Source organism: Bufo bufo, chromosome 4, assembly GCF_905171765.1.
Source record: "Bufo bufo chromosome 4, aBufBuf1.1, whole genome shotgun sequence".
Lineage (NCBI taxonomy): Eukaryota > Metazoa > Chordata > Amphibia > Anura > Bufonidae > Bufo > Bufo bufo.
This window is the reverse complement of record NC_053392.1, coordinates 529,382,680-529,632,561: the sequence shown is the minus strand read 5'-3', so window position 1 is coordinate 529,632,561 and position 249,882 is coordinate 529,382,680. Positions and strand designations below refer to the sequence as shown.

At 43.2% G+C, this 249,882-nt stretch overlaps 1 protein-coding gene and 1 long non-coding RNA gene across 5 annotated transcripts; both read left to right on the top strand.

The window, feature by feature from the left end:
* The first annotated feature begins 35,495 nt into the window (after positions 1-35,495).
* Positions 35,496-41,610, top strand: LOC121000037. The gene is made up of 3 exons (XR_005778733.1): positions 35,496-35,509; positions 36,294-36,295; positions 41,530-41,610. It is a non-coding gene; the product is annotated as an uncharacterized LOC121000037 (long non-coding RNA).
* Positions 41,611-44,259: 2,649 nt separating this feature from the next.
* On the top strand, positions 44,260-245,804 carry CCDC88A (coiled-coil domain containing 88A). 4 transcript variants are annotated; one of them, XM_040429762.1, is made up of 33 exons: positions 44,260-44,322; positions 44,409-44,509; positions 132,513-132,621; positions 147,523-147,592; positions 151,074-151,132; positions 152,664-152,747; positions 157,337-157,477; positions 160,997-161,166; positions 167,817-167,898; positions 169,234-169,392; positions 171,595-171,741; positions 173,785-173,929; positions 182,701-182,885; positions 184,710-184,847; positions 185,607-186,677; positions 195,230-195,357; positions 200,173-200,314; positions 201,725-201,901; positions 204,113-204,274; positions 205,140-205,417; positions 208,146-208,289; positions 217,513-217,699; positions 218,797-218,942; positions 219,209-219,301; positions 219,460-219,674; positions 223,068-223,145; positions 225,543-225,746; positions 228,349-228,420; positions 230,502-230,582; positions 233,349-233,623; positions 235,217-235,646; positions 241,687-241,784; positions 244,510-245,804. In XM_040429762.1, the coding sequence occupies exons 1-32, from the start codon at positions 44,260-44,262 to the stop codon at positions 241,749-241,751; spliced, it is 5,601 nt and encodes a 1,866-aa protein (XP_040285696.1). In that variant the 3' UTR covers positions 241,752-241,784; positions 244,510-245,804. The 4 variants fall into 4 exon arrangements, with proteins under 4 accessions (XP_040285696.1, XP_040285698.1, XP_040285697.1 ...); XM_040429764.1 differs by lacking the exon at positions 230,502-230,582; XM_040429763.1 differs by lacking the exon at positions 241,687-241,784.
* Positions 245,805-249,882: the final 4,078 nt, after the last annotated feature.

Below are 249,882 nucleotides of genomic sequence, written 5' to 3'. Positions count from 1 at the left end.
GATGGAGATGGATTAGGCAATGCAAAAATGAATCTACTTACATAGGCAATGTAGCATCTCAACATAACTCCTGGTATAGGCATGGCCACTGATTCAGGATTGCGTCACTTAGAAAACATATTAATTGTCTTATTGGGCCTTAGTCATATAAGGGCTTATTTGTTTAAAACTCTAAATAAATGTGAAAAATAAAGTGTATGTAACCTGTGTATATTATATACATATTTACATTATATCCTGGTCGGATAACTGATATTGGGGGGGGGGGGGGGGGGGTTCGGGTATTATGATATTTTTGTAGTTCCAACCAGGACACCTTAACTTTTCATTTTTTTATACATTATGTGGGAACACTGTTTCCATAGATTTAATCTAGGTTGGGACTGTGTGTGTGTTGAAAGGAAATGTTATATCAAATAGATTATTTAAATGAATAATATAAATGTATTAAAGCACTCTAGATGAGAGTTAATCTATGGACCTACTAATGTGGTAGAATTTTGTCTTTGGCTAATGAAATGTATGGGATTCTGAATTTAAGGGAGTCTGTCCCCTCCAAAATCAGTTTCAAAGTGCCCTGAAAAATGACCATATATGTCTAGTGAAAATCTCCCCCTGAGTCAGTGCTACCAGCTCTGAAATCTTAGGGTCTGTCAATCCAACAAGAGGGGGAGGCGTTGGGCGGCATTGTGGCAGAGCGATGATGCACCAAATGTAGCGGCCCCACCTATGGTGCACCAAAAAGATATGGTTACATTTTGTGCGCCTCTACTTAATATGGTGGAATGTTTACTTTGAAACCGATTTTGGAGGTGGCAGATTCCCTTTAGGCTAGGGCTTTATGGCATGCTATGGTAAAACTGCAGGGTTACCACCTTTTTCCTGTAGAAAAAAGTTGCAGCTGTAACAAAAAAAAAATGTATATGGTTCCAATAAGAAAACCGTTAAATGTGTGCCAATCTTGCCATTTTGCAGGCATTGTCATGGAGCCCAAGTCCTAGCCTAAAAGACTGTTAAGGGCTTCTGTGCCTTTTGTGGGTACGGCAAAGTATATAAATAACTCTATTTATTGACCTATGTGTCCTTAAGAATTCTATACAGATCTTTGGCTGGCTTGAGTTGTCTAAATCTTGCCAATCAGATCACCAGATTTAATTTTTAATATTGTCTGCTTTCACTGTGCATAGGAAGCAGGCAAATTTGGCCATGTTCATATGAAGTTCTTTCAGATCCAGTCATTGCTCTATTATTTTATATGACATGATTTACAGTGCATCAGACCATGTAATACGATTTTTATTTGATATCTGTTAGTATTTGTATGTGCATTATTTTCTTGTTTGTTTTTTTGTGGTTCACCTAGCGCAGCCCATTTTATACCTGGGACATCACTTCTGAAGCCACTGACTGTTTCGTACTTTATTGACTTTTGTGATACTGCTTTCTTTAGTGTGATAATTTTTCATTTGAAATGATCAGAAAACAGTATTTTTGCACAGTTGTGAGAATATGCATACTACCCTGTGTCACAGTAACATGATGCAATAGTTTTTGTAGTCTTGTGTCTCGTCCTATGTGTTTTGGTCAATTATTAGACGCTCTGGATACCTTAGATAGTAGATGGCATGTGTCGACTGTTGTGCAAAATGTCATGCTGCAGTTTCCAACCTATATAATGGACAATCTGTCTTCCTTCTCTATGTGCAATTATGTAACCTGTATCTAATAATTCTAAGCAGGAAATACTGTGTCTTTTTGTGTGCACATTGTACAGTTAATAAAGTGACAGTATGCAATGGCAATAAAGTATATGTTTTTTGTTCTTTGCTTCCCAGATGTTCAGCGCACCCAGGAGGGGAGAGCACAGGAGACATGTGATAGTAGCAAGAATGGTGGTTGTAGTTATTACTCGGTGTGATAGGAAGGGCCAGGGGCGGATTGGGAATTTAAAGTGGCCCTGCAGAAAATACTAAAAGTGGCCCCATTTTGTAGTTGGGTCCAAATTGTCGGAAGGCAGGGCCAGAAATACCATATTGTGGCACATTATACCACAAGAGAGCCAAATACAACTGTCGTTTACAAAATACTGCCATCAGCACAAAATACATCCCCAGAAACTTCCACTGGTTGGCCATGATGAGGCCCCAGGTGGTTCCCTCCCTGTAAGGTCTATGGCCATCCGCAGCTGGGATGGGTGCACCTTTCTTCCCTTTGGGGTAAATCCTGATTCCTGCCTGATGGTGGTTCAGGGTACTCTTTGATGGTGATGAATTGTGAGGTGCAAGGCAGGGTCCTCTGCAGCGGTGAAGGCAAAGATGAGGCAATATTGCAGCAAAAAAGTTCTTTACTGAAGATTCAAGCTCAGTTTCATCAGTTACAGTTCTCAGCATGCATGGACTGGCAGTTTATACTCAAAATGCAATTTCTGCAGATCTTACATAGGACACAGCTGCAGTAGTATTTAACAGGTCAAGAGGACTATTTAACCCTTTCTCTACCAGCGCCGTACATATATGGCGCTAGAGCCATGGGCAAACATAGCGTCCGCTTGCTCGTGCATCGGGCACCTTGGCCGACTGTTCTCCGCTGTTTCAAACACCACAGACTCGCAGTTAATGACCGCGATCGGCAATAATGCTGATCGTGGTCATTAAAAACCTTTTAGAAGTTGTGATCACGGTGCCTAAAGGGTGAAAAACCCGGAAGCTCATGCATCCTCATTGGCTGCAGAGGATGCCGGTAATTGATTTCAATATGCTGGGTCTCTCTGAAGAGACCTAGGGTATTGAAGCTGCAATTATTATTTTTATATGAATATATATGGATATATAATAAACATAATGGTACAGAATTAAAAAAAAGATCCGGAATACAGGTAAATCTCTGTGTGGGAATGGAGATGATGAGGAGACATGAGAGGAGGGTGAGGTGTGGCTACTTAGCAGCAGCATTTGTTTACAGTCTCCATTACCATAGCCTGTCCTGTCTGCCCGCTCTGTACTTCATGTCTCCTCATGAACTGAATTTCACAGAGATTCAGCTAAAGTTTTTGTCTTCTGTATTCAGAATCATAATCCCTGACAAGTAGAGCAGAGAGGAGGAGGATGAGGCAGCTCTTTACCTCAGTGTTGTACAGTAACTTGTCCTCATATGTGATCAGGACAGGTTTTGTGTGAACTAATAGGACAGTGGCCATTTTGTTTCCACTGATGACTGCTCCCCAGACAAAACGAGCCATTATAAATAATGAAAGGTATTTGAGAATATTCTTATAATAAAGTAATATTTAAGTATTTTCATTTTCTTAATTCCCGGAGAACCCGTTTTAAATTGTATCAGATTTTTCAACAAAGTCCATATTTTAGATATCTTGATTTTTAGAGTGGTTGACTTGGTAGGATTTCACAATAACCTTGGGAAAAGACAAACCTGATAACAAGACAGTCCACTTAACATCACATGGACATTTGCAACTCATCTCATGATTGTCACTTATGGAGATATAATATACATAGTCCTTTGGAAATATTATAGCTTTGTTACCAGGAAATTGCTCAAACTGTGACATCTGTGGAACATCAATTATTCTGTTCTTGCAGCTTGTGAGGATCCTTACGTTGGTTAAATATCATAGTCTTTAAATACAAAACCTCAGTCTTTCAGTAATAATCACCTTGATTGAAATTTTCTTTCCCTAATCTATATACAATAGATACAATATCTATGGTGTACAAACCATAAATGCTGTCTTTGACAGGGGTTTTCCATTTTTAACTGGATAGGTCATCAGTACAACACCTGGGAACCCCTGCCAATCAGCTGTTTGAGAAGGCACAGTTGCTCACCATAGTTCTGCGGTCTTCTCTCAGCTCACCAAGCAAAGCACCGTACATTGTATAGTGGCTGTGCCTGGCATCGCAGCTGAGCCCCATTCACTTCAAGAGGGATGAGCTGCGCCTAGGTCAGTTGACCGATGAACATGTCCTAGGAAAACCTCAGAGAAGGCTGCGGCACTATGGCAAGTGCCTGTGCCTTCTCAAACAGCTGATCGGCGGGGTTCCTGGGTCTCGGACCCCTACCAATCACATACTGATGACATATTCTGCCTTGTAGCCACCATACAGTATACAGTAATGTCTCCTTGTAGCCACCATACTATATACTATCTTTTTGTTGCCCCATACAGTATACAGTAATTCTCCTTGTGGCCCCCATACTAAAGGGGCAACAAGGAGACAATACTGTATGGGTGCAACAAGGAGACATTACTGTATACTATATGGTTGCAAAAAGGAGATATTATATGTGTAAACTACACCATCAATGCATGGACCTCCTAAAAATTACCTCAAATAATCTGCACATAAAGGAGAGTTCTAGGTTGGCAACTACTTTCCACTATGTGCTTACCTGCTCTCTCAAGACAGGAAACTCCAGCGCCTAGAGCAGTTGGCGAAATGACCCTCTGTGAAGTTCTAAACAAAGTTGACACTTCCTGTGTGTATGCCTTGCGGTGAGACTCTGCTTACAGTACAGACCTTCCTGCACTCTGGCTTGGCAGGAAACTTCCTACAGCAGGCCTTGGTAATCTGACACCGCATAGCCAACGCAAGCTTGGAGAAGTTCTTGGTGGTGACATCTGTCAATTGGAGAGCATCCCTGGAATCCATACAATACATCGCCATGCCCATACAGTAGATCCTCAAGTGGGAATTCTGCACACAAAGATCTCATTCTATGTCCTGTCTGTATTTACTAGTCCTTGCCTACTGGGACTGCCCTAGCTTCTTGTGCACAGTTCTTGGGGAAGATTCAGCATTGGGGATCATTCTTGCTGTCTAGCATCTGTACAGCCAGCCTAAGCTCCACAAGTTCTTCAGAATGTTTAGGGCCTGCCTAGCTAGCTAAGTGGATGTCTAAGACAAGAAGGAGGCTGATACTGATACCCCCATCGTCCCTATGACTGTCCCATCATACTGGTGTCAGGAATTACTCCACTATAAGGCTGTGTCTATCCATTGTCTCTTCCTGAAACAAAAGTCATGTCTAATTATACTAAGGAGAACTTTGAGAGAGGCTTTATTCGGAAGTCCTCTTCACCATCATGTGCTGGTTTCTTCTTTGTTAAGAAAAAAAGATACAGTAGCTCCCTGTGGCTTTATGTTGATTACTGTGGGCTGAATAAAATTACTGTAAAAGCACTCCTTGCCACTAATCCCAGAGCTTTTTGATAGGCTTTGTGGAACCAGGATCTTCACAAAGTTGGTCTCTGTGGGTAAAAATACATGGAAGCAAAAACAATAATAAAATATTGATAGAAGTTTGTTATAAGCCACCTAATATACCAGAGACCACAGCAAATCTGATAGAAGACGCAGCAAATCCTAATGAGTTCGTTATTATAGGGGACTTCAACTACCCAGTAATAGACTGGGAAACTGAAACCTGTACATCTCATTAAGGTTCTTGGTAATAACTAGAGATGAGCGAATTGAAGTTGACAAAGTGGAATTAGATCTGAATTTCTGGAAAAATTAACCACCTCAGCCCTGAAAGACTAGGCCACTTTTTACACTTCTGACCTACACTACTTTCATCGTTTATTGCTCGGTCATGCAACTTACCACCCAAATGAATTTTACCTCCTTTTCTTCTCACTAATAGAGCTTTCATTTGGTGGTATTTCATTGCTGCTGACATTTTTACTTTTTTTGTTATTAATCGAAATTTAACGATTTTTTTTGCAAAAAAATGACATTTTTCACTTTCAGTTGTAAAGTTTTGCAAAAAAAAACGAGATCCATATATAAATTTTGCTCTAAATTTTATTGTTCTACATGTCTTTGATAAAAAAAAAATGTTTGGGTAAAAAAAAAAAATGGTTTGGGTAAAAGTTATAGCGTTTACAAACTATGGTACAAAAATGTGAATTTCCGCTTTTTGAAGCAGCTCTGACTTTCTGAGCACCTGTCATGTTTCCTGAGGTTCTACAATGCCCAGACAGTACAAACACCCCACAAATGACCCCATTTCGGAAAGTAGACACCCTAAGGTATTCGCTGATGGGCATAGTGAGTTCATAGAACTTTTTATTTTTTGTCACAAGTTAGCGGAAAATTATGATTTTTTTTTTTCTTCTTACAAAGTCTCATATTCCACTAACTTGTGACAAAAAATAAAAACTTCCATGAACTCACTATGCCCATCAGCGAATACCTTGGGGTGTCTTCTTTCCAAAATGGGGTCACTTGTGGGGTAGTTATACTGCCCTGGCATTCTAGGGGCCCAAATGTGTGGTAAGGAGTTTGAAATCAAATTCTGTAAAAAATTGCTGGTGAAATCCGAAAGGTGCTCTTTGGAATGTGGGCCCCTTTGCCCACCTAGGCTGCAAAAAAGTGTCACACATGTGGTATCTCCGTATTCAGGAGAAGTTGGGGAATGTGTTTTGGGGTGTCATTTTACATATACCCATGCTGGGTGAGAGAAATATCTTGGCAAAAGACAACTTTTCCCATTTTTTTTATACAAAGTTGGCATTTGACCAAGATATTTCTCTCACCCAGCATGGGTATATGTAAAATGACACCCCAAAACACATTCCCCAACTTCTCCTGAGTACGGCGATACCAGATGTGTGACACTTTTTTGCAGCCTAGTTGCGCAAAGGTGCCCAAGTTCCTTTTAGGAGGGCATTTTTAGACATTTGGATACCAGACTTCTTCTAACGCTTTGGGGCCCCTAAAATGCCAGGGCAGTATAAATACCCCACATGTGACCCCATTTTGGAAAGAATAGAAATACAAAAAATCTGCAGCACTCGTCAGTGTAGTAAATCCAAAGTGGTTTATTCCATAAACAGCAAGGTGATGCGACGTTTCGACCTAACTAGGTCTTTCTCAAGCAACAAAATGAATTTAGTCTGCATGTGCTTTATATCGTACAAAGTGGGTGGAGCTATCCTTCCACCAGGTGAGGTGATATATCCAAATACATATACATTCATGGGTCATCATAATAATAAGGATCACTTCCGATCCAATACAGTGTACAGTGAATAATCTAAGTGACATATAAAAGTAAACACTCCTATATAATAACATTGTCTCCTACCCTAAGGTGGCGTCCCCGGGATTTTGCTCCATGTCCGTAGTGTTCTAAAAGCACGCTGAACTCAGCGTCCCGGAAGCTGTACTGCGCATGCGTCCCCACCTGCCGTCAGCCAGTGGAGAAATTTTCCCAAGTATGACGTCAGCTGTTGCCAGCGTCCGTAGGCAAAAAGCGCTCCACGGCACTGCATCAGATGAAGCATAATGATGACGTAGGTAGTTACCATGGGGACGCGGCTGTACACACAACAAAGTCATGGATCATCCGCGTTACCCCACGTACTACCCTCTCAGTGTATAGGTGGCTCAAGGGCAAGTGGCGGTGGGTGAAAGGCCACCCCAGTAACTCCGATCCTTAGGCAATAGTATTTCAAACTACCCCATTAAACAACGGGTTCACATCCCCAAATGTTATATGTGGTTCCTCCAGGTGGAATACCGATTTCCCTAAGTTCTCCCCCCTTCCTGAGGATACCACATACCCATACATACTTCCCCCTTTAAAAGTGCCCATGTCCCCATCCGTACCATCAGATGAGACATGTGTACACTTTTCAGGGTTTTCTTTCCAGTCGCCACGGGCACCACACGGACCGATCACCACAAAGTGACAACAGTCCAAGTGGCCCACCGCGACTGTCCACTCGTACATAAATGTATATTTAGAGGCCACGGACCAAAGAAGTGGACTTACCCCCACCAGCCAGACCCGGACACCACACAATACTAATATAGAAAAATCAGGCTGTATTGCAATGGGGACAACATGGGCAAATTTGCGGATCAAGGAGAGTCCCGGTGAGGTCTATCCTATGGGGAGACAAAAATAAATATATAAAAAGAAGTGTTTAGTGAAACCCGTCTATATAAAATCCTCACAACAAATAACTTTGTTGGGCACAAAACTTAGTTACTAAAACAAAAAAATGTTCATCTATACTGTGAGAAAAAGACAATATGGACCCCTTTGTCACTACCAGAGCTTTGGGACGTTCTCCCAGCTCTGTTTCTCCACCCCTGTGATGATGTCACTACTAGAGCTGGGAGGAGTTCTCACTGCTCTGTTTACTTTTGGTTTCCTTCCTCCCAGCTGTTCCTCATGCGTTTGATTTCCCTCTCTTTATATCACCCCTCCTCCTATTGTAGGGCGTGGATTATAGTTCTCATTTCAGTTGTAGCTCTTGCTTTAGTATCTTCACTTGTAGCTATCAGTTCACTGGACCTGTGTTCTGCTGCAGCAAGCACTCCGGATATCGCCAGCTGTCCTTGGATCTGTCTTCTCTGCGGCTGCAACACCTTCAGCTAAGTGTACAGACATTGTTGTGTACCTGATTATTTTCTGACTGGATCTGAGGTGGCCACGGTTCCCTCCATATACTGAGTAGGGCACCGGTGGCCGTGCCCCTTCCACTATTGTAGGGGTTACAGTGGTCATCAGTGGTCATCAGTCTTAGGTACGTGGGCATGCCTCGTTCCGCCATTTGGATCCGGGCATGTGCTTTAGCAGCATAGGGAGAGCTTTGAGGGTCTGACAGGGGTCACCCTTTATCCTCCCTAGTTTGGGTCCGGTCAGTAGCTCTTTTACTGTGTATACTATTGTTGCTCACATACAGCCGTGACATTATAATCCACCAAAACCGTCCTTTTTTTTACATGGATCCGCTTTCTGGCCTGGTTGACCGCATGCAGGGTCTTTCTTTGGAAGTAGCGGATCTCCGTCAATCTATGACTCAGCTTCAAGCATTGGGCTCTGCTCCGGCTCATGGAGTCTGTTGCGAGCCAAAGGTCTCACTTCCGGAAACGTTCTCCGGGGGCAGTGAGAATTTTGTTCGCTTCAGAGAGGCATGCAAACTCCATTTTTGCTTGTGTCCCCACTCCTCTGGTAAGGAGGAGCAGAGGGTGAGGATTGTCATCTCCCTGCTCAGGGGTAATGCTCAGACTTGGGCTTTTTCGCTGCCATCAGGGGATCCCTCCCTTCGATCCGTGGAAAGATTTTTTGTGGCCCTGGGGCAGATTTATGATGACCCGGATCGTGTTGCTCTGGCCGAATCTAACTTACGTGTTTTATGCCAGAACAAACTGTCTGCGGAGCTTTATTGTTCTGAATTTCGGAGATGGGCAGCTGATTCGGGTTGGAATGATGCTGCACTCCGGAGTCAGTTCTGTCATGGTCTCTCAGAGAGATTGAAAGATGCGTTTGCTTTCCATGAGAGACCAACGTCCTTAGAGTCTGCCATGTCATTGGCGGTACGCCTTGACAGGCGTCTAAGAGAAAGAAACGAGACCTCTCTGTCCAGCCATTGTCAGTCTAGGGGCAGTGGTGCGGACTCATTCAGTGTGCAGGGGCCTCATCCTGTCTCGCTACCCTCTGAGGAGGAGCCCATGCAGCTAGGTCGACTTGCCCCTGATAAAAGAGGATTTAGTCCGCAGAGTATGGTGTGTTTTTGTTGTGGGGGCATAGGTCATTTGGCAAATGTTTGTCCGTCTAGGAGATTCTTGAACTGTACGAAGAGCAATAATAAGAGAAAAACCTCAAAAGGTAAATCATCACATTCTGCTTCATCTGCTACTTTGGGCAAAGTTGATGTAGGAATTGATGCTTTTCCTCTGACCTGCAGTTCCCGTTTTCTCCTGTCTGCCAGGGTGGCGCGAGAGAGCAAAGTAATTTCTTGTGACATTTTTGTCGATAGTGGAGCGGCCGTCAATCTTATTGACACTCAATTTGTAGCCATGCATGGTTTTCAGGTTTGCACATTAGAAAAGGATATACCTGTTTTTGCTATTGACTCTGCTCCACTCTCACAGAGATCTCTGAAGGGCATTGTTCACAATATCCGGCTAGCTGTAGGTGACACTCATGTGGAGGATATATCTTGTTTTGTCCTTAACGGATTGCCTTCTCCTCTAGTTTTGGGGTTACCCTGGCTCACTAGACATAACCCCACTATTGATTGGCAAGGAAGGCAAATAAATGAGTGGAGTGACTTTTGTAGAGAGAATTGTCTTACAGCGACTTTTGCAGAGGTGTCTACTAAAACTGTGCCATCATTTCTCTCTGATTTCTCGGACGTGTTTTCCGAGAGCGGTGTTCAGGAGCTACCTCCTCACCGGGAGTTTGACTGTCCCATTAACCTCATTCCCGGCGCCAAGCTGCCAAAAGCACGCCTCTACAATCTCTCACAACCGGAAAGAATCGCAATGCGAACTTATATCTCCGAGAGTCTCGAGAAGGGGCATATTCGTCCCTCAAAGTCACCTGTGGCCGCGGGTTTTTTTTTTGTTAAAAAAAAAGATGGCTCTCTGAGACCTTGCCTAGATTTTAGGGAGCTGAACCGTATCACGATTCGCAATCCCTATCCCCTTCCTCTGATCCCGGACCTCTTCAACCAAATTGTTGGGGCCAAGGTGTTTTCCAAATTGGATTTGAGAGGCGCGTACAACCTGGTCAGGGTCAGAGAGGGGGATGAATGGAAAACGGCCTTTAATACCCCTAACGGGCATTTCGAGAATCTCGTTATGTCTTTCGGCCTGATGAATGCTCCGGCCGTCTTTCAGCATTTTGTTAATAGTATTTTCTACCATTTAATGGGGAAATTTGTATTGGTGTATCTTGATGATATTTTGATTTTTTCCCCTGATGTTCAGACCCATCAGGATCATCTTTTTCAGGTTCTGCAGATTCTGCGGGAAAATAAATTGTACGCCAAGCTGGAGAAATGTCTTTTTATGGTATCGGAGATTCAATTTCTGGGTTTTCTCCTCTCTGCTTCTGGTTTTCGCATGGATCCGGAGAAGGTCCGTGCTGTACTTGAGTGGGAGCTTCCTGAGAATCAGAAGGCATTGATGCGCTTTCTGGGTTTTGCGAACTATTACAGAAAGTTCATTTTGAATTATTCCTCTGTTGTCAAATCCCTTACTGACATGACAAAAAAGGGGGCAGATTTTTCCTCTTGGTCGGAGGAGGCGCTTGCAGCCTTTTCTAAGATTAAAGAGAGTTTTGCGTCTGCTCCCGTCTTGGTGCATCCCGATGTTTCCTTACCTTTTATTGTTGAGGTGGATGCTTCCGAGGTGGGTGTGGGAGCGGTTTTGTCCCAGGGCCCTTCTCCTGCCAAATGGCGACCCTGTGCCTTTTTCTCTAAAAAAAACTCTCCCCGGCAGAGAGAAACTATGATGTGGGAGATAGGGAGTTGTTGGCCATCAAGTTGGCTTTCGAGGAATGGCGCCATTGGTTGGAGGGGGCCAGGCACCCTATCACCGTTTTTACCGACCATAAGAATCTGGCATACTTGGAGTCGGCCAGGCGTATGAATCTGAGACAGGCCAGATGGTCTCTGTTCTTCTCCAGATTCAATTTTGTTGTTACATTCCGACCTGGGATAAAAAATGTGAAGGCTGATGCTCTCTCTCGCTGTTTTCCGGGAGGAGGAAACTCCGAAGACCCGGGTCCCATTTTGGCGGAGGGGGTAGTTGTTTCTGCTCTATATTCCGATTTGGAGGCCGAGGTCCAGGCTGCCCAGACTGAGGCACCTGCCCGTTGTCCTTCTGGGAAGTTGTTCGTGCCTCCTGAGCTACGTCACAAACTCTTTAAGGAGCATCATGATACGGTTCTTGCTGGTCACCCCGGGAGTAGAGCCACGGTAGATCTCACTGCTCAGAGATTTTGGTGGCCGGCTCTTCGTAAGTCGGTGGAGGGTTTTGTGGCTGCTTGTGAGACGTGCGCTCGCGCTAAGGTCCCTCGTTCACGGCCTTCAGGTTCCCTTCTCCCGTTACCCATACCTTCCCGTCCTTGGACACACCTGTCCATGGACTTTATCACGGATCTTCCTCGTTCCTTGGGGAAGTCGGTGATCCTGGTGGTGGTGGACCGTTTTAGCAAGATGGCTCATTTCGTACCTTTCCCTGGTTTACCCAATGCTAAAACGTTGGCGCAAGCTTTTGTCGACCATATTGTTAAATTGCACGGCATTCCCTCTGATATTGTTTCCGATAGAGGCACGCAGTTTGTGTCCAGGTTCTGGAAGGCTTTCTGTTCTCGCCTGGGGGTTCGGCTGTCCTTCTCTTCTGCTTTTCACCCGCAGTCGAATGGTCAGACTGAGCGCCTCAATCAGAATCTGGAGACATATTTGCTCTGTTTTGTGGCAGAGAACCAGGAGGATTGGTGTTCATTTCTCCCTCTTGCTGAGTTTGCTCTGAACAACCGTCGTCAGGAATCTTCTGATAAGTCACCATTCTTTGGTGCATATGGGTTCCATCCGCAGTTTGGGACATTCTCGGGAGGGGCTCTTTCTGGTTTACCTGAGGAGGAGAGATTTTCCTCGTCTTTGTCTACCATTTGGCAAAAGATTCAGAGTAATCTTAAAAAGATGAGTGAGAGGTATAGGCGTGTGGCTGATAAGAGACGTGTGCCTGGTCCGGACCTGAATGTGAGTGATCTGGTGTGGTTGTTTACAAGAAATATTAAACTGAAGGTTCCCTCCTGGAAATTGGGTCCCAAGTTTATTGGGCCTTATAAAATCTTGTCAGTCATCAATCCTGTTGCCTTCCGTCTTGATCTTCCACGGGTTTGTAAGATACATAATGTATTTCACAGATCTCTCTTAAAACCATATGTCCAGCCCACGGTACCCTCCTCTTTGCCTCCTCCTCCGATTTTGGTTGATGGCAATCTGGAGTTTGAGGTTTCCAGAATTGTGGACTCTCGCATTGTCCGCGGTTCTCTTCAGTACCTCGTTCATTGGAAGGGTTATGGTCCTGAGGAGAGGATGTGGGTTCCGGTGTCGGACATTAAAGCCACTCGCCTCATCAGGGCATTTCATAGGGCTCATCCTGAGAAGGTGGGTCCTGGGTGTCCGGAGTCCACCCGTAGAGAGGGGGGTACTGTCACTACCAGAGCTTTGGGACGTTCTCACAGCTCTGTTTCTCCACCCCTGTGATGATGTCACTACTAGAGCTGGGAGGAGTTCTCACTGCTCTGTTTACTTTTGGTTTCCTTCCTCCCAGCTGTTCCTCATGCGTTTGATTTTCCTCTCTTTATATCACCCCTCCTCCTATTGTAGGGCGTGGATTATAGTTCTCATTTCAGTTGTAGCTCTTGCTTTAGTATCTTCACTTGTAGCTATCAGTTCACTGGACCTGTGTTCTGCTGCAGCAAGCACTCCGGATATCGCCAGCTGTCCTTGGATCCGTCTTCTCTGCAGCTGCAACACCTTCAGCTAAGTGTACAGACATTGTTGTGTACCTGATTATTTTCTGACTGGATCTGAGGTGGCCACGGTTCCCTCCATATACTGAGTAGGGCACCGGTGGCCGTGCCCCTTCCACTATTGTAGGGGTTACAGTGGTCATCAGTCTTAGGTACGTGGGCATGCCTCGTTCCGCCATTTGGATCCGGGCATGTGCTTTTGCAGCATAGGGAGAGCTTTGAGGGTCTGACAGGGGTCACCCTTTATCCTCCCTAGTTTGGGTCCGGTCAGTAGCTCTTTTACTGTGTATACTATTGTTGCTCACATACAGCCGTGACACCCTTATAGGAAGACTCCCAAATTGAAGTCCCTATTGAGTCCCCTTGGTTCACGTGTATTTAGCCTGTATATCCACTTGAGCTCCAATTGTTTGAGAAGGGTTTCTCGATCTCCTCCCCTCCTTAGAGGTGGTACTCCATCTATTACCTGGAACCTCAATTGTGACACGTTGTGTCCCAATTTATGAAAATGTTCCGGTACTGGGAGATCTAGGGCTTCCTTGCGAATTTTGGACTTATGCTGTGTAATCCTCTTTTTAACCTCCTGTGTGGTCTCCCCCACATAAAGGAGTCCACATGGACACTGAAGGATATAGACGACATAAGTTGAGTTGCAGGTATAAAACTGCCTGATCTCATATCTTTTCCCTGTATGGGGATGTACAAAGGTTTTACCTTTTGTCATGTTATTACAGTGGCAGCAGCCTAGGCATGGGTAACATCCAGTTTGTTTATGCTGTTGTATATTCAGGGGTTTGTCCGCATGTACCAATTTATCCCTGACATTAGGACCTCTTCTGTACGAGAACAGGGGAGGATTTTTGAATTCTGGGGTGTCTGGAAATGCCTGGGTAAGCAAAGTCCAGTTTTTTCTAATCACCGTGGCAACCTGTCTGCTCAGTGCTGTATATCTGGAGACAAAGGGGATTCTAGTTTGTATTTTTGTTTTATTTTCATTTTTCTTAAGTAGCGTTTCCCTTTCCATCCTACGAGCTCTATCCTGGTGTTTATTCGTCAGTTGTGAGGGGTAACCTCTCTTGATAAATTTCTGATTCATTTCTTGTAGTCTGACCTCCACCCTTTCTTCATCACTAACAATTCTGCGGACCCGCAGAAATTGACTGTAAGGGAGCGATTTTATCATTGCCCGTGGGTGTGAGCTATCATATTGTAAGATGTTATTTTTATCGGTATTTTTTACATGAATATCAGTACCCAATGTGTTTCCCTGTACACACACCAGTGTGTCCAGAAATTGCAATTGGGTCTTGGAACTGACTCTAGTAAATTTTAGCGCTGGATGGATGTTATTCAGATGCTCATTAAATGCCTCCAATTCAGATTCAGAGCCTGTCCATATAAGAAAGATGTCATCCATGTATCTCATCTAGCCCCTCACCAAACTGAAGAAGCTGGACGGATACACAGACGAACTCTCCACATAGGACATGTAGATGTTAGCATACACCGGTGCGGCATTAGACCCCATCGCGGTCCCCCTGTTTTGTACAAAAAATTGGTCCTTAAACTTAAAATAATTACACGTTAGTATGATCTCCAACAACGCCAGAATAAAATTCACCATGACAGGTGTATACTCTGAGTTGCGTAAGACATACCTAACTGCTTCCAATCCTTTGTCGTGGTCAATGCTGGTATACAGACTGACCACATCAAATGAGACCAGTCACGAGTGCTGCGGATTTTTTGTATTTCTATTCTGACGTCGGGATCATCAGCCAGGGTCCTCATCTGCGTGCACCATCATTACCCTCAAGGTATTTTCTAATGGCTTCTCCTTATGTGGGACAGTAGTGCTGCCAAACCTTTTTATATCCCATTTTGGAAAGAAGACACCCCAAGGTATTCAATGAGGGGCATGGCGAGTTCATAGAAAAAAAAATTTTTGGGCACAAGTTAGCGGAAATTGATATTTTTAATTTTTTTCTCACAAAGTCTCCCTTTCCGCTAACTTGGGACAAAAATTTTAATCTTTCATGGACTCAATATGTCCATCACGGAATACCTTGGGGTGTCTTCTTTCCGAAATGGGGTCACATGTGGGGTATTTATACTGCCCTGGCATTCTAGGGCCCCTAAAGCGTGAGAAGAAGTCTGGAATATAAATGTCTAAAAAATTTTACGCATTTGGATTCCGTGAGGGGTATGGTGAGTTCATGTGAGATTTTATTTTTTGACACAAGTTAGTGGAATATGAGACTTTGTAAGAAAAAAAATAATAATTTCCACTAACTTGGGCCAAAAAAATGTCTGAATGGAGCCTTACAGGGGGGTGATCAATGACAGGGGGGTGATCAATGACAGGGGGGTGATCAGGGAGTCTATATGGGGTGATCACCTCCGTCATTGATCACTCCCCTGTAAGGCTCCATTCAGACGTCCGTATGTGTTTTGCGGATCCGATCCATCTATCAGTGGATCCGTAAAATTCATACGGACCTCTGAATGGAGCCTTACAGGGGGTTATCAATGACAGGGGGGTGATCAATGACAGGGGGGTGATCAGAGAGTCTATATGGGGTGATCTGGGGTGAATAAGGGGTTAATAAGTGACGGGGGGGATGTAGTGTAGTGTAGTGGTGGTTGGTGCTACTTTACTGAGCTACCTGTGTCCTCTGGTGGTCGATCCAAACAAAGGGGACCACCAGAGGACCAGGTAGCAGGTATATTAGACGCTGTTATCATAACAGCGTCTAATATACCTGTTAGGGGTTAAAAACAATCACATCTCCAGCCTGCCAGCGAACGATCGCCGCTGGCAGGCTGGATATCCACTCTCTTACCTTCCGTTCCTGTGAGCGCGCGCGCCTGTGTGCGCGCGTTCACAGGAAATATCGCTTCTCGAGAGATGACGCACGGATGCGTCCAGGAGGAATGAATCAACCACCTTCCGGACGCATCCGTGCGTTAGGAGGTCGGGAGGTGGTTAAATTCGTCCCAAAGTCAAATTTCCTTGCGCTTCGTGGTAACAAATCGCAATTTTTCTAAAATGGCTGCTGTACATGTTACAATGAGGAAGTAAGAAGCCCATGAACAAGGGATCACCCACAATGCTATGCATGCAGCCAGCCAGCCAATCAGCAGCTAGACAGCCCCTGTGATGTCACAGCCCTATAAAAAGTCTCAGCCTGCTCGGTCTCCGCCATTTTACTGCGAACTGCAGGGAGAGACGTGACAGGCACTAGGGACAGTGTTTAGGAAAGACTTTATTCATAAAAAAACAACAACTATTGAGCAGTTCAGGGAAAGATTATCCATAGTGCAGGGAAAGGATAGGGAGGCATTATCCACACTATAGAGAAGAAAGCAGGGACCAATAGGAGAGTGCCTGGGTAATAGGAGCTATTCTATTACATTTTGCTGCACTAATTGGGGTTACTAAAAGTGATCTATTACTACAGATTTTAGGTTGTTTGCATTCTTTGATACATCAGTAATTCCAGTAATCTTATGTGGGTGAATCTGCAGTCTGTACACCCATTCCTCATTGATTCAGTAGTGAAATTGCAGTCTGATACAAACTGTTTTGGGGTGTATTTAGTTAATATATAGGTACATCCATTCTTCCTTGATCCTAGGGTGAAATTGCGTTCTATTACAAACAGTTTTGGGGTGTATTTATTTTAAATATAAGTGCTTTCATTCCTCCTTGATTTTGGTGTGAAATTGCAGTGTGATGCAACCAGTTTTGGGGTCTATTTAGTTGATATATATATGTACATCCATTCCTCCTTGATTCTGTAGTGAATTTGCAATCTGATACAAACAGCTTTGGGTTTATTTTGTATATAAGTACATCCATTCCTCCTTGATTCTGGGGTGAAATTGCAGCCTGATACTATTGCTCTTTTACTCTTGCAGTTTCTTTTAATGTACAGTATGTCGAACAGGTGATAGGCCCTTCTAAGGAAACGGGCATTGGCCAAAATGTTTCTGGAGCTGGCAGAAGTAGCAGCAAAAGAAGGGGGAATGGTAGCAGCAGTCGCAGCAACAGACCAGAGCTGCCAGTATCATCTAGTGGTCATGTTTTGACTAGCAATGCAGCTGTCCTTGAATAGTTGACTTGGTCTTCTATTTTGTCGCAATTGACATCAGACACCCCCAGCCAGGAGTCGGTGGGTTCCTTTGACACAACGCTTATTTGGCATGGCCCGGGAACAAGCTCTGTGCCCCCACCTGTCCTAAACCTGCCTCTGTCATTTTCTGTTCCTTCAGCTTGAGAAGTATTGTATGCTGTTGGTTTCGGCTCCACTTTTCAGCGAGGACGAGATTCTAGAGGACAGTCAGCAGCTACTGCCCAGCCAAGATCTGAAGGAGAGATCCACTAATTCCCCTGGTAGGTGGGCAAATAGCAATGATGAGAGTCACGTGGGAGCTTGTGTTGTGAGCGGTCAGGTACAAGGCCCTGAGACTGATGAGTGTGACTGTGATGTGCAGGCAGTGGCAGACGATGATATGGCCGATTGAACGTGGGAGCCAGGTGAAGAGGGAGCTTCATTATCATCAAGAGAAGAGGGTGGCAGCTTGCGCATGAGGCAGCGGCTGAACCAGCAGGGTGGTAGCGTGGCCATGAGTCAGCAGGATGGCAGCAGTGGGAGGTTTGGAGCCAAACGTACCCGGGGTAGACCATCAGCTACACAGGAGCCTACCTGTCTGGAAAGAAGTAGCGGTGCAGGGGTTCACGGAGGCAGTGGTAGTGGTGGGGGGAAAATGCCATACTCTGTGGTGTGGCAATTTTTCATCAAGCTGTCAGAGGACGTCAGCATGGCCATTTTCAGAATCTGTGGGCAGAATGTTGGCACCACGGCCCTCCTTCCCATCATCTACTGGTCCTGATGCTCCTGCTCCTCCTACTCCGTTAGTCAGCAATCGATCACAGAGGCGATTGCAAATAGACAACAGTATGTGTGCCCTCATCCAACGGCGCAGAAGCTGAACGTGCTCCTGCCCAAGTTGCTGGTACTACAGTCCCTCCCTTTCCATGCGGTGGAGTCTGCACCTTTCCGAGAACTGATGGCTTGTGGCGCCAAGCTGGAGAGTCTGTCATTACTTCTCCAAAAAGGCAGTACCAGCCCTGCACACGTATGTTAATCAGAAGGTGGGCCAGTCCTTGAACCTGTCGGTGTCTACTAAAATTCACAGCAGCGCCGATGTGTGGAGCTGTAACTATGGTCAAGGACAATATACGTCCTTTACTGCCCAGTGGGTAAATGTGGGTTCTGCCCAGCCACACCAGCAACTTGGACATGTGACGGCACTGCCGCCTCCATGTTCTCAAGCTGTGGGTCCTGCTCCCATGACCTCCGCTGCCTCCTCATCCTCGACCTTGTCCTCAGCCTGCACTGCAGGCACAATTCAGAGTGCTCTTCAAGCTTACCACTTGTGCAAGGCACGGAGGTGTCACGTTGTCCTGCACCTAGTTTGCCTGGGCGAACAGAGTCACACAGGGGAGGAACTGCTCCGTGTCCTCCATTAAAAAATCGAATCCTGACTGTCTCCTCTTCAACTTAAAATCTGAACCATAATCACTGACAACGGGAAGAACATGCATAGCGCATGTGTTTAATCTGGTTGTGAAGCACTTCCTGAAGTCTTCCACCCATCTGCAAGACATCCTGAAAATGGCCAGTAAACTGTGCATGCACTTCAGCCACTCCTACACTGCAAAGCACACCCTTCTTGAGCTGCAAAGGCAGAATGGCGTTCCCCAACATCGCCTTATATGCGATGTTTCCACCCGTTGGACTATATGAGCAAAGGAAGTCCATAAATGATTTATTGATGATGCAGGTGGGCAGGAGCACTCCCCTGTGTAACTCTGACGTTAGACAGTGGCAGCTCATGTGTGACACCTGCCGTTTGCTCAGGCTCTTTAAGGAGGCCACGTTATTTGTCTTTTCACCAGGACTACAGGATGAATAACATCATTCCACTGCTTCATGTCCTGGAACAGATGCTGCTAAATCTGGCTGGCCAGGAGACAGGAGATGTGGCGCCTACATCTCACGACCACCTGAGCCCTGTGGGGACTGAACTGGAGGAGGAGGACATTCACGCACAAGCAATGTATACAGAAATGGGTGGTTTTTCTGCACAAGTGACAGATGAGGAGGAGCTAGTGGGCGATGAGGAAGACCAGGCAGATAACCCCGACACACTGTGGCAGTATGCAGTGGAAATGGAGGCAGGGAGTCCCTCCGAGTCCCTTGTGCAAATGGCCCGATCAGGGGCGGACACAAAAAAAATGTGCCTGGGCCCCTCCACCCCCCATGCCAAATTCTCAACCTAACCTATTCCCTCCTAATATTACATGCATCAATACAAAACATACAGGGTAAGGCTATTTTCACACCTGTGGCACTGCGATCCGTCCGGACACACACCACACCACACCACAGCATGCAGAGGTTTGTGTCCCGCTAATTCTCTGCATTTTTGCCAGATTATGGCCTGATCTCTGCCGTACCCTATTATAGTTAATGGGGCCGGCGGGTATTCTGTCTGCATCAAACAGTGCCGGATCCAGTAAATTCCGGCAGGCTGTTCTCTGCTGGAAAACGCTGATATGAAAGTAGCCTAATACTGCGCCGCATACCTTGTTCATCCAGTGACGTCTCCTTATATGTAGACTTTCTCTTTCGTCATCTTCTCCTTTCAGACCAGACCACCACCACCATGATGATTTCTTTCAGCCATCTCTTCTCTCTGCAGAGTTTGACAGACAGACATCTTATTTTACTACTTTTCCAACATCCTTCAACCTTCTGAACATGCCATCCTGCCACTTCTAATACTGTGCGCCCTCTGCTCCCCAATCCTATACTATACCTAGAAACAGATAAACCCCCTGAAAATACTTGTACCAGATAGTGCCCCTTCAATAATTATTGGCACACAGTGCCCTAAAAAATAACTGTGCCCAGGAAACAGTGTCCTCGACACTAATAGTGTAAACATGTCCCCCAAAAATATTGATACATAAAAAGGCCCTGTTGTGTGGCAGTAAAAAAAATACCTCCTCTTAGTGCCCCCAATATAGCCAATGTCCCTATAGTGCCCTCATAATGTGTGCCAATGCCCCTACTGTGTTCCCCAAAAAAAACTCTTAGTGCCCCCAGTTGAGCTAAGGTCCCCATAGTGCCCTATAATTTGCACCAGTATAAAATACTCCTATATAGTGCCCCCGTCCCATGGTGCCTGACATAATGTAACAATATAAAATGCCCCTATAGAGTGCGCCAAGTAGATGCCCCAATAATGCTCCTTTTCCCCCTTCCCCATATTGCCCCCATGATGTATGGCAGTATAAAATTCCACTATAGTACTTATCCCCACCCCCATATTGCATATATAGTTTGTACCAGTATAAAATTCCCCCCAGCAGATGCCCCCATAGTACTCCTCCCCCCACTTCTCCATAGTGCCCCCCATGTGTGACAGTATATAATGCCAATATATAGGGCCCCCAGTAGATGCCCTCATATGGCTCCTCTCCCCCCATAGTGCCAGTATAATTCTAATATATAGGACTCCTAGTAGATGCCCCCATAGTACTCCTCTCCCCCTTGTGTTCCAGTAAATAATGCCCCCTAGTAGATGCCTCCATAGTGCTCCCCCCATCTGTGCCAGTAAATAATGCCCCCTAGTAGATGCCTCCATAGTGCTCCTCTCCCCCATGTGTGCCAGTAAATAATTCCCCCTAGTAGATGCCTCCATAGTGTGCTTATCCCCCCATGTGTGCCAGTATAATGCCCCCTAGTAGATGACCCCATAGTGCTCCTCTGATGGGGAGACCAGTGGCCCAAGGGGAGATAGAGCTCTTCCTAGCTGTAGACAAATAGATCAGCGGCACTGCTGAGAATGGGGCTTAGCAGGCAAACGGGGCAGAGCTTAGCTTTATGACAGGGTGGAGCTTTAAAAGGTGATGGGGCAGAGCTAAGCAGTGCAACAAGGACCACCAGACTTAAATATGCTTGGGACCCCAGTAATGGCAAATCTGCCCCTGCATACAGTTTCCTATCAGGTACATAAAAGTCAATGGTGCTAGGGGGACGGTTGTATTTTATCCTTTATATTTTGTGAGAATGGTTCAGAATCCCATCATAATATGAGAGTCATCCTTCAGGCTGGGGATGCACATAGATACATCTCTTGTATTCCAATTAATGCGTATCCCTGACCTTAGGGTGTGTACACCACCATGTGTGAATACATCCTTACAGTTATTGATGCCCAAAGTGAACAAACGTCTGTGCTCAAAGTTAGAAACGCCTACACATACCTCCATCTTGTCAAAAGTGTGAGACGCAGATCATGGTGTATTACATCATATCTTATCTCTTCATATCTAATCCCATTAGTCATTCCCAGCAGCCATCGGTGATAATAATTTACTGAAATCATAGGTATAAAGAATAAATGGGCTGCCAATAAAATAATCTACTGATCTACTGGCTAGAACCATTCCCCTGTATCATCAAGGAACTCATTAAAGAGCACTGATTGGTTAACACTGGTGCCTTGCAGGTTTGAATCTGACCAAGGACAACATCTACAGTGGGATGCGAAAGTTTGGGCAACCTTGTTAATCATCATGATTTTCCTGTATAAATCGTTGGTTGTTACGATAAAAAATGGCAGTTAAATATATCATATAGGAGACACACACAGTGATATTTGAGAAGTGAAATGAAGTTTATTGGATTTACAGAAAGTGTGCTATAATTGTTTCCTGTAGGTTCCAATGAGAGTCTGGATTCTGGTTGAAGGTATTTTGGACCATTCCTCTTTACAAAACTTCTTTAGTTCATTCAGGTTTGATGGCTTCCGAGCATGGACAGCTCTCTTTAAGTCACACCACAGATTTTCAATTATATTCAGGTCTGGGGACTGAGATGGCCATTCCAGAACGTTGTACTTGTTCCTCTGCATAAATGCTTTAGTGGATTTTGAGCAGTGTTTAGGGTCATTGTCTTGTTGAAATATCCAGCCTCGGCGCAGCTTCAGCTTTGTCACTGATTCCTGGACATTGGTCTCCAGAATCTGCTGATACTGAGTCGAATCCATGCGTCCCTCAACTTTGACAAGATTCCCAGTCCCTGCACTGGCCACACAGCCCCACAGCATGATGGAACCACCACCATATTTTACTGTAGGTAGCAGGTGTTTTTCTTGGAATGCTGTGTTCTTTTTCCTCCATGCATAACGCCCCTTGTTATGCCAAATAACTCAATTTTAGTTTCATCAGTCCACAGCACCTTATTCCAAAATGAAGCTGGCTTGTCCAAATGTGCTTTAGCCCACCTCAAGCGGCACTTTTTGTGCTGTGGGCGGAGAAAAGGCTTCCTCTGCATCACTCTCGCATACAGCATCTCCTTGTGTAAAGCGCGCCGAATGGTTCAACGATTCACAGTGACTCCATCTGCAGCAAGATGATGTTGTAGGTCTTTGGTGCTGGTCTGTGGGTTGACTCTGACTGTTCTCACCATTCGTCGCTTCTGTCTATCCGAGATTTTTCTTGGTCTGCCACTTCGAGCCCTAACTTGAACTGAGCCTGTGGTCTTCCATTTCCTCAATATGTTCCTAACTGTGGAAACAGACAGCTGAAATCTCTGAGACAGCTTTCTGTATCCTTCCCCTAAACCATGACGGTGAACAATCTTTGTCTTCAGGTCATTTGAGAGTTGTTTTGAGACCCCCATGTTGCTACTCTTCAGAGAAAAATAAAAGAGGAGGGAAACTTACAATTGACCCCCTTAAATACTCTTTCTCATAATTGGATTCACCTGTGTATGTAGGTCAGGGGTCACTGAGCTTACCAAGCCAATTGAGTTCCAATAATTAGTTCTAAAGGTTTTGGAATCAATAAAATGACAACAGTGCCCAAATTTATGCACCTGCCTAATTTTGTTTAAACAATTATAGCACACTTTCTGTAAATCCAATAAACTTCATTTCACTTCTCAAATATCACTGTGTGTGTCTCCTATATGATATATTTAACTGACATTTTTCATCGTAACAACCAACGATTTATACAGGAAAATCATGACGATTAACGAGGTTGCCCAAACTTTCGCATCCCACTGTACATGGAGTTTTAATACTGCCCTTTTGAAAATAAAATAGGGGGACCATAGCAGCGGCAAATTTTTTGTTCACACCTCTAACCACCCAATACCTATCAATATATGCCCAATCTCGCCAAGTCCCCTTAGTCCCCTCACATAGTAAAATGCCCCCCATAGTGCCCCCACACAGTAGTTATGCCTCTTACAGTAGTGCTGCCTACTTAGTGCCACCTTACAATAATGTTGCTCCCCTATAGCCCCTCTTACAGTAGTAAAGCCCCTTAGTGTTAATAAAATACAAAAATGAATACTCACCAAGCCCCGTTACCCCAATGAATAGAGCACATCATGCTCTCCCCACCAGTAGGTGTGATGCAGTGACATCATCGTGTCTGCAGAGACGAGTGGGAGCGAGCACAATCCGATTCCTCAGCTGGGATTGATCCTCGGTCTGTGTACTCTCTTCCACAGCTCAGCAGGTGCGATAACATCGCTGCATTGTGCCTGCTGCTGAGCAGAGCACTGGCAGGGGAATGGTGGAGCAGGCAGCTGAGGTACACAGGTACAGTTGCAATCAGGGCATACCTCAGCTGTCCTGGGACTGCAGGCCAGCTGGCAACATCTGGGACTGTACTGCCAGATCCAGGACAGTTGTGAGGTATGCTGCAAACAACTATTTTTGGTGTATTGGTCTCTATGAAAGCTGGGTAGTATGGCAGCATTAGTTGAAAGCACATTGATTCTTGGATTGTTATATTACATTACTGGAGCAAGAGGTGCTTTTATCCACAACTAGGCAATTTTAGACTCTATGATAGCTGTGTAAACCACCACCACAAGAGCCATATTGGCTGTCAAACAACTTTTCTAGAGTTCTAAATATGAAAACATGTACGGATGTAGCCGAGGCAAAATTGACTGATAACACGCCACAGTGTTATATTGTGCCATCTTTTGGCAAAAGCCATAAAAAATACATTAAAAAAATGAGTTAACCTTTTTGTGCTATTTTTTACTTAACGCGTTAACCATCAAGTTTCGCTCAGCTGCATCTGTATATTGCAGTTCAGGAGCAGTGAAAGCATGTATGTACAACTATTCAGATCTGACACTTAGGGCTCTAGAAAAACTGGGTAACAGCCACCATTGCAGCCATATTGGATGTCATGTCACCAAACCTTTTCAGCAACAGATATATCTGGGTAATATTAAAATATTTTCAGACTCAAGGACTAATTACTGGGGACTTGGGCTCACAGGCAAACAAGTACACTAGAGTTTGGACTGTCTCCCTGAGAAGGAGGGAGAAGATGAGGCCACTGAAAGGCAGCATGGCTGCATGGGCAAGGGTGGTAGAGGGAGGTCAAGATATAAGTGACCTCCATTATGGATGTGAACACTTTGTGTTGGGATGGGAGGCCTGAGATTCCCGGCCCACTCTGTGATCTACAAACACAGCCCACTGGGAATCTGCCCAGTGGGGGAAGTTGCCGGTCTTGGCCTGAACACAACAGGTCACATTATAAAGGAGCGTACAGCAAAATGATGAGATTTCACTATGACACTAATTTCTTACTCATTGTCCGATTTACTCTTCTATTACTTCCCCTATTCCATGCTCTCATTCTTCTACAGATAATCCTACTCACCCTTTCTAAAATATAGTGGACGGAGTTGATTACTGTAATGCTGCTCCTTTTCACTTCAATAAGGACACTGTGTATTTGTGTAGTACTGATGCCAGAGCTACTCTAGAACAGCTGATTGTAGGATAAGGGGTGTTAGGGTACTTTCACATTTGCGTTAAAGTTTTCCGGTATTGAGTTCCGTCACAGAGGCTCAATACCGGGAAAAAATGCTTCAGTTTTATCCTAATGCATTCTGAACGGAAAGCATTCTGTTCAGTATGCATCAGGATGTCTTCAGTTCAGGATGTCTTACGGTATTTGGCCTGAGAAAATACCGCAGAATGCTGCTGTATTTTCTCCGGCCAAAATTCCAGAACACTTGCTGGAATGCTGTATCCGGCATTAAATTCCATTGAAATGTATTAATGCCAGATCCGGTAACAAGTGTTCTGGAAAACCGGATCCGGTTTCCCGATCTGCGTTTTTCCTGATGACACCAGAGAGACTGATCCGGTGTTTCAATGCATTTGTCAGCCGAATCCAACAACGCAAGTGTGAAAGTACCCTTAGACCCCTTCCCAAAAAAGTTTTTCTGTGCCCACTGATTTCATGTCACGCTGCAGCTAATGCTAGGACTTGGGTGACCGAATGTGAACTATTGTTCACCAAGTTTTCATACACTAAACAATTCAAGTCATTTATAGGAATTAGTGTAGCATACCAAACCACAGGGGAAAACACATGAGGCTCACGGTGGGCCGATGGGTGCAATAGTTAATGTACTCATGGCTAGCAGATGCCTCCCTGGGCTGGCGTACAGTGGATGGGAAGACAGCACAAAATCTTCCGGGGCACTCTCGGTTGCAGTGAACACCAGCCAGATGTTGGTTGAGGTGCCCTTGATGGTAATTGGTGTTAGGTGCTTTTGCGGCTGGGCCCCTGGTTTGTGACGCCAGCACCATTAGGTGCAAATGTTGAGAGTAGTAGTAAGAATGAGGAGGCGGTTGTTGTAAACCAGTTGAACATTTACTGAAGAATCAATAGTCTCTGGACAGTTGGTACAGTTCATCAATGGAAAGCTTTTTGTATAGCACAAATAATAAGTTCACTGGTAATCCTATTATCAGGTAATGGCAGTTGTCAATGGAGGTATTCTTCTAATGCTGAAACTTTACAGGCAAGGATCCTTATGGTAAACCTAAATTCACTCTTTACAGCACTGTGGCACTAAAGATGCTATTAACTATTTATTTAGGAGTTATCCTTTAAGGACGTTCCCCTCACGGCAGGCAAACACATCTGCTTCATTCTTTGGCAGGAAACTCTTCTAGAAAGAGTTTTGGTTTTCACTACTACCCGGAAGGTTTAGTTAGTGATAAAGACAATTCTGCACATCAATTATCCATTTGTTTCCAGGTACTCGGAAAGCTACTCCTGGTCACTTGTGCTGATGAGGTCCATAAGCTATAGTTAGCTATTACCCTCACTAGTCTCTCTGCATCTTGGTGTATAGACTCACTGTCTGGTGCTTGGTTTCTGTAGTTATCTTCTCCAGGCTTGATCAGGGCCCAGAGGAAAGGAACACAGCTACATGGTGACTTTAGCCTGTCTCTCTCCTCCTTGGACTTGCTTTTCCTCCTCTCACACTCCAACTTCGACTCCAACTAACTCATCTCTCTCTCTACATTCTGCTCTCAGCTAGACACCCCCCCACTATATATATTATGTGGTGCCAGCACCACCTAGGGGCGAATGGATGTAAATGAAATTGCCAGCCAGATAATAGAGAATACCATAAAATGCAAATAAACACATGTATATACATTAAGATGTTTGAAGTGCCCCATTTACACACGAATGTGTGACGCTGCATTAGGAAAGTGCCAAAACACTACTGTCCTCCTCTCACTTATATGACTATATAAGCTAGAGCTACAAGTTGTAGGCCACTGATACAGAGTAGAAATCCCTAGGAATTAAGACTTTGACAAGGGACTTCAGCTAGTGGCATACAAAGTCATGTGCTACACAAAACTTTTGGCCTCATGCCCCAACCTCATGACCTCATGTCCTACCGCTGAGGACAGTCATTGTCTGCAGTTGTCAGATCACTAACCTGCTTATGTTTGTAAGCAAACAGTATGAAGGGATCCAAACCAGCGCTGGAAAAAGGGGTGAGTTTGACATATTTTTTTTTATCTTTGAAAATCCCTTTAACCGGCATAACTCAACCCAGGCCAATATAATAGTGCTTGAGTCACTGTCTGCTGCTTCACCTGCTTAACTGTTCAGGTTTTCCGCTGTACAACTACATCAAGTGTTTTCAACACCAAGGATTGTCTTCCAGAGTGAGGGGGACCATAAATCGGCCAATAAAGAGAGCATATAAAGGTGAGATTCACGTGTTGTGTTGTTTGTGTCTGGTATTGAATTTTTATAAAAATATGTCTAGCTGATGCTTAATAATGCTTTTTTTTGTTTTTGTTTGCTACCAGTTGTTTTTATCACAGGAGGAATATCAAGCCACACTGCTTATACATCAGTGGAATTTCACAGACTATGATGATGACATAGACGAAAAACATCAACCAGCCCATGGTGAGATGTGGCTTGTGTCCTCCTCTAGACCATTATATGACTCTTTAATATAAAATACATATTATTTACACACTGGAGGATAAATTACATCAGCACATAGGACAGGTCAGCAGAAAGATGTCATCTCCATCTTCTCAAGACTACCTGCAGCTGTCAACTACACCAAGAGTCATGTACATGAAGAAACGTCTCAGATGACTGATATCTATAACTCCATGTCTATATATCTTGACACCATTAGGATATTGATATAAGTGGAGATTTAGACTTCTCGAGTCTGGGGATAACTGTATGAGCAGCAGTCAATATCCAGAGGACAACATATACAGAGGACAATGCCGCCCCCATCTTCTTGGTAATAACTTGGACCATGTAACAATTAGTGGATGGGGACGTTCCTGCATCACTAGATTTTTCTTCCACAACTACACCTATCATCATTTTATCAATATAATATTATGATCCTAAACATAATTCAATACAGGCCAAAATATGTATTTTCTATGTTCTTATGTTTCTTAATTTGAAAAGTTCATTGATAGTGTAACATCCTGGAGTATGTCACTAAACTCTTTCTCCCCGCTACAACATGTCTGGTTCATATGTATTGCCATCTTGTGTAATCTAACAATGCATTTTCCATTATGTGTATTTTCCAAGCCTGTTATATACATATTTGCTGTAATTCCAAATGTACACCAGCAGGTGGCAGCAATGTGTTTAGTTCAGTTTAGCATAGCTAGATTGGAATAGTTCATTCCAGTGTTTAGCTCCCCCTCTTCTAGGAGCAGAAGTGGGCTGGTCCCACGCCCTGCAGCAAGGGAGGGAAGAAACCAGTTAGATCCAGTGTGTACCAGCCCCCCTCTTGGGGAAGGCTGTGTTAGTAGGAGTTCCCAGTTACAGGGATCCCAACCAAGGATCCAGCCTCGGTTGAGGCCCAAAGATCCTCTTCCCAGCCTGAGTCATCTACCTCAGTTCTGGTTGACAAGCAAGCAGCCACCTCCGGATCTACAGATCTCCAGGAAGCTATTCCCTGCGAGCAGAACTGTGAGTGTTTAATCCAAAGTCCAGGAGAAGCCAAATCCATCCTCAGCTAGTCAGGCCCATATCAAGCAGAAGACAGACAGAGCAGAAGATAAATACCTGCCAGATTCTCCAGGCATATAGTATAGGAGCAGAAGAGGCATTAACCCCTGCCATACATTGCCAATACCTGCTGGGACCTAAAGACTATTGCTGTATCTCGTATGGACTCAAAGCTGCATTAAGTAAAGACAAGTTGGATTATATCACCAGTCTGGATCTCATTTACTATTACCCAAGTTCCTCAGTTGCTCCTATTAACAACACTCATTTTATTGCAAGTGAGCCAGGATCCAGAAGTCCAGCCGTACCCAGGTAGGAGACACCGTTGACATTACACAGAGACATTATCCCCCTCTGGCATTCCTCACCTGGTACGTGAGTTATAACATCTTAAAGGGCCCTGCAACTATAACCTGCGCACATTGCAACTGGCGTCAGGAACTAAAAACCATTAATATTGCGCCAGTGTGCATCAGTCCCAATCCGGCTTACTGCAATAGTACAGCATGGATGCCTCCAGAGAGGACTGTAAATGAAGATAAGAAAAATATAAGAATGGCTCTAGTCTCATGTATAGAAGTGCCATTTCTCTTTAAAGGGACACTGACAGGCCCGATAAACATATTCAGTTATTCCTATGCAGTCATAGATCTATTAAAGTGTATTACAATCACATAAGAGTACCCCCTATCCGCATTTTAAACCATGTAAAAACAACTTTATAATCATCTGTCAATCACCTTCCTTTATGCCCAAGGGGCGTTTTTTCACATTTCTTTATGCCCAAGGGGCGTTTTTACTCCTACCTTTGTGCCCAGCCGCGCCTCAACTGTTGCTTCCTAGCGCCGCCCAGCTCATTATTATTCACTGCGCTGGGCGGCTTTTACAGTCCCTGATCCTCCCGAGCCGGCGCAGGCGCGGCTGGGCACAAAGGTAGGCGTAAAAACGCCCCTTGGGCATAAAGAAATGTGAAAAAACGCCCCTTGGGCATAAAGGAAGGTGATTGACAGATGATTATAAAGTTGTTTTTACATGGTTTAAAATGCGGATAGGGGGTACTCTTATGTGATTGTAATACACTTTAATAGACCTATGACTGCATAGGAATAACTAAATATGTTTATCGGGCTTGTCAGTGTCCCTTTAAATCTTAAGCTGTATATGTCACCATGGTAACTGCTGCAGCCAACAACCAATAGGATTGCTGGATGTGAATTCGAAAACAACAAGCCGTCAGTTGGCTGCAGTCAGTTACTGGTCAGTGATGAGGGGAGATGGACGTCTACGCGCTCGGCTCTGCTCAGTGCGGAGATCACTTTACGGTGACGTCTTTGGCATCTTCGGAGCTTTCTTCTTGTAACTGTGCGATCTCTGAGGTAAGAGGCCAGGAGCTGATCATGAGGATGAATATCTGAAGAAATGGCCGCTCATCAGACAGGACATAACTGATAATGGAGTATGGAGGGCTGGTAACAAATGTCCAGTATTATTCTCTGGTCACGTGAGCTTCTCTCTACATTATTCTGCTCCATCATTTTATAGCAAATGATATATATACGGATGTAGCAGAGTTAACATTCACAGTCATAATGCGTTAACTAGATGTGTTAACCCTACTGCATCTGTGTATATATATATATATATACTGTACACACACACATTGATCTATATATCTCCATGTCTTCATATGTGTATTTATTTTTATCTACAGTATGTAATGATAACATGTAACGTGTGTGTGCCATGTCTACATATGTACTATATTTACATGTATGTAATGTTAACGTAATATATATGTTTGCAATGTCTAGATATTTAATACACTTGCATATATTGTGCATATACTTCACTGACCAGACAGGGGGTGCAGAATCTAAGGGATCCCCTGGTTTTCACTCTTTAACCCCTGCCAGGGTTGTGGCTTAGATGCAAGTGGATCCCCAGGTTGGTATCCCCAGACTCAGATTGTCTATGGTAGCGCTACAGATAAATGGCATGGTCATGAACATAGGAGGCTCCATCACCAGGATGCAAACAGGATACAATGGACAGGAGGATAAGCCCCAAAAAACTAGTCAGGACTAAATCCAAAAGTAGAACTACAAAGCTCCAAAACGTAAATGAGAGCGACCAGAGAGGAACGAGGTTAGAAACTGACAACTACCTAGAGCCAGAAAAGGTTTGGGACTACCATGACTGATGGCAGACACCGAGCGCTGGAACGGGGAGCAGTGAGTAACATATATATCAAGTATCCACATGTGTATTATATACATCTGTAATAATAATACATGCACTGTAAACATTACAATGTTTGTAATTATGCTGCATATTTTATCTCTTAGTATATACAGTATATGTTTCCTTTTAAAAACGGTATATAAAAAAGCATACCACTGAGAACATCATATGCCCATTGCCAGTTGAATATTTCATGACTGCTGTGAGGAATGTGTGTACTGCTACCCACGTTCCAACCTTGGCCCAAAAGAAAGTGAGTATGCTCTGCCCCATCCTGGTGCCCTGACAGAAGTGTATAGCCCAGTCTTGTTAAGATAGATCCTTTGGATGTCTTAGTCTCCAGCTCACTTTGTTGGACAACTATCAAAAGGCTCACACACCAGGACATCCTACTATTCGTTCCCGACCTGAGCCCTCTCCATGGTCTCCTCTCCTATTCCACCAGGGGACAATCTCAGAATTCAACTAATATATTAAGTTAAGAATCTGCTGCACAAAAACATATGAAAGTCAATTCAGGTTGGAATCCATCAACAACAATAATTCTGCCATCCAAAGGAAGCAGAGGTCATTTCTCTTCACGTGGATGATACTGGGACATGGAGGCCTGTGCTGATGTCAACCACCTGCTAGCATCCACCAAAGGCTACCGATCCTTCTTCAGTGAACATTCACTGACTGTAAACCTCAGACCTTCCACAGGGTTAACATTCAGCAGGTTAGGAAGCTTAGAACATGTAAGGGCGATTAAACAACCGCACCAAGGATCACGGTTTCCATGTAAAATAAAAAGATGTTAACCCAACAAATTAGGGCAAACATACCTTGAGTATGATTGAAGCCACCATCATCTAATGTACGTCCCATACAATTCCAGAAAACTAGGACCTGGAGGGAGGCCATTTCTCCTTTTGGCAGTATTGGGGTGCCACAGTATGGCACCCTGCATGTAACTCTATTTCAGCCATCAAAATGACGGACACCTCGACGGAACCTGATGAACCCCATTACGTCAAGCCAGAGTGCAGGATCGAGCTGGTACAAGTAGTCATTGTGTGGCCATACAAAGAGAAATGGGGTCCTATGACCCCAGTTTAGAACTTCAGGAGTGCATGATGTAGAGAGGTGGCTGTCCATACATAGTCTACAATGGAGACAGCTGCATGAATAGTCTCTTGTTTTTTGGAGTGTTGAAGGGGTGAAAAGTGCACCCTTTTCTCCTAAATAGCTGGGAGTACTGGGACTGGGACCCACACCTATAACACATTTATGACATTTATTTTTGATATGCTATAAATGTCTCTGAATGTAATACCCCTTTACATTTTATTACGGCTTTGAGAGTGGTTCAGTCTGACAATTGGCCTTCAGACCAGAAATAGTTGTACACCACTGGTGTGGTTTATACACAAGTCCAGCTTGGAAGCTGAGGAATGGAGAGCAGTAAGTATGTGTATTATGCATGGTTTTATTTCACAATTTCTTACTGGTTTTCACGGACTGGCCCAATGACAGGAAGGGGAGGATGCATGTATATGGACATCCTGAGAATGGTGCATCGCTGGAGGACCTATCTAATGAAGACAACTATAGAGCTGCCATTAGTAAGCCATTATTTCTTCACTGGGACATTTGCTAAAAATATTATAACAGCAGATATACAGGAATATTCTAAAATATTTACCCACTGGATCGGTGATAAGTGTTAGATCTAAGGTTAGATTTAACATTTTTCATCTATCAAGTGGAGAAGACATAATATCCTACTCATGCCCTGGGGTGGTATATATATATATATATATATATCACATGTATATGGTAAGACTACCCCTTTAAATATGTAAACAGGACTGATCATACAGAACAAAATGTGAATACAGCACATGCATTTGACTAAAGCCTTCTAATAACACTTAATAGGGTTTGAAGATAAAATGGAGGAGCACAGATAATATATCACAGTTTTCAGCCCATCGACCACTTTTTCAGATGGGTTCCTACACTAACACTTTATTTTTCTAAAGTCTAATTGGTTGGATCTCCAGGAATATATAAATAGCATTCATATATCACTACTATTCTTATACACTGCTCAAAAAAATAAAGGGAACACTTAAACAACACAATGTAACTCCAAGTCAATCACACTTCTGTGAAATCAAACTGTCCACTTAGGAAGCAACACTGAGTGACAATCAATTTCACATGCTGTTGTGAAAATGGGATAGACAACAGGTGGAAATTATAGGCAATTAGCAAGACACCCCCAATAAAGAAGTGGTTCTGCAGGTGGTGACCACAGACACTTCTCAGTTCCTATGGTTCCTGGCTGATGTTTTGGTCACTTTTGAAGGCTGGCGGTGCTTTCACTCTTGTGGTAGCATGAGACGGAGTCTACAACCCACACAAGTGGCTCAGGTAGTGCAGCTTATCCAGGATGGCACATCAATGCGAGCTTTGGCAAGAAGGTTTGCTGTGTGTGTCAGCGTAGTGTCCAGAGCATGGAGGCGCTGCCAGGAGACAGGCCAGTACATCAGGAGACGTGGAGGAGGCCGTAGGAGGGCAACAACCCAGCAGCAGGACCGCTACCTCCGCCTTTGTGCAAGGAGGAACAGGAGGAGCACTGCCAGAGCCCTGCAAAATGACCTCCAGCAGGCCACAAATGTGCATGTGTCTGCTCAAACGGTCAGAAACAGACTCCATGAGGGTGATATGAGGGCCCGACGTCCACAGGTGGGGGTTGTGCTTACAGCCCAACACCGTGCAGGACGTTTGGCATTTGTCAGAGAACACCAAGATTGGCAAATTCGCCACTGGCGCCCTGTGCTCTTCACAGATGAAAGCAGGTTCACACTGAGCACATGTGACAGATGTGACAGAGTCTGGAGATGGCGTGGAGAACGTTCTGCTGCCTGCAACATCCTCCAGCATGACCGGTTTGGCATTGAGTCAGTAATGGTGTGGGGTGGCATTTCTTTGGAGGGCCGCACAGCCCTCCATGTGCTCACCAGAGGTAGCCTGACTGCCATTAGGTACCGAGATGAGATCCTCAGACCCCTTGTGAGACCATATGCTGGTGCTGTTGGCCCTGGGTTCCTCCTAATGCAAGACAATGCTAGACCTCATGTGGCTGGAGTGTGTCAGCAGTTCCTGCAAGACGAAGGCATTGATACTATGGACTGGCCCGCCTGTTCCCCAGACCTGAATCCAATTGAGCACATCTGGGACATCATGTCTCTCTCTATCCACCAACGTCACGTTGCACCAAAGACTGTCCAGGAGTTGGCAGATGCTTTAGTCCAGGTCTGGGAGGAGATCCCTCAGGAGACCGTCCGCCACCTCATCAGGAGCATGCACAGGCGTTGTAGGGATGTCATACAGGCACGTGGAGGCCACACACACTACTGAGCCTCATTTTGACTTGTTTTAAGGACATTGCATCAAAGTTAGATCAGCCTGTAGTGTGTTTTTCCACTTTAATTTTGAGTGTGACTCCAAATCCAGACCTCCATAGGTTAAAAAAATTGATTTCCATTTTTTAATTTTTGTGTGATTTTGTTGTCAGCACATTCAACTATGTAAAGAACAAAGTATTTCAGAAGAATATTTAATTAATTCAGATCTAGGATGTGTTATTTTTGTGTTCCCTTTATTTTTTTGAGCAGTGTATTATCTAAGTACTTGATCTTGGGGATCTTGTCTGTAGGTGGAGTACCATAGATCTATTAGAAGGTCAGAGCATTTCAGGTGCTCAGTAGATGTTATTTATTTGTTCCTGGAGAAACCCTCTAACACTTGCAGTATGATTTTCACTTTGCTTGTACGGTCACAAATAACCTGTTTCATAGCATCATCTGTCTATAAGGGTTTTTAATTACAGGAGCATACAGGGCACATTGCCTTGCTGTGCAGTGGATCAAAAGACGGAGTATGACATGATCCACACATAAAAGTAACACATTTTACATCTGTGTATCTCCTCTTATTCAAATAAAGTCTTAGTGTAGGGACCCATCTGAATGAGGTCGCCTTGACGTGGCAGATGGGCTCGCACAATTTATCAAAATGTGCGCTAAGAACCTCACATTGACAACTGAAATTCAGACTATATTTTAAGAAATGTTTTACTTAAAGCTCTGCATCAGGAGTATACAAACTCTAGCATAATTAACTCCAGCTTTGTAATCACCGCCATACAAAAACACGTCTGGATGCACAACTCCTTGACCGTTAAAGGGTTTTCCAAGATTTAAATACTGATGACCTATCCTTTGAATTGGTGATCAGTATCTGATCAGTGGGGGTCCAACACCCGGGACCCTTGCTGATCAGCTGTCTGAGAAGGCAGCGGTGCTCACAGTAGCGCCACAGCCTTCTCACAACTTTCCCTAGGCCAATGACGTCAGGTTCATGTATCACGTGGCCTAGGCACAGCTCAGCCCCACTGAAGTGAGCACAGAACAGCCGCTATACAATGTATAATGTCATGGAGGCTGCAGGGGGTCGTTCTTGTGATCGGTGGGGGTCCCAGTGGTAGGACTCCCACCGATCTAATACTCATCCCCTATTGTGTAGATAGGGGATAACTTGTAACAACCGGAATACCCCTTTAAAATCTTATAAAACTCTTTTAACATCCTTCATTCCTGTTCATCCCCCCTTTTTTTCTCCTCTGTTCCCTTACTGGATATTGTGCAACTGCAAAATGATAGAAGCATGAAACTACATGACTCTGTTAATTTCAGTAAGTAGAGTGCAGGCAATTCAAAATTCAATTCTAGGTTCAAAAAAATGTCTAAAATGTTTCAAGCTAATATATTGCAAAGTGAATCCTATTTCAGGCTATGTTCACACTGCATTTGCAGTGTAAGGTCTTCATATACTGTATGTCAGGGAAAGCTCCCTTCATATTCGGAACATATTCATAGACCTATTTGGACTCAACATGTACCACAAAAGTGCCCTTTTATTCCCTGCATATGTTTTGCCAGTGTACATAGCCTCTTGTTAACCGTATTGGAAAGTGTAGTTGACTATGCATTTCAACACCAAGGTATCCCTGAAAATATACCATGCGGTACAATAAGAGCTAGTGGCAGGCATACGCTATATATATATATGTATAGCATATGGCAGTATGACCCACCTATACATTCAGTGTATATGCCTGGATGGTTTCTTGGTGTATATTCTGAACAAGCACTGAACCTTATTAATAGGAAATTAAAGATTTCATAACAAGATACATTAGAGAAAAGGGTATTCCAGATCCATCCGCGTAGAAAAGAAGTAGAAGCTCCAGTTGTACAGAGGTACATGAAGAAAAGTAAATGAGAATGTAATTCCTTTACGGAACAGAGCAGCTATATGAAATAAAAATAATACTTTATCATATTTTCATTGTATTCATCCCATCACTGCACAGCCAGATACATAAATCACATCACAGAATTCTGCATACCCATTGAACATTTAGCAGTTATATTATTATACACTAGGGGGCACTGTTGATTTTGTTTCCAATTGCATTCTGCACTCATTATATGTAAGAGATCTCATGATTATAACATCAACAGTCTAATGTCTGTAGAAATGTACAAAAATTATAAAATGTACTTATTTTTTACTTTGTAGCTAAATATGTTGTAGGTAAAGTATAAAGCAGACTATGGTTTGCATGACAAATTAGGCTTTGTTCACACCACTTTTTTTTTTTACCTATATCAGGAACAAAATGTCCCCTTGGGTTTTTATTGTGAATACATATTTAAAAGGTGTCTCCTCTAATGAGGATTGATACAAATGATGATATTCACATCTGCCAGAAAACCAGCAGAGGTCAGTAGTGTCTGGAAAACATTAGGAAGTAGGCAGGGATCAGCAACCTCCGGCACTCCAGCTGTTGTGAAACTACAATTCCCAGCATGCTCCATTCATTTCTATGTGATTTCTTGGAAGAGAAGAGTAAGTATGCATGCTGGGAGTTGTAGTTTCACAACAGCTGGAGTGCCGGAGGTTGCCTACCCCTGAAGTAGGGTATATATGAGTATGACATATGTATGGTACAATAGTACTAGTTGGAGAGAATCACAAACCTAGCAGCCTAAAACTAGGGTGGAGGGTCAGCGGCCCACTTACATGATGGGGTCCTCCAGTGATGGATTAGCAATGTGCCCGCTCTCTGTTCTGGCAGCTAGTATACAGCGTTACATACAGTAGTTGGCTTTCTTTATGGGTTGATGCCACTATAAACACCCATTACATTTGAGCTTACTTCAAAAGCACATCAGTGATGTCACCAATGTCATATGTGCTCAATTTCTGTGCCTTGTCCTCAGTAAAAAAAACACTAAAACATCCACTATGTGTATTATTATTTTTTGTATTTATTAGTGAAGGGGTTAATGCCATATGTAATGGAAAGAGTCAAGTACCTGGTGTCTGGTGGTTCCTCCCCACCTCAGGCTCCAGTGGTATCTGCTGCTCTAATCCTTGGTCCACAACTAGGACCTGAATCTGCCTGACAGACAACCAGGAATAGGTGTGGGGTCAGGGAGAGTCAGGGACACACAAATACAGTATACAGGGAGTGCAGAATTATTAGGCAAGTTGTATTTTTGAGGATTAATTTTATTATTGAACAACAACCATGTTCTCAATGAACCCAAAAAACTCATTAATATCAAAGCTGAATATTTTTGGAAGTAGTTTTTAGTTTGTTTTTAGTTTTAGCTATTTTAGGGGGATATCTGTGTGTGCAGGTGACTATTACTGTGCATAATTATTAGGCAACTTAACAAAAAACAAATATATACCCATTTCAATTATTTATTTTTACCAGTGAAACCAATATAACATCTCAACATTCACAAATATACATTTCTGACATTCAAAAACAAAACAAAAACAAATCAGTGACCAATATAGCCACCTTTCTTTGCAAGGACACTCAAAAGCCTGCCATCCATGGATTCTGTCAGTGTTTTGATCTGTTCACCATCAACATTGCGTGCAGCAGCAACCACAGCCTCCCAGACACTGTTCAGAGAGGTGTACTGTTTTCCCTCCTTGTAAATCTCACATTTGATGATGGACCACAGGTTCTCAATGGGGTTCAGATCAGGTGAACAAGGAGGCCATGTCATTAGATTTTCTTCTTTTATACCCTTTCTTGCCAGCCACGTATAGCATCTACACACACATATATGATATATACGCACATCCAGTATACAGCATACACACTCGTATGGGCAGCACACACACAATCAGTCACTATTTTTCACTAGTTACATCAGGGAAGTTCTGATGCACAGGGTGTATGTTAGGTAATGCATTATGCCATCCATTTACATATACCCCAAACATCCCTAACTTAATCACAACACAAAAAGTTAGGGATATTTGCAGTGGCGTACTAAGGGGGTGGCGATTGCTGGAGTGCTGGGAGCTGCGGTCCTGTCACTCAGCTTCCCGCACTCCGTCTCTCCCGCACTGAATAGTGTGCTCCACCATTCAGCCTGCAGGCACAGATCGTGCTGCCAGACTGTGTGGGAGGAGCCTGCAGCCCAGGAATCTTCCTAAACTCCTCCCACACAGTACTGCAAAGCGATCTGTGTCTGCAGGGGAGAGCTGGATCTGAGCATCAGGAACGGGACAAGGTGAGTAGTTACTGTGTTTTTGGCTTTCTGTTTTAGCACATGTGGCACAGAGGGCATTACTACTATAAAAGGGGCACAGAGGGCATTACCACTATTAAGGGGACACAATGGGTATTTCTATTATAAACGGGACACAGTGGGCATTACAAATATGGAGGGGGCACAATGGGCATTATTACTATAAACGGGGCATAAAGATCGTTACTACTATAAATGGGGCACAGAGGGCATTTCTACTGTGAAGGGGGTGGGCATAACTGTTATGGGGTACAGAGTGGGAATTATTACTGTGGTGCAGTGACCCCTTACAGCACTACTGTAAGGGGGCACTGAGGGTGCAGCACTAGTGTAGGAGGGGCACTAAGGGGGCAGAATTACTGTAAGAGGGGCACTGAAGGGGAAAACTACTATGTGGGAATACTAAGAGGTCAGCATGTGTCGGGGTACTAAAAGGACATAACTACTGTGCGGGGGCACTAAAAGGACATAACTACTGTGCTTCGCCAAATTCTTTCAAGAAATTTGCTTTGTTACTAATATATTTTTCACAAAGCGCGTTAAATTGGCTATATCGCGGGCTGCAGGGAGAGTGTATCTCGGTGTACATCATTGTGCATTGCAGCAACATGCATAGCTAGTTCTTCCTGGTAGTGAAACAGTTACTGTGACAGGCAGGTGGACACCCCAATAACAGTAGGACTAGACAGCTTGTTCACCCCACTGTGAGAATCAAGGCCTAATAGAATTGCTTATCTATTAAACAAGGTGGACACCCCAATAACTGTACAATTAGACAGCTTATTCACCCCAATTTTAGAATCAAGGCCTAATGGAATTGCTTATCTATTAAACAGGACACTGTTCAATTAGATTCTCTGTGCCCTTGACAGGGATTGATGCAAATGTGCTGTCTCCTTGGTATCCCTTCAGAATTCAGTCCCTGCACTGTCTTTGCAGTCTCCCTAACTGTCCCTATGATCTCCCTACACTGTCCCTATCCAATATTCCACAATTAAAAGCTTTGCCACGTCTATCCCTGTGCTTAGCTCACAGTTAAATGGCAAAGACCGACTAGGATGAGGTTTTTAAAGGGCTGTGACATCACAGGATATGGCTAGCTGCTGATTGGCTGTCTGCACGGCATTATGGGTGATCTCGAGTTCCCGGGCTTCTTGCTTTCACTTTGTAACACGCGTAGCCACCATATTAGGAAAAAAACTATTTGTTACAACAAAGCGCAAGGAAATTCGGATTAATTGTGAATCAAATTTTTCCTAAATTTCAGATCGAGTTTCACATGGGATGCTTCGATTCGCTAAACACTAATGATAACAATGTACCATCTCTTTACTAAGGATGATGAGTGAAGCAGTAAAAGCATATATCAGGCACAATTCTGATGTATATCACAGACCGTGCTGTACCTTCTATGGAAATGGCTGTTCTCTTCCTCTCAGAGGTATTCTCGCAGTTCATTAGCCCTTTTCTACCAAAATTCTGCCTCAGAAATGGTGCTTTCCTGGATGAAAGTTAATTCTTGGGCCTGTTTAACAGCAGCAAAAACCAAACAGGTCTAGTCTCTAGCTCCTCGGCTGAGAACTCCCTGGATCACACCAGACTCACTGGCTGGTGCAACCACAACTGGTCTGCACTAATCATCTCCCCACCCAGAGCGGCAGGGCCAGCATCCCTCCTACTGTGTAGGGCCTCAAAAACGAAGGTCTGTTACCCTCATACAGCTTTTGGGATCACATACAGGACATAACACAAGGCATTAAGTCTTTTAGCAACAAATTACGCTAGCTTTTTAGCGGTGATCCACTGGGTCACAGCACATGCAACAGAGCAAAGCTCAAGCTTGAATATAGAGCAAGTGGAACAATGAAGCCATATCTAGAGATCAAGGTGACACCAATAGGTTATCACGTCAGGAGTAGCACATCAATTATGTGGTAGACTAGGAATATAGAGAATAATTTGTAATGCTCTGATACAATACATAGTAATGTATAATAGAACAGAAATTATTTTTTAGATCATTTGATCAAACATAAAAATAGTCCGGTTCAGTTGGACTGAAGTAAAGTAATGTATTTTCCGTCTGCTTTGAGGTCTGTGCTTAGCCATATGCCCCAGACATCATAGGAGCTGAAGGCAAGCCAAAGGCTACAAGTCATTTCCTGAGTTCTGTCTTGACTTGTAGACTGCACCTGACGGAGCTATAGAAAATGCATATACATTACATCACCTTCATCTATCCTGTACTCTGACAATGGGGAGGAATTACTAAATCTATAGATGGCGTATGTTTAAGATGCCTAGACCTGCACCAGGAGCTTAGGTTGGATGATAAATCTGGTGCAGGGATAGACAGATTTGTTTAGTTCTATTACTTTGAGACAGAATGTTACACCAGAATTGTGGCACAATTTTGGTGCAAAACAGTGCATCTTAGGTCATGCCCCTTTAACCACAAAGGTCCGACCCCTTTCCTCTAAGCCCAGCCTCCTCTTCGAGTGGAAACTCTGGTTGTGCCAAAATTGCACTAATTTGCACCACTTTTTGGACAGTTTTTAGGTGCAAACATATCAGTAAATTGAAGCCAATAGGGGTCATTTACAAAGACCGGATTTTCCTGTACTTTGGTCCTGTGAGGAAACCATGGTGCGTGGTCACACTCGGACAAGCTCTGCTGAATGGGGCAAAATTCGCATGCTGATCCTTGGCGTCTGCAACTACAGATCCACGGCAAAAATCTGGATAGGGAGCAGAGCTTTCGGAGCAATGGTGACACCATGGTTGCACTAAGCAGCTAATTGGCATGTCACAAAATCAAGGATTTCTCAGGAACGTGGCCACTCATCAGGATGGGGGAAACAGCGGATGAGGGTACTTTCAGACTTGCGGCAGATGATTCCGGCAGGCAGTTCCGTTACCGGAACTGCCTGCTGGATCCGGCAATCCGGACGCAAACTGATGGCATTTGTCAGATGGATCCGGATGCAGATCCGTCTGACAAATGCATTGCAATACCGGATCCGTCTTTCAGGATGCATCAGTTCAGTCCCTCTTAAGTTTTTTGGACGAAGAAAATATCGCAGCATGCAGCAGTTTTCTCTCCGGCCAAAAATACTGAACACTTGCCGGAAAAACGGATCCGGTATTATATTTTTTTTGCATTTTTAGAGGTCTGCGCATGTTTTGCTGGGACACTTAATGCCGGATCCGGCACTAATACATTTAAATGAAAATTAAGGCCGGATCCGGCTTTCCGGCAAGTGTTCAGTATTTTTGGCCGGAGAGAAAACTGCTGCATGCTGCGATATTTTCTTCGTCAAAAAAACGTAAGAGGGACTGAACTGATGCATCCTGAACAGATTTCTCTCCATTCAGACACCATTAGGATAAAACTGATCAGTTTTTTTCTGGTATTGAGCTCCTGTGACGGAAAACAAAAACGCTAGCGTGAAAGTACCCTAAAACAGCAAGGAAGCTGTCTTACCTTTAGGGCTCATTCACACGACCGTACCGTGTCCCATTGCCATATTGTGTACCGCATATGCGGATCCGCAATACATGGGCACCGTTCTGTGTGCATTCCGCATCACGGATGCGGACCCATTGACTTGAATGGGTCCTCAAATCCGGAGATGCGGAACGGAACCCCATGGAAGCACTACGGAGTGCTTCTGTGGGGTTCTGTTCCGTACTCCCGTTCCGCAAAAAGATAGAACATGTCCTATCTTTTTGCGGAACGGAGGGATGCGGACCCATTCAAGTTGAATGGGTCTGGATCCGTCCCAGAGGCCTTTGTGAACGTTCTCCGTGCAATGGGGACCGCAAATTGCGGCCCCAATGCATGGAACGGAACACATAGGTTCGTGTGAATGAGCCCTTAGAAGCGGCGATGGATCTGTCGAAGTCAAGGAGGCGCCCAGTGCAGGGCTTTATTAAGACCAGTGTCTAAAATGCCGGTCTCAATAAATGTACCCCCAGGAGTTGAACCCCAGTCGATCTCATACTGGTGACCGATCTTGAGGATAGACCATCAATATCAAAATCCTGGAGAACCCCTTTAACGCGGAAACAGCACAAAAAAAGCCATAAAAAATGTATGCTGTATGGAAAAAAAGGCAGGCGGTTTTTATGGATTTTTTAGCAATAAATATATATGTGTGTGTATATATATATATATATATATATATATTTATACTGTATATATAGCAATGACGACATTTTCACAGGCATAATGACGTTTTTGGTTAACATAATGCAGGATATAGGTGGCGTCATGCTTCCCATCGTTATATATTGAGTGCTGTACGACTGCAGGGCCAACACAAGGTCAGTCAGGAGTTAATATATGGCTGAGGTGCAGATCTGGATCATCCATGGGGGGGAGGGGTATATAAAAAGGCTTTTCCTGCTCAGGGCTACTAGCACTGTAAGAGGTTTTCTGCGCTCTCGCACGTCGTTCCCACTCCCCTCCTCCCTTTCTCGCACATGGCCCTGTGAGACTGTGGGGCTGTCTAGTTGGAAATTACATTGCACTTTCTTTTTCTCACTTGAAAAGGATTGTGGGAAATTTATCTGAAAAATAATAAAAAAAAAATAATAATAATTCTGTATATCAGGCGATTACTGGGATGATGTCATATCCGCATCTCATATTGGGAATGCCATGCGTCATGCACAAGCACAGGATCGCCATATGTGGTTAGGTCAATCAGAAACCTAAAAGTCACATTTTTAATTATTTTTTCCCCCCCTGCGGTTGTGACTCAAGCCTCTGCCTAGATTGAGACATGATTTTCCTGGGAGAATGATGGGGTAGTGGTACATGTTGGAGGGAGGGTCTGCCCTCTGCAGTGCATAACACTTGGGTGCCTAGGTGGCAGAAGAGGTGGTGGTAATAATCTGCGTTCTCCAGAGGGCAGAGCCTGACCCTTGTGAATTAGTAAAATATAACAGCAGACAGGAAGAGGGGAGGGGTGCGGGGGGGGGGCGCAGCTCTTGTAATAAAATGCCGTCTGGAAAAAAAAAAAAAATCCTTTGTTTTATATAAATATAAAATGATTGGGAACAATGTCACCAATTCTGCTGCCTGCCTCAGCCCCAGCGCTGAGTGTGAACAAGGAGGAGTCTCCAGCTGCCAGGGTTTGGGTGGATGCAGAAGGAGCTCTTCAGCCTTTGCTTGTATTTTACCTTTTTTTTTTCCTTCCAGAGCTGCTGAAGACTAGAGCCCTTTTTCCCATTTCTCCACCCCTCCAAATCCTCCCCCTTTCCCAGTCTCCAGATGATGCCTCCCACTTGTGCTGCATGCAGACCCTAGTTCTGCACCTCTGCAGAGAAGGGAGGGAGGGGAAGCAGGGCTTTCATTCTACCACAATGTCTCTTATTTATTAGAGGATCTCCGATCTGGATCCAGAAGATTTCCACAAGTGCTTCCTATTTTGGATTTGTATCATTATTTATTTTTTGTCCCCCCCCTCCCCAATGGCATTACTACACCCCAGACACTGGATTACACTGTTGTATTAGGAACATCATCTGGATAATTGCTTTCTGGACTCGATACCTGGAGGACTATCGAAGTATTTGGTTTAAAAAATGGAGAATGATCTATTTACTCCACTCCTGGAAAATGTCATGAGCAGCGCTCTCGTGAGCTGGGTAAGCAGTCCTCTGTGTCTTCTCCTGCCGCTGGTCCATGTGCTGCTATGCCTCTATTAACCAGTTTTTTCTTCCACCCTCTTCAGATCAAGACTTTTGGAGCTTTGGTCAAAGGAAATGGGACTCTGCTGGACGAATATGTGGCTTTAGTGGACGGCGTTTTCCTCAATGAGGTCATGTTTCAAATGTAAGTGAAAAAATTGGGGGGGATTTGAGCATGGGCAGTGGAGTCCCCCCTCTGTTTCTTGTGGTCGCAGCTACTGCAGAGCCTCTTAGCCTATGAATGGGATTGTTTAGCCGTATTTCCAGCAGCTGCGTTTTCAGTTATTTTTTTTCTTCCTGATGGGGGAAGTTCAAATGGACTAATGCAAACCAGTTCAAGTGGAAATTTTAGAAATCTGATGCCTTCGGGGCTTCGCCGTCTGGAATCTAGATGGTAGATTTGCAGGTTACTTTATTGGGAGCCACAGTGACAGCATTGAAACCCACCAGGGGCCGGTACCGCTAAATGTTAGGATGAGAAGGCTGTCATCTCCTGCTGCTGACAGCCGCCGCCTGATTGACTTGGACACCCATATACAATAGCCGAGGATTGAATTAAACAATCCCCCTCCCCCTTTTTAGTTTAGCTTACATGTGAAGGAATGAAATCGGGGATGAGGAGTTGCTGTGGGGGCTTTCGGCCGCATCGGGCCATGATTTTCTGCAAAATTTCTATTTTGGGGAAGAAAGGATAAGTTAGGAAAAGCTTTATCTAACGTACAATCGGACAGCATGCGGAGAGGGAGATAGGCTGCAGTGAAAGATAAGGATGTCCTGTGCGTCCAGCCTCGTCAGGAGGATGTGGGGGTCTTATTTCATAACCGCTGCTGTCTGTTCTTACTGATTTATGGCTTAATGCAAAAGGAAGCCAGTGAAAGGATCTGCAGAAGCTAAAAAAACAGAGTTGGAATATAATTTCAGCCCCCAACAATGTCGGACTGGGGTACCTAGGGCCCACTAGTAAAATTTCTTTTGGGGGCCCACCGTATGGATACATTCAAATATAATAAATAATTTAGGGCTCTTTCACACTTGCGTTGTTCTTTTCCGTCGTCGGGGCTCTATGCCGGAAGAATCCTGATCAGGATTATCCCCATGCATTCTGAATGGAGAGAAATCCGTTCAGGATGCATCAGGATGTCTTCAGTTCCGGAACGGAACGTTTTTTGGCCGGAGAAAATACTGCAGCATGCTGCGCTTTTTGCTCCGGTCAAAAATCCTGAACACTTGCCGCAAGGCCGGATCCGGAATTAATGCCCATTGAAAGGCATTAAGCTAAACGTCATTTCGGCGCATTACCGGATCAGACGTTTAGCTTTTTCTGAATGGTTACCATGGCTGCCAGGACACTAAAGTCCTGTTTGCCATGGTAAAGTGTAGTGGGGAGCAGTGTACTTACTGTCCGGGCGCTCCAGAGTGACGTCAGGGCGCCCCACGCGCATGGGTGACGTGATCACATGGATCACGTCATCCATACGCATGGGGCGCTCTGACGTCATTCTGGAGCGCCCCGGGAGCCACATGGACTGTAAGTATACCGCTCCCCCGCTCCCCACTACTACTATGGCAGCCAGGACTTTAATAGCGTCCTGGGTGCCATAGTAACACTGAACTCATTTTGAAGACGGATCCGTCTTCAAATGCTTTCAGTTCACTTGCATTGTTACGGATCCGGCGGGCACCTCCGGCAAATGGAGTGCACGACGGATCCGGACAACGCAAGTGTGAAAGAGCCCTAACAAGTTTTTTATATGAACATAGGCTGGTTGAGGTGCTGTACATTGAATATATGTATGTAGTGCAGTAAGTCTACTGTGAGACTACGGGCCCACCTTGCTCAGGGGCCCACCGGGGGATTCCCCTGTACCCCTGTGGCTCAGTCCGAGCCTGGCCCCCAACACCTCCTAGTTTCTGTCACTTAAAGGGATGTCCTAGCGTGCGGCCGTCAGTGGAAAGAGGCAAGAAAGCAGCATTGTCCCAAAATCAGTTGACTTCTGTGAGGACAGTGGCCACTGCAAATTGTCGTATGGGGGTCCCAAAAAGTCGTGTAAATGTAGCCATATCCTGGATGGGGTTACCTCTTTCAGCTTCTCAAAAAAAAATGTAGCAATAGCTGTCACAGCATGCTGGGACTTGTAGTTTTCTAGTATCTGGAGTGAATCCATTTTTCTCTATAGTATCCCAAAGCCTGTCAGCAGGCGGGGCCCACAGGCCGTTCTTCCATCTCATGCAGACAACAGGGCCCATCGGGTCCTTTTTACCTGAAGCTATCAATGACGTGTCCTACCGATCACTCCAGTGACACCTCTGGAGATCAGTCCCCTGATTGGCTGCGTAGCTTGTAGTAAGTGACATCACCCTGTGATGAATTACTCCATATCCACCTCGCTTCTCAGCTTACAGATGAATGTGGTATATTTCACGGTTACAATGACGTGTGGATCAGGTTTCCATCTCTTCAGACCCAGTCTGACATACTGGCATGTTGGATACGGTCTTACAGAACATCAGTATTTGTAGCAGACATCAAGAAATGATGAATTAGCCTTTAGGTCCACAGCCAGCAGGGGGGATATCCAGTACATGGACATTGAATAAGAGGAGGAAATATGACACTGAGCAGGGACAGGCCTGTTTAGTCACAGTTAGCCACTTCTGTACCTTCAGAGAGAAAAAATCTGCTTCCTTTTTCTTATGAAGTTCTGGTAGGAATGTTTGAAGTCATTTATGTACTGAGCCACTGCCTGGGGCACACTTTGCGCACCGCTTTTGTTCAATTTGACCCTGCTGAAGGCCACAAGGGTGGTTTGTCGCACAAACTCTATCAAATTATCACCAAAGACTCATTCCTTCCTTAGGGTACGACCACAGAGCGCAGTCGTGTTCCGGTTGCGAAGCAGCCACATGGCGGTCGAGTACAGAGCGGCCATATTAGCCACATCGGGACCGAACTGTTTAGTCGGTCTGTATTGTTAAATGGGTTTTTTGAGGCCTTTTATAATGATGACCTACTCTCTGGATAGGTCATCAGTATTGGATTGGTGGGGGTTTGACATCCAGGAGAAGGCAATGATGCCTGCAGTACCTTCCCAGCCTTCTTACAGCCTAGCCTAGGACATGTGATGTCATGTTCATCTAGGGTGGCCAATCAGACCATCCCCGACTCTGCTAACCCCCCGATCCCATTAGGCCACGCCCCCACCACCCACCCCACCGCACACAGCCGATGGAGATTTAAAAAATAAAATACAGAACCAACTTCAGGTCAGCTGCAGGGGTGGGATGGAGGGTGACTTTCTCCCTGCAGCTCACGCTCAGACGGCACAGTGCTGCTGTCTGAGTGTGAGCTGTTAAAAAGGACATCCCTGTGTCTGTCCAGGCCCTGTGCCGGATGGAGGACAGGGAGTCTGAAAGCCGAACTGTCCGGCCTAAAACCGGGCCTCTGGGCACCCTATGTTCATCGGTCACATAGCCTAGGCGCAGCTCAGGCCCATTGAAGTAAACCACGCACAACCGCTATACAATGGATGGCACTGTGCTTGGTGAGCTGAGAGAAGGCCGTGACACTACTGTGAGCGCCGGTGCCTTCTCAAACAGCTGATCAGTGAGGGTCCCTGGGGTCGGACCCACACCGATCAGATACTGATGACCTATCCAGGGGATGGGTCACCAGTATAAAAGTTTCAGACAACCCCTTTAATGGCCAATCGCCACCTGTAATACAGACAGACTAAATGATGTGATTGTAATTAGTTTTAACAAGAGCCCACTGTAGATCGTACAGCCATGTGGTATTAGACCGCCGCTTAGCCGATTTACACCTGCAACATGACTGCGCTATTGTGGTCATACCCGTAGGCTATGTCCACACATAGCGGGTGAAAATTGCACTGCCATGTGGTTATAAACTACTGCAAAACAGAGCAGATTTCAAACTGGTACTTAATGGCCACAAAATTTGGGGGTAAAAATGCTACATCTGCAAAACTGCTGGCATTAACATTCATTTTGAAAGCCATGCAGGTTTGGGCTACACTCTTGTCGCTATGTGTGGACTCACGCAGTCATGTAGCCTACGGGTATGACCACAAAAGCGCAGTCATGTTGCAGGTGGGGACACGGAGGCTCCAGCCTCAGGGCGCAGGCCAGCTCCCCAGCCTCTGGGCGGCAGGCAGGCCACTGACTACGTCGCTGCTGCTGCCGGCCGCGCTGTATCTGTGATCGCCCTGCCTCCTGTGGCTGGCCTGTGCTGAGCCACTTTACGGTGTCGGTAGCTCCGCCCCCATCAAGTGATGATGGTAGCCCCCATCGGTAGCTTCACCCACATCTGGTCCTCTCCTAGCTTTTCAGCACCTCAGAGTTGGTGCTTAATGTGTGAGGCCTGCAGCAAACCAGCAACTCAGGAGAAAGTGAGTGAGGACTGGAGGTGGCCCCTGTGCCCACTGTCCCTGCCAGACACTGAACTTGACAGTTGGTATGTTATTTTTTTTACTCCACCCATTACCCCTGTCCCCCTCTGGCCCTCATGTGACTGGCCCTGGCCCACACTCATGTATTTTGCGGTCCGTGGATCGGCAAGATATGGATGTGGTCCATGTGCGATCCGCATATTTTTGCAGACCCATTGACTTAAATGGGTCTGCAGTCCGCATTTTGTAGAGAAGTATAGGACGTGTCACATTTTCTGTTTTGTGCATAACGGACATACGGATATGGAAAGCATATAGAAGTAATTTACTTTCTGCATCCTTATGTCTGTTCCCCAAAGGATAGAAAATGGGACATGTCCTATACTGGTCCACAACATGCAGGCTAGTTAATGGGTCTGCAAAAAAAAGGGTAGATGGCACATGGACGTCATCCGTAATTTGCAGATCACAAAATGCATATGGTTCGTGTCGTGTAAATTGGTTAAAAGTGTTGCTCAGACACTCAGGGGGTCATTTATTAAGACCAGCGTTTTAGACCCCGATCTTAATAACCCCTATATCTCTCCATAACCCTTGGTGGATCCTCCGCCAGTTCTACATGTTATAGATGTTCCCCTAAGGCCTCATGCACACGACCGTTTTTTTTTTTTTGCGGTCCGCAAAAACGGGGTCCATAGGTCCGTGATCCGTGTCCGTTTTTTCTTCCGTGGGTCTTCCTTGATTTTTGGAGGATCCACAAACATGAAGGAAAAAGTAGTTTTAGTGTCCGCCTGGCCGTGCGGCGCCAAACGGATCCGTCCTGACTTACAATGCAAGTCAATGGGGACGGATCCGTTTGACGTTGACACAATATGGTGCAATTGCAAACGGATCCGTCCGCCATTGACTTTCAATGTAAAGTCAGGAGTCCCTATTATACCATCGGATCGGAGTTTTCTCCAATCCGATGGTATATTTTAACTTGAAGCGTCCCCATCACCATGGGAACTCCTCTATGTTAGAATATATCATCGGATTTGAGTTAGATCGTGAAAACTCATATCCGACAGTATATTCTAACACAGAGGCGTTCCCATAGTGATGGGGACGCTTCAAGTTAAAATATACTAAGAACTGTGTACATGACTGCTCCCTGCTGCCTGGCAGCACCCGATCTCTTACAGGGGGCTGTGATCCGCACAATTAACCCCTCAGGTGCCGCACCTAAGGGGTTAATTGTGCGTATCATAGCCCCCTGTAAGAGATCAGGTGCTGCCAGGCAGGAGGGGGCACACCCTCCTCCCTCCCCAGTTTTAAATTCATTCGTGGCCAGTGCGGCCCCCCTCCCTCCCCTGTATTACTGTACATTCATTGGTGGCCAGTGGGCCCCCCCTCCCTCCCCTGTATTACTGTACATTCATTGGTAGCCAGTGGGCCCCCCCTCCCTCCCCCTCCTAATTAAATTCCCCCCCCCCCCCCTCATTGGTGGCAGCGTAAAGTTCAGATCGGAGTCCCAGTTTAATCGCTGGGGCTCTGATCGGTAACCATGGCAACCAGGACGCTACTGCAGTAATACAGGGAAGGGAGGGGGGGCCGCACTGGCCACCAATGAATGTAATACAGGGGAGGGAGGGAGGGGGGGCACACTGGCCACCAATGAATTTAAAACTGGGGAGGGAGGGGGGGTGCCCCCTCCTGCCTGGCAGCACCTGATCTCTTACAGGGGGCTATGATACGCACAATTAACCCCTCAGGTGCGGCACCTGAGGGGTTAATTGTGCGGATCACAGCCCCCTGTAAGAGATCGGGTGCTGCCAGGCAGCAGGGGGCAGTCATATACACAGTTCTTAGTATATTCTAACTTGAAGCGTCCCCATCACTATGGGAACGCCTCTGTGTTAGAATATACTGAAAAAGCTTTTATGCAGACGGATCTGCGATCCGTCTGTGTGAAAGTAGCCTATGGCCACGGATCATGGACACGGATGCCAATCTTGTGTGCATCCGTGTTTTTTCACGGTCCTATTGACTTGAATGGGTCCGTGAACCGTTGTCCGTCAAAGAAATAGGACAGGTCATATTTTTTTGACGGACAGGAAACACGGATCACGGCCGCAGATGAACAACGGTGCATTTTCCGAGTTTTCAACGGACCCATTGAAAGTCAATGGGTCCGCAGAAAATCACGGAAAACTGAACAATGGCCACGGATGCACACAACGGTCGTGTGCATGAGGCCTAAACCAGGCGTAGAAAATGGTGAATGAGACGGGCCTGTCGGCCCCTCCCCTTCCATGTCTACTCATTTAGACATGGCGTGAGCAGGGCAAAGTCGCAGATTGCGGCGACTGCACCTGAAATATAGCCGTATTTCGGGATAATAAATGACCCCCTCAGGTTCTTCTGATCAGACACGGAGAAAGAGCAAAAACATTTCCGACACCCAACAATTATCAAATCAGAAGGGTCTATGTACGATACTTGCTGAGCGTCGCATGGTTGTTTTGTCTGGTGTCGGCAAATGGCATGCACCGGTGTATATCTGGGCATAACTACTGTGAAGGGGCAAATATCTGGGCATAACTACTGTGAAAGGGGGCACATATCTGGGCATAAGTGCTGTGAAGGGGGCATAGTGTGGGCGTTACTACTATGTGCTGGCCTTGGGAGGAGTTAGAGGCGTGACCTAGTATGAAAAAAATATATAAACATATTGACCCATATTATTAAGATTTTATTTTTTATTTTGCACGTATATATTTATATCTGTATGGGTGCTTTTTTTGGGGGGGGCCCAGGTATATACTTTGCACAGTGGTCCTCTGCTGTCTGTGTCCGCCCCTGGCACTTGGCACTGACTTACGTGCTCCCTCCCCGCTCCGCCTCCTGGCTCGGCCGCTCCGCTGCTCTGGTCTCTGCTCAGTTGCTTGCCTAACTGGCTGCGTACAGCGCGCACTTTGACCTGACGCGCTGTACGCACTCAGGTCACATGTGCGGCCTCTGGAGACCAGGAGCAGCGCAGGCAGCAGCACAGCACTGTGTCACGACCCGGACCCAGCCCAGGCCCCAGCAGGGATAGAGCGTGAGAGTCTGCCCTGAAGTGAAGTAAGTTTTTAAATAAAGATAATATTCTTTTCCGTCTGATCTGAGGTGTGATGGGGTTCTGGATGGGGTAAAATTACAAGGAACGCCCCAGGGGGATGGGGGTTGGGTGGGTTGGGGTGGATGTCTGATTAATAACAAACATACATATCTAAATGGCGGGGGGGGGGGGGCGCACTTGGGCAGCTCAGCCTCTGTTGGTGGTGGACCTTGTCCCAGCCCTGACTCACACTTAGGCCTCCTGCACACGACCATATGGCTTTTTCAGTGTTTTGCGGTCCGTTTTTCACAGATCCGTTGTTCTGTTTTTTGTTTCAGTTGTGTTTCTGTTCCATTTTTCCGTTCCGTTTTTCCGTATGGCATATACAGTAATTACATAGATAAAATTGGGCTGGGCATAACATTTTCAATAGATGGTTCCGCAAAAAACGGAATGGAAACGGAAGACATACGGATGCATTTCCGTATGTGTTCAGTTTTTTTGCGGACCCATTGACTTGAATGGAGCCACGGAACGTGATTTGCGGGCAATAATAGGACATGTTCTATCTTTAAACGGAACGGAAATATGGAAATGGAATGCATACGAAGTGCATTCCGTTTTTTTTGCGGAACCATTGAAATGAATGGTTCTGTATATGGAACGCAAAAAACGGCCAGTAAACGGGGGGGGGGAAAAACGGTCGTGTGCAGGAGGCCTTAGGCCCCCTACACACGACCATATTTTTCATCTGTGTGCTATCCACATTTTTTTTCAGGTAGCACACTGACCCATTCATTTCTATGGGGCCACATTCTCATCACTGTGTGGCCGTTCCACAAGTTATAGAACATGTCCTGTTCTTGTCAGTATTGCGGACATTAATAGTCCTTTCTATTGACGGGAGTGAGAAAAACAAAGAATGCACATGGAAGATATCTGTATTTTGAGGACCGAAATACATACATGGCTAATTTTATATTTGTGTGCCCATATTATGGCTGCAAGTGGATCTAGGAATCTACAGATGTAGCAGGGTTAACACACAAACTCAACTCAAATTTCTTAACTCCCCGCGTTTCATTGAAACAAAAGCCATTGAAAAGCAAGTGAAGGTGTTTGCTTAAAGGGGTTCTACAGTTTGTTTAAACTGATGATCTATCCTCTGGATAGATTATCAGCATCTGACCGGCGGGGGTCCGACACCCGGGATCCCCCGCCAATCAGCTGTTTGAGAAGGCAGCGGCGCTCCAGCCTTCTAAGTGTTTACCGCTGGCCCAGTGATGTCACGACTAGTATCCAATGGCCTGAATGGAGCTAAGCTCCATTCAAGTGAACAGAGCTTAGCCGCGCCCAGGCCAGTTGATAGTCGTGACATCACTGGGCCAGCGGTAAAGACTGAGAAGGCCGCGGCGCTGCTGGAGCGCCGCTGCTGGAGCGCCGCTGCTGGAGCGCCGCTGCCTTCTCAAACAGCTGGTCAGATGCTGATGATCTATCCAGAGGATAGATCATCAGTTAAAACAAACCGTAGAACCCCTTTAATGCATTTAGTTTAGATAACGTCTCATAAAGCATGTGTGTTAACTGATGCAGTCAGTTAAGGTTATAAGACCCCCCCCCCCCCTTCCCCATCAGGCCAGGTACTTAAAGCCATACTACAGGTGCACATACAGTAAACATTTATATTATGATCATGTGCAATTAGCTTTAGGTTAAGGGCTGATTCACACGACTGCGCTCGGTCCAGGAAACACGGACGTGTGTCGGCCCTATCTCCCAGACTGACTGCGGCTCTCTAGATCCAAACTGACTGCATTATAGTAATTTATAATACAGTGTGTTCCTATCAGATTGCGGGTCTATTGTGGTCTATTGTACTGTACTGACGTGATGATGTACAGAAACCCACGTTCAGACAGGAACTGACTATCATAAATCACTCTAATGCAGTCAGTTGGGGTCAGGAAAGCCGCGGTCCGTTCAGGAGATGCGGCTGACACACGGCCCGTGTTTTCTGGACAGAGCGTGGTCACGTGAATCAGCCCTAAGCCTAGGACTAGACAAGGATACCAAGATCGCAAGGTGACATTGTGGCGGCAGCAAAAGTGATGATTATGTAGAGATATAGTAGTGTTACTACACGTGATGTGACTGTGACGCAGCATTCCTGAAAAAGCCAAACATAATTTTTGGTTTTCTTGCAACTTGACGGCTGTTAGCGCGCATTGACAAGTCAATTTTTAAATTTGAAATGTACATTTTCCTAATTGATCGAAATAATTCATAATAATAGACAAAAATATTTTTTTGTTGTGTTCTATGGATTGGTGAATCTGAGAATCATCCAATTAGGTGAAGCTATTCCCTCCTGTCTACTAGTAACTAGTGTTGAGCGCGAATATTCTAATAGCGAATATTTATTGCGACTATCGCAACTTCGCTAATTTCGAATATTGTGCTATATATTCGCTATATCGAATATTCGTCATTTTTTAACATCTGAAAGCATGATAACTCCCTGCTTCTTTTTTGTGGGTCAATGAGTCATTGGCCCACAAGCAACTTAAGCAGGAAGGAATCATGTTTTCATATGGAAAAAAAAGACAAATATTCGAAAATACGAATATATAGTAAATATATTCGTTATTTAGAATATTAGTTTTTTTTTTGTTTGTTTGTTTTTTTCAATGTGTACTGTTCTTCCACTTCGGCATACTCCTCCCCGACAAGCGTCCCCGTCACCATAGGAACGCCTGTGGGTTAGAAAATGCCATCGGATCTGAGTTTTCCCTGAGATCGTAAAAACTCAGATCCGATGGTATATTGTAACCCACAGGCGTTCCCATGGTGACGGGGATACTTGTCGGGGAGGAGTATGCCAAAGTGGAATAACAGTACACATTGAAAAAAAAAGACAAATATTCTAAATAACGAATATATTCGCTATATTGCTATAACTTTGTTTTTTAGAATATTAGTCATATTCTAAAACAAGAAAGTACACATATAGACTGCAATTTAGGTAATATAATGCTATAACTTTTTTTTTTTTTTAAGTTGTAATTTTTCTTCAAATCTGAAGTTCATAAGAGAAAAAAAATTACGACTATGAAAAAAAGTTTATAGCACAATATTACCTAAATTGCAGTCTATATGTGTAATTTACGAATATTCGCTATATTGCTTTATATTCTTGTTTTAGAATGTGATGAATATTCTTTAAACGAATATATAGCACTATATTTACTGCTATATATTCTTTTTTGATCAACTTCACATTACACGATTTTTACCATTTAGATTAATCGCAATCGCGAAAATAATCTCGAATACGAATATTCGCGAATATAAAAATGAATATTCGTGAAATATCGCGAATTCGAATATGGGACCTGCCGCTCATCACTACTAGTAACATGGGGTTCTGTGGAATCTCCACAAGACTACAGCTGTCATCCTCAGCATCGCCTATTATATCACTGGAGCGTGGATGATTAGATAAAAAAGTTTTGGTCTTGTAGAATTGGGTTAGAGGACACTGACACATTTGGTATAGGTTAAGAAATCTAATTGGCTTAAGAGAGATGGGGCCACTACTGGGGTCTATTAGCCTGGTGCAGTTTTCCACATACATATGGGTTCAATATATAGTAGCTTCTTATGCCCTTGCTTCCTTTGCAGGATCTACTAATTAAATTGGATTTGCTTTGAAGCTTCGTTCTTGGGGCGCTTTCACACATTGCAGTTACGCAGTGATTATTGCCAGCACATAGCTGTACTGTGAAATACTGCAGTTTCATGGAAGTACAGGCGCAGCACGTGAAATCGGTGTGCTTCACCGCACATTTATTGCTGCGCGGTTCTCACCAAGGAGCAGCCGTAACCGAAGCACTATCGCAACCAAAGAGCATATTCTCACGTTGTGGTCAAACTGCATATACAACACGTATATGCACACAACAGTGTAGTTAAAGAGGTATTTCGACTCTTTCTGATGACCTATCTTCTGGATAGGTCATCAGTATCTGATGGGTGGGGGTCCGACAACTGGGACCACCACCAATCGGCTGTTTGAGAAGGCACAGGTTCCCCTGTGAGCGCTGCGGCCTTCTCCGTACTTAGCAAGCACAGCGCCATATATTGGATAGCGGCTGTGCTTAGTTCACTTCCTTAGGACTGAGATGTCCCTAGACCACATGACTGATGAACGTGATGACACTGACCTAGGGAAAGCTGCAAGAAGGCCACGGCTCTCACGGGAACCGGAGGCTAGGTCATCAGTTAAAGTGTTGGAAAACCCCTTTAAGGCCTCATGCACACGACCGTTGTTTTATTCCGTGTCCGTGACTTTCAATGGGTCCTTTGAAAACTCGGCTAATGCACCATTGGTCATCCGTGTCCGTGATCCGTGGTTCCAGTCAGTCAAAAAAATATAACCTGTCCTATTTTTTTCACGGAAAACGGTTCGCGGACCCATTCAAGTCAATGGGACCGTGAAAAAACGCGGAGGCACACAAGATTGTCGTCCGCGTCCGTTTTTTTCCTATCATTTGCATGGCAAACTTGACTTAGACTTTTTTTTACTTTCCTTCATGTGTGGTGATCCTCCAAAAATAAAGGAATACACACGGAAACAAAAACAGAAACGGATCACAGAACAATGGAACCCCATTTTGCAGAACGGAACACAACAACGGTCGTGTGCATGACGCCTAATGCAGATTATCCACATGGACTTTCATGGTGTTTTTGCTTCTTTTCCCACATGTGTTACTCACTGACTTGGTTGCATATTTTGATGCGGTTTTAGCCCCCATAATAGAACTGTCCTATCCTTGTACATAATACGCACAAGAATAGAACATGCTCTGTCTTTATGCGGGTGCTACAGAATGGACATACGGATGTGGACAGCACACGGTTTGCTGTCCACATTCTTTGCAGACCCATTGAAATGAATGGGTCCACATCCAATCCACAAAAAATGTGGACTGGCTGCGGAGCAAAAACACGGTCGTGTGAATGGGGCCTAAGGCTATGTTCACATCTCCGTTTTGGAGATCCGACGCAAATGCTGGATGTTGGTTGAACAAAAAAAAAAAATTGCATGCAACGCTTTTTGTTGAACCGAAACCCGGCATTTATGACAGATCGGCTGGATCACTGCTGCGCCTCAGTCAATGGGGATCTGGCAGTGAAGTAAAGGATCTGACAAGCTGCTCTGTGCCAGAACAGTCTGCCGGATCTCCTAACGGAGATGTGAATGAGGCCTTAGCCGTGCATTTATCTGTTTTACAGAATGACGGATCCTCTTCTAATATTTCACGGCAAGAGCGGTATCTGCCACATCTATACTCTGCGTTGTTAGTGTCAGTCTGTAGATAAAACCATGAAAACTCATGATGTAAAGGGCACATGACAAACATGGAGATTTGGAGCCCGTGCTTGCGGTTTCTTATAGTCGTTTCCATGGTGACTGGAAACCCGGGGCACTGCGTGCAGTCATGAGTTGATGCTGCACGATATACTTGTGGCTCATTTAGTCTTTTTTCCTCGGTTTTGTGATTTTGTTTAAGGAGAAATATCTAGGTTTTACTGAAATCCTGCATATAAAGACCGTTTACGTGGTATTTTACGGACAGGCAAAATATGTTTCATTGCGTTCTTGAGAGGCCTAAGTGGAGCTCAAAATGATGGAGCGTCGGTAAATAATATATAAATAAAGCTGGATTTGTAAAACAATGGCGGGCTGTCTCGTTGCTATGGCAATGCAGCAAACCGTTGGATAGTTGCGATGTTGCTAGAGCGACACTTCACCAGACATTGCCACTTTTGTCGGATGTTCCTGCTCATGAATTTCAAAAAGACACGGGTGCTACATAGAAACCATTGATCAACAGTTAGGTTATCTGTCTGTAGGCCGTATAGCTATCTATGGGACTGTACGCCCACCATTAAGCCTCCTTCACACGTCAGCGTTCCACCTACGTGCGCTGTACGTGTTCTCCATGGACAGCACATGTACCCATCCATTTTTATGTGTGTATTCACACATCAGTGTTTTAGCACGGTCCGTGGGTCTTTTTTTTTTTTTTTTTTTGGGTTGTATGCTCTATTTTGTCCATGTTCACGGATCCATCATCCCCATTGATGAAAACTACGGATGCAACATGGATGTCATCCGTGTTTCACGGATCATTAGGAAGGGATGCTTTGAAAATAATTTTTCAGCTGTTCAGTTTTAGTAAAACACGGATGACACCCGGACAGCAAAAAACGGACACATGGAGGCATCACTCTTCACGGAGGCATCACTCTTCACGGAGGCATCACTGACCACATTTTCACAGAGTTAAGCATGGAGACGGACGTGTGAATGAGGCTTTATGGGATATCCACTGCTAATCGTTTTTATCTTAAATTAAGGCTACATGCACACGAACGTTGTTTGTTTCCGTGTCCGTTCCGTTTTTTTGCGGATAGGATGCGGACCCTTTAATTTCAATGGGTCCGCAGAAAATGCGGACAGCACACCGTGGGCTGTCTGCATCAGTATGTCCGTTCCGTAGCCCCGCAAAAAAAATAGAACATGTCTTATTCTTGTCTGTTTTAGGCATTGTTACAATGGATCCGCAAAAAAAAACGGATGGCATACGTATCTCTTTTCTTTATTTATTTTTTTGCGGATCCGCAATTTGCGGACTGCAAAACACATACGGTCGTGTGCATGTAGCCTAAAGAGAAGTGACAGATTATCTGTTGCATGCCTCCTTCTGATGTGCATTTAGCCTGTACAGCCTTGCATCAGGCTGTGGATCCTTAGGATGGAGCCCCATGATCGAGTGCCGTTTGTGTGGAGTCCAGTATAGCATGCTATGATTGACATTGGAGGCCCCACAATCTCTACCTCATTATGGCTCCTGCCAAAACAGAGCTATAATATGGTCCTATACATCCATGCTTCCCAACTGTTCTGGATCCAGTGGGACAGTCCCGGATTTGGGTTGCTGTGCCATTGTCCCCAATGAGGAGCCTTTGGGAAAGATGTACTCCCTTTGTCGTGGGAACGGGGCAGGGTGGTTTTTACTTTTATTATTTTAATAAAACTACGGGGCATCAATACTGTGTGGTGCACTATGTATGGGTGACTGTAAGGGGGCATCATTATTGTGAGTGGGACAACTTGGGGGCATCATTACAGTGAAGAGGCACTAAGGAAGCATCCATAATATGTGGGTAGGCACTAAGGGGACATCACTACTGTGGGGTGGTACTAAGCTGGTACCTGTAGATGAATGGCCATCATATATCATTGATGACTTTCAGTTTTGTCACAACTGAGGTCTGTACATAGATAATGCCATCACAATTGGAGAATGTTGGTTTTTGCAAAGGGTCAAAAGCAACAAAGAATAATATATTCTGTCGCTCCGTGTGGCTGCTGTGTTTTAAGCAACAAAAAGGACCTCAAAAATGTACTTTTAAACACTGTCAATAGATCCAACCTTAATAGTGTTGTTGCAGAAAAAGAGAAGTTGTCCAGCCCGTCTTCGTGGTAATCCAAAAAGCACTTTATTGTATATCAAGTGTTAAAAACATCCAGGTACAGGTTGCATATGTCTACACGTTTCGGGCAGAAAACAATTTAGCCCTTACTCATGACTTAATAGTGTTGTTCCACCATAAGGACTTATCACAAAAGAACTTAAGAACCATATGAACTTATACCTTGATCACAAGATAGGAGTTTAGTATCTAATTGGTGGGGGTCCGACTACTGGAACCTCCACCGATCACAAGAATGGAGTGAATGGAGTGGTGGTCATTCATGCTTACTGCCACTCCATTCAACTCTATGGGAGTGCCTAAGAGAAGCCAAGTATAAGCTCTTGGATATCTCAGGCAGTTCCACACAAATCTATGGAGCGGTCAATGTACATGTGTGTCTGCCGCTCCATAGACCCAGGGAACTTCGGCGCCTCATGCTTGAGATTGAAGGGTGTCCCATTGATCGGACCCCCGTAGATCAGATACTTAGTACCTTTCCTGTGGATGGGGGATAAGTTCTTATTGTGGGACAACACCTTTAAATATGTTTTGTTCTAAAAGAAGAATACTTTGACGATCTTTTCAGTGCATCAGTTTATATCCAGTGAATTGGGATCTTCAGCATTTTTACAGGATCCATAAAACACAACATATGTTTTAGGTCCTTCTAAATGAACAAGATCTGAAGAACTGATGGCAAAACTGTTGCAAGGTGATTCATTCTATCTAACATTTTATCAGTTTTGGGATCAGTTGTAAAAAGAAACAAAAAATAAAACTGTACAGACAATAAGGTGATTCAGTCTCAGCCCTCCAGCCTTGCGTCTTTTTTCATGGACATCCTTGGTGATTTCATCCACACTGTTTCCATTTTAATAGAGAATGCAGCGCAAGTATTTTCTGTAGGCCATCCATGAATGTCCTGTTTTGGAGTAGGTAACATAGCAGATGTTCTAGATGTAATGTTTTTTTAATGTAAATTTTTCTTGATGTATAATTGTCTTAAATGAGTTGTACAGGTTTAGAAAAACATGGCTGCTCTCTTCTATAAGCAGCACCACACATGTCTGCAGGCTCTGTGTGGTATTGCAGCTCAGTCCTATTTGCTTTAATGGAGCTGAGCTGTGATACCAGGCACAGCTGTACAGTTGTAGAGCTATTTGTAGAAGAAAGGAGCCATATTTGTCTAATCCTGTAGAACCCCTTTAACTTGACAGTGGCTACAGCCTGCTTTTAATATGGATGTGACTGGAGATTTCTGCTGTCCCTATGACTCTCTTGGCAGTCGGTAAGTACAGGTGTGTGAGGTGCTTCCGGAATTCATAACACTTCCTTCCATTTATGGAAGGCCACAGTCTACGATTGGCAAAGACTCAATTTAATTTCCTTTAGCTGTTTATTATCAAGGCTCCTACGCTTCTCCTTTCTTCATTTCCTATCCATGACTCTAGTGTCTGATTTGAATGCTCTGAACTCTTTTATATCTTATGCTATTAAAGGCGTATCCAAGTACACCTTTCACCATTATACCTTTATATAGGTGTGGAAACTTTATAACATTCTGTCCTTGATCTAATACAGGGGAGGGGACCCTCCGGCCCACGGGCTGCATACGGCCCCCGGGATCAATTCATATGCCCCCCCCCCCCCACCTGCCAGAACATATAGTGAAAATGCTAATATAATTCCATAATGGAAGCAGTCATTAGCATGCGGGAGGCAAGGGAGTTGAGAACAGCATTGCACTGGCTATCCTCACCTTCCCTGGTCTTCTTCCGGCCCTTCTCTGTGTCCTGACACGTACAGTGTCAGGATGTAGTGCACGTAGATGAGCACTATGATTTGACGCTGTGCCATGTCCGGTCACAGTACAGCGCGGCGCGAAGAAGACCAGGGAGGATAAGTGAATCTGCCAAGTGGCAGCGCCGTCTGGAGCTGGAGAGGTAAGTTTATTTTTTTTATTGTTTGATTGGATGCTGGGGGGTCTGATAGGGGCTGATCTGAGGCTAATTGAGGTGGGGAAGGTCTGATTTGAAGTTGGGGGTCTGATCTGAGGCTGGGGGGTCTAATGGGGTCTGATCTGAGGCTGGGGTCTGATCTGAGGCTAGGGAGGGTCTGATGGCTTATCTGAGGCTAAGGATGGTCTGATGGGGGTGTGATCTGAGGCTGGGAGGTCTGATGGGAGTCTGATCTGAGGCTAGGGAGGGTCTGATGGCTTATCTGAGGCTAGGGATGGTCTGATGGGAGTCTGATCTGAGGCTAGGGAGGGTCTGATGGGAGTATGATCTGAGGCTGGGGGGTCTGATGGGGTCTAATCTGAGGCTACGAGATCTGATGGGAGTCTGACCTGAGGCTGGAGGGGTCTGATGGGGGTCTAATCTGAGGCTAGGGAGGGTCTGATCTGAGGCTAGGGAGGGTCTGTAGGGAGTCTGACTTAGGCTGGGGGTCTTATGGGAGGCTGATGGAGGTGGGGGGCAGATCTGAGACTGAGAAAGAGACAGTTGCGAAGGAAGAGGGAGAGACTGTGGTAGAGTGAAAGCTGGGTGAACCCCTCTTTGGACCCCCCCCGGGTTTAGCTTGACTGCCATTAATGCCAAATAAAGAACTAAATAAATAACATTCTGAAAGCCGACTGTGGTACCCAGACCCGAACTTCTTCACAGAAGTTCAGGTTTGGGTTAGGTATTGTGTAGATTGTATTATTTCCCCTTATAACATGGTTATAAGGGAAAATAATAGCATTCTGAATACAGAATGCATAGTAAAATAGGGCTGGAGGGGTTAAAAAAAAAATATATATTTTAACTCGCCTTAATCCACTTGTTCGCGCAGCTGGCATCTCTTCTGTCTTCATCTGTGAGCAATAGGACCTTTGATGACGTCACTGCGTTCATCACATGGTTCATCACATGATCCATCACTATGGTGATGGATCATGTGATGAGCGTTGTGACGTCATCAAAGGTCCTATTCCTCAAAGAAGAAGACAGAAGAGATGCCGGCTGCGCGAACAAGTGGATTAAGGTGAGTTAAAATATTTTTTATTTTTTTTTAACCCCTCCAGCCCTATTGTACTAAGCATTCTCAATACAGAATGCAATTATTTTCCCTAATAACCATGTTATAAGGTAAAATAATAATGATCGGGTCCCCATCCCGATCGTCACCTAGCAACCGTGCGTGAAAATCGCACCACATCCGCACTTGCTTGCGGATGCTTGCGATTTTCACGCAACCCCATTCATTTCTATGGGGCCTGCGTTACGTGAAAAACGCACAAAGAGGAGCATGCTGCGATTTTTCACGCAACGCACAAGTGATGCGTGAAAATCACCGCTCGTGTGCACAGCCCCATAGAAATGAATGGGTCAGGATTCAGTGCGGGTGCAATGCGTTCAACTCACGCATCGCATCCGTGCAGAATACTCGCCTGTGTGAAATGGACCTTACAATTACAGCTAGAAAGCTGCAGCAGAATGGACATTCCCCCTTAGAAAGGGCACGCTCCTAAGCTGCCAGCTTGAAATAAATCTAGCGGGGAATTGGAGTAATGAATGGGGAGATCTCTGTATCCATGTGTAGTACAGGACTGGCTCTATCTTTTATAGGAAATGATTGACATTCTATACGATGTCTTATTTTTTATTTTTTACATTAACCATGGCATAACCACCTTTTTAACACATTTCTTGGTGAGACTTATAGCAGCCAATCCGAGAAAGAGCTGCAGTGCGAAGGAAGAGAGCAGGATCCTGCACCAATGAGGAGTTTCAGACTACTTCAGGTGCCCTGTAGGGCTTGTAGCTAAGCTGTGATCTCTGATCCTGGCTCTGTTCTATTAGAGCAGAATTTAAAGGGTTATTCGGCCATTTAAACGTATTTGAAAAAAGTCTCTGCAAGATGTAAAACAATACTAGTCATACGCCTTATGCTTAATGGTCCCCTCCAGCCCCTTCTTCCTGGTCTCAACGCGTAAGAAATGACCGCGCAGCTATTATTTTATACCAAGTGTAACATTTTTTCAAAAATGTTAAATGGCTGAACAAAAAGCAAAACCTTTAATAACTGATAATTGCCCCATCAACAGTGAGTTACATGAAAGCTTTAAGCTCCCGAATGGGCAGCTTCTATAATCAACATTGTATCTTTTCTGTGATCTCTCGGCTATATTTCCCATTCCCCCATTCTCAGGTTTCTTGTGGGTTATGTTATAACTGCTATTGAGTTGGTCGGTATGCAGGATCCATCTCTCATATGGAAAAAGACTCTGCATACTGTGTTCACTATGAACCGATGTACTTTTTTGTGTATTATAAGTTTTCATTTTTATTATCACTTACGCCATGTAGTTGGGCAATTCCTTATAGGAAAGGAATGATTCATTGTTCCCATAAGTTGAGTTTACAAACTCATTTTCCTTAAGACAGCCGCATACACACCAGGGACCATATATGCAGCAGACAGTGATTCTTCCTATTTGTTTTCCCCATTTGACAGGAAACTGGGTCTCAGAGGAAGCACGTGCAAACGTGAGCAAGAAATCCTCATCCACGACTTAAAGGGATTGTCTCACTTCAGCAAATGGCATCCACCTCACATCCGCCCATAGGATATAAACGTCCTGTGGGTGGATGTTTACCTCTGAATGGACATTCTGGAACGTCCATTCAGAGATGGCAGCTGCACGCTAATCGTGCAGCTGCAGATCATGTTGCCCGCTGTCAGTGACAGCAGGGCAACCCTTAGAGAAGGCAGGGACAGTGCCCAGGTGTCCCTTCCTTCTAGATCGCTGTGTATACAGAGCAGGAAGCGCTATGTGACTGCCGTGACCGGAGAGTGCAGGAGCTGTCGGGTCTTCCACAGACCTCGATCAGCCCTGCACTGAGGCTGTACAGCCTCTCTGGGGGGTGTATTTCCACTGTAACTGGGGCTACTATGTCAGCATCCGTTGCTTCAGATGAAGCTTAACTTAGTGCCTGATTAGTTTACTAGCTTGCGAGTCCCCCATTTTCTAGGGGGTCCTCCATTCACCTGCGTTCAATACCAGACACCAGGCAGGTGTGTAGGGATTATCCCCAGTGAGTGTTCGCATTTACAGTTCCCTATACGTACAACACAGTTGGGACATATATGTGGATTGTATTAGGGGTCTCGCAATTTCACTGCTTTATTTATATCCATTTCCCTCCCCTGACACAGAGGGGGAGTGAAGTTGGTTGCAGTGGTACATATTTGTGCATCGCTGGTGGTAATGCCCCCTGAGCTCAGTGCATTATAAGTGGTGTGTTTACAATATCACACCCACCTGAGCGAGTTGGGGGCTTTTGTTCACCAGTTGGGCACATCTTCATTCCCCTGTTGGCAATTGTGGGTGGTGGAGGTTTTTTGGTTATACCCACTGTTCACTTACTCCTGCTGCTCATGACCTATATTTTTCAGTCCTCTGAGCGTTTTAGTGCCGCATCGCTCCATATGGGAAACTTATCAGGTTTTCACTCCTGTTCCCCTGTTTTTAGTGTATACCAATAAATTGCAGTTTTATACACTGCACACAAACAGCTATTTCTTGTTACCTTGCCTCACAAAAAGTGTAATCTAGAGCAACAAAAAATCATATGTACCCTAAAATAGTACCAACAAAACTGCCACCTTATCCTGTAGTTTCCAAAATGGGGTCACTTTTTTGGAGTTTCTACTCTAGGGGTGCATCAGGGGGTCTTCAAATGGTACATGGTGTCAAAAAAAACAGTCCAGCAAAATCTGCCTTCCAAAAACCATATGGCGTTCCTTTCCTTATGCACCCTGCCGTGTGCCCGTACAGCAGTTGACGACCACATATGGGGTGTTTCTGTAAACGACAGAATCAGGGCAATAAATATTGAGTTTTGTTTGGCTGTTAACCCTTGCTTTGTTAGCGGAAAAAAATGATTAAAATGGAAAATCTGCAAAAAAAAAAAAGTGAAATTCTGAATATGAAATTTCATCTCCATTTTCCATTTATTCTTGTGGAACACCTAAGGCCCCTTTCACACGGGCGAGATTTCCGCGCGGGTGCAATGCGTGAGTTGAATGCATTGCACCCGCACTGAATCCGGACCCATTCATTTCTATGGGGCTGTGCACATGAGCGGTGATTTTCACGCATCACTTGTGCGTTGCGTGAAAATCGCGGGATGCTCTATTTTATGCGTTTTTCACGCAACGCAGGCCCCATACAAGTGAATGGGGCTGTATGAAAATCGCAAGCAAGTGTGGATGCGGTGCGATTTTCACGCACGGTTGCTAGGAGACGATCAGGATGGGGACCCGATCATTATTATTTTCCCTTATAACATGATTATAAGGGAAAATAATAGCATTTTTAATACAGAATGCATAGTACAATAGGGCTGGAGGGGTTAAAAAAAATAATTAAATTAAATAATGCACCACAAAAAAGTAGTGCATGACCGGACTGTTGGATGCGGATTGTGGATCCCATTCAAGTGAATGAGTCCTGCATCTGCATACGGGTGTCCTATGGTCGGTGCCCATGCTGCAGACCACAAATTGCCCAGCCGGCACATGTTCGTGTGCATGAGTCCTTATAATAATATAGAGGCCCTCTTCTTGCCATTGTTAGTATGCTTGTCTTGTAATGTAAGAATTCCTGGTGGTCTAGGACAGCAGAAGGATTAGGCTGTATTCACATTTCAGGCAAGCTTTCAGTTTAAGTACCCATTAAAAGTGCAGCCTGCTGCGTATTTGCTTCCCTAAAAAAAAACAAAAAAAAAACAGACAGCTTTTTTTTTAACCATTGGCTGGAATGGCATGACGGATCCTAACAGAAGGTGTTGGTTTGCATCCATCAGGATTTTATTTTAAAGTCTGTTTGCTGGAAACCTGACCAGGGCTTTCATTGTAAATTCCCTGGTGGTCTAGGGCTGTAAAGGAGTGGGAGTGGAAACTTTAGGATGCTTCTGGGACTCCTGTCCTCATTGGCCCCCCTAAGAGGTGGGAGCTCTGAAAAATGTCCCTGCTCTCACTCCCTTAAAACCAGCCGGGCTGAATAGGTTTTATATAAAAAAATATCAACTTACTGAAAATACTGTATTGCCAGGGATCACAACAGGGTCTTCCGAAACATTCCTGAACGATGCTTGATACTGACCTGGGTCTAATATTTACAGTCACAGGAGAAAGTGATAGTAGTGTTGTAGTTTAGTAGTATGCTATTTTTATGCCTTTTTTTTATATAAATTTTGTCAATATGGAGGATCTAATATGGAAATGTACTTGATTTTTGACCTGGGAAATAATATAGTGTCCAGATGTGCTTCCCTTCCAAAGCAGCAAAAAATCTGTTAATAAAATAGAAGAGAGAAAAGCTGCATAACTGAAAAATCAGACACGATGCTGCTGTTCAGAAGGTAACATGTGGAAGGTAAAAATCCACAGTGTGCGGCATGTACCTTGATAAAAGATTCATGTAGTCTATAATTCAGAGGGTTAGTATGCAGTAGTGATGCACGGACAGGAAAGTTGCCATGCAGCAGGGGAGCATGTATGTAGGTTACATACAGACAAAGGATGCTGCTTTTATGGGGTCTTAAATATTTTACAATGAAGAAACTTTAGAAATAATGGCGCATTCCAGTGGGAATATGAAAAACAAATGGTCGGAGTCAACATATAGCAATTTGTTTTTACGCGTTCTGGATGAATCCTATTATATGTTATATTCCTTCTACACTATTCTATTCCAGTATTGCCTAATATCACCCCAGCCTATTCTGCGTAATTGTACATTAAAATGTGATGAGGCAGGCATGACCGAGTTTGCCTTTTTCGGCAGTTTTGCAGAGGAGGTTTGAAGGTGACTCTCTATTCTTGCATCCTCTATGTTTGTATATACAGCAGTTCTTCATTTTACCTTTAAAATAATCTGTGTGTGTTTATGGGATACAGAAAATATACATGTTTAACTGGGTTTTCTCAACACTATTAGCAGAATCCACTCACAAAAAATGAATGTATATCAGTCTATGCAATTCCTTTATATACAAGTGCACATTCACCATTAATTCTACCCCTAATCATTAAAGGGAGGCTTCTGTCAGAAAGGGACTCAACTTTAATAGAAAACCGTTCTTTTTAGATTTTTTTTCTTCCTCTTCATGTCAGCAGTAGAATGCCATTGAAAATGATATACAAAATTTTATCCTGTAGCATTCAGCCCAGAGAGGTAAAACTCCTGTATAGATAGGTAAACCCTTGTTTATTTACTGATGTGATGGGAAGATGTGAACTGTTAGTAAAATAGTAGATTTAGTAGAATTAGGATAACGGTATGACAGCGCTATTGTTTTCTTGATACGCCTAGATAAAGATGGCCACAGAACAGTATTGCACTTATCACTGTCATCTGTGATCCTCTAAGGCCTCTTTCACACGGGCGAGTATTCCGCGCGGATGCGATGCGTGAGTTGAACGCATTGCACCCGCACTGAATCCTGACCCATTCATTTCTATGGGGCTGTGCACACGAGCGGTGATTTTCACGCATCACTTGTGCGTTGCGTGAAAATCGCAGCATGCTCCTCTTTGTGCGTTTTTCATGTAACGCAGGCCCCATAGAAATGAATGGGGTTGCGTGAAAATCTCAAGCATCCGCAAGCAAGTGCGGATGCGGTGCGATTTTCACGCACGGTTGCTAGGAGACGATCGGGATGGGGACCCGATCATTATTATTTTCCCTTATACTTGTACTATTGTACTATGCATTCTGTATTAAGAATGCTATTATTTTCCCTTATAACCATGTTATAAGGGAAAATAATACAATCTACAGAACACCGATCCCAAGCCCGAACTTCTGTGAAGAAGTTCGGGTTTGGGTACCAAACATGAACGATTTTTCTCATGAGAGTGCAAAATGCATTACAATGTTTTGCACTCGCGTGGAAAAATTGTGCATGTTCCCGCAACGCACCCGCACCTTTTCCCGCAACACCCGTGTGAAAGAGGCCTTCGAGTCACTCGTCCCAATCCCTCTCTGGCCACAGTGAATGGTCTGACTGAGAAAGTCAAATGAGGCTGCTTGCTGTGCTAAAAGTTAAAGAACCATGATAAGAAGCAGAATACATGGAGTGATTTAAAAAATATTTATATAAAAAAAACCACCCTTTTTAGTAAAAAAAAAACAAAGCAATTCCCTTCCCCCCCCCCCCCCCCCCCCCCCCCCCCAAATATTCACATATAGGACTCATGCACACAGCCGTTGTTTTGGTGACAGCTGATATAGCTGTGGAAAGCTGAGGCCTACCAGGCATATCCCCTGCAGAGGGAAAATCTAGTACTACATGGCTCCTATTTAGATGGATGGCCTCATGTAATACAGATGTAGCAGGGTTAACACACAAACTCTTAACTCAAACTCATTGCGTTATCTTGAAACAAAAGCCATTGAAAAGCAATTGAAGGTGTTTGCTTAACGCATTTTAGTTTAGATAACATGTCTTATAAAACGTGTGTTTAACTCTACTACATCCGTACATTGGTGACTCAAGCCCACCAGATCAAGAGACAATCAGACCAGCTCTCTTTTCTGGCCTAAATAGGGATGTCTCAAGATTTGAACCTTCTCTTTTATGCCCTAATAAGGCAAATGGACATGGGTTGTCTTCAGGTGACAATGCCATTAAACCATGCATTTTGTTATATTGGATATGTGAGAAACAGGAGCTGGTTAGACCATTTGGTTTCATTGCTTTTGGCCATCTTCCCTTGTATCCTCTTCTTATGCCAACACTGACACTACAGTGAATGAAAGTGCCATTTGTTTCTCCCTGGAATCTCCTTGTTTGCTCAGTTCTGAATGTCAAGGATCCTACAAGATGCTAGGACATTGCTGTTTTGCGCATTTCAATCAATGGAAGTGAACGGTCTTTAGGGTGGGTCATCAATATCTGATTGGTGGTGGTCCGACTCTCAGCACACCAGCCATCAACTATTTAAATGGACCTCTTCATTGTTACCTAAGTCCATCTACCAGCATGTTCTCTACTTAAGGGTATATTAGACAGGCAGATTTTCTGCTCGATGATCGCTAACGAGCATTCATAGTAACACTTGTTGGCGATCATCTGGCAGTCCCGATTGCACGATGAACGAGCAAACACTCACTCATCGGGCACTCCAGATCTTTCAGCATGCTGAAATATCAGGATTTGCCGGCGGCAGATTTTGCTCTCTAATCACAATCTGCCGCCGGCAAACCACTGTAGAGCATGGGGACGAGCGATGGAAATCCCAATTGTCTGTGTGATCGGGGTGTCGCCCTTTAGTTGTGGCAGTGAAGGGATGAAGCTACTATACCCTGTACTGGGCTCCTTTTTTATATGTATGACAAACTGAGGTAAGAAATTATGAGGCCGCAGGGTCTGCACAAGTACTGCAGCCCCTTTTTAAAGAGGTGATTGTTGGGGGTACAAAGAAACAGACCACCATGGATCTAATATTAATGGGCTATTTTAACCTCTTGGCACCCGCTGATGTAATGGTACGTCAGCGGGACACGAGAGGTGCATGTAGATGGATCATGAGCTGATCCTGTTATTATAATATAGCCGTCGCCCAACTGCAATGACCCCTTAGATGCCACAGAAAATAGCGACCACCGCATCCGAGCAGTTAGGCAGAGGGAGGGGCTCACTTTGCCCTCCAATCGGAGCCTCTGTGGCAAAACTGCGGGGCTCTGATCTGTTGCAATGACAGCCTTGGGGCCGTGTGGAGGCTCCCAGTGCTGTCATAGAGGGCTGCCTGCAGAGCAGAACTATATAAAACGAAATCTTTGCAGCAGACTGTTCAGTATATTATAAGCCAACCAATTACATTTTTATTAGTAATTAATATGAATACGACTATACCATAGTCACGTCTGTTTTTAAAAATATATTTTGCTGTTAATATCTTTATATAAATAAAGGACCAGCTACAAGGGATATTGTGTCTATTCTGTGACTTCTTATCATTTTTACCTCTTATCCTAAGCAGGAACTATCTCAAGTATGTCAGATATTTCCCCTGAAGGTACCTGGTATCCTCGCACCATGCTGATAATGCTTTGAAAAGAAGTCTTGGCATTCACATTCTGGAAGGTTAATTTTTACTTACTGGCTGGCTGCCAGGAAAGGGCATCTCCTGGCATCCTCTGCTTAGCAGTCAGGCTTTGTCTGCTATTCCTAAAAGACTCGCTGTTCAATAGAGTGCTGCAGGGAATTGATTTGTTAAGACAGTGTCCCATTTATTAATCCCTGCAGCCGCTACAAAGATCAATTGATCTCGTCCTCTTTTGAAGAACCTTTTGAATAATCATGATTAGGTACGGGTATAATAATGCTCACATGATGAGGCATTTCCGAAAATTAAATACACTGATAATGATGAATAGCAGATCATATAAGAATATACAAAATCTATGATCTCTGGGTTTTAAATAACTTATCATTTTAAATGTTATTGTTCCTTCCAGTTTAAGAATTCTGGTAATCACGCTTTTGAAAATGGATGTAGAATGGGGGGCAGAGGTCCTGGTGCCTCAGGGGGTCAAAAGGCCCCTCTGCGAGATAAGAAGAAGCTAGCATTATAAATATAGAGTCTCGGGTTGGCACCATGGTGGAGGTGGTGCTCAGTGGTAAGAGGCCATCTCCAAAAAGTGAAACCCCAGCACTCAGAGATTGTGATGCAGATAAATTAATCTTTATTCAGAGAGCTCCAAATATGACCGTTAGAGGGACAGCCGACAGTAGCGTTTTCGGTCCGTCCCAGACCTTGGTTACGGCTGATAAGATGGTGCTGGAGCTGGTGTAGACTAGCAGATGCGTAGTGGAGAGTCTTGAGTGTCGGTCCCCTAATGGTCGTATTTGGAGCTCTCTGAATAAAGACATATTTATTTGCATCCCAGTCCTTGAGTGCTGTGGGGGTCACTCATTTTTCTAGTATTAGACATGACATGGTGGATTGGGGGCCCTGTTACAGATTTCAGGAGCTCCAACTTGCGTCTCTGTTTCCGAATTTACTATTTATAAGGAAGGAATTGATGTTATCGGACATGATTTCTTTGAAGTCATTTACAGCTACAGCGTGTATCCATGCCTGGTCCAAGAATGAACAGAGCAGTATAGTTAAAGGCTATAGACACCTTTTAGGGGGACTTTTTTTTTTTTTTTTTTTATTATTGCATTCTACTCATTTTGTACAAATAAAGTTTTTTCAAGTGAAAATTTTAAAAGGGAATCTGTCCCCTTTGGTTTTGTACGATTATCTACAGCAGGGATCAGCAACTGTCGGCACTCCAGCTGTTCAGAAACTACAACTCCCTCTATGGGAGTTAGACGAGCAGCCGAGCATGTTTCCATGCTGGGAGTTGTAGTTTCACAGCAGCTGGAGTGTCGAAGGTTGCTGATCCCTGATCTACAGTAATACATGAGTAGTACTGCAGATAAGGAGTTCAGATCACTCTATTTTTTATTTTCCTACTGCCCCTCGTTCCCCAGCGGTCAGTTTCCAAATCTGAAATACACAGTCCTGTTCAAACATAATGGAGAGGACTCATGTGCGCATGCACAGCAGTCCTGACGATGTATTTCAGTGCAGCACTGAGTGCTGACAGCAGGGGGGAGGGGGAGGCTGGCAGTAGGGAAACAAAAAATAGTGATTCTGGACTCCATATCTACTTATGTATTGCTGTGAATAATGGTCCAAAAAGGGGGTGACAGACTTCCTTTAATAAAGACCAACATTTTTTACTATACAGTTTTTACTTTCAGTGTATCCGCAGACTGTTGCTTTCTGATTCACTGTGAACCCGTCGGAGAGCTGCTGTGACGGCTCCATTTGTAGCCCTTTTCTTTATTTTCCCAACAGTTCATAAACGCTCATTCCAGCTGAAGTTCTTATCAGTTTGATGAGAATTAAGCTTAAGTGCATGTCTATGAGGAGTTCAGAGATAATGACTGCAGATCAAGCCATCAGAGTTGCTCCCTGATGGATTCACTGAGAAGGAGGAAGCAATAGTCTGCAGATACCCAGAAAGTGAAAGCTTTAGAAGAAAAACTGTAGACAATTTTTAATAAAGATAAATTAAAAAAAAGTTTTGTTTTTTTTAGCCCCAAATCAGTAGAATGCAGTGATAAAAAAAAATAAAAATAAAATGACCCCAACGGTGTCTTTGAGCCTTTAATTTACATGGTCATGTCTGAGGAAATGAAAGGTTTTCCTAGTTCCCTCCACTATTTCCAATCTATTAGCAATCTCCGATTCGGCCATGAAAATGTGGTTTCATCGCTGATTTAAGAATAAAGGTTCCAAATGCTACAGGGTGATTGGGACCTTATACAATTATTATGAATATTGAATACAGTCATGTTCCAATTTTTTCTTTACAGTACAGACATGTAATTTTTATTCATATCGGCCAATGTTCCTGTGAAATACCGTACGTTGATAGTATTTAGGGACTGATCAGATCGTGGGGCTTCACACTCAAGTTTACATTGCATCTGGTTTCTCCATTTCACCTCCTCTCCAGGAATTTCCAATTCGTTGCAGACTTCAGGGTAACCTTATGTCTGTCTAGATTTGCTTTCCATTTAAGGTGTGCACGCTTGTCCCAGTGGGATAGCACTCAGACGTCTAGTTGCCAGGGAGATGCACAATTACTGAGGTCTTAAATTAGTTTATTTAGGAAATGGAAGCAGACAATAATCTAATTTGCCAGAGTAGAAGAATAGTCATAAATCAGACATATTAAAACATAACGACGACGTACTTGCTTGTATTCGTTCCTCTTCACTGTTACTGCACTAGTTAATGTGGAAACAGAATGCTTCGCTTTCCAATATCTGGTTTTATTTTACGGTTTATGTTAAACACATTTGTAAAGAATTTTTGGCGGTTATTTTTAATTTTAAATGTCAATATCTGTATTTATACAAAACCCATAAAATCCTGCAGTTTTCTCACTGGCCAGTAAGCCTAATAATTGGCACCACTTCTTGGTCTGTAAGGGTCATTTTACTGCAATTATCTACTTGTATTACAGGCAGAATTAAGGGCCCTTTACATGGGCCAAGAATCCGCCAATCACTAACAAGTGTTCATAGGAATGCTCATTAGCGATTATCTGGCAGTGTAATGGTGCAGCCGATTAGCCGATGAACGAGCGAAATGCTCGTTCGTCAGATGATTCCATTGTTTGTGTAGGCTCATAAATTATCGCTTGCCAGCAGCAGATTGTGCTTTGTAAACGCGCTCTGCTGCCGGTAAATAACGAGTCTGTATGAGGACTAGTGATCACTCCTCCCCATTCTGCGGTGGAGATCATTGCTGCATGGAAATGCAGTGGTCTTCTCCACTGACGAGCAGGCGGTTACCAGGAAGGAACCGTTCCTTCCCGACCAATCACCTGCTGTATCGTCCTGTCTAAAGGGACCTTTTGGGCTGTATTAGGCCCCTTTCACATGGGCGAGTATTCCGCGCGGGTGCAATGCATGAGTTGAACGCATTGCACCCGCACTGAATCCCGACCCATTAATTTCTATGGGGCTGTGCACATGAGCTGTGATTTTCACGCATCACTTGTGCGTTGCGTGAAAATCGCAGCAAGCTCTATATTCTGCGTTTTTCACGCAACGCAGGCCCCATAGAAGTGAATGGGGCCGCGTGAAAATCGCAAGCAAGTGCGGATGCGGTGCGATTTACACGCATGGTTGCTAGGTGACGATCGGGCTGGGGACCCGATCTGTATTATTTTCCCTTATAACATGGTTATAAGGGAAAATAATAGCATTCTGAATACAGAATGCAAAGTAAAATAGTGATGGAGGGGTTAAAAAAATAAATAAAATTAACTCACCGAGTCCACTTGATCGCGTAGTTGCGGATCTCTGTCTTCTTCTGTAATGTTGAGCTGCCGGCTAAGGACCTGTGGTGACGTCACATCACATGATCCAATCACATGGTCCCTCACCATGGTGATGAACCATGTTATTGGACCATGTTATGAGCGCAGTGACGTCATCAAAGGTCCTATTCCTGTGCACAGCAAAGAAGAAGACAGAAGAGATGCCGGCTGCGCGATCAAGTGGATTAAGGTGAGTTAAATTAATATTTATTTATTTTTTAACCCCTCCAGCCCTATTTTACTAAGCATTCTGTATTAAGAATGTATTATTTTCCCTTATAACATGGTTATAAGGGAAAATAATAGCAATCTACAGAACACCTAACCCAAACAGAAGGGTTTGGGTACCAAACATGACGATTTTTCTAACGCGCGTGCAAAACGCACTACAATGTTTTGCACTCGTGCGGAAATATCGCGGGAAAGAGGCCTTACACTCGCCAGTTTCTCTCGGGCGATCAGCTTGCAGTGTAATACTGCCGCCGGTTACCCAATAAATGAGCAAACATGGGAAGCAGGTTCTCATCCCTTATCCCCATTCCTGGCCAGCTGCTCAACAATGACACAAGCTACCTGTTTCCATCCAACTATCTCAAGTACGCTTTTGACCTATGTACTGAATATCCTACACCTAATAAGGGCTCATTCAGACGGCCGTATGCTGTCCGCAAAAATACTGAATGCTATCCGTTTTTTTGCGGATCCGCAAAAAAACGGATCTGCAAAAAAACGGATAGCATTCAGTATTTTTGCAGACCCATAGACTTCAATGGGGCCATGTCCTGATTTTCACGGACAAGTATAGGACATGTTTCATTTTTTTTGCGGATCCGCAAAAAAACGGATAGCATTCAGTATTTTTGCGGACAGCATACGGCCGTCTGAATGAGCCCTAATAAGGGCTCATTCAGACGGCCGTATGCTGTCCGCAAAAATACTGAATGCTATCCGTTTTTTTGCGGATCCGCAAAAAAAATGAAACATGTCCTATACTTGTCCGTGAAAATCAGGACATGGCCCCATTGAAGTCTATGGGTCCGCAAAAATACTGAATGCTATCCGTTTTTTTGCAGATCCGTTTTTTTGCGGATCCGCAAAAAAACGGATAGCATTCAGTATTTTTGCGGACAGCATACGGCCGTCTGAATGAGCCCTAAGGGTGAGGGCTCATTCAGACGGCCGTATGCTGTCCGCAAAAATACTGAATGCTATCCGTTTTTTTGCGGATCCGCAAAAAAACGGATCTGCAAAAAAACGGATAGCATTCAGTATTTTTGCGGACCCATAGACTTCAATGGGGCCATGTCCTGATTTTCACGGACAAGTATAGGACATGTTTCATTTTTTTTGCGGATCCGCAAAAAAAGGATAGCATTCAGTATTTTTGCGGACAGCATACGGCCGTCTGAATGAGCCCTAAGGGAGTGGCGCTAAACACCTCTTATTTCACCGAAATTTACCGTCGGACTGGTGAGACTGTCTCACCATACGGCGGTCTTTGTCGCATCTCCTAATTACATATGGGCAAATGAGCCAGTTCTACTTTTACCAGTTTGATAAATGACCCCCCTAAGTTTTGTACATGTGGTGGTAAAATTGGTTGTAAGCTCATGTTTTCAAAGACTAATATGTCTGTGTCTAGCATGACTATGAATTGCTGCAAAATGTGTTGGTACTACAAACTTAAGACAGTAAATCAATAATTAAACTGGTTGTCCAAGTGTTTAATACTGATTACCTATTCTCAGCATAGGTCATCAGTATCTGGTGAGGGTCTGTCTCCCGACACCCCGGCCTATCAGCTGTTTTTAGAGACCATGAGCACTGCAGCCTCTTCCTCTGCCAGTGACATCACGTTCATCGGTCACATGACCTACGCGCAGCTCAGTCCCATTTAAGTGAATAGGGCTGAGCTGCAATATCAAACACAACCACTATCCAATGGATGGCGATGTGCTTGGTAAATAGGCCGTGATGCTCACAGAGAGCCAGCAGCCTCTTCAAACAGCTGATTGGTTGGGGATAGGTCATCAGCATTAAACACTTGGACAACCCCTTTAACAATACACTGACATTTTCTCTCACTCCCTTCATGTTGTAGGATCATCATTTCTCAATATTGGGGAATTACTGTATTTTTCGCTTTATAAGACATACCCCGGGTTTTAGAGGAGGAAAATAAGAAAAAAATATTTTTCATCACACCTCGTATCGGATCCTCAGATCAGCCCCCCATATCAGAGCCTAAGATCTGACCCCCAAGACATAACATCACCCCCCCATATCAGGATATCACATCAGACTCCCATATCAGGAGATTACATGAGACCCCCACATCAGGAGATTACATGAGACCCCCACATCAGGACATTACATGAGACCCCGTCGAAGGTACGCCGAAACGCACACCGGGGCTGACTCCATCCTGGAGGGAGCACAGTATGGGTAACTGTTCTTTGTCTAATTGATTTTTGCACGTTCCTTTTACACTTGTACTTGCACTTTGTGTTTTAATTGAGTACATGGACATTTGTATGAACCGTTTATCTGCTGTGGTCTCCCTCCAGGGGATGCCATTTTTCCTGCATTTGTATCCTCTCTTTACTATTTTTAATATGTATGTTATTTTAGGTTTTTGGAATTGTACAATAAACTGATATTTAATTACAAGCGGTCTGGTGGTAATTTATAGGTATAATATTTGATGGTCTACCAAAGGCTTAGCTGTGTACTCTGTAATGACAGTGACCAGTTAGGGATGGTGTATCCCATGTGTGTGCCAATTATTTGGTTTAATGTGCCCAAGTTTCCTTGGAGTCACATCAGCCATGTGGAATTATCTACTTTCCTTAGTCAAACCTGGCAAAACGTGATTGAGAGCAACTGAAACGTATTCCATCCCAATAGGAGACTTTTGTAGCCAGTCATCCATAGACTGAGGAAAGGCATGGCACCAACTGCATGGCATTGGATTTTCCTGTGCCCACTGATCTTAGATGGTTGAATATTTTTGCTAGTGCCAATTTACCTATTGTAAGTATACCAGAAAATCACAATTTTTCTTTAATATTAAAGGGGTTGTCTCATCATAGACAATGGGGGCATATCGCTAGGATATGCCCCCATTGTCTTATAGGTACGTGTCCCACCGCTGGTACACGCACCGATATAGAGAACGGAGCCCCGCAAGGTGGTGGCTGGAGGACTCTGGTCGGCTACTACCACACCGGCTCCCTATAGAAGTGAATGGGAGCGTACCGTGCATGCGCGCCCCCCGTTCCCATCCATTTCTATGGGGCTGACAGAAATAGCCGAGCCAGCACTCTGCTATTTTCACCGGCCCCATAGAAAATGAATGGAGGGCGGCTGCACATGCGCAGTGCGCCCTCCTTCACTTGCGGGGCTCCATTCTCGATATAGGTGCGGGTCCTAGCGATATGCCCCCGTTGTCCATGATGAGACAACGCCTTTAAAGCCCAGTTATCTCTAAAATAGAGGCACATTTTACTCTATATTAGGAAAAAAACCATTTTTGGTGCATTTCTTTCACCTTCAGGACTCATTCCTAACTGTAATTACACAAAACTTCTAATACCAATTTCTCATTAGTAAGCAAATGTAACCGCTACCATTGATAGCATAACAAGAGCATATGCAAATGAAGAGTTATTCTATACAAGGTCTGGGTTAAATAACAGCCCTTTAAAGTGCTGACTACATTCTTATGACTTGCCTACAGATAATATAGAATCCTTAATATATACTGGGGAGAACTGCAGAGATTAAGAGAACACATAATCCTTCATTTCTTTGCATATATTACTCCGGTTATAGAAAGAAGGTATTATACTGCTATATCTTGACATGACTTAAAGGTCTCTTTGATCATAACTTTTCCCGGATGAGCAGATTGTTCCTGCTCTAATGTGGTTTCAATTAATGATCATTTGTCCTTGAAAAAGTTACTTGTAAATAGAAGTCCTTGAGCTAGCCGCTTTTTGCGTTATTAAAAATTCTATTCACAGTTTCTTAGAAAGCAGGGGATAGCCAATATAGCTGCCGTTATCCGCAGCATAGCTGGATTATTCTGAATTGCATTACTACCATTCATCAAAATTTGAAGGTCTATCTACGAACGATAAGGTGGCTTCTTTAGATAGGAACCTACACTGTCAAATATGCTTGCCTTGGCCACCAGAATAAAAAAAGAAATCAGGGCAATATAGGCTTCAGCTATACAGTGTCACAATGAAAAGCCTTGGACAGATGGGTAGAAGTGCCTGGCCAAATGTACAACTTACAACACAACCCCCCCCCCCCCCCCCCAAAAAAAAACGTTAGACCAGCACCTCTAAACAATATAAAATAATGTACCGGCGCGCGCTACCATGACCAATATGCAAAAGCAAACAAGCACTACATACAGCAACGCACTGCTCCATGAGCCAAGATATCTGCAAACCTCAAATATCCTGAATTGCCTAACTGCTGTACATGAAGATTTGAGGCTTTCTGTGCACCTTTTTTATCAAAATTGTGTGGACCCATCTGCCAATGACAAGGTGGAAACCTATGCGATTTGCCTCTCTTGCAGGAGTGTCTACTACCAACTGGCCATACACTCCTACCCATCTGTTCAATGCTTTAAATCAGAGCTTAGTATCCTATATTGCCCTGAATTCATTTTGTAGGCCTAGGCCCAGGAGAGGCAAATCCGTGACAGTGCAAAAGGTCTCTAGGTTTATCAGTATACCATTTTTCATTGCCAGTGTTGGCCTAGAAATGATTCTAAGGACCCTCCATTTCTTTACAGAGAACATGTGAATGCCCACTGTTAATGGCATCATAAGCCCCAAATGTCTTTTCACTGAACCTCTGGGGCCCATTATTGTGTCAGTCATAGAAAACGACTGTACATAAACAACAAATATGTGTTTTTGCATTTATTCACATTGGCCAGTATGGGACACTGAAAGTCTCAAAGTTAAGACCCATTCACACAACTGTATTTTTCTGTCTGCATCCGTTCCCCAACTTGAGGATCAGATGCGGACCCATTTATTTCAATGGGGCTGCAAAAGATTCTGACGGCACCATGTGCTGTCCGCATCCGCACTTCTGTTCTGCGGCCCAGCAAAAAAATATAGAACATGTCCTATTATTGTCCATTTTTGCGGACAAGAATAGGCATTTCTATCATCTTGAAGGACACTCTGATCCGCAAAATCCGAAACGTACACGTCTGGCAGTCCGCAAAAACGGATACGGTGGTGTGAACGAGCCCTAATACAGAGACTAGAACGTGTCAACATGACATTAAATGGTTGTGGTTAATCTAGCACATTAAGGGGACTTCAGGTGCAACCCATCTTGGCCCTGCACATTTAGTTGGATGTGCATGCACTCTATACCTCACTGGTGTATAGTGGGAGAAGCCACAAGACAGTTTATTATTCTTATATAGATTTATAGAATTTACAGAGTTTGGGCATGTGTTCTGCCACCTTGCACTGTGTACTGGTCACATTTGCCACCTAAGTCTAAAATCGCCTCAAAGCCGTACATATAATAAATTAGTATTTGCTAATCTATATAGCAATATTGTAAATCTCTTAATAATGGGGTCTGTACACTATATAAGTTCTTTTTAATTTTATAATATGCTGGCATTATTTCATGTAATGTAAAAAAAAAATGAAAATAAACATTTTTTTTTCATTCCCTTTTACAGAGTTTGATTTATGTTTGTTTTAAAACTAAAATAAGATCATTTCCATACAAAATCTACAATGAACCGTATAATTACACATCTCCATAGCAACATGACTGCACGTCTTTCCTTTAAGAATTCCCATAAGAAAAGAATTTAGTAGAAAGTAGAAAAATAATAGAAGCCATAAAACATGGTTTATGACAAAATAGCAAGATAATATATTGCATACATGCATGTCCCATCTAGACAGGGCAGGTCTTATGGTGGCTGGGGCTGTGTGTGGTACCGTCTGCTTGTGCCCTATCTCCTCCATCTAGACATGGACATTAGATTTCAGTGGGACCAGACAACCATCTAATGTGTACTGTATGTGGGCCTCCCGATCTGCCCCAGTGGCAGGTGTTGGAGAAGGATCGAACTGTTCAATTCCACACATGAAGATCGGATAGGAGAGACAGCTGTTGGTTGAACTATCTTAAGAGCAGCCTCAAAGCTGTTTGGCTTTGGACCTACTCAATGAATGACAGCCCAATGTTGGTCAACAAAGACCTACACGGCCTAACTACACTTCTTATTGAAAGGCCATGACATGATCCTACAAATACAGCTGCAATTCCCACACAAAGCATGGTGGGAATGAAGGTCTATTGGTTAACAACTGCACACTATTAACTGTGGCAACTTCATCTTGAAAATGGATGTTAGAGACCAACACATAGGCTTCAAAGTGCTCAGGGTCCTGCAGAAACCATTGCAAGTATGTGTAAGAAGAAAATATTTATGCCCCTGACAGCAATATCTAATTAACTGAACTGCACAGATGTAATGTGAAGGCCAGCCAACCAATTATTCAGAGAGCCCATTCAAGGATGAGAACCAAGGACTATGAAAAAAAAGCTTTAGAGATTGAAGGCATGAATTGACCGACACCTTGAGCTTTGTCTCCCCCCCCCCTTGATAGCACCCATTGCAAAATATAGCCTTTAATCTACACAGATAAGAAAGACTTGTTTTAAAAGGGCTATCTGGCACTTTTATATTAATATCTGAATCGTGAGGTTCCAACTCCAGACACCTCCGCAAATTACCTGTTTGAAGAGGCTGTGGCGCCTCGGGGAATGAGCTGCAATACCAAGTGCAGCCTCTATCCAACAGACAGCACTGTGTTCAGTAAGGCTGAGTTCACATCACCGTTTAGCTTTCCATTCTGGAGCTGTATGGAGGCCATGGAGCTCACATGTTAAGATAGGAAACCCCCTTTAAAGGGGTTGTGCAAGTTATTTTTATTGATGACCTAACCTCAGCATCCCTGATTCTGATCCCTATATATAAATAGAAGCCAATCACCCTTGTTAAATCTTATTATCCACTGATAATTTATTATATAAGAATATAGCCATGGATTTAATTAAACATCTGTACCTGGCGTATTCTTATACCCTTATATTGTCACACTATATCTCATTTTTATTACACTATAGTCCCCTTGGGGTAAATAACTTTTTCCCTTGGCAATAATTATTGGCTATCTTTGCTTCATATCTCCCATTCCCTGTTTGTTTGTTTTTATTTTTTTCTAATTTTTTTATTTTTTCTTGATCCTGAACTATTGTTGCGCCATAGGCATTTATAACTATGTGGGAGCGGTGGTTATTATATACCATCTAGTCACTAGATTGAGGACCTGTAGCTCCACCCAGTCATGTGTCCGGTGCTGTGACCTCACATGTCATGTGATCGGCACTCCCGGTCACATGGGGATCCTGTGGCTACTATGTTGCGGTCCTGTACCTCACGCCCCCGATATTGTGACCTCACTCTGGTCACATGAGCGGCCACGGCACTTACCCAGTTACGTCGTGACGCTTGACGTAACACGTCACGCGCTACACAGATCACATGGGCCTTCAATCCTATCAGGTATCTAGTGGCACTATTTAAAAGGGAATACCGCCGTCTCCTCGCTGCTATCCTATTGACCGGACGCCAGCACATCTTAGTGCCACTCGAATCCATCAGCAGGCACTGGCATCCTCATCTATGGTTATCGCCACTGGCCCATCAGCTCTCTTTGGGGAACGCAAGTATCGCTCATCATGATAGCGCTATCTGACCATTGTCAAGGCTGTATTATGCATTGATATTAGATGTGTGATCCCCTATATACTGTGTAACTGGCCTAATATTGGTGATTTTCATGCCACAGCAGATAGCTATACCTCTACACCATTTAGGTTCTATAATCGCCTTACATTTTTTGGTTTTACTATAAACTAACACTCTATATGGGATATAAGTGTGCATCTATAAACTGATATATCGGTATTTAGCCATATTTTGGATTGTGAGATAGAAGAGTCCAGTCCCGATTGGACTATACATCTTTTTGACCCCATCTCTCAAACCCATAATAGGCATGATATAAATTTCTTTGGGACTTGCCTACTAATTATGAGGCTGATACACATCTTTGTTTATTAAAACCAGTGGCTCTTTATTATGATTTTATGAATTATCAAAAATTAATTGAAAATCAAAAATAAATGAATTAAAGTGTATATATTATAATAATTTATTAGGTACTCTGGTGTTGGGTTTTCCATGATCAATTTTGTCCCCTGATGAGCCTGACAACAACCAGGCGAAACGCGTAGGGACGGTTTTGAGCATCCTTTTCTATTTCTTGGTTATTTTTCACTTGGATATTCACCGTCACTATTGTTGGGTACTTATATTGTTATATATTTATTATTTCTGTACTTTAGTATAGGTCGTCGATTAGGGCAGCTCCTCTTCCCCTGCAGGGTCCTCCAGGGTCACCAGGAGGAACGAGAAACGGGATCGCCCCTATCGGGGCGGCTATTCCGTATTTAGGTAGGGCATCTTACATTAGGGCTAGATATAGGGACACTTATCCCATTAGGCCCCTATTAATCTACGTCTACCCCTATCAAACAATCTTAGTAAGATCTTACTACCAGACCTATACCTTTTTTGTCTTTACAATTTACTTTTTTCATTTGTTATTGAATATTTTGTATCTATATATAAAAAAGGGTGTTACTACTTTTTATATAATAAATAATAAAGGTTATATTTTAGAATGGTGGTAGTTCTGTGAATTTGTCGTTATACAACCTCATTCTACAATCTTTTCCCTTGAACAGGATTATGTTCAAACTGTGAATAAACTAACCTCAGCATAGGTCATCAATATCAGACCAGCTGGTTGAAGAGAAGGCGTGCGCCGTGCCAGCGCTGCCTTCAGTGTTAGACTGGTATGCCTAGGCAATAAAACTCATTCTGGGGGCCCACTGTACAGCGACATGCAAATATTACCTGCCCACACAGAGGCAGGGAAGAGAAGATACAGTTTGGCCTGCCTCCATTACTAGAGGCCATCTTAACCTTCCAATTCATCTATAATAATAAACTGGATAGTCTACCCAGTTTTTTATACTGATGTATGTTATTTGAGATGCTGTGCTGGTGGATTGGGAGCCCACCTTTCTCAGGGGCCCACCGGGGAATTCCCCTGTTCCCCTGTGGGCCAGTCCGAGCCTGGCTGACTTCTCTTCATTGTTTACCTGCTCACCATTGCAAGAGCAAAGGTGAGCAGGTGTAATTACAAAAAGCCATCCCATTCACTTCAATGTGATGGCTCCTTCCCATTCGAGTGTATAGGAACCCACCGCCCAATTGAAGTGAGTGGTACAGCTTGTAATTACACCTGCTCACCACTGGGATGTTTATGACGAGCAGGTAAACAATGAAGGGAAGACAGCGCTTGCATGGAGCGCGTCTTTTTCTTCAAACAGCTGATCGATAGGGGTGCCGGGTGTTGGACCCCCGCTGATCTGATATTGATGACCTATTCTGGGGATAGGTCATCAATATTAAAATCCCAGAAAAGTCCTTTAAGTGCAACGAGATAGAAAAACATGCATAAACATTATACAGTATTTATTTAGAATGCTGGCATGTCCTCAGAAACAGTAAACAATAGAAAGTAAAGATGCAACAGTCACTAAAGGATACATTTTCTTCATGTAAGAGGGGAAGGCTATTTTCAACCCACGTACATAGAATCAAAGGGAAACTGTCCCATTGTGTGTGTAAATGGCCATCTGACCAATGATTGGTCAGAAAATCTGTAAGGTAATCTGTTTGTGTAATCCAGTCACTGATAGGACCTCCTCCTCGACTTCAAAGCCCAGAAGAAGCAGGAATTTAAATGAATGAAATGTAAGTTACACTAAATAATTTTCCATAAAACTTTCAATCTGCTCAGTTCCTCCTGCTCTATAACATGGTACCTGTCGCTTACATTGCCTTTTCATAGTGACAGGTTCTCTTTAAGAACTGTTGGTGAAAACCAGGATTTTCTTTGGAAGGTGCAGGAAACTTGAGTCAATGCTGGACATTCCAGGCCGTAATATGAATGTGTTGACATCTAAACTCTTCCCCATATCACCACTTTAGACATGTCTGCAATTAGGCAGCTGCGACTTAAGTACTTTTCCGCACCAATCGGTACAGTTCTTATTTATACGGGGAAACGCTATATGTACAGTTAAAACATTGCTTCTATATATTTTTTTAATTCCATACATTTCATTTCACAATGTGCATTTTTTTTCATGGATGCCTATGGAGACATATGCACCACTATATACCTATAAAATGATATTCATCAGATCCTTCTGTCTGAGGTACACGTCAGGAAATCTTCACAATGTATACCTCCAAGGAAAGGCTTACAATGTTAACAAACCCTAAAAATGCTGATTTAGGCAGAGCGTGTCTAATGCGCAGCAGTTGCTGTGATGCATCACGGGTGTAGTTGCAGCTCATAGATCCTGTAAACCATCAGCTGGGAAAGTGCTGGAGGAGTGTATTAGGCCCTTTTGGTTGCTAAAGGGGTTCTCCAGCAGCTACTGGCCAGCCAAGATGTGGAGGAAACATCCGCTGCTTCCTCCGGTAGGCAAGTAGTGATGAGGAGAGTGGCGTTGGAGCTGGTGTTGCGAACGGTCAGGCTCCTGACCCAGAGACCGTTGAGGAGGACATCAGTGACATGCATACAGTACGCGATGATGATGATGTAGTTGATCGCACTTGGGAGCCAGGTGAATTAGGGCTTCATCATCATCGGGAGAAGAGTGGCAGCTTGCTCGCGAGGCAGCGGCAGAGCCAGCAAGTTGCTAGAGTGGCCGGTAGTCACCAGGGTGGCAGCAGTGGGATGTCGGGAGCCAAATGTGCCCGGGGTAGACCACCCGCTTCTCAGGAGCCTACCTGCTTGGAAAGTAGTGGTGCAGGGGTTGACGGTAGCAGCGGCGGTAGCAGTCAGTCAGTGCGGAGTGTTTGGGGTAAAATTTGACTCCACCTAGTCGCTTGACTATAGAACGTCCTTTTACACTTGCCAAATAAATTGACGTAACTTTTATTTACATATTTCTTTTAAACCTTAAACCAGCATTTTTTGTGAGACTTGTTAAAATTCTCAGTAAGTGACAGTCTTTTGCCTCTACTTGTTTGTCATATTTATGTTGTTGAAACAATTGCTGTCTGTCTCTCACCAGCAGCATTAGTGATAGATCAACATAGTGTGCAACAAGCTGGCCACTATCCTTGGTTACAATTGTATCTTATTTACTGCTCTTTCCCTGTATTTTCATAATAGGGCTAGACTCTCCTACTGTGCTAAAAACACACACACACATCCTCTGCCTCCCGACATGTTTCACCAGTAAACCGGCATCTTCAGGGGAGCGCGCAGGTAATACCTTGCTTTCTCTGCGACAACTCAAAATCGGAACCATGGTGACCGACAATGGGAAGAACATGGTGTCAGCGCTGTGTCAAGGAGGGCTGAGCCATGCGCCCTGCATGTGTTCAATCTGGTTGTCAAGCGGTTCCTGAAGTCTTGCACCCGTCTGCAAGACATCCAAAAAATGGCCAGGAAACTTTGCATGCACTTGTACACTGCAAAGCACACCCTCCTTGAGCTTCAGTGGCAGAACGGCATCCCCCAACATGGGCTGATATGCAACGTTTCCACCAGTTGGAATTCCGCCCTCCATATCTTGGACTGACTATACGAACAGAGAGAGGCCATAAACAATTTCTTGATGAGCCAAGTGGACAGGAGTACTCCCCTGTGTAACTTTGTTGTCAGCCAGTGGCAGTGTCACGGTGTAAGGGGAGGGGAGGAACACCAGAAAGACAACAGAAGGAAAATGACCAGGAACTAGGCCTCAAAGCTAGGGAAAGGGAAACAGTAACCCCCTATGAAAACCCTAAACCTAGCCCTGACTCCTGTAATTATGAATAGACCCTAAAGGTGGGAATATTCATACACCGTAAACCTAGGCCCTAGTAACCCTGAATAGCCCTAGGAGTAGTGACAAGGTCTGAGACTACTGGTTCCTTCCCAGATAAATGAACCAGCGTCTTCCTGAGGCCTAGTAAACAAAGGGCAAATGGGAACAATAAAATACAAAGAGAAGTACACTTATCTTCAATAGCAAATGGATGAGCAGGAACTCAGATGAGGACCACACACCAGCTCTTCCAACTCCAGGCAGACAATATCAACCGCATGGTGTGAAGTGTGAGTCCAGACTAAATAGAGGAGCAGGAATGACCACAAGCTGCACCTGCGACAAGGGGTGTGGTCATTACCAACAACAACACTGCAACAAGTGAAAACAGAGAGTCTGTCAGGTAACCTCACGTGCAGCCAGTCTCTCAGATCTTCTAACCTCTGTCATGGGAGGGACCATGACAGGCAGCTCATGCGTGACACCTGCCGTTTGATCAGGCCTTTTGAGGAGGACACGTTATTTGTCAGTCGCCTGGACTACAGGATGAACAAAGTCATTCCACTGCTTCATGTCCTCGAACAGATGCTGGTAAATCTGGCTGGTCAGGGGACTGGAGACGTGGCGCCTAGATCTCACGGCCACATGAGCCCTGTGGAGGCTGAAATGGAGGAGGACATTTGAGCACAAGCAATGTGTAGCGAAATGGGTGTTTTTTCTACACAGGTGAAAGGAGAGGAGGAGCAGAAGCAGCCAGAGGAGCAACAGGGCGATGAGGAAGATGAGGCAGAGGACCCAGACACACCGTGGCAGTATGCAGTGGAGATGGAGGCAGAGAGTCCCTCCGAGTCACTTGTACAAATGGCCCGATGCATGCTTACTTGCTTGAGTGGTGACAATTCGGCTGTCACTATTCAGCAGAGGGATGACTTCTGGCACTCCACCTTGTTTGACGATCGCTACCGGTCCAAAATGGGGGCCTTTTTTACACCCGCTGAGAGGGAGGACAAACTGAACTACTATAGAGACATCCTATGTAGTCAGTTGGCCGCTGCCTATCTGCGCCATTATCAATCCCCTCGCAGGTCTGACCAGGGGGGCCCTCTGCACTCACGTTACTCTGCCATGGCTGCTGTGGCAGAATGGGGGAGGGTGGGTGGGGGGATTAGGAGCAGTTCCAGCTTCATCAGCAGCAACTTGAGTCTAGAGTCGCTGATAAGCAGCTTTTTTCAGCTGCCTAGTGAAGAAACTACTCACCAGCAGCAGTAAGACCTGGAGCAGGACCTGAACCAGCAGGTGGTGGCATACTTGAACAGCACCCTGCCACCCCACATTGAGGATCCGTTGGATTATTGGGCAGCCAAACTGGATTTGTGGCCACAACTGGCAGAGATTGCCCAGGAAAAGCTGTCCTGCCCGGCCAGTAGTGTGGCATCAAAGCGGGTATTTAGTGCAGCAGGGGCTATAGTTACCCTAAGACCTCAAGATGAATTAGGCATGGATCAGCCAGTATTCCCACCTACTAATGCCTGATGCATCAGACTAGATCATCCATGGTGCAGCACCAACACTTTGACAAAGGAGACCGGTTTCTTCTGGCTACCTGCCTCAGCTACTATTCTGATGCTACCACCCGCCTGATGCCACAAATCTGATGCCAAGTGCTCCTTCTTTCACCCACCATCTTCAGCTGGTACTGGTATTGCCACCCACCTCACTCTGGTCTCCTGATGCTGCTGCCACCTCCACACTATGTTACCTTGCCACTCTGTGGTCTCCTGATGCTGATGCTACCTCAATACTGTCACCTTGCCACTTGGTGGCCTTCTGAAGATGCTGCTGTCACCTCCACACTGTCATTGTGCCACTCTGTGGCTTCCTGATGCTGCTGTCACCACCTCCACACTGTCATTGGGCCACTCTTTGGTCTCCTCATGCTGCTTCCACCTTACCACTATGTCATAGGGCCAGTCTGTGGACTTCTCATGCTGTTCCCACCCTCCCCACTTCATGACTAGGCCACTATTCTGAGTACGGCGTCCCACACTGTCTTTGGTTCAGAGATCACTTGCCCATCGACCAGGGATGTTATCTGTGAGTGTTCCGGGCAGGTTCCTCTTGCAGCTCGGCTCTCCGGCTCGCGGTGTCCCTCGTGGTTCGAGGAACCTGCCCGGAACATTCACAGATGACATCCCTGGTCGATGGGTAAGTGATCTCTGAACCAAAGACAGTGCGGGACGCCGTACTCTGGTCCAGAACACCAATTCCCCGCCCACAGCATCTATTGTACTCTACTTGTAAGGACAACATACCACACAAATGTTATATGTGGCATTATACATAAAGGACTGATATTATACTACCTCGCAGCGAGACCGTACTATCAAAGAAGGACATTTCAACGCCTATTTTCTCTTGGGAAGTTGACCACTCCACCGCATCTTTTGGGAAAGCGGAATATAATAGACATCACATAGATGTACATACGGCTAATACAGCCATATTCATTATTTTAATAGTTTTTAATTTTATATGAAGTTTTTACTTTTCTCAATCACCTTTAACCATGGACTCAAATTTAAGCTTTTTCACTAAGTCTGGTACCAGCTATTACATATTTTACACCACATTCCTTAATTTACCCAATCCGGAACACATATCTGGTGTCCGGTGGTCTCAGTAAGTCTACCTCCAATCCCAACTTCACTCTACTTCACACCTCTATCTACATACTTGTAACTCTATACAAGTTTTTATACAAACATTTAGAATAAATATTTGTATCAAATCCCAAATACGAGTGTGCCTGCTACTTTCTCTAATACCACAAATCCTTTTGACTGGGTGAGTCAAACCAGCAGATTGCACCTCTACCATTCAATTGAACAGTTGGAGCCGCCTTTTATACTCAGATTCTCTGTTATGCTGCATATGTTGGTGACTATGAACAATTGATCATTCATGCTGTACGTCCTATGTAATACACACCTGCATTTGTATGCTTGATTTTCTAACACCTCTTGTGAGGATTACATCTTGTTTGAATGATCTAATGTTTAAAAATGTTCAATAAAAAGTGTTTAAACATAATCAGTACATGACGATCTCTTTGTAACAAAGCTAGAACCAGCCCCGTACCTCACATGGATCCCGAGATCTCCCCATTCATTGCTCCAATTGTTCTACTAGATTTATTTCACGCAGTTAGCTTCAGGGAAGTGTCCTTTCTCAGAGACCTTGTCCTTTCTGCTGCAGCTGGTGGAAGTTGAAGGATGGGACTGAGCATGTGCTTCCATCTCTGTGAGCAGGACAGAGAAATTAGAAAAAGAGCAAACAGCAGGTGGCGCTATCCGGACAGATTTCATTGAGTAACTCATTGGCTATAATACATTTTTAATTACATGCAATTACAAAAGTATTCAGATCCAGGTGCTGGTGTGCAAACTGTAGAATATTTTTCATGGGAAACCCCTTTAAACTGGCCATACACATGAGACTTCTGTAAGAAGAACCTATGTCTATATTGAACGAAGGGCTGTCCTTTAAAATCTGCTGTTAGAGAAAATAAAGGATCAGACAAGTTGTTTATATCTGTACAGACCCTCATAGCTTTTACTTTGTGACCAATGTGACATAGCAAGGGGTTTTGTTTGGGAAGGCAGGTATTTTCCTCCCAACATGGGCGGCTGGGCTGATTTCCAGCCAGGTGAGATCAAATACCGGACCAGAGTTTAAGTGCCGGTCCGGGTTTTGGCAGCACTTGGCTGTCCTTTAAATAGGAAGCTGGGCTCAGAATCTGAAGCATGGTGCTGTGCTGGAAGGCTGAGAGCTGGGAAACAGGCCTCCTAAAGCCTGCTATGAACTGCCGGGGGTAAAACGGCTAGAAAGGCGACGTGTCTGTTCTATGGACTTTTCATTGTTTCAATTAACACCAAGACTGTAATGAGTTTTTCTTTTGCCTTTTGTGCGAATAAACACTGACATTTTGATTTACGAACTTGTTTTGCCTCTGTACTGCGTCCGCTTACCCTGCCTACCAGAGCAAATCCTCGCACCACTCAGACCAGGAATATTTTTCGAATACAATAAGAATCATCCTTCGGCACAAAAACGGACCGGCCAGTTGGAGTTATTAGCAGTCTTCAAATATTTATTGGTTACAGAAACACTTCCCAAAGCGTTTCGGGGAAAAAACTCCCCTTCTTCAGGTGAAAATATATAAGGGGAGTTTTTTCGCCGAAACGCTTTGTAAAGTTTTTCTGTAACCAATAAATATTTGAAGACTGCTAATAACTCCAACTGGCCGGTTTGTTTTTGCGCCGTGGGATGATTCTTCTTGCATTCGCATAATAATCCTCCGTGAGGTTCCAGGCACCCTTACCTGAGGAGATCCGCATCCGTGGCTGCATACCGACCGCATCTGGGGAACGATAAGTTATTCCCGACACGTCTACAATAGTGTTGTGCCTATGTTTCTGCACGACACCCTAAGGTGAGCCTCCAATTGGAGTATCGTCTCGAGTCCCTTATATACGTTTTTTACCCTATGGTGCGCCTCTCTTTCTTTTGTTTATTCATATAGTAAACAAAGCCTGTGTACGTGATTGGGAATATTTTTGTCAGACTATTTCTTATCTTTTACTGCAATGTGCCTCAACCCATTTATGTTAAAAACACTGAGGTGCTCTATTTGCATTAGAGGAAAATTATTTTTTTAACATTTCAAATAGTCTAAAAATAGATGAAGCTGAAATAAATTAAAAAAAAAGTGATGTAACTTTTTCCTACTAGAGCAGAGCTCAACAATTATTGTGTTGAGGCCATGCCAGTAGACCGTTGCTTACTAGTTTTTTCCAGTCCTTTCTAAAGATCGGTTTTGTGGACATTGGTGAGGTTTCACATTCAAGAGCTAAACCTTTTCTGTAAATGTTACCTATTATAAAAGAAAACCATCGCTTAACTTTTTTTTAAACAAAAAAAAAACCAACTCTCTTTAATTGGACATTGTTGGGGGTTGCTCCCTTTGGACAATCCTTACTTGTAACAAGGTTCCATGATAATAAGCAGATCACAGTCACCCCTAGCAACCTGGCAGTAGGTGTTACGTTTTCCTGCAGCGCCCCTACAGGAGAAAGTAGGCATTACACAGTGCTCATTCAAATCATCTGTAATGCAGAACAGAACCTGTCCACAGGTTGTAGGGTATTACAGCTCAGCCTCATTCACTTCAATGGAGCTGAGCTGCAATACCAGACACAAGCTATGGACAAGTGTGGTGTTTTTCGAAGAAAGCTGACAACTTTTTCTAGTCCTGGACAACACCTTTAAGAAACACTAAATTTATCATCCAGCATGAGCCATTTTGATAAATTTGGTGCATCTTTAGACTGCCTAGTTACCCTAACTATTAAAGGGCGTCTGTCAGCAGATTTGTACCTATGAAACTGGCTGACCTGTTGCCGTTACCCCTAGAGGCTCTGCTCTCTCTGCAACTGCCGCGTCCTCTCCACTTTGATTGACAGGGCCAGGTGTGATGACCATGGGCGTAGCTAAAGGCTCCAGGCCCTGGTGCCAGAGTTCAGCTTGGGCTTCTTCTCTCAGTGCTTTATGGCTAGGAGCAGGGAAGCACATACTGAGACAAAAATTGAAACTGCACCCTCCCTATGCCAAATTCTTGACCCAACCCCTTCCCTCCAGCCAGAGGTGTAACTTGACCAGCATGCACCTTCTATGATACCGGTGTCTTCTTATGTGGCACAAGGGTTTTTGGGCCCGGCAGCGACTGCTACCTCTGCACCCCATATAGCTACACCCGCGGTGATGACCTTTTTATTGCCTGGTCCTGTCAATCAAAGTGCAGAGGGGGCAGCAGTTCCAGACAAAGCAGATCCCCTAGGTGTAACGGCCACGCCCCCATTGCTCCTAGAGGCTCCTTCTCAGCAATGCGGACACAGATGCCTTCAGCTGCCAAGCGCACATGTAACAGGTCAGCCAGTTTCATAGGTACAAGACTGCCAACAGATGCCCTTTAAACAGGATTAGCAAATCTTCCCCGGGGTATGAGTTTTATCTGGAGTTTTCCTTTTACATGTATCAGTTCAGCACACACACTAGTTACGTAAATCAGCATTTTCCAACATGGAGTAGTTCGCTCAACCTTTTCTTTAGTAAATTTTGCTGTCATTTTGTAATGCAGGGTCATTATTCTTCTCTAGATTGAACTTTTATAGACCTCAATATGTATCCCTAAAAATGGGGCTCTTGTAATTCATTGTCTTCTAAGGAAACCATTGGAAATGTCCACATCTGGAGCTACACATAGACTACATTGAGTTTTTTACTGTTTTAACTCAATCCCTTCTAATTTTAAAAGAATTTTGCTCCAGTTTCCTGCCTTTGTCACAAATTTTACATCTGTTCTACAGATATTTTGAAAGAACAAGTAACCAGATGATGAATGCCGCAGGGAACAAATGAATAAATGGTTCCCCCAGGAATGTCCATGCAGAGCAAAGTCTTAATATTTCAGCAACTATTGCTGTATCTCATTTGCTCTGTTATTATTTGGTACTGGGATTTTTGGAACGCCTTTCTGTTTGAATTTTTAGAAGCAAAACCATAAAAATTAATTTTTCAAAAATTTTCAGGGGTTGCCGTTAATCCACTGAGAATGATACTCAGTCTTTGGATATTTGATGCAAAAGCTCCTGATACTACTAGAGGGTCATGAACATGGCCACTCTCTGCGCTAATACATACTGTACCTTACACAGTGCCTCTATTGTGTCTCCGTACACCAGAATTATGTATGGAGATTTGCAGAGGTTTTTATATGTGTGAGATTCGGTACAATTCTGACAGAAGCATGGAGGCTTTCTCCACTAGTAGCATTACCGCTAAGGCTTCGTTCACATCACCGTTCAGCCTTTCCGTTCTCCTTCTCGATTTAGGAGCAGGAGAACAGAAAGGACGGATTCGGCACATAACTGAGCCGAACGGAATTTAAGGACCCCATAGACTATAATAGGGTCCGTTAGGTTTCCGCTCAGAAGATGATTTTGGAGCGGAGACAAAAGTAGTACATGCAGGACTTTTGTCTCCGCTGCAAAATCATCTTCTGAGCGGAAACCTAATAGAACCCATTATAGTCTATGGGATCCTTAGGTTCCATTTGGCTCAGTTATGTGCCGAATCCGTCCTTTCCGTTCTTGGAAAGGCTTAACGGTGATGTGAACGAAGCCTAAGGCTAGATCTGCGGCAGGTAAATCCGGAAGTGGAGCAGACTGCCAGAGTTGCCGTATCTGACATAGCAGGCCATCATTAACCACTATTATAGTGAATGGGGATTCGTCTGGTTTCCAGCACAAATGCAGCAGTATATATTTGGCAGAAAGTGGGCATTTATGCTGGAAACCCGCTGGATCCCCATTAAATCCTATTATAGTGAAAGGGGATCCGGTAGTGTGCGGCAATGTGCGGCTATGTTGGATACGGTAAAACTAGTAGCCTGGTCCTCTGTTGGAACAGACTGCCGGATTGACCTGCCGCAGATGTGAACCTACACTAAGGGCCCAAGTTAGTCTGTACAGCAATTCACGAAGGTCATGTATGCCCATTTTATTTTATTTTTATTTTTTTAAGGAACATTTGGTGCAGCAATTAAATGTGGAACTGAATATGCGCGGATTTACTTGGAGGTAGTGGAGTAATGTAACAAATCCTCTTAGGGCCCAGTTGTCGTAGATTATCTGGCTTGTTTGTAGTCACAAGTTATTAATACACATTTGCAGAGAAGTGGCATTATCCTTCCAAGCAAGTATAATATTCATGAAACAACAGGACCAGTGTACGTCGTGTCTCGTGCCACCAGATAGACAGCTGGATTACACTATTTTATGAGGATTAGAGAAGGAGGTTTTTTGCAGACGGCAAAAAAAATTGAACACATCCTATACTTGTCCATTTTGTGGACAAGGATAGGATATTTCTGCAGGAGTAAAATAAAAAATATGGCGGCATGGACTCGGCCGGTATCCGTGTTTTGTGGATTCCCCATTTGTGGACCGCAAAAGACTTACGGCCGTGTGCATGAGCCCTTATTGATCCTATCAGTGTGGGCTTGTTATAAGAAATTCTTGGTTTCCCAATGAATGTACATGATTTTAATGTAGAACAAAACTAGTGGACATTCAAGTTATGCTGAATTTTCTCTGCAAAACTACATATCAATCTGATAAACATGCATCTAGACCAGGGATGCTCAACTTGCGGCCCTCCAGCTGTTGCAAAACTATAACTCCCAGCATGCCTGGAAAGCCTAGAGCTATTGCATGCTGGGAGTTGTAGTTTTTGCATACTGGGAGTTGTAGTTTTGCAACAGCTGGAGGGCCACAGGTTGAGCATCCCTGATCTAGACTAATGGTTCCCATGTAAATGAGTGACATTATAATGCTGTATGTACTGCACTGTTTTACAGCTTAGGCTACTTTCACACCAGCGTTTTTGCTGGATCCGTCATGGAGTAGCAAAAACGCTTCCTTTACTGATAATACAACCAGTTGCATCCATTATGAACGTATCCTGTTGTATTATCTTTAAAATAGCCAAGACGGATCCGTCATGAACGCCATTGAAAGTCAATGGGGGATGGTTCCGTTTTCTTTTGTGTCAGAGAAAACTGATTCGTCCCCATTGACTTCCATTGTGTGTCATGACTGATCCGTCTTGCTCCGCACCACATCGCGGACAGAAAAACGCTGCTTGCATTATTCTGTCCGCGATGGGGACACAACCAAATGGAACGGAATGCATTTTGGTGCATTCCGTTTCGTTCAGTTCAGTTTTGTCCCTACTGACAATGAATGGGGGCAAAACGGAAGCGTTTTCCCCCGCTATTTAGAACCTATGATGCATCTCAATAGCGGAAAGGGAAAGCACAGATGTGAAAGTAGCCTTACCCTACATTGTGGGCATTTGATATGCGTTTTTTTTTTTTACTTGACTCTGCAGGATACAAAAATGTGGTGTGCTGCGTTTTTGTATCTTTTTTTTTTCTTCTAACGTTTACATAAAAAAAATGCATAAAATGAGATGTGAACTCAGCCTAAATCCCACAGTTAAAGAAGCTGGACCTGTGATAACCAGTTGATCACTGGCCTTGTGTTTTAAAAAAATCTGTAATCCATTTTATCTAAGGTTATATTTTGGCGTGGATTCCAGGTAAAAAAGGCATACAGATCTTCCCCATTGATTTCACAGGGGAATCCACATGTGAATTCAGACTGTGCTTTTTTCCGCTTGCAGTTTCAAAAACTGCACCATGGAAAAAAGAAGTGACCTATTTGTTCTTGGTGCAGAATTTGCATCCAGAATTCCCCTTGACAATGAACAGGATTAAAAAACAGCTTCAAAAAAGTGTGTCAAAAACCGCATCAAGGAAAAAAAACGCATCCAATAAACTGAGCGGAATTCTGAAGCAGATTCTGCATCAGTTTTTTTCAGACAACAGAAAACTCTGTGTGAACATACCCTAATGGTAGCCTAAACTGGTGAGAGAAACCCTGATTAAATGCTGGGTCACTTACTTGTCTTGACCCTGTCATTCACGTGAAGGGGGTATTCTCATCTTGGACTTCTATGGCATATTGTGTGGCAGGGGTAGACTGGAAATGTAAGGTGGTCCTGGAAAAAGCCTTAAAATGGCCCCATGTTGTAGGTGGTTCCAAACTGAGACAGAAGGACAAGCGTTTCCAAATTGACACTATCGTGAAGACGGTGACATGGTTGAATTCAGGAGGGCATCTGGGGCTACTAGTCAGGTGCATAAATACCTGATGCTCCTAGCATTAATTAATCATGAGAGCATCAGATTTGTTCCGGCCGGTGGCCATTAGGAGGGCACTGGCGGGCTCCTGGACATCGGCCCACCGGGAAATTTCCCTGAAGGGTCCATGGCCAGTCCGGCCATATCATGTGGACCGATGTGTGTCCTCAGACGTGGCAGCATTAAACTGGTGACAGGCTGCCCTCCAAAAGGGATTGTCTTCTCCAGGCAACTGGTTTAACTAACTAAAATATTTCTATATTTCTCTGATGTTTAAGGTGTGAGTAAAGTGAATGGGTCACAGACTGGAGAGTCACTAGTCTTACATACATTTTACTAAAAGGTTTCTAGAAAACATGTCATCAGATTAACTTAAAGGGAACCTGTCACCATGAAAATGCTATTTAAGTTACAGGCAGCATGTTATAGAGCAGGAGGAGCTGAGCAGATTGATGTATAGTTTCATGGGAAAAGATTCAAGAAAACTTGTAATTTATTCATTTAAATTCCTGCTCACTCTGGACTTTGAAGTCAAGGAGGCGGTCTTATCTGTGATTGACAGCCTTCCCTCTACGACTGTGTATACAGAGAGCTGTCAATCACTGATAGGACCGCCTCCTTGACTTCAAAGCCAAGAATGAGCAGGAATTTAAAGAATAAAATACAAGTGTTACTGAATCTTTTCCCAGAAAACTATATATCAATCTGCTCAGCTCCTCCTGCTCTATAACATGATGCCTGCAGCTCAAACATCATGTTAAACATGACAGGTTCCCTTTAAATCTTCTTGAAAATATAGACCTAAAATAAGACCTAAAATAAAGTCATATCAATAGCGTTGCGGTTAGCTTGTGATGAATGGATAGTAAAGAACAAGTAACTATTAATTACACTTTTAATATTATCATATGGATCTAACAATGCCGAGTTTCGGCGTCCTCATATAAATTTTGACAATCTGGCGGCTGCTGTTCTTTCTTTGGTGATTCTACAACTACTATGATTATGCTGGTAGTTTCCTGGATACTAGGAATGTCTTCCAGATGGTTTCTTTTCTTGTGTGAGACTATAATTAGAGTTCTGTCCATTCTGGTTACATATGGGACCTCACCATGCGCACTGCGGCACCATATGTTATGTTATGCAGTTTTGCTTTATATATATAGATTTGAAGTACAGTTAGACATAACCCTGATACATCATCTGTAGGTCTGTACACCATTATTATTTCGTATTATTCATGAAAGAGATCATTCATTACCTACTACACTTGTTTCCACAGGTGAATTAGATGTGTCCAATTTACTATAGCTCTCTCCTTTATGGTTTCTGTAGCCATAATTATGTATTCAGATTGGATAGTAAATCTTCCGGGAATGTGTCCCAGGGTCCATGTCTCCTCTGAGATGTGGTTCTCGGTTGGAGAAGGCTTGAGCACATTGAACTGCCCATGCAAGACTACAAAAGCTGGAACATACCACATGTAAACCGTTGCTCCAGGCCTAGTGATTTCTTGGTATCCTCTGGTGGACACCATCACTCACCACCAACATCAGTACAATGAGAATAGTAGAATAAGAAAAATCATGATGGTTCTTCATAGTGTTACCTGTATAGGGGTTTTCTGGAAGTACAATATCAATGATAGATTATCAATAGCCGATCAGTGGGGGTCTGACTCCCTGCACAACCACCTATCAGCCTCTTCCTAGAACATGATGTAACTGGACATCAGCCACATGGCCTATGTGCATCTCAGTCCCATTCAAGTGAATGGGCTTTTGCTGAAATACCATGCACAGCCACTAAACAATGTACGGCGCTGTGCTTGATATGCTGTGAGCGGGTGCAGCTTTCACTAGAGCAATGCAGCCCCTTCAAACAAATTATTGGTGGCAGTGTCGGGAGTTGGACCCCCATCAGTTAGGTATTCATGACCTATCCTGAGGAAAACACTTTTAAAGGGGTTGTACCATGTTGTCACATTCGCCAACTTATTCAATAACTACTTAAATAAAAGACATACTTCCATTTTTGGATTAAAATGGCTGCGGTCTTTATTAACAGGGGTAACAATAAATATTAATAAATCAATAAATTAATAACTCATTAAAATTCCCACCAATGTTAAATTAAAGTCCATTATAAACTGATCTTCCGTCCACTCGGCAAAGCTGAGCGACTAACCCCCTCCATTCAACAAGACTACGACTAAAACAACGGGAGGGCCGGCGGGGCACGTTCTTCTTGCTTGAATATTTGGCGCTGACAGAGCTCTCAGGGTGAGTGACCTCCATATATAGTTGAAATTCCCGCCGAAAATGCCCTTTGACCAATCCACAAGAAGGGTTAAGCCTTGGCAGGTGGCGCTCTACAGATACATTTTATTGAATAGCTCACTGGCTATACAACATTTTTAAATAAATGTAATTACAAAAATATGCAGATCCAGATGCTGGTTTGAAAAATGTAGAATATATTTCTTGACACGACCCCTTTAAGGAAGATTTCTGTTTGTGTCAAAACTACAGAGGGAATTCTTCCAGTCCGAGAAATACTGCATAGAAGACACCTTTCATTTTTCTGACAATGATGAGCATTCATAGTACCGTATATAAATATTTCATAGATGTAAGCCACTTAGCTGAGACGCTTGAGCGTCTTACAGACGGTGTGGACCTGAGAGCTAGAGATAAGTGCCCGCCTAGCACAGTTCACATTATGACTATCTAAGCAAAATGTAAGGTCACTTTATGGGGATGTAACTAAAAATTAAAAGTTGCCGAGTGGACGGAAGTAAGTAAACCAGTAAGTAAACCAGTCAGTTCACAGAGATATAAGATGATGTATAAAGGTCATGATTCTAAGACCACTTTCTATAGAAGTAAACTATGCCTAATAGGAGATATGGTCAAGAGGAATCTAAACCTCTCAGTTTTAGGCCTCTTTCACACTACAGTATGTCCATTTCAGTGTTTTGCGTTCCGTTTTTCACGGATCCGTTTTTCCGTTTTTTGTTTCCGCTGTGTTTCCGTTTCGGTTCCGTTTTTCCGTATGGCATATACAGTATACAGTAATTACATAGAGAAAATTGGGCTGGGCATAACATTTTCAATAGATGGTTCAGAAAAAAACGTAACGGAAACAAAACACATACGGATGCATTTCCGTATGTGTTCCGTTTTTTTTGCGGACCCATTGACTTTAATGGAGCCACGGAACGTGATTTGCGGCCAAATATAGGACATGTTCTATCTTTCAACGGAACGGAAATACGGAAACGGAATGCATGCGGAACACATTCCGGTTTTTTTGCGGAACCATTGAAATGAATGGTTCCGTATACGGACCGTATACGGAACGCAAAAAACGGACCGCAAAATGGGAAAAAAAAAACTGTAGTGTGAAAGAGGCCTTAGGAAGTAATGGTCCTGTAAGTAGTCCTCTTTATTCCTGGAACGGATCAGACGAGGACAACTAGAAGCTACTATGTGAGTGTGGAGCCGTGTTCTGATATGAACTCTGATATTTTCTATGGTAGAACTGGAACATATTACTCACATGCCTCAGGTTATTATACTTTTCTCTTTCACATTATTATTATTATGTCATATTGTAAATGGTCTTACTAGAGGAAGGGCAGCATTTCTGTTCTAACCCCCTACATTAAAGCGGTTTTCTCATGAAGACAACCCATATCCATAATCTCTGCAATGGACGCCATACTTCAGTGGAGCTGATCTGTAATACCTGACGCAACCTATAGACAGGTGTGGCACTGTTTTTGGATGAAATCAAAGGATGCAAATGAGCTCTTAACAGCCTCTGATGCCACCAGATGTAAGGCAGTTATCCTGTAAGTCAGTTTTCGATCCTTTAAATAGGGCTTAAGACATGACTCTGAGATTAAATAAGTCAGCATCTCATCTGCAGACAGCTGTTTCAGGGTGATTGCCCCTCATCAGTGCAGAGCAGAGAGTACTGGCTTAACTGGGTGAGAGGCCTAAGTCAGGATTTGGGGGGGGGGGACTATCTCTCCTTGGGGAGAGAGCGCCTTAAATGGCGTGAGGAGATGGCTGTCTGCAGATGACGTGCTGGCTTATTTAACCCCTTAAGGACTCAGCCCTATTTCACCTTAAGGACTTGGCCATTTTTTGCAAATCTGACCAGTGTCACTTTAAGTGCTGATAACTTTAAAACGCTTTGACTTATCCAGGCCTTTCTGAGATTGTTTTTTCATCACATATTGTACTTCATGACACTGCTAAAATTGGGTCAAAAAAGTTAATTTTTTTGCATAAAAAAATACCATATTTACCAAAAATTTTGAAAAATTTGCAAATTTCAAAGTTTCAGTTTCTCTACTTCTGTAATACACAGTAATACCCCCAAAAATTGTGATGACTTTACATTCCCCATATGTCTACTTCATGTTTGTAGCATTTTGGGATTGATATTTTATTTTTTGGGGATGTTACAAGGCTTAGAAGTTTAGAAGCAAATCTTGAAATTTTTCAGAAATTTACAAAAACCAAATTTTTAGGGACCACTACAGGTCTGAAGTCACTTTGCGAGGCTTACATAATAGAAACCGCCCAAAAATGACCCCGTTCTATAAACTACACCCCTCAAGGTATTCAAAACTGATTTTACAAACTTCGTTAACTCTTTAGGTATTGCACAAGAGTTATTGGCAAATGGGGATGAAATTTGAGAATTTCATTTTTTTGCCTAATTTTCCATTTTAACCCATTTTTTCCACTAACAAAGCAAGGGTTAACAGCTAAACAAGACTGTATCTTTATTGCCCTGACTCTGCCGTTTACAGAAACACCCCATATGTGGCCGTAAACTACTGTACGGCCACACAGCGGGGCGTAGAGTGAAAGGTGCGCCGTTTGGTTTTTGGAGGGCTGATTTTGCTGGACTGTTTTTTTGACACCATGTCCCATTTGAAGCCCCCTGATGCACCCCTAGAGTAGAAACTCCATAAAAGTGACCCCATCTAAGAAACTACACCCCTCAAGGTATTCAAAACTGATTTTACAAACTTTGTTAACCCTTTAGGTGTTGCACAAGAGTTATTGGCAAATGGGGATGAAATTTGAGAATTTCATTTTTTTTGCCTAATTTTCCATTTTAACCCATTTTTTCCACTAACAAAGCAAGGGTTAACAGCCAAACAAGACTGTATCTTTATTGCCCTGACTCTGCCGTTTACAGAAACACCCCATATGTGGCCGTAAACTACTGTACGGGCACACAGTAGGGCGTAGAGGGAAAGGTGCGCCGTATGGTTTTTGGAAGCCAGATTTTGCTGGACTGTTTTTTTGACACCATGTCCCATTTGAAGCCCCCTGATGCACCCCTAGAGTAGAAACTCCATAAAAGTGACCCCATCTAAGAAACTACACCCCTCAAGGTATTCAAAACAGATTTTACAAACTTTGTTAACCCTTTAGGTGTTGCACAAGATTTAATGGAAAATAGAGATACAATTTCAAAATTTCACTTTTTTGGCAGACTTTCCATTTTAATATTTTTTTTCCAGTTACAAAGCAAGGGTTAACAGCCAAACAAAACTCATTATTTATGGCCCTGATTCTGTAGTTTACAGAAACACCCCATATGTATTCGTAAACCGCTGTACGGGCACACAGCAGGGCGCAGAAGGAAAGGAATGCCATACGGTTTTTGGAAGGCAGATTTTGCTGGACTGGTTTTTTTGACACCATGTCCCATTTGAAGCCCCCCTGATGCACCCCTAGAGTAGAAACTCCAAAAAAGTGACCCCATTTTAGAAAGTACGGAATAGGGTGGCAGCTTTGTTGGTACTAGTTTAGGGTACATATGATTTTTGGTTGCTCTATATTACACTTTTTGTGCGGCAAGGTAACAAGAAATAGCTTTTTTGGCACGTTTTTTTTTTTTTTGTTATTTACAACATTCATCTGACAGGTTAGATCATGTGGTAATTTTATAGAGCAGGTTGTCGCGGACGCGGCGATACCTAATATGTATACAATTTTTTTTATTTATGTACGTTTTATACAATAACTTCATTTTTAAAACCAAAAAAAGTTTTAGTGTCTCCATAGTCTAAGAGCCATAGTTTTTTCAGTTTTTGGGCGATTATCTTGAGTAGGGTCTAATTTTTTGCAGGATGAGATGACGGTTTGATTGGCACTATTTTGGGGTGCATATGACTTTTTGATCGCTTGCTATTACACTTTTTGTGACGTAAGATGACAAAAAATGGCTTTTTTTACACCGTTTTTATTTTTTATTTTTTACGGTGGTCACCTGAGGGGTTAGATCATGTGATATTTTTATAGAGCCGGTCGATACGGATGCGGCGATACCTAATATGTATACTTTATTTTTATTTATGTAAGTTTTACACAATGATTTCATTTTTGAAACAAAAAAAAATCATGTTTTAGTGTTTCCATAGTCTGAGAGCCATAGTTTTTTCAGTTTTTTTGGGGATTATCTTGGGTAGGGTATGATTTTTGCGGGATGAGATGACGGTTTGATTGGTACTATTTTGGCATACATGTGACTTTTTTGATCACTTTTATTACCTTTTTTGGGAAGTAAGGTGAGCAAAATTTCAATTTTCTCATAGTTTTTATTTTTTTATTTTTATGGTGTTCACCGTGCGGGGAAAGTAACATGACCGTTTTATAGATCAGGTCGTTACGGACGTGGCGATACCTAATATGTGTAGTGTATTTTATTTTTTTTTCATTTTTATTCAGTGATAAATGTTTTTTTTATCTTAACTTTTTTCACTTTTTTTTACATTTTTTTTGACCCAGACCCACTTGGTTCTTGAAGATCCAGTGGGTCTGATGATTGTATAATACAGTACAGTACAATATATATTGTTCTGTACTGTATTTTACTTACACTGAACAGATCTATGCTTTTAGCACAGATCTGTTCAGCACCATGGACAGCAGGACGCCTGAGCAGGCGTCCTGTTGCCATGGGAACCTTCCCCGTCTGCCACAATTTCGCAGACGGGGAAGGGTAAGCACAGGGCTGAGGGAGGCTGTCGGGGGGCTCTCTTCCTCTCCATCGGGGGGCTGCAAAGGCACAGCAGCCCCCCGATGGTGAGGGAGGGAGCTCCCTGACCGATGACAGTTAACTGTCCGCAGGGATCAGAAACTGCAAAAAGCGCAGCAAACCGCTGGTCTGAATTGACCTGCGGTTTGCTGCGATCGCCGACACGGGGGGGGGGTCACATGACCCCCCCTGGCGTTGTCACAGGATGCCGGCTGAATAATTTCAGCCGAAATCCCGTTCTGATTAACCCCTGGGGCGCCGGAATACTGATTTCAAGTTAGGACGTGCCGGTACGCCCTGAGTCCTTAAGGACTCGGGAAATAGGGCGTACCGATACGCCCTGCGTCCTTAAGGGGTTAATATCAGAGTCGTGTCTCAAGGCCTAGTCGAACATTGACTTATAGGAAAGCTGACTTACATCTGGTGGCATTAGAGGCAGAGATTGTTAAGAGCTCATTTGCATCCCTTCCCTCCCAGAATTCCAGAGGAGCATGTATGGCCTATAAGTCTCCTCACGCCAATTAAGGCACTCTCTCCCCAAGGAGACCTAGTACCCCCCCCAAATAGATGAAACCGCCCTGTGGTCTGACCCTTCTACTTACCATTCTGAAGTTGCATGGATCGGCCTTCTTGTACAGCTAGACACTACCGCATCATGTAGTAGTACCCTTAAAGCTCATGCAAATTGCGGATCTGCAAAATACGGATATCGGCCGTTTTCATTCTGCATTTTGCAGAATGGACCAGCCGGCCTCTGATAGAACAGTCCTATCCTTGTCCGTAATGCGGACAATAATAGGACATGTTCTATTTATTTCTGAATGGCCATGCCGACATACAGACAAGGAATGTCTTATTTTTTTTGTGTGGTCCCATTGAAGTGAATGGTTCCCAATATGGGCCGCAAAAAAAACCCGGAACGTACACAGACAAAGAATAAGTCCGTGTGCATGAGCCCTTATACAGACTTTGCCTTTCAGGTGTGTTATGTATAATTAAGGTGGCTTTTTGGGATCCACTGGGTCCCTGTAAACCCCTTTATTACAGTATATTGCACACAATTCCTCTTCCTCATATAGCTTTCTAAAGGTAAATGCACACGATCAGAATATCCGCACCGTAGGTCATGTATATTATTCCATGAGAATTTGAAATTCTCATGCACACGATGCAGATTTTTTTCCGTGTGGATTTTAAAATCTGCAGCATGTCAATTTATTTTATTTTTCCTGACCAGATTTTCTCCATTCACTTCAATAGGGAGAGTAAAATCCGCACCAATTAATGTGAATTGACCACACGGATTTCCCTGCGAACACCTGCGGATTTCAGTGCGGATTGTCCGCACATAAATCCTGAACGTGTGTATTTACACTGAGGCCTCATGCACACGACAGTTTTTTTTCACTGTCAGTGATTTGGCTTCAGTGCTCCGTGTCCGATTTTGCTTCAGTTGTGTTTCCTTGTGCCTTCCTTTTTTTTTGTCTGACAGGGGAAAAAAAAGGAAGGTTAATGAAAAGTGTAATTTTATTGCACCAAGGTCTTTGTAGAAAAAAGCGGACACGGATGACATACCAGTTGTGCATCCGTTTTTTTTGACGGACCCATTGACTTGAATGGGTCCGTCCTCCATTTTCCACTGACAAGAATAGGACGGGTTATATTTTTTTGACGGACTGGAATCGTGGATCACGGACGCGGAGAAAAAACGGAGGACTATCAGTTTTTTTTTTCACAGCTCCATAAAAATGAATGGGAGCTCCGCTAAACTGTGAAAAATGACGGAACGGACGCGGATGCACACAACGGTCGTGTGCATGAGGCCTTAAAGTGAATCCTGGCTGGATAGGCGGTAGGAAGGAAACACATTTTAACTGCATATTAAGCAGAACCAAAAAAATAAAAAAAAAATATCCAAATATGGCCTCATGCACACGACCGTTGTTGTGTTCCGTTCCGCAAAATGGGGTTCCGTGATCCGTTTGCGTTTTTGTTTCCGTGTGTCTCCCTTTATTTTTGGAGGATCACCAGACATAAAGGAAAGTAAAAAAAAAATCTAAGACGGGTTTGCCATGCAAATGATAGGAGAAAAATGGACGTGGACGCGCGGACGCGGATGACCATCTTGTCTGCCTCCGTGTTTTTTAGCGGTCCAATTGACTTGAATGGGTCCGCGAACCGTTTTCCGCAAAAATAATAGGACAGGTTATATTTTTTTGACGGACTGAAACCACTGATCACGGACGCGGAGATGACATTAGCCGAGTTTTCAACGGACCCATTGAAAGTCAATGGGTCCGCAGAAAATCACGAAAAACGGCACAACGGACACGGAATAAAACAACGGTCGTGTGCATGAGGCCTAAAGCGAGTGAACCATATCCCAGCCATCCACAATACTGCCGTATTACATAGCACTGAGATAATGTGGTTTTAGGCTTAAATGTCTGGGAGAAGCTTTCTGCTAGTCTGATCTGGGGACAGATGGCTAGAAGTGAGGCACAACTGGTGTCCAGTCTGTTAAAGTCAAGATGAAGCCATTAAGTTATCAAATTTCTGAGAGATGTTGGTCAATAGGCTGCTAAATATACATTAGCCCAAAGCCAGATGAGACTCCCTGGGATTGCACAGAATCCTGATTACAGAATGTGCAAGGCTTTACCGTTCACTGTATTAATAGGCTGTGTTTTCCAGGGGTGTTTTGCTTGTATTTTATACATTAATGTGCTCGTGTGGAGTGGATACAGAATTTTGTTTTGTCTCGTGTCAGATTGATGTAACTTGCCATAAGTAGGTTGCTCCTAAATGTAACATAGCTGAGGGCTACAGCTTCCCCGCCATGCAGCCGACTGGCTGCTAGACAGATTTGCCCTATTTTACTAGGCTATTTGCCAGCGAGGCATTTAATTTTCCATCCACAAAAGCGACTATTCATAGCAGAGCGTGACTTGCAAGCGGGACTGAGATACCTGTTATTTTGAGTAACAGGGAGTTTTGTCGGAGACATTCTGTGTGATGATTTATTCAGTTCAATCTGCAAAGGCTGCAATTCACAATTTCTCAGAGTCGCCGTGTATGACGTGTGTGAATGGTTCCTTTCATTTACTACAACAAAATCTGCCCGGGTTTCATCATTTGCACGGCTTGTTTTTTGGCTCTGACTTAGGCCTTATGCACACGACCGTGGGTATTTTGCGGTCCGCAAAAAATACGGATAACGTCCATGTGCATTCCGTATTTTGCGGAATGGAACAGCTGGCCCCTAATAGAACAGTACTATCCTTGTCCGTAATGCAAACAATAATAGGACATGTTCTATTTTTTTTTTGCGGAATGGACATACGGAAACGGAATGCACATGGAGTACCTTCCGTTTTTTTTTTGCGGACCCATTGAAATGCATGGTTCCGTATACAGTCCGCAAAAAACCCCAGAATAGAAACGGAATGAAAATATCCCCATCCCGATCGTCCCCTAGCAACCGTGCGTGAAAATCGCACCGCATCCGCACTTGCTTGCGGATGCTTGTGATTTTCACGCAACCCCATTCATTTCTATGGGGCCTGCGTTACGTGAAAAACGCACAAAGAGGAGCATGCTGCGATTTTTCACGCAACGCACAAGTGATGCGTGAAAATCACCGCTCGTGTGCACAGCCCCATAGAAATGAATGGGTCGGTATTCAGTGCGGGTGCAATGCGTTCAATTCGCGCATCGCATCCGCGTGGAAAACTCGCCCGTGTGAAAGGAGCCTAAAGAGGGGGCACTGTTACAGTTTTCGCCTCAGGCAGCAGAAAGGCTAGGTGCACCCCTTTGTAACATATAATGAAGCATGGTGCACCCAGGCGTATGTGTCTATGGGGTCTCCAAAATCCTTCTGCAACATAAGATAACACTGGTACGTAGTGAAGCTGTTACAGATTGTGAATCAGGTGCCAGGAGCTTCAAGTTACACCTTTTGTTACAGTAGAAAGGGCACTGGTTGCCTAGGGCATAGGTTGTTGCTGAAGTAAAATCTGTGAATGTAAAAGCAAGAGGAAGATTCATGAGTGTGTGTTAGATGGGGGGGGACTGCAAAGAGAAGCTTACTTACTGGCTTCCCGGCACTGGCTCCCAGCCTGCGATGCTCCGCTGGGCCCCTCAGTGTAAACATCCGGTTTGACGCCTGCAGCCAATCGCTGGTGACATGATGCAAGGGGATCCGGTCTCCGTTGTGGCCAGTGTTTGGCTGCGGTGATGTCAAATCAGATATTTACAGTGAGAGATCTGAGCGGAACATCGCAGGCCAGGAGCCAATCCCAGGAAGCGGGAAAGTAAGCTTCCCTTTACAGGTCCAACCAGTTGGGGTGGGGTGTTGCCCCCCCCCCCCCCCCTATTCTTGCACAACCCCTTTAAGGCATATTGAAATCACTGTTATTTTAACTACAAATAATAGTTACCATAAACATTCATTTGCCCCGGAGGCAACAATTGTCTTAGCTTAGCCAATATCTTGGATATTATTTGAAAGGAACTATGGGAATCATAGAGGCATGTTACTATATCCAGGTTAGTCAGAGGTACAAATGAAAGAGAGACATCCTTATAAATGCAGCAATCTCCTCCACAGTATGAGGAGGAGTGATCAGTAATGCCATCGCTCGTCCCTATACAGAATCTGTTTGCCAGCAGCAGGGTATTTAGACAGGACCATCTGCTGCTGGCAAACAGTGATTTCGGTGACCGCACAAACGATCACACTATCCGATGCACGAATGCTTTGCTTGTTCATCGGATAATCGGCAGCACCTTTACACCGGCATATAATCACTAACGAGCTTTCATACGAACGCTGGTTAGTGATTATCTGGCCAAAGCTTGGCCAGTGTAAAGGGGCCTTAAGAAAGCTAGTACCAGCCTTGCACCACAAATGGATCCAGAGCTCTCTCCCATTCACTGCTCCAATTGGTCTGCTAGATTCTCCTCAGTCAGGAAACTAAGGGGATGTCTTATTTCTCAGGAGAGGTGTCCTTTCTGCTGCAACTCTCATCTGTAATGATAGGTTCAAACGGGACATTTTGACACTGTCAGAATCCTCAGCATATAACACACACAAACCACCATGGTTTCTGTCACAGTTGTTCACTTTGGATGCCACTGACCCACTTACGGCCTAGCAGACATCCGCCGTGGCTTCAAGCATCTGTCCGGACTCCGCACTAAGAAGGGTCATGTCTCTTTTTGGCGTAGTAGTGGATTTAAACCAACTGCCACATGAACTGCAGTGCTGCCTTCCATTGAAAACAATTGGAGGCAGACACCACGGAGCCGCCGACAGAATTTTGAGTGGAGTTTGAATTTTTAATTACACAGAGTTACAAAAGTTTTTCATTCAGGGTTCTGTTTTTAAAAATGTTGAATATTTTTCAGTGGACAACCCCTTTAAGATTAAAAATGAATCCATCTCAGCTATGTCTAGGTATGTCACCAACTGACAATGACAATACCAAGACTCTCTCAATCTGCAAGCTGAGGCTAGCGCCATAACCTTATATGGTACCGGGGATTCACTGTCTTTAGAGGCTTGAGAAATGCATCCTTCACTATAACCACTAGGACTGTGCACAGAATCAGAGCCCTAGCACCCAGATGTTCGTAATTGTACTATCCAGTTTAGTGTGAGGTATATTTTAAGACGTCGTAAAGAGCTTTTTAGTTATAGATTCACTAAAGTATCATTTCATCATAGGAATCATTCACGGAAATGCAGATCAGCAAGATATAAAGCCAGTCATTTCAGTCATCTCTTTATCTCCCGGTCATTTATGTGTTTCTAGTTTTGAAGCTGGAGGCAACCCCCAACAGTGTGGCCAATCGGATAGAGATTAGTCTCTTAAAAAATGATGCAGTTTGAGGGAAGATTTCAAATCCTTAAATTAGAGTGTATAAATTGTCCAAAATTGCACAGAAGATGTAGGCGTGTGACTGTGGATATAACATATGATAATTAAGACTAACAAACATTAATAGAGGAGAAAAGGTTGATATCAAAAGCAATCTATGGCACTCCTTGTCAGTGGTGAAGAACTAAGATCACAATTCTAAAAGTACACTCGAAGAAAGCATTCTGCACCCTCAAATATGTTCCAGTGTCAATATGGTAATTGAATAACCAATTTATAATCGTGGCCTGATGCTACACTCTAATCTCCCCAGGCCTTTTTAAATATGAAATTGCAGGTTTGTGAAATGTAGAATATGTTAAGATTAATGGTATTGGCAATTGTACCTTTTGCCAAGGAAAAAGACTCTCCTCTATAGAATTCAAAATGGCCGACAATAGTACACTTACATTTGGGGGGAAATCTGGGTCACAAATTTCAATTCTAAGTATTATGTTTAATGTTTCATCCAGTATTTAGCCTCTTAAACCAGAACAGGGTTCATTACGTTTGACTACTCTATTGGTCATTTTCTGAATGTGCGTTTCCTTTCACACTATAATAGATAAATCTTTATCATAATCTCTCAGAATGCTGTTTATATTTGAGGTGGTTGTAGGAAGTAATTTTTTATTTTTTTAAGGGTCAGAATGGCATAAGAAACGAAGAGATACTCATCTTTTTGATCCCCCATCCATTTAGCCTTCCAAGGTTGCCCTCTGATTTCTTCTTTCTGGCCCCTCTGGACACACAGGAAATGACTGCTCAGTCACTGGCTTTGATGGTGAACCTTCTAAAGGCCCCATACACATTAGTGTATTTTCAGCCGAACTCGCCGACAACAGCAGGTTCGCCTGACAGTCTAATGTGTGTGGAAAGTTCCTGACTCTATCACGACAGATGATGTTGGGGGAGAGATGGATGGAAGTGAATATTTTCACCTGATCCTTTTGTTCTCCCAGGAGATGTGTCTGGCAGTGGTTTTCTCAGCTCTCCCAACGGAGTACACATACACGCTCAGCCAAGCCAGGCATGTATGGGGGAGTCGGGAGAGATGGCTGTCAGCCAACCAATCTATTAAATGTGTATGGCTGTGATTGGCAGGTACCCTGGAAGATTTGCTATTGGATGAACAGAATGCCACTCTGTTTTTGTAAAAAGATTTTCTGAGATTTTTATACTGATGGCCTATCCTCTGGATAGGTCATCAATATCTGATTGGTGGACTCCCAACACCCGGGACCCCTCGCTGATCAGCTGTTTGAGAAGGCATTGGCGCTCCTGTGAGTGCTGCGGCCTTCTCCGTTCTCGCCAAGCACAGCACCATACACTGACGAGCAAAAGAGTAACAATGTTTTGCTCCTGGATTCGAACCAGTGACCTTTCGCTTGGGAATTAACCTAATAACACACTGAGCTATTAGGGAATGTGAGAACAGGTTGTAATTTGTAGTATACAAGAAGAAAAAGTTTTTTCCACCTCCAGGAGCAAAACGGTAACATTGCAGTTACATGAGAAGAATCTGCATAACTCATCATATGCTAAATAGTTGCAAGTCCAATTTATGTATGAGCCAAGATGATTGTCTATAAAATGATGGTAGTCTTATGTTCGAAGCTGTAGTGAATGGTGAGATATGGAACCTGAAAGTCAAAAATTCAAAACATTGTTACCCTTTTGCTCATCAGTGTACATTGTATAGGGCTGTCCTTGGTATTTCTGCTCAGCCCAATTCACTTCTATGGGGCTCAGTTGCGCCTAGACCATCAAGGCCCAAGAGTAGAAGGAACCATATTAGAACATGCTAGAGTTGCCCATATTTAGAAAAAGTCACTATTTAGCCGTACCCTTAGTCTTGAGCAGTATTAATATAAGTAAGAGCACATATGCTAAAGAAGAACCAGGATGACAGACCAATAATATGGACTGATTTATCCTGAAAGTGTTATGGTCTCTGTCTAAACAGTTTTCTGAGACAAAAATGAAAACTTTTTTTATCGTCAATATGCAGTTTTGATCTCCCCAAATAAGAAAGTTAGCAAATACATTTTGATCAAAGTCCATTTGTGCCCAACCACCACAGCAAGGTGACCTCTTTTGGACAGGAACCTACTCTAAATGTTACCTCTTGTGTCATCCAATGAATTTAGAGAGGGCGGGTTCCACATATAAATTGAGCCCACACTATATTTTACCTTTCCTGGTGCCAGCAGACCTCCAATGAATACAGGGCGTTCTGATTAAAGGCTCATGAAAATGGCTGCAGCCGTTTTTGCAGTCCGTAAATTGCGTATCTGCAAAATATGGATACTGGTCATGTGCGTTCTGCATTTTGCGGAACAGAACGTCCGGCCCTCTAAAGAACTGTTCTATTCTTGTCCGTAAAGTGGACAAGAATAGGGCACATTCAATTTTTTTGCGGGTACTGCGTAACGGACATATGGATGCAGACAGCACCTGTTTTTTTGTGGCCCCATTGAAGTGAATGGGGCACATCCGACCCGCAAAAATGCTGACTTAGTTTTTGTCTTTGTTGGGTCCCTCATCCTTACTATACAGCAGTGATGATGTTATCCTAAAATGCCATAATTTGTAGGAAATAATTCAACTTCATGTAGAGGAGTAGAAGAATTGTGACTGCTCAAAAGTAAATTTTCAGTATGAACATATCTCTTTAAAATGATTACATGACAGACAGCACCTAAAGGGCTTCATGCTACTTTCTAGCTGCCACCTCCCCACCAGTGGTGACCACCTTTCATTTGCACACTTTAGTGGAGACCAGCATGGTCACCTTCTGTGCTGCAGAAGAACTGGTTATCTGCCACCAGCAGGGAGACGGGTCACCAGTCCCTATTGCTGAAGGCAGAGAGTTTTTTTTCTTTCCATGATAGCGGGTGAGGGGTGCTAGACAGAGGTAATTTGTCCTTGCCAGTATTCACTAATTTGTTAATAAGCAGAAAAAAATAATTATCATCATCCATCATGTGTTGCAGGAAACAATACTGTATGTGAAGTGTTTAGAAAAGAACACATTGGGCCCCATTTATCAAAACTGTCTAAAGGAAGAACTGACCTTGTCACTAGTAGTTCCCAATCAGAGCTCAGATTTAATTTCTTAAACTTAGGACACCCATTTTTATAAACCATGTACAGGATCCTCATCTCTTGGACCGAGTAGAGGGGAGATACAAGGAGTGTCTCTTGCACTGGAGGTCCTGTCCTGTCCTGCATTACACAGACATAATTGGACAATGTGTAATTTCCCCAGTGGTGGCTCTGCAGCTAAACTGAACACACCTTGCTAGGTTTTCTACAGAACTCTTTGAGATCAGCTTATTGCTAAGGGACCCTTCTAGTCCAAAGTGGATAACCCCTTTAAACTGATGTGGAAAGATGAAGGCTGCACTTTGGTTGCTATGATAAACACTAATAGTTTCTCTGTTAGACGGTTTAATGCAGGCATCCTCAAACTGCGTCGCTCCAGCTGTTGCAAAACTACAACTCCCAGCATGCCCGAACAGCCTACAGGTATCAGCCTACAGTAGGGCATGGTGAGAGTTGTTGTTATGCATGTAGCCTGGTGTATGTGCAGTGAGCCCTTGAGGAGCTGGTGTAGAGGATGGGAGTGGTAGTGTCCCTGATGTCACTGTGTACTCCCTGTCATCTGTACAAGGTGCGATGTCATTATCCCCAGATGAGGAGTTATGGTGGCAGGCAAGATGGCAAACCATAGCACTCTAGAGAAGTCCTTTTCTTTCTTTCCTGATTTCCCTTCGCTAACAGCAGTAAGCTGGCGCTTGTGGCTATAGGTGTCCACTTGTGTGATACAGGCTTTTGAATGTGCGTTTCCAGAACTCTGGTGATGGGTGTCTTAACTTATTATCCCCTCACCTGCAGCGGAGTCTGTATAGTTGTAGTGCTGATCACTTTGATCTTCTGGTGGTCTGGGACCCTGCAGTCTCCTTGGAGTAGTGGTCCTCGCAGATGAGCTGTTTTCATAGACTCGGGGCCCTTGAAGTGAGAGCAGATGGACAGCTTCCTAGCTGTCTTAAATTTAGACCTTTTTCTACACCTGAAATAGGTGTAGTAAATGATGAATGAGATGGACCTGCTGGCCCGTCCCCTTCCATGACCACCCCACGCCTCCTTTTTTAGACCTGGCGTGAGCGGGGAAAAGTCACAGACTGTGGCGCAACTAACCGTAATTTAGGTGTATTTCAGCTTGATAAATGACCCCCTGTGACTTTACAATATATAATAAACAATTGCAGATACCTTATCTGGGGTATTGTATATGGTGTATAGTTTAGTAGTGTCTATTGTGTAGTGCCTTTTATAAAACCTGTGTTACTAGTATTCATTAGTATAACACAAGATAATGGCTCCTTTACACGCGGTAAGGCGCGGCGCTTAATAGATTGACGCATACAGTACAATACACTTCTGTGGCTGATCATACTACACCGTGGTTATCAGTTCATACAAGCTCCTGCTTCACTACACAACAAGGTCTGTAATCTGGTTCATTATTTCTAGACTTCTATATTTGGCGAAAATTTCATAGGAGGATGGCCCAGTGTCAGTCTGCCATCTGCTCAGCTCTTAGACGGCAAGTTTGAGCAGCATATTGGCATTCATTTCTTCCACATCAAGCGTATCTTGTCTACACAGCAATGCTGTTCTTGGCAGTCATTTTCTGAACCTCTGGATAGTAAGCGAGCCGTGGTACAGATTCATCTAGAAGCCGAGCACATGGTCTCTTTTTTTTTATGTTTCATAGCCATTGTTTTATTTCAGCATTATGTAGTCACATACAGAAAATAATTTATATCCCTTCAACTGACATAAAGTGAATGCCCACCTTAAACATCATTTTTGTTTTTTTATTATAAATGTCCATTTTTGAATATATCTTTGTAAGGCTATGTTCCCATTACTGATAACCTGATCTGACAGGCTGTTCCAGCAGAGAACATCCCGCCACAGTTCACCGGATCCGGCATTGCTGGATACTGCCGTTCACCACAGGACCTCATAGACTATAATGGAATCCATCAGAAATCTGGCCACATGACTGATGTTTTTTGCCCTGAACCAGGCAGTCCTGTCGTAAAAAGTAACCAGATCCAATTGTAGTCTATGGGGTCTGGGGGTGAAAGTCAGTATCCGGCTATGCTGGATCCAGTGAACTCTGGCGGACTTTTCTCTGCTGGAACAGCCTGTGGGATTAGGTTACCAGTGATGCACCTACAGTAAGAGCTCCGTTTTTCTGGTACAAAGCTATGAATGCCCTGTATACTGTAGGGGTTAGAGTTAGAGGTTTTCTGAGACCTAATAACTGATGTCCTATCCTCTAGATAGAAAAAAATATGCAACAGCACTCTGCAAACCAAATAAAGTACAATAATGCCATAGTTATAGAAAATTATTCTGGTGCTAATTCTACGCTTATTTTGTAAATATGAGATTCTTGGCAAATACCTTTTGTACAAAATTATTTGGGCCCATCTGCCAAACGTCAAGGCGATCTCTATAAGACTGGAACCTAACATTAAATTCTACCTGTTATGTGCCTCAAAGGCTACCATAAAATTCAGGGAGTGCAGGTATATATTTGTTTTCTTTGTGTTTCTAGCCATGGCAGCGTGCACCTGTGCATTGGGATGTGCTGACTGACCCCTTTTTTCTTTGCTATCCTCTAGATAGGTCATCAGCATCTGATTGGTGGGGGTCCTTTTGGACCCCCCACCGATAAGCTGTTTGAGAAGGTAGCGTTGCTCGCAATAGCACCGTGGCCTACTCACAGCTTTGCCTAGGCCAGTGGCATCACGTTCATCGGTCATGTGGCCTAGGCGCAGCTCATCCCCCATAGAAGTGAATGGGGCTGAGCGCGATACCAAGCACAGCCACTATACAAAGTACGGCACTGTGCTTGGTTTGCAGAGAGAAGGCCGCAGCGCGACTGTCCCAGTGCTTTCTCAAACTGCTGATCAGCGTGGGTTCTGGGTGTCGGACCCCCACCGATCTGATACAGTTTTTCAATAACAGACATGGTAAATTAAATGATACCCTTAAAAAATACAACTTTTCCCACAAAAAACAAGCCCTCAAATGGCTATATGAATGGAAAATTAAAAAAGTTATGGCTTTTGGAAAGTGTGGAGGAGAAACCAAAAATGGGCCTGGTACTTAAGGGGTCAAAGTTGTTGTTCCCCCTATAAGAACTTATCCCCTATGCACAAGTTAGGGGAAAAAGATCTGTTTTCTGGGGGTCCGACCATTAAGATCATGAGAATGAGGTGCTAGAGTTCCAGACTGAATAGAGCGGTGGTATCTATGAGACAGCTGATGGGAATCAAAGTGCCGTGCTCTACTACCTCCATCAGTCCCAAAGAGTTGAATTGAGTAGTAGTAACGTATATGTGTGACTGTCACTCCAGGGACCTCATTCTTGTGATTGGTGGGGTCCCAACAGTCCTGTGGATAGAGTATAAGTTCTTATGGTGGGACAGCCTCTTTAAATGATACAATTCTGGCATCCTGCAGCAACCACTGGCTAATTGCATACTGTTAATCTGTTGATTTCAATAATTATATGCAGTAAGTGTCCTAGCTCCCTCTAGTGGTTGCTTTCAGGATGGGAAATCACGCTCCCACACAGGGCGTGTTTCTCTCGGTGAACTTGTTCCTCTGAAATTGGCCTTTGCCAGTAAAACGGAATGGAATTACCAAAAGACGTAATGTCTAGCAGAGGTGGAGATGGCAGGAGATTGCCTCTGTTTGGGCTGTTCCATTTATATATGAATTTATTGACAACTGGGTGTTACCATTATCCTTGCCAAAGAGGTGCCCTGCACAGACTGGACAGTGTGAAACTGTGCAGGGCTACGTCCCTAAATAATAACACCCAGTTGTCAATTTATTAATAAAATTCAAGGAGGAATACTAGAGCAATGATGTAACATAACATAGATATAGAAAAAAATATGCTCAAGCATTTACTAAAATAGATCAGAAGAGGTGAGGGGCCCTTTTGTTAAGGGCTCATGTACACGAACGTATTTTCTTTCGGTGTCCGTTCCGTTTTTTTGTGGACCGCTTGCGGAACCATAAACGTCAATGGGTCCGCAAAAAAAAGAAGTTGCTCCATGTGCATTCTGTTTCTGTATGTCCGTATTTCCGTTCCGCAAAAAAATAGAACATGTCTTATTATTGTCCACATTACGGACAATAGTACAGTTCTATGAAGGGCCAGCATACGGAATGCACACGGATCCGTTTTTTGTGGACCACAAAATACATACGGTCGTAGGAAGGCTTATTGGATTTTTTCTAGATACCCTGTATCCTGCTGGGTTAAAATCACAGACAGGATCACATTTATCAAACGCTTCCTGCATGTTCGGCCAAGATGCACATGTTTTATAACCATGTAATGTTATTGAGACAGCAATTTATTTTATTTTTTATATATGAAACTGAACAGGATTCTTCTAACCCTCCCATGTTTTTAGTGGTTGCATGCAATGTGGATGGTGCTCTAAATAAGCAATGACTAAGAACGTCAGAAATCCGTCAGTTTACGCTCCATGACAAGAAAATAGCAGGGTCTCCTTGCATCTTCCTCGGTGCGGTGTGAGCAAGGGTGCTCCTAGCCTTTTTGCAAAAACAGAAACAGCCCGACTGTTTAAGGCATACTGTGACTCAGTTGAATACAGAGAGATATTCCCACAGCCCTGAAACTGCCCCCACTTGTCTATAGGTGTTGTCGTTTGACACAATCGCCTCACCTGGCCTCATTGGTGGTGCACCCCTGGGTGTAAGTCCACAGTCCACGCTTGTAGTACTGACTTCACCAGTCCCTCTGATAGCTACCGGTATATCTTCCTCTTTTCTTCACGGCTTTGGCGTCTAGTAATACAACAAACACTTTGTATACACCATCTGTATGCTTAGCGCACAAGGTCAATCTACCTCCTGGGTGTAAGCCCAATTTTCAAAACCGTCACCAGTGCTCTTACCTAAGAGGTGAATGATTTGGCAAAGGAGAAGGAGAAAAGCACAAAGACGGGGTGGAATCTTCTAAAATCCGCATTGTCCGGCTTCTTTATTGCACTAACAAGCTAACAGGCTTGATAAATGGCATGACAATCCACAGTAAAAGTCTATACCTGACCAGTTTCGCCCGTTTCAGTGTCTTCGTAGTTCTGGAGTCATTGATCACATTGTATTTTATTGATTGGCAGCAATGGTGGATTATTGGAGATTCATTATTTGATATAATATATATGCGTCATTAAATGCTGCCCAGCCGGGTCATAGCATTGAATCCTGGATTTGTCCATGGCTACCTCTTCCATGTCACACGGATCCCACATACAAGAATGCCGAGCTATAAACCTAAGCTGTAGAGAGTCTTCTGTTCTATTTCCATACATAGACTGGCCATTTTCTCATATCCTTTTTGCCTCTTTGCAGAGGACATCTGTTTTGTATATTATGTTTTATTCCACAATGGGCCTTCTGCCAATACTCTATAGTAAGCTTCCTTCCTCACAATGAATGAACAAATACATACGTGACACAAGACACTCCCCCCAGATCAGATCCTCTACTTTTGTAAAATTTTGACATTGTGGCTAGAGATGAGCGAATCGAATCCCACGAAGTGGAATTCGATCCGAATTTCAGGATAAGTTTGATTCGCCTAAAAGCCGAATTTTCTGAAATAGCCTAAAAAAAAAAAAAAATTCAAACTTGCCTCCTCCATTTGCTCGCGTCGGGCCACCAGCCTCCATCTTGCTTGAAGATCTCGGCCGAAATCCCGAGCGGCGCGAGATTCCACATCACGCCGGCCGGTGTGATGACGTCATACGTCACCACGCCAGCTGGCGTGATGACGTAATCTCGCGCCGCACGGGATTTTGTCCGAGATCTTCAAGCAAGATGGCAGCGGCCGGCCCGTCGCGAGCAAATAGAGGCGGTAAGTTTGAAAAAAAAAAAGTATTCTTAATTTTACACTCAGATGCCGCGATCATGTATGAACACTGCATCTGAGGGGTACAATGATGGGGGTGTCGCCATCGCACCTCCCTGTCATTGCACTCGCTACTCGCCAAAAAATGCACTTTGTGATGAAGTAATTCGCCACAAAGCAAATTTTGTTCGGCGAAGCAGCCGAATCTAATTTTCAATAAATTCGCTCATCTCTAGTTGTGGCCATTTAATGCATGCACATTCATGGAAATGTAAGCCTTAAATGCAAAGGTAGGTAAGTGACACTAGGTAATGTGAATATATATTTGTATGTTCATTGCTTTTCTTAAAAACAATTGAAGATGGTTCCTCATTGGGTAATAACGCTCAAGAAGATGCTGTTTATTGTTGTTTATCCTAGTGCTATTGCATTCACCTTTGCATACTTACCAACATAGCAGCTGATAAATTCAAGGCATGGCCCAAACCCTTGGGAGTGCCCCCAAACTATCACAGACCGCCTATTTATGGGTAGGCTTACATAAGCATCACCTATTTTTGGCTCGGGGCAGCTTGAGTTTGCCAGGACCGTCTCTGAAAATTGGGGAAAGTTTCTGCAAATTTCAGACTGTTGGCAACTACGTATGCCTCTGTCCTAGATCAGTGGTAGCAAACCTTTTACAGACTGAGTGCCCAAACTGCAACCCAAAACCCACTTATTTATCGCAAAGTGCCAACACGCCAAGTTAACTGGACTACAGTCCAGTATAGTATATTTTCCATGCACTTTATCATTTAGCTATAATAGCCTGCCTACATTCAATGCAATGCCTGTGCCGTTCATGGCGCGCCCTGCGCTGATAAATGGCAGGAAGAGTCTAAGTCATATTGGTACACCATAGACTTTTTCCAGAGTGCGGGTGCCCACAGAAAGGGCTCTGAGTACCACCTCTGGCACCAATGCCATAGGTTCGTCACCACTGCCCTAGATCCTTGTAATCTCTTAGGTAGGTGTGCAGCAAGAGATCCTCCTGAGTCAAGCCGTGTTATGGGATGAAACACAATAGTAGCAGATGGCTTGCACCCAAAGTTGCGTAAAGTAAAATTGCTGAATAGAGCTACATAGTCCCCAATTACAGTGAAGAGCAGCTCTGGAGTATAAACTGCAGCACTGACAAGTGAAAACTGGGATTCCAGAGCATGTCAAGTCTTACAATTTGGTTTCTGATGTTCTACTAACGTTGAATGGTTGGTGCTTTGGTCATGTATGAAACAGGTGAAGAAAACAGTCTTCTAATGACAAACTCTGATGAGAGGTCCTTGAAACATGGCACATACATTATAAGTGAGATTGTAAAATGTGTATTCCCTTCCCCACAGTATCTTTGTGAGAATCCCTACTATGGTGTTGAGTTTTCACAGTTCAGTTGTGATCTGGCACATCTAAGAGAGATGATACTGAGATAGTCATGACAGCTGGCTTCTGGAAGTGAAGCTGTGATCAAAGACCCCAAAGTGAATGTAAGGCAGAGGATTTACCTCCAATTAGAGGAGCTTTCTAATCATTTTTCATCGTCGGAAAGATTGTTCTAAAAATAAATATTTTTATTTATGCAACATACAGAATACTTTTCACGTTTTTTGTTAAACACAATTAAAATACTATAGAAAGATGTGACGGAGGTAAAACAAGTGGGCCAATATACACTCACCTAAAGAATTATTAGGAACACCATACTAATACGGTGTTGGACCCCCTTTTGCCTTCAGAACTGCCTTAATTCTACGTGGCATTGATTCAACAAGGTGCTGATAGCATTCTTTAGAAATGTTGGCCCATATTGATAGGATAGCATCTTGCAGTTGATTGAGATTTGAGGGATGCACATCCAGGGCACGAAGCTCCCGTTCCACCACATCCCAAAGATGCTCTATTGCAGGGCTGGCCAACCTGCGGCTCTCCAGCTGTTGTAAAACTACAATTCCCACCATGCCATGCTGTAGGCTGATAGTTGTAGGTTGTCTGGGCATGCTGGGAGTTGTAGTTTTGCAACAGCTGGAGAGCCGCAGGTTGGCCAGCCCTGCTCTATTGGGTTGAGATCTGGTGACTGTGGGGGCCATTTTAGTACAGTGAACTCAATGTCATGTTCAAGAAACCAATTTGAAATGATTTGAGCTTTGTGGAAGTAGCCATCAGAGGATGGATACATGTTCTCATTCTGTTTACGCCAAATTCGGACTCTACCATTTGAATGTCTCAACAGAAATCGAGACTCATCAGACCAGGCAACATTTTTCCAGTCTTCAACAGTCCAATTTTGGTGAGCTTGTGCAAATTGTAGCCTCTTTTTCCTATTTGTAGTGGAGATGAGTGGTACCCGGTGGGGTCTTCTGCTGTTGTAGCCCATCCGCCTCAAGGTTGTGCGTGTTGTGGCTTCACAAATGCTTTGCTGCATACCTCGGTTGTAACGAGTGGTTATTTCAGTCAACGTTGCTCTTCTATCAGCTTGAATCAGTCGGCCCATTCTCCTCTGACCTCTAGCATCCACAAGGCATTTTCGCCCACAGGACTGCCGCATACTGGATGTTTTTCCCTTTTCACACCATTCTTTGTAAACCCTAGAAATGGTTGTGCGTGAAAATCCCAGTAACTGAGCAGATTGTGAAATACTCAGACCGGCCCGTCTGGCACCAACAACCATGCCACGCTCAAAATTGCTTAAATCACCTTTCTTTCCCATTCTGACATTCAGTTTGGAGTTCAGGAGATTGTCTGGACCAGGACCACACCCCTAAATGCATTGAAGCAACTGCCATGTGATTGGTTGACTAGATAATTGCATTAATGAGAAATAGAACAGGTGTTCCTAATAATTCTTTAGGTGAGTGTATGTTAGGAAGAGAGCAAGACTACGAGATGGACCTACTTATCTCTCTTTCTGTATCTTAAGTACCGTATATTAAAGAGGTTTTTCTGGAATATCGTATTGACCACCGATCAGCTGTTTTAGACGGCCTTCTCGCTGCTTACTAAGCACAGTGCCATTCATTTGATAGTGGCTGTGCCTGGTATCGCAGCTCAGCCCATTCGTTTGAATGGGACTGCCTAGGCCATATGACCAAGGAACGTGAAGTAACATGGCCTAGGGAGAAGCCTAAGGGCTGTTTCACACGAGCGGATGCCGTGCGTGTCCTCCGCAACGTGAATGACAGCCAAGCCGCGCTCCGGACAGCAGAGACACGGTGCAGTAACATGACTGATAATGCTCCGTGCCTCTCTGTGATCTTTTTGCTACAAAATCACGGTGACAACTTTATCTCTCTGTGATTTTGTAGTAAAAAGATCACAGAGAGGCACAGAGCATTATCAGTCATGTTAGTGCTCCGTGTCTCTGCTGTCCAGTGCGGGGCTTTGCTGTCATTCACAATGCAGATGGCAGGCATGGCATCCGCCGTGTGAAACAGCCCTTAGAGTTCACCGAGTGCCATGAACTCTTCATGCAGCTGATTGCCAGGGATTCTGGGAATCGGACCCCAGCCAATCTGATGTTAATGACCTTCTTGAGGATAGGTCATTAATGTCAAAATACCAGAAAACCCATTTTAGGAAGCACCTCATACAAAGTACCTGACATTGTGGCAACTAGTCATCCATCACAACCCCCAACCCTTCTTGGTGTTCCTTTCTAAATGGTAGACAACATTCATGACTTCAGGAAAGCTTATTCTGGTTATACCACAAACTTTTTTCAATGCCTGCCTCCGTCTTTTGTATTGATGCCAATTTCCAGTCTAGTGGTATGGTGCGCCTGGTGCAGATATTTGTTTCCGGCTTTGGACTATACATCTTCAAGGATAGGACCAGAAGTGTTGTTTAGTGGGCATTCGAGGCAGCCGTGCAAGCCACAGCTGTTTTCTGTAGTTTGTTAAGAACGTATTGTCAGGCGTATTTCCATCAACATCTATCTCGTTATCTGCGGCAGAAATCTGAGGATTTCTGACAGTGGCTTGCAAATTAATCTCCCATGCCATGGATCCTTAGGTGGATTAAACCCTATTCGATTCAATCTCCTGTGATTTCCAGAATCCCTGTGGAAACCACACCAAGAAGTAACATGCCACTTTTAGTTCTGCAGTGTTGATTTCGCTTTGGCGCAGATCTCCCATTGACTACAATGGGAGGTTGATTTTGAATGGATTCCACTTGGATTTTATCATTGACACTAGCTGAAATCTACGTGGAAAATCTACCATATAAACATATCTTTGAACGTTTTGCCATTTATTGGGTAAACCTACAAAACCAGGCGGCTATTAGCAATAAGCAAGCAAATTAGTCAGTTTTTAACACTCTATAAAAAAAAACTGCTGTGGCCTGCATGGTCTTCAGCTACATTGGCTATAACTCATCTCGTCTGCCCACCAGCTGCCATATCTGATTCTACCTGCAGTTGTGACCCTCATATGGGAGTTTGGCTCCACCATATACCCTTCAAAACAGACAAACAAGCTCTTGGGTCAACAGCGAACTTGTCCAGTACGGTATAGTAATGTCGTTTTGTACCCTATGAGAAGTGCAGAGACTGATCACTTGACATAACCACAGGACTTTTACAGAGTATGGACTCTGTGAGAGAAAAAAGGTTTATCTGGGGTCAAATAATGTGGTCTCCTACAGCTGATTGTCTACAGAGCAGTCACTGCCGAGAATCCCTACAGAATGAGCTAGCAGATCAGGAGCTAGTTGTGGTGGCCAGATATTCTGGTTTGTAGAGGTCTATAATAATTACTGAACCAAAGTATTTACTTTATTATAGATGTAAGGGTATGTTGACATCACATTTTTACATGCAGATGTCAACACGTTTTTCACACGAAAATCCTGATGGAAACTGCTCACCGTCCACCTCTGATTATTTCAGGGGTTTATAAAACATGGACTTTTTCTGCATGTGGTGTATACAACATTATCGCTAGAAGTAAAGGCAACTCGTCCCTTTTTTACATGATTTCCACATGTAAAACACAGCTGGTGTCCGCACGCAGATTAGTCCCATTGAATGGGTCTAATCCATAACCAGATCCACAGCGTGTCAAACAACTAATCCAACCTAAGATTCTTCCATGGATTCTTCGGAAAATACATGTTGGATTTTTCTGATGAGTATTTGCGGTTTGAACATACCCCAGTACAGGCTGATCCTTGTGACTTGCATTAGCAGCTCTAAAATCTAGAATTATGCCTTACTGTATTGTTGTCTTTAACTCAAAATGCAGGCTTTATATCAGGCATGGGGTGCTAACACTTGAAGAGGTTTTACCACAACCACCACTTTGTAATCTATCCATCTACCTTCATATATACAGTCCTGATCAAAAGTTTAAGACCACTTGAAAAATGGCAAAAAAACATATTTTACATTGTTGGATCTTAACAAGGTTCCAAGTAGCTTCAACATGCAACAAGAAGAAATGGGAGTGAGACAAAACATTTTTTGAGCATTCAATTAATTGAAAATAACGATTAAACTGAAACAGGCTGTTTTTCAGCTGATCAAAATTTTAGGACCACATGCCTTTGAAAGGCCAAATCTGTGCAAAGATGTGGATTCATTGTCATTTTCTGTCAGGTAGTCACACGTTGTGATGACAAAGCCCAAAAAAATCTCCCTTTTTGAACGTGGTCGGGTTGTTGAACTGCATAAGCAGGGTCTCTCACAGCGCGCCATCACTGCTCAGGTGGGACGCAGTAAGACAGTCATTTGGAATTTCTTAAATGATCCTGAGGGTTATGGAACTAAAAAGTCAAGTGGAAGACCCAAAAAAATTTCATCAGCACTGAGCCGGAGGATCCAATTGGCTGTCCGTCAAGACACTGGATGATCCTCGACCCAAATTAAGGCCCTTACTGGGGCTGACTGCAGCCCCATAACCATCAGACGGTATCTGAGACTGAAGGGCTTCAAAAACAAAAAACGTCTTCAAAGACCTCGTCTCCTTGAACGCCACAGAACTGCTCGTTTGGACTTTGCAAGAGAGCACCAAACATGTGACATTCAAAGGTGGAAGAAAGTTTTATTCTCTGATAAGAAAAAATTTAACCTTGATGGTCCTGATGGTTTCCAACGTTACTGGCCTGACAAGCAGATCCCACCTGAGATGTTTTCTACGCGCCACAGTGGAGGGGGCGCCATAATGGCCTGGGGTGCTTTTTCCTTCAGTGGAACAATGGAGCTTCAGGAAGTGCAGGGGCATCAAACGGCCGCTGGCTATGTCCAGATGTTGCAGAGAGCATTCCTGATGACTGAGGGCCCTCATCTGTGTGGTAACGACTGGGTTTTTCAACAGGACAACGCTACTGTACACAATGCCCGCAGGACAAGGGACTTCTTCCAGGAGAATAACATCACTCTTTTGGCCCATCCTGCGTGTTCCCCTGATCTAAATCCAATTAAGAACCTTTGGGGATGTAGACTCTTTCTTTCGGTGGTAGGTAGAGTTAACCTTTTAAAAATGGTTATGATGCCCCAGTTGCTATATGTACTGAATAATGCTCCCGTATGGATCCCTCTGGATAGATTCAAGAAAATTCACTCTATATTTAGAGATCTTACTTGGAAGTATGGACAGGCTAGGATCAAACTGGAAACATTACAGTATTCTAAGTCGGAAGGGGGCCTAGCTGTCCCTAACGCATGGATTTATTTTTTGGCTTCCCAATGTCAACATTTTAAGGGATGGATTGATCTACAAGCACCGGACATGACTGGGCAGATATTGCAGCATTGGCTGGGCAGTCGTGACCTCATGGGCATTCTGGAAGGCTCAGGAATGCATGCAGGGAGGGAAAAACTCCCTCTTATTGAACTTATGAAAAAAGTTTGGGCAAAAGTGAAGCAGCTAAGAGGAGTGGGTGGTATTAGTGAACTTTCCCCTATTGGAAAGAACCACTTGTTGCCAGAACTATTTGCCATACCAGGACTTAGGAACTGGGAAACTTATGGAGTGACGAGAATTGGCCAATTAATTAAGGACAAGATATGTAAGTCATTTCAAAACCTGCAGCAGGAATTTAATATCCCTAGGGAGTGGTTCTATAAATATCTTCAAATAAGGCATGCCCTTGAGGTCACGTTGCGGAAAGGATGTGAGATAGCTCAAATGGAGGTGGTCCATAAGCTTGTTCTTCCGACAGGTGGGGGAAAAAGAGGGTTAATATCACAGGTGTACGTTCTTTTACTGGAAAAATTCTTAGAGGGGTATCCGCTTTCAAGAATGAAAAAATGGGAGGCTGACGTGGGAGATATGTCTAAGGATAAGTGGGAAGATATATTGGAAGGAGTCCCCAAGGTGTCCTTGAGCGAACAGGGCAAACTGTCCCAACTATTTATCATACATAGAGTGTACAAAACACCGGTGTTCCTGAAAAAGATAGGAGTGAGAAGTGATGACAAGTGTCCAAAGTGTATGGAAGATGGTGCAGACTTGTTGCATATGCTGTGGTCTTGTCCAGTAGTTGGTAATTATTGGGAGGATGTTAGGAATATGATTAATAGCAAACTGACATTGAAAATTCAAAAAGATCCTAAGGTGTGTATTCTGGGGTATGTGTCTGAGATTGGAGGGACTGAATCGGTTAAGGTATCTGTGGGGAGATTGCTATATGTGGCCAGGAAACTGATTGCTATGAGGTGGATCCAGGGAAGTCCGCCTACACTGAGTGAGTTTGAACGGAAAGTGCATGACATGCTGATACTTGAAAAAGGGGTGTATGTGAAGAGAGGGTGTCCTCAGAAGTTTGATAAAATGTGGAGTGAATGGTTATCTCATACCCATGTGGTTTTATAGGCTCGTGACGGTCAAGACCAGTTGTTAGGGTAGGGGGGGTTAGGGCAGGGTGAGGGGGGGAGGGATGTTGGGAAGGTTAAGATATTGGTAATTCTATGTCTAAAATATTTGTTTTAGCATGTGTACACGCAATGTATAGGTACGTGATAAAACTGTGTGTTGGTATCTCTATGATTACTGTTGCTCACTGATTCCACACGGTGGATAATGTAAAGAAAGGAAAATACAACGTATTGTTTTATGTTTTACTATGTTTTTATTGTTCAATAAAAACGATTTGATTTAAAAAAAGAACCTTTGGGGATGGATGGCAAGGGAAGTTTACAAAAATGGACAACAGTTCCAGACAGTAGATGGCCTTCGTGTGGCCGTCTTCACCACTTGGAGAAATGTTCCCACTCACCTCATGGAAACGCTTGCATCAAGCATGCCGAAACAAATTTTTGAAGTGATCAACAATAACGGCGGAGCTACTCATTACTGAGTTCATGTTTGGAAGTTGGATTTCTGTTTTGATGGGGGTTTAGTTTTTTTTTGGAGGTGTGGTCCTAAACTTTTGATCAGCTGAAAAACAGCCTGTTTCAGTTTATTCGTTGTTTTCATTAAATTGAATGGTCAAAAAATGTTTGGTCTCACTCCCATTTCTTCTTGTTGCATGTTGAAGCTCTATTTGGAACCTTGTTAAGATCCAGCCATGCTAAATATGATTGTGGTCTTTAACTTTTGATCAGGACTGTAGTATGACAAATGGCCCCTGGGATATATTGGGCAGCAAGGGAAAAGTCAGTTCCTAAGATTAATAACATGACATCAGGGTTTCTCCAGAACAGTAATTTTTTTTTTCTGGGTGTTCCCAGTATGCAATAGTTAGCACCTAGCAAAACTGGTCCAAAGAACTGGTGAACCAGACACACAGTCATTGGGGCCAAAGGCTTTTGGACACCTGTGGGCAACGAAAGATAGCCTGTTTGGTCCAGAAAAGCTTCTCTACCACAAGTTGCTGGAAAAGTTGTGGCTGATAGAAGGCTCATGCTGACTTCTGTCCACTGCGGAACACACCTACAATGGTCACAAGAAGGTCAAAACTGGACCATAAATAGTGTTAAGCGAACTTCTGTTTTCAAGTTCGGCGTACAAGCTTCGGGTTATGTAAGAATTCTGTTATGGATTCCGCTAGCACGGACCATAACTTATGATCTGTGGTAGCAGAATCCAGAACGGAATTCTTAGATAACCCAAACCTTGAACGCCGAACTTGAAAACATAAGTTTGCTCATCCCTAACCATAAAGAAAAAGGTGGCCTGGTCTAATCATGTGAACGGGAGGGAGCATGTGCATTGCTTACCTGGGGAAGACATGGCACTAGGATACACTGCGAGAAGAATATATATATATATATATATATATATATATATATATATATATATATACAGTTGCAAGAAAAAGTATGTGAACCCTTTGGAATGATATGGATTTCTGCACAAATTGGTCATAAAATGTGATCTTATCTTCATCTAAGTCACAACAATAGACAATCACAGTCTGCTTAAACTAATAACACACACAGAATTAAATGTTACCATGTTTTTATTGAACACACCATGTAAACATTCACAGTGCAGGTGGAAAAAGTATGTGAACCCTTGGATTTAATAACTGGTTGAACCTCCTTTGGCAGCAATAACTTCCACCAAACGTTTCCTGTAGTTGCAGATCAGACGTGCACAACAGTCAGGAGTAATTCTTGACCATTCCTCTTTACAGAACTGTTTCAGTTCAGCAATATTCTTGGGATGTCTCATGTGAATTGCTTTCTTGAGGTCATGCTACAGCATCTCAATCGGGTTGAGGTCAGGTCTCTGACTGGGCCACTCCAGAAGGCGTATTTTCTTCTGTTTAAGCCATTCTGTTGTTGATTTACTTCTATGCTTTGGGTCGTTGTCCTGTTGCAATACCCATCTTCTGTTGAGCTTCAGCTGGTGGACAGATGACCTTAAGTTCTCCTGCAAAATGTATTGATAAACTTAGGAATTTATTTTTCCGTCGATAATAGCAATCCGTCCAGGCCCTGACGCAGCAAAGCAGCCCCAAAACATGATGCCCCCACCACCATACTCCACAGTTGGGATGAGGTTTTGATGTTGGTGTGCTGTGCCTCTTTTTCTCCACACATAGTGTTGTGTGTTTCTTCCAAACAACTCAATTTTGGTTTCATCTGTCCACAGAATATTTTGCCAGTACTGCTGTGGAACATCCAGGTGCTCTTGTGCAAACTGTAAACGTGCAGCAATGTTTTTTTGGACAGCAGTGGCTTCCTCTGTGGTATCCTCCCATGAAATCCATTCTTGTTTAGTGTTAGTGTTTTGATGTTGGCATATGCCAGAGACTTTTGTAAGTCTTTAGCTGACACTCTAGGATTCTTCTTCACCTTATTGAGCAGTCTGCGCTGTGCTCTTGCAGTCATCTTTACAGGACGGCCACTCCTAGGGAGAGTAGCAGCAGTGCTGAACTTTCTCCATTTATAGACAATTTGTCTTACCGTGGACTGATGAACAGCAAGGCTTTTGGAGATACTTTCATAACCCTTTCCAGCTTTATGCAAGTCAACAATTCTTAATCGTAGGTCTTCTGAGAGCTCTTTTGTGCAAGGCATCATTCACATCAGGCAATGCTTCTTGTGAAAAGCAAACCCAGAACTGGTGTTTTTTTTTTATAGAGCAGGGCAGCTGTAACCAACACCTCCAATCTCATCTCATTTATTGAACTCTAGTTGGCTGACACCTCACTGCAATTAGCTCTTGGAGGTGTCATTAGTCTAGGGGTTCACATACCTTTTCTACCTGCACTGTGAATGTTTACATGGTGTGTTCAATATAAACATGGTAACATTTAATTCTTTGTGTGTTATTAGTTTAAGCAGACTGTGATTGTCTATTGTTGTGAATTAGATGAAGATCAGATCACATTTTATGACCAATTTGTGCATAAATCCATATCATTCCAAAGGGTTCACATACTTTGTCTTGCAACTGTATGTATGTGTGTGTGTGTGTGTGTATATATATATATATATATATATATATATATATATATATACAGTACAGACCAAAAGTTTGGACACACCTTCTCATTCAAAGAGTTTTCTTTATTTTCATGACTATGAAAATTGTAGATTCACACTGAAGGCATCAAAACTATGAATTAACACATGTGGAATTATATTCATAAGAAACAAGTGTGAAACAACTGAAAATATGTCATATTCTAGGTTTTTCAAAGTAGCCACCTTTTGCTTTGATTACTGCTTTGCACACTCTTGACATTCTCTTGATGAGCTTCAAGAGGTAGTCCCCTGAAATGGTTTTCACTTCACAGGTGTGCCCTGTCAGGTTTAATAAGTGGGATTTCTTGCCTTATAAACGAGGTTGGGACCATCAGTTGCGTTGAGGAGAAGTCAGGTGGATACACAGCTGATAGTCCTACTGAATAGACTGTTAGAATTTGTATTATGGCAAGAAAAAAGCAGCTAAGTAAAGAAAAACGAGTGGCCATCATTACTTTAAGAGATGAAGGTCAGTCAGTCAGCCGAAAAATTGGGAAAACTTTGAAAGTAAGGGCTATTTGACCATGAAGGAGAGTGATGGGGTGCTGCGCCAGATGACCTGGCCTCCACAGTCACCGGACCTGAACCCAATCGAGATGGTTTGGGGTGAGCTGGACCGCAGAGTGAAGGCAAAAGGGCCAACAAGTGCTAAGCATCTCTGGGAACTCCTTCAAGACTGTTGGAAGACCATTTCAGGGGACTACCTCTTGAAGCTCATCAAGAGAATGCCAAGAGTGTGCAAAGCAGTAATCAAAGCAAAAGGTGGCTAATTTGAAGAACCTAGAATATGACATATTTTCAGTTGTTTCACACTTGTTTGTTATGTATATAATTCCACATGTGTTAATTCATAGTTTTGATGCCTTCATAGTCATGAAAATAAAGAAAACTCTTTGAATGAGAAGGTGTGTCCAAACTTTTGGTCTGTACTGTATATATATTATTATTATTATTATTATGATTTTATTATTATTTTTTTATATATATATTTTTTGAAGGAAAATGGGAGTTCAAGGTGTTGATTTGGCCTCCAACATGACACTATCAAAGGTCTAAGTCCATGCCTCTATAGATCAGAGTTGTTTTGGTGGCATGATGGGGACCTACACAATGTGAGGCAGGTGGTTATAAGTTATGGCTGATGAGTGTATATTTATATATAGTATCGATGACCTCATAATATACATATTATCATTATTATTCTTCAAGGTTATATTTTTGGGAGTTGTATAAATCTCATCCCCCTATGTCTACATGCTTGTTTCACACTAGGACTATTAATGGCTGTAGCCTCCCATTGATCTGTCTTGCCAATTTGGCTTGTTCTGTCTTTGTGTTCCTCTGTCTTAGCAATGCTGGTACCTTGTTATCCCTTTGATTTGTTGCAGGCATGTGACCACCACACGCTGACTAAACACTGCCAGATCCTCCCACCTTCTTCAGAATAAAGAGTCTTTGTGCCTAATTATATATTAAAGACCCAGGATCCCTGTATTTTGTTGCCGATAGGATCCTGTCCTTTAAGTGGGCCAAATAAATGAACGTTCATGGAGGTCACAGAGTTTAAATCATAGGTTGCTCTTGTGTTCTTGAAAAATCTAACATGACATATAGGGAAACATTTAGAAAATGATTCATCTAAATTTTGTAACAGAATATTTTTTTTCTGAGGAGTGTTTTGGGTTACAATGGCAGACTTGCTGGGTATGGGCAAACATGCCACAATTATCACAAGAATAAAAAAAAGTCTTGAATGGTTTGCATAGAGAAAAGTTTTCTATGTGATTTAAGAAATAATTGTATATTTCTGTGCTGTTTCTTAGTAGTGTCAGTTTGTCATGTTTATTTGGCTTTTATGCAGCCCTGAGCTTCATCAGTGGCCCACATATCATCTTGGGTGCAATGCATAGTAATGACATGGACATAGTCAAAGAAGTGTGAACTCACTTAGATACAGGAACATCTTTCTTTTTTATGGAGAAAACCCTCTAATAACTGTTTTGATCTACTGTATGACGGTATGGTTTGTTTGGCTGGATAGGCAGGGCGGCTGGCAGACACTCTGCAGATTTATTCAAAGTAGCCGGGGCTTCCCTATTAATTAAGGAAACTGATGCCTGGAAAGACCATAAACTGCCTAACCCCTTTCCCTAGCTATCATATGGAACTATTCTATTTAAAGTGGTTACCCGATTCTTTAAAATTGATGACCTAGGCTTAGTATAGGCCATCAATATTAGATCATAGGGGTCCAACAATCAACTTGAAGGAGCTGTAGTGCTCCGGCAAGCATTGTGTCCCTCCCATTGTTTACCTGGCACATCTCTGTATTTTTACTGTAGTAGGGGTTGTGCCCAGTATTGCAGCTCAGTCCCATTCAATTGAATGAGACAAAGCTGTACTGAACTACAATACCAGGAACTCTGGAATTCTATATATAATGGAAACCACTATGCATTGATGTATCATACAGTTGACACTACTGACTTATGATGGTCTGTTGGTTTCCGTTATTTTGATGGGAAGTATAGGGCTGAGTGATGCATGCAGCTCTGGTTTTCCCATCATATCTGACAATGGAGCACAATATTGATGACCTTAGGATATCTGGTGGGGTCTGATTCCCAGTCCCCCGATGATTAGCTGTTTGAAGAGGCTGTGGACTCCTCACAATATACCAAGCACAGCGCTGTACATTATATAGAGGCTGTACTTTGGTATTGTATGTCAGGCCTATTCACTTCAATGGGACAGAGCTGCACATAGGCCATGTGACCTTTGGGAGAAGCCACAGCACTCACCAGAGCATGGGGTCTCAGCTGATAGGTGGAAGTCCAAGATTCAGACCCCATCGATGAGATATGGATACTAATCCTAATCCTGATAGGGCATCAATATTCTACTCCCAGAAAACTTCAGAAATGCATTGTTTAAAATGTATTTTAAAAAAATACCACGAATTTTGGTGGAATGTATGGTATAATTCTATACCATGCTTTAATATGTTGCTTCATTCTGGAGAAAAGGTTCTAGTAATCTATATGCAAATGCGCAGTATAGTGCACCGAGGGCAGACCCAAGCCACTCTTGCATCCTTGCTCCGTCTGCTTCTTCTGCCAGCCCATCCTTGTCCTTTTTGGTTGACAGGGCCAGGTTCCTGCATAGTCCTCTAACCCGGCTTGGTCCTGCACTTAGCTGCTCATTTGCATATGGATTAAAAGATTACTGCGTGAAAAGGTATCATTACATTCAGCATTGTGCCTAGTACGTCAGTGAATGTCCTGGGGACACATTCCTTTTAGTGTAGCCAATATAGTATGTACATATAAAAATCCTATTACAATAAAGTAAGTTAATACATTATTGTTTTTTTTCCCTCTTTTCAGAAACTCCAAAGCAGATAATCAAAAAATTTACAAAAAGATCAATAATGATGCTTCACTCAGAATACAAAACCTATCCGTCCTGGTGAAACAAATCAAGTCTTACTATCAGGTAATTTTTGTTTTCTTCTTGCTTACATTTTTTATTGGACGCAGTCCTTGTCACTATGATCTACTGTATGTGTAACTGAAGAAATTGTCTCATCCGTACAATGGCTTTTCAGATTAAAGGTGTTTTCCATGGGAGGAAATTTGCTTAAAAAATGAAGAAAATTTAAAAAAAGAAGCAAAATTCACTCACTGACTGATTCCCCACCAATGCCAAGTGCCAATCTGATGGTGCTCTAGTGCCCACCGCTCTCAACTTCCTGGTCCTGGCTTGGCACACAGGAGATTTCTGGTAATGACTGCTCAGCCAATCACAAGCTGTAGTTGTGACCCACCTCAGGCCATGATTGGCTGAGCGGGCATTTCCAGTGTGACAAACCATGACGTGGGGGCAAAGCAGCAGTGGATTAGTGACCATGAGTAATGCTTATTTTTTTTATTTTTAAGCCATTCTAGCCATTTTTAAAACACACTTTCTCCCCTTGAAAGATCCTGTGGATTCAGCTTTAGAACCTCTGACAATTAGCTGTTATCACCAGGAGAAGATGTGGCAAGCCATACATTTCACCGTCTTAAATCTCGACTGATCAAAACCTTTGATATGTCACCATGACATATGATATTCTTTTTGAAAGTACAGTTATACATTAGGTATATATTTTGACAGAAATTCAACATATTCTGTGAGATATTAGAGGGGTTGTCCAGTTTCATGATATTGATGTCCTATCCTCTGGGTAGGTCATCATTATCAGATCAGTGGAGATCCAACTCCCAGCACCCCCCACCGATCAGGTGTTTGAAGGGGCCACTGGGCTTAAGCGAGCACTGCGTTCTCTTCTAGGTTTACCTGCACACGGTCTAGATTGCAACAGTGGTGCATTACAGCTCAAGTGAATGGGAGAGGAAGCTGTAACTAGCCTGCCCCCTGCTACAAAGTGGATGGTGTCCGGGTAAACACTGAAGGAGATGCAGCACTCACTCAAGGGCCGTGGTCCCTTCAAACACTTGATCAGTGGGGCTGCTGGAAGTCGGAAGACCTATTGTCTGGATAGGTCATCAATATCATGAAACCGGGCAACACCTTTAAAAGTAACATCAATTCAACTTCTTCAAAAACATTTGAAACATTTTTGTTTCAAACTACATTTTTTTGTTTGGCTGGAATTTGAAAGTCAGGTGAAAATGACTGACATTGTTGTACTTTTGATCTTTGAGGAAACAAAAAAATGATCATTTTTGTTTGTTGCCTGTTACCATGGAGACACATAGCTCTTCATTGGAGATGTAGACGCAACATGACAGGACAGTTTTATTCAAGACTTCTTCTAAAGTTGCTTCCCTTATCTTTACAGAGACATTGGAACAATAAATTGTTTGCACAGGGTACCAGAGCTTTTAACCTATAAAATCTAGGCAAAGGTTTTACAAATTATGAATATAAAAATGGCTTTCACCCAAGTAAACTCTATACAACCAATAAAAATGAATCATTACAACCAACGAAGCTTTAATGTCTGTGGCCAAGAAGAAAATGGCTGCATGTTCCTTGTAAATAAAGCAATAGGTTTTCAGCATTGTAACATGGCAAAAGCATTTCTGTACAAGTGTTGGGAAGTAGGAGGAGATCTGGACACCAGCCTGCGGCAGGGTATAGTAGAAGATATTAAATTACATACTTATCCATTATCAGTGTAATATTTGCTATAGCCCGGGAACAGATATTACCGGTAATTTAATATACTTTTCCTTTCAAGTCTTAATCTCTTTTGCTTCTGGGGCCCATGTTTTCAGTTGGGTTTGTTCCACTAATTTTAGGGTTGTCTAAATTGGTCATAAATTAGATATAGTGGCCGCTCCGGGAGAAGCAGTAATACATAGCGCCCAATGGTGGGGGATCCCCCCTCTATGACATCCATATGACTTGGACAAGCAACCCTTTTGCAGTAAATAATCTCGCTTCATATAATTTCCTAAATAAAGAACAATTTCACATATGTTTCTCATCAGAGGGCGGGTTTTATGGATGATTTGTAAGTATTAATGAAGGGTGTTACTAGTGTATATATAGGTCTTACAGGACAGTATTTGTCAATGGTACAGTCAGCATTTTCTGTCTTTTAAAGGGCTTCTGTCACCCCCAAAACCCTTTTTTTTTTGGGCTTGTTAAAATCCTTTTATAACGACTATTCCCTACATAGGGCTCTTACCTTTTGGCTGTGGCTTCTTTTCCTTAAAAAACGATCTTTTAAAATATGCAAATCAGTTCACTACCAGCAAGTAGGGCGTCTACTTGCTGGTAGCCGCCGCAAAAAACCGCCCCCTCGTCCTGTTGATAGGGCCAGCGAGCGCTCTCCTCCTCCGGCTGGCCTTGTCGTCATTTCAAATCCCGCGCCTGTCTTCATTTGGCGCAGGCGCTCTGAGAGAAGGAGGCTCGCCTCCTCAGCACTCCCTCAGTGCGCCTGCGCCGATGACGTCTTCTCTATCTCCAATCCTTAGTGGTATGGATCTATTCCCAGTCATTTCTGCGACTAAATATCAGTTCCATTTATCTGAATGGAGTTTTGTTTGGCAGCAAGCACAGGGATTTTCGTAAAGCTCTATTCATGTGAACGGGAGAGTCGTATACATTTCTGCAACAAATCCATTATGGTGAACTCGCACTTAGGGCTCATTCAGACGGCCATATGTTTTGTTTCACACCCGTTCCGCATTTTTGTGGAACGGGTTCGGACACATTCATTTCAATGTGATCGCAAAAGATGCGGACAGCACACCGCAATAGCGGACAAGAATAGGCATCTTCTATGAGAGTGGCGGCCATGTGCGGTCAACACATGGGACAGTATCCATGTTTTGAGGATCCGCAATTTGCCCTTCTAGCCAGGAGAAGCTCCATGCCGACTCCCATTTCCCCAGCTACAGCCGCCCTATTGTAACTCCATGGTCGTGCTGAGTCCACCAGATTGGGAGTAGCTCTTTCAAGAGTAAGGCCCCTTCTCTGTGATGTCCACAGGCCCTACTAGAGCACCTAAACAGTTGTTGTCTGGATGAGAGAACTTCTCTAACAAGCCATGCACTTGTGTCAGTTGGACATGATCAGCAAAAGGTTTTCAGAATCCTTCTATTCACTGACAGCAAGCAGAGAGCTGAGGGGCTTTATTTATAAAATCGGAAGACCCTTTTACAGCATTCATGTAATTTCAGGGGACTTTTCAGAATAAGGTGCTGCGTATACATAAGCAGTAACACTATACCTGACCATTCTATTAAATAGCTCTGCCTCTAATGCCACCAGATGTAATGGAGCTATCAGGAGAGCGTTGCCTGGGCTATAAGACTCCTCACGTTGTTTAGGCGGCCTCCATAAGTAGATTTAGTATCCCCCGATTCATGACTTGTACCTGGCGTTTTTCACCAGTTTTCTTTTCTGCGAGATCCATCTCTAATTGTGAGCTATTAATGAGCTAAAAATAAAATAATAAACTCAAATACTTACCTCCATTCTGCTGTCAGCGATGCCGTACAGGACACGGACCTCTTCTTGTCTGTGCCCTGGGTTCTATGCAGCCCGGCTCAGGCAGTGCAATAATGAGGACACCGGCCTCTGATAGGCTACAGGAATTAAGACTAAAGCCTATTAGAGGAAATGGTGAGCCAGGAAGACATCGCTCCCGTGCCCCCTCGCGGCATTCAACTGGATTGCTGTCCTGAGTACAGCGATGCAGTTGAATATATAGAGATGAGCGTTTCCACAATGGAAGCTCTCATTGCCCATGGCCCTTCCGCTGCCCCCCTCTTGCCCCTACCTGGTGCTGCCTGAGGTGATCGCCTCACCTGGACTCATTGGCGGTATACACCCCTGCGTGCAGGTAATTTTTGAGTGGAAGCAGTGCTTGTAAGAGCGTCGCTACCTTTTCAAACAACTGATCTGGGGATAGAACATCCATATTTATAGCACTGCAAATTTGTAAAATACTAATTTGTATGCAAAAAAAAAAAAATGAAAAATTATTTTTTCTTTGACCTGTTAGGCTCCTTTCACATCACCGTTTCTCCTTTCCGTTCTCCGGCTCCGTTGAGGAGCAGGAGAACGGAAAGGACGGATTCTGCAGATAACGGAGACCTAACTGAGCGTAACGGAGCCTAAAGACCCCATAGACTATAATGGAGTCCGTTCGGTGTCCGCTCAGAATATGATTTTTTAGTGGAGACGAAAGTCCTGCATGTTCTGAGCAGACACCGAAGGGACCCCATTATAGTCTATGGGGTCTTTAGGCTCCGTTACGCTCAGTTAGGTCTCCGTTATCTGCAGAATCCGTCCTTTCCATTCTCCTGCTCCTCAATGGAGCCAGAGAACGGAAAGGAGAAACGGTGATGTGAAAAGAGCCTTAGGCTTATTTCACACAAGTAAGTTTTCCGTCCAAATGAGATCCATTTTGTGAAGAGAAAGCATTCAGACTGAACCCGGACCCGTATAGGCACACGAGCATTGCTTTTCACTGACCATCCTTTGTTCAGGAAAAAGTAGGCCACATATGCACTAAACATTAAAATGCAGGACGAACACTCATTAAATGCAATTACTAAATCATATGTTGTGGGGTTCGTGTGTATCCTGGGTCGTGTAAGGTTTTTGTACATTTTACAGTGCAGATTACAAGCAGCAGAAATCCTAAAACCATGTCCTGTAGTTTACAGAACCGATCATCAGCTGTAATTGGCATGATTCATGCCGCTTACCACACATTTACCAGGAAAATAAGCAGAGGGGATGTGATTCCATTACTTTTGTGGAATAAAGTATAGAGACCTTCAATTTTCCATTGTTATATATGACAATGATGCCATTTTTTTTTTTTTTTTACTTTAACATAGAAACTATTAGGAAAAACCACAAAGAGAGTTTTTTTTTTTATGGGACTAAGGCCGAGTTCACACGAACGTGTATGACCCGTGCCTGTGAAGCGGCCCGCAAATAGCGGGCCGCAATGCTCGATCGCCAGCCGTAGGTCAGCCGCATCGGATCGCGGACCCATTCACTTTAATGGGTCCGCGATCCGGCCGTTCCGCTAAAAGATAGGACTTGTTCTATCTTTTAGCGGAACGGAAGTACGGGACGTAACCCCACGGAGGCACTCTGTAGTGCTTCCGAGGGGTCCTGTCCCGTGCGGCCGTTCCGCGATTCCGGATTAGCGGACCCATTGAAGTGAATGGGTCCGCATCCGTGATGCGGAATTCACACGGAACTGTGGCCGTGTATTGCGGCCCGCGATTTGCGGGCCGCAATACGGCCACAGATCACACACGTTCGTGTGAACTTAGCCTAATTTGTTGTTTTCCTACTATAGTCCAGCACATGGGCAGAGAGGCCACACAACTGTTTGAAGCTCAGCCCAATACCCTACTGCCAATGGTGCCACATGCTGCTAGGGCTGATACAGGAAAAAATTGGTGGCAGTGCCATATAATGCTTGGATAACATGGACTGGATGTAAGGGGCAAGACAAACTCCATTGGTGCCTAAGGGTACTTTCACACTAGCTTTTATCTTTTCCGGTATTAAGTTCTGTCCTCGGGGCTCAATACCCGAAAAAAAACCTGATCAGTTTTATCCTAATGCAGTCTGAATGGAGAGCATTCCGTTGAGGATGCATCACTTCAATCCCTCTCATGTTTTTTGGCCGGAGAAAATACCGCAGCATTAATTTCCATTGAATTGTATTAATGCTGGATCCGGTACAAAGTGTTCCGGAAAACCGGATCTGGTTTCCTGATCTGCGCATGCGCAGACCTTTTAAATATGAGAAATAAATAAATACAGGATCCGTTTTTCCAGATGACAACCGGAAAGATGGATCCGGTATCGCAATGCATTTGGCAGACGGATCTCCATCTGCATCCGTTTGCATCCGGATTGCCTGCCGGAATCCTCTGCCGCAAGTGTGAAAATACCCAAAGGCAGTGATTTGAGAATGTGCCCCAGCCTCCGTCCCTGAAGTTTTATTTATACAGGGAAACACTCGTATGTTGACTGATGGGCATCAGGATGAAAGATGCCCATTTATCGTCAGCACATTCCCTGTGTAATCAGGGGTGTGCTACTGAATTCGATAATGACTATAACAGAATGATGGAGGAACGACTATGGTAGTCGGACTGTGTAATCCTAAGTATGGGCCATTCACTTTACTTCCAACATACCTTTCATTTTGTAATATTCTTTACCTAAAGGGCTTGTCTCACTTCAGCACATTGTATTTATCATGTAGAGAAAGTTAATCCATTTTTCCATCACGTTATACGCTGCTTGTTTCCAGGGGGGTTACAACCACCCTGCAATCCATCAGCAGTGGCCGTGCTGGAAAAAGTGCCATCCTCTCTGGTGGCCGGGACCGTGGGAGTGCGCACAGGCCGGCGCTTTTTCCTATATTGTGCAAGCACGATCACCACTGAGGGTTCGTGTCCTTTCTGCTGCAGATGTCAGAGATTGTAACAGAGGTAGAGCTGGTGGCAGGTGAAGGATGGAGCTGAGCATGTGCGTCCACCTCTACAAGGTGGACAGAGGGATAAGGAAAAGAAATAGCAGATGGCGCTATACAGATACATTTTATAGAATGACTCTGTGGCTGTACTACATTTTTAATTACATGCAATTACAAAAGTATTTAGATCCAGGTGCTGGTCTGTAAAATGTTAAATATTTTCTATGGGACTGCCCCTTTAAGCGACTGAGGCTTACTGGCGATACCAGTCACACCCATTGTGCTGTTTCTGAGGTAAAAAAACAAAAAAAAAAAAAAACGCTTTTACATATATAGTAGTGAATACTGCAAATGAGTGTTAGACACAGTAACTGTGAGCCTAGTAACCATAGAGGTTAAAGACTGTAAGGTAGATTTTGGGAAGATCCCATCCCCATTTTATATCCATGTTTTCCAGGAGGTCATCTGCTTTTACTACTGATCTTGTTCCTTGGATGATTTTCCAGGAAAAACACACAATAGACAAACGTCTGGTTAGATTAGCAGATTGACATGGGTTGCAGTCGGTTCCCCTGAGGCTCGCTCTCCATGCCTCCCATCCCCCAGTAGGTCATGACATGTATGCTTTTCAATGAAGGAAATTCATTATTTTCCCGCAGTGGCTTTTTAGAGAGCTATCATATGAAAAGATCACCTCCATACTGGTACCAGTACAATTGTAGGGTGGGTTTAACCCTTCATGGAAAGGAGTGAGTAGCCATGTTTGTCTGCCTGGACTGTGTTAGGTTTGTGGCACTCGCATCACCTTTTAGGGATGAAGAGATGATCCATTCTCCTCCAGTACATCTGTAAATGGCACAGTAATTACCGCAGAACGATCCGATGTGCTATTAGAACATTATTGACTCCTATGCCCCCATTCTGAGCAGCACTCTTTTCAATAATTGATCTGCATCAGCAATTTAACCGACATCCTCTGCTTTATCTTCTTTCTGGATGAGCTTCCTGCAAGAGTCAGTATTGATGACTAAGCGTCCATTAGTCAGAGGAACAGAGCGGAGTCTGTTATATTACTGGAGCATCATATCCTTTATCAACGGGAAGAAGCTTATTCATCGATGAGTGTATGGGTCAGCGGGTAACGTGCTGGATGACACTGGTCAAACAGCAAGAGTCACAAAGCTCACCTATCTATCTCTTTCTTTTAACTATTTATCTCATACTATTTAGGTATCTATCTATGCATCTATTGATTATCTATATAACAGATGATTGCTGAGGATTCCAGCAGGGAGACAGTTTGTAATCAGTTTTTTGTCAGCAGATCCTTCAAACAAGTGAGGATTTTCAAAAGTTGAAAACCCAAAGACTTAGCTAGGATTCAGCACAGGGTAAAATCGCATCCATCGCATAAGTGGGCCCCTAACCCAGGAAAAGGCACACTATGACCACTAACAGTACCACTAAATAGTGATGATAATACTGCCATACTTTCTAAACAAACACTTTTAGTTTTACACTGGCGCTCTGCAGAACATCTATGTGAATACAGTACAGTTATGTCTAATGACTTACAGTTGACATCTCTAATTTGAATCATTCACCTTTCACGTCTATTCCATCTGGCCCGGACCACCATGCCGACTTCTTCCAGCCACAGAGTTTGCAACAGAGAAATAATTGGCTTCTCGGTTTTCCAGCATCCGCCCTACCTTTTATACAACCTACTCCAACTCTGCATCCTGCTGACAGCCCAATATTCTACCTACTGTGTGGCACAGTGCCCCAAATAATGTACTAAAGATATATTGGTGTCATAACTATACCATCCCCCAAAAAAGTGCCACATACATACGTAGCACTCCTGAAAACAATAGTGCCAGATATATATAGTGTCCCCACAAATTATAGTACCAGATACACAGTGCTCCATAGTGTGCCCCGCCTTACCTCCATCCTCCAACAAGTGTAGTGTGTCATCTTTATACATCTAGTATCCTGGTCTAGGCGGTGCGATGTGCTGATGTCATTGCGCTGTCTTCACCGTGACGCTGATTTCCTGGATAGTGCATATGCTGCTTATCTCTAGGATCAACTTATCTTAGGAAACGGGAATTCCTCGATAGCTGTTCAGTGAGGCTGTCCAGCCAAAAAGGTGAAGATGCATTCATTGTCCATCTCCATAACTCCCATAGAATTCAGTGAAGGGGGACATTCACATGCAAAGCCACCTCTCTTATATGTGGCTTCTATGAGGGGTCAGGATCTGGATTTGAGAGTTGGGACAGGGGTCCCACCAAATTATTTGTTCAGGGGGCTCTGGCAACCTTAATCTGGCCCTGCCAGGACATGTTTGAAATTTTCTAATTGCATTATAGACTTAAAGAAGCAGTCCCACAAAAAAAATTAGTTTTCTGACTAGTGAAGGTAATTTTCTTAGCAGTAATTGATTTGTATTTGTGAGTTTTCCTCAGTCGTTTCATGTGACCAACAGTCTGACTTTCCAAATAACACAGCATCTTGTGTGTGAACAGGAAGCCAGTTTCTCTATGTATTCCTGTCTAAGCCTCAATCGGTCTCATAGGAATGAATAGAGAAGTAACTGACTTCCTGTCCTGCGTCAGTTGGAAACCACAGTGCTGTTCATATGACACAGCTGAGGATCAGAAGGGAGGTTATAACTCACAAATAAAGTTACTGGTAAGGAGATTCCCTTCACTACAGATTACATCATGTATCATTCTAGCAGGTCAGAGAATACAATTTTTTGTGGGAGTGCTACTCTAAACTGAACTGCATCTGATTGCACAAGGAAAATGGTGTCATCCAGCAGACAATGTATGTATACATGTTCCAGAAAAATAACGAGCCATACTTCTCATCAGTAATTGTGATATAGGAACATCTAGCTTCTTGTGTAACGCTTATACAAATGGGGTATGGTGGGGGTTGGGTACATTGAATGTCACACTGGAATAGAAGGAGTAGAAAACACATGCTGGATGAACAAGATATATTAACCCATAGGTCAGGTCAATGCAAATTAACTCATGCTAGCCAAACCAGATAACCAGACACCCAACAGTAGACAGCACTGTTGGGGTTCTTGCCCCTCATCAGTAGAGAGCAGGGAACTGTTTGGCTGGATGAGAAGCCTTAAAAGCAGCTCAAGGAGCAGGGTATAGTTTCTCATTGAAAAGAGACAGTCCTGTTTGGAGATTCTTCTTTTCAGACAATGCTTCATGGGAAAAGATATGCAAATGAACTGTTACCAGTGAAAATCGAGACGCCTATATGTAGACAGCACTATTTCGGTGTTCTTGCCCCTCATCAGTACGAGCACGGTACTGGTTAGCTGGATGAGATTCTTTAGATTCATCTCATTCAACCAACAAGTACCCTGCTCTGAACTGATGAGGGGCAAGAACACCGGAACAACGCTGTCTACAGATGGGTGTCTCTGGCTTGACAGTGGAGTAAAAGAAGACTTTTAGTTTCAAGGCTTTTAAAATATAGCAAATTGTAAATTAGACACAGAGCACGTTCCGCACCCCGTTCAGCTGCTGTACGTATCCAATAGAGGAATGTTAATCTGTGGAATTTAAAAGCTTTTTACCCCAGTGCGTTTCAGGACTTGGCCAGGAATGACTCTGCGTCTGGTAGCAATATACTTCAAAAGGTAATTAACAATAGAATAGAGGATGCTCACCAGCTGAACTGGATCCCGGCCCACTGACCACCAGTGATAGAAGTAGACACAAAACATTCAAAAAAATGGCTGGCTCACAGTAATTTGCATATAACTTTACTAATTCATGTATATAATACAACACACTAAAAAACAATACATCAATCTAAATACAAAACCCCAGAATTCATACACCCTATTATATGGTCCCTTTAAATGCAGAGCTCTCGCATATATAATGTTCATATAAAAAATTCCTATGTATAAAAAATGTAAAAACACGGTTTCCTTGTCTTATAGTTCTTCACTTTGGCGTGCGGTTAATAGTGTCAGTTGATATTTCATGTGATGAAAAAGCAATAGATGGCCGTGTTCAGCAAAAACTGTGAAACGTTCACTACCTCGACCCCTTCTACCAACAAGTGTGACCATAGTCTATGGGTCAGGTCCACTGCAAACATCTATGCTCTCAAGATCCCAGCGCTGATACACCAGTGTTCAAAGGGACTCCGCCGGACCCCCAAGCTACAGTGATCAGTAAATAGCTTTAAAAGACGCTGATTCCAAACCTGTCATTTTTCTGTTTCTATTACCTTGTATTCCCGCAGTGCTCGGCCCATCTGCACAATGCGGGGCTGCAAGGGAATTTAAACATAGAAATGACAGCTTCGGAATCAGCATCTTTTAAAGGATAGCCGTCAGATTTGTGCCTAGGAAACTGGCTGACCTGTTACCTGTGCACTTAGCAGCTGATATGTATAAAAAAAGGAAGAAAAACAGGGGATGTGGTTACCAAACGCCACCAAAGTACACAAGATGCACAGCAGGTGGAAAGGAACCAGAGGCGCCAGAGATAATGGACAGAAGTATAGAGATGGTGGATAGTAAATAATGCTAGTAAAGAAGGCAGCCTGAGATAGTGTTAGTGATGCTATACACTTAATTTCACTCCATTTGACTTAGCAGCTGAAGGCATCTGTGTTGGTCCCATGCTCATATGTGCCCGCATTGCTGAGAAAAATGATGTTTTAATTTATGCAAATGAGCCTCTAGGAGCAACGGGGGCGTTGCCGTTACACCTTGATACTCTGCTCTCTCTGCATCTGCCGCAACCTCTGCACTTTGACAGGGCCAGGCAGTGTAAAAGTCATTAAGTATGGTCCTATTAATGAAAGTGCAGAGGGAGCAGCAGCCGCAGAGAGAGCAGAGCCTCTAGGTGTAACAGCAACGCCCCCGTTGTCTTAGAGCCTCATTTGCATATCTTAAAACATAATTTTTCCCAGTCACTGGCTGCAGCAGCATCAAAGCAGAGGTTGACAGTGGGGGCACCTGAGCGCGGCAGCGGCGGCTGGGCAGTAAAGGAACCAAGACCCAGCAGCATGGAACAGGTGTGTATGCTTCATTTTGCAGATCTGACCAGAAGGGGGAGGCTATGCCCAACCCCCCCCCCCCCCCCCTCCACCTCCCAAAAGGAGAAAAACCTCTTTAAGGCATTTAGTGGCATTGGGCATATTTTAGGAGAACACAGACAACCCCTTTAAGCCTAGTACAGAGCCCGAGGGTTTGGTGCATGACACCGCTCTTTTAGGCCCTGCTTTCTGGATAACCCAGTATGAAGATTCCTGGACATCTTCCAGGAATGTTCCTTTCAGCTTGTTTAGGGATGTTACTCACTTTAGAGACATCTACAGGCTTCGGGCCTGTGAATGAAGGCACATCTTACTAATCTTACAATAATGCAGCCTCCTGCCATAGTTGTCCTCAGAGCCACATGTGTGGATGATTCATAACCGATAGCAAATTCATATCTTGGCTTTCTGGATTTTAAAAAGTGAATGTGGAGTGTTTTTCTGCTAATGGATTAAAACTGAAGACCTGTCTATTCCATGGTCACCTTCCATGGACACAAATTTCTAGAGGTGCATTTGTAATGATGCTAGTTGTTACCCTAAATTTTATCTATTAAGAGACCTAATACTTTCCAAATGTTCCAGCACAAAGCTCATTAAAAATGAATATAGCCCAGAATGCTGGACCCAAAGGATTGTCCAGGTCTTTAATAATGACGAACTATCTTCAGGATAGACCAACAATATCAGATCGCCAGGGGTCCAACACTAGGGATGAGCGAAGCCATGGAAGTTCGGGTTCGGCTGAACTTCAGGTCAAAGTTCAGGTTCGGAACCCGAACTTGACCCCGAACCCCATTAAAGTCAATGGGGATCCGAACTTAACTTTATTATTTTCTGTTATAACATGGTTATATCGGAAAATAATAGCATTCTTAAGACAGAATGCAAAACAATATGGCCATTTAGGGGTTAAAAAAACCCCCCTCACCTTATCCACTTGATCGCGTTGCATCAGTTTCTTCTATTTTCACTGAACAGGACCTGCGATATGCGTGATGACGTCACCACGTGGAAGAGCGCGGTGACGTCATTGTGCACACTGCAGGTCCTGTTCAGTGAAGATAGAAGAAGCTGCAGCAACGCGATCAAGTGGATAAGGTGAGTTGTTTTTTTTTTAACCCCTAAATGGCCAATCAGTTATACCCAGGCCAATCTGTCTAAAAGTAACAGTGGTCTATAATATGGACACACAGTAAGGCTGGTTTCACACGGGCATTGCAGGAAAAGATGCGGGTGCGTTGCGGAAACATGTGCGATTTTTCCGCACGAGTGCAAAACATTGTATAATGCGTTTTGCACGCGCGTGAGAAAAATCGGCATGTTTGATACCCAAACCCGAACTTCTTCACAGAAGTTCGGGTTTGGGTTAGGTGTTGTGTAGACTATTATTTTCCCTTCTAACATGGTTATAAGGGAAAATAATAGCATTCTTAATACAGAATGCATAGTACAATAGGGCTGGAGGGGTTAAAAAAAATAAAAAATAATTTAACTCCCCTTAATCCACTTGTTCGCGCAGCCCGGCTTCTCTTCTGTCTTCTTCTTTGAGGAATAGGACCTTTGACGTCACTGCGCTCATCACATGGTCCATCACATGATCTTTTACCATGTCGATGGATCATGTGACGGACCATGTGATGAGCGTAGTGACGTCACCAGAGGTCCTTTTCCTGTGCTCAGCAAAGATGAAGACAGAAGAGAAGCCGGGCTGCGCGAACAAGTGGATTAAGGGGAGTTAAATTATTTTTTACTTTTTTTAACCCCTCCAGCCCTATTGTACTATGCATTCTGTATTAAGAATGCTATTATTTTCCCTTATAACCATGTTATAAGGGAAAATAATAATGATCGGGTCTCCATCCCGATCGTCTCCTAGCAACCGTGCGTGAAAATCGCACCGCATCCGCACTTGCTTGCGGATGCTTGCGATTTTCACGCAGTCCCACTCACTTCTATGGGGCCTGTGTTGCGTGAAAAACGCACAATATAGAACATGCTGCGATTTTCACGCAACGCACAAATGATGCGTGAAAATCACCGCTCGTGTGCACAGCCGCATAGAAATGAATGGGTCCGGATTCAGTGCGGGTGCAAAGCGTTCACCTCGCGCATTGCACCCGCGCGGAAAACTCGCCCGTGTGAAAGAGGCTTAACTCTAGAGCTAACAGAACGGATTAACTCTGAATATTGGTGCACTGCACACTTATGTACACAGCGATAAATTAGACCTGCCTGTAGTACTGAAGGCACAGTAAGGCTACAGCTCACAGAATGGATTAGCTATGGCTCTTGGTGCTGCACTGCACAGTTATGTACACGGTAATAAATTGTAGTTCAGCAGTCTCCTGCGCTCTCCCTGCACTCTCTGTTAACAGTTTGCACTTTGCAGCAATACAGTCTCTAGTACATGAGCGTCTTGTCACTTCTCTCCCTAAGCTCAGCTCACAGGAAATGGCGGCAACCACGTGGGATCAGCATTTTATAGGGCTCTGCCTACCTGTGACATGACAGGGCGATGGCTACCTGCAGATTGGCTGGCTACACTGCATTATGGGTGATCTTGCGTTTGTCTCCTCTAGACTTACGTTCACTTTCTAACATGTGCAGCAGCCCTTTTTAGGAAAACTGGCTCGTTACCACGAAGCGCGAGGAAATTTGGATTCATTTAGAATCGAAGTTTTCTTAAACTTTGGATCAAATTTCACTTTGCATGCTTCACTCAATACTAAATATAATATAATAAAGTATAAATGGACAATAATGGACACTAAAAAGATGACAGAGAAAATAATACTTCTATATTTTAGGCCCCATGCACACGACCGGGTCCGTTTGCGTTTCGCAAAATACAGGTGCAGTCTGTGTTGCATCCGCATAATTTGCGGGCCCTTTGACTTCAGCGGGTCTGTGGTCGGCTTAGGACATGGTCTATCTTTTTGTGGAACGCACATATGGATGCAGAAAGCCGTATCTGTGTGGCGTATGGCCGTTCCTAAAAAAAAAGACTATGCGGACCACGGACGCGTTGAAAACAAAATGCGGACGGCACATGGACTGCATCCATATTTTGCGGCATCCAGATTTGCAGACCACAAAACGGATACGATCGTGTGCATGGGAACTTTTTGGGGAAAGTGGTATTAAAGGAAATATAATTTTTTTTCTAGTTAATACAAAATACTCAGAACTACATTTCCATCTGGTACCTTTATATAATTCGGCAGGACTGTGAAATACATTTGGAGTCATGTTATTCCTTGCAGATACTTGACCACAGTGTCCATTACAAACGTGTAACCTTCTCCCCTCCTCCTCCACAGGAATCCTTACAGCAGTTGGTCATGATGACTTTGCCGAATGTTTTAATTATTGGCAAAACTCCATTTTCTGGTGAGTATAAAACAGTCCTCCCATTAATAATACCTAAGGTCTGCTTGACAATAAATGAAATGCAATAAAAAATCTATCAATGTCAGCTACCACGGACCACAACGGAATTCGGAATCCATATCGGGATTCTCCGCTAACCGGAAGCCGAACTTTAGACGCCGAACTTAAAACAGAAGTTCGCTCAACACTACTCCTGATATGTCCCTCTTTTTGATCAGATTTTGCAGTATTACATTTACCATATTGACCCAGAAAGTGTTTGTCTGGTTCTCTGTATATTAGAGCCCGCCTTGCATATTATTTAGATGTTAGAAATTTCTATGTTCAGATAGTTTTTGCGCTATTGTATACAAAGAAAATTATTGAAATGTATAAATATGCAAGAAAATGGATCTTTCACACTTATGGTTCATAAGTGTCCCTCTTTGACCGTCCAAAAAGTTGGGAGGTATGTACATCCACCATGTCTCACTGCAGGGAGTGTAGTCTTAAGCCTCATTCACACGTCAGTGTTTCACGGACGTGTGCTTGTACGTGTTATCCACGGATAGCACACCTCCCTATTCATTTTAATGTGTGTTTTCACACATCAGTGTTTTAGCACGGTCCGTGGGTCCATTTTTTTTTTAGCACGGATGCATGCTCTACTTTGTCCGTGTTCACGGATCCATTACGCCCATTAAAGTCTATGGGTCCGTGAAAACCACGGATGCCATCCGTGTTGCATCTGTGTTTCACGGATCATTAAAAAGAGATTCATTGAAAATAGTTTTTCAGCTGTTCAGTGTCAGTGAAACACAGACAGCAAAAAACGGACACACGGACCCAACACGGATCATTCACGGATGCATCACTTACCACCTGCTCACTGATTTGAGCACGGATGTGTGAATGAGGCTTTAGCAGCATCCCTAAAGTAGTACCATCCTCCCTCTGGCAGAACTAGAGAACACCAGCCTCTGCCAATGATGTCACGGGGCTCACTGCCAGGCGGAAGTCTCTGCTTAGCATCCCAACTGTCCCAACTGATGAACAGCAAGGCTTTTGGAGATACTTTTATAACCCTTTTCAGCTTTATGCAAGTCAACAATTCTTAATCGTAGGTCTTCTGAGAGCTCTTTTGTGCGAGGCATCATTCACATCAGGCAATGCTTCTTGTGAAAAGCAAACCCAGAACTGGTGTGTGTTTTTTATAGGGCAGGGCAGCTGTAACCAACACCTCCAATCTCATCTCATTGATTGGACTCCAGTTGGCTGACACCTCACTCCAATTAGCTCTTGGAGATGTCATTAGTCTAGGGGTTCACATACTTTTTCCACCTACACTGTGAATGTTTACAGGGTGTGTTCAATAAAAACATGGTAACATTTAATTCTTTGTGTGTTATTAGTTTAAGCAGACTGTGATTGTCTATTGTTGTGACTTAGATGAAGATCAGATCACATTTTATGACCAATTTGTGCAGAAATCCATATCATTCCAAAGGGTTCACATACTTTTTCTTGCAACTGTATGTCATATCCATTATATCAATGGTGACCATTTATTCTACAAGCCAGCTGTTTCGCTGTAATGTCTATATGTACAGTGATAAACGGGGCATTTGTTTAGTATTTGAATTTCTCTGGATGAAACGTGATAATACACAGCCAGACTGGCAGTGTTAATAGAGGGACGTTGCAGTGTGGAAACATATTTTATTAAACGAGAAAACGTCTGCCAGATTGAGGTCAGGAATCTGAACGCTAATGACGGTATATCTGCCAAGATTATTTAAGAGCTTTACCCATTGATGTGACAAAACAAGCGCGGGATATGTGACTTCTGAATAAGGCGGATTACCATGGCTGTCAGGTGTGCTGGTACTGGAGGAGAAATCTGCTAATCGTATGATTTAAAGAGGTTGATATGATGAAGGGTTATAGGGCCGGGGAATATTTAAAGGGGGTTATCTCCTTTCTCCGTTACTAAGGCCAGATGAGACTAAACCGTAACCACCAGCTGGCCGCTAAACAGCGGTGTGGGTTCGGTGCTCGCTGTTTCGGTAGCTCCCATTGCAGCACATGAGAGCTACGGAAATGGCGTAACCCCAAGCTATGCGGCTCCCTTAACTTGGAAACATTATAACTTTCTGCACTACGCGGTCTCCTCCTTTACACATCCAACCTCTTTGGTTTGCTGGAGGGACATCAGGTAACTCATGTTCTTTCAAACGGCGAGGGTCCATGAGCTGAAACCCCCACCTATCAGACATTTATGGTTTATATGGATAGGCCATACACGTGCTGCAAGCCCTGGAGGAGTGGAGCGGAGGATGGGGGTGTTAGTGGGTCTGGCTGCGACAGTTATTCACACTGGCAGTCCTCATACCAGTGCTTCCTAGGGCCAGGGTTATGGTAGGAGGGTGCATCCTGATGTTGGGGCTCCTAGCTGATGGTACTGTAGTTGGGGTGCCATTGGTGTTATGAGTGTTGTATGGATACAAGGCAGGAGATGGAGGTGCTATGGCCGTAGAATAGTGCTGGAATCGGTAACCAGGCTGATTGTAGAAAATAGATGCCAAGCTGCAGGGGCCCACCCTCAAATGGTAACACCCATCTGAACCTTCATGGCAGACTGCTAGCAATTCATTTATAACTTCTAGCTGCAAGAGTTATTTACTTGTCAATCCTCATACCGGTGCTTCCTGGGGCCAGGGCTATGGAGGCACAGCGCACCCTGATGTTGGGGGTCCTGCCTGATGGTAGTTGGGGTGCCCTTGCTGATTGTAGAAAAAAAGTGTCTCTCTTTATTAAAGTTCAGAATGGGAGTTGTAGTACATCGAATGGTATCAAACACTGTTCCAAACAATTCACATTGCAAATCTTCCCTGATAGCGATGTATGGATATAAGCAAGGATGGGGATTGTAGTATTCCTCCTCTCTATCTTTCTAAAGTCTCTCTCTCTCTGCAGGCTGGTAATAAGGTTCTTGCAAACTTGTCCGTAATTATCAGGGGAGGGGAACAGGATTAAAATATGGCTGGCCAGGAATGTGGAAGGGTGTATAAGCAATGTCCCTCTCACTGCAGTAAAGTCTCTATTAGCCATAAACAGCGAATACCTTACTGACTGACTCCAATGCTCAGCCATGCAGATTCTGGACCTTCTAGTTCTTTCTCTCTCTCTTTCTGGAGTACTGTAAAGTAGAGATGGCTTTCTGGATGCATAACTACAAAGAGTGAGCACATGTAGCTCCTCTCACTTCCTCAACTAACCCTAGAGTGAGCTAGGGTGGATCTAAGTCCATCACCTAACGTCCTACAAGGGCAGAGTCAGTTGTTAACCCTGACTGATCCTTACAGAGCTATACTGGGTTCCAATACATCAGAGCATTATACAACAATAACAATTTGCAAGTACCCTATTCTGGGGTACTGCACATGTCTCCTTTAGGAGCTGTGTATATTAGAAAGTTAACATGTCATCTTTGTTTTGGCAGAGAAAGGTACTGAAGAGATGAAAAAGATGCTTCTGCTTTTGCTGGGATGTGCAGTGCAGGTAACTCTTTATCTGGTCCTATGATATAGTGATTAATAAATGTTTATTTACGGAGTTCTATACTGCACAGTAGTCCCCATATTACAGTGAAACCTCTGTACTTAAAGGGGTATTACCATCACAGACAATGGCGGCATATCGCTAGGCTATGCCCCCATTGTCTGATAGCTGTGAGTCCCACCTCACATCAAGAATGGAGCGGGAAAGGTGGTTTTCTGGGATCCAGCCACCGCCAAGTATTCTCGCCATAGAGGTTAATGGGAGCACACCGCACTTGCATGGCCACCGTTCGCATTCTTTTCTATGGGGCCGACGGAAATAGCAGAGCCAGGTGGCTCAGCTACTTTTGGTGGCCCCATAAAAATGAATGGAGGGTGGCTGCGCTCTCCACAACCTTCAGGGATCTGTTCTCTGTGGCCTTTTATTGTGGGAAGTCTAAGGCACACCCGTGCAATATTCATGCTTAATATGCCACACCTGTGAGGTGGGATGGATTATCTCGGCAAAGGAGAAGTGCTCACTAACACAGATTTAGACAGATTTGTGAACAATATTGGAGAGTAATGGGTCTTTTGTGTATGTAGAAAATGTTTCAGATTTTTGAGTTCAGCTCATGCAAAATGGGAGCAAAACCAAAAGTGTTGCGTTTATATTTTTGTTCAGTGTAAATCAGCGCTGCGGCCATTTCATTCTCAGAATTGGTGGGGGGTCCCAGAGTTGTGATATGCTAACATTTTATAAGACAGAAATACCTCTTAAACTACTTAGCATTCCTTGCTACCATAGCGAAAGCCTACTGCCCACCACCACCGATAGTTATACTTAAGCCTGTCTTAAAGGGGTTTACCAGTTTGCATCAACATCCTTTAAAATAATCATTTATGAAGGTAGCTGTAATTTTGTAATGTATTTCTTTTACCTTTATTGCTTATATCTCTCGTTCTGGGCTGTGGTCACATGACTGTGTCCATGCAGCTCTTTATTTCCTGTGATGCTATGTCCATACAGGGGCAGTGATAGGGGAGTGTCTATGTAACTAGCTGGGTGGGAGGGGCTATAAACTAACTGGGCATGGTTAGGGGCAGTGATAGGGGAGTGTCTATGTAGATGACTGGGAGGAGCTATAAACTAGCTGGTTGTTATTAGGGTCAGTGATATGGGAGTGTCTATGTAAATAGCTGGGTGGGAGGAGCTATAAACTAGCTATTTAGGGGCAGTGGCAGAGGAGGGAGAAGAGCATTATGGGTTTGGTTGGCTACAGCAACACAAAGTGCCACATACAGGATGTAAAGAAACCAAAGTTATTAATTTACATGGTAAAAACAGGTCAGGAAAGTCCAAACTGCAACTTGTGGAAGATGTACATGAGGTAAGCAGCTACATGAGCATATCTGTTAAAATCCATAGTAACACTGAAAAACCCCTTTAATAGAGGGGAACGGGGTGGGGGGATAGGTCTAGGCATCATGTTGCTGTAGCTGGAAGAATATACATCTTTAGCTTCTAATTGGTAAACTCTGTTTTGTTGCAGTGTGAAAGAAAAGAGGAATTTATTGATAAAATTCAGGATTTGGATTTCGACACTAAGGCGGCTGTGGCGGCTCATATCCAGGAGGTATCCTCTACTTTCATGCTTCTTACGCTGTTTTCATACACAGGCTTTTATTCTGGGCGTCACTGACTATTAGCTGGCAGGGCATGAAGATCACATGAATGATGTATAGAGATAAACATCTGTATCCTGCCATTCTAAGGAGTCATGGTGAAACCAGTGGTCTGTCCAGCGCAGATCTTCCAGTCCGTCCAGGACAGCTGCTAGGAATAGTTCCACAACATCCCGAGGTTATGACTTTTAGTTGGCTTATTATTGCTTTTCTTGTGCCAACTGGATGATCACAAGCTAAAATAAAGTAGACATTTACTGTAGCGCTAATTGAGTACACAGGGCCATTGATGGCTTATTATAGTGCTGATACTGATGAAAAGAAGACGAGGCAAGACATTTTCTTATAGATCAGTCTGAAATAAAGACAGCAGTCATCAGGTAATACACGAGACTAATTAGCTGTGGATTTTCCGCGGCGGATTTTCATGCGGCAAATCGGCAGCATTGTACAGCACCAGCAAAGTGGATGAGAATGTCTGAATTCTCATCCACGCTGCATAAACAAACCGCACTGAAATGACCTGCGGCGCTGTGCATCTCCCCTGCTGATTTCACCCTTTGCAGTGGAGAGGGGGATGTCTGCTGGCTTTTCCATGGCAAAAACTGGTTTTATAGTTTTTGTTTATTTTTTTCATTGCTGCAGAAACACAACAAAAACTGCAGCGTATTTTTCTACTGGATTTTCAGTCACATGTGAACCCAGCCTTAAGAGGACCCGCCTGCTCTTCTGACATGTCTGTTTTAGTAAATAATTCTATTGCCCATACAATAACAATTCTGGAGTATATTTTCTTAGAGCTGTCATACCTCTGTTGTTCCTCATGGAAATATATTTAAAAAAATGGACAACTGGGCGTTCCCATTTCCCTGGCAGTAAGACGTGCCTCCACGTTCACATTGTCGGTGACTGGACAGCTTCCGAGTGAAAAGTGATACACCCCCTTTGACAAGAGGAAGTGTACCACTTAGGCTATTTTCACACTTGCGGCAGTGTGATCCGGCGGGCAGTTCTGTCGTCGGAACTGCCCGCCGGATCTGCCGACCTGCATGTGACTGAAAGCAAATGTGAGACGCATCGGGATGCGGATCCTTCTCACAAATGCATTGCAAGAACAGATCCGTCTCTCCGCTTGTCATGCGGACAGACGGATCCGTCTTGTATCTGTTGCCGGATCTGGCACTAATACATTCCTATGGGGAAAAATGCCGGCATTCAGGCAAGTCTTCAGTTTTTTTCGCCGGAGATAAAACCATAGCATGCTACGGTTTTATCTTTTGCCTGATCAGTCAAAATGACTGAACTGAAGACATCCTGAACGGATTACTCTCCATTCAGAATGCGTGGGGATATGCCTGATCAGTTCTTTTCCGGTATAGAGCCCCTGTGATGGAACTCTATGGCGGAAAAGAAAAACGCTAGTGTGAAAGTACCCTTAGTGGTCAGTGGGAATAATAGAGGAACGTTACAACCCAGACTTCTAAGAAAAATCTATCAGAATTGTTATTTTATGGGAATGCAAGTTATTACTGAAACAGACATGTTGAAGAGCAGACAGGTACTCTTGACATTAGGAAGGTAAAGACATGCATGATGGTTTTTAATGGGCAAAATGCAATTTGGTCCCATCTTAGAAAATACTGTGCATTGTATGCTAAAAAAAAAAGTCTACATGTAAAATAATAGGCACAAGAAGGTACAGTATATGTCCATAGAATTCTATAGACGTCATATTTGGTGCATTAGCCCAAAATCGGACATTTTGAAGGCTAAATTGTTCACATCAGATATAAAGTATATTTGATCAACTATTCTATGTACTTTATTAAAACTTTTTGTAAATGCCATAAAATTAATTTTTCCACTATACTTTTTTGTTTTTTTTGTTTTCCCAGTGAAATAAGCACCTGAAGTTCAGGTACCTATAGCATAGAATCCAAACTCCCATACAGCACTATATACAGTCAGGTCCATAAATATTGGGACATCGACACAATTGTAACATTTTTGGCTCTGTACACCACCACAATGGATTTGAAATGAAACCAACAAGATGTGCTTTAACTGTAGACTGTCAGCTTTAATTTGAGGGAATTTACATCCAAATCAGGTGAACGGTGTAGAAATTACAACAGTTTGCATATGTGCCTCCCACTTGTTAAGGGACCAAAAGTAATGGGACAATTAGCTTCTCAGCTGTTCCATGGCCAGGTGTGTGTTATTCCCTCATTATCCCAATTACAGTGAGCAGATAAAAGGTCCAGAGTTCATTTCATGTGTGCTATTTGCGTTTGGAATCTGTTGCTTTCAACTCTCAAGATGAGATCCAAAGAGCTGTCACTATCATTAGGCTGAAAAAACAAAACAAACCCATCAGAGAGATAGCAAAAACATTAGGCGTGGCCAAAACAACTGTTTGGAACATTCTTAAAAAGAAGGAATGCACCGGTGAGCTCAGCAACACCAAAAGACCCGGAAGACCGCGGAAAACAACTGTGGTGGATGACCGAATAATTATTTCCCTGGTGAAGAAAACACCCTTCACAACAGTTGGTCAGATCAAGAACACTCTCCAGGAGGTAGGTGTATGTGTTTCAAAGTCAACAATCAAGAGAAGACTTCACCAGAGTGAATACAGAGGGTTCACCACAAGATGTAAACCATTGGTGAGCCTCAAAAATAGGAAGGCCAGATTAGAGTTTGCCAAACGACATCTAAAAAAGCCTTCACAGTTCTGGAACAACATCCTATGGACAGATTAGACCAAGATCACTTGTACTAGTGATGGGAAGAGAAGAGTATGGAGAAGGAAAGGAACTGCTCATGATCCTAAGCACACCACCTCATCAGTGAAGCATGGTGGTGGTAGTGTCATGGCGTGGGCATGTATGGCTGCCAATGGAACTGGTTCTCTTGTATTTATTGATGATGTGACTGCTGACAAAAGCAGCAGGATGAATTTTGAAGTGTTTCGGGCAATATTATCTGCTCATATTCAGCCAAATGCTTCAGAACTCATTGGACGGCGCTTCACAGTGCAGATGGACAATGACCCAAAGCATACTGCAAAAGCAAGTATGGGAAAGAAGTGGAATGTAATGCAATGGCCAAGTCAATCACCTGACCTGAATCCAATTGAGCCTGCATTTCACTTGCTGAAGACAAAACTGAAGGGAAAATGCCCCAAGAACAAGCAGGAACTGAAGACAGTTGCAGTAGAGGCCTGGCAGAGCATCACCAGGGATGAAACCCAGCGTCTGGTGACGTCTATGCGTTCCAGACTTCAGGATGTAATTGACTGCAAAGGATTTGCAACCAAGTATTAAAAAGTGAAAATTTGATTTATGATTATTATTCTGTCCCATTACTTTTGGTCCCTTAACAAGTGGGAGGCACATATGCAAACTGTTGTAATTCCTACACCGTTCACCTGATTTGGATGTAAATACCCTCAAATTAAGGCCTCATTTACACGAACATTGTTTGTTTCCGTGTCCGTTACGTTTTATTTTTTGCGGATAGGATGCAGACCCATTCATTTCAATGGGTCCGCAAAAAATGCGGACAGCACACCGTGTGCTATCAGCATCCGTATGTCCGTTCTGTAGCCCCGCAAAAAAAATATAACATGTCCTATTCTTGTCCATTTTAGGCATTGTTACAATGGATCCGCAAAAAAAAACGGATGGCATATGGATGTCATCCGTTTTTTTTTGCGGATCCGCAATTTGCGGACTGCAAAACGCATACGGTCGTGTGCATGTAGCCTAAAGCTGACAGTCTGCAGTGAAAGCACGTCTTGTTCATTTCATTTCAAATCCATTGTGGTGGTGTATAGAGCCAACAATGTTAGAATTGTGTCGATGTCCCGATATTTATGGACCTTACTGTATGGCAGTACAGACTCCCCTGCGGCCTCACTGAGCACCGTACAGGCAAGAGCTCCATAGCACAGCGCTGCTCCTGCCTGTACCAGAGCTGCTTTCCTAAAGCCTGGCATAGATGTGCTACAGGGGTCAGCAACCTTCGGCACTCCAGTTGTTGTAAAACTACAATTCCCAGCATGCTCTATTCATTACTATGGGTGTTCTGAGAAGAGCAGATCATGTTGGGAGTTGTAGTTTCACGACAGCTGGAGTGCCGGAGGTTGCTTACCCCTGATCATGCATGTCTTTACCTTCCTAATGTCAGCACAGCGGGCACAGTAAGAGGAGCGATGTCTTATGTGAGCTCCTGCCCTGCCCCTGCTCACTCCGCTCTAATATCGGCATAGGCCATTTAACAGAGCAGTGCACGTGGGCAAAAGACGTGGCTTCTCTGCTACAGCCTGGCATAGCACACCTATACCAGGCTTCAGGAGAGCCATGCTGGTACAGACAGGAGAGCGATGTGCTGTAGAGCTCCTGCCTGTACAGCACTAAAAAGTATATTAGAAAATGTAATTTTATGACATTTACAATAAGTTTTAATAAAGTAAATCGAAAAGTTTGAGGTACATTTTAAATTCTTGATTTTTTTGTTTGTTTTTTGTTTCCCAAAGGTTACCCATAATCAAGAGAATGTATTTGATCTGCAATTATTGGAGCCGGTTGATCTGTCCCCCGATGATCTGGAATCTCTATTGAAGAATACATCATTCCACTTAAAGAGGCTAGTAGATGAAAGAGATGAACAATCCGAGGTGAGAATCATCTGGGGGTTATTGTCTTGGGCGGCCCTTAATATACTATCATTCTGAAACTCATGAGATCAAAGTTATTTCCGGAGACCTGAACAAAAACTGTATTGGATGTGTGTCTCGGGGTGTAGAATAAACCCCCTATAATTATATATATATATATATACAGTACAGACCAAAAGTTTGGACACACCTTCTCATTCAAAGAGTTTTCTTTATTTTCATGACTATGAAAATTGTAGATTCACACTGAAGGCATCAAAACTATGAATTAACACATGTGGAATTATATACATAACAAACAAGTGTGAAACAACTGAAAATATGTCATATTCTAGGTTCTTCAAAGTAGCCACCTTTTGCTTTGATTACTGCTTTGCACACTCTTGGCATTATCTTGATGAGCTTCAAGAGGTAGTCCCCTGAAATGGTTTTCACTTCACAGGTGTGCCCTGTCTGGTTTAATAAGTGGGATTTCTTGCCTTATAAATGGGGTTTGGACCATCAGTTGCGTTGAAGAGAAGTCAGGTGGATACACAGCTAATAGTCCTATTGAATAGACTGTTAGAATTTGTATTATGGCAAGAAAAAAGCAGCTAAGTAAAGAAAAACGAGTGGCCATCATTACTTTAAGAAATGAAGGTCAGTCAGTCAGCCGAAAAATTGGGAAAACTTTGAAAGTAAGAGTTATTTGACCATGAAGGAGAGTGATGCGGTGCTGCGTCAGATGACCTGGCCTCCACAGTCACCGGACCTGAACCCAATCGAGATGGTTTGGGGTGAGCTGGACCGCAGAGTGAAGGCAAAAGGGCCAACAAGTGCTAAGCATCTCTGGGAACTCCTTCAAGACTGTTGGAAGACCATTTCAGGGGACTACCTCTTGGAGCTCATCAAGAGAATGCCAAGAGTGTGCAAAGCAGTAATCAAAGCAAAAGGTAGCTACTTTGAAGAACCTAGAATATGACATATTTTCAGTTGTTTCACACTTGTTTGTTATGTATATAATTCCACATGTGTTAATTCATAGTTTTGATGCCTTCATAGTCATGAAAATAAAGAAAACTCTTTGAATGAGAAGGTGTGTCCAAACTTTTCATCTGTACTGTGTATATATACATATATATATATATATATATATATATATATATATATCTATATCTATCATCACCAGTGGCATATGTGCCACGGAGTCAGACCACACGACTGTTATGGGGCCTGGGGGACATTGAACTGCTTCTCCTGTTTCGGACATAGATTCACAGGATTTTCCAGCAGCCACGACTAGGGGGAGCCACTATTTATAGCCTCTATTGATTTCAATGATAACTGTATGTGGTGGTGGCTGCAGGCACACAGTTTTATCATATAATGTTTGAGGGGAAGAATGATATTCAGAACAGTATTGCTGGAGATTTTATGCCATTTGGTGAAATAATGGTGTTCGGAATAAGCACCATATTTATGAATCATCTGTTCCACATTTTTCGGCATAGAAGTCGGAGGCGGAGGGTGACTTTTTTGTTACAATTTTTTTTCTTTTACTGTATTCCACTTAATAAAAAAAATGTACATTTATCAGAAATCTGTACACTCTTTATGTACTGTATTGCCTGGGAGTATTTGATGCCCACATACTGTGAAATCAGGTGGGGCAGGGGCCCATACTAAGTTTTACTATGGGGCTCTATAAAATCTGTGTATGCCCCTGATCACCACTGCACACTCTTTTTATGCAATGTTTTTTTTATTTATTTTTAAACAATGTAATATCCCATATAGCAATTATAGTCAACCTGTTGCTCTCCAGTCTTTTTTTTTGTGTGCAAAACTACTACCCCACCATGCTCTGCATCCTACAAGTCTATGGTGGAGAACTATTTAACTACGATCCAATGACATAGCAATAGGGGGTTGTCATATAACAGCTGTTAATCTGATTCACAGCTTGTGGAGCTTTCTCCCCTTCAGCCCCTTCAGTCGGGTGAATCACTGCATACCACTGTGTGGAGATGAGCTATTACTGGAGGTGCTATCATTACATAGTGACCGATTATCATGCATACAACATTTTCTGTGTTATTGTAGTATGTGGTAAAGTAAACTGTATAGTACAGCGTGTTCAATAATGTACTGGTGGTTGTTGACTGTTACAAAGTGAATGGCCCCCTCTAAGTTTTCACCTTTTAACCCCTGTACTGGGATCTAGACTCTGGTGCAGGGGAACCACCAACCTGCTACCTCTTGGGGGTAGTCTCTGTTTAGTAGACTGCTGACCCACAGGGAAGGGGGGGGGGGTCAAAACTGTAGTCAGGGACAAGCTGAGGCCAGGGCTGGCAAAGTTCATGCAATCCAAAGTTATTCCAAGGGTCAGGGCAGGTAGTTCATGGTCAGTACGGCGATAAGACAGAGGCAGTGAAAGGTCAAATCCGGAGATCAGGTGAAAGTCAGTACACGGGCAGACAAACAAGATAACAGGACACATCTGCGCAGGATACTAGACTACTAGAACTTATTCAGATGAGGCGAATAGGTGAGCGCTTTGGTGGCTGTGCCTGAGAGGGAGACAGCGGTGGGCACTAACTGCTGGGGCAACACTGATATTGGGGTTCAAAGATTCTTCTACCCTATAAGAAGACCCAGTTGCAGATTTTGCACTGAGGGACAAGGGTTTTAAATTACAACTCTGTACAAGAGATATTGCTAAAATCCCAGTCGACTTTAGACACCCAAAAGCACAAGTCAGGAGATAGTTAAAGGGAAGCTGTCATCAACTTTATGCTGAGCTCACTGAGAGCAGCATAAAGTAGTGACAGAAATGCTGATGTCAGCGGTGTGTCACTCATGAGCTAAAAGTAAGTGGCTGCCGAGAACCAGCATCATAATCATTGCAGACTGGGCCTGGAAAAGAGTCAAATCTACCTGAGAAGAGTCCTGGTTATTCATAATCTCCTGCTCTCCTCGCCCATCTGCTGATGATTGGCAGTTCTCTCCTAGAGAGAAAGGGAGAAAACCTCAGTCATCAGCAGGTGGGCAGGAGAGCAGGAATTCATGAATAACCAGGACTCTTCTCAGGTGGCCGTGACTCTTTTCCAGGCCCAGTCTGCAATGATTGTGATGTTGGTTCTCGGCAACCACTTACTTATAACTTATAAATGACAGACCGCTGAAGTCAACTCACCTGTCTGTACTTTATTCTGCCGTTAGTATGGGCAGCATAAAGGTGATGACAGGTTCCCCTTAACTGCAATTTTTCTGGACATAAACCCAATCTTGACTCCACCTTCACCAGAAAACGTCACCTTTCAGTTCGTTAACAATACTTCAATGTTGATATTGTATCCGTTGTGGCATTTGCTTCCCACACAACGACTGTGCCAGACTGGTGACCCTGCGTATGGGTGCCAGGGGTCTGGGCCTAGCAACACTACTGATAGTATGATGTACAGAAAGAACCCACACCAACCATAGTGAATAGTGCAGATGAAGCCATTTTTCAAGTCTTATTATCTCACTTGCTTCTAGACAATTATCGAGCTGACAGAAGAAAGGGACTCCCTTCACTTCACACCTCTGCAGTCATCAGCACATTCTCCCTCTGGATCCCCGAGCATGAGGCGGACGGAGAGCAGACAGCACCTATCAGTGGAGCTCGCAGAAGCCAAGGCGAAAATAAGGGGGCTGAGGCAGGAGCTGTGAGTATGCACGGAGGTTGCAGTGGGGATTTTATTCATACATGTAGGGTCAACACTCGTACGGTGTTTGGGGAAACAGTAATATATTTGATCTAGCAGTTTGGATAATCTAGAACCTTGGTGGTCCCAACCCTATCAATACCTATACACAGCAATTTACAAATCAACATGAATATTAATGCTGGATTGGTACGGACATGACAACAGGGACCCCATATTTCGCAAACTATTGGAGAAATGGGCTGCACGTGACTGGTCAGCCTTCATTATAGTGAATGGGCAGTATGGCTCCAAGGTGGATCTGAATTTTAGGTACTGAAAGATTCATCTTAGGGTACTTTCACACTTGCAGCAGAGGATTCTGGCAGGCAGTTCCGGCGATGGAACTGCCTGCCGGATCCGTCAAAACGTATGCAAACTGATGGCATTTGTCAAACAAATGCATTGAAATGCCAGATCCGTCTCTCCACTGTCATCCGGAAAAACGGATCTGGCATTTTTATTTATTTTTTAACATTTTTGGCGGTCTGAGCATGCGCAGACCGCAATGCCGGATCTGTTTTGCCAGAACACTCGGGGCCAGTGATTGCAAGTGTTTCGGAATTTTGGCCGGAGATAAAACCGCAGCATGCTGCGGTATTATCTCCCTCCTGAAAAGGCAAAAAGACTGAACTGAAGACATCCTGAACGGATTGCTCTCCATTCAGAATGCATTAGGATAAAACGGATCAGTTCTTTTCCGGTATTGAGCCCCTAGGACGGAACTCAGCGCCGGAAAAGAATAATGCAAGTGTGAAAGTACCCTTATGTGTTTGAGTTGTGAGTATCTCATGCACATGGCATGGAGACTATACGGGACCCCTTGTGCTGCTTTACATTGCTCTGATGGGTGCCATATGTGTGGTGCTATTGCTTCTAGGGGAGAAGAGGTCTATCTAGAGCAGGCTTCCTCAAACTGCGGCCCTCCAGCTGTTGCAAAACTACAACTCCCAGCATGCCCGAACAGCCTACAGGTATCAGCCTATAGTAGGGCATGGTGGAAGTTATAGTTTTACAACAGCTGGAGGGCCGCAGTTTGAGGATGCCTGATCTATAGGTATCTTATGGAGCATGCCCCATTTTATTTTATTTTATTTTTTTCCGAATCAGTACAGAAAAATCCTCCATATGAAATTGGAGGCATACAGAAGTGCAGAAAAGATCCTGAGCACTTTGGTGGGAGCTCTGTTATAGCAGTGCACAAAGCTTAGGGGTATAGCACAAAATGTCCCTATTTACCCTCCAAGATTAACCCCACTAGTACTGCTTCTTATTAAAAAGCCCTTATATATAGAAACAGACAGGGTTGGCTGTGAAGAACTGAATATTAGTAGGGCTAAGGCCCTTTTTCTTAGGCGCTCTTCGCCACCCTCCCTGCAAATTTTGCACACAGCTGCACTTGGGAAATTAGCCTGAAGATTGCAGTTATTATGTTGATTGACACTTAATAGATAGCCTAAACACTTAACGCCAATGTGCTCCTCGCAATTTGGTGCAGGCCTTCATAGTCTGGAGATAAAAACCTGTAATTAGACATGTAAACGAAGGCTGGATTTTTCCTTTGCTTTGAAATCTCACCCTTTCTGGTCTGGGAGTTACTGCGCTCACCCTCGGCTTTCCAGTACTGCAGCTTTCTTCTTACGCGCTGAATGAGTTACATTCATGTAATCAGCCCCCCACTGTTATTCTGAGAAGGGAATATTAAATATAATGGCCTTGTTTGTTCTGTACAAGTCAGAAATGTATTCATTTTAGCACACGCCTGCTCCAGTTGACCTTGATGAGCCCTGGATTTTGTTTTTTCTTCTTTTGTTTTTATTATTTAGTTACATTGTGGCTGATTTCTTTTGTCTTCCATAGCCACTGATACATTGTTCATCCCCCTATACAATGCAAAGCCAGGCTGAGAAAGGCAATTCCCTAATGACATCACCTAATCCTGAAGCACGTATGGCTCCTACAGGCTCAAGTCCTTACTTCCTTAAAGGCTATGTACACCTTTGGGAGCAATTTTTTTTATTATTTTTGCATTAATCTTATTTTGACCTAAAATCACTTTTTCAGTTGGTCTTTATTAACAATATGGAATCTTTTTTTCTGTACAGAGCTGAGATGCTCTTATGCTCTACTAGCTGCCTGTGGATTTTTTTGTCATTTCCGTCATCTGAGGAGCAGAACAGCTTATCTCTGCTCTCTGACATTATAAACACTCATTAAAGCTCAGTCCTTACCTTACTGAGAAGAATGTGGCTTAAATACATGTTTTTTGACCTCTCAGTAGTTTAGGCTATTTTTACAATAGCGTTTTTGCTGGATCCGGCAGGGTTCAGCAAAAAAAACGCTTCCGTTACTGATAATACAACCATCTGCATCCGTTATGAACGGATCCGGTTGTATTATCTTTAACATAGCCAAGACGTCATGAACACCATTGAAAGTCAATGGGGGACGGATCGGTTTTCTATTGTCAGATTGTGTCAGAGAAAACGTTTTGCTCCTCATTCCAGGACGGAAAGAAAACCACAGCTTGCTGCGGTTTGCTCTCCGGTATGAGAACGGAACGGAATGCATTTTGGAGCACTCCGTTCTGTTAAGTTACGTTTTGTCCCCATTGACAATGAATGGGGACAAAACGGAAGCGTTTTTTTCCAGTATTGAGATCCGTCATAGGGAAAATATGAACGCTATTGTGAAAGTAGCCTTAGAGATAAGGCTTATTAGATGACCGGCACAAAGTGAAAGTACCAGTCAAACAGTTAGAAAAACAGTTAACCCTTTAGCCAAAAATAAGTTAAATGCAATCATTAAAAAAAATTGACTCCATAGGTGTACATAACCTTTAAATCCTCATATTATATCCATGTTTTGTGGTGGCTGTAGGGTTAGGGTATATTTATACTGTTTGCCATGATTGTTTTTTCATTTGTGACATTTTGTGAATCATGACAAAAACTGCAACATGTGATCCTACCCTTACATTATGAATTTATAGGCGATTTCTGCCGATTTTACACACCGCATAGATATACACCAGAAGTAGATTAAAAAAGAATAAAAAATATAATGGAAGGATTTATACATCTTCTTGCTGTTGGAGGCATTTTTGCCTCTGGCACAAAAATGGTTTTAAACTACGCCAGCAAAGGAGCTGGTGTAGTTTAAACTGTGCCGCCCGGCTGTTGGAACCAAGCGCCAAAGTTATGTAGAGGCCTGATAGAACATCCCTGTCCATTTTGCAGACAAGATTAGGAATTGTTACAATGGGTCCGCAAAAAAAAGATGCAACACAGACGTCATCCGTATTTTGCAGATCCGCGTTTTGCGGACTGCAAAATACCAATCATGTGAATGCACCTTAACATAAAGAAGAGTTTTGCATGAAGAATTTGGCACTGTGCTTTGGTTAGGAAATTACATTTGTGATGGGTCCACATAGATAGGGGATGCAGCGGAGACTTATGTAAATGTATCTCTTGTCTACCAATTCTGATGGCCCTCATAGAGTTAATCACTCATTTAAAGAAGAATCGGTGAAATCTGGTAAAATTTTGATCATCAAAAAAAATATTGTAATGCTACAAAAGCCTGAGACGGCAGTTACACTGCAGATGGAGCGCGCTGAATATTCATATGAGCGTCTCTGAAAAACAGCATAAAGCTCCAGCGCTGTCATCTGTGTGAATTAGGCCCAAAGAGCATTAACCGCTATGAGGTTTGGTTGGCACTGGGCTTAATATTGAGAATATGTGAGAACTCTAATATAAAGCTGTATATTACAGACATCTCCTTGCTCCGTTCAGTGGTAGACTGGCAATTAACACGTATGTGAACATTATTGTATGTGCTTCTGTTTGCAGAGAATTTATCATTTATTACTGCCTATAAAATCTGCTTGGTTAGTGTCCCGGGGGGCCTGTGGTTGTCTGCCACGGCTTTCAGGAGGCATTGATTTCCAGGAATGATGCTGAGACAGCAACTGCTTACACAATACAAAGAATATGGCCGGCTAGATGACATTTCCTCTGGTATCATTTCCTTTTGATGCAGTTCGTACTCCTAATGATAGAACAGTATCAGCATTTTGGTCATTATAATATGTATGTTGTTTTAATTATAGAGTTTTTGCCTTTTTTTGTGTTGTTTCCCTATTCCAATCATAAGGATGCATCCACACGTTGATGTCATGGAAATAAGAAGGCATTGCAGGAAATCAATGGCTGTGTAGATTGTATGAGAAACCTTCCTGTTTGGTTTTCAATCAATTACGTTGCTTCTGATGTTCAGCATAGTCATCTGGTATAGACAGGCTACTCATGCTGTATACAGTAGTTTTATTTTATTTGCTTTACTAACCTTTCCACAGTATGGTCCAGTGTTAGCATCTAGAATCTGTTAGTACAATTGTGCCGCAATTTGGAGCAGATAATGTTTTTACACGTTTTTACAGATTTGCAACATTTTGCACCAAAAATGCACCACAGTTCTTGCCTAAAATTATGCCTCAACGTAAGCCAACCAAAAGTTGGTATAGAGTCATAGAAAAGTGTCTATCCCAGAACCAGATTTATCATCCAGCCTGAGCCCCTGTGATAAATCTGGTGCAGGTCTACACAGCCTGTTTACCATCTACAGGATTAGAAAATCTGGGCATGTATACTTTTCAATATCAGAAATTGGTTTATTTACTACTGAAACTTTTTGTATCCATTCCAGCTCCTACCTGTTCTCTGTTACAAATATAACTGGGATGTGGCAGTAAGAGATGGAGAACAGCATGGTTTATGTCCTGACAAACTTCCATCCCCTACCCTGAGGATCTGACATCTGATAGACTGGTTGTAAGACCATATGTGCTAGACGTATTCACCTATATGTTTTATATGTAATCCCTTTGGACTGAAAATCGTAGTAGACTATGCTTTCTTGTTGTATATGTTTGTCACAGTCTATGGAACTTTGACATGAACATCTAGAGAACTTCCCAGCATATAAGTAGAGCATAGAGCCCATTTGAACAGAGCCTAAAGGTGGCCATACCATTAGATAAATGTTGACTGACCCTCTAATTTTGGCTAGACCTGGCAATTATTTCATGTACCGTATACTGGGGTGTCTCCCCCGGTAGCAGAAAGATGGACTGAGCATGCTGGATATCAGCATGCTCAATTCCTTGGTTCTCAAGGGTGATAAGCCACCACCATAGTTATCTGGTAGTGGCTTATTACCCTCTTCTTTTTGAACATTTGTATAAGGAAGGGGGGGGGTTTAGAAGGAATATCTGTCAGCAATCGGCTTTCTAAGGGCGTGTTCACATTTGCGTTGGAGGCTCCATTCGGAGGACCTTTTTGTTCAACAAAAAGGATTCAGAACTGAAACTGAACGGACTCCATTGTAGTCAATGGAATCTGTTCAGGTCCATTTAGGTCAGTTATGCCGGAACTTTTAGTTTATTATGCCCAGACTTAGGGCTCATTCAGACAAATTGTGGATTCGCAAAACACAGATACCAGCATTTTGTAGAACGCACACGGCCAGCCATATGATAGAAATGCTTATTCTTGTCCGCAATTGTGGACAAGAGAAGGACATGCTCTGTCTCTTTTGTGGGGCCGCGGAGTACAGATGCGGACAGTGCATGGTTTGCTGTCTACATCTTTTGCAGCCCCATTGAAATGAATGGGTCCGCATTGACTTGCCTTGGAACTGTGCCCTGATACAGTTGGATGTGCTACAACTCCCATTATGCACTTTAGTTAAGAGAGACTTGTTGATTTTATACAATCGGCCTGGTTACTGACTCCAGCACCATCCGCCGGCCACAGCACATACACCTCCTGCCTTGCACCAGTACAACACTCATAACACCAAGGGCATTCCAAATACCATCAAGCAGGAACCCAACATAAGGGTGTGTCCTGAGGAAAGAAAGGGTGCACCCTCCTATGACTGCCTTGGTTTTAGGGAGTATCTGCATGAAGATTGCCATTGTGAATAATTATTGCAGCCAGAGCCTTTACCACCTCCCATCCTCAGGGGCTTACGTCAGCAGCTTGGTGCGGACGTGCAGCTGCGTGTGTCCTAAGAAGTGTGCCCACTTTCACTTTTCACCATTTCTATTAAATATGATCAGGAGCGGACTGGGAACTTAAAGTGGCCCTGGGAAAAAAAAAAACTAAAAGCGGCCCCATGTTGTAGGTGGGTCTGAACTAACAGAAGGCAGAGCCAACACATGTAGGCTGGGCTAGCAGTACTGTAGTGCAGCACAAAATACCACCCCAGCAGAACTAAATACCACAGTGCAGCACAAAATTTTGGCACCCGTGCCACAGTATGAAACTGTATTATCATCCTGAGGACGGCAATACATTAGAATTTAGGGGGTCACCTGTGACCTCTGGCTAGGTGCATAAGTGCCTTATGCTCCTACGTTAATTAATGCTGAGAGCATCATCTCTTTATGTACTTGGCTGACAGCCACGAGGAGGCCTTGGTGGCCCTCTAGACATGGGACCACTGGGAAATTTCCCTGTAGGGTCTATTGCCAGTCCACCCCTGAATATGATAAATGATAATGTGACTGTATTAATAAACTGACTGTTTTTTATTTAAAGGGAAGAAAAGACTGAACAGTTTCTGGATAGTAAACAAGAGGTCGCACAGCTGGAAGCTGAACTCAAAAGACTGCAGCAAGAGGTCAGAGACGTTGAGGGTTTGGTTCTATTTGTAACGTATTCATTGATATGATGAAAGCACAAGATATAATGGTGGAGACTATCAAACCCGTGTGCCCATGTGGTCAACAACCACTCAAACCACAGATTTATTTTTATTTTTTTACATGTGGTCCCCTTAATAAATAAAAAAGTTTCAGGCTGGCATCTCCATTCATTTTCAGACAGCCTGATATACAGTTTACGACCTGCTCCTAGTCTCACACTTTTCTTATGTGGCATGTTCTTCCATGTATTGTATGCAGGAAGTGAGGTCTGTACATCCAGGATGCTGCTGCCTTCACTAGCCCTCATTTACAGATTTCCTGTACTGATATCCCCATCTGTAGAACAGTGCATTGACTATTTGACTGTATCTAACTATGGGTTATAAAATGAAGACAAAGGTTAAATAGTATTCATGTAGAAAAGAAAAATGTAGCAGGAAATACAAAAATCCTAAGATTTACCCCAAAAAGTTACCGGGCTCTTAATTAGAACGATCCTGTAGGGAGTTGTATCAAGAATATGCTACAGTGAAACATTTATACTTGATGTTATACTAGGGGACATTGTTGTTACAGGAACAAGGTTGCCAAAAATGAGGCCTGCAACATCACACAGGAAATTGTTTATCTTAAAGGAGTTTTCTGGGTTATGTAAAAAATAAAGTTTAAAGTTTTTTGTTTTTTTTCATGAAAACAGCCACCTTTCATATGTTCTATTCAGGCATATGGACATCATAGAGTGGAAGCCCCCTTCCTTAGATCAGTCCCTAATAAGTAGAATCATGTTTGTTTCAGTAGCCAGGATGAAACTGATACAGCTTCTCCCAAAGATAGCAGTACATCTTCAGGGTTTAAAAGTAGTTGCCCCTTTATCGATCAACTGATAGTGGGCCAGCTTATATGTGAAAAGGCGTTCTCTTCTTGAGAGACTTAAAGGGGTTTTCTGAAGTTTGCAAGTTTGTTAGGGGATAACTAACTGATTGGGGGTCCAGTCCTCCCCATCTGATGTACTTGGCTATCTCTGGCAGTCCCAAAGAGAATGAATGGAGCCATGGGGCACATCTGTGGATAGGGGATAACTTGAAACTTGGCACAAAATCCAGGGGAAGGATGATCCCTATTATTCTATTAATCAGCCTCTATTATTTTTGGTTGAATGAGATTGAGTTCTCTCCTCATAAAGAGCATTTTTTATTTTGGCATTCAGCAATAACTATATCACTCTTTAATATAATTACGCAAATATCACGCACCATTGATTGGCCAGACAGAAAATGTATAAATATATTTTTTGTATCTCCCTTCTACAGAACATAAAACTTCTGACTGACGCTAGATCTGCTCGACTGTATAGAGATGAGCTGGATGCACTCAGGGAAAAGGCGATCCGAGTTGACAAGCTTGAAAGCGAAGTGAGCCGATACAAAGAGCGATTGCATGACATTGAGTTTTACAAGGCCAGGGTAGAGGTAAGTGCATTAGAAATGAAATCCAGCCCTGAATCCATTTTGTTAAAGGGAATCTGTCACCATGAAATTCACTGTTAAAGGGCCAATAAAACCTGAAAAATGAGAAACAAAAGTATAACAAGCAAAGTAAAGTTTGCCTACAACTCTTTCTGCATGGACATCTTCAAACTGCTACAGAAATGCTGCAGTCAGAGAAATGCCTCAATCCCTCAGCCCCTCTACCTAAACCAGTTGTTACCTCTCCCTGTGAACGAGCATGACCTACTGTTCGGGAGCTGTCAAAAAGTTTGGGAAAGGGATGAGGCTTAATGCCAATTCACTTCAATGGACAAAGCACTCTGAAAGAGGTAAAAACTGATTGGACACAGGTTTACACGGGCAAGGAACGAGCAATTGTACGAATGTTCGTTGCCGAAAAGGCCTCTAACACAACAATGAATCACTTGGTCTTATCGGACAACTAACGCGTCCATTGGCTTTAATGTGTGTGGTTTTCCATGGACTGTGGATCCATGGTGACACCATAGAAGCATACTCTATTTCCCTCATGCACATTATATATAATCTATGGGTCTGTGAAAACCACAGACAGAACCTGGGTGCCATCTGTGTTTGGTCCATGGTTTTCACTGAATATTGGTAGCAGATGCACTGGCAGTGTCCGTGGAATATGGATAATATGCAGAGGGCAAAAAAATGACACAAAAATGACACAAGGACCAAACATGAATACTTCATGGACATCTTCACGGATGAACCACTGACCATCTTGTCACAGATGTCATCATGGACTTGTGAATGAAGCCTGTCTGCCCATACATGATCAGGTTTTCAGATGCAGTTCTGAAGCTATAACCAAATGTGGATCACCAAGGGAGAGATGGTATAAAGGGCAGATTCTACAGCCCATCCCATACTTGGTTTTAGCTTCAAAACTGCATCTGAAAACCTGATCAAAATCTGATCACTTAGGGGAACACTAAAGGAGCTCTTACTCAGCGGCATCTTATCATATGTGTGGCTAGTTTGCATATACTGTATATATTCTAAAAAGCTTCGCTGTATGCCAGGCAGGTCACAATGTTAAATGTTTAAGTATATTTGTTTAGGTAATTAAATGGCTGCTTCCGTGTAATCAGTTTAGGATAAGTGATCATTGGCAAGGCAGATCTGGCAATATATTGTTAGCGATAACACAATAAAGAGTTGTCTCACCAAAGGTGGCTATTCACCCCAGGCAGTAGTTCGGCTGTCTGCTTTCGGAAGCAAGATTCACAGTGATCCTCTAACCCAGTGGTGGCGAACCTATGGCGCGCATGCCAGAGGGGGCACTTAGAGCCTTCTCTGTGGAAAAAGTCTCTAAGGCATACCAGTACGACGCTGCTGCCTGAAACAACCAATATAAAGCTCCTTACAGAAAAGAGCTTTGTTATTGGTCGATTTGAGCGGGCTGCCGGAGCATTCGGTGCACAGCTTGCAAGATGTGGAGGGAGAGGCTCCTGCAGTGGTGAATGATCTTCACCCAGAGGCGCCTGGCAGGGTAAGTGGCCTTGCTGGGCAGTGGTGTCCAGATGTTTCAGTGGGCTTTAGAGGGGTCCCTGTTCTGAGACCCCCACCGATCTCTATAACAAGCAGTCTGAAGCGCTAAGCAGAGCGGTGCTTCTTCTCACTGCTGAGTGCCGTAGTGAAGTCTATGGGACGTCTTCACCCTCCTGCTCGGCAGTGAGGAGAAGCAGCGCTCTGCTGAGTGCTTCAGACTGCTTGTTATAGAGATCGGTGGGGGTCTAAGGGCTGGGACCCCTGCTATCAACACTTTTGACATGCATATCAACAGTGTCAAAAAAGTGTAGTATATGTATGTTGGACAGGGGGCCTGCCTGGAGGTACTGAGCCCCTGGGGGGCTCTGGATTGAATGCAGGCAGGTTACTGTAGCTAAATGATAAATATACATGGGAGATATACTATATTGGACTGTAGTATTCAGCTTAAATGGCTGTGTTGGCACTTTGCGATAAATAAGTGGGTTTTGGGTTGCAGTTTGGGCACTCGGTCTCTAAAAGGTTCGCCATTAGCCATCACTGCTCTAGCCTCTGGGATGGCTTCATTACAAAAAACAGTTGCCTTTGTGAGAAAACTCTTTTTACTAGATTTTTGCAATATTGTCACCCAGAAAAAAACAATAACAATTGTGAACATTTTAGGAATTAAAAGAAGACAATCAAGTACTTCTGGAAACAAAGAACATGTTGGAAGACCAGCTGGAAGGAGCTCGTTCCCGCTCAGATAAACTGCATGAGCTGGAGAAAGAGAATATACAGATGAAAGCTAGGTTCCATGATTTGGAGATGGTAAGAGGCTTTTTACTTATGGATCCATTTGTAGCTTTTGATAAATATCATACATTTCCCATAATCTGTATTTATTTCAAATGTATACCATAAGGGCCATTCCGATGCATTTATTACCAAATATGTAGCTAAGGCTGACTTGTCAGCCTGTATTTGTGGGAGGGGCGAAGGGCCTTTTAAATTCGGCGGCACGCTCCCCCAGCTGCACGCACGTCTTGTAGTGCCCCTCCCACCCTCCCCTTTTCTCTTATATCTCACTAGGGTGTGCCCCCTTATAGGCCTACCCTGGTTCATGGCTAAGGGCACTCCACCAGCCATCCAGTTCAGGTCAGTAATCGATAGTCAGGACAGGCTAGTCTTCGCCACTTGTCACCGTCCAGGTTCCTCTTCCCCTTAGCCTCGACCACAAATAAATACAGCTCTTAAAGGACCAGTACATGTGCATTAAAATTAACGGTAGGATATCTAGGATAATAGAGGTGTCCTAACAAATTACAATCATTACACAGGAAAAAGAAAAAGGACCCTTAAAATCATAAGGGTCCTTCTATCTCATCGGCAAGCACATGTGATGTATCTATTTTCTTTACCCCATTATTTTTGCGCAGTCAGCCTTACTATCAACATTATTATCTTGTGATTATCAGTATCCATTGGGAGTTTATTTTTCTTTTCTCTGGGCCTTACCTAATTTTTACCAACCCACTGAAGAACCCACCTGGGGAAAACGCGTCGAGGTGATACCAAGTAAAGGTCTAATTGTTTAGGGTCTTACAGGGCTTAATAGGATAGGTACGTGGACGGGGAGACACCACCATTAGGGGTTTTCTCTGGGCAGAGGGCAGACTAGGGTCTTCGCAGGGAAAGTTTTTCCTGCAACACCCCTCCTCACTTCACCGTTACCTCCACTATACCCCAGGGCCTTTTTTGTATTATACATGTTGTATACATCTTTTTGTATTTAGTGTGATTATCACTAGTGATTTTGTACCTACTTTACCATTGGGGTTCCTCATCCATTGGTCCTTAATGGTGACCTATATCTGCGGGTCTTATTTTAAGTAATATAAATAAACTTATGATTTTAAGGGTCCTTTTTCTTTTACCAGTACATGTGCACCTTAATTTACACCAGCCAATGGCTGGCCAATTTGGGGTACTTTAGGCACCTTCATGAGTGCCTGAGCAATAGGTTCCTAACCTGGGAGAATTCTGCTAATGTGTGCTGTATTCTATTATCTGCCTGTGTACAGACCCCGGCCTGTTTACTGTATTCTGACTCTATACTGCCTGACCTGACCTGTTCCTGATCTCCGTATTCACCATTTTCTGCCTGCCCTGACCTCAGACTGTTTGCCATATTACAAATTCCTGCCCTTGGCAAAAAAGAAATATGTCTTCCAAGCCCTAGGGTTGTTTTTGATGCAGCTTCTCTGCCCACCTCTGAATGGTCACATCTGATACTTTTTTACCTTGCTGTTTTGTATTTGATTTATAGAGATCATTCTGCCCTTAGATTAATTTTCTGCTGCATATTCTTAAGGGTGTCATGACATCTATACATTGATAGCATTTACAAGCTTGGTCACATGCTATGTTCATTTTGACTATATGTGGTAAGTAATGTGTCTCCTTGACACTTTTAGATATTTTTGATACTCATTTTTGGAACAATAGTTTTTTATGGAACATTTTATTTAGCAGATTTGAAATATCTGTAGTTTCTACTGACTTGCAAGTTTTGTATTATTAGGGATGATGTATTCCTTGGCTGCCCAAATGTTTAGCCTCATGCTACTCCATGCCAAGACTTTGTCAGTTTTGTATAAGTGATTTATTCCATTCTGCACTATGGCTAGCTGTGTAACAGTGGTTAGCTGTGTTGCCTTGTACTCTAAAACATACGGATAGGTTAATTCGGAATTTACATTGTGAGCTCCAGTGGGGACAGGGGCTAATGTGAGCATTTTAGCCATAATAACTGTCTATCATATAGTATTTCCTTTTGTTTTTCAAGTGTATATCTGTTGTCTATGTTCTTAGGAGCGTGACTTGGACAGGAAGAAGGTTGAGGAGCTAATGGAGGAAAACATGTCTTTGGAAATGGCTCAGAAGCAAAGCATGGATGAATCCCTACATCTTGGCTGGGAACTGGAGCAGCTATCCAAAACCAGTGATCTTCCAGAAAGTAAGAGGCTGGCCTATCTATATTTGTATTATAGCGTTTATTAGAATTTTCCAGCAGCTTCTTCTGACATATTGTGATATTTGTAGAGATATTTAAGATGTTTGGTTGAATCCTAAGCAGACAAGTGACACAGATGAGACAACATAAAGGGATGTACTACACAAATTACTGTTATGGTGGCTTGTCAATATTGACAAGTAGGGGCATGACAATTTGCCTTTTCTATCCAGGCAAAGACAAAATATGACAGGACTGTGCATTTTACAATTTTAGAAAATCTTATTGGTACCAGTATGCTACAAATTCTGATTTGATCTATGTTGTGCCATTCCTTTATTATTCCTGCTAGAAGTTATGAACTTCTAGAAGTTTGCAGTGAAGGTCCAGATGGGTGTCATCAGTTAAGGGTGTGTCTCTGCACAGTCTGACATTATCCAATCAGTACTGCCAGTGTCAGACACTGCAGGGACACACTCCCAACTGGTAACACCCATCTGAACCTTCATTGCAAACTGATGGCACAGTCATAAGAATAGATGCTACAGAATTGTCATTACACGGAGGATGCTAATAGTTACTAAACTGACAGGAGAGATGAGTCCTCTTTAATAAACATCATATTTTTGAATACTATGTATGTGGCATAAATAGTACAGAAAATCTTTTGAATTTTTTTTATCAGGTTCTCAGCTAGTTTAGAAACCTCACTGTCAGACTATACCATCCCACTGGACTCAACCTTATTTCTAGTGAATAAAATACTATGAATTGATTGTTCAGCTGTCAGTCGATACTGTAGCTCTAAATGACTGATAAGATATTGATAATACTAGGCATACACATTTAAAGAAAACCTGTTGAGAGATCCATGTTGCCCAAACCACTAGCAGCATGAATCGCACTGTGACGTTTCAGAAAATACATAGGGAGTCATTTACTAATCTGAAATACACCTAAATTAGGCGTATTTTAGGTGCAGATGGCGGCGCAACACCTAGTTATCTGCGACTTTTCCCCACTCAAGCCAGGTCTAAAATTGTGTAGCAAAAAATCCCAGCGAACACTCTTTGTCTTCAAAACATCTCTTTCTTTATTACATCAATGCAGATACATATTGAGGATGCCTATCGGCTCGTCCAGCCTTCATCAGGTCTAAAATTGTGGACGTGGTGTGGGCAGAGAAGGGGACGGGCTGGCAGGCCTGTCTCATTCACCATTTTCTACACCTGGTTTAGGCATAGAAAATGGTCTAAATGTAAGACGGCTCTGAAGCTGTCTTACATTTAGAACTGGCACTGCATGCACCGAAGTTATGGAGAGGCCGGTGCCTCTTCATAAATTTAGCGGATCCACCGCCAGCTATGGGCCTTTATTAAGACCGGTGTCTAAAATGCCAGTCTAAATAAATGTGGCCCATAGTTTGCAGAAGAACCAGGAATGGGGAGAACAGTAACATTGGTAGGTCTCTGCCAGCTGCTCCCCTCCTGGGTGTTAGATTTCTTCAAATAGGAAGAGACATGTTAATTAGGACAAGCTGGGTGGGAAGAAGCTCGTTAGACAGACCCATGTGACTCTTCTCCTCGTTCCCTTGTTATTAAACTATCTTTTTTTATCTGAAATACATCAGCACTTCCGAGTGAAACATTGCTTCCTGTAATGAGGGACTCTGATGGAATTTCTTGCTGCCCAATTGCTTCAGGTGGCATGGATCTCCTGACATATTGCCTTTAAGTAAGCAGACACCTTCACATAGTGAAATAACATTCCTTGCGGGGCAAAGGGTCCAAGAAGTTATCTTTAGCTAGAGTGAAAATTTAACAAAAAATGTTTAGAACTTATTTACATGAAGTCAATTATGGTATGTAAAGGTTCTTAGAAGTTTACAATGAACGTTAGTATAAAGCAGGTTGTCCAGGTGGTCATAATGTCCAGCTGCTGAAACCCCTGGCTATAAATGGTTGCACCAAGCACACCAAAGCAACTTTTTACTCTGGTTAAAAGAGGTGAAACTCAAGTGCGGTGAACCCCTTTCATGATCTCCATATGCCCTAATACTTTATTTGGACATGGGCTATCCACTAGGTACAATCCTTTTTGTTCTATATATCAGAAAGTCTCTTTACAGTAGGAACTATAGATAACATCTCATTACATCATATTTTGTTTTGGAAGTTATTTCATTTTTGTGTTAGGTTGAAAAATACTGGAATGTTTTTGGAAATTATATTTATAATGTAATTATTGTGACGTATTCTATTGATTTTATGTTGTGTAGTGAATTTTTTTTTTAAAATTTAGGTTTTATTGAAATTTTTTCGGTACAACCAAAATAGAGACATATGCACATTCGAAAAGTGTTATCAATTTAAACATAATGTCCACAGAATTGTGTTGGGTATACAACCGTTATCACATAACATAGCTCATGGGAGAATATGAGTTAGACATATCTAAATGGACATGTAGAATTTCAGTAACATATAGACAGACAAGACATTGGACAAGGGAGTAGGGGGGAGGAAAGGAGGGGGGAAGGGTACAATTTCTGCTGAAGCGGTTAAGCCTGCGCATCACGAAATGCGGCTGAAGAGCGAAAGACTTCCCAGGGGCCCCAAGTCTGCACATATCGTGTGGTGTCTGAGGGCGTAATACTAATGAGATCTTCCAACCTCTGATATAGGGCAATTTCGTCAAACCACTCCTCAGGCGAAGGGGGAGAAGGAGATTTCCAATGTCTGGGAATCACTGCCTTTGCTGCCTGAACCATATATTTTAGGAGGGATTTCTTATATGCCGGGACGTTCAGGACACTGTCGAATAACAGAAGGGCTTCTGGGGAGTTTTGGAGAGGGACACCCGTGACCTCTTTAATTATTCTATGAACGAAGTTCCAAAAGGGCCTTAAGCCGCTACAGTTCCACCATACATGGATCATCGTGCCTTCCTCAGTAAGACATCTCCAACAACGGTCCGACACCGTCGGGAACCATTTATGGAGTAGCGCTGGTACTCGGTACCATCTGGATATAATTTTGTAGCTCGTTTCCTGAGCTTTGGCCGAAACCGTTGATTTGTGTGCTAGAAGGAAGCATCTGTTCCACTGGGCTGGGGTATAATGATTCCCCAAATCTCGCTCCCAGGCTTGACAATATGGGGGAAGGCACGAGGATCGCTGGTGTATCAGAAGTTTGTATACTGAGGATATGGGGTGTAAGGTCGCTGAGGAGGAGATACACATCCGCTCAAACTCAGTGAGTTTTCTGTTCAGAGTATGGGTTCTACTTAGAGAGGTGTAAAAGTGTTGAAGCTGCATGTATTCAAAGGAATTGCGGGTTAGTGGAGCCTCTAAAATCTGGGATAAGGGTTTTAGTGCGGGGCCAGAGAGAACTTGGCAGAACCTGATCGGTCGGGTTCTTGAGCTTTGAAGAAAATGTTTAGAAGAGTGTCCTGGGGGGAATCTAGGATGATCCGTGACTGGCACCAGAGGGCCTTTAGGGTCAATCAGTGAGGTTGAGCGACTAATGGATGCTAAAGTTGCAAGGGTATGGTGAGCAGAGAAGGACAAATGTGACGACGTTTGGCGTGGAGAGCCCACTAGCCATGGGAGGGTCGATACCGCGCACGTTGAAGTATCTTTTGTAATTTGTACCCATGCCTTGGGGGAATCGGCACATGTCAAGTCCAACAGTCGGGCATATGCTGCAGAGTGATAGTATAGTCTACAATCTGGAAGACCTACTCCTCCCGTTTCCTTGGTGCGGGTCATTATCTCCCATTTTATCCGCGGACGGCCAGGGGCCCATACAAATTGTGTGAAGCACCTACGGAGTTGGGACCAGAAAGTGGACGGTATGTGAAGGGGAATAGTTTGTAAAAGGTACAGTAGTTTTGGTAAAAGGGTCATCTTTACTATACTAATCCTTCCAAACCAAGAAAAATCTCGTTTACGCCATCCATCTAAATCTTTTTGAAACTGTACGAGGAGGGGCGCAAAGTAAAATTTATGAAGACGTGAGAGGTCTGCTGTCATTTTAATCCCCAGATACGTTATGCCTTTAGATGGCCAGGTAAAGGGAAAAGAAGCCTTAAGAGCAGGGGTCAGTTCACTCGGTAAAGTGACGTCTAGGGCCTCTGACTTGGACATATTAATCTTAAAATTGGACCAGGTACCAAATTGAGCTATCTCCCGAAGTAAGGACGGCAAAGAGATACGTGGGTTGGTTATGTAGAGAAGGAGATCGTCAGCAAACGCCGCACATTTATATTCTCGTGATCCGATCTTTATTCCTGTTATATCTGGATTGGCACGAATAGAAGCCAGCAGGCGTTCCATAACCAGAACGTATAATAAGGGGGATAATGGGCATCCCTGCCGTGTCCCATTATGGATTGGGAAGGGGGGGGAGAGGGCACCATTTACTTTGACTCTAGCGGTGGGATGTTGGTATAGTGTCAGGATCTTTGACAGGAATATTGGGCCTAGACCTATATGTGAAAGGGTCTCATGGATGGCATTCCAAGATATCCGGTCAAAGGCCTTTTCTGCATCTAGGGAAAGCACCATAAGGGGGGTCTTTTTGGATTTAGCATAATGGATAATGTCTAGGGTTTTAAGAGTGTTGTCCCGGGCCTCCCTCCCCGGCACAAACCCAACCTGATCAGCGGAAACCAGGGAAGGCAAATAAGCATTCAATCTGTTCGCCATTAATTTGGCGAATATTTTGAGATCCACGTTTAAAAGGGAGATAGGACGATAACTGGCACATAGGTGCGGGTCCTTTCCTGGCTTCGGAATGACCGTAATATGCGCCTCCGTGGTCTGCGCCGGGAAGGGGAGCCCAGGAGACACTCCATTGAAAACCTGGAGCATAATAGGAGAAAGATTGGAGGAAAAGGCTTTGTAAAACCTAGCCGTGAACCCGTCAGGGCCTGGGCTCTTGCCACCCGGGAGCGACTTAAGTACCGTATGGAGTTCGGTGTCTGTGAATGGGGCCTCCATAGTTGCAGAATCAAGCGCAGAAAGCTTGGGAAGTAAGAGAGGTAGGTCGGGGTGTTTGCCCACCACTTGAGGGGATGTCTGGGGCAGGTTGTAGAGCTTCGAGTAAAACGAGTGGAAAGTAGCCGCAATATCAGCGGTTGTGTGGATTATACGATCCTGGGCATTTTTGATAGCGGGAATATGGGAGGCTGCTAGTCTTCCCTTTAGAGCCCTTGCCAGCATACGGCCACTTTTATTCCCGTATTCGTAGAATTTACTCCTGCAAACTTGTACCATACGTTTGTAGGATACATCTAGGAGGCGTTTAGCTTCCATACGTGCTTTCTGGAGATCATGCAGGGTTTGCAGGGTAAGTGCTCGTTTGTGGGCAAGTTCCAGGGAAGTGACTCTTTGCAGAGCAAGTTTAAGTGAATGAGCTTTCTCCTTCTTGAGACGGGAGCCATGCTTAATGAGTACACCCCGAAGAACACACTTCAAGGCCTCCAATCGGATCGGTATTGGGGTAGAATCCTCCTTATGATCTGATAAGAAGTTTGTTATACTGCTAGCAAGGTCAGCAGCGCACCCCGCGTCAAGAAGGAGACTCTCATTTAATCGCCATGTCCATTCCTGTCTAGAGAGGAAGGGCAAATTCAAGGAGCAGTATATGGGAGCGTGGTCCGACCAAAGGATATTTCCTATTTGTGTGGAGTCAAGCCAGGATAGGGCCGATTGCTGGATAAGGATATGATCAATACGACTATATGAGCCATGGGGGGCGGAATAGAAGGTGTAGTCCTTGTCAACTGGGTGCTGGATCCTCCAGGCATCTCGCAATTGCAGTTGGAGCAGTGCCCGTTTTACCTTTTTAATGGTGGGATATGTGAGGGAGGCACGTCCAGTCGAATTGTCAAGTGTCGGGTCAAGTGTCAAATTAAGGTCACCACATAAGATAGCTGTCCCCCTAAGCAACGGTATGATGTTATCAATGAGGTTTACAATGAAGGGGGCTTGATTTTGGTTAGGGGCATATACATTAAGGAAGGTTAATTCCTGGCCTCCAATAAGTAATGTGAGGGCCAAATATCTTGCATCTGGGTCGGCAGTACAACCCAGCACTTGATGGGGTAAAGACTTGTGGATCGCTATGGCAACTCCTTTGGTCTTATTCACCGCATTATTTGCAAAGTGCCAGGTGGTGTAGTGTCGATGTCGTATGTTCGGGGCGCTACCCTCCTTAAAATGCGTTTCTTGGAAACCGACAATATGTACCTTTTGGCGATGGAAATGATGAAGTACCTGGGCCCTTTTTTCGGGAGTGTTGAGACCTTTCGCGTTGAATGATGCAATCTTCAGAGACCCCATTGCTGTGGGGGGAGGGGGGAAGGAAAAAAACACAAGGGAGGCACGGGGAGACAACCGACAAAAAACAAAAAGAGAAGAACAACAGTTAGAAGTAAACAAACAGGTGAAGAACCCTGAAAAAGGGGAGAATAGAGTGGTTTTATGTGACCCGAAGGTCTAAAGAGGCTGTCACTTGGGGAAGGCACCCCAAGGGAAAGTCTCTACTTATTTGGGGGAAAAAGTGTCAGCCGGACAAGAGCTGACCCCCCACAACACCAGTGGATGCAAATGGGAACTTATAAGCACCAGCAAATTTAGAGCATAAAAACAGATAAAGAGAATGGGCAAACAGCCAAGAACCAATAAGGAACATTCGGCATATTAGTGCCTTAGTAGACCCAGGCAGGTAAAAAAGGGAGCCCCTCAGGTGGTAAGGCGAGGTGAGGATCTGCGACTAGAGTATTCCGATCCTTTCTGGCGTCGTCCTCTTGAGGCCTGAGCAGAAAAACTGGGCGCTTTTTCAGCATGCAGTGGACGTTGTCGCCCTCTCGACTCAGAGGCAGGCGGGAGGAGGGAAGGCCAGGGTCCCAATTCAACCGGTGGCAAGTCCAGCTGCTGTAGAAAGTGGGGAAGATCTGTAGGGTCCCTCAGAGTGACGACTTGCTCTTTAGGGCCTGCAAGTAGAGCAAAAGGAAAGCCCCAACGGTAGGGGATGCTGCGCTCTTTGAGGAGGTGTAATAATGGGCGTAAGGCAGCACGTTGGACCAGGGTGTAGCGGGATAAGTCCTGCAACAAGATGAAGGGGACACCATCGTAAGACAGAGACGACATCTGTCGGGCCTTGAGCAGAATCTGATCTTTGATGGCGTAAAAGTGGACTCTGCAGATGACGTCCCTTGGTTTTGAGGGGTCAGGATTGGGAGGCCTCAATGCCCTATGGGCTCGGTCAATTTCGATGCTGGAGCTTGGCGGACGTCCCAGGAGATCATTGAAAATTTTTACAATGGTAGATAGAAGAGCCGCCTGTGTTATTGACTCAGGCAAGCCTCTGATCCGAATATTATTGCGACGGCTCCTATTTTCGACATCATCCAGGTGGTATTGCAAGGCGTGTATCTGTGCATCGTGGGATTGTAGTTTGTCTTTCAATACCTGCACATCTGCAGACAAGGAATCATGTTCCTGCTGAACAGTGTCCACCTTTGTATCAATCAAGGCCATCTCAGAGCGTACTTGCGTGAATTCTTTTTTACATTCTTGTAAAATGTTAGCTGCAAAACTAGAAAGATCTGCCTTGGTGGGAAGTGAGCACATCAGATTGCGTAAGTCCGCCATGGTAGGTGGCCGAGAGTCCTCGTCAGGTAGAGGAGCATGAGACATAGAACTCTGGGGCAAAGGTAGAGAGCCCTCTGAGACTGACGCTGCAGGGGCAGCCAGGGTCTGTGTGCCCGATGAGGCGCTGCCATCATGGCGTGGGTGGGATCCGTCCCATGATGAGCCCGTGGACCAGTGTGGGGAATTTGCTAGGGACGGCTCAGGAGAGCGAGTAAAAGGAGGCTCCCGCAGCGCGTACGGGGAGGAGGCCGCAGCCTGCGGTGAATTTGAGGCCTTTTCATTAACCTTTTCAGGTTGCCCCCGGTGAGAAGTGTCTCTCTGTGGCTGGGGGTGTCCCATAAAGCTGGCTGGGGTACCCGACCAGGGGGATCTAGCGGGAGATCCCACCCCTGGGCTCAGTGAGGCTGCAGGCGAGGTGGGGGTTCTAGGACCCCAGACAACAGGGTGAGGGGTCAACTGAGGAATCCTCTGTAGTGGGGGGAACTCCTCCTCACTAACCTGTATCGCCGGGTCGCAGGGAGACATCGTGGCAGCTGCCAGGCCTCCACCCTGGGCTGAAGATGTTGGCTCAGAGTGTGCTCCAGGGTCCTCTTCCTCCTGAGCATGGGACGCCTGGGCTCGGTCAGGGCTGCTGCTTAGAGACGGCACCGATGCAGACCGGACTCTCCGTCGATCCGGTAGGTGCGACCGCTGGTTCAGATGATCAGCTCCACGCTCAGCTACCTCTGTGAGCGGAGTTTTTTCAGGGCCGGCGGCGCCATCTTGGAAGCGCTTGGCGCGCTCAGTCATATCGGGGCCTGGCGTTGCAGGCTGTCTGGCAAAGAGCCTGGGAATGTCCCCCTGTGAGGATGCCAGGGGGGCTAGAGAGCGGGTCTTGGCTTTCTTAGGGAGTTTGCCCATCTTTAAAGGGTCGCTGGCGGTGGATTAGCTCCGGTGCCGTGGAGGAGCTCGCAGCACACACGTCCTCACTCCTGCATGGCTGGCCACGCCCCCCGTGTAGTGAATTTTAATCAAACGTGTATCGATTTGTGAATCAGAGGGTAATTTAATGAACTACGATGGCAATGCATATCATTTTTCCTTTCTTTTTGACTCTTCTCTGGTTGTTTTACAGCCCCTCAGAAATCTCTGGGGCATGAAGTAAATGAGCTGACCTCCAGTCGCCTGCTGAAACTAGAGATGGAGAACCAAACATTGTTGACTACTGTAGAGGAGTTGAAGAATGCTATGGGTCCAACAGAAGGTGCTAATGCCAAAATTCTGAAAATTGAAAAAGAAAACCAAAGACTATGCAAAAAGGTATGTTGTTTATGAACTGAAAATTGACATAATGAGTCACTTGTATGAGTCTAATAGCACTAAAAAAAATAATTGCTGCCCAGAGCAAACAAAAAGACTAAGGGGGTAATTTATTACACTGAAATACACCTATACGGTTAGTTGCACAGCCATCTGCGACTTCTCCCCGCTCACGCCAGGTCTAAAATTGTGGGTGTGGCGTGGAAGGGGACAGGGCTTGCAGGCCTGTTTCATATACCATTTTCTAAGTCTATTTCAGGCATAGAAAAAGGTCTAAATGTAAGTAAGCTCGGAAGCTGTCTTACATATAGAGCTGGCGGAGAATCTGCCAAAGTTATGGAGAGGCCTCTTCATAACTTCGGCAGAACCACTGCCAGTTTAGGGGTATATTAGGACCAGCATCTAAAACGCGGGCTTTAATAAATGTGCCCCTTAAGCTTTAATATTTCTAGTGCACTTTCAGAAATTACAATGGAACCGTTTAAAGGCTATGGACACCCTTGACATGGAAAAAAAATATTTTACGTATGTTAGTGGTTACCTTGAGAAAATAAAAAGTTCACACATCAGTTATTTGGTCAGTTATTTCCATCAGTTATTGTGAGCCAAAACCAGTACTGAAGCCTACTCAGAGATGAGGTATAATGGAAAGATCTCAACCTCTTCTGTGTTTTTGATCCGCACCTGGTTTTGGCTCACAATAATTGATGGAACTTAGATTAAGCTGTAGTCAGAAATTCTCATTCCTTCATTTTGTTTTCCGTTAAATCACCCACAATATGCACAATCTCCTCCTCTTCCCGGCTGCTATCTAAGGGAGGGGAAGAGCAGAGAGAGCCATCAAAAGCAGGAGTAGTTCTCTGACAGACTTATGTCAGACTCCGCAGCACCACCAGCATTCTGCTGCCCACAAACAATGATTCTGTATGAGGATGAGTGATGGGCTGCATGTAAATGCAGAGGTCACCTCCACTGATGAGCAGGTGATTGTCAGGAAAGAACGCTTCCTTCCCAACAATCGTTTGCTCCATTAAGTAGTGTGAAGGGACTATTAAACACACTCCGCAGGAGTAAATTAGTAGAAGTTTTTTTTAATGAAGCCTACTTAGAAAGTTCTTTGATTTTGCAAATAAACAATAAAAAAGAATCCGCACAAAGGAGTCCATAGCATTTAAAACATTGGAAAAAGTAAAAAAAACAATAGTTGCTACTTTTAACCATACATAAACTCCATTGCTTGTTGACTATATGTGCATTTGTAATACTGCTGTATGATCATGGAGGACCAGTGGAAATCAATATGTAAGTGTAAGGCGTTCACATAATTCTGTAACTTTTAACATGCACATATGAAGAGTGCTACCAAATGTATGTCCCAGAAATATGCAACGGTATGCCAATGCAGTTACTTATGTATGCCATTGACTCACTTTGTAAATAAAGTGGGGGTTTTTTGGGGGGTTTTCCGAAGATCACCTTGTATTGAAAAGTGTACTATTTCAGTACATTTTTTTTAAAAAGTGTACCCACAAATACTGGTTAAATATGTGTTAAAAGGGTACCCTTTCGGGAGACATCTAGCTAGTAATAGACTACATCACAAATATGATGTGAACAGAGCCTTATCATAATGGAAAACTCTCTTTATATCAGCATCTACTTATTATTTAAGTTGAAGTCTAGAGAGTGATTTATCTCATATCTGGATTAGCTTGGAAAATCAACTTTACATTGAAATGTTCCTCATTATTAGGCTTGCCACCATGGTGAAACCTTGATTAAATTGTATATATAAATACAATGACCTTTTACTTGACATTATAGCTTGAGAAAATAGAAGCTGAATTAAATCATGAGAGGCAAACCATCGAGAGCAGCCAACATCTAAGCAATGACCTCATGAAAGAGAAGTCACAGCTGGAGAAGATCATTGAGACACTGCGTGAGAATTCAGAGAGACAGGTATGGAGACAGAGCACACAAGACCCTGACTTAATCTGACTTACAGATGTCTTATAAATTGAATTAGAGAGGGAAAAAAACTGTTTAGCTCGACCCTACATATAATTAATGACTCTGCTAACAATGGCCATTACTAAAATGTCCTTCAAACCTTTTAAATAAATGTGTTTTTATCACAGTTAATGAGTGTCATGTGGCCTTCTTCAGACTTTAAATAAGTTGAAATGGTCAAGTTTCTTATTCACAGGGTAGGACATTTTCAGAAAAATATTCAATATTAGTTGACTTAACTTCATAACTATAGGAGTTTGTGAAATAAAGGTGAGATGTTCTTTTGAATTAACAGTGGTTTTGGATTGCCAAACTTAATTTTTAGTTTCTCTCAAAACATCTTACAGTATCCTTTATTTATAGAGCGTTGATATTTATCCAAGTCCATTTCATATTTGCTCTTATGTTTCCTTTTATGGAATTTATTATGCCATACACACACCTACTGTTGATCTGTGTATTATAGATCCTTAATATAGTGCCATATCTGTAGGTCCATACTGTTGTTCTTAATGTTCTCCTCAATTTCATAAGAGGCTTTTCTCATTTATTAATACAGAATCCATGAGCAAAATCCCATGGAAGCACATGTAATGCCTACAGTTATGTAACCATAGGGGACTCAACAAGCCACTGTACATGTTCCATGTTATAGATATCCTTGTTACCGCGCTAAACACTGATCAGCATTCTAATTGTGTCTCTCAGATCAAAGGGCTAGAACAAGAAAATGAGCATTTAAACCAAACCATTGCTTCGTTAAGACAACGCTCACAGATTGGGGCTGAAGCTAGAATGAAGGACATTGAAAAAGAAAATAAGATTCTTCATGAGTCCATTAAGGAAACAAGCAGTAAATTAAACAAGATGGAATTTGAAAAGAAGAAGTTGAAAAAGGAGCTTGAACACTTCAGAGAAAAAGGCGACAGAGCAGAAGAATTAGAAAAGGAGCTCAACAGAATAGAGAAAGAAAATGAACATTTACAAAAGAAAATAACCAGTTTAAACATTGTCTGCGAAAAGACAGAATCCCTAGAACAAGAAAATGTAGGTTTAGAAATTGAAAACCGAAAGCTGAAGAAAACGTTGGATAGCCTCAAAAACCTAAAATATCAGATGGAATCATTAGAGAAGGAGAACAACCAACTTGAGGAGGAGAACTTGGGCCTACGGAGAATGGTGGAGTCACTCAAAAGCACAAACATTAAGGTGGCTCAGTTGGAGCTAGAGAACAAGGAACTTGAAAGTGAGAAGGAACAACTGAGGAAAGGTATGGACCTTATGAAATCATCTTGCAAAAAGATTGAACATTTAGAAGTCAGCTACCAAGGACTGGACACAGAAAACCAAAGATTACAGAAGGCTCTGGAAAACAGCAATAAAAAAATTCAACAGCTCGAAAATGAACTACAAGACCTGGAGATGGAAAACCAAACATTGCAGAAGAACTTGGAAGAGCTAAAGATATCGAGTAAGAGACTGGAACAGCTAGAAAAGGAAAATAAGCTGTTGGAGCAAGAGACCTGCCAGCTAGAAAAGGACAAAAAACAACTAGAGAAGGAAAATAAAAGGTTACGTCAACAAGCTGAGATTAAAGACATCACACTGGAGGAGGACAATGTAAAGATCTCAAATTTAGAGCGAGAAAATAAGTTACTTTCCAAGGAAGCAAATACATTTAAAGAGTCATGTGCTAGGCTGAAAGAACTGGAAAAAGACAATAAGGAGCTTGTAAAAAGAGCGACCATTGATAAGAAAACACTAATAACCCTAAGAGAGGTAAGCTGATTTCTAATTACATTTCTGTTCTGTAGATATAGCATAATTATATATGAGGAAAATCAGTACCTTCCATGAGGCAGTACACAGGTCATCTCACACAGCACAACCGAAACCCTACTGTGTACAGATGAGAGAGCATTAGCTCTGAAATGGTGCTGTCTACAGACAGATGTGTCTATGGTCTGGCCAGTAACCTTAATTGTTTCAAGGCTCCTTAAAGGAATGGATAATGACTTACAGTGCAGCTATCTATAGGTGCCACTAGACAGTTTTCTTCCATCTTGCATACTTTTTCCTAGGGACTATTGCATCAAACTCCCTAACCTTTGTTGTATCTCCACAATGAGTACCTTCCATAAAACAACTGAAAAAGAAAATATTTAATGGGGTTTTCTGGGTTTTTAATATTGATGACCTATACTCAGGATAGGTCATCAATATTAGATGGGTGGGGTATGACCAGCAGACCCTGCTGATCAGCTGTTTGCCTCCTCGCAGCTTACCTAGCGCAATGCAGTCCACTGGATAGCAGTTGTGCTTGGTATTGCAGCCCAACCCCATTCACTTGAATGGGACTGAGCTGTGCCTAGGCCATGTGACCAATGAACATGATGTCATTGGCCTAGGAAGAGGTCTCAGTGCTCACCTAGCTGATCAGTGCAGGGAGTTGTACTCCTGCTGATCTGATATTGATGACCTATCCTGATAGGTCGATATTATCAAAAACCTGGGCAACCCCTGTGTATTATCGTGGGATCTGAGGTTCGGGAAAAAATAGACTTAACATGACTTAAGTGCAAAAAGAGAGTTTAACAGTCACCAAGAGTGTGCAAACCAATGAGTCAGCTCGGACTGACCAGCACCCAACATGGCATTTGGCCGACGCCCATATGATACAAAGAGAGGTGATTGTAGCAAGACATCTTACTCTGATGATGTCTTCAGTGGAGCTGAGCTTTTTGTTCCAAAACTAAGGGGCCCTGCGCTGGTGGTGGACCACCAAAGTTATGTAGAGGCACTGGCCTCTACATAACTTCGGCAGATCCACAGCTGCTTCTAAATGTAAGAGAGCTTCCCTGCTGTCTTACATTTAGACCATTTTTGATGCCTAAAACAGGCGTAGAAAATGATGAATGAGCCTGGCCTGCCGGCCCATCCCCCACCCATGCCATGTCCACTTTTTTAGCCGTGGCATGAGCGGGGAAAGGTCACAGATTGTGGTGCAAAGGGCCTTTGTGCTGCAATCTGTGCCAGAAATACGCCTAATATAGGCGTATTTCTGTTTGATAAATGACCCCCTACGTGTTTTCTAGTCTCCTCGCCCCTCCTAGCCCCACCTAAAGGTTAGTACACATGTACAGTTACCTCATACTACAGAAATGCGGAGGCCAGGTAGACATCACTAAACAACCACATGAAATTAAGAGGGAAGAACCAATTAAAACCTTGCTTTACACCCTGTAAATGCAGGTATGAAACTTTTGTTTTGATTGCTGGAGGTTCCTAATAAAAAATACTGACTGTATACATGTTTTTCTTAATTTAGTAAATGAATATCCCAGATTAAAAGGAAGAAGGGGTTTGAGGAATAAAGGGAGGATCAGATTTCATGGTTAACTAGAGAATTATTTTTGCAGAAGGAAGGAAGACACCTGTTGTCAGTTTTTGTTATTCGCCTTTCATCTGTTTAAGACGCAGCTGTCTGCTCTTATTTTGTCTTCACGATAACAGATATTTGGAAAAAAAATATGAGCACATTTAACATGTTAGAGGAATACAAAAAATGCTTGATGTTTAATTTCTAGAGCAAGACATCACGCCTTGAAGAATTTTTAGCATTCTCACTCATACCTAAGTTAATAACCATCCGAACATTTTTGCACAGAATATTTGGATACTCATTAAATCACATAAAATAATATGCCAACCCAAGATATTATCATACCATCCAAAATTTTATTATAATAACTGTAATACACATGATTGACAAAACACAGGGTTAAAAACAAAATAAAAAAACACTAGGGCTGGTGGTGCATGATTGGTGGACTGAGGAGATAATAAAGTGCAAGTGCAAATGTGCAGTCAGCAACAAGAATAAGTAAATAGGTAGATCAATAGATACTGGCGCCAACCGCAACAGATTACAAAATTAATAGACCAAAAAAGGTTTGTACATCAAACAAAATATCACCATCGTCACCGTTGTGGCACACACGGAGCATGAAGGCGTACAGTATGAAGTAGGTGAAGAGCCAATACAGCTTAATATTAATCACCAGAAGTTGGTAACTTCTACCAAAAAAGAGGAAGGCACCGTTACAAGTTATACTAACCGCAATAAAGTCCACAGCAAAATACAAGCACCACCAGTCCACTCCCCAACGCGCGTTTCGCGTGCTGCTTTCTCAAGGGGTAGTGGCTACACTGGTGCTAATGCTGGGTATATATGGGAAACACATGATGCAAAGCAGATCACAATGGAGGTCACTGATTGGCCCAAGCTTCTAAGCATAATTGACCCTGGCACAGGATAGGTAGAGTATTAATGCACTGACCGCATCTCACCTGTGTATAGGCTAATGAAAGGCGCCGCTCATTATATGGCGCATGAACCAGGCGCCAACGAGTGGCATGCCCGTCCCACAGTCCGGAGGATGAGGATCACGCGTGAAGACGTGCAATCCGCATCATCACGGAGCGTCAGGACGCGGCACATGAGGTCAGGCGCACAGTGGCAGCCACACTTGGTGAGGGCGGCTAAACTGGCAATAAAGAATAGATGTAAAAACACGCAGGAGGCCGGCTGAAATGCTTGAATACCTAATAGAAGCAGGGGTTAAACACTACAGGGAGTGCAGAATTATTAGGCAAGTTGTATTTTTGAGGATTAATTTTATTATTGAACAACAACCATGTTCTCAATGAACCCAAAAAACTCATTAATATCAAAGCTGAATATTTTTGGAAGTAGTTTTTAGTTTGTTTTTAGTTTTAGCTATTTTAGGGGGATATCTGTGTGTGCAGGTGACTATTACTGTGCATAATTATTAGGCAACTTAACAAAAAACAAATATATACCCATTTAAATTATTTATTTTTACCAGTGAAACCAATATAACATCTCAACATTCACAAATATACATTTCTGACATTCAAAAACAAAACAAAAACTAATCAGTGACCAATATAGCCACCTTTCTTTGCAAGGACACTCAAAAGCCTGCCATCCATGGATTCTGTCAGTGTTTTGATCTGTTCACCATCAACATTGCGTGCAGCAGCAACCACAGCCTCCCAGACACTGTTCAGAGAGGTGTACTGTTTTCCCTCCTTGTAAATCTCACATTTGATGATGGACCACAGGTTCTCAATGGGGTTCAGATCAGGTGAACAAGGAGGCCATGTCATTAGATTTTCTTCTTTTATACCCTTTCTTGCCAGCCACGCTGTGGAGTACTTGGACGCGTGTGATGGAGCATTGTCCTGCATGAAAATCATGTTTTTCTTGAAGGATGCAGACTTCTTCCTGTACCACTGCTTGAAGAAGGTGTCTTCCAGAAACTGGCAGTAGGACTGGGAGTTGAGCTTGACTCCATCCTCAACCCGAAAAGGCCCCACAAGCTCATCTTTGATGATACCAGCCCAAACCAGTACTCCACCTCCACCTTGCTGGCGTCTGAGTCGGACTGGAGCTCTCTGCCCTTTACCAATCCAGCCACGGGCCCATCCATCTGGCCCATCAAGACTCACTCTCATTTCATCAGTCCATAAAACCTTAGAAAAATCAGTCTTGAGATATTTCTTGGCCCAGTCTTGACGTTTCAGCTTGTGTGTCTTGTTCAGTGGTGGTCGTCTTTCAGCCTTTCTTACCTTGGCCATGTCTCTGAGTATTGCACACCTTGTGCTTTTGGGCACTCCAGTGATGTTGCAGCTCTGAAATATGGCCAAACTGGTGGCAAGTGGCATCTTGGCAGCTGCACGCTTGACTTTTCTCAGTTCATGGGCAGTTATTTTGCGCCTTGGTTTTTCCACACGCTTCTTGCGACCCTGTTGACTATTTTGAATGAAATGCTTGATTGTTCGATGATCACGCTTCAGAAGCTTTGCAATTTTAAGGCTGGGTTCACACGGGCGTGACGGATTGGCTCAGGATGCGTTCAGGGTGCGTTCAGTGAAACTCGCACTATTTTGCAAGCAAGTTCAGTCAGTTTTGTCTGCGATTGCGTTTAGTTGTTCAGTTTTTTCCGCGCGGGTGCAATGCGTTTTGATGCGTTTTTCACGCGCGTGATAAAAAACTGAAGGTTTACAAACAACATCTCTTAGCAACCATCAGTGAAAAACGCATCGCACCCGCACTTGCTTGCGGATGCAATGCGTTTTTCACGCAGCCCCATTCACTTCTATGGGGCCAGGGCTGCGTGAAAAACGCAGAATATAGAACATGCTGCGATTTTAAAGCATGGCAGAAGTGATGCGTGAAAAAAAACGCTCATGTACACAGACCCATTGAAATGAATGGTGCCGGATTCAGTGCGGGTGCAATACGTTCAACTACCGCATTGCACCCGCGCGGAAATCTCGCCCGTGTGAACGCAGCCTAATAGTGCTGCATCCCTCTGCAAGATATCTCACTATTTTTGATTTTTCTGAGCCTGTCAAGTCCTTCTTTTGACCCATTTTGCCAAAGGAAAGGAAGTTGCCTAAAAATTATGCACACCTAATATAGGGTGTTGATGTCATTAGACCACACCCCTTCTCATTACAGAGATGCACATCACCTAATATGCTTAATTGGTAGTAGGCTTTCGAGCCTATACAGCTTGGAGTAAGACAACATGCATAAAGAGGATGATGTGCTCAAAATACTCATTTGCCTAATAATTCTGCACGTAGTCTATAATATAGTAAATAGATTAGTAAAACAAATATAAATAACATAATGTGAGGTATAATTTCATAAATAGATGCCCAAAATACATAATTAAAAAGCAATTGATAAGTGTTAAAGCAAGATAAATACCAATAAAAAAAATGGATGTGAGGACGCACAGGGGGTCAAATGAAATGCTTCAATACATAATGGAAGCAAAGGGTTAAACACTGTAGTATAATGAGTGAACATGGTAAAACTAATAAAAATGACATAAATGTGAAGTGTGATTGCATAGATAAATGCACTAAGTACATGATTAAGAAACAATTGATGAATTTTGTGAAAAATACATGATTAAATAACAATTAATGAATTTTGTAAAAAGGTGAATACCATGATCATAATAAATCAAGATATAAATACTAAGTATCATATAAACCTAAAAAACCAAAGACAAGAAATAAAGTGATAAAGGCAATAGAATAAAAATGTGAAAATTAGAAAAAAATGAAGAAAGGTGAAAGAAGATGATAAATGTATGGCATACCAAGCACATAAAGATTATTAATCAGGGGAAAAAGGGAATGGATCTACCCCATAGATGTGAAAAGAAGTAAAATATGAACAGAAAAGAGTGATGAGTGAAAAAAAAAAAAAAAAAAAATAGAAAAACAAGTGAAGAAGAAATACAACACAAAAGAAGTGAAATAAAGAAAAACACCAAGTGTAAGTGTACAAGAGCACAAGATTCCTGCTAAATTGCACATTGCATACCCACTAAACACCAATGGGATGCATACATTTAATGCATCAAAAGAACATTTAAGTGATTAGTGCCATTTCACCAGACAATTAGACTATGTCATGCCACAAAAATTACCATTTTTTTTTTTTCAAAACCACAAAAGCAATTGGGCAAAGAAACAAAGAAGCCCACACTTGCCTCTTCGCGGTATAGTATAGCGGACCCACACCAATTCACATATACCAGAACAGGAGCAATCAGAAGACGCCAGCCAAATATTGGTAAGATACAGTGTTGCAATTCAGAAACAAAAGAAATGCAGACCTATTGTCACGGGGTTCCGAAGGTGCACTCGGTCCCCCATCGCCCGCAGACCTGTTGCTTAGCTTTGGGAATGAGGATCTGTGTTTGACCTCATTCCCAGGGCGGCTTTACTAGCTGGGTGGCTCCCTGCTCCTAAGTCTGCCTTGAGCGCCGAGCTGATCACTCGGTGCTCGACTGGTTGGTCTGTCGGTCATGTGACGCTGGCCACGTCACATGACCCTCACTCCCCACTATAAATACAGGCAGCCTGCTGGCTACAGGTTGCCTGTTAATTTCTAGGTTCCTGGCTATTTGTTGGACTGCTGAATACTTACCTGATCCTGTTCCTTGACCATCCTTTTGCCTGATCCTCCTGTACTGCGCATCCGTCCTGGTATTGTGACCTCGGCTCCCACCTGACTACTCTCTTAGGACTCCTCTTGTACTTCTCTGCTCTCCTGGTATTTGACCCCGGCTTCTCCTGACCATTCTTTGCTTAATCCTTTGTACTTTGTAGCTTTCCTGGTATTGACTCGGTCCGTTCACGTCCTGTTGTTTGTCTGTCTGTCATCCCTGCACTTATTCCAAGTTAGGGATTGCCGTCGAGTTGTCCCCTGTCATTAGGACTCGCGAGGCAAGTAGGCAGGGCCAGGGGTAAGGGTGGAGCGCAGTGGTCACTTCCCTCCTCCCCCCCTGTGTGTGTACGCGACCGTTACACCTATAGAAACCATTAAAACAAAAGAAATAATGCCTCAATATAATGTACCCAGCGCTAACACCAAAAGCTGATAACATAAATAATATTAAAATAGTAACGAGAATTTAAGGAGATGCTATTACAAAAAAGACGCAAAAGGGATTTTATCATTAAGTCCATACGGTGTTTGTGTTTTGAGCTTCACTATCCACTTGCTTTCCACTTGTTCCAGACGTTTGAAGATATCGCCTCCTCTTAGGCCGAGATGTACTCTGTCAATCCCACGAAATTTCAAATCTTGCCACCGGTTGTGATGTTTATGTCGAAAAGGTCTTGCTACTGGTTTAAGTTTGACAATTTTGTCCCTTTCTGAGTCATTAATCTTGGCAGCCGCCCTTATGTCACTCTGATGTTCCTGGATACTAATACGAAATTCCCGTGTAGTCATCCCGACCTATATAAGACCACAAGGGCAGGTAGCATAGTAAATGACTCCAGATGTACTACAATTAATAAAATGCACAATATTGTATGTTTGTTGACCAGAGGAATCACTGAAAGTGTCAGTTTTGACAATGGCCTTACATACACTGCAATGGCCACATTGCACCGAGCCCCATTTGGGACCGCATGTCTGAGACAAAAAAAACGGTCTTAGGTGGAACATAATGGCTGCGCACAAGGATGTCATTCAGATTTCTACTGCGCTTTGCCACACAAACAGGATATCATCTATGAATCGCATCCATGATACCACCTGACCATCTGCTTCTTCCATAGACACCTGAACTGTTAGATGGTGGGTGAGTTAGGGAGAATTCATTCCTTCATTAAAAATTTTTTTAAAAGAAAGAAAAATTGTACAAAAAACTAATTGAAAAAAATCACAGCAATTCCTCCACTTCTATCCTTTCTCATACCATCTCACAAACTTCAGGGCGAAACCTGTTTGGCACTAAGGGTGGCTTCACAAGCCCCCCTCCCACACCTTGTTGGCACACTATGCCCTGCCCCCTTAGTGAAGCCTGTTCTTCCATCTATCCTCCAGCTACCAGTATTATTAGCAGGAAATTAACCCCTGTGTTCCCTGACTAGCAATGACTAGACTGACTAGAAATGAGGCAAGTACTGTAGTTCTTCAGTTTACCATTCACCGAATGTTTATTTAATGCATTAAAAATGGTAGCAATTATGGATCACAACTCATGGGGTTGTCTGCTTAAGACAATTTTCTTGAAAGGTTCTTTAAAGGGCGTTATGCAAGAATGGGGTGAGTTTTGGCAAATCCCCTCCCCCCATTCCCTCTTTGCTGTACCTGTCAATGAAAGATTGCTTACCTGCTTCCTGGCAGTGTTTCCCTGCTCCTCCAGACCTGTGATGCTCCGTGGAGCTCCCTAGATGTCAACATCTGATTTGACATCGCCGAAGGCAATCAATGGCTGCAGCGGAGAATGGATCCCCTTGTGTCATGTGACCATTTGTCATAAAACAAGGGGAGACAGTCAGCGCCGCGGCAAGTGATTGGCTGCAGCAATGTCTAACTGGATGTTGACACTGAAGTATGCCCAGCGGAGCATCACAAGCCAGGAGGAGAAGGAGCTGGGGAGTCGGCACCAGGAAACAGGTAAGTAATCTTTCTTTGACAGGTCTGGCCAAGTTGGGGTGGTTTGCCAAAAAACCCTCCATTCTTGCACAATCCCTTTTAACTATGGTATGAGCTGATCAAGTGTGTCCTGCTTCTGGAATCTATGGGCAAACCTGGAAGAAAGTCTTCCGTTTCCCCACAAGCGATCACAGTGAAATGAAACATTGCACACTTCTTATTAAGTTCAAAGACCTATCCATAATGTGTAAGGAACAGGTGACATTTGTAGCCTAATTGGGAATTTGAAGAAGCTTTTTAAAAGGTGTCTCGTTTACATGTTTAGGATTTGGTGAACGAGAAGTTAAAGACGCAGCAAACTAATAATGAACTGGAAAAACTAACCCATGAACTGGAAAAGATTGGACTGAATAAGGATCGACTGTTACATGATGAGCAGACAAGTGATGATAGGTAAGCCCAAAAACATTACTGAACGTTGCCAAAATTTACAACTAGTTTTTAATGACCTGGACACGGTGGCCATAGCCTGCTGTGTGGCCATACTGCATCTTCTAGTGCATATTTCAGGTTTACGTGGAACAGTCTTATTAATCCTGAGAGTATCCATAAAATATTTTGGCTCCATTGGATGTTATGTTATGAAGATATTCTCCCCAAAGAGCACTACTTCTATTGGAAAATTTGGTGGGACCATATGGTAATAAATGAAGTGCCTATGGATTTGTGATACTTACTGACCCACAAATGCTCTATGTGCCACCATACATGGTCCATGCGTGGTCTAATGGTATTTTATCATATATATCCCTTGGCGATCTTTGTGTTGTCAGGCAGCATTCAACCTACATTTTAAATCAATGTGAAAGAAGTATGTAAGAACATCTGTTGTCTGTGGATTATCATTCCCCATTTTCAAAGCTTCATACTTTTAGCCTTTTATTTAGTGACGGGGTCATCAGGTTACTTAATGAAAAGGTAGCTTTAAAAAAATAATAGCAGACTCAACAATTAAATGTAGTTCCTGTTGCTTTCATGTTATCATTCCAGTCATACCAATGGAGGCAGACGAAGCTACAAATTGTTCTGTGCTGAGATAGGATTTTTGCTTGAATAATATACAGTCCTGATAAAAAGTTTAAGACCACTTGAAAAATGGCAAAAAATCATATTTAGCATGGCTGGATCTTAACAAGGTTCCAAGTAGAGCTTCAACATGCAACAAGAAGAAATGGGAGTGAGACCAAACATTTTTTGAGCATTCAATTTAATGGAAACAACGAATAAACTGAAACAGGCTGTTTTTCAGCTGATCAAAATTTTAGGACCACATGCCTTCAAAAGGCCAAATCTGTGCAAAGATGTGGATTCATTGTCATTTTCTGTCAGGTAGTCACACGTTGTGATGGCAAAGGCAAAAAAACTCTCCCTTTTTTGAACGTGGTCGGGTTGTTGAACTGCATAAGCAGGGTCTCTCACAGCACACCATCGCTGCTGAGGTGGGACGCAGTAAGACAGTCATTTGGAATTTCTTAAATGATCCTGAGGGTTATGGATCAAAAAAGTCAAGTGGAAGACCCAAAAAAATTTCATCAGCACTGAGCCGGAGGATCCAATTGGCTGTCCGTCAAGACACTGGACGATCCTCGACCCAAATGAAGGCCCTTACTGGTGCTGACTGCAGCCCCATAACCATCAGACGGCATCTGAGACTGAAGGGCTTCAAAAACAAAGACCTCGTCTCCTTGAACGCCACAGAACTGCTCGTTTGGACTTTGCAAGAGAGCACCAAACATGGGACATTCAAAGGTGGAAGAAAGTTTTATTCTCTGATGAGAATTTTTTTTACCTTGATGGTCCTGATGGTTTCCAACGTTACTGGCATGACAAGCAGATCCCACCTGAGATGTTTTCTCATAACGGCAGAGCTACTCATTGCTGAGTTTATGTTTGGAAGTTGGATTTCTGTTTTGGGGGGGTTTAGTTTTTTTTTTGGAGGTGTGGTCCTAAACTTTTGATCAGCTAAAAAACAGCCTCTTTCATTTTATTTGTTTTCATTAAATTGAATGCTCAAAAAATGTTTTGTCTCACTCCCATTTCTTCTTGTTGCATGTTGAAGCTCTACTTGGAACCTTGTTAAGATCCAGCCATGCTAAATATGATTTTTTTGACATTTTTCAAGTGGTCCTAAACTTTTGATCAGGACTGTAATAATACTGGAGGTTTTATAACATTATTAATAACCTAAATAACCAGACAATTTTGTTATGAGTTTTATGCATGTCTCGGCTTTAGATTAACATTTTTTTCATGTATTTAAATTATTGATGAATGACGTGTCCTCTTGTTTTTTTTTCTTTATGCTTGTGTTTTTTTTTTCGTTGCTAGGGAAGGTATAGAAGTAGCATTATTTTTATTTTTTGTTTTTACTCTTTTTATTAAAATATGTCACATGAATGACCTGAGACCTGCCCCACTGGTCAATTCCTCTCCGGTTGCTCCCCAACCTGTTTGCCTTGGCTGACGTCTCTTCCTATATGCAAATTGGGAAAGACTTTTTCAAAAGTTCAAAAAAAAAAGTTAGTTACTCCAGTAGGGGGATGACGTAGAAAAACAGGAGCAGCATGCCCATACAAAAATGATGCCAATCTTCATTAGCTGTATTCACCCCTGAAGTTTAATCTTCAGTGCATTTATTAGCAAACATATTGTGTAAAAAGCATTCAACGATATAAATATAAAAGACTTTCCATATATAATGTTAGTCTGTGTTTTCAAACGATCGGCATATCGCTTGCCTAACCGTGAATTCGTAAAACTCCATTTGCTTGTGCGTGTGTCATAGCATGAGCGTGTTCAAAAGGACTCAGGGTAGCATACCTGTCCGCAACGTTTTGGGGGTAACGCCCCCTTTGTAGTGAATTAGGTTTAAAGATGCGCCAGATTTAACAAACAATGTACGGCATTTGATAAATTTGGTGCAAAGTACACCAAAGCAGACTCACAATAACTACGCTCTTGATAGTCTGCCTTACTGTCCATCGCCCTGTTCTTGATTAATATTGCAGCAAAGTCCTAGACTGCTCATAAATACTTAGACCACCTTAACTTTTTTGTGCATTACCCAGTAAGTTTCCATGTCAGCTGAGCGTTAGACCTCCTTTAGATGTGGACAGACAGGAGAATGGCAGCTTTCATGTGTTGCTGGTTACCACTGCCAAAACAACTAGAGTTATAGTGTACACCGGCCCCGCGCTGCAGGGGCACCTAGCATGGAATTCTGACGACTTTGCAGATTAAGAAGGAGGGGATGTTGTGTAGAAATAAAAATGTTGTGCTTGGTCAGCTGTGAAATTAACCTTTCTTTGAAGAAATATAAGAAACGGAAAATACCTAAGATACAAGCATATGCGGCCTTCATTACAAGTTACAGACATTTTAATACAGATTTACATTACTACATTTTGTTCATGTCTGCTCATCAAACTTTTTTTTATTATTGAAGACATTTTTGCATGTGAATTTTCCTGTCTGTGTCTTGTACAGTGAAATTGAAGGCTACTTTCAAACTTGCGTTTTTGCCTGATCCGGCAGGGATCAGCAAAAACGCTTCCGTTAGGATAATACAAGCGTCTGCATCCGTTATAAATGGATCCAGTTATATTATTTTTAAAATACAGATCCGTCTCTAAAATCATTGTAAGTCACTAGGTGCCAGATTCTATTGTGTCCAAGAAAATGGTTCTGGCACCATTGACTTGCGTTGTGTGTCATGCCGGATCCGTTTTGCTCCGCATCCCATGCTGGACAGAAAGCCGTAGCTTGCCGCAGGTATGGGAACGCAACCAAACGGAACAAAATGCATTCTAGTACACTCCATTCAGTTCAGTTTGCCCCCATTGACAATGAATGGGGACAAAACGGAAGCGTTTTTCTCCGGTATTGAGATCCTCTGCCGAATGTCAATACCGGAAAAGTTTGAAACTAGCCTTGATCATCACTTGAAGATGTGAACAAGCATCCATGTTGTTAAGGAGAATGTTTCTATTAGAGATGAGCGAATGTCTTTAAATTAATTTCTGGTCCAACTTAATGAAACAATTCTAATCAAATCAAATATGCTATAATTGCCCTGAAAGTTGGTATATCACACTCTCTCTCATTTGCCCAAAACAAATCAAAAATTTTTCCTACAATCAAAACTTTTTGGGAAATTTGGGACAAATTCTGATTTAGTAGAATCGATTCGCTCATCTTTAGTTTCTAGCAATTTAAACCTAGCTGATACCTATACATATTCATTTTTTTTTCTCATCTATTTTAACTTTTTGACTGTAGATTTTTTATTTTATTGCATGTACATGAATATGGGGGCTGCCATCTTCCTGAATTGCATTTAGACATCCACTTTACACCAGCCACATGGACCATAGACACACTGAACAGGAGATATTCATTTTGGTATTTGGAGGAGTTTCCTAGACGTGTTCTCTGCAGAGGTCCTTGTGCAAGAAAGGAGAGTACATAAGCTGTGACATCACCTACTGTTAAAGGGGTTGTCCAAGTTATATTTATTGATGACCTATCCTCAGGATAGGTCATCAATATCAGATCGGCGGGGGTCCGACACTCGGCACCCCTGCCGATCAGCTGTTTGAAGAGAAGGCGCGTGCTGTGCCACGACTGCCTCCTCTTCATTGTTTACCTGCTCACCGTCGCATCTGCAGCGGTGAGCAGGTGTCATTACACCCATTCATTTCAATGGGACAAATAGTTTCTATACACTTGTATAATGGGACGGCTTGGGTGTAATTACACCTGCTCACCACTGCAGGTGCGACAGCGAGCAGGTAAACAATGAAGAGGAGGCAGTGCTGGCACAGCGCGCGCCTTCTCTTCAAACAGCTGATCGGCAGGGGTGGCGGATGTTGGACCCCCGCCGATCTAATATTGATGACCTATCCTGAAGATAGGGCATCAATAAAAATAACTTGGCCAACCACTTTAATAGCGGAACTTTCTTATCTATTTATAGGTGTGATGATAATGAGATGACTGCTGAAAAGAGATCTCAGTAGAACAAGTAGTGTCGGCATATGATTCAGCTCAGAAGCCCGTCGGAAAACTGCTGAATTTTAGATATATTTTAAATATAGATAGACATGAAAAATGTCAAGATCACAAAACATTATTTTAAAAATATGTTTAACATACAAAACCAGATGTAAACAATAGGTCATTTTCTGATGACACATTCCCTTTAAGCAGCAGGTACAAGCTCTTGGAATCAAAAATAGAATCAACGTTAAAGAAGTCACTTGAAATTAAAGAAGAAAAAATTGCTTCTCTTGAGGCTCGGTTAGGAGAGTCTGCTAATTTTAATCAACAGCTTCGCCAGGAATTGAAAACTGTGAGTATAAATTATGTAGATTTTTGAGGGACTGTCCCCTGAACTGGACCATGAAAGAGGCCAATTTGTCTTAACAGGGGTATTCTGGGTAATTATAGGTTTGATTCTGAGTAGAATGGTACAAGACTTTAAAGGGGTTGTCTCACTTCAATAAGTGGCATTTATCATGTAGAGAAAGTTAATACAAGGCACTTACTAATGTATTGTGATTGTCCATATTGCTTCCTTTGCTGGCTGGATTCATTTTTCCATCACATTATACACTGCTCGTTTCCATGGTTACAGACCACCCTGCAATCCATCAGTGGTGGTCGTGTTTGCACACTATAGGAAAAAGCATCAGCCTCTCTGGTGGCCGGGACCATGGGAGCGCACATAGGCTAGTGCTTTTTCCTATATTGTGCACGGACGACCACCACTGATAGATTGCAGGGTGGTCTGTAACCATGGAAATGAGCAGTGTATAATGTGATGGAAAAACCCCTTTAAAATGTCCTACAATGTTGAATTCGAATGTTTAGCTTCAAGTGAATGGGATAGAACTACAATAACCAGGCATCACCACCAGGCTGTGTATAGAGGTGTGCCCGTTTCCTCCACACCACGGCTTCTGCAAGCAGCTGATCGGCAAGGATGCCAAGAGTCGCTGATCTGATATTAATGACCTATCATATGAAAAGGTCATCAATGATAAAACCCTGGAAAGCCCATTTAATACAACCTTATGGGTACTGTAGTGGTTGTCACTTTTAGAAATCCTGATTCCTGATCAATAAAGGAGTTGCCCTTGGTTAGAAAAAAATAATCAGCTTTTTTTTTTTTTTTTTCCCTTCAGACAGCACCATTCTTTTCCATAGGCTGTGCCTGGCATTGCATTCAATTGACGGAGGTTGAGCAGATATACTAGATGCAGCTCATGGACAAGAGTAGTAATGTTTCAGTAATAACAGCAGGCCCCATTTTTAAACCTGGACAACAACTATAAGATTTTACATATGTGAACTAGGCGCTCCAGGATTAGGAAAACATTTTCCAGATGCTGTGCCTGCCCATGGGTTGTGCCTGGTATTGCAGATCAGCTCCATTAAAGTGAATGGGGGTTCCTGGAATACTACACACAACCTGTGGACAGGACTGGTGCGTTTTCTGGAAGAAAGCAGGCATGTTTTTCAAATCTTGGACAACCCCATTATGGACTTATACTTCAAGCTACTGTTTATTTGGAAAATGGCCTTTAGGTATGAATACCCCACATCTACCATATGTATGCCTGTTGGCATTGTATTTGTCAGTTTTCAAAGTCGCACAAATCCTAGTTACAGACAAGTGATAGATTCCGACCACCCCCCAGATCACTGCATAGAACCGCAATTTATACATTTTGGCTGACTATGTATTATTTTTCGTCAGGTGAAAAAAAATTATGAAGCCCTCAAACAGAGGCAAGAAGAAGAGAGGTTGGCACAGAGCTCTCCTCCGAGGCCTGGGGATGACACTGTGCCCGTGAATAAATGGGAGAGGGAGAGTCAGGAGACCACCAAGGAGCTGCTGAAGCTCAAGGATCGATTGATCGAAATTGAGAGAAACGTGAGGCATATTTTTGAGTGTGAATACATTGCAGAAATATTATTGTGAAATGTAATTATATAGAATAATTATTACATGGTTCCTGGAGCGCGTGTGATAGTAGATGTTTTTTTTCCTCTGACAAGCAGGCAATTATTGACAGCAAAGGGTTGGACTATAAGAAGCACTTTTTTGCAAGAAACAATCTTGCTAAAAAGTGCCTGAATCTTAGGCTGGGTTCACACGAGCGGATGCCGTGCGTGGCATCCGCTCCGTGAAAGAGTGCCAAGACCCGATGCAGACTGCAGAGGCACGGAGCATTAACATGACTGATAATGCTCCGTGCCTCTCTGTGACCTCTTTACTACGAAATCACAGTGACAACTGTGATTTCGTAGTAAAGAGATCACAGAGAGGCACGGAGCATTATCAGTCATGTTAATGCTCCGTGCCTCTGCAGTCTGCATCGGGTCTTGGCACTCTTTCACGGAGCGGATGCCACGCACGGCATCCGCTCGTGTGAACCCAGCCTTATAGTCTGCAGTCAAAAAACGGCTATATAGTGCTGAATCTGTTACATAATGGGCATTGGCGACGCCCCATCGACCCTACTGACCTACAATGGAGTCTGTTGGGTTCTGCCCAGGTGTCTACCATTTTGCTATAACATATATAGTGTTGCTAACAGTGATGTTTTTTTCCCGTCACAAACGATGGAATCTGCAATAGAAGGTTCTAAGAAGACAATAGCCTTAAAACACCGAACAAAAATATAAACGCAACACTTTCGGTTTTGCTCCTATTTTGCATGAGCTGAACTCAAAGATATGAAACATTTTCTACATACACAAAAGAACCATTACTCTCAAATATTGTTCACAAATCTGTCTAAATCTATGTTAGTGAGCACTTCTCCTTTGCCGAGATAATCCATCCCACCTCACAGGTGTGGCATATCAAAGTGCTGATTAAATAGCATGAATATTGCACAGGTGTGCCTTAGACTTTCCACAATAAAATGCCACTCTGAAATGTGCACAGTTTCCTTACTGGGGGGATGTCAGAAAACCAGTCAGTATCTGGTGTGGCTTAATGGGTGACATGTCCGGTAAGTATGCTGGCCATGCAAGAACTGGGATGTTTTCAGCTTCCAGGAATTGTGTACAGATCCTTGCAATATGGGGCTTTGCATTATCATGCTGCAACATGAGGTGATGGTCATGGATGAATGGCACAACAATTGGCTTCAGGATCTCGTCACGGTATCTCTGTGCATTTAAAATGCCATCAATAAAATGCACCTGTGTTCGTTGTCCATAACATACGCCTGCCCATACCATAACTCCACCGCCACCATGGGCCACTCGATCCATAACGTTGACGTCAGCAAACCGCTCACCCACACGACGCCACACATGCTGTCTGCCATCTGCCCTGAACAGTGAAATCCGGGACTCATCCATGAACAGAATACCTCTCCAATGTGCCAGATGCCATCGAATTTGCCCACTCAAGTCGGTTATGACGACAAACTGCAGTCAGGTCCAGACCCCGATGAGGACGACGAGCATGCAGATGAGCTTCCCTGAGACGGTTTCTGACACTTTGTGCAGAAATTCTTTGGTTATGCAAACTGATTGTTGCTGCAGCTGTCCGGGTGGCTGGTCCCAGACGATCATGGAGGTGAACATGCTGGATGTGGAGGTCCTGGGCTGCTGTGATTACACATGGTCTGCGGTTGTGAGGCCGGTTGGATGTACCACCAAATTCTCTGATACGCTTTTGGAGATGGCTTATGGTAGAGAAATGAACATTCATTGCACGGGCAACAGCTCTGGTAGACATTCCTGCAGTCAGCATGCCAATCGCACGCTCTCTCAAATGTTGCGACATCTGTGGCATTGTGCTGGGTGATCAAACTGCACATTTCAGAGTGGCCTTTTATTGTGGGAAGTCTAAAGCACACCTGTCATTATTCATGCTGTCTAATCAGCACCTTGATATGCCACACCTGTGAGGTGCGATGGATTATCTCGGCAAAGGAGAAGTGCTCACTAACACAGATTTAGACAGATTTGTGAACAATATTCGAGAGTAATGGGTCTTTTGTGTATCTTTGAGTTCAGCTCATGCAAAATAGGAGCAAAGCCGAAAGTGTTGCGTTAATATTTTTGTTCAGTGTATGTCAACTTAATGCCTACGGGGGTACTCCTTTTTTCTCCATTTTCTCAGAATGCTACACTGCAGGCAGAGAAGCAAGCCCTAAAAACTCAACTGAAACAACTGGAAACACAGAATGATAATTTACAAGCACAAATCATGGCTCTTCAGAAACAAACTATTTCACTGCAAGAGCAGAACACAAACCTACAGACTCAGAATGCCAAGCTTCAGGTAACCGGATTTACAGGCACATATTGTCTGGTGTCTTAACACCCCCTTACTCAGGCCAATGATTGGGGCAATTATCGGGAAGGAGCATTCCTAGGAACATTCATTATCGATAATTTTGTAAATCATTATTTCTGGGCAGCACAAGTGCGATTACCTCTTAAAACAGCTGATCGATGGGGGTGCTGGGAGTCAGACCACTGCCAATCTGGTATTGATGACCTATCTCGAACAAACCCTTCAATCATTATTAGACTTAGATTATTTGCAGTTTTGGGGCAAATTATCGGGAACAAGCATAGGAACACTTATTCTTTATAACTGGCCCGTATAATTATGCTGTTGATCGGCTGATTAACTAATGATTGCTTGTCTGCTGATTTGCATCTTTGATGCAGGATGATAGATGCACGATTATCAGCAGAACGTATTCTTGTGGAATCAGGGATGTGCTATCAATAATCATTAAAACTGAATTGGAGAGGAGCAACTTTGGTAGCAATCGTTCCTCCTCCTCTCACTTTGCATCGGCCTGTATCATAGACTGATGCAGACGAGTGCCTATCGATATGTTTATCGTTGATCGGTGCTCATCCTGCCCGAAAATCAGGCAGTCTAATAGGGTATTTACACTATCTGATATTCAGGCCAACCTATACTATAATGACCTTATAAAATGTCTGTGCCTCATGTTCCTAGTGACCCATCTGCTCCTGTTTACCTCAGCACCACAAGCACTTCTCTCTCCATCCCATGACCCTCCCCAAATTCAGTTTCTGGACACATCTCATACCAGTTGACCTCATCATCACACAACCTCTTTAGATGAAATGTTATGTATGAAATTCTTCATCTTCCAAATCTGCAGGTGGAAAACTCTACATTGAACTCACAGAGCACCTCACTTATGAACCAAAATTCCCAGCTCCTGCTCCAGCAGTCAAGCTTAGAAAGTGAGAATGAATCTCTAGTGAAAGAACGAGAAGAACTGAAATCCATGTATGATTTATTGGTAAAGGATCATGAGAAACTGGCTCAGGTTCATGAGCGCCAAGCAGCGGAATATGAATCTCTTATTTCTAAACATGGAACCCTGAAGTCTGCTCATAAAAACCTTGAGGTGGAACACAAAGATCTCGAAGACAGGTATGTCTCTTGTGAGACTTTGTTCAAGGCCATATAACATGAGTATCTGGCAGTTTTAGATCTCTTAATAAAATATACAACTTCATTAATGTAATAAGTTTTAAATATAGCAAAGGGGTCTATTCCTGGCAGACAGGAATGCTGTCCTCTACTATTCTTGGATTAGCATCCTTATAGAATATGTAATTCCTGTCAACCCTAAACACATTTTGTAAACTAAATCAAAAATTCTGTGTTGATTATTCTCTTAATTTTTCGTTATAGCGATCGGATCTCTGCTTTTGTAATCTCCAACTTCCCATGCACTAAAACAGAGTTACATTACATAATTCTGGGTTCCTGCAGACACCACTAGAGGGAGCTTAATGCATGCTGTACCCTCCAGCCCTCTAGTCACCTGCGTTCCTCCTTAGTAATACGTTTGCCACGGCATATGTGTAGTTTTTATTCTTTATCTTGCTGGTAGTTAAGTAATGTGCTTTTTATAATCAGTCGGCCATTGTTGTACTGGAAATCAACTTTCCTTAGTTTTTGATAGACTTATGTTATACACAAGAGCCAGTCTGGAGAGGCAGAGCTGCAGGTGCAGAGAGGCAGTCTGGACCAATGATGACACAGGAGGTGTGTTCCAAACTACCTCAGACCCTCTGTAGGCACTGTAGCTAAACTGTAGTCACAGGTCACAGCTTTGTCTAAGGCTACTTTCACACTAGCGTTCGGAGCGGATCCGTCTGATGTTTCATCAGACGGATCCGCTCCGATAATGCAGACGTTTGCATCCGTTCAGAACGGATCCGTCTGCATTATTACTTAGAAAATTTTCTAAGTCAGAAAGTAGCCTGAGCGGATCCGTTCAGACTTTACATTGAAAGTCAATGGGGAACGGATCCGCTTGAAGATTGAGCCATATGGTGTCATCTTCAAGCGGATCCGTCCCCATTGACTTCCATTATAAGTCTGGACGGATCCGCTCGCCTCCGCACGGCCAGGCGGACACCCGAACGCTGCAAGCAGCGTTCAGGTGTCCGCTCACTGAGCGGAGCGGAGGCTGAGCGCTGGCAGGCGGATGCATTCTCAGTGGATCCGCCTCCACTGAGAATGCATTAGGGCTGGACGGATGCGTTCGGGGCCACTCGTGAGCCCCTTCAAACGGAGCTCACGAGCGGACGCCCGAACGCTCGTGTGAAAGTAGCCTTAATGGAGCTGCTAATAAGGAGCCAAGGAGAAAATGCTAAAAAAAAAAATCTACAGCAGGCAATCCTCCCTTGTAGATACTGACTTACATATCAATTTTGAGCTTGCAACTGGACAAGCCCTTTAAATTGAACACTAAAACAGTATGTAGTAAGCCTCTAAGCTTTCCCTAAATATAACATTGTATTTAAGGGTGGAGACTATTTAATATTGCAGTATATTATACTCTTTAAACATTGTCTATTAAAGGGGTTTCCCATGAAAAATATTCTGTATTTTTTAAAACCAATACCTGGATCTGAATACTTTTTTAACTGCATGTAATTAAAAATGTATTATAGCTATTCAGTAACTCCATTAAATCTATCTGTATAGCGCCACCTGCTGTTTGCTCTTTTTCTAATTTCTCTGTCCTGCTCGCTGAGATGGAAGCACATGCTCAGTTCCATCCTTTAAGAAGAAAGAACATGCCCCCTGAGGAAGTGCACCGTGCCCAGCTTGAAATAAATCTAGTAGACCAATTGCCACAATAGATGGGGGAGATCTCTAGATCCATGTGAGGTACAGGGCTGGTTCTATGTTTGTTAGAAAGAGATTATCATGTACTACATGATATCTGATGCTCATTTTTACATTACTCGTGGGATAACCCAGTGGCATAACTAGAACTGACTTGGCCCCACAGCAAATTTTTGAAAGTTCCCCCTCTACCTTGGTCCCCTTCAAACAAACCTTAGACTGGACCAAAAAAAATAATACTCACTTCTTCTCCTTCTGCGAGTGCCTCTGCTCATCGCGCAGCACTGCATCTAGGCATGCACTACCCTATGACCTGATGTCACATAGCGTCAGTTCATAGTGTGCTCCTACGCACACAACGTCCTGTCCTGAAGGTGTGCGCTGCCAGAACTGTGCAGTGCAGGCTCCCAGAGATGAAGAACAGGGAGCGGTGAGTAATACCAGCGCTAGAACTAGAAGCACTATATTCACCTGGGCCCTGAAAATAAATCCATTTGTCCCCCTCCCAGGCCCCTTCCTGATTTTGGGCCCCGTAGCAGCCACTTCCCCTGCTTCCATGGTAACTATACCCCTGGAATAACCCCTTTTAAGATTCTCTAGCTTTGCAGTATAGTCTCTCTGCAGTGACACAATGACCATAACTGCACTGTTATCCTTTAACACAGTCATCCATCCAGAGATGAAAAAAACCAAAAAACCCTTGACTGTTTCAGGAAAAAAATAAATCACGTGCTTAGCCTCATAAAGCCTTACTTCATTCTCTTGTGTATATTCTGATTTGGCCAAATACAGTATTTTGTCTGATTAGTAGTTTGTTGGGAATGAGCGTGATGCTGCGGACAGGCGCTGCATTGTCAGAGTTCCAGAAAGCAAAGCGGAAAAGGTTTTGAAGTGAAGCTGAACATGCAGTAACCCTTTTAAGAGATATTTTATCCATTACCACACAGAAGTGTCTAAGGATTAAATATTCAGTGTCATAAAATATTGTCATAAAATATGTAATATTGTCTTCCAGATACAATCAGTTGCTCAAACAAAAAGTGCATTTAGAAGACCTGGAAAAAGCTCTAAAAGAGGAGCAAGCCAAAATGTTGCAGGAGAACAAGGAGCGGGAGATGTTATCTTCAGATTATCAACGACTTACCGAAGAGCATCAGAGGTAAAAACAGCTAAGAACCATTTCTTACTAAACAAGGTGCAGTTATATTGATAGACTAATATTTCTAGATGCTATAGCGATTTGGTGAATCGGCAACAGTCTAGTAGTGTTTAGACTACAAGTACACGACCGATGCATTTTTATGGCTCGAAAATTATGGATCCGTGATTCCACATTTCTGTCCGTTGTGCATTTGTTCTGCAAGTCTGCAAAATATGTCCACAAAAAAACAAAGACAAAAATTGGGGCCGTCCCTTTAGTTTCCAGGCAACGGATCCGCAAAATGCAGATGGGACATGGATGGCTTCCGTGTGCTATCCACAAATTTTGCAGAACCGTAAACTTTAATGAGACCACGGACCACATTTTGCGGCCAAGAATAGGACATGTTCTATCTTTTTTGCGGGCCAGACATACGGATGCAGAAGGCACACAGATGACATCTATGTGCTGTCCGCATTTTTTGCAGACCCATAGAAATTTAATGGTTCTGCGTGAGATCTGGAAAAAAAAATCTGGATTGGACGTACAAGAAAAATATGGTTGTGTGCATGAGGCCTTATCCAGAATCGTAGATAAAGAGGTGCAGAGATAGCAGGCTATAAGGGGTGCAGAGCCCAGGGATGCACCTAGCCTTTCTGCTGCCTGAGACAAAAACTGAAATGGAGCCCACCCCCCATGCCAATTTCTTAACCTAACCCCTTCCCTCCAGCCCTGCTGTTAGACATACTTGGAGAACATTACATACAGAGCTAAAAAAAACATACAGGGCAATACAGTGCCACATGCCTCTTACATCCACTGACGTGTACTCTGATGTAGACGTTCTCTTTCTTTATCTTCTCCATTCAGACTAGACCGCCATGATGATTTCTTTCAGCCATCTCTTGTCTCTCCAGAGTTTGACAAACAGACATCTTATTTTACTATTTTTCCATCCTTCTTCCCACCTTCTGAACACCCCATCCTGTCACCTCTAATACTGTGCCCACTGTGCTTCCCAATACCATACTACAGAAACAGATAATCCCCCTGAAAATACTATTACCACACAGATAGTTCCCCTTCAATAATTATTGGCACACAGTGCCCTAAAAAATAACTGTGCCCAGCAAATAGTGTCCCCGAAACTTGTAGTGCCTAGTAGTGTCCTCCAAAAATAATCGTGCTAAGCTGATACTGTGCCAGGGTGTCTCCCAATGTAATAGTATTCCCAAAACTCCCACCAATAGTAATAATTCTCTGCCAGAGTGCACCCAATAGTAATAATGTCCCTCATTTTGCCCCCAGGAGTAATAATTACCCCTATAATGTGTGGGGTAATTATTAACCCCTTATAATGTTTGCCAGTAAAATAATCCCCCCTTGCAATGTGTGCCAGTACAAAAATGCTCCCTTATAATATGTGGCAGTACAAAAATACCTCCTTATGTGTGCCAGTGCAAAAAAAAAAACTTTGTGTCCCCCCAAATGTCCCCATAGTGGCCCACTTAGAATGTGTGCCAGTACAAAAATGCTCCTTTATAACGTGCACCAAGTATAAAAAATGCCCCCTTATGTGCCAGTATAAAAACTGCTCCCTTATAACATGTGTCAGTAACTACCCCCATTAAGTGCCCCCAGTTGAATGGATGTCTGCTGTCAGAGATGCAGTGAAAGACACAGACATCTTCTAGTCTGTGCCCTGAGCTCTATGCAGCCCGGCTCAGGCAGTGCAATAATGAGGACACCGGCCTCTGATAGGCTACAAGAACTAGGACTAAAGCCTATTAGAGGAAACGGTGGGCCAGGGAGACATCTCTCCCATGCCCCCTCGCGGCATTCAACTGGATTGCTGTCCTGAGTACAGCGAGGCAGTTGAATATGTAGAGATGAGCGTTTCCACAATGGAAGCTCTCATTGCCCATGGCCCTTCCGCTGCCCCCCTCTTGCCCCTACCTGGTGCTGCCTGAGGCAATCGCCTCACCTCACCTCATTGGTAGTGCACCCCTGGCAGAGCCCCTCTGCCACATATGGAGAAGCCAGCGTTCTAAATTGTACATAGCAAGTGTGTCTGTGTGGGGTCCTGTTATAGATTTGGCATTGTGACCTAGGAACGTCACGTTCTGCCATTGCGATCACTGGGCTGTATCAGCCATTTGGTAATTCAAAAATAAAAACCCTCCCATCGATCATTATTATTATTTTTTTTTCTTGTAATGTCTGCCTACAATTACTGGTATTTGGTAAAGTTTCCACAGTTTTGCATTTATTCTCCTACATCCCTTTATCAATTTTCAGAAGATGATTTACTGGGTTGTACAGCAACACCAAACACAGCTAATAGAAAAAGTTAATACCGCACAATTGTTCAGTAAGCTATCCAGTTTTGGGTGGAAATAATGTTTCAAAATCATCTGAAAATCCTATTAAATCAAGCTCAGGTTAAATGTCCTCCCACAAGGTACATTATATATAATACATATTATAGGGAGGGTAATGTCTCATCACATGCTGAAGAGCAATGATAGGGTATACTTCCATTCTGGTTTGAAGAGACAATGGCAGCAGTCTGACACCATGAACAGTTATTACAAGAATTACCCAAATGTCTTTTCTCTTTAATAGACTGCAAAAGATGTCTGCAGACAGATATCGGTCTAATGACTGTTATTTTAAAGGGATTGTCCACACTAAGGGCTCATTCAGACAACTGTATCCATTTTGCCGTCCACATTTTGCAGAGCGGAACAGTCAGCCCTATGATAAAAATGCCTATTCTTGTTCGCAAAATCGGACAAGAATAGGACATGTTCTATCTGTCTGCATCTTTTGCACCCCCATTGAAATGAATGGGTCTGCATCTGTTCCACAAAATTGTGAAATGGATGTGGACACAAATATACGGTCGTCTGAATAAGCCCTTAGAAAAAAGGGTCTGCTCTGTAATAAGAAATGGCCCCACCTATGAGCTGTGTCTGGCGTTGGGAATTGAGCTGCAATACCAACCGCAGCCATGGACAAAGGGTGGTGCTGTTTTAAAAAAAAAAAGATAACCCCTTTATAGGGGTGTTCTAGTTGTAACAGGCTATTCCCCATCCACAGGATGACAATGATCAGGTTGGTGGGGGTCCAACTGCTGTGAACCCTATTGATCACGGGGGCAGGGACCCTGTACCCTGCAAGGACCCCTGACATAAGTGGAGCTGCAGGTCGAGCATGCACACTGCTGCTCTATTTTTCCCATCTTGTGATCGTGGGGTCCCAGCTGTCAGACCCCCAACCGTTATAATAACTTGTTAGAATAAGGGTCCATTCACACGTCCGCAATTTCGTTCCGCATTTTGCGGACCCATTCATTTCGATGTGCTACCCAGACACGGAATTGCGGACTCGCACTTCCGGGTCCGCAATTCCGTTCCCGAAACAAAATAGAACATGTCCTATTCTTGTCCCCAATTGCGGACAAGAATAGGAATATTCTATTAGTGCTGGCGATGTGCGGTCCGCAAAATGAGGAACGCACATTGCCGGTTTCCGTGTTTTGCGGATCCGCAAAACACACACGGATGTGTGAATGGACCCTAACTTGTTATAACCTACTAGGAGTAGAAAAAACCTGGTCAGTATAAGAATATTTTGACATTACATTAAGGCCCAGTTACATAACTGTATTTTTCGTCCGCATCTGATCCACATTTTTTGCAAATAGGATGCGGACCCGTTAATTTCAATGGGTCTGCAAAAAATGTGCACAGAACACAGTGTGCTGTACGTATCCGTATGTCATTTCCGTGAGAACATGTCCTATTCTTGTCCATTTTGTGAACAAGAATGGGCATTGTTACAATGGATCCGCAAAAAACATGGACGTCACATAGATGTCATCCGTATTTATTGTAGATTTGTGTTTTGCGGAGCGCAAAATACATACGGTGTGTGAATGCACCCTAAAGAAGAATGCATTGCAGGAGCACTTGTGACCAGTAAATTGCTAGGCTGCTGCTGAATGTAATGAATAGATATCCCATCATGGCTAGTCAGCAGGCTGGAAAGCTCCGATCAGCGGGATTATCTCCTACATAAGTGGACACCATGGAGAATAGAATAGTGTCATTATTATGTATCACATGTAAAAGGGAAATGACATGGGTATAAATTGGGATGTTATTCTACATAACCAGCATTTGTGTCCTATAGCAGTTTCATTATAGCAAAAATGAAAACCCTCTGTACAATACCAAAAATATTTATTATAAAATATGTATGTCAGGCGAATATATATATATATATATATATATATATATATAATTTTTAGCATTACTTATAATTGGAGAGTTTGTAGAATATTGTATACTCATTTGACGAGAGGTTATTACAAGTGCGATCTACTGTTTTATTTTGTTTTTGTTAGTTTTTTGCAAAATTTTGTATTTTTGACACAAGGGACAGGTTTCCTCTCCATAGCAACGCTGGCTGTAATAATTGCCGTGTCACGTCAGCTTGTACAGCTCATTCTGTGACACATTCCCCATGAGAATTTTCTTCAATATTAATGTGTAATAACCAGTGAAAACCATACAAAAGACCTGCAGTTTTTTAAATTTACAGGCTCAAAAAATTCTCATCTGTAGTAGACAAAAATAATCTAGCTCAAGCATAATGCGTCGCATGCACTTTATTCTTCATGCTGGGGTGAGTTATTCTCAAAATGTGGAACATAAAAATAAAGATAAGGGCGGCAGTCCTTCCCCTCCATATGCTCCAAGGAGGCTCAAAATGTACAGTATATTCTAGCAATTCTTGCATTACAAAATTACTATGTAATACTAAATTTCCTAATATAATCTAAAGGGGGAGATTTATCATGAGGGAAATTTTTAATGTCAGTTTTACAGGAGCCTGAGTTGCCATAATCTGCACCAAATTTGTGAAACGTTGCGTGATGTTTGACAAATTTGATGCATCTTTAAGTCCAGAACTTCTGCTTTGAGATGTTCCTCCACTTTGTACGCCATCCCTTTTCCAGAGAAAGGCCTCATGCATTTTCTTTCCTTGTCCGTTCCGTTTTTTTGCGGACTGTATACAGAACCATTCATTTCAATGGTTCCGCAAAAAAAAAACTGAAGTTACTCTGTGTGCATTCTGTGTCCGTATTTCAGTTCAGCAAAAAAATAGAACATGTCTTATTATTGTCCGCATTACAGAAAAGGATAGGACTGTTCTATTAGGGGCCAGCTGTCCCGTTCCGCAAAATACGGAATGCACACGGATGTCATCCGTATTTTTTGCGGACCGCAAAATACATATGGTCGTGTGCATGAGCCCTAAATTTTTGACCATTTTTTTAAAAGTCAGAGTTAATAAATCTGGTTTATATCAGCTCGACAGCATAACCATGGCCACTTTCCCACCCACGTTTCAAAACTAGATTGAGTGGTGTAAAAAAACTAAATAATTTATAAAGCAGTATTTTATAACTTTTTGAAGCCGAAATGCAGGAGCATGATAAATCATCCCTAAGTGTCTCAGGGGCGTTGCTAGAATTCATAGGTATCTTTAGGGTTGGTGGACAGGAGAGTCAGGGCATGTTGTGTGGGGAATAACTATGTAGCATCAAGTAGGGGCGTTGCTATGGTCTCAAAGGTCTGGGGCCCAAGCCCCAATGAATATGGCCCAGTTCTCTAAGTCGCCCCCCCCACACCACATTTTGCTGTACTTGCTATACAGCAGCACATAACTGTCACATCCAGTGCCTCCAGGTGACGTCTCCTCGGATGTAGATCTTCTCTGTCATCATCTTTTCCATTTGGTCCGTACAACTTCTCTCAGCCGCCTCGTCTCTGCAGAGTGTGACACACAGACATCTTAGCTTCCTCACATTTCTGTCATCATCCCCCAACCTGGAGTCCCCACAGTGTTATCCTGCTGCTTGCTGTGCTCCCCAATACCCCCAAATACTATCCTGAAGAAAAAATACTGCCCGCATAGTAATAGTGCTCCTCATAGTCCCACCAATAGTAATTCCCTTCTAGAATGCCCTAATTAGTAATACTGCCCCCTACAGTGCCCCCAACAGTGATAACGCTCCCCAGGAGTGAGCCCATTAGTAGAAGATTCCTCCAGTATTAATAAGGCCCCCCCCCCTATTGTTCCCCCAGTGGTAATAAAGCTATCTACAGACCCCTCAGTAGTAATAAGGCCCCCATAGTGCTCCTAGTAGAAATAAGGCAGATCTATAAGTCCCTCCTATGGAGCCCCCAGTAATAATAAGAACGCCTATAATGTCCCCTGGATTTATAATATCTCTACAGTGCCTCCAGTATTTATACTCCCCCTACTGTTATAATGCTCACCCTGAAGTGCCCCCAGTATTTATATTCCTCCCTCCACCATACAGTTACATGTCAATAACATCACCCCATCTCTCCTGCCCCCTCCAAAATACAGTCCTATGCAAATAACATCACTCCCCTCCCTTCAGCCCCTCCAATATATAGTCCCATGTAAATAACACTATTTCCCTCCTATATATAGTCCCATGTAAATAACACTATTTCCCTCCCTCCGCCATAGAGTCCGACGTAAATAACATCATACCATCTCTCCAGCCCCCTCCAAAATACAGTCCCATGTAAATAACATCACCTTCTCCCTAGTCGTCTTCAACATACAGTCCCAAGTAAATATCATCCCCTCCCAGTCGACTCCAACATGCAATCCCATGTAAACATCACCCCCTCAACATTCAGTCCCATGTAAATAACATCATCCCCCCCACCAGCCACCTTCAACATACAGTCCCATGTAAATAACATTGCCACCTCAACATTCAGTCCCATGTAAATAACATCACTGCCTCCCTCAGACCCCTGTAACATTCAGTCCCATGTAAATAACATCACTGCCTCCCCCAGTCCCCTCCGACATACAATCCCATGTAAATAACATCACTCCCTTCCACAGACGCCTCCAACATACAGTCCTATATAAATAACATAATCCCCTCCCACAACCTCCTTCAACATACAGTCCCATGTAAATAACATCACCCGCCTCAGCCCCCTGCAACATTCATTCCCATGTAAATAATATCACTCCCTCCCCAGCCACCTCCAACACACAGTTCCATGTAAATAACGTCCCTCCCTTCAGCCCTAACATACAGTCCCAGTTAAATAACCACAACTCCCAGCATTGCTCTGCCTCTCCCTTCACTTACCTTTCCTCATGTAGCAGACATCACCACAGCTTCTTCCCCCAGGACTTCTCCTCTTTACTGCCTTCCTCTCCTGCACTAGTCACATGATGGTGACATCATCGCAGGTCCTCAATCACTGCTTGACTGGTTACATGACCTGTGATGTCAAGATAGGTCCTTCAGCTCTTCCAGTGCATTAGATTCAATTGTATTGCCGTCCTGAGGAGGGCAATACACTTGTATCTATCTATCTATCAGGCAGTACAATCGGGGCCCTGGAAAAAACATCAGGGGCCCAGACCACGAATGTTTTAACCTAGCAACGACCCTGGCATCAAGTAAAATCTTTTCCTTTGTCTTATGTCTCGCTTTAGCCTCACTGCAAAATAATTTGCGACATGATAAAAATGTATAGCATGCTGCTGAATAGAAATAATATAATTTAACTAAGTCAGAGAAAAATTAAGCAACCGTAAAACATAATTACTTGTGGTTGGCATTTTCTCTGCTTGCCCTTTTTTTTTTCTATCCGTCCCAGACCAGCGTAAATGTACTTATGCAGTGTTTGCGATTTACGCATCTTATTCCAGACACAAGGGTCCCATGCCCATGCCAGCTGCAATGCCTCATATTCCAGTTACAAGGACCTCCATGACAGCCACAATATACTATATGCCAGTAACAAGGTCGCCATGACAACTACAATATCCTATATGCCAGAAACAAGGACCTCCATGACAGCTACAATATCTCATCTGCCGGATAACGAGGCACTCGGACAGCCACAACACCCCATATGCCAGTAACAAGGACCTCGCCATAATGCCCTTAGGACAGCTGCAATGCTCCCTATTGACAGCCACAGTGCCCTCCATAACAGCTATAATGCCCCCCCCCAGAGTACACCTACACTTGCCTCTTGCAACAGGTACACGTCGTCTTGTCCGACGTGAGATACATAGGGGAGGCACAAACACCCTAATCCATTGCTAGATAGTATAACCGTAACAAAGACAGGTGCACTCTGCGGTCTTACTAATCCTCATACTGATGTAAAATTGAGCGATTAGCCAACATATCCTACTGTGGAGGACATGTCTGAGCCCGAGCACCGTGCTGGTATTGCCCATACGGCACAGGTAGGTTTAGCGCTAGGTCCCGAGCTACTTGAGAAACCTTGGTGCGGTGCTCGGGCTCGGACATGTCCTCCACAGTAGGATATGTTGGCTAATCTCTCAATTTTACACCAGTTTGAGGGCTTAGTAAGACCGCAGAGTGCACCTGTCTTTGTTATTGTTATATTATTTTTACTGTTTATCACATCCACACATTTGCTATCCTATGTAGGTTATCCATTGTGGTACTTGTGGTCCACTGCGAGCATACTCCATTGTATGCATTTTTGCTGGGGATTGCCATTAGCAGCGGACCACAAGTGCAGGATCTGCCCCCCGGTATAGATGCACCACTGCATATGGGGTTGAGCACTTACTGCTTTTTAATACCACGCCAATCTGTAGTTTGTATATTGAGTATGCAGATACAATATGAAGTGGTGACCGGCATGAAACCCCCAGTACACTGGACAAGTTGCTTGGGGTAAGTACCCTCAGTACAGTGGCCTATTGAGGCCACTCAGTGCCTTTTATACTAGAGCAATTCTATAATGTGTTCGTGTAGGTAAACCTACGACTGATTTTTACGATATCACTCAGACTTATAATTAAGGGCAAGTTCCCAGCAACTGAGGACCCCATTATACTGTAAATGATGATGAATGGACTCCAATTCTACTTTTAGTTATTCTTTAATTATATTAGTTTCTGCAGTAGATGACCTATAAGCCAACTCTGATATGTGGACCACAAACTAGGGTTAGGCATATAGCATAGTTTGAATTTTTGTTTCTAAATTTGTCCTTAACAAAACGCTGGTACCAATTATGTCCAGAATTACTACATACAGAAAACTGTAATAAATCTGTGCTAATGATATGTAATAAATATTGTAAAAACATTTTATTGCTTTTTTTGACCCTTGTAGGCTTAATCACACATATAGACAGCTATTACGTGAAAATGAAAGTCTTCAAAGTGACCATAAAAACCAGAAAACCTTGTTAAACAGCGGGAAACTGGAACAGACAAGATTAGAAGCTGAGTTTTCAAAACTAAAAGAGAAATATCAGAAATCGGATATCACAGTCACAAATCTGACCAACCAGTGTGAGGTGGGTATCGGGTGTACCCAAATTAGGATGTTATTTTCCCTAAAATTATTCCAGCTGGTCTACCCCTGTCCATGTATCCTATTACTGGCAAAGAATGACACTGAAGCAGCTTTCGATATGGTTAAAGGGGTTGTCCGGGTTCAGAGCTGAACCTGGACATATCCCCATTTTCACCCAGGAAGCCCCCCTGACTTGAGCATCGGAGCAGTTCGCGCAGGGAAAAGGCATTTTCTGGAGCTCCGGTGACGAACCGGGCTCTCCTTAGGGCTGCCAGGCGGAGGCACTGATGGGTGAGCTTTAGCGCTGCCCTAGCCTGTAAAACGGCTAGGCCAGCGATAAAACCCGCCCATCAGAGACGGTGATGTTACCGAACACACTGCTGGGCGGAAACCTCCGCCCGGCAGTGTGTTATTGTAAATAAAAGAGCCCTAGCCCTGCCCTATCCAGCGCAGGGCAAGGGAGAGCATCGGAGCATGAACTGCTCCGATGCTCTTGTCAGGGTTGCTGCCTGGGTGAAAGTTCTGAACCCGGACAACCCCTTTGAATCAGTGGTACCATACATTACATTATCCCTGTGTAATATTACATAGGTTTAGGTCACTGTTCTGACATTTGGGAATATCAAGATCAAGGTGATCATCAGAAGTGCAGAGCTCATAGCTAGACTTTCCTTCACCTGGGGCAAAGGTTCAGTTCACTGCCCTAGCTCTGTATTTAAATACCCTGGCCAAGCAAAGTGGCTTGTTAGAGCCACCTGACACCAAAGACCTGGAATACATGCCCCAGTCACACCCCTGTGATAGCTGCCCCAAATGGTTGAGTCTGGTCATTGCATGCAGTTGAAGAATCACACCATATATTACACTATGTGAACCTAAAAAAGAATTTTTAACCTATGCCTCCAGAAAGTAAGACGTGATTGTTTAGAAATGTTTTTAACTTTTAACAAATATAAACAATTGTGAATGGACGTTAAGTTTTTTCGCATTTTTTTTCTTTATCTTATGTTTTTTAAAGATGGAAATATGTAGACTGTTCATGAAGATTCATAATGTCTTTATTGTATTGTATGTAACTTTTTATGTTTTACTCTACAGCTCTTACGCCAAGTGAAAGGAAATTTGGAAGAGGAGAACAGACATTTGATGGGCCAGAACCAAATATTAGCATTACAAAACAAGACTTTACTGGATCAGAATATGGAAAGCAAAGATTTTTATCAAGGGGAACAAAGGCAGTATATGTAGGTTGACACATTACAATGCATGAACAAAAGTTCAAAATGTCTTCTCAAGCTCTAACATAAGCTTGACTGGAGCTTCCCTTGCCTACTACATTCTGCTGGAAGTTTTTAAGCATTGGGAAGTAACATGGACACTAAAAGGTGCCTTTATTATTGCCATCTAAAATTGGTTTAAAAGGCTTAAATACAAGAACTAAAAATTCCCTTTTGGTTTCTTAATGATTGTATTTCTTTATTATTGTTAATGTAGTCTTTTATGTTTTCAGGGATAAAATTAATGAGCTCAGACGGCAGAAAGAAAAACTGGAAGAAAAGATCATGGATCAGTACAAATTCTATGAACCTTCTCCTCCAAGGCGGTAAGTTACATAACATTGTAGAGGAGCATGGTACATGGTGAGTTTTTAGAATATATGGCCTAAGTTAAATAAAGATTTGCAGTGAAATCTTAGCGGATTTCACACCCGTACGCAGGAAATTAGAATCTTGTAAATAGCTTAACTCTCTACCCCCAAAGGAGAGGTAATTGGATAACCCTAAAGATGAGGAAGCTTATCAAGTCTAAGAAGGATGTAAACCGTGACCATCTGAGATCTCTCACTCTCCCAAATTCTCGTTCGGAGTCTGGTGAAGGATTCTTACAACTACCCCCACAGGATAGCCAGGACAGCTCCTCTATAGGCTCCAATTCTCTGGAGGACGGGCACCCACTTGGAGCCAAAAAGAGCAGCAGTGAGTAGTTTGTTATTTTGTCACATAGTATGTGGTATTTTTGTTATTACCTCTTTAATGCATTTTCTGTTGGAAATATTTCTGCCTTTTCTTGTCTTCTGAGAGTCTTCTCTATAGGCAGACATGTTTTATTTGTTACATTTTCACAGACTGTGTTTTTGTGGTAATTCCTGACTTAACCATAATTTGTTTTCAGTGGCCATCGTCATTCACATGATCTCTTTCCTACTCATTTTCCTTCAGTAGGTGATATGATGGAAGTGTACATTTCTGTATAAATGTCATAAGAAATTATTTTGAGTATTAAAAACACTGCATCAAAAAATTTGGAGGTCATTTGTTATGTCAAATTTGTTTATTGGTGGATGAATTTATTAATGCAGTAAAAGTTTACTTGGGGACAGTTGCGACCAAAAATTTTAAATTGCTCATACAATATATTAGTAAACCAGAAGTAAGAGCAGCAAAGTTTGGTAATTATGTTTATTCACTTACAGAGATATTGGTATTTTTTTTTTTGCTAACGTTACTACTGGAAGTCAAGCTGTATGACATATCACTCATAAACTGATGTTAAAATTTAATATTGATTGAGGATGATGACAAAATGAGCTTTTTGAGAATCTAATATAATGGTAAAAATCAGTACCTGTTGTCACAGTTGCAAAAATTGCCACCAGAAATTAAACAGCTGTCCACATGATCAACCCTATTAAACCAGGCATACTGCCTGGTAGGGTTACTTATGCTGGTTAAAATGATACCTGATATCTTTTGTCAGTATATTGAACTGCTGCATAGATATCTTAGTTTTTATCTATATGCAAATGAGCACGTTTGAGCAGGGGGCCGGCCAGAGGCCTTGGAGCACTGCCTTTGTGTAACGGGTCTGTGCTCTGCATGTCCCCCCCCCCCCCCTCCCCTTGATTGATAGGGCTAGACATCTTGTCTATTAATTAAGGGGGAGTGTGCAGAGCAGAGGGGCTTTATAAAAGCGGTGCTCCAAGGGCTCTGGATGGCTGCCCAGTGCTCAAACTTGCTCATTTGCATATAAATAAAAACTGAAATATCTTTTTCATCAGCATGAGCAACTCTCCCAGGGTTGATCATGCTGACAGATGCTCTTTAATAGAAAAGTGCCAATATCTCATTAAATAAAAGAAACATCATTACCAAACTTTGGCAGTCACTTCTGATTTACTAATATACTGTATAATGATTGACAATATTACTATTTTGCAGATGAAATTATTCCACATTTATGTTCTTTATTTGATGAGTAAGTGAGGTATACCAGAGACAGCAATTGATACATTTCCAGCCTTAGGATATATTCGTACTGTATTTGCAGTGTATGTTGGAGGTATAGAGTATCATATTGGAAGAATATCCTGATGTATGCCCCCCCATCCTTTGTCATGTATAGACATACAGTGGTATAGGTCGTCCATAGGTTCCTGTGTTAAAAAACATATTTTTGTGGGATTCCTCTGTGTACAGCAGAAAAAGGGTTAACCGATATGTACAGAGGCCAAAAGGACACTCTTTTGACGCATGCGCTGGGAGCTTTCCCTGTGTATACGCTAAATGGACACTGCAAATGCAGCATGAATGTAAGCGTAGATGATTTACTTATGAGCACTCACAGAAATATCTCCAACCTTCCTCTATTATGGAATAGAAAATGAGGAAAGGAAAATCACCTGACCTAGAAATGCAAAGAAATGACAGGGTCAAAAAGAACCATAGTGACCAAAAAAAAATATGTTTCACAGGGGCAAATCTGTCTTCATCCTGTTTACTCGTTTAAACTCTTATGGAGGCAACCAAATGTCTGGAATTTCTATCTGTCCTCCCCTGACCAGTTTATTTCCATTGACCGTTCTACTGTAAAGTTCACCTTCATCAAGTCTTTAGTGTCCTATCTGTTTACCTTACATAAATGGACAAGGTATTGGTGTCATTATATCTGAGAACCTTCAGGCCATATCTACATCTATGTTGAGGTTCATTACACGCATAGTTCTCATGAGAACCTTAGTTGAGGGATCACTTTAGTATAAGTCATTCTGGTAAATACCAGAGATGTCAGGGCGTGGAACTTACTAATATGAAGTACGAGATGACTGTAGAGATATAAAGAAAAGGAATAACTTTCATATTGTTCTTAACATTTCAACTACCATGATATAAAAATAGAAATATATAATATACTGAAAAATATTTCTACGTGTTAATTTTACTTAAAGGCAATGTCTACCTTTTTTTCGTCATGTCCTTTTAGGTCCAAATTCTTTGTTGATTTTTTTATTACGTAGATGTGAAGCATAACAGTCAGCCTTTAACCACTAGAGGGAGCTTGTGAGCTTGCTGCATAGGTTTTGCTGTATAACAACATGCTTCTAAGGCAGCTCCCACTAGTGGACGCTCCAGGCAGTCAGCATGTTATATATATTAAAACAGGGATGTCCAACCTGTGGCCCTGCAGCTGTTGCAAAACTACAACTCCCATCATGCCTAGACACCCTACAGCTAATAGGGCATGCTAGGAGTTGTAGTTTTGCAACAGCTGGAGGGCAGGCTGAGCATCCCTGGGTATTTGGAGCGTTATCTGAAAATCTGAGCTTGGACTACCCTAAAGAGATATAAACAAACTAATCCGGAATTAATACCCTTAGTATTCAAGGGTGAAAATTCACTTAAAACCCAGTCAAGATAAGCAATCCCTACAAGGTATACTTAATAAATCATTATGAAGATGTAGCACTACACCAAACTGCTTGGTACACAACAGGATGCTTTGTGTTGTAGTTTTATGTTGCACCAAATGTTATATGTAACTTGCACTTAAACATTTAGATGATCACACAAAGCAGCGAACGGAGAGTTTAAGTGAACTCCATGAAATATTTCTGTACACAGCAGTGTAATACCAGGCAGGCAATTTGACCCACTTGAAAAATGTCTCAAGAGGCATTGCTGTTTGTAGCTTACTTTAGCCTAAGAAGGGACGCGTAAGGATATCACTGATACATGACTACTTCCATTTCAATGTATGTATCCTGTCTTCTGCACTCTAACCTTCTTTTTGTACTATGGAAAGCTTCATATACTGTAAGAAATGGGGAAAAATGTTTTGCGCTAGGAAACATTTTTTTCAGCAAACTGTATGGTATTAGGTGTGTGTCCCATGTCATACCCATCATACACTGTGTAAGTCCCCGGAGTGCATGTTTAGCTGAGAATCAGACATGCTCATTTCTGTCTTTCGTTTCAACATTTAACTTCTTCCATGTGTTCTTCTCCTCCCCCCCCCCCTCCTTTCATTTCTCTTTTTTTCCCCCCGTTTCCTTGTTTTTGATTTTTTTCTTTCTTCCCATGCTGTGACATAAGCACTGAAAAGACTGCCCTTTATGAGGAACAGACCGAAGGATCAGGACAAAATGAAGGCCCTCTACCGTCGCTCTGTGTGTAAGACATTAAAATGGTTCAGCTAGCTGTACTTGGCTTCCATCACTAATACCTTCAATAAGCTTATCCCAGACTGCGCTACTTTCACACTCGCGTTTTGGGCTGATCCGTCATGGATCTGCAAAAACGGATCCGTTACAATAATACAACCGCATGCATCCGTCATGAACAGATCCGTTTGTATTATCTGTAACATAGCCAAGACCGATCCGTCATGAACTCCATTGAAAGTCAACGGGACACGGATCAGTTTTCTATTGTGCCAGATTGTGTCTGAGAAAACGGATCTGTCCCCATTGACTTACATTGTGTGCCAGGACGGATCCGTTTGGCTCAGTTTCGTCAGGCGGACACCAAAACGCTGCAGTCAGCCTCCAGAGCGGAATGGAGACTGAGCGGAGGCAAACTGATGCATTCTGAGCGGATACTTTTCCATTCAGAATGTATTAGGGCAAAACTGATCCGTTTTGGACCGCTTGTGAGAGCCCATGACGGATCTCGCAAACGGAAAGCCAAAACGCGAGTGTGAAAGTAGCCCTTACATGCCAAATGCTGCCAAATACTGAACTCTTAAAGGGGACACTACCTGATTTTCTACCTAGTTGTCCTATATGCATGTTTTTGTTAGGACGTATGACCTGAAGTCCCAAGTCTCTCTAAATCCTCCTACTAAGAGTTTGCATTCTATTGAGAAGCAGAATGGCTAACAAGATAATAATGGGGGGACTTATCAAAACTGGTGTAAAGTAGAACTGGCTTAGTTGCCATAACAGCCAATCAAATTTAGTTTGCATCTCACCCCAAGTACATGATCAGTGATAAAGGTCCACTCAGTATAGTCCATGTCCTTGCATGGCTAGTAACTATGTCTATTCAAATTTGTAGTCAGCATAGACATGATTGGTGATCTTACAGAGAAGTCAGCTACGCAGAAAACTAGTGTATTCTCTATATAAGTATCATTCAAAGGCTAGTTTGGTTTCTTGCGATGAAACTGGCACAACTATATTATGTTTATATATCCAACAGAATGCAGTCTATAGACGATTTATTCCCCCCCCCCATATGAAATTACGCACAGCTACATAAGGTTTAGTTCACACCACCATTATTAATGTCCGTTCTTCTGCTCAGTCAGAGGAGCAGGACAACAAAAATAACGGAGAATATCTGACTCCCAGTTCCCAATGACTATAGTGGGGTCCGTTCGGTTTTCCCTATGGTATCCCACTTTTTTAGCTGAACATAAAAGTCATGCATGTATGACTTTTTCTCTTTATTGTTTTGGACAGAATCTGTGATGGAGGTCCTGATCAGAGCCTCCAATGCAGATGTGAACAAGCCCTAATGGTGGTTGTATCAGCTAGACATTGATATCATGTGCACTCTTTTTAAAGTGAATTTCCTGGTTTATAATAGACCATATGGACAGAAAATGACACCTTTTATATTCAGATTTGGTGTAAATGAGAGAGTGATATCTGGTTTAAAAAGGTTACCTTAGATGAATCCATTACCTGCACACAGCTGAGGCACCCATTTTCTAAGTTGAACCAAGGTTTGGCCTTCCAGTTGTAGTGATAGCCAATGTTCCTTAGATACTTTAATTCTCTTCATTCAAAGATGTTCAGCCCACAAAGCAGCTTGCACCTCTGGGGTGTAGGTGGCAGGTCCATGCTAAGTTCATACCAAACAGCATAGTTCATAGTAGATGTTGTCAAATAAAGATGCATTTTATGAAGTGCCATCTTTAAGAACATGGTTTGCAAAACGAAACCTGCACTGGCCCATGGACTCTTTCTTCATTGCTGAAGACAACCCTGGTGCTTCCAAAAAAGACTCCACTGCCCTGTTTTGACGCATTTGTCTCCCTTTTGGTAGCATAAGATCCTTTCATATAAGGCATCTACACACAGTGGTGGTATCTAATGTGTGTGGGTTCAGCCTTCTGCCCATGAGGAGTCATGGCCACCTTTCTTAGTGATATAGCTAGTTCCTTGGTAACTTATTGGCCAACAAAATGACTGCCTCCACTGTGTGAAGGAAACCGTAACCACTTTGTGTTCTGCTTATTTCACCTTGTCATATCATTTTTGTCATTCTTAAGCAACATAACTTGTTGGCAAGCTATGCTGCTCATCACCACCGCAGTAGCATGGCAAGGAATCTACCACCGGCTTAAAAGTACTGTACAAATGCCACATTTACTGGAAACATCCACTTACATATATCATCCATCACAAAATGCATGACATAACCAAAACTGGCTTTTTGTGAACTTGTAGCTGTTTTGACCTGCAATACGCTTTTAACGCTTGGATGGCTGTCATAAGAAAGCTTGCCAAAGATGGCATGAGCAGTATCACGCTGATTCATTTGCTTTCATTTGCATCCCAGCCATGAATGACCTGGTCCAGTCCATGGTCCTGGCAGGTGGACAGTGGACAGGTAGTGCTGAAAATCTGGAGGGTCCTGATGAAATTCCTACGGGGAAAAGGAGGAAAGATTTGGGAACTATGGCCTTCTCCACAACAGCAATCAACTTTTCAGCAGCCAACCAGTCAACGGGATTCATAACCAAGCAGATACTAATAAGTAAAGGTATAACAAGTGTTTTTACTTTGGGTATTTCTTTTTAAAGTCAGTAAAAATGTGGTGCTCAGCAGGCTTATCTTATGGCTTTGCAGTATCACTTTTCCTATTTGGATGGTTTCATAATGATAGGAAAACTTGCTGACCTTCTGGATTGTCCCAGATTAAGATTGTTGAACAGATGCTTAACTACATTCAGTGGATGGACTCGCGTTGTGTTAACGTCTACTGTGTAGTCCACCCCACTTCCACAACAAATCATTAGTCTATTGGTAACAGTGATAAAGCTAATGATTATTTGTTACCACATTTATTGAACGCAAGTCAACATCTTCCATCAACAGGGTCATCACCATAAGGTGTGCAGTCTTAGCAGTTGCCCTAGGCTCGGTTGAATGAGTGTTCCCAGCAGTCCTTTTGCACATACGAATACACCAATATCATAAATAACATGTGGTTGCTGGAGGGCCCTGATACAGATTTTACTTTCCAGACCATGAGGTTCCAGTTAGGTCTTTATTCACCAACACTTTTGTAGACTGCTTGGGTCCATGTCAATGTGGTCAATACAATCCTTATCACTGTATTAAAGAATGGTAGTAATCCCATAGGAAATATATGTTAGCAAGTGCATTCTGCTTTGTTATATTTGTAAGATTGTCCTATATGCATGTTTTTGTTAGGACGTATGACCTGAAGTCCCAAGTCTCTCTAAATCCTCCTACTAAGAGTTTGCATTCTATTGAGAAGCAGAATGGCTAACAAGATAATAATGGGGGGACTTATCAAAACTGGTGTAAAGTAGAACTGGCTTAGTTGCCATAACAGCCAATCAAATTCCACCTTTCATTTTCAAAAGGTGGAATCTGATTGGTTGCTATCGGAAATTAAGCCAGTTCTACTTTACACCAGTTTTGATAACTCTCCCTCAATGCCTTTATAGAGTTTTCCTATACTGTCTCTATGTATCATGGTATGATTTTAGCAAATAAGTTATTCTTTGTAAATTGAAGAGTTCTATCCAGGCATCTGTCCAGTCACATGACCTTGACAGATAATCATCCACTTAGTAAGCAAATAAGGTTCCTATTTAAAGGGGGTATTCCAGGATTTTACTATTGGTGGCTCATCCTCGGGATAAGCCATCGATAACAGATCGGTGGGAGTCTAAAAAACCGGACCTCCCGCTGATTAGCTGTTTGAGAGTAGCTCCATCCATTGTGTAGTGGATGGAGCTGGTAAGTGTAGCACAGCTCCCATTCATTCAGTGGGGCAGCGTTGTAGTTGCTAGCTATGTCCACTACATGGTGGATAAAGCTGTGTTGTTCCAGCACCGGATGTTACTAAAAAACAACCCGTTTGCACGGGGTCCGGCATTTTGGACTCTCACAGATCAAATATTGATGGCCTGAGGGTAGGCAATCAATAGTAAAATCCCGAACAACCCCTTAAGGCCTCATGCACATGGCCGTTAATTGGCAATTGCGGTCCCTAATGCACGGGTAACATCCGTGCAGATTCCGCAGACTGATCCAGACCCATTCAACCTGAATGGGTCCATGGTCCGTCCACACAACAAAAAAGTAGTGCATGCACTCTGCGGTGGTTCTGTGCCTCCGGTCAACACTGGACCTTCCGGATTGCTGGTCGCAATGCTGGTCGCAATACGGGCACAGCTGGGCAACGGCCGTGTGCATGAGGCCTCAATGACAGCAAGGAGAGATAATTTAGACAGTGAGCAAATGATAAAGTATGTAGAAATATTATACAGTATAACTTATCATTGCACAATGAATAACCCTGATTTGGTGAAGCTGGAATACCACTTTAAGTCTACATTCACACCACCGTATGTGTTTTGCGGTCTGCAAAAAAAAGGATGACGTTCTGTAAGGCATCCTTTTTTTTTGGGCGGATCCATTGTAACAATGCCTATCCTTGTCCGCAAAACGAACAAGAATAGGACATGTTCTATTTTTTTTGCGGGGCTATGGAATGGACATACAGATGCGGATAGCACGCTGTGTGCTGTCCGCATTTTTTGCGGACCCATTGAAATGAATAGGTCTGCTTCCTATCCGCAAAAAAGATGGAATGGACACGGAAACAAAATATGTTCGTGTGAATGTAGCCTGAGGGCCGTGTGCACCCTGCATCAAGGATGTGGACCCATTCACACTTGAATGGGTCCGCGAACCCGGAGATGTGGTGCGGAAGCACGGATTGGAACCCCACGGGAGCACCACGGAGTGCTTCCGTGGTGTTTCTGGCCGTGCCTCTGCACCGCTAAAAAGTAGTGCATGCACTACTTTTCTGCGTGTGGACCGTTGGATGCGGATTGCGGAGCCCATTCAAGTGATTGGGTCCGGCCAGCACACAGTGTGGTGATATCCTTGTCATGATGGTCTGGAGAATAGTCATCTCTTCAGTATCGGCTTCCGCTTAAAACTTTTGTAATTCTCAAAGAAATATCTTCCATAAGTAAGTTTTGGAACAGTTTGCTGATTATGAGGCCTCTATGTATGATAGGTTTGAAGGTACTGTGGGAATCGGGTGAATATTTGTCTCCATCTTGCCTAACCTCATACATTCTGGTTTTTGTTTATTTTAGATGGTGAATCCTATGAGGATGTCAGTGGTCAAGGTGTCAGTGATGATTCTTACACGACAACTTCACCTCTAGGTGATTATTCTTTCTGTAAATGTATACGCATGATGATGCATGGTAACTTAGGGGACATAATGCTAATTTAACTCTTATTCTTTACATCGTTCTATTTACATCGCTTAACCAGCTGACATCTTACTTTTCTAGCGCATTTTAAGGCGCGTCAAACATCACTTACCAGTAGGTGAAACGGTCAGCTGCTGTAGATCGGTGCTTATCTGCAGAGGCTAATGATATATCTGGCATCTCCATATATGTCGGCAATCAGTAGAAAAAAGGCTTCCTATAATATTCGAGTTACCCCCTAGGTGCAACGAGGGTGGTGCCATTACATCTCGTTGCAGCCAGAGGCCTGTCTCCTATGCCGTGCCCCCACCACACTGACGGATAGGCCAGGCAGTGAAAACATATCCTCGCCTGTCCTGAAATCTCGCAGGAGTGCATTCAGCACATGGGCAGTAAATGGGATGGAGATTGCCCATCTGCCGGGTGGACTCTATCCCTTTACTGCACATGTGCTGAATGCACACCAACAAAACTTCAAGGCCAGGCGTGAATATGTGCTCACTGCCTGGCCTCTGTGACAACTGTGGGGGCGTGCCATAGGAGATGGGGAGCGCAATGAGGTGATAATTAGCATATTTTGGGGATTGCAGGCATATATGGAGATACCAGAGATGTCATCAGACTCTGCACACATGCACTGATTTACAGCGGCCGACCGTTTTATCTACTGGTTTCACCTCATGACTCAAAGTGGTTATCCAACCACTACAATGGCACCCGCATCGTTTCTGATCCCTGCACGGCACGGGTGCTGGGGAGCGGGGCATCCTCTATATGAGGTGCCCGAGCATTGGGGGGTCATTATAGGGGTTGGATGACCCCTTTACAGATGTCCTTTTAACTTATGAGGCACACTTTCAACACACACATATGTAAGATATATCTATAAAGGGTTAAACCAAATATATACTACGTGCGACCCTGTCACATTGCCCTTAGTCCCTTTTCAAGGCAGAGAGGTCACACAACGATGCATATTGGCTCAACGCCATCTGGAAAGGATGGAGTTTAAGAAGCTGCATACTGGGCATGGTTAGACCATTGTGGGGACATCTTTCAAGAGTCCTTAATGTTCATCTGACAATAAACCTTAAAGGGGTTGTCCCGGACTAGAAAAATATGGTTTTGTCGCGCCTATCCCGAGGTTGTGATATTCCAGCTCAGCCCTATTCGTTTTACTGAAACTCGACTGTAACGCCAGACACAATCCATTGACAGCTGTGGCGGTGTTATTGCAAGAGAGCAGACATGTTTCTCTAATCCTGGACAGCCCCTTTAAGCTTAAGAAAGTAGCCTAGACAGTAATATCGAGAATGCTTTCATTTTGTAAATGACACTTGAGAAGTATAGGACATGTGTTTATAGAGGACCTGTCCCCTCTCCTGACAGTAACTACTTGCGTTTCCCATGAAATAACAATGCTATGTAACATTCCTCTGTTCTGCCTCCATGTATGAAGAAATTGAGAACTGGGTGTTATTATTCCCCTTCTTGATCTAGTATGTCCTTCCATAAAATAATATTATCAAAGGAATGGTAACACCCAGTAGTCAATTTATGCATAAACTTCCAGTAGGTATAACAGAGGTAATGCACAGAACACTGAGTTCTAAGAAAAGGTGCTCCAGGATTATTATTTTACGGTAATACAAGCATTTACTATAACAGACATGTCAGGAGAGCTGACCGATTCTCTAAGCAGTAAGTCATAATATGAATTATTCTAGAATTATGGATATTTTGTACTACTTTGTGTTTTGTGTCTAATTGTTGTTTTCCATATTGTTCCTTCTGTCTTCATTCTCTAATAATACATTGAAACCCATCCACTTCTGCTTACGTTTTCCCCTTTAAAAGCGCTCTCCGGGGCTTCATGTAATGAATTCTGGCTTTCCGTCCTCGCTCTGCCTGCAGCCGGCATGCTGAGCCTGTGAACTAGTGCATGACTCCATTGCATTCTCTAATTAGAATGCTGAGATTGTATGTCACCTGCTAAATGTTTGTTACCATTGTCTCAATCTTTCATCTAGCTCCCAGGCCAGCCAGTCTTGATAGTGGCAGGACATCCTATAGTAATAGTAATAATAATGCTTCACTTCATGAAGGGACAGGTATGCTCTGCTCGTTTTATTTTGTTTCTTGCTAGTTCTATATATCTGAGACATTTCTTAAAGGCTGTGTCCACCGTTTGCAACCACTTATCATTGATCCAATGCATTCAAAGTGGTCGTCCCACAAATAATATTCTACAGTTTTCAAACCAGGACCTGGTTCTGATTACTTTTGTAATGGCATGTAATTAAAAATGTATTACAGCTACAGAGTTATTCAATGAAATCTATACAGCGCCACCTGCTGGTTGCTCTTTTTAAATTTCTTTGTCCCGCTCACTGAGATGGAAACTAGGGTTGTTTCGGGTATTGAAATTTTTATACCCAATCGATACTTTTGTACCGGTTTCGATATGATACCGGGATTTCCATTTTTTTCGATACTGGGCTGCGCTGCTGCACAGTCTAGTATCTCTGAACATGAGCGCGCTGCTGTCAGCGCGCTCATGTTCCCTCAGCAGCACAGGGGAGAAGGAAGCAGTCTCTCCCCCCTGTGCCGCTGCTGCCAATGAGGAGAGACGGGAGGAGGAAGGCCGGGCGCACTGCGCCACCAATGAAAGTTAACTTCTAATACAAATGCAGGAGGCGGCAGAATCACATAGCTGGCACCCTGCCTCTATGACAGGATGCTGCGATCAGCCGCAGTTAACCCCTCAGGTGCCGCACTTTAGGGGTTAACTGCCGCTGATCGCAGCTTCCAGTCAGAGGCAGGGTGCCGGGCACTGCCTCCTGTATTAAAGGTTAACTATCATTGGTGGCGCAGTGCACCCTCCCCCCTCCTCCCCAGTATTAAAAACATTGGTGGTGCAGTGCACCCTCCCCAGTATTAAAATCATTGGTGGCAGTGGCCACAGGGTCACCTCCCCTCCTCCTCATTGGTGGTGCAGTGGCAGCTTCTGATCGCTTACCATGGCAGCCAGGACGCTATTGAAGCCCTGGCTGCCATGGTGATCTCCCTGCTGCTGTGTGCACAAATCCCAGGGCAGCAGGGAGAGTGTGAAGTCCTATTCACCCTAATAGAGCTGTTAGGGTGAATAGGACAAGGGATTAAAAGATCCCAGGTTCTAGCCCCTAAGTGGGAAATAGTTAATAAATAAACATTAAAAAAAAAACACCAAAATATTAATTTCCCAATTGTACATATAAAATATATAAACAATAAATAAACATATCACATATCGCCACGTCCGAAAAGTCCAGAACAGAAAAAAAAGAAAAAAAAAAAAGCGATTCGCTTTTTGTTAGTCACCTTGTCCCCCCCAAAAATAGGATCAGACTGTTCGATTATGAGCCGGACGTTCCATAAAATGCGGAATGCACGCAGCTTTTTTTGGTGTTTTATTTTTTTCGTGTGGTATCAAATGGTATCGAGTATTGCAATACTTTTTAATGGTATCGAAACCGAATCAAAATTTTGGTATCGAAACAACCCTAATGGAAACACATGCTCCGTTCTAAGCTTCAACATCCACTAGCTGCATGCAGCCTATAGGACATGCCCCCTGAGCTGCCAGCTTGAAATAAATCAGAACAAGAGGAATAATGAATGGGGAGATCTCTGCTGGATTGATGTCAGGTAGAGGGCTGGTTTTAGCTTTGTTAGGAGAAGGTTGTCATGTAACTAGACTATGTATGATTTTCAGTTTTACATTAATCATGGGATAACCCCTTTAACACAAAAGATGAGTCAACTTTCCATTTTTTTTCCTTAAAAATAATTTTGTGTCTACAATTCCTATTATATTATTATAAATATATACAGTAGGTCTGCACAGGAGATGTAGACACAAAACAATAGGAGAAAGAATTGGTTGCAAAGATGGATCTTTCCTTTAAATCTTTACTCAGGCCTGTTTGTATGAAATGTATGCTAAACATTTATGCAATTGTGTAACTTTATTGCTTCTTGTTATAAGTCTTCTTATTGCTTCTTCTTTATTGCTCCTTGTTATAAGTCTTCTTATTGCTTCTTCTTCTTTATTGCTTCTTGTTATAAGTCTGTAATATATTCTGTAGTTCATATGATGGACCCTCACTTTTAGTATGGAAATATACGTTTTTATTGTAAAAGGGGTTCTCCCCTTTTCTTCTCGCTGAGCTCCTGACACCTTCTGGTCTCAACTGGTCTGGAAGTATGACATACCATCTACATGGACATCACCACTGCCAGCCATCAATGACCTCAGCGGTGACCTTGGTCACGTGTCACTCCTCCATTTCTGCACAAGTCACCATCCAGGTCACTAATTGGCTGGCAGTGGTGATGTACATATAGATGGCATGTCAAACTTCTGGTTTCAGATATGGGAGCTTGGCAGTGGACATGGAGTGCTCATGGAAGGTGAGTCTTTTATTTATAATTTTTTTTTGCTTTTGACACTGCCTGAACCCCTGACCATTTGTTCTCTCAGAGAACCCCTTTAGGGTGCATTCACATGACCGTATAAATGGGTCCGAATCAGTTCCACAATTTTGCGGAACGGGTGCAGAGCCATTTATTTCAATGGGGCGGCAAAAGATGCGGACAGCACAGTGTTCTGTTCCGCGGCCAAGAATAGGCATTTTCTATATAGCGCCGGCTATGTGCGGTCCGCAAAATGCAGAACGCACTCGGACAGTATCCATGTTTTGCAGATCTGCAATTTGCGGACCTTCAAGACACTTACGGTTGTGTGAATGTACCAGACATATTGTTTCATAGAAAATGATGCCATACACTAATGATCTAAAACTCTTTGGTAATGTCTGCTCATTTCTCCACTATAGGTCCAGTGACCAGTCAGAATAGGTCTCAAAGTCACAGTAGTGGGGATTTCTACCAGCAGCATGATAACGAAGTATGGTCCAACAACAGTAGCCCAGTCCAATATTATGGTAATCGCTTGAAAAAGAGTGCAGCATCCAGCCCCATGCTTAGACTCAAATCCTGTGATGGAATGGAAAGCTTAGCCCAGTCTAAGAAGAGGCTTGGATCACCGGGAAGTGAGATGGTGTCTCTCAAGCAGTTTTTAGAAGAAAGCAACAAGTTGTCAGTGAGCCAGGTGAGTTGCTGATCGGATTTATCCCAGCAGTAGCGTACCTTCAATAAAGGCAGACCACATGACCTTACGTTCCGAGGTGAAAACACTGCATTTATATTCAGCTGCCACTAGGGGGAGCTCAGTGCAAAAATATTATTACAGGTGTCATTGCACTGTATAAACTCCTGTTCACAGAGCTCCCCTAGTGGCAGTGGCAGGCAGATGGCTTTTTAATATGTCCAGTGAAGCTGGAGAATTTAGCATGTGTTATCTGATGTAAATACATTGAGGCGCTTGCTGTCCAGAATGAGTGCCATATTTTTGACGCACCTGTTCCACTTTTTTCTGGCACAGAAGTCAGATAAAGTGGGTGAGGTAGCGTGCAATTTTTTTTATTACAATTTTTTTTATTACAATTTTTTAAAATAAAAATGGTATCTTTTTAGTAAAAAAAAAAAAATGCCTAGGAGTGTTTGACGCTCAAGTACTAGGAAATTGGTTGCGCAGGGGGGCTCATACTAAGTTTTGCTATGGGGCCCTATGAGATCTGTGTGTGCTCCTGCACATGAGCACAAGATGCTATGTAATAAATCAGTAGATCATTAATATCAGTATAATGGTGATTGATGACAAGTTGTACTCTTGCACCTGCTTGTATTTGCATTGCATTTGAGAATACATAAATGGAAAGCCGTTGTTTCTGTCTAATAGCCTGGATCTCTCTGAATAGATCCAGGCTATTACAGCTATAGGTCTTATGGAGGCCTGCATGTGGCAGGGCTTCATAAGAAAACAGCAAATCTGCCTTTCACTGCAATTCTGATTCATTGCCGTATAAAGGAGAAGCGACCTGAAGATTGCCTATTCAAGTTCCCTAGTTAAAAAAAAAAAATCAATACTCAAAAAATGAGGCCCCACTCAGCTCTGTGGATGGAAGTATAAAAAAGTTATGGGAGTCAGAATATGGTGATGCAAAGTCTTTATTTTTTCAGTATTAAAACGCAAAAAAAACTATATACGGTAAATGTGGTATTGCTGTAATCATACTGGCCCGGACAATGAAGGGAACAGGCCAGTTTTACTGCATAGGGAATGCTGTAAAAATGAAACACATAAAACTATAGCGCAATTGAGTTTCTTTTCCAATTCAATTCCAATTGGAATTTTTTCCAGCTTTCCACTACATTATATGCAGTATTAAATGGTGACATTAGAAAATGCAACTTGTCCCGCAAAAAATAAGCCCTTATACATTTATGTGAATAAAAAAATAAAAAAGTTATGGCTCTGGGAAGTCAGAGAGTAAAAAATGGAAAAACGGAATGTCCTCAAAGAGTTAGGGATCTAATGTTTTCCAAGCAGAATACCTCTGACAACAGATCTATCCATAGTCTTGTCTCCATTAATATGGAGTAACGAGAAAGGCCTTATAATGATGGAGAAAAAAAAGAACAACGCAATACATGTCTAAATTCAGGGGCATGGTACAGTACTTCTCTGATGTGCTCCTCAATGTACATGTATTTTTGGGATTTTTATGACTGTTCAGTTTTCCTGTGAACCAACACACTTGAACTTTTCAAAGTAAAATATAATCTGGTGTTGCTTTTATAGATTCGGTCCGGCAGCCAAGAAGATCTACTGGATGAAGTCCTAAAAAGCTTATCTAGCTCTGCTGAATTATTACAGTCCCCATCTCGGCTTTCTCCTGCCCTATCACTGGGCGACAGAAAGACTGCAAAACCCGAACATGTTGTGCGGCCCAGCTCTCACAAAGCTGAGGAACATACAAGATTTCCATTCCCTACAGTGATCAACGCGTCTTCAGATGGAGACTCTGCTGTAGGTCAAGGGACTGTGAGCCAACAGCAGCAGACAAACGATTCCAAGCAGTATGCCACCTTACCTCGTGCCAGCAGTGTCATTTCGACTGCTGAAGGTACCAATCGAAGGACAAGCATTCATGATTTTTTATCCAAAGACAGTAGGTCACCTGTATCAGTTGATCCATCACCTACAAGCGAAGAAGCCCCATCATTATTGAGTGAGTACCATGCAGACAAGCAGTGTCCTACTGTTCCCACTCACAGACCCCCACCTTGTCTAGTTGGCGAGGAACCTCCATGTTGTTCTGGGTGTGATTTAGTTCACTATAATACGAATATTGACAACACAGTTAGTGTGTGCTATACATCCCCATGCATGCCTTTCCCATACCTTTCCCTGAACCCGGATTTGGTAAGTAGCATTAGTGGGCCAACAGGAGACAGAACGGTTGCATTTTCAGCCGAAAGACCAGATTGCGGCAAAACCAATGGCCGCAACGTAAATGGCGCTGTGAGTAGATGTGACCGTTCTTCCCAGTGTTTACAAGGTAATGACGCAGAGACATCTTCACTCGTTTCTGAAGATAATCAGAGCATTTGGTATGAGTACGGCTGCGTGTAAAGAGGACCTGCTCGTCAGTAGACATATGCGGAACACAAAGACCATGACTGCATGGAAGACCACGTTATGTGTATTAAGTGTATCTACATCATCAATGTATGTGTGTGACAGATGTAGTGATACTCAACGGATTTGGCTTCGGATTTAATAGTATAGAGTGCAGGCATAATACTAGACATGTGGAATCTACCTCAGTTTTGTCATTTTACCAGGCTGATATGTATAATAAATTAATTTTGAGATTTTTTAAATTTTTATTTATTGCATAAGTTCTTCACCTATCGTATACTGAATACAGGTATGGAGCAAATGGATAATAAAGCCGGGCGTTCTCTTACTGCTCAGTATTAGAAGTTGATCTATCTCATAAGCTCTGTAATTAACACTTTGCAGGAAGTGTGACTACAATGACATGTTGAGTACCACTGTTCTGTCAGTACCCTTGTGTCGTGTATGAGTAAATGCATGTTAGGACCGCTGCATGCCACAATCCCTTTCAGACTATCAGGGTGGGTTTTTATAGAAAGTGGGGCCCTGGGCAGCTCACCTTTTAGACCATTTCAGCATAATTTTAGCCCACATTATACCAAGATAACATATACACAACCCATATGTATTACATCATTTATTAAAGGGTTTCTGTCATCAGAAAAATGGTTATGTAGCTGGCTGACATTGGCGATGTGCTAATGTCAGCAGAACATAACTGTATGACTTCTATCTCCCCGCCTGCCGCCGTTCGTGCTAAATAATGACTTTTATAATATGCAAATTAGCCTCTAGGTGCTAGTGGGGCGTTGCTGCAGAACCGTCCTCTCACCGTTTGGCACGCCCTCGGTCTCCTCCGTGCCCCGCAAATCCAGCACCGTCCATTGCTGCAGGCGCGGGATTTGCGGGGCACGGAGGAGACCGAGGATGTCAATCACCTTTACAAGGGCGTGCCAAATGGTGAGAGGACGGCGCCTCTAGGTGCTGCAGCAACGCCCCACTAGCACCTAAAGGCTCATTTGCATATTATAAAAGTCATTATTTAGCGCGAATGGCGGCAGGCGGGGAGATATAAGTCATACAGTTATGTTCTGCTGACATTAGCACGTCGCCAATGTCGGCCAGCTACATAACCATTTTTCTAATAACAGAAACCCTTTAAGCTTTTGAATCGGTTAGTAAAAGGGGTTTCCCGGGCTGCAAATGTCCTTAGGATAGGTCCTCAATATCAGATCAGTGGAGGTCCAACACCTGGCACCCCCACAATCAGCTTTTTCGGACAGCTACAGCACCGGAAACTATACGTTGTAAACAGCGGACGCAGAAGAGCGTAAAGAGCATCTGTCAGCATGATCAACCCCGTTAAACCAGGCATACAGCATGGTAGGGTTAATCATGCTGATAAAACAATACCCTCATTATGATTACCTGTGGCTCCTTTGCTGAGAAAATGCCTTTTCATTCATATAAAAAGGACCCATTTCTAAACCTATGAGAAAAGATCCGTTCTGCAATTTTTGCAACGAGTGCAGACCCATTCACATCCATAGTTCTGTTCCGTGGCCCCGCAAATTATATAGAGCATGTCCTATTGTTGCTGGCAAGAATAGGCATTTCTATATAGCCCTGGCAAAATGCGGAACGCACACGACCGATGTCTGTGTTTTGCGGATCCGTAATTTGCGGACCGCAAAACACGGCCATCTGAGTGAGCCCTCACTGTGACCCATGACATGTCTCAGACCATGCAGTATTCATGGCAACTGCAATCACTTGGGTTATGCCCTTAGTAACGGGCAAATAGCCATTGGTGGAGGCTCTGTAATTCCCAGACATTTTATAAAATAAAAAAAGGTTAATCAGATTATTTTGAAGCCTGATTTATAGCTAGTTTTCTTATTTGATACTGAAGGGGCATTCCCAATGTCAGACATATATCCTGTGCATATGCCAGTAAGGTCCAAGGTGGGAATACCCCTTTAATTTGTGGCCTAGGTGAAATAAGTATCTTGAAAGTCTTCAAAGTAGCTCTCCTCCAGAAGGAAAAACACTGTCTCTGATAACCTGACTCTGCCAAGGCTCCTTAAGAGGGTTTTCCGTTATAGGAAGTCATGGAATATCTTTAGGATATAGCATCTCTCCCTAATCGGTGAGGTCCTGACGCTGACAAGACAAGATACATTCAATTAAATGGAGCTTTGCTGTTCCCTACACCAGGGATGGGCAAACTGCGGTTCTCCAGCTAAAACTACAAATCCCATCATGCCCTGCTGTAGGCTGATAGCTGTAGGCAGACTGGGCATGATGGAGAGCCGCAGTTTGCCCATCCCTGCCCTACACCATGGGTAGTCAGGAGCGCTTCTGTTCAGAACTAGAACCCTTTGTTTTAGGAATCATGAGGGTCCCAGAGGACTGACCTTCACCAATCTGAATGTTTGGATCAGGATATTCTAGCAATATGCAATAAAATTATAACATTGGAATACACTCTCCAAGGGTCCTGTGTCTGTTTACAGGGTAACCACCTAGAGAGTTACCGTACTTTCCTCCTTCTGGAGGAGAGCTCTTTTGCATAATAATTAGAGAGGAATAGAAGACGATATGCAGTCCTTTCCCATTGTCATTTCCTCCCCCATCTAGTGCTATTACACCTTCATTCGGTGAACATTGGATTACTCTATGCGTCAGCATGTGACAAATGCATGATATCGTATGAGAATGTCTAGCCTTAGCCACACAGGAAAATGCATGAGGCTCCTGTACACAATATCTGTATACTGCTTACCTAGAAATCTGGCCTCGCTAATAGCACCGCTGTATTAAATCGTGACCAAGGCTTATAGTTGGTTGCTATTGGCTGAACACCATGATTGTGAAGTGGTTTTCCATGAATATCTGATAACTGAGGGTCTGACATCCGAGACCCCCACCGATCAGCAGTCTCCTGCCGCCTCCGGTGTTAGAACTAGCACTATGAATGGAACAGGAAAAACAGCACCATCAAAATGTAGTGGCCGCGCTAGGATACTATACGCTTCGCTGCAGTAATTAGGCACGGTCACTGCACTTTGAATGGAGCTGTGCTTCCTATTCCATTCAAGAGCTAGTTCTGGTGCCGGAGGCTGCAGGGAGCAGTTGATTTGTGGGGGTGCAATATTTCGGACCCTCACTGATCAGATCTTGAGGATAGGTCATCAGCACCAGGAGCCTCAAAACTCCTGTAAGATCTAGCATCTATATAGTAGATACTGTATAATGTATGTGTTTGTGTACGTTTTCTGTCATGGTCTTGCAACAGCATATTTAACATTGCTGAGGCTGTACGGTAATGCTGAGACTTGCAGTTCAAGGGGCAAACAGTGACTCATGGCTTGATGCAAGCAGGCTTTAGGCTACTTTCACACTAATGTGAAAACTATCCAGAAGGCTGTTCGGGGAAAGGACTGCCCGAGTTCATCGTATCCGGCATAGCTGCATACTGCCTTTAACCGCCGGATCCCATTGACTGTAATGGGACCCGGACGATGTCCGGCGTCTTTCTGGTATGAGTGCCAGAATTTGGCTGGACTATTTTTTGTCCGGCTGAATTCTGGCACTTAGGCCGGAAACAGGCCGGATCCCTGCCAGGTCTTATTATATTCAATGGGGCCTGGCAGCGCTCTGGCTTTTTCCAGCTATACTACATACGATGAATTCCAGTTGGCTGTTCCTCTGCCGGATGGTTTTAATACTAGTGTGACACTAGCCTTAGATTGTATCGCAGGCTACTCATAAAACAGCAGATATATCAATTTATTGCAAAGTTGCTTCGCTGCATGCAGTGTTCTGCTGCTTCATCATGTAATTATATCATTCTTTCAAATCCATCCAGCAATCCACCAAACAGTGGTTAAAATGTAGTAGTTTAGTTTATTGAACATGATGCAGGAATATGGAGAGCTGCAGTTTTCATTTGATAATAGCCACAGTTAGGAGATACTCGTTAATACCGGTGTGCCTCCCCCCTACACACACACTAAAACACCATATTTTTCAATTTATTTATGACAGAAAACTAGCATAATGATACGCTGGTAAAACTGATAAATCCAATGTTTTATTTTTTAAGAAGAACATAATGCAAGGATAAATTGATTTGGCTTAAAGCGCATGTCCATATTTACATATAGTGGTTCGGGCTCCAAATTCCCTGCCTAGACGTACATTAAAAAAATAAAATGCTGGTTACCAACAGTCACCACTAGAGGGAGCATGGGAACTTACTGTATACTGTCTTAGCTCCCTCAAGTGGTGACTTTATGTGCTCAGCGTGTTACGGTTAAAGGGGTTATCCAATCATAAAAAAAGCCCCCCCCCCCCCCTCTGTATGCCAGGCTCCCCATGCTGAATATACTTACCAGAGTCCCCGCACCGCCACTGTAGCTACTCCCCGTGCACGGATAAAAACATCCAGTGTCGGGGGGGGGGGGGGGGGGGCAGCCAATGGCAGATGGGGACAAGTCTCCCTAGAGTCACCCGCGATGCTAGGGAGGCCCGTCTGCCATTGGCTGACCTTCCCCCCCCGGTAAGTATATTCAGCGTGGGGGGCCCTGCATATGGGAGGGGCTTTTTTTAGGATTGGATTATCCCTTTATAATCTGTGGAAAGGTATGGATTTGAAACCCAGTGCTCCCACTGCTATAAAGATATATTGAGCAAGTGGGTTGTCCAGCTGTTAATATTGATGACCTCTCATCGGGATAGATAATAAATATCTGATCGGTTGGGGTCCTCCGCCGATCAGCTGTGAGACGAGGAGGCTCCACGTGAGCACTGCTTCCCGATCATTACACTACGCCTCGTCTCCTGTGGAGCAAGTGAATGGATCGTGTACTTGTATTACAGTGTACTTCCAAGACTACAGGCAGTGTAACGAAGAGGAAGTGGTGCTCGCATGGAGTGCGGCCTCCTCTTCCAACAGCTGATCAACCACCGATCAGATATTGATCGGCACTCTTAACCACCACACATTTTTTAATCCTATTTAAATTTTAAAAGAAAAATTGAATTTAATTCTTTTAATTTTAATAGAATTTAGAATTCAATTTACTTTAAGGATTACTAACAAGTATGAAAGTCCCAGAACGCATAACCTAAACTAGTTGTCTGGTTTAGAAAAACCAGTATCCAATATCCTACAAGGACATCCCCCAGTTAATAGAGGGGTCTTTCATTTGTGACCTTCATAAGGCAGCATCCATATTTGGAGGATATAATATGTTCATCCACAGATAGTTGGATGTTGTCGCTCCAAAGCCTATGACTGATAACAAGAATCCAGTGACTGGGAATAGATCTTCAACCTGTCAGTAGATCTCCAAGAGCGATGCAGACTAGTAGCCGTGCATAGGGCGACGCTGCCTAATCCTCACTTCAGAGTGTTGGTTACATGACCTGGTGTCCTCCTTTATTAAGAGAAAGATTATACGTCAGGAAGCTCAGGGATAGCTGAGGATTAACTACAAGTCACAGCAAGTCCTACCAGCCACTATAAAGCAATATCATTTACAGCTACACCTATGATATATGGCAGACTGAAGGTCATCTTTTACTGCAAGCTTCTGTGCTTTTATAGACATCCATATACTAAACTTACCTTTCTCCTACAGATGTGGAGGCAGCACCAGAAATCAGACTTTCAAAAAGCAGGTCTAGGGAGCAACAAATCCCTTAATTTAGTGACCTTGTTCAAGTGATATCCCAATTGGTGAGTTCATTCCCCACATTGTAAATGAGGCCCTTTGAACCTCATTTACAAATGGCTTCCAACTGCCATGAGCCGTGGCTAACTGCTTTACCTTTCATCATCTGCTTGCTTGCTTGCATGCTTTTTTTATACCTTCATTATTACAAAGCTAATATATCTGATTTTCCACCTAAGAAATTCTGATTTGTTTCCTTTATAAACATAGGGATTATGACAATGAGAAATTCAAACAGATTTAGTACAAGAAACACCAGAATATGCTTTATTGCCTGGAAGATGTTCAGTATATTGCTTTTATTTATTTATTATTGTATAGATCTGTAGAATAACTACAATTGTATTCTTCTAATCCCTTTCTCCCCTGTATATTTTAGGGCTGTAGAATATCTGTCAACATTATATAACATATAGTGATCACCTAGAGAACAGAGTTTCCCTTGCTCTATTTTCTTCTTATATTAGTAAGTTTTAGAATCTAGAATCCAACCGGTGGACTGAATGGAGTCCCAGATTTCAGCAGAGCACAGGTCAAATATGCTTGACCAGGGCTCGCAATATGAATGGGCTTCCAATTGTGTGTCATTCTGATCTTTCAATTTTGAGTCATTTTGATCTTTTGGAAATACCCAAAAGAGAGACCTATCAGAACCCAAGGGGTCTGGTCCTATATCAAATGTTAAAGGGTTTCGTCAGTATTTAATGTATTTTTCTAAGAGCAGGAAAGGTGATAAAATTACTTTCATATGTGGTAGAGGCAAGTGACTGCTGCAGCCAATCACTGTTCTCCATGGTGATGCCTCCATGCATGGCATGAGATGGCGGAAGTCAGTGATTGGCTGCAGTGGTCAGATGCATGTACAGGACGTCATCACTGCAGAACAAGTAAACAAAGACAAGTGAAGACCAACGGAGCAACGATGCTGTAGTGGCGGGGATTGAATACATGAGTATTGCTTTTTTACCACCATCTACCATTTTGAATAACCCCTTTAAACCAGTTCACTTTGCAGGAAGAAAAGCATGGTTGGACATGTTTAAGTGACATAGGAGAGAAAATTAAAACTGGGAAACTTCTTTAAAGATTTGGCACATATAGATATCATTATTGAAGCATTCAGTCTAGTGTACAGTACAGACCAAAAGTTTGAACACACCTTCTCATTCAAAGAGTTTTCTTTATTTTCATGACTATGAAGGCATCAAAACTATGAATTAACACATGTGGAATTATATACATAAACAAGTGTGAAACAACTGAAAATATGTTATATTCTAGGTTCTTCAAAGTAGCCACCTTTTGCTTTGATTACTGCTTTGCACACTCTTGGCATTCTCTTGATGAGCTTCAAGAGGTAGTCCCCTGAAATGGTTTTCCCTTCACAGGTGTGCCCTGTCAGGTTTAATAAGTGCCTTATAAATGGGGTTGGGACCATCAGTTTCGTTGAGGAGAAGTCAGGTGGATACACAGCTGATAGTCCTACTGAATAGACTGTTAGAATTTGTATTATGGCCACATGTGTTAATTCATAGTTTTGATGCCTTCAGTGTGAATCTACAATTTTCATAGTCATGAAAATAAAGAAAACTCTTTGAATGAGAAGGTGTGTCCAAACTTTTGGTCTGTACTGTATATATTATTAATAAAATATTCAGTCTAGTACATATAGATATTACTAAAACATTAAGTCTACTACACATAGAGATTACTAGAACATTCAGTCTAGTACATGTACACTTGTATATTATTACTCAAACATTCAGTCTATTACACATAGATATCATTAGTAGAACATGCAGTTTGCAACAGATATTACTAGAGCATTTAGTTTAGTACACATAGATGTCATTAGTAGAATTTGTCCAGTACATATACGCTAGATGTTATTACTAGAACATTCAGTCTAGTACACATAGATATCATTACTAGAACATTCAGTCTAGTACACGTAGATATCATTACTAGAACATTCAGTCTAGTACATGTATATATCTACTAGAACATTCAGTCTAGTACATGTATATACCATTACTAGAACATTCAGTCTAGGGCTACATTCACATGACTGTATTTTAAGTCTGCCTCCATTTTGTGGACAAGAATAGGCCCACGAAAAGTGCGGGATGCACACAGACCACATCCGTATTTTGTGGATTTGTGATTTTGGATTTCTGTGTTTGGACCGCAAAATGCATACAGTCATGTGAATGTAGTCTATTACGTGTAGATATAATTACTAGAACATTCTTTTTAGTACATATAGATATTACTAGAACATACAGTCTAGTACACAGATATCATTAGTAAAACATTGTCTAGTACATATACTGTAGATAATATTACTAGAACATACAGTCTAGTACACATAGATATCATTCAGATATCACATAGAACATTGAGTCTGGAACATATACTGTATATATTAATTGAGCATTCAGTCTAGTACACAGCTATAATTACTAGAACATTCAGTCTAGTACACATAGGTATCACATAGAACATTCTGTCTAGTACATATACTGTATACATGAATTGAGCATTCAGTCTAGTACACAGATATATAATTACTAGAACATTCAGTCTGATACACATAGATATTAGGATGCTCCTCTATTCTAGAGTTTAGGCCTGCGTTCTTTTGCTTCTTCTATATCCTATCTGTATCAATCCTTTGCTCTTATCTTATCTCTTTTTCTCTCTTTTCTCTATGCCTTTAACTATAAACAGAGCGAAAAGTGTCCTTCAGTTTGTCATTGCGAAGTTTTCATTTCTGAAGTAACAAGACCATCCATCATGGAAATTCTAGAATCAGAGAACTTAGTTGCAAGCGTTCAGCAGTAGAGCTGGAGATGACTGACACATCCCTTCCTTGAATCAAGGAGTTTTGTTGGAGTGAAATGAAAAAATAAATAAAAAAAATCCCACAATTCCTAGAGGAGTAATAAGACATTTCTGCACTTTGCACTGTGGTAACGTTCTACTGTCCGGCTCAGGATGGAGCTGCGAGCACTCATGGAAGTGAACTGTACTTGTGAATGAACCCAATGTCTTCTGCGCCTTGAGTCATGCCAACTCACAGACATTCAGCACCAATTCCTGTTTTACTGAGGAAAGAACACGGAGCTTCTTTTTTTATTTCTTGCAAAATCCAAGCCTCCTGACTCCATCACCGCTTCATGTGATTCTCATTTATTGCATGGCAAAGCATCTTCTGAGCATCCTACAGTGTGGCTGATTGCCCTGTACACTACCGCCACAGATGCACCCACGCTTTCAGATACTCAGCACCTTTTTTTTAAGGCTGTAGCCTACCCACCTATATTTGGGTACTATGCTAATAATATTGTGGAACTTTTTTAATTCCGACCTCTATAAATGAGGGCTGCCATACGGTGCCATGGTTTTGGCGCACATTGCCTGGTAGTATGAGTATCAAGCGCTTTTAAGTACTGCGTCATGAGATAGTATTGTGTTTTTATTCTTGTAGTTCTTTGGACTTAGTTGGTGGACAGTGTTACTGCACTGAAAACTGAGGACGATCAAATGGATTATAATGTATGTTTGTCTGACAACCCTTTTTCCTACTTGCATAATCAGTTGAACATGAATCGTCTGGGCAGATATCAATTTTGGGGTCTTTATTTAAAATATATATTGCCAATGCCGCATTTTAATCTGATTACTTTTTGCTGTAAGCGGTTTGCCATTGGTGGGTCCCTTGTCAGAGAAGAGGTTAAAGGTAAGCGTGATTAGAATTTTGGATATATGTGGAACTTTTCAGTTCCTTTTTTTTTTTGGTGGCAACCATGAACCTTCCCCTTCCTAATTTAAACGATTGTCTTAATTATTTTCTCTTGTATTTAACTATTATTCTTTTATGCAACACATTAATAACGTTTAACACACCTGGGATGTTTCCGTTTTTTCTCGTTCTGTGTTATTAAACCATTTTCTTATATATTTTATTTGTATGGTATTTTGTTGGATTATGACCGTTTTTTGATGTTTTGTGTTCAGTGGCAAAATGGTTACCGATAGCTCTCTAATGTACAACCAACACATCATGGTTGCGACGCGGTACCTTCAATACTGCGCAGCCATTAACAATACAGACCCACTGAACAGTTTGGTCTCCTTAGTTTAAGTAGAGGCAGATGCGGCCCGTACGACCGCAGTGGTACTCACCCGCAGCACGGCCGCGACACAACTGCACTGTGTGGTCGTACCCTCCGAAATAAGGAACTAGAAGACCTGGGTTACTATTGGAGAATATTTTGGGACTTTTAGTGCTAGAAGAACAACAACATATTATTTACTCTAAATCAGGAGATCACAACCTGCGGCTCGGGGACTGGAAGCCACCCACGATGCTATTCTGTGTGACCCCCCCCCCCCCCCAACCATCTAGTAACAGACATGCTTGTTTGTGTCTGGTGGCTGCTCATCTACAGTCAGGTCCATAAATATTGGGACATCGACACAATTGTAAAATTTTGGGCTCTATACACCACCACAATGGATTTGAAATGAAACTAACAGATTGTCAGCTTTAATTTGAGGGTATTTACATCTAAATCAGGTGAACGGTGTAGGAATTACAACAGTTTGCATATGTGCCTCCCACTTGTTAAGGAACCAAAAGTAATGGGACAATTGGCTTCTCAGCTGTTCCATGGCCAGGTGTGTGTTATTTCCTCATTATCTCAATTACAATGAGCAGATAAAAGGTCCAGAGTTCATTTCATGTGTGCTATTTGCATTTGGAATCTGTTGCTGTCAACTCTCAAGATGAGATCCAACGAGCTGTCACTATCAGTGAAGCAAGCCATCATTAGGCTGAAAAAACAAAACAAACCCATCAGAGAGATAGCAAAAACATTGGGCGTGGCCAAAACAACGGTTTGGAACATTCTTAAAAAGAAGGAACGCACCGGTGAGCTCCGAAGAATTCTTTCCCTGGTGAAGAAAACACCCTTAACAACAGTTAACACTCTCCAGGAGGTAGGTGTATGTGCGTCAAAGTCAACAATCAAGAGAAGACTTCACCAGAGTGAATACAGAGGGTTCACCACAAGATGTAAACCATTGGTGAGCCTCAAAAACAGGAAGGCCAGATTAGAGTTTGCCAAACAACATCTAAAAAAGCCTTCACAGTTCTGGAACAACATCATATGGACACATGAGACCAAGATTAACTTGTACCAGAGTGATGGAAAGAGAAAAGTATGGAGAAGGAAAGGAACTGCTCATGATCCTAAGCATACCACCTCATCAGTGAAGTATGGTGGTGGTAGTGTCATGGCGTGGGCATGTATGGCTGCCAATGGAACTGGTTCTCTTGTATTTATTGATGAATATCGATTCTTGTCTTAATGTTCAGGGCCCCTTCACAGCAGCAGTCTTAATGTTCAGGCCCCCTCGCTAATGTGATCTAATCTTACTGTATTCTAAAGTCTCCTGATGTGTCTGGGATTCGAACCTCAGTGTATCAGTGTATCAGAGGCAAAGCATTTACCCTCACAGCCATAAAGGAGGCATTGCAACTGACTGAAAAAATATGAGACTTCTACTGTTATAGCTGGCTAAGTGTACATCTATACACATGACTGCTGCCCCAACACACCCAGCACTGCTATATCTCTATATGACAGCTGTCCCAGCACACTCAGCTCTGCTATATCTCTATATATGAGCAGCTGTCATGTGTATAGATGTACACTTAGCCAGCTATAACAGTAGAAGTCTCATATTTTTTTTAGTCAGCAGCAAGGCATCTCTTATGGTCTTGTGGTTAGATGCTTTGCCTCTGATACAGAAGGTTGTGGGTTCGAATCCCAGCAGAAACATTTCTGAAATACAAGCACTGACTCCATATATGGACATACAGGGCGGGACACAGGAAGAGGCTGCATCGCATCGCTGACATGGAGGTAAGTAGAAGTGTTTATTTTTATTTTTTAATACCCGACTGTTACTGCCATGGGGTGAGCGGGGGGCACTTGAAACTGGCACATGGGGGGAGGGGGGTTGGCACCTGATACTGGCACCTGGGGGGGGGGGGGGGGAGTTGGCACCTGATACTGGCACATGGGGAGGGGGGGAGAGAGGCACCTGATACTGTGGATGGCACTATTTAGGGGAGGGGGATCTGTGGATGGCACTATTTAGGGGAGACGGATCTGTTGATGGCACTATTTAGGGGAGGGGGATCTGTTGATGGCACTATTTAGGGGAGGGGGATCTGTGGATGGCACTATTTAGGGGAGGGGGATCTGTTGATGGCAGTGGCACTATTTAGGGGAGGGGGATCTGTGGATGGCACTGTTTAGGGGAGGGGATCTGTGGATGGCACTGTTTAGGGGAGGGGGGATCTGTGGATGGCACTATTTAGGGGAGGGGGATCTGTGGATGGCACTATTTAGGGGAAGGGGATCTGTTGATGGCACTATTTAGGGGAGGGGGATCTGTGGATGGCACTATTTAGGGGAGGGGGATCTGTGGATGGCACTATTTAGGGGAGGGGGATCTGTGGATGGCACTATTTAGGGGAGGGGGATCTGTGGATGGCACTATTTAGGGGAGGGGGATCTGTGGATGGCACTATTTAGGGGAGCGGGATCTGTGGATGGCACATGGGGGGGGCCCATAATTTTTTTTTGCTATGGGGCCCATGCATTTCTAGCTACGCCCCTGAAAGCAACCAAAGAGTTTTTTAAGGGAAAGAAGTGGATGCAATCGCCAAGTCAATCAGCTGACCTGAATCTGATTGAGCATGTATTTCACTTGCTGAAGACAAAACTGAAGGGAAAATGCCCCAAGAACAAGCAGGAACTGAAGACAGTTGCAGTAGAGGCCTGGCAGAGCATCACCAGGGATGAAACCCAGCGTCTGGTGATGTCTATGCGTTCCAGACTTCAGGCTGTAATTGACTGCAAAGGATTTGCAACCAAGTATAAAAAAGTGAAAGTTTGATTTATGATTATTATTCTGTCCCATTACTTTTGGTTCCTTAACAAGTGAGAGGCACATATGCAAACTGTTGTAATTCCTACACCGTTCACCTGATTTGGATGTAAATACCCTCAAATTAAAGCTCAGTCTGCAGTTAAAGCACATCTAGTTTGCTTAATTTCAAATCCATTGTGGTGGCGTATAGAGCCAAAAATGTTAGAATTATGTCCCAATATTTATGGACCTGACTGTATATTTTCCATCTCAGAGAGAAGAAGAGAGGTGCGTAGTGCGGGAGCAAAGACAGACTGTAAGGTCATCATCTCTGGGACCCACATATATTGCTATATTGATCCCTATGTGGCACTCCAGAAAGGAGTAGTTGGAGAAGGGCCATGCATGCATGTGGCTATCTTGTAATTTATGGAAGTAGAGTTAGCAACTCACATAAACTATAGCAGAGAGGGACACACTTTCTGGAGTGCAAAATGGGGAGAAGTTGACCCCTTTCTCCCAATAGGTGGCAATCATGGTAAGACATTGATGGTAAATACTTTTGATGTGCCATTAAAGGGTTTTTCCAGGATTTTAATACTGATGACCTATTGTAGCGGAGTGCAGTATTAGAATCCACGATCTCTGCTGGTATAACAGGTAAATCCACAGTCAGCGCTGAACAGTAAGGCAATGTTCCCAATCCTCCCAATAACCGGACGAAACACAGTCTGGGAGTCAACTGACTTTACTAGGCACAGCACACATGTTTCAAACCCCTCAACAGCCTCATTTACATACAATAGGGTGAATAGATTACTATAATACAAGGAAAGGTGGGGTCAGACAATAGCAAGGGCTGATGGGAGGTTGAGGGGGGACACGGCAGCTAGTTTAAACAGGTCTGGCAGTGTCCCTGGGACACCACCCTGCTCTTGGTAAACAATGGGACAGGAAAATGAGAAAGGAAGGGGGGTGTATGGACAGCCGAACATAAAATAATATAAAAGAGTCCATCTGTTACACTGCTCCCCCTTAACCACAAGCCGGCATACACAGCCTGATCCCCACGGATCGGCTTGGGGATGTCCGGGAGAGTACTCACAGATCACTTTTCAAGTTCAGTTTGTCTGGATAACCCGTCGGCGTTACCGT

Coding starts and splice junctions, on each gene's coding strand:
- CCDC88A (XM_040429761.1), top strand. CDS start 44,260: ATGGAGAATGATCTATTTACTCCACTCCTGGAAAATGTCATGAGCAGC. Junction 173,930..182,700: donor AACCAGTGATCTTCCAGAAA/GTAAGAGGCTGG, acceptor GTTGTTTTACAG/CCCCTCAGAAATCTCTGGGG. Junction 204,275..205,139: donor CTCAGAATGCCAAGCTTCAG/GTAACCGGATTT, acceptor CCAAATCTGCAG/GTGGAAAACTCTACATTGAA.